The 242,295-nt window shown below is 44.3% G+C and overlaps 4 protein-coding genes, 2 long non-coding RNA genes, 2 other non-coding genes and 1 pseudogene across 21 annotated transcripts; 6 read left to right on the plus strand and 3 right to left on the minus strand.

The window, feature by feature from the left end:
* Positions 1-917: 917 nt before the first annotated feature.
* JADE2 (jade family PHD finger 2) lies at positions 918-120,949 on the plus strand. 9 transcript variants are annotated; one of them, XM_057540158.1, is made up of 14 exons: positions 70,559-70,878; positions 74,619-74,803; positions 76,337-76,465; positions 79,774-79,831; positions 81,955-82,043; positions 92,815-92,972; positions 97,493-97,653; positions 98,326-98,537; positions 99,799-99,966; positions 101,472-101,588; positions 102,839-103,303; positions 112,066-112,183; positions 114,865-114,993; positions 116,267-120,949. In XM_057540158.1, the coding sequence occupies exons 3-14, from the start codon at positions 76,400-76,402 to the stop codon at positions 117,073-117,075; spliced, it is 2,550 nt and encodes an 849-aa protein (XP_057396141.1). In that variant the 5' UTR covers positions 70,559-70,878; positions 74,619-74,803; positions 76,337-76,399; the 3' UTR covers positions 117,076-120,949. The 9 variants fall into 9 exon arrangements, with proteins under 9 accessions (XP_057396140.1, XP_007172216.1, XP_057396141.1 ...); XM_057540159.1 differs by lacking the exon at positions 70,559-70,878 and adding an exon at positions 71,081-71,162; XM_007172153.2 differs by lacking the exon at positions 70,559-70,878 and adding an exon at positions 71,581-71,636.
* On the minus strand, positions 8,851-26,153 carry LOC102998036 (uncharacterized). Its single transcript, XR_450152.2, has 3 exons — positions 26,020-26,153; positions 24,800-24,975; positions 8,851-9,324 (listed from the first exon to the last, which is right to left on the minus strand). It is a non-coding gene; the product is annotated as an uncharacterized LOC102998036 (long non-coding RNA).
* Positions 37,599-38,088, plus strand: LOC103001718 (ADP-ribosylation factor-like protein 2-binding protein; annotated as a pseudogene).
* A 3,924-nt stretch (positions 120,950-124,873) lies between the features above and the next one.
* LOC102998203 (uncharacterized) lies at positions 124,874-145,345 on the plus strand. Of its 2 annotated transcripts, none has more exons than XR_009007118.1 (4): positions 124,874-125,006; positions 125,641-125,869; positions 127,622-127,699; positions 145,015-145,345. It is a non-coding gene; the product is annotated as an uncharacterized LOC102998203 (long non-coding RNA). The 2 variants fall into 2 exon arrangements; XR_450153.2 differs by lacking the exon at positions 124,874-125,006 and adding an exon at positions 125,178-125,230.
* On the minus strand, positions 129,232-161,690 carry SAR1B (secretion associated Ras related GTPase 1B). 3 transcript variants are annotated; one of them, XM_057540305.1, is made up of 8 exons: positions 161,546-161,680; positions 152,154-152,269; positions 151,501-151,576; positions 147,151-147,270; positions 138,249-138,314; positions 136,677-136,780; positions 135,492-135,623; positions 129,232-134,213 (listed from the first exon to the last, which is right to left on the minus strand). In XM_057540305.1, exons 3-8 carry the CDS (start codon positions 151,556-151,558, stop codon positions 134,097-134,099), a joined length of 597 nt encoding a protein of 198 aa, XP_057396288.1. In that variant the 5' UTR covers positions 151,559-151,576; positions 152,154-152,269; positions 161,546-161,680; the 3' UTR covers positions 129,232-134,096. The 3 variants fall into 3 exon arrangements, with proteins under 3 accessions (XP_057396288.1, XP_007172219.1, XP_007172221.1); XM_007172157.3 differs by lacking the exon at positions 152,154-152,269 and having other exon boundaries at positions 161,546-161,690; XM_007172159.3 differs by lacking the exons at positions 151,501-151,576; positions 152,154-152,269 and having other exon boundaries at positions 161,546-161,657.
* Positions 140,898-140,970, plus strand: TRNAR-UCU (transfer RNA arginine (anticodon UCU)). Its single transcript has one exon. It is a non-coding gene; the product is annotated as a tRNA-Arg (tRNA).
* LOC114236473 (U6 spliceosomal RNA) lies at positions 145,543-145,649 on the minus strand. Its single transcript, XR_003622422.1, has one exon. It is a non-coding gene; the product is annotated as a U6 spliceosomal RNA (small nuclear RNA).
* A 7,569-nt stretch (positions 161,691-169,259) lies between the features above and the next one.
* SEC24A (SEC24 homolog A, COPII coat complex component) lies at positions 169,260-231,544 on the plus strand. Of its 3 annotated transcripts, XM_007172160.3 has the most exons (23): positions 169,260-169,844; positions 183,465-183,947; positions 188,269-188,439; positions 190,354-190,431; positions 191,009-191,169; positions 191,461-191,633; positions 193,944-194,046; positions 195,075-195,201; positions 196,753-196,862; positions 199,049-199,161; positions 200,516-200,634; positions 205,302-205,357; positions 206,447-206,653; positions 207,501-207,621; positions 207,941-208,099; positions 214,867-215,040; positions 217,925-218,035; positions 220,003-220,178; positions 223,739-223,876; positions 226,389-226,493; positions 226,816-226,908; positions 228,074-228,177; positions 228,599-231,544. In XM_007172160.3, the coding sequence occupies exons 1-23, from the start codon at positions 169,748-169,750 to the stop codon at positions 228,711-228,713; spliced, it is 3,294 nt and encodes a 1,097-aa protein (XP_007172222.2). In that variant the 5' UTR covers positions 169,260-169,747; the 3' UTR covers positions 228,714-231,544. The 3 variants fall into 3 exon arrangements, with proteins under 3 accessions (XP_007172222.2, XP_057396203.1, XP_007172224.2); XM_057540220.1 differs by lacking the exon at positions 183,465-183,947; XM_007172162.3 differs by lacking the exons at positions 206,447-206,653; positions 207,501-207,621; positions 207,941-208,099; ... (6 more) ...; positions 228,074-228,177; positions 228,599-231,544 and adding an exon at positions 205,730-206,384.
* A 4,120-nt stretch (positions 231,545-235,664) lies between these two features.
* CAMLG (calcium modulating ligand) lies at positions 235,665-241,818 on the plus strand. Its single transcript, XM_057540395.1, has 3 exons — positions 235,665-235,999; positions 237,579-238,039; positions 241,750-241,818. Exons 1-3 carry the CDS (start codon positions 235,828-235,830, stop codon positions 241,816-241,818), a joined length of 702 nt encoding a protein of 233 aa, XP_057396378.1. The 5' UTR covers positions 235,665-235,827.
* The last annotated feature ends 477 nt before the right edge of the window (positions 241,819-242,295 follow it).

Here is a 242,295-nt window from a genome sequence, read left to right on the forward strand (position 1 = left end):
TGCATTGGCAGGCGGATTCTCAACCACTGCACCACCAGGGAAGCCCTAGAAGGCTATTGAGACATGCCAGTAAAGGGCTCCAGACCTCAAACACGGGGCTGTGGCTCTGGGAGGCAAAGGAGGACACAGATTGGAGGCAGGCTGCCTTCAGGGTGGGAAGTGGGGGGAGGGCAAAGGGGAGAGAGGGAGTCCCACCTGACCCCTGCCTGTTTCAGGACCTGAGGGGAGGGAGGCATGAGGAAGACCATCAAGTTGGGCCTGAAGAGCCAAATGGAGGCTGGGCCCCTCTTGCAGGAGAACCTAGAAGAAGATCAGATGTAGGAGAAGATAGCGACAGGGGACATTTAGGATGTCAAAGGGGCCTGGGACTTGGGGGAAGATGACTGCAAGCATCTGGCTCCCACTTGGAGGGGAGTATGTGAAGCTGGGAAAAGGAGACTACGATTCAGATCCCTCCAGTTGCACACGCACACGGACACATGCATGGCTACATATGGACACGGACGTGGACACACAAACAGTCTTCTTCGGCAGGAGGCAGAAAGTGTGGTGGTTCAGAGATTGGGCTCTGGAATCCAGCAGCCCTGTCCCTGTGACTCTGGGAGCCTCAGCCTCCTCACTGACAGAAAGCCAATGACGCTAGCAGTTAACTCAATATGGTTGTTGTGATGACTTGATGAGATGCTGTATGCCAAGGCTGGGCACAGAGCCTGGCACGCAGGGAACACTCCATAATGGTAGCTCTGAGTAATACTAAAAAAAATGTGATCTGACTTCTGAAGCCAAGGAGCCATAAAGTATTTCATTCAGTGTATCTCACTTCTGAAGCCAGAGAGTCATAAAGTATTTCATTCAGTGTTAGGAGACAAGTCCACGGGAAGGCATGAAACCTCTCATTTGTTGCTATCCACTCCGGGTGGCTTTCTCTGGGTGTGTCTTGATGAGTCCTTTGCCTTTTATTTCTAGGACTCCTGGAGAAATGACAGTCCCTTGCTGCTGCGTTTAATTGGAGAGGATCTCAGAGACCCGAGATTATTATTATGACACGTTAAATGCCAAGCTCTTCGAAAGTCTGCCGTTGCCCTCGCTGTCACCCTGAACAGCTCTGAGAACCCAAACCCTGCAGCCCCCAGAGTGTGCCTTGGGTCTCTCAGCCAGGCCTCACCTGGGAAATCTGAGTGATGGTGACGTGCAGGCAGCAGGAAGACACACAGTAAACCTAAGAGCCTGTGATGAGCTCAGGAGAGGTGAGTTGATGATATGCTATTTATAGCCCCACTAAGAGGCTCTGGCCGCCAGCTCCATGTGAGGCTGGGTGGAAATGATGCCTTTGTGGAGCTGAGAGCACAGAATGAAACTGGTGATTCATGGGCAGCAGCCACTTGAAATACAAACGCTCCCGCGTCCCAGCCCTGCTGGCCTTTCAGACGCCCACTTTGGAAGCATGTAGAACAGAGTTGCTAGCCTACTGTCTCCAATCTGCATGCCTTTGGACAGGATGCGAGGACAGGCAGTTTCTGCCTCACGAGGGACCTAAGAAGGGCAGCAGTGCTCCTCAGAGAACCCCAAGACCCTGAGCCCACCCCTCCCAGGGCCTGAGCCAGAGCCCAGGTCAGGGCTGAGTAAGAGGCAAGCCCTGGGCTCAGGAGGCCTGCAGGTCAGAGAGAAAGGACCATTCCTGCTCCTGCCCTCTGTCTCCAGGGGCAACACTGGCCACACAGCAGCTTCCTGATGACGCTTGTTCTGCTGAACATACAAATACGTACAATGAGGAAATCCTGGTAGTTTTAAAATTTCACCTCCCCCCATTCCATAGCCCAGTACCTGTCACCTGAAATAGCTGTTGTTTATTTTCCTTGGTAATGTCTTGGCTTCCAGGCCAAAGTGTACTTGGAGGCCCCAACTCAACTCACACTCTGTGAGGAATGTGCTGGGGGTCTCTTAGCTTTGTCAACTAAGACTGGATTGAAAGGGTCGAACCAGGATAATGAGGCATAACTGAGCTCTGGAGCCAGACTGTCTGGGCTCAAATTCCATCTCCACACTTGCCAGCCATGTGGCCACCATCACATTCTTCTCTTAGACCCAGTTTCCTCCCTGGTAAAGTGGCGGCAATAACAGAACTTACCTCAGTGGGTTGTGGGGAAGAGGAAGAGAAGGAATGTATGTGAAGCGGTCAGCGCAGTGCCTGGCACATGGAAGGACTCAGTAAGTGGGAGCTGCCACTGCTGCATGCTTGTTCTTGCTGTAGCGTCTCGGCCCTACACTGACACCATAGCCTGTGGCCCTGAGGCTCCTCACGGAGGTGGTGCCCTGAGCCTCAAGAGAGACCCTCTGTCCCTCACAAGCACAGCCCGCATCAGGCTGCCCGGCATGATGGAGTCCACCCCTGGGCAGCTTGGCCCTTTGCGCTGCCTGCCCCTGCGCTTGCCTAGGAATCAAGTGCCTGTCTTTTGGGTTGGCCCTTGCCTGGGCTTGACCACTCTACTCTTCCACTCCTCTGGGCCTGGGGTGGCCCTTGGGGGCATTAACTATCACTGCCCAGTGGAGGACTTCACCTGAGGGCCCCAGGTATTAACTTGAGGTCTGTAGCCAGCAGGTTGCCCACCAAGGTGGGGCCTGGACGGCAGACAGGTTGGGCCCACCTCACCTACCAGCTGGACATACAGCACAAACTGCTGAGTCATGAAGGCCCATGAGGCCTTGGCTGTTTGTACGTTCTCTCATCTCTAGCTGTCAGCCAAAACATAATTGTAGCTGTCACTTTGGCAGCAAGATGCTGTGATGTGTCCTAATACAACTGCCTCTGCTCCATGGCAGTGAGCTTTGGGGAGGTGGGAGGAATCTGCAGCTGCTCCCATGGAGAGAGCCGTTCTGGAAAGTGACCTGTGCGATGTTCAGCCACGTGCAGCCTCAGGGGTGGTGTGAGCACCAGGGTAAGGCCCTGCATTAGAACAGGCACTGGCACGCCTGCATCTGCATCTGTATAATGCAATTCTGAAATGAGGCATTTTGGGCAGCTACAAGGGCTTGGAAAACAGCCTTTAGACTTACACAGAAGTTGGACTCCAGTGTGCCTGGGCTGAATGGTTAGACAGGGGGGTACATGGTGTAGGGAGATGGTGCCAGAGGTATACCTAGGGCCAGATTGTGAAGCAAGGGGCTTGAAGGCCAGGCCGTGGAGCTTGGACTTGATCCTGCAGGTAATGGGGAGCCACTGAAGGACTTAAGGGAGAGAGTGATGTAGTCATACGACATTGAGTGTCTGGGCTCAAACATCCAAAGTAGTGGCACTAGGCGTAAAGACCCCCCCCACCACAGCAGTGGTGTGCTGCGTAGGAGAGTGTTCTGGAGTGCATGGGGCAGCAGCCGCAGGATTCGGGGGTGACTGCAACTCTGTGCTTAGTGGGTAAGTGTGGGAAGGGTCAGCTCTAGTCAGGCTAGCTGCAGGTGTTCAGCACGTGAGAGGAGGCTCATGCCTTCCTTCTTCCTTGGTCCTCCTAGGCCAGAGTTCATTAATGAGGCACCTGTGTGCAGATGTGCCCAATGCAAGGGACTGCACACGCTCATGCCAAAGGTCAGGGGAGGCTCCTGGGGCTGAGAAGTGGTCCCACTGCCTGTGGGTGTTGCCTCCCTCACCACACACACACTAAGAAAACAGCAGAGACAAATATCCAAACTTGGGGAAATTCCCTAGAAGGAAGGTTCCATCCTCATGAACTTAAAAAAATGCCAATTCATAGGCTGGTTAATGAAGACAGAGAATATGAAGTGTTGGGAGCCATTACTAGTGGGTGAACCACCCATGGGCATGGAAGCCAGAGCATATCTGGACCATCATGTAAGTCAGGAGGAAGACAGGATTCAACTGACAAAAATTGTGTGTACCCTGCTCAGAAGTGCGTTGCTGTGCAAGCAGTGGTTTGGCAGTCATTCTTCCCTTTCAGCTGCAAGCCAGGGAGGGCGGGATGCCTCTCAGTTGTCAGGAGAGGAAGGGAAGGGGGAAGGAATGTTCCCATTCTGGAATGATCTTCCATCAGTGTTCCCTGAGTTGGGCTGCCAGGAAGGCGGAAGGGAGGGGATGCGACAGGTATTGAACAGTGAGGAAGGTCCCTCACCTGCACAGCCCCTGACACAAGGTGTGTGTGGAGGGAGGGTGCCTGGAACCCTTTGGCCTGTGGGTGGAGCCTGAAGCTTATCCTCTTCCCTGAGGACAGGCAGCACATTGTAACCACCACTGGCTGCCCAGGGCTGGCTTGGAGCAATATGCCAAGATGTAGTTTTTCCTATTTGGTTTGCTTTTTCCTTTAAATTTTAACATGTATCAGTTTTTTTTTTTAATATAATATACAATCAGAAAAGTTCAAACAACCATATGTACAGCTTAACAAATAATTATAGTTAATGTTATTATTTTTTTTATAGAGAAAAGTATAAAAAAAGAAAACAGACGGCCCTTAAACCTTTGCCTGACCAACCTCCACTGAAATTCTTTTAACATAGTTTAAAAATTAAAATAGTACAAAAAGATATAAAATGAAAAGTAAGTGCCTCCTCCCTCCCTCTTCCCCACAGGTGAACACTAACAGTTTCTTGTGTATCCTAAATTTTTTTCTCTGCATCAATAATATTTCTGGAGTATGTGATCACACAAGATTTGTCTGTATTTAACAATAAATTTTAAAAGAGGATATAATCATGTCTGTCCCAAGATATAAAATTAATATGTGTCAAAGATTTAGTTTAACTCATTAATTAATGAGAGAACCACTAAAACATTACAACCAATTCAAAGGAGAACTCAAACTATCACACATGATAGTCAGATAAGGAATGCTGAAATCATTTCAGAAATGGATGCAAAATTGGTCAGAATCCACAAGGCAATAGTCAATTGTCTTCCACTAGACACAATCTGTATAACTGTGAACAGGAATTATTTGCATTACTATCAAGGTTTTACAACTTCACTTCCATCTTTAGAGCTGAGAAATATCTAGTCAAAGACACAAAAGGCAGAAAGAACCTAGGTGGGTAAGTTATTCAGGACAACCACTAAATTTCAACATCTTTCACAGTTTTCCCTACACTTGTAATTGGCTCCCTACCTACATCCCTCCTTGGAATTCGCCTGCCGACAACCCCTGCTGCCCTGTTTGTACCAGTTGATATGCTGTACACGTTCCAGGTGATGGGCCAGGGCTGAAAGCCTAGCCTGGGAGAACCAACAATCACCCAGGCTGAGCCAGCCAAGTGCTCCCAAGGCCCTGACACTCTGCTTCTTTGGTTGCGGGCCCTGGAGTTGTGAGTCAGGCTGACTCAGAACTGGCGGTCATGTTGGGCCTTGTAAAAGATGGTTAAGGGTTTTGTGAAAAAGGGAAGAAATTAGAAATGCAGGGAGAAAGGGCTTGTAGTCCAGCACAAAAGACAAAATGTTTGTCTAATGAGCTTCCAGTTCCTGGGATGACTTCGTGCATTTGGATTCTGTGAGAGTCCTCTTTATGCTGGCGTCAGCTTGGGTAGTGTCTGTTCCAATAATTCCTTACCCAAGGGAGTAGCTGACATGCAAGATGTATTATGACCTAAGGAGCTGGGGTGGTGTCTGAGGCAGTTTCCCACAGAGCCCAGGGTCTGTGTTGGCACCACGGGGCATTATGTCAGCTGCAGAGAGCAGGGGGCAGAGTGGGTCTATGATACAGTAGAAAAGAACAAATACCTGCCTCACTCTGCATCCTTGTACAATCACCTCATCTCCTATGAACAGGTTTTCTTATCTTAAAAATGGGGGACCATGCTCCTTTCTGGCTTCCTCCCTGGTCCCCATGGAGGTCCACTGGGAGGCATGGGTGTGAGTCTACTGCCCAGGCCAGTCATGTGGTAGGAACTAAGCCCACAGCACTGGCAGGATGGGAGAGCTCAGCCCCTCTGTGCAAAGTGCTTTGGGAGAAGAGGTTTTGTGCAGAATGGCCAGTCATGATTAATTGATGGGAGGCTCTCAGGCAAAGGATCAGATTTCACAGATAAATACACACACACACACACACACACACACACACACACACACTTTGGCTCTCTTGAGAAGGAAATGTTCATTCAGCATAAGGCAAGCATATCTAAATCAAGATTTTCCATACCTTCAACGGGTTCCTTTCCACCATCTTCATTCATTCACTGAGCATGTACTGAGCACCTACTGTATGATGAGCACTGTCCCAGACACTGAAATCATGAGACAAAGTGTTAGCTCCTGCCCTTGCAGTGTTGGGAAGCAGACACGCAAAATGAGCTTTACCAAGGAGTGTGATAAGAACAGAGAGAGGAAAACAAAGGATATTCTAGCAGCACTCACCCATGACCCCAGTGTGGCATCGAGGATCCTCAGGGCATGGCCAGAGGAAAGTCTAGTGTTGCTGGAGTGCCATGGAAAGTAAGGGGCTGGCTGCAGTGGGGCCAGTCATGTGGGGACTCGGGGGCCTCAGAAGAAAGTCCATACTTCACTCAAGAAACTGAGTGCTGTGGTCAGATTTGTACTGTAGAACTGTCACTCTGGCTGCCCGTGAAGAGTGGTTGGAGGGGAACAGATTAGAGGCATAAAGACCTGTTAGGAGGTGGCTACAGGCATCTGAGCAGGAAGTGATGACCTGAACTGAGTAAAACAAGTGGAGGGAACTGATTCAAGAAATGTTTTGGCCAGGATTTAACCTGAGAAACGAGACAACGATGACCGTCAGATTTTCAGCAAGGACAACCATGTAGTTAGGGTGTCGCCATCACAGGAGAAAGAAACCCCAGGAGGAGAAGCAGCTTTGGGGGAGGGGGATGGGCTGGACAATGGTGAGTTGAGTTTGAGACATGGTGAGTATGAAGGACCTATGTACATGCAGGTGGAAGCAGTCTGAGGCAGATGGACACACAGGTCTGAAATCTAGGGAGCAGTTCAGGCTGTGAAGCTGGAGGGAATGTGGGCACAGACAAATTTACATGAGTGTGGTTGGGGAGGAGAGGGCAGGGGAAGAAGTGGAGGGGTATCATGCCCTTCGGCCCTAAAATTCTCACCTGCTGAGAATGAGGGTGGGGAAGGGGCTGAGGGCAAGGAGAGGATGCTTGGAACACCTGTTAGGGGAAATACCAGAGAATCTGACCTAGGCCTAGCAATACAGGGGCCCTGGTGGCTTTGGAGGTCATAAATCTGCATTGGCACTGACCTGTCCTCCTCAGGGTCTTCTCCAGGACATAGAAGGCAGGAAGGTTGGTCGGCCTGTAGTACTTGGGCTGCAGTCTTACAAGACAGTTGTGGCAGAAGGTTCATTTCCTTTTGAGTGTGTAGCAGAGAGAGCTAACTGTTCACCAAAAAAAAAAAGTGTATCCCTTGCCCTGCCATAGAACAGAGTTGAGGCTAGGAAGGGGCTTCCCAGCAGAGGCTACATTTCCCAGCATATACCCCTCCTCTCACATCTGTTACATCTGAGAGGAGTCAAGTGACACGTTCTTGCCCATGGAATATTGATCAGGGATGACATGTATTTTCCAGCCCCAAATAGTTAAGAAGCAGATGTGCCTTCTCCACCCTTCTTTTTCTCTTCTAGTTTGAGGCCCCCTTGGAAACCACATGTTGGAGATGGCAGAGCCACAAGGTGGAAGGATCCCGGTCCCTAAATCATCACTTGGAGGACACACACCACTGATCAGGAACACCCACGTGAGTTGTTTGTGAACAAGAAATCAACTATATTGTCTGAGCCAATATACATTTGGGGATTTGTTTGTTATAGCATCTAGCATTATCCTAACTAATATAGGGTTTAAGAAAATTGTTGGTTGTTCAGATGACTCTGATGCGGCCAGACTGGAGAATCAATTGAAGCCTCTCGGGACAGAAAGTCTTTGTTAAAGTGCAAGAGCAGGAGTGGAGAGCAGACTGGAAAAATCTAGAAAGCAGGAGGTCAAGGCCTCTGGTAGAATTCAGGAGGCTAAGATTTCAGACAGAGGCTATCCTGCAGTGTGGCAAGAGCCAATGGGAAAAGGTAAGGAACATTAAGCAGGTCCGGGAACTGTGATGCTGGGGGTCAGGAATCATGTTGGATGGTTAGTCCACTTGGAAATTGTTGTCTGTGACAAAGCAAGACATGGGGTGGAGAGAAAGTGTCAGAGGGCTGGCCACTGTCTTGCAACCAGGGCAATGGGAAGAAGTGCTTTAGTTAAAAACTAGACTAACCATCAGGACTGCCATCACTAAGCCCTGTCAGCTGCCATGGCTGAATGGATCTGAGTAGGGTGTCTCATCATTGGTGAGGATTTGTTCATTAGGCCACAGAGATGCACACCTGAAAGCTGGTCCATGAAAGGAACACCTGTAAATGCTGAGGCAGGCTAACTCCATCCAGAAACAGAAACAGCCAGACCCACAGCAAGAGTGCTTTCTTCAGTTGGTAGAGCAGCTTGGCACTCTCGAAATTGCTTATTTACACATCTGTTTGAGCCTCATGGACATCCCATATAAAGACAGTGTCCCTCTGTGCCAGGTAAGGTCACCAAAGTGTTAAATAAATGATAGCACTCAGGAGGGAGTGGAGCCAAGGTCTCCTGATCCTTGGCCAGTGGTCCTCATTATAAAATTCCTTTTACAGACATTTTTAGACATTAACTACCCATCATCTTGGGAAGATTTAGGCCTCAACATGCCCCTGGCAGCAGGAATGACGGGGATGGCCTCCAAAGGCACTTCCAGCTAGCAATTCTTAAAAGAGTTTCTGAATGAGTAGTTCCAAAATAAGACTAGGAATAGGAATGACAGAAAACTCAAAATAATAGTTGTGAAAATAAGATAAGTTTATGTCTCTTAAAAAAAAGTCTGATGTAAATGTAAGGGTTGCTATGGCCCTCCACAATTTCAGAGGGTCAAGGCTCCTTCTATTTTGTTTTTTTCCTCTATTGTTGTGTAACAAATTACCTCAAAACTCAGTGGCTTATAACAACAATAAGCTTTTCTTACCTCACACTTTCTGTGTGTCAGGAATTCAGGAGTGATTTTGCTAGGTGATTCTGGCTTAAGCTCTCTCATAAGGTTGCAGTCAGGATGTCAGAATGGAGCTGTGGTCACTTGATGGCTTGACTAGCACTGCAACATTGGTTCTGGTTGATGGCAGGAAGCCTCAGTTCCTCACCACCTATAATCCTCCATAGGGTTGCTTGAGTGTGCTTACAACATGGCAGCTGGCTTCCACTAGCCTAGAACAAGTGCAGAAGCTGCAGTGTCCTTTATGAAGTAGTCTCAGAAATCACACTATCATTTCTGCAATATCCTGTTGGTTACACGGGTCAGTCCTGTTGAATATGGGAGAGAATGAAACAAGGACATACCAGTAGTTGAGAATTACTGGAGGCCATCTTGGAAGTTGGGCTACCACATCTGCCATCTTCAGAGAGTGGCTTCATCCTAATATTCTAATATGGCTGCTCTAATTCCAGCTATCACATCACAGAACGTACTTTATGGCTGGCATGAAAAAAGGAGAAAGGAAGAAGGGCATGCCTTTCAAGAAGTTGCATACACTATCCTACTTATAGCTTATTGACCAAAACTTAGTCACATAGCTGGAAAGGAGGCTGGGAAATTTAGTATTTATTTTGGATGCCATGTACTCAGCTAGACCAGATATTGGGGGACACTTGGCAGTCTCTGACACATCAGCAATGTCCTGTGTATATTTCAAAGGATGGTGTGGGGAGGGGAGCACAGAGGACATCACTATCTTGGGTTACTGACCTGGCTAAGGACTTCTGACCCATCTTGTCTGGGAAACGTGTGTGTGTGTGTGTGTGTGTGTGTTGCAGGGACAGGGGAGGAGTGCAGATAAGTGCTTTATCCTGTAATTAGTGAATCTCAGTGTCAAGAGAAAATAGTCCTTAGAAGAACTCAGGAGACAAATGAACATTAAAAACAGACTGAGTCCTAGAAACCCAGCCAAGAGTGGTCCCAAGAATTAAGATGATCCAGAAAATGAGAAGATCATCACAGGAGACACTGTGAGAGCAGCCTCATTCTGCACCCAGACCTGCAGGTTTAAATAAATTCTAGGCAGCCCAACTTATGATCCAAATGCAGAAGCCCAGATGGGCAACTCTACCAGCTGTGTTTTTAAAAGATCATATGATTCCTGATCAATGAACCAAAGAGACCAAATGCAAAAGTGTTTAGAGCTGAGCTGCAGATTTGCCCAGAGACCTCTTAGAGACCAGAGCCAAGGCTTGAGCAGCCAGCTGGGTGCTGACTCAAGCTGGGGGGTGAGCCCGACATTGGAGCCTGGCTAAGCAGAAGATGAGCCATCAGCCAGCCAGAGAATTCTAAGGCTTGAGAAGCCCACAGAAAAGCTGCCCTGGCAGAAGGAGGGCAAGGCTCTGACTTGGCCGAGTGGCCGGTGACAGAGGGCACTGTCATCCTAGAGGAATGCAAAGTCTGGAGCAAGAAGCCTACAGCTGGGGCATCCAAGGGGGCAGCTGGTACTGCCAAGGCCCCTGTGGCAGGGGCTGGCATTCTCTTCACTGCCAACGCCTGCCTGGACCTTGGATCCTTATCTTGAGGGTGGAAGAGATGGACTGAGGATTCAGAGGTGCTCGCTTCATGGAGGGTGACTACAGTCTCCTACCCGCCTGGCTAGTCTCGCGTGCCCTGCCCATAGCTCAAGCTGGATCATGTCCTGGGTCCTGAGTCCACACCAGGCCATCCAGATGGGGTGTCGGGACACCCTGGGTAGGCAGCGTGCTCACTCACCCGGGTCACAACCCATGCTCCTTATTGTACATGGGTTGTCAATCATCGCCACATTGCTGCTGCACAAGGGTCAACCTCCAGAGCAGTGAGGGATCACCACGGCTCCAGCCTTCCCCACTCTGCCTTGGCCCAAGTGCCAAGGTCACCGAGAATTTGGGGGACCTCTACAGACTGCTACTTTGAGGACCCTTTCAAGAAAGACACCTCCAGGTGTGGCTGACATCAGGCTCCAACCTCAGGTGGGGGTAGGGGGGTGTTGGAGGCTAAGGGTGGGCTGGTAGGGGGTAGTTAGGAAGGGTAAAGCATCCCAAAGTGGCCTGGAATTGGCCTGGGAAATCCAGGACTGTGCTTTGTGGCTCTGTTGCAGCAATGCTTGGTGAGCACCTGCTCAATGAGGCAGACACTCGGCTACCCCCGGGGACACAGAGCAGAGGAAGGCTCATATGAAATCACACCAGACCATAAATAAAGCAAAACAGCAGAGGGTGCAATATGCAGTGATAGGTTAAATACAAGACACAGAAACAATGGAGGAGGGGAATGTGCTGGTAGAGTGGTAAAGGGAAGCTTCACTTCACAGAAGAGGTGGTACCTGCAAGAAAGAACAGGAGTTCCTCAGCCACGATGGGGCCAGGTGAGGAAGGGAATCTAGGCAAAGGGAACAGCAAGCCCCAGAGCTCTTAGCTGTGAGACCACCAGCGGTAGAGGAAGAGATTTTCCTTGCCTGATGTGTTCATTAGACTCTGAAATTTCTGGGCCCTTTCAGGGTGCAGTAGCCTTGATCTCTTTCCATTAAACAACTCAGAGGAGTCAGAGAGGGGAGAAGATGCTCCCTCCCTGCTCGTCGGGTTTTCTTTCAACTTTGAGTCCTTGGTAGCTGGTCATAACAGGGGGGTGGGGAACCATAATTATGAAGAGGAGAAGGGTTCTTTGATCTTGAAGAACCTGCCCAAGGCCCAGTCCGTCTCTATGTAGGTCCTCAAGTGACCTTGGATGGCCCCTTAGGCATGACTGCCCCCAGCAGCCTCTGATGGGGCAGGAGGCAGGGCTGGGAGGTGCACTGGGTGGGGCACTCTAGCCTACCCTCCCTGCTGTCAGACCCAGTCTGTTGAGGTGTCTGGGCCTCTCTGGAACCCTTGGGAACCCCCAGCATTGCCAAAGCACCGTCCTGCATCTTGCAGGTGGCCCTACAGTGTAAGAATCGTCATCTGGCTCATGCTGACACATCCTAGTAATTTTTTTGGTGTGTACAGGTTTGCTTTTCCTCTAGGACCCAGGAAAACGTGATATGCAAATGAATCACCAGGTGACCCAAAATCAAACAGCTGCTCTGGAGTTCTTCTGTTAAGACAAAAGGAACTGGAGGCCCCAAGAGGTCCACCTCCTTTCTGGGTCAAGGTGGGCAAGTGAGACTGAACCAGAGTTACACTGGGATGTCACCCTGTCTCTGGCTACAGGTGGACCAGGAACCTCAGGCAGAGCTGCCAGTGCCCAGCGAGGCTTTGGGAGGATTTGTGGTGCAGGTGGCAGGTGGGTCATCAGTGCTGAGGTCCTGGCCAGCCCAGCTCATTCATCCAGGAACCCCTTTCCCCTGACTGTTGCTCTTCTCACTGGGATATGCAAATAGCCTCCTGGCAGGCCTGGCCTTTCTCTCACCTATGCCAGCTCCAGCCCCAAGGCCTAGCTCAGGTCACATCTCTCTGGTTCAAAAACCCCTTAATATAAACTCCTTGGTCTGGCATCCAAGGCCCTACACACTACAGTACTAAACTCACCTCTCACCAGTCTTCCATAAACTCCTCTTCCAGCCCAGTGTGTGCCCATCCTTTTTGTCCTCTTCCCCTAAAGGTCTCTCATCTTTGAGCCCTGGATCTTGCCTTTACCGGGTCCAAAGGTCCCCTTGCCGCTGCTGCCCTCCTGACCAGGCCCAGCTCCAGTGCCGTCTCACCTATCAAGTCTTCCTTGTCACCCTCTGCCCTCCAAACCTATGGCCTACAAGCTGGAACTTTTTACTAGATTTGTATTGTTAATTATAGGAGTGATACATGCTTGTAAAAACATCCCCACATTATAGAAGCATACACAGTAAAATGACTGTGTCGTCCCAACTCTCCTTTCCCTAGAACTCACCCTAATCAACAGTCAGGCATGCACATGGGTGCCCGTTTTACACAACAGGAGAGGGGGCCCTCGAGAACTTTCCATCACCACTTGACATGGCGGTGGCAGGGTGGTGGTGGGGAGGAGCAGAGTTGGTGGAAGGTTTCAGAGAATGGTGACTTGTGTTGACTTTGGAAAAAATCACTGGCCTCGAGGTCAGTCTGTGGGACCCCTTGATTTCTTTCAAAGAACAGAGCCCCAGGGAGGCATTTCTAGTTCACAGGAGGATATTCATTCTGTTCACCCAAGAGCCAGACACTCAAGTTCAAAAGGCAGCCAGGCTGCTTGAGAATCCTCTTGGCCTAGCACAACCCCCACTATAAGCCCGGGCCGAGCTGAGCAGAAAGTCAGGCAGCTTTAATGGCACGGTCACTCGGTCAGATGGAGAGACGCAGAGTTTGAACGCTGGCCTGCCTTTCTCCAACCTGGGCCCTTGCCTGGCCCCTGTAGGTCCAATGTTCTGGCTGGTCAGCCTGGAGCCCTCTACCCACCGTGTGCCCTGCTGGCGAAGCAGTGAGTCTCCTTACAGCATGGCTCAGAAGAAGAATCCGCCCAAGGGACTACTCACCCTCCTTAGAGTAGGAACTAGAGGCAGAAGCGGGGCTGCGCTGGCATCTCCTTCTCCAGAGGTTCCAGCCCATGTTTCTAGGCAGTTTGAGCAACAGGGGATAGACGTCTTCCCTAAATAACCCGAGGTACCACATCTCTCCCCCACACTCCAGTTCAAATAAATATTTAAGGAAGAGAAGGGACTGCAGTACACCAAGGTGGGAACACCTAACCCCAATTTAGAGATGTCAGGGAAGGCTCCAAGGTATTGGCATATAAACTGACACTTAAAAAATAAGCAGGATGTGGCCAGGTGAAGGTGAGAACAGCATTCCACACAGAAGGAACACCACTGGTAAAGGCCTAACAGTGAGAGGGAGCATGACTTTGGAGAAACTGGAAATTCACTGTGGCTGAGCCTAGTGTGTGAGGGGGACATGGAGGGTGTGGGCTTGGAGAGGTCGACTGCTTGGGTGTGCAAACCTCAGGGCTTTGTCCCAGTGGCCAAAGGGAGTCAAGGAAAGGTTTTAAGAAGATAAGTGACATTTCAGACAGATGACTCATAGACCATGAGCTGGAGGTGATAAGTTTGGAGGAAATGAATGCCTTTGGGTGAGCAATAATGGTAGCCTAGACTAGGGCAGGCACAGTGGAAGATGAGAGGAAATAGAATTCAACACAGCATGTGGGGGTGAGGAAGAGGAAGGCGACCCTGGCTTAGGTGTTGAAGACATAGATCACAGATCGACAGTCGCATTCAGCAAACAATTATTAACTGGACTGGACTCAGGGTATAGGGATCTGGAGGTCCCCACACACTTTCATACGTAAAGAATTGAAGGCCAGTGGCCAGTGATAAGCCCCAATCTGGCCATCTAGCCTGCTGACATCAGTGCAGACCTGATTGGGCACCCAAATCTTGATTTGGGCATATCATGTACACACAGAGGCTGCTAGACACCATAATCCTGAAGCAGACACCCCAGGTCCACAGCCGACCACTCTCAGCCAACCCAGTGCTCCCCTGACCTACAAGCCAGATATCCCCAGTCAATCAGCAACACTCAGAAACTTTGTTTTTTGAATACAGAACAGAGATAGTTCATGACCAACCCCATTTCTCCCCCTTCCCCAACCTAGACTCTCTGCTGGAACAGTTTTTTGTTTGGCAGTAAAACTTTTCTACTCAGCACTCAATCTTTGGCCTCTAGTCTTAACTCAAGCCAGAGGCCTCCACCAGCCACAGGGCCTGAAGGGGCTTCAGCAAAGTTGGATACACCTTATATGTTCTTTGCACAATTCTGATATTCTATACTCTGTGGTCCTTCTTTGAGCTCTCCTGGGCACCTGCGGATGCAGTGAGCAGCCCAATAGGGGCTGAGGGTGTTATCTGAGGCCATGAAACATGTGGGCATTGGGCTGTGGGGTATGGTGGAAGAATACAGGTAGGAATCCCAAACCCTTGGTTATGGTCTCCAGCTCCCCAGGTGACCTTTCCTCTTTGGGCCTGTCCCTCCAGCCCCCAGGCCTTTGCACATGCTGTTCCCTCTGCCTGGAATACTCTTCCCCTTCCCCTTTGTCTGTTTGACTCGTCCTTCAGGTCTCTGCTTTCTCAGGGAACACGTGACTTTTTTTTTTTTTAATAAATTTATGTTTTTGTTGTATTTATTTTTGGCTGTGTTGGGTCTTCATTGCTGCACGGGCTTTCTCTAGTTGTGGTGAGCGGGGGCCACTCTTCGTTGCGGTGCGTGGGCTTCTCATTGCGGTGGCTTCTCTTGTTGTGGAGCACGGGCTCTAGGCACATGGGATTCAGTAGTTGTGGCATGAGGGCTCAGTAGTTGTGGTTCGTGGGCTCTAGAGCACAGGCTCAGTAGTTGTAGCGCACGGGCTTAGTTGCTCTGTGGCATCTCACTGACTTCTTGATCCAGGTCAGATTCTTTAGTTAAATACTCCCATAGACCCATGTTCCATTACTTCTTTCCCTTCATTAGGGGTTTTTGTTTATTTGTTTGTTTGCTACCATCTGCCTCCCCCAGCAGACTTCCATGAGAGAGAGTTTCTGTCCTGCTCACTGTTGTATCCCCAGACCCTGGCAAGGGACCTGTCCAGTAGTAGGCACTGAATGAATGCATGAATGAACAGATGGATAGATTTCACTTGGTAAAACAAAAGCTCAATTGGATGAGACCCTTCCCAGCATTGACGTAACCTTCTAGGCCTCTATCGTTTCATCTCTGAAATAGGAAGAATGTTCCCTGCTGGCTGCTTTACTTCAGTATCTAAAATGACTCCAGTTAGCCTGATAAAGTTTGGGATGCTTTAAAAACAACTGGGATAAAGGTTCCTATTTGGCTCAAGGACCTTATTTTCTGACCCCTGGTCACATATATATGAACAATGAGAGAGAAATTCAGGCTGTGCCAGAAACCCCTGGGCCCTCTGCCAGAGTTGCAGTTAGACAACCCCTTCCAGAGGAGGATGCGTGGCCAGAAGCCCCAGCCATGCCTCCTAGAGTTAGGGCGGTAAAGGCTCTCCTGTGTTCCCATGACCCGGCAGGCAGGGTGGATGAGTGTCACAGCTCAGAACTGGGAATGGTGCCCCATCAGGGGCTCAGAGTCTACTCATTTATCCTTCTGTCTGTCTTCAGTGATGGACTGAGTGTAGGAGTTTTTCTGAGGCAGAGCCAGAGGTATGGCTTAGGGCCCAGTGAATCATCTCCCAAGAGTCTAGGCTGCACAAGAAGGCTGCCTGTGTCCACCATTGCTTTCACTGCTGCAGGTGGACCTCACCTGCTGAGGTCCAGATCTGCTTATAAGATGCACCAGGATGAGGACACCATCTTTATAATCTTCACGAAGAGATTCTGCCCAGCCATCTTCTCCCTGAGGGCCCAGAACTACACATTCCTATTCCCCACAATCTTGAGGGAACTTGCTCCTCCTGGAAGGGGTAGCTGGCTGGACTGGAAGGATGACCTGGTGAGGGGCTGGAGTGAGACAGAGTCTCAGCCACATCAAATTTTGCGCTAATATCCCTAAGAGCCAGGATAGGGAGTACCAGGTCCTAATAAATCAATAAGGTTTTTCAAGAGCTGAAAAACCTAAACGAGGAAAAGGAGGAGGCATTTGATTCTGGAGGAGCCTTTTCAGTGGCTTAGGAATGCAATGCCCATTATACAAATGGGTAAACTCCTGCCATGGAGACCTGTCTCTGATGGAGACCTGGGAAGAGCCAAAGCTTTCAGTATTTTAAAGAAGGGTAGCCCCTTGCCCCCACTCTTCAATGTGCTAAGTCTGTGCCTTCTCCTTCTGCTCAGACCACCATTCATCCTTACTGCACTGCTGGTTCCTGGTCACCTTGGGACACCCTAGCTGGCCCAGGCCCTCCTTAAACAAACTCACAAGAGTCAATACAATCACTATCAAAATCCCAACAATGTTTTCTTCAGATATAGAAAAATCCATCTTAAAGTTCATATGGAATCTCAAGGGACCCTGAATAGCCAAAACTATCTTGAAAAAGAACAAACTTGGAGGTCTCGTATCACCTGATTTCAAAACTTACTTCAAAGCTATAGTAATCAAAAGAGTGTGGCACTGGCATGGAGACAGACATATAGACAAATGAAATATAATAGAGAACCAAGAAATAAATCCTCGCATATATAGTCAAATGGTTTTTGACAAGGGTGCCAAGACAATTTAACAAGGAAAGAACAGTCTTTTCAACAAACAGTATTGGGAAAACTGGATGTCTACACGCAAAAGAATGAAGTTGGATCTTTACTTTACACCATATACAAATATTAACTCAAAATGGATCAAAGACCTAAACATAAGAGCTAAACTATAAAACTCTTAAAAGAGAACATAAGGGAAAATCTCCATGTCATGTCATTGGATTTGGCAATGATTTCTTGCAAATGACACCAAAAGCACAGGCGACAAAAGGAAAAATAGATAAATTGGGCTTCATCAAAGTTAAAAACTTTTGTGCATCAAAGGACAATACCAATAGAGTGAAAAGGAAACCCATGGAATGGGAGAAATATTTGCAAATCATATAAGGGGTTAATATCCAGAATATATAAAGAACTCCCACAACTCAACAGCAAAAAACAAACAAACACCAAATTTAAAATTGGACACACAACAGACACTTCTCCAAAGAAGATACGCAGATGGCCAGTAAACACATGAAAAGGTGTTCAACATCACTAATTATTAGGAAATTCAAAATTAAAATCACTATGAGATACTAATTCACACCCATTTGGATGACTACTATTAAAAAACAAAAAACTAAACTGAACAGAAAATAACATGTGTTGGTAAGGATGTGGAGAAATTGGAACACTTGTGCATTGCCAGTGAGAATGTAAAATGATGCAGCTGCTGTGGGAAATGATATGGCAGTTTTTCAAAAACTTAAAAAGAATTACCATATGATCCAGCAATTTTACTTCTGGGTATACACTTAAAAGAACTGAAAGTAAAGACTTGAACAGATGTTTTTACACTTGTGTTCATAGCAGTATAATTCATAATAGGCAAAAAGTGGTAATAACTCAACTGTACGTCAGTGGATGAATGGACAAACAAAATGTGGTGTATACATAAAATGGAATATTATTCAGCCTTAAAAAGGAAGGCAGGGGCTTCCCTGGTGGCTCAGTGCTTAAGAATCCACCTGCCAATGCAGGGGACACGGGTTCGAGCCCTGGTCCGGGAAGATCCCACATGCCGCGATGCAACTGAGCCCATGTGCCACAACTACTGAGCCTCCGCTCTAGAGCCCACATGCTATAACTACTGAAGCCCGTGTGCCTAGAGCCTGTGCTCCGCAACAAGAGAAGCCACCACAGTGAGAAGCCTGCGCACAGCAACGAAGAGTAGCCCCCGCTCGTTGCAACTGGAGAAAGCCCGCGTGCAGCAACGAAGACCCAACGCAGCCAAAAAATAAATAAATAAATAAAAAATTTTTTTTTAAAAAAAGGAAGGCAATTCTCATATATACTACACTATAGATGAACTTTGAAGACATTATGCTAGGTGAAATAAACCAGACACAAAAAGACAAATACTGTACGATTCCACTTGTATGAGCTATCTAGAGTAGAGTTCATAGAGACAGAAAGTAGAATGGTGGTTGTGGGCTAGGGGGAGAAAGGTATGGGGAACTGTTGTTTAATGGGTACAGAGTTTCATTTTGGGATGATGAAAAAGTCCTGGAGATGGATGGTGATGATTGCTGTACAACAATGTGGATTTACTTAATGCCACTAAACTATACGCTTAAAAATAGTTAAAGTGGGGGCTTCCCTGGTGGCGCAGTGGTTGAGAATCTGCCTGCCAATGCAGGGGACATGGGTTCGAGCCCTGATCTGGGAAGATCCCACATGCCGCGGAGCAACTGGGCCCGTGAGCCACAATTACTGAGCCTGCGCGTCTGGAGCCTGTGCTCCGCGACAAGAGAGGTCGCGATAGTGAGAGGCCCGCGCACCGCGATGAAGAGTGGCCCCCACTTGCCGCAACTAGAGAAAGCCCTCGCACAGAAACAAAGACCCAACACAGCCATAAATAAATAAATAGATAAATTTTTTAAAAAAAAGACTCACTTCTGTCCCCTTCTCCATGCCCCATCCCCTTCTCCGCTCACAGAAGTGCCATAGGAAAAAAATAGTTAAAGTGGTGAATTTTATGTTATGTATATTTTACCACAATAAAAAAAGAAAAAGTTGAATGGGAGTAGGCACCTGAATCTGTAAGTGTCCTCTTCTGAGAGCTTACTCATGACCCTAGGAGACAGTGGGAGGGATGGGGGCAAAGGAAGGGGGCTGTCTGTTCCCCACCTCTACCACCAACCTCCCTTTATTTCTACCTCTCTAACTTGTGGTCATTTCACATGTCTTGTTCTATGTGTGTGGTCTAGATTGTGACTGTCATTCTCAAGTAGGTAGACTCAAGAATAAAGAAATATGACAGCAAGAGGTGACAGGTGTTGGGGGGATAGATTCAGGTTCAGCAGGGATTCTCAGAGCCTTGGAGGGGGTTGGCAGATTGAAAAGTCTTCCTAGTCTTAAAAGATGAGTAAGTGACAGTTAAGAGGCCAGAGAGATGGAAGAGTCATAGTCAAGCTAGGGGCACACAGAATGAGGCCACGGTATCTGAGTTCTGTGGTCAAGGTAGCAGGAGATGGGGCTGGAGTCAGATTGGGCAGGACATTTACCCAAGGGGATCACAGCGCCCTGGAGGGTTTGTAGTAGGAGTGAGACCCATTTGACTTACATTTTGAGATGCTCACTCTGGCTGTTGGGTGAAGAATGGACAGCAGGGGGCATGGGTAGGAGCAGGCAGACAGTGAGAGGCTGCTGCAGGCATCCAGAAGAGAGGTGGCGGTGGCGTGGCCTGGGTGGTGGTAGTGGAGGTGGAGGGCTATGGACAGATTCTTGAGGTGTTGGGAGGGAGAGATGCCAAGGCCTGTGGCTAGATTGGACATGGGGCTGAGGGGCTCGCTGCCCAGGGGTCTTGGGTGGATAGGTGGCTGGTAATACCATTTACTGAGATCTAACCAGTGGCGGGACAGGTTGAAGGGACAAGTCTGGCACCTGGTTGCTGAGAGATGAATGGTCAGTTCACCTTTGCTGGTTACACATCACAGCTCTTATATTCAGAAAGTTCTTCGAGTCTAACCCTGACCTTCCAGCTGCAATTGGAGCTCCAGCCATTCCAGGTTGCCCTTGGTGAGTCTGCTCGGTGCTGAGAGGTGGTGGGACTGAGGCATGGGCTAGCGGCCAAGGGCTTGGGTGGCAGGTGTGCCTTTTGCATGACCGCTATTAAGCATATCAACCTGTGGTGCCTGTCAGACTCAGACCCAGGGAGCCCATGCCAAGGTGCGTGGGCTGGAGGACCCGGTACAGGAGCCTCCTGCCCCAAGCACTTCAGGTCCATACATGCCCCTCATCCTGCCTCTGGAGCCCTCTCTGAGATCAGAAGCATCCCCCAGGGCCCTCAAGAAGGGCTCTTCTTCATGGTTCCTTCAGAGGTAGAAGGTGGAGAGCAAAACCTCTGATCTTGATGCCAGACACAAACTCCAAGAAATTACTCACCAGAGGGCAAAGCTTCAGAACCGCCGGAAAAGGGCCCTGCCCCACAGTCTGATCAGAATAGCTGGTCAGCAGGGGCTGTGGCACAGGGGGCTTTCAAGGTTGGGGCCAAGGCCCTGACTGGGCACAGCTCCTTCCAGAGCTGGGCTGCCCTATACCTCATCTTACCAAACTACAACTGCGACCAGGGAGCCATAGGCAGAAACCCCCTTGGATCTGCCCCCCTAGCTGACCAGTTGGGACCCTCAAAGCCCCCAGACCTACCCAAGACTGACTTGCCATGTGTTTGGAGTCCCATCAGTGGCTTCCTCATCCCTGATCCCTATCGTGCCCTTCTGGAAAGTGTCGATCAGTGCCGCAGCGGCCCCCATCCTGGAAGCCTGCTCCCTGACACCCTCAGGGAAGGGTCCCAGTATTGGCCTCTCATGAGCTTCCCATTCCCAGGAGCTGTGATCAGATGACCAGCCTACTCAGGTTTCCTTCTCCTGTCCACCCACCCACCGCTTAGCTCTCCTGGGCCTGGCTCACAGCCATGTCTGGTGTTAAGGCCTGCCAAAGGGTAAAGGGACGAGCACTGGGGAGGGAAGAGGTGACCGGGGTTCCAGCTAGCTGGGACAGAGCCAGGGAGTTGTCCCAGCAGAGATGACATTTTGGGAGTCATTAAATCTGAAGGAACAGAGTGGATTCACCAGGGTGGCAGCTCCCCCCCTCCTGAGCAGAAGCTTGTGTGGTGTAGCCTTGAGAGGCAGGCCTCTAGGGGAGGAGCCCTTTGGTAGGGTGCTCTTTCCCCATGATGCCTCCTGTTCTGTGCTTTCGCAGCTTGAGTGGTGAGGACGCCTTCCTCATGGGAGCAGGGTCTCTAGGATGCTCAGCCCCAGGCCTGGTTCTGCCCTGAAGCCACACAGAAACGCCTGCCCCCCATCCTCCTCCCCACAATCCTGTGAGCTCCCTCAAACCACCCACTCCTGGCTGCGCTCCTAGATTTGCTCCAGAGAGCTGGATGGGGTAGGAGGGGCCTCACTAAGTGTCCAGGGTCCGCTTCAGGCAGGGGCTGGGCCTGGCCGTGTGCAGAAGTGTTGTGGGGTGAGGCCGGCCCGGGACCCACGAGAGGCGCCAAGAGAGGGGCTGATGGCTAGAGGGGTGGGCCATTGGGGGAGACTCAGCCAGTGTGCTCTCCCAGCAGCCACCTCTGACGGCTCCAAGGGCTGCCCTAAATCCTACTGTCACCTTCATCTCCATTCTCCGCCACCGCCAAGAGCCCTGGTCTCTCAAGGGTGAGCCAGTAGGTGAGCTAGCGAAGTCGGGACCGCCCCCTCCCTTCCCGCCACCCTTCTGCCTCAGGTTCTGGGCGTGGGACAGAAGTGCCCATCCCTGCTTGCCATCCTACTCTGTGTGGTAAACAATGTAACCCACATGCCAGGCCGCTTCTGCCCATGAGATTGTGTCCTGTAGCTCTCCTGGGGGCATTAGTGCTCCCCCTACTTCCATGTCCAGACCCTGGCCAGGGTGTGCCCTCCATGCCTAGGGAGCCCCTCAGAGCTTTTCAGGGGTCAGGCCATTTGTCTCTCTGTTCCTGGTAATGCCCTGGGAGAGGAAACCCAAATTCCCTGAGGATAGAAGGTCAGGCAGTCAGGGAGAGATGGAGAAGGGCACATTACCGAGAGGAGTGAGTGGAAAGGTGCAGACCCTCTTCCCCTTGCCCCTTGTTCACCACCCTTCTCTGGCCAGGTGATTCTCCCACTTGCCACCACAGCAGTCTCTGGGAGGAAAGAGGCTGAAATCTCTAGGATCTCTGGATATTTGGAAAGATGGGGTCAGGGATAGGAGGACTGCTAGAAGAAACCTCCAGAGAACAACCATGACCTAGGATGGAGTCCCCATGGGCCTGTCAGCTTGCTCTGAAACTGGATGGAGGGCAGCTTCCATAGGGGCCTGAGGAACCCCCGCCCTCCCAAAGGATCCTGATCTTTGCTAGGTCCTGTAGGGTCAGGCTAATAACCCTGATACAGCCTCCCACGCTGTTAGATGAGCCCTCAGGGAGTCAAACATCTGGGCTTCAGTGTCACTTTGGCTACTTGCCAGAGCTTCGTGAGCTTCTGCCCCTCTCTGAGAGCCTCAGTTTCTGCATCTTTAAAATCGATATTATCATTCCAAGGGCTCAAAAGAAGTTGGCTTTGTTCCTAAATATCTCCTTTCTCTGCCAGTCATTCATTCCAAAAGCCCGCTCTCCTTATTAGCGAGTTCTGGTTAAGCATTGCTCTAGTCAGATACTCTTGAAAGGTGGTTGGGGGCACAGTGAGTTTCTCATCTTTTGGGGAGGATGCATTTTTCTGATGCCATTGGGCCTTCCAGCCCCCTTCCCCAGTGCTGGCCATGCCCCCATAAATTGAGACCTCTATCTAGGCAGCACCCTTGCCAGCACCCTGTGCTATGCCCAGATGATTCCAATCCAACGGACTGCAGCCTGGGCAAAGATGTCAACACAACATTCCTTTGCTAATGGGAGCCTAAGCTGTCATTGGCCCAAGCAGGACTCTGACACTCAGCCATGCCACCCTCTATTTCAACTGACACCTGTTGGCTGAGTCCTTATTTTGCGCCAGGCACCTTGATAGGCTAGGAGGCAGGGAGTGGGCAGAGAGGAAGGTTAGCCATTCCATTGCCCCGACCGGTCCCCAGAGACCAGTGGTATCCTCATACACATGGCATTGAGGTTCCATGCTAGCAAAATCCTCAAGGTGGGGACTTTCCCCTGAGAGCCAGTCAAGGAGGGCAGGGAGGGTTCAGCCAGGTCTCCAGACTCCCTCACACCCTTAATGAGGTGGCAGTGCCATCAGATGTCTGGTCCAGCAGGCTGAACAGAGAGAGCAGTCCTCTCACATTTAAGAGAAAATAGGATGTTGGGTTTACTATCAGGCTCAAAAGCAGGGAGCTGGCAATAAATCAAGAACTGAAAAGCTATGTCAGTGCTTCAAACTAAATTTCCAAGCCCGGGAAACAATTGCACATTAAAATCCATTGGAGGAAAAAAAAAATCTATTAAGATTTCAGGAGAAATGCTTTGCTATAAATTAGATTTTTCTGCCAACCAGGATAATTCAATAATTTCCCCTTGACATTCTTGAGATTGCTCTTTGGGGGGAATTATGATGCTTTGAAGTTGGGAGCGATTTGTTTCCAAGAAAAGATGAAGAGTTGACTGGGAGTGGAGGTGAGAGGGCAAGGAGGGGACTCTTCTACTGAAGGGGAAGGGGGCCCCCTTTGCGGGCTCTGTGCCACTGGACAGAGATTTTCCAGGATGGCCAGGAGGACTGCAGGGCAGCGCTTTGACCAGGGGATGCCCCAGGCCAGACTTGACTCTGACAGGAGAGTGTGTATATGTGTGCGGGGGTGTTTGGGGAAGATCTTGGGGTCCTCCAATATCATCTTATAGTTAGGGCAGCCTCAAGTCTTACAGCTTTCCTAAATAACTGTCTAAAACCTTCCTCAACCCTTGTGGAACCAGAGCTGCTTTCAGGTGCCCAAGGTCACTTCTTAGTTCTGCGTGCAGGGTAGGCGGAGGTGGCTGCCTGCCTCCCAGTCTTCCTTTCTTCCTTTGCTGTGCAAGATTCAGCACCAGCCAGGACCCCTCCCTCACATCTTATTTATCTCCTGTAATTTGGGGCTTTGATCCTAGCCCCTATCAACCCTGGTCTCTCTGTACAAGGTCCAACACAGCCATGATGCCAAATTGTCTCTGGTTGGCCAAAGCCACTCTGACTGGACAGGACAGCTGGCAGAGGAGGGTGCCAGGCAAGGGGAGGGATCTTGGAGGACTAGGCACAATCAGACAGGCCACTGGGTACCAGCCTCCAAGACAGGTGTGGGGAAGGGGCAAGGGACCCAAGTCAGAACTTGGGTAGGACAGGGCTCCAAAGTCAGCCAGCCTGGCTGTGAATTCTGGCTCCTCCACTGGCAAGTGTCTTAACCTCTCTAAGCCTTGATATTGCTATCTGTAAAATGAGATAATACTAGTACCTACCTTATAGGTAGAACTAAATGTGACAATGTGTGTGAAGCCCCTAGCACCATGCCTGGCACGCAGAGGTGATACACAGTAGTATCTTTAGGACAGCTCTTCCCACTGCAGGAAACCCATCCCCTGCAGCCCCTGCTCAGGCCCCCTTCTCTCTCCCTTCTCTCCCACCAAAACTTGCCTGTCCTTGCGGACTTACCTCCTCAAACAGAACCACGAAGAATGATGTTTGCCTGTAGAGCTGGGCTGCCCGCTGAGAGCCATCACACAATTGTGCTTGGGAAGACTTTACCCATGGTGGTCACTCATTGTTGCTACCAACTACCCTCACAGGAAGGTTGGTTGATGTTTAAATTCTCTCATTTTGCAGAGGACCTGGGAGGTAAAGTGACACTGTTCAAGGTTACATATCTGGGAGAAGAGGTTGGAGCTGGGACTAGGGCCCAGGTCAGACCAGCTCAACCAGAGGCAGTCATTCATCTTAAAATACATCCTTCTTTCCATCCTTCCTTCCTTCCTTTCCTCCTTCCTTTCTCCCATGAATCAGAGCCTCCCAGAGCCCACACAATGGCCACTGGGACAGAGTGGCAAACTGAGGCAGGGATGCATGGGCGTCATCTTCTTTCCAATATTCTCTGAGTCTCCAGAGGGAAGATCATGGAGCACAGCAGAAAGAGGTCAAAGGGGAAGGAAGTGGGAGAGTCTGGGAAAGTTTCCATTAAAGCAGCTGTCAGAACAAGCCATTCACTTGGACACTGCCTGACTCATAGAATAGAGAAATTTGGGGTTTTAAAGGTCATCTCATCCCACCCTCTTTTTGAATCATTTCTTCCACAGGTGCTCCGCCACCCTAGATAACAGGGAGCTCACTACCTTCCAGGGCAGCCCCAGGGTGCTCTTTGCTCCTCCACCCCTTCTGGGGCTCAGACTTGGCTTTCTGTGGCACAGTCCTGGCCCTGACCCCACACAGGCAGGGGCCAGCCAGCAGCTTCTCACTTGGCAAGGTCCCAGGTTTGGGGAGCTAATCTTTGAGCAAGGCAGGGGCTTTCTGGAGACTGCGACTCTCCAGAGGACAGAGCTGGGTGCTGTCAGGCCAGTGTTCCCCGGGGATAGCCCTGTTCCTAGGAGTTTCCCCTCAAAGTGGAGGTCAAAGGGAAACTTAGGGCTGGGAAACTTTGCCGCCACCTGAAACCAGGCTGGGAGTTCAGCAGACACGTAATCAAGACCACTGCAATTGCCTCAAAATGATGAATATTTGAACTGAGTTAGCCCCAGACCAGGGGATGTCCAGGTTTCTGGTTTTGCCTAGGGAGGAACCCCCCAGGGGACCTGCTAGCACCTGGAGGGGCAGGACATGGGAGACATGGGAGCTGGGAAGGGGCAAGAGGTGTCTGGGGGTTTGGAAACTGTGGCCCTTACCATTCAGTAGCTGTGTGACCTTGAGCAAGTCGCTCGGCGTCTCTGAACCTCAGATTCCATGTCTCTTAATGGAGGTAATTGTGGTGCCTGCTTCAGAGCCCTGATGGAGGTAACAAGACACGATGCCGGCAAAGTGCCTAACACTTAGTGAGCGCTCTGAAAGTGCCAGCCTTTGTTACTATTTGCAGCAGATGGGGAAACCCGTGGGAAATCCGGACGCCTCTGGGAAGCTGGGGGTGGTGGGCCGGAACTTCCCGGAGCCCTGGGGCTGGGCGGGGCGTCCCGGGTTGGGCCCCGCCTCCTGTGTCCCGTTCCTCGGGGCCCGCAGAGCTTCCTTGCAGCCGCCGCAGCTGAGTCACTGCGGCCCGGCCGGCCGTTGGCCTTATCTCAAGACGTGTCTGCCCCTCGAAAGCCCCCGGCGTACCCGCCCGGCTACAGCTAATTTGCGCCAAGTCCCTCCGGCAGTTCTGGAAAAACTCCCAGGGTCCCATAGCTTTGGGGTCCTGAGGAAGGAGGGAACCTCCTTCCAGGCTGTCTGGAGGTATCCAGGAAGCCCCTTGCCTAGAAAAGTCTCCCTGTGCCTACCGGCACTGCTCCTTTCTTTCCACCATTAGCTAAACTTTCCTTGGGAGTAAGCATTGTCTTCTGCAGGTTTCTCTTTTAAAATGTGCATTCCCACTCAATGCTTTAAAGGGGAAACCAGAAGACTGGAGAATGGGGCGGATAGACCCTAGGAGCCAAGAAGGGGAGGAGTACCGAGAGGCCGGCCTGGGATTTGGCTGCCTCCTAGGCTCCCTCAGGCCCCGCCTGCCGTCTCCCAGCCCCCTGGACTCTAGGGGAAGTGGTGGGAGGGGGAGGGGGAAACAGAGCTGACAGACTCTGTAAACAGAGCTGGTTTGGGCCTCGGCCAAGGACTGGGTGTCCTGGCCCAGGCTGGGTGTGAGGCCCATCCGCGGCTCTCCAGGACACCCCGCCCTGCCCCGCTAACCCCGGAGGTGCCCGGCCCATAGCCAGCTCCAGCCAGGATGTGTCTTGAGTTTGGGGAAGTTGGCCAATTCCCACGTGGGAAATGTGTCCCGAACTGGGGGTAGGGGTTTCTCTCTAAGAACCATCATTGATCGTTCATTCACCAAGTGTCAGATTCAGGCATGGGGACAGCATCTGGTCCCTGCCCAGAGGAGAAGCTGGTACTGGGTTGTCACCCCACCCGCATCTCACCTCCGATCCCGCCCTCTGCTCTTCTGCTGCCTGAGGCAGAGTCCCTGTGGGGTAGGAAGTTGAGTGAGGGGGCTCAGGTTCTGAGAACTCTTCAAGACCCAGTCCTGCCCCCTTGGCTTGTTGTCAGGTGTGGTATCCCATGCCCATAACCTCACAAGGGCAACTCAGAGAGCAGCAAGGAATGACCTGGAAAGGAGGAGGGAGAGAGGACAGGCATCCAGGGGTACTCAAGGATACTCAAGGTTGGAAGCAATAGCCAGCAGTGGGTATGAGGTGGGAAAAGGGGTCTTTGGGTGTTTAAGGGAACAGGTGGCTCCAGCAGGTGGAGACAGCTGTGGGCCATGCCTTGGAGGAGAAGAACATGCAAGATGTGGAGAGGACTGGTGGCAGGAGAGGAGAGAGGCTGACCAATGAAATCTGTAGGGCGGGCCCCAAATGCCAGTCGTAAGTTCTGGACTTTACGGTTAGGGTGATGTGCCCCAGGATGATAGTGGGTGGGGTGGACAAAAAAAGGGTCCCATGGAAAAATATGTTTGGGAAGCACTGCGGTCAAAAGACTTAAATACCATTTACTGTAGGCTTTATCAGAGCCTTTCTTCCGTATGCTAATTAATAAGCATCTTTGTTCTTCAAGAGGGGAACAGGGTATGCAGAAGGCCCTCTCCCACCTTAAGCACGGCCCCATGGGACTTGGTGCTCTTCTGAAAACATTAGGGCCCAAGAGTATCTTACTCGCTGGCTCTGGTCCAGGTGGAATGGATGGCACATGTAGTCACCAAGGAAAACATGGTTTTCCTAGAAACCCAGATTCAATGACCATCTCCTCAAAGGGAGGTCAGCCTGTAGAAGCCCAGGCAAGGGGCAATGGTCATAAGAGAAATCTTTATGAATGAGTTTGGCAGATTCACGATTCTGGGTTACAGGCTCCAGGCAATATCCTGTTCCTCAAATCAGGTCCCCAGGTTAGCATCAGTGAATCAGGGATACCCGGTCATTGTTAGGGAATCCCATGGCCTATGCAGAGAACATACTGACTTCGAGGTTATAAGCAAGCTGTAGCATTAAGGCTGATTGAGGCTGCACTCCGTGTAGTTCCTCCACTAGGACATACCCTGAGCTAAGCTTCATATGGCCAAATGTCTGACTCCATAGAAAGCACAAGAGCAAAGGTAGTCCTTAAAAACTGGGCTTTCTCACTGCTTTAGTAAAGCAGTGACATCCAAGCTATACTGCTCAGGGACCCCTCTGACAAAGCGTAACCAACACCAACAAGACCTGCATCCTCACTGGGAGACAAGGGTGACCAGAAGAACAGCATAGGGAAGAGACAGCAGACCCTGCATGGGACCTTCCTGGACTATTCCAGAGCGTTCCCTGGGGCTCCCAGAAATCCTTGGGGCACCAAGCAGGGGGCTTCAGAAGCCCTGCTTGAGCAGGTGGGAGTTAAGAGTCAGGGATATATAAGCTGGAACCATGCCTGGGTCCCCTTGTCCTCACAGGCTAGGGAAGCAGTGTGTGTGTACCTGCATCCTCCCCATACTTGGAAGCTGCTCCAGTAAACTGTAAGATATAGTATGGTGAGGACATCTTGTGTGTAGTGTGAGAGCATGCTGAGAAGCAAGAGGTCAGTGGGAGCTAGCACCTCCAGGGAAGGGCTCCAAGATGAGGCAGGGTGTGTGGTAAGCCTTTCCAGGTGGCTAAGTTTTAGTGGGATAGAGAAGAGAGGACTGGCCTGGCCTGGCCAGTCCAGCCAACATCAGGATAGAGGCTGGAGAGGCCCATAGAGTCATCATCACCAACTTCTCTGAGGAACTGGATCTCAGGCTGAGGAATATAATGTCTCATGGGGGCCTGCAAACCCCTAAGCCCTCCCCTGCATCAGGCCTCACTCCTGCTCGTCGACAGATGAGTCTCCCCAGTCTTCTCCATGTATTTTCCTTTCTTCCTCGCTCATGTTACTCCCCAGCCTGTCACTTTTCAACACCCCGACATGGCACTGAAATGGCTTTGGCTGGGTGTCACCAGAGTCCTCCTGTCAGATCCATTGAAGTTTTTTTTTTTTTCCTAATTTTTATTTATTTATTTATGGCTGTGTTGGGTCTTCTTTGCTGCGCGAGGGCTTTCTCTAGTTGCGGCGAGTGGGGGCTATTCTTCGTCATGGTGTGCAGGCTTCTCATTGTGGTGGCTTCTCTTGTTGTGGAGCACGGGCTCTAGGTGCGCAGGCTTCAGTAGTTGTGGCACTCAGGCTTAGTAGTTGCGGCACACAGGCTTAGTTGCTCAGCAGCATGTGGGATCTTCCCAGAATGGGGATCGAACCCGTGTCCTCTGCATTGGCAAGCGGATTCTTAACTACTCACCACCAGAGAAGTCCCAGATCCATTGAAGTTTTAAAAAATAAACAGCTTGCTTGAGATCTAATTCACACACCATACAATTCACCTATTTAAAGTATACAATTCAGTGGTTTTTAGGGTGTTCAGAGTTGTGCAACGATCACCACAATCAATTTCAGAACACTTCATCACCCTCTTCCTCAAAAACCATGCCCATTAGGAGTCATTTTACTTTTCCCCTCACACCCCACTTCTAGACCTAGATAACCACTAATCTACTTTCTGTCTTCATGGATTTGCCTATTCTGTATATTTCATTTACATGGACTCACACAGTATGTGGCTTCTTTCACTTACATAATGTTTTCAATGTTCACCCATGTTGTAGCATGTATTAAAATTTCATTCCTTTTTATGGCTGGATAATATTCCATTGTATGGATATATTTCATCTGGTTTATCCATTCATCTGTTCATGGCCATTTAGGTTGTTTCTACTTTTTGGATATTATGAATAATGCTGCTATGGAATTCATATACAAGTTTTTGTATGGGCATATATTTTCATTTCCTTGGGTATATTGCTAGGAGTAGAATTGCTAGGTTATATGGTAACTCTATGTATAATGTTCTCAGGACCCGTCATGTTGTTTTCCCAAAGCAGCTGCAGTGTTTTACGTTCACATCAGCAGTGCGTGAGGGTTCCAATTTCTCCACATCCTTGCCAACATTTATTATTATCTGTCTTTTTTTTTTAATTGAGGTATAGTCGATTTACAGTGTTGTGTTAATTTCTGCAGTACAGCAAAGTGATTCGGTTATACGTATATATACATTATTTTTTTATATTCTTTTCCATCATGGTTTATCACAGGATATTGAATATAGTTCCCTGTGCTATAGAGTAGGACCTTGTTATTTGTCCATTCTACATTCTATATATAATAGTTTGCATCTACTAACCCCAAACTCTCACTCCATATATGTCCTTTTGATTATAGTCATCCAAGTAATGTGACATAGGATCTCATTATGGTTTGATTTGCTTTTCCCTGATGGCTAATGATGTTGAATGTTTTTTTCATGTGCTTATTGGCCATTTGCACTCTGTGTTCTTTGAAGAAATGTATATTCAGATCCTTTGCCCATTTTTTTAAACTGAGTATTTGTCTTTCTATTATTGAGTTGTAAGAGTCCTTTATATATTCTAGATACAAGTCTCTTGTCAGATACATGATTTGTAAAAATTTTCTACCATCATCTGGGTTGTTCTTTTTACTTTCTTGATGATGCTCTCTGCAGCACAAATTTTTTTTATTTTGATGAAGTCCAGTTTATCTCTTTCTTCTTTGGTTGCTTGTGCTTTTGATTTCATAGCTAAGAAGCCATTGCCTAATCCAAGTAACAAATATTTATTCCTATGTTTTCTTTTAAGAGTTTTACCTGTTACATTTAGGTCTTTGATCTGTTTTGAGTTAATTTTTCCATATGGTGTGAGGTAGGGATCCAACTTCATTCTGCATGTGAGTATTCAGTTGTGCCAGCACTATTTGTTGAAGACTGTTCTTCCCCTGTTGAACTGTCTTGATACCCTTGTCAAAAATCAGTTGACCTTAGGGAATTCCCTGGTGGTCCTGTGGTTAGGACTCTGTGCTTTTGCTGCTGAGGACCCAGGTTCAATCCCTGGTCGGGGAACTAAGGTCCTGCAAGCCGTGTGGTGTGTCCAAAAAAAAAAAAAAAAATCAGTTGACCTTAAATGTAAGAGTTTATTTCTGAATTTTCAGTTCTATTCTGTTGATCTATATGTCTCATCCTTATGGCAGTATCACACAGTCTTGATTACTGTAGCTTTGTAATAAGTTTTGAAAGCAGGAGGTGTGAGTCCTCCTTTTTTGTTCCCCCAGCTTGTTTTGGTTGTTCTTGCTGCATTGCATTGCCACATGAATTTTAAGATCAGCTTGTCAGTTTCTGCAAAGAAGCCCATTGGAATTTGGTGGAGATTGCATTCAATCTATAGATTACCATCTCAACAACATTAAATCTTCTGATCCATTGACATGGGATGTCTTTCCACTTATTTAGATATTTAATTTCTTTAAAAAATGCTTTGTAGTTTTCAGTATATATCTTAGACTTACTTGGTTAAATTTATTCCTAAGTATTTTAGTCTTTGTGAATTGTTTTCTTAATTCATTTTTGGATTATGTTGTTAGTATATAGAAATACAATGGGTTTTTGTATATTGATCTTTTTTTTAAGATAATATTTTCTAAATATTTATTTATTTAGGCTGCGCTGGGTCTTAGTTGTGGCATGCGGACTTCTTAGTTGCAGCATGCATGCAGGATGTAGTTCCCCGACCAGGGATTGAACCTGGACCCCGCATTGGGAGCGCGGAGTCTTACTCACTGGACCACCAGGGAAGTCCCTGTTATTGATCTTATATCCTGAAAACTTGCTGACCTTATTTATTAGTTCTAATAGATGTTTAGTTGATTCCTTAGGATTTTCTATATACAAGATGGTGTCATCTGTGAATAAAGATGGTTTTTACTTCTTTCTGGTCCAGTGGCTTTTTATTTCTTTTTCTTGCCTAATTGCCCTGACTAGAAATTCCATTACAGTGTTGAATAGAAGTGATGAGAGTGGACATTCTTGTCTTATTTCTGATCTTCAGGGGAAAGCATTCAGCATCTCCTCATTAAATAGGATATTAGGGTTTTTTGTAGATGTTGTTTATCAGGCTGAGGAAGTTCCTGTCTATTCCTAGTTTGTTGAGTGTTTTTAGCATGAAGAGCTGTTGAATTTTGTCAAAAGTTGTTGAGATTATCATGTGGTTTTTTGTCCTTTATTCTATTGCTATAATATATACATTAATTGATTTTCAGATGTTAAACCAACCTGTGTTCCTGAAATAATCACATCTGATCATGGTTTATAAACCTTTTTATATGTTATTGGATTTGGTTTTCTAGTATTTGTTGAGGATTTTTATATCTATGTTCATTAAATATATTGGTCTATAGTTTTCTCGGTTTGATACCAGAGTAATACTGACCTCATAGAATGAGTTGGGAAGTGTTCCCTCATGTTTATATTTTTAAATGACTTGGTTTTCATATTGCAAAAATAAGAAAATACAGAAAACTACAACTAAAATTAAAGTTACTTATAATCCCACTAAGTAGAGGTAACCACTGTTAATATTTAAGTGCATTTCCTTCCCATTTTTCCTATGCTTATACATGTTAAAATACAAAATTGGCATCATGCTCTATATGGAGTTTGGTATGCTGTTTTGCTTTTTTTTTTTTTAATGTTAAAATTACATTTGTGGGGACTTCCCTAGTGGCACAGTGGTTAAGAATCCACCTGCCAATGCAGGGGACACGGGTTCCAGTCCTGGTCCGGAAAGATCCCACATGCCATGGAGCAACTAAGCCCGTGCGCCACAACTACTGAGCCTGCGCTCTATAGCCCGCGAGCCACAACTACTGAGCCCATGTGCCACAACTACTGAAGCCTGCACGCCTAGAGCCCGTGCTCCACAACAAGAGAAGGCACCACAATGAGAAGCCCACGCACCACAATGAAGAGTAGCTCCCCTCACCACAACTGGAGAAAGCCTGCGTGCAGCAACAAAGACCCAATGCAGCCAAAAATGAATAAATAAATAAATATATTTATTTTAAAAAAAACTACATTTGTGGGACTTCCCTGGTGGTCCAGTAGATGAGATTCCACGCTCCCAGTGTAGGGGCCTGGGTTCGATCCCGGGTCAGGGAACTAGATCCTGCATGCATGCCACGACTAAGAAATCTGCATGCCTCAACTAAAGATCCCACATGCCACAACTAAGACCTGGCGCAGCCAAAATAAATAAATAAATAAAATAAAATAAAGTAGCATTTGTGAGCTACAGTAGAATATTATTCACCCATAAAAAGGAATGAAGTACTGACACATTCTGCAACATAGATGAACCTTAAAGACATCATGCTAAGCGAAAAGCCAAACCCAAAAGGTCATATATTGTATGATTCCATTTATAGGAAATATCCATAAATTAAGGTAAATCCATAGAAACAATGCAGATTGGTGGTTGCCAGGGGCTAGAGAGTGTGTGTGTTTGGGAGGTGGGGGGAATGTGGAGTGGAGAGTATGGAATGCTTAGTGAGTACAGGGTTTCTTTTTGGGGTGAGGATAATGTTTGGAACTATTTAGAGGTGGTGGTTGCACGACATTGTGAATATACTAAATGCCACTGAATCGTTCATTTTAAAATGGTTATCTTCATGTTATGTGAATTTGACCCCAATAAAAAAAATTTCATTTGTGAGCATTAGTATATGTGATTTAAAGCTATTTAAAAGTGTGATTCTAAAATATTTTATTAGATTTTTAAAATTACAATATGTACATATTTTGTTGTTATGAAGTAAAGTAACAGTTAAGGTTTATGTGGAAATCCCAGAATCCCATAATGATTTCTCAGCAGCTACAAATATTTCATTAGAGATATACTTTGTTTTATTGTATATCTAAGTCATCTAAAATTATTATTATTATATATTATGCTATAATGAATATCCTTAAAATTGTTTCTTAGAAGTGAGTTATTATTTCCTAAGTTACTATTTCCTAAATGCGTTATCATTTACTTAGGATTGATTCCTAGAAGTGAGTGTTTGGGTCAAAAGGAAGGAATCAACATTTGTAAGATTATTCAAGTTCACTGCCAATTTTTTTACACAGCTTCAGCAATTATAATATTTTAAATAAATCTTTGCCAGAAAAGGCAAAAATATAAAGTTTTATAAGATACTATAGGAGAATATCTTCACAATTTCAGGAGAGAGAAGATTTTATTAAGCTAGACACACTCAAAAAAACAAAATTAATATGTAAATTGAATTATTCTCAAATTAAAATTTCCTGTTCATTAAAATATTACAAGAGTTAACTGGCAAGATACAGAGTCAGAGAAAATATCTGCAAAACATATAATTAGTAAATGGCTGTATCCAGAGTATATAAAGAACTTCTATAAATTCATAAGAAAAAGAACTGAGTAATAGCGAAAGTATTATGTATAAAAATTTTTGACTATACCTAAGGTAGTATTTAGAGGAAAATCTATAGCATTAAATGTATATATTTGAAAAGAATTGTTGAAAATATGAGCCAAGGATGCATTTCAGGAAGTTATATTCAAAGTAGAAGAATGAACTAATAAACATAAGAGAAGAAATTAATGAAATAAAAACCAAACATACAATAAAATTTTTTAATATTAAAATTTATTTTTCAAAAAAATAAGGAAATTGAAATAACTATTATGAAGAAAAAAAATAAAGAAAAAAGAGAGAATAAATAAATAATAGTAAGAATGAAGGAGGGGATATTACTAGAGATCAATACACATTTAGAAGATACTAAGAAGATATTAAGAACAACAATGCCAATAAATGTAAAAAGTTCAAATGAAATGGAAAAATCCCTAGAAATAATAATTTATCCAAGGTGGCTCATGAAGAAATGGAAAATCTGAATAGTCTCATAAATATTAAAGAGATTGAATCAGTATTTATCTATTTATTTTTTTAAATTGAAGTATAGTTGATGCACAATATTACATAAGTTACACAATTCACAATTTTTAAAGGTTATATTCCATTTATAGTTACTACAAAATATTGACTATATTCCTTGCATTGTACAATATATCCTTGTAGCTTATTTATGCATAATACTTTGTACCTCTTAATACCCTACCCCTATATTGCCCCTCCCCCCTTTCCCTCTTCCCACTGGTAACCACTAGTTTATTCTCTATAGCTGTGTGTTTCTTTTTTGTTATATTCACTAGCTTGTTTTATTTTTTAGATTCCAGGTATCAGAGATATCATACAGTATTTGTCTTTCTCTGTCTGACATTTCACTTAGCATAATATCCTCCAAGTCCATCCATGTTATTGCAAATGGCAAAATTTAATTCCTTTTTTGTGACTGAGTGGTATTTCACTGTGTGTATATGTGTACATATACATGTATATGTAAATATGTACACATCTCACATCTTCTTTATCCATTCTTCTGTTGATGGACATTTAGGTTGCTACCATATCTTGGCAATTGTAAATAATGCTGGTATGAACGTTGAGGTGCATATATCTTTTTGATTTAGTGTTTTTGTTTTTTATGGATATATACCCAGGAGTGGAATTGCCAAGTCATATGGTAGTTCTATTTTTAGTTTTTTGAGAAACCTCCATACTGTTTTACACAGTGGCTGCACTAATTTGCATCCCCACCAACAGTGTAGGAGGGTTCCCTTTTCTCCATATCCTCACCAACATTGTTATTTGTGTTCTTTTTGATGATAGCCATTCTGACAGGTGTGAGGTGATATCTCATTGTGGTTTTGATTTGCATTTCTCTGATGATTGATGATGTTGAGCATCTTTTCATGTGCAGGTTGGCCATCTGCATATCCTGTTTGGAAAAATGTCTATTCAGGTCTTCTGCCCATTTTTTAATCAAGTTGTTTGTTTTTTGGATGTTGAGTTGTATGAACTGTTTATATATTTTGGATATCAACACCTTATCAGTCATATCATTTGCAAATATTTTCTCCCATTCAGTAGGCTGTCTTTTTGTTTTATCGATGGTTTCCTTTGCTATGCAAAAGCTTTTCAGTTTAACTAGGTTCCATTGGTTTATTTTTGCTTTTATTGCCTTTGCTTTAGGAGACTGATCCAAAAAAATATTGCTATGATTTATGTCAAAGAGTGTTCTGCCTATGTTTTCTCCTAGGAGTTTTATGGTTTCTGGCCTAACATTTAGGTCTTTAATTCATTTTGAGTTTATTTTTGTATATGGTATTAGAGAATGTTCTAATTTCATTGTTTTACATGTAGATGTCCAGTTTCCCCAGCACCACTTATTGAAGAGACTGTCTTTTCTCCATTGTATATTCTGGCATCCTGTGTCATAGATTGTCTGACCATAACATGGGTTTATTTCTAGGCTCTCTATTCTGCTCCATTGATCTATGTGTCTGTGTTTGTGCCAGTACCATACTGTTTGATTACTGTAGCTTTGTAGTATAGTCTGAAGTCAGGGAGCTGAAGTCATGATTCCTCCACCTCTATTCTTCTTTCTCAAGATTGTTTTGGCTGTTCGGGGTCTTTTGCATTTCCATACAAATTTTAAAATTATTTGTTCTAGTTCTGTGAAAAATGCCCTTGGTATTTTGATAGAGGTTGCATTGAATCCATAGATTGCCTTGGGTAGTATGGTCATTTTAACAATAATTAATTCTTCCAATCCATGAACACAGCTGTCTTTCCATCTGTTTGTGTCATCTTCAGTTTCTTTCATCAGTATCTTATAGGTTTCCAAGTACAGGCCTTTTACCTCCTTATGTAGCTTTATTCCTAGATATTTCATTGAATCAGTAATTTAAAATCTTCCCACAAAGAAAACTTCAAATCCAGATAGCTTTACCTGTGAATTATAGTGAACATTCACAGAAAATAAAATTTCATTCATACACAAACTATTCTAGAAGTTTAGAAGTTTCTACTCTCAGAAAACCAAAGCTATCCTCCTCAACTCATTTCATGGAATTAATATGACCCTAACCCCCAAATCTGACAGGATCCATATAGGAAAATTAAAGGCCAATCTCACTTATGAACACAGATATAAAAAATGCTAACTGAAGTATTATTAAACAAAATTTAGGATCCTATGAAAAGTATTATTTAAAAAATTTAGGAGCATCAAGCTTAGTAAGGCTTGGTAGGGCTTAGAGGCCCGGCTGGCTGCAGCCGGGGAGTCTGAGGCCAGGGCGTCGTGCGCAGGCGCTACTGGGCTGGGCCGTAAGCCAGCCGCAGCCTCGGCGAGGCCTTCCCGATGCCGGCTGGGGCTCTGCAGAGCAGAGCGGAGGCTGTGCCTCGGCCGCGGGCGGGGTAGCAGGCCAGTGGGCCAGCTCCCTCGCGCGCGGTGGATGCGGCCGCGGTGATGCATGCCCTAGAGGAAGAGACCTTCCCACTGTCCATCTCTTCCGCCTCTGATGCAGAATTTGATGCTGTGGTTGGATATTTAGAGGACATTATCATGGATGATGAGTTCCAGTTATTACAGAGGAATTTCATGGACAAGTACTACCAGGAGTTTGGAGACACGAGAGAATAAGATCACCTACACACCTATTTTTATAGAATCTATTTCTTTGGTAGAAAAGTATATAGAAGAACAGCTGTTGGAGCAAATTCCTGGATTTAACACGGCGGCTTTCACTACAATTTTACAGCACCATAAAGATGAAGTGGCCGGTGATATTTTCGACATCCTGCTCACGTTTATGGATCTTCTGGCTTTTAAAGAAATGTTTCTGGACTATTGAGCAGAAAAAGAAGACCGGGGACTGGACTTAAGCAGCGGTTTAGTGGTGACTTCATTGTGCAAATCATCTTCTATGCCAGCTTCCCAGAACAATCTGTGGCCCTAGGTCCCACCTCCAGGTAATGGGATCTTTCTAGACATCACCAGCCCAATAGACTGGGAGAGGCTTTGGCTAATAATGTCAGAAGAATACATCTTGGAAAGACTGACTCTGTTCTGCAACTCTTCATTAATGTTAAGTATTGATGGGTCAGAAGAAAATTAGCTGACCTTCCTGGGACACGTTCTTGTCTTCAGTAACCCTAGTACTCCTCCCCGAGTAGACACCTCTCTCAGGAGCTTCTGAGTCTGGCTCCTGCATCAAGCCCAAGTCCAGCATTCCACCTGGGGGGCACTTCCCCAGCATACATGTTGGTGTGTCCATGTTAGAAGAACCCACCATCATCAACTGTCTTGGCCCAGCAGGCCTTGCATGTCCCACGAGACTTTTTGTGCACTCACAACTTTTTATATGGGTCAGAGTTTCAGTCCTGCAGTCTCAATGGGGTTTTTGACTGGGAGTATTTATCTAGGGTTTAACTCAAGCTAGCTGCCCATCTCAAGATTTTTGAAAATCCTACTATCACAATTCATCTTGGCTGTAGGAATCAACTTAGAGAGATTTCCTTTACCTAAAAGGTACATGTGAAAATCAATTCCTGGTCTTACATGTACAGTCCTTGTATCACTTTCTGCTGGTCCTGATGTAGTCCCATTGTTTCTATAACTCTCGTTTACGTGTATTTTTTAAAATAAATTTATTTATTAATTTATTTTTGGCTGCATTGGGTCTTCGTTGCCGTGCACGGGCTTTCTCTAGTTGCAGCAAGCGGGGGCTGCTCTTCGTTGTGGTGCACGTGCTTCTCACTGCAGTGGCTTCTCTTGTTGCGGAGCACAGGCTCTAGGCGCACGGGTTTCAGTAGTTGCAGCACACAGGCTCAGTAGTTGTGGTGCACGGTCTCCATAGTTGTGGCTCACAGGCTCAGTAGTTGTGGCTCGCAGGCTCTAGAGCACAGGCTCAGTAGGTGTGGCACACAGGCTTAGTTGCTCCGAGCCATGTGGGATCTTCCCGGACCAGGGATCAAACCCGTGTCCCCTGCATTGGCAGGCAGATTCTTAACCACTGCGCCACCAGGGAAGCCCATTTACGTGTTTTTGGAAAAATATTTTTATAGATGAGTACTCAGGCTAACCTAATGGATATAATCTTAGAACTTCCATGATTACCCACTTCAAGATCAAAGTATTGGGGCTTCCTTGGTGGCACAGTGGTTGAGAATCTGCCTGCCAATGCAGGGGACACGGGTTCGAGCCCTGGTCTGGGAAGATCCCACATGCCGCGGAGCAACTAGGCCCGTCAGCCACAATTACTGAGCCTGCGCGTCTGGAGCCTGTGCTCCGCGACAAGAGAGGTCGCGACAGTGAGAGGCCCGCGCACCGCGATGAAGAGTGGCCCCCACTTGCCGCAACTAGAGAAAGCCCTCGCACAGAAACGAAGACCTAACGCAGCCATAAATAAATAAATAAATAAATAAAATTTTTTTTAAAAAAGATCAAAGTATTATATGCTGTGTGCTTTTTGGCTTTTAGTGCTATGAAAGCAAAAATGCTTTCTATGTTGGTGTTCCTATTTTACTGGGCACCAATGAATGTATGCTGGAAGTGGTCTAAAAGGTTTCCTTTTCTTAGAGCATGTTAGTATTTGTGCAGGTTTGCTTAAAACCCTTTCTTTGTAAATCAGCTCCTTAGGTTTTCTGTTGGGGTTGGGGCTCTGCACTTCCTTCTTTCTGTCAAAATAATCCTACAAAGACAGTGTTCCACTGGTCTAGCTCAGTAGGAGATAGCAAACAGCTTTACTGGCCATCTGTCTGCTTGGATTTAGTACACTGGTTTAGTACAATGTTTGATAGAACATTACTGACCAGAAAACATGGATGTCACATCTCTAGAAAGAAAAATTACAGTGGTTCAGTTCCTAATGTGTACCTTAGCTTTTTTTGTTTTGTTTTTTATTTTTTATTTCTAGTAAAAATAAGAATCTCTACTGACTTTTCACTTGGCTGTTCTGGTTTTAAAGGATGAGCTATATAGGCTGTGTGTTTTTCTGTACCAACGTGGTGCTTATTAAATACTTTTGTACCGTGAGTAAAATTTGAGGTGTTTTGCAAAAAGCAAAGGAAAAAAAAATAGGATCTTATGATCAAGTTATAATTAATTCTATGAATGCAAGTTTTGTTTAATATTCAAAAACATTAATTCATCACAATAACAGATTAAAGGAGAAAAATCTTATGGTTATCTCAATAGATGCAGAAAAAGCATTTGGTAAAACTCAACATCCACTGAATCAAATGGATGAATAATTTTTTAAAAATTTTGCCAAACTGGAACTGGAAAGAAAATTCCTTAATTTTCTAAAAGCTTCTTTTGAAAAATAACTAATGCAAGCATCATACTTAGTGGTGAAACATTGAAAGTTTTTCCTTTGAGAATTGGAAAAAAACAAAGATATCCATTACTACCACTTTTTTTCAACATTATACTGGAGGTTATGGCCAGCACAGTGAAGAAAGAAAAGGAATAAAGACTGGAAAAGGAAGAAACAAAACTACCATTATTTATAGATGATAGGATAGTTTACAGAGGAAATAAAAAATAATCTACCAATAATTAGAATTATTAAGAGAGTTCAGCAAGTGTCCTGGACTTAAAAAAAAATCAATGTACTTAATAGCAGCAACAAAGAGAAAATTTTAAAAGGATAGCATTTGTAATATCAATTAAAAATGCCAAATCACTAGGAATAAACCTAATAAAAGTTGAGTAAATCTCCAATGCAGAAAAAATGAAAGCATTATGGACAGAAATTAAAGATCTCAATAAGTGGAGATATGGTGTTCACGGATTGGAAGACTCAATATTACAAATATTGTCAGTTCTTTCCAAAGTGATCTACAGATTCAATTTTATTTCTAATAAAAACTCAAAAACTCATCAGGATTTTTTTGTGGAACATGACAAGATGATTCTTAAATTTATATGGACATGCAAAAGGCCAAGAATAGCTAAGTCATTCTAGAGGAAGAACAAGGCTAGATGAATTGCTGTACCAGATTACTATACATTTGTAGTAATTAAGAGAGTATGGCATTGATTGGGGGATAGACAATTCAATGGAATAGAGAGGAAGTTATGCAAGCAGACCTGCACATCCAGATGCTTGATTTGTGACAGAGATGGCACGTGTAGCAGTGGCAAAAAGACAGACTCTCAATAGAGTTGGCTGGAACAATTCGATATCCATATCAAAAAAGAATGAAATTGGAGGGACTTCCCTGGTGGTGCAGGGGTTAAGAATCCGCCTGCCACTGCAGGAGACACAGGTCCGAGCCCTCGTCTGGAAACATCCCACATGCCGAGGAGCAAGTAAGCCCATGCGCCAGAACTACTGAGCCTGCGCTCTAGAGCCCTAGAGCGACAGCTACTGAGCCCACGTGTCACAACTACTGAAGCCCGCATGCCTAGACCCCGTGCTCCACAGCAAGAGAAGCCACTGCAATGAGAAGCCCACGCACCGCAACTAAGAGTAGCCCCTGCTCGCCACAGCTAGAGAAAGCCCGCGCACAGCAACGAAGACCCAGTGCAGCCAAAAATAATAAATAAATTAATTAATTAATTAATTAATTTAAAAAAGAATGAAACTGGACCCCTATCTCACACCATACACCAAAATCAACTCCAGGGGCATATGGACCTAAATATAAAAGGGAAACCTGTAAAGTTTTAAATTAATAATGTAGAAGAATATTTTCATAATCTTGGGTAAGGAAAGTTTTCTTAAACAAAGCACAAAAAGCAGTACTACAAAAGAAAGATGAATAAAATGAAGAATTACCATTCATCAAAGACATTAAGGGAGTTAAAAGGCAAGCTACAGAATAGCAGAAGATAACTGCAACAGATAAGATTAACAAAGGGCTTTTATCCAGAATATATACAGAACTCATTAGAATTAATAATAAAAGACAACCTAATAGAAAAATGGGCAATTCAAACTCATCCAGTTGTATACATTAAATATGTACAGCTTTTTTTTATATCAGTCATACCTCAATAAAGTGGTTTTAAAAGAAATAAATAAGTAATAATTTTAAAATAACTTGGCAGAAAGAAAAGGAAAATTGGACAAAAGATAGGCACTTTGAAAAATAAGAAACTCAAAGGCCAATAGCGTTAAAAAACAGTGCTCAACTTCTTTGATAATTAGGGAAATGCAAATTAAAATCATGATGAGATACCCTTACACACTTATCAAATTGAATAAAATTTAGAAGTCACAATACCAAGGATTAGCAGAAATATTCATCCATGTAAATCTACATAAACTTGTGCAACCACTTTGGAAAACAGTTCAGCATTATTCAATTAAGCTGAAAATAACATACTCTAATGACCCAGCAATTCCACGCCTAGGCAAATATCCTACAGAAAGGAGTGCTTATAGGACAGGAAACATGGACAAGAATGATCATAGAAGCTGTGTTGTAATAGCCCTGTCATAGGTCAGGTTCCCAGGAAACAGATGCTGAGATGGAATTTGGGGTGCCAGAAGTTTGTTAAGGATGTGAGGGATCAGCATCTATGAAAGGAAGGGAGAGAAGCAGGACTGAGCGGAAGAAGTCAAACTGTGATGCAGGGTCAGTGAAGTCTAGGCCATCTTGGTAGGGAACTCTGGAGCAAATATTCTGCATCTGAATACTCCTATAGCGGATAAAAATGGCCCAGCCTCTATATCCTTCCTTTGTTCAGTCACACAATGCAGTCTGCTCTGGGAAGAGGCAAGGCACTATCTGCAGCTCAGGTGGACCCTGAAGAAGCTATGACTGATCACACTCCCTGCAACTGGACAGCAAATCCATCCTTGAGGAGGGATCTGGGTGGCAGATCCAGATCTGCCACAAGGCCAAACTGGCAACAACCTAAATGTCTGTCAGCTGAAGAGAGGTTAAACTCTGCTATGTTCATACAACATATGCATAATTCCCCCGTGTTTCCTCCTGTACCTCTGAGGCCCATCTGTTCTAGGGCAACCAATGATCCTATCCTTGCCAATACTTAATTTGGACGGCCCTTCTAGCATGTAGTTTTAATGAGTATTTCCCTAACGACAAATGATGTTTAGCATCTTCTCGTGTGTTTGTTATCTAAATATCTTCTTTGGTAAAGTCTTCTTCAGTTCTTTTGCCCATTTTAAAATTGAGTTGTGTATCATTTTTGTATCTTTGTATGTGTAATTTTGTATATGGCTTATACATATAAGCCTACAATCCATATCAAGCTAATTTTTGTATATGGTCTATGGTGTGAGTAAGGGTCAAGATTCATTACATTGCATATGGCTATCCAATAGTTCCAGCATGATTTGTTGGAAAGATTGTTTGCTCCCCATTGGGTTGCCTTGGTACTGTTGAAAATCAATTGATCGGGTATGGTGTTGGTCTGTTTCTGTCTTTACACTAATATCACACTTTTTACACTAGCTTTTTAATTTACCTGAATTCATTTAGTATAAGATCTGAAGTTAAAATCTGGATTTGTTTTTTCTCAAACAGTTAACCAATTGTCCCTGGGGGAGAAAATATGCTTTCATCTCTACTGTTTTAAGGGCCAAGTTCATTATATACAGATTATACCCTATATAAGAGTCTATTTCTGGGCAATTCTCTTTCATTGACATGTCTGTGGTTTTACTCTCAGTTCTATGAAGAGTGTTTTGACTAATATTCCTACCTGGGAGTAAAGAGGGAGCCCAGAGCTCCAGCTGCTCTGGGAAGACTACCTCTCCTCAGACCTCCAGACCATCATCAGCAGGAGTGAAGAGGGCTCCTGACCTTTACTGTCTCCTCCCACCTCCCGACAAACCCAACCGGGCCACCACACTCTGCCTCGGACTCCTCAGGCTGCTCTCATCAGTCCCTTCATCCCTGTTCATATCAGTCCCCACAAGAGGCCTAGAATTCTCAGGGCATCCCTCACCCCAGGACTCTAAGCCCCATATGGCTCTGTATTTCCTTCTTTGACCCCATTGCCCAGCCTACCCCATGTCCAGAAACCCTTTCGCTGGACTCGCTGAAACTCATGATCTGGCATCAGTAAACTCCCCCATATCCTCAGACTTCATTTCGAAATGTCCCTTTTGCTTTCTTGCTCTAATGAAAAACTGCCTCTCCTGTAAGGACTCCACTCTCCCTACAGCCTCTCAAGTGGTGGCTGTTTTCCCTCTAATGGTCCTTGTGTCCCTGAGTCTAGGAGTGGGAGGTGCCCATTTTGCTCCTCAGTGCCACTTCTAGACAGTTTGCCCTCTTCCTTAGGAACACCCGTGTTTGGAAGCCATGTCATCAGAGAAGACCACCCATTTCTCCCCCTTTTTGCAGTCACTTATAGACCTCCTTGTCACTCTCCATCATTCCTTCAAGATTGTAGCTCCTGGCCCACAGTCACCCTCTCCAAGGCCACTCCTGCCTTGGTTTTTTATTTCCGCATTCATGTAAATAAACAGACCCCTTGGCCTCCTCGTCATGATCTTGGCTTCCACAGTGCCTCAGCCTCTCACTCCCATACCCAGACTTTAAACTGGTTGTGATCTGTCAGTGCACTCCCTTCATCACCTCAGTTTCATGCATCCCACTCTCCAATAAACACTGCCTCTCTCTCCAGCTCACGCCATCTAGTACCCCCCCTCCAACAGTTCTTCCAGGAGCCAAGCAAGTGTTCATTGCCCCACTTCCCTCCTCACCCAGCTCAGAGTTCATGATCCAGTATTATACTCTCTCCCTTGCCCCTCACTGCACTATAGTCACCTGGCAAAACCACATCCCTGGTTAAACTCAACCCTCTAGCTACTCTCCACCTGCAGCCACAGGCTGCCCAGGACTGAAGAAAAACCTACAACTGAGCTGACCAGCCTCGCTTTATTTATTTATTTATTAAAGTTGTTTAGAACCTTTTTAAATTATTATTTTGTGAATTTGTATACAATTTTAAAAGGTTACTTTCCATTTACAGTTATTACAAAATATTGGCTCTATTCCCCGTGTTGTACAATACATCCTTGAGCCTGTCTTACATCCAGTAGTTTGTACCTCCTCCTCCCTCACCCCTATGTTGCCCCTCCCCCCCATTGGTAACCACTAGTTTGTTCTCTATATCTGTGAGTCTGCTTCTTTTTTGTTACACAGCCTCACTTTAAATTAATACCACAACCCTCCCTAAGTGAGGCCTAAAAGCTTCCTAGCAATCATACTTCATCCCCAAGTCTCCTCACACCCTCTCTCCCAGCGGATTGCTCAGATCTCCTCCTCCACCTCACTCTCAGCTGACAACCTCTTCCTAGCTTAAGAAAATAGAAGAGAAGTTCCATGGGCTCCACCACTACTTCCTCCACCCACCTGCATCTGTGCTCATCAACTCTGCCTTCCATTTCGCTAATGTGGGTGAACCTTCCGTGCTCCTATTTAAGGACAGCCCTCTTTTTTGTGCACCAGATGCTATCTCTACCTGTTTACTCAAGGACTTCAGTCCAACATTTATTCCCCCTTCTCACCTGCGTCATCAAAATTCCCCTCTCTCCAGCATTATTCCCATCAACACACAAAAATACTGTAATTTTTCTACCTTAAAGAAAAACCTTCTCTTGGCCTTATATCCCCCTCAGACTGTCACCCTATTTCTCTGCTCCTATTTATGGCACAACTCCTGGAGGGAATTGACTCTTCTTGCTGCCTTCAAGTCCTTTCCTCCCTTCCTTTCTCCCATACACTCCCATCAGCCCTCACTGCTACGGCAAGACTGCCTCTGTCAAGGATTCTCCATGTTGCTGAATCTCAAGCCTCACTTTCCTTGCCTCTTCATTAGAATGTGAGAGTTCATCTGTCCCTCCTTGGCTCCCGGATTATCACCCCCCTCTCTCCAGGTTTCCCTCCTGCCTCTCTGGTTGCTCCTTCACTAGCCCCTTTGCTGGCACTTCTTCATCTCTAAGGCTCAATCCCTAGACCCCTTATCTCCACTCACTCTGTTGTTAATCTCCCCCAGTGTCCTGGCTTTAAATATAATTTGGAAGTTGTTGACAACTTCCAAATTTATATCGCTGGCCTAAATCTTTTTCTGAATTCCCACTCATATTGTCTCTAGGCAGTCTCCTGAAGCTGAATCATGGCTGCCCCCCTCCAATCAGGCCCAAGCTTACCAAGTCTGCCTGGTCCAGAGCTCGCCCACATCCCATGTAGACATTTGAGTTTTAAACCCCATTAGAGGATGACAGTTACGACTTGCCCTCTGCATGGGCCTTTGGAGCCAGGGCAGTTGGAGTGGCTGAGCAGCTCAGGGGGAAGCACTCCTGGGTGGGTCAAGGTGGCCACTGTGGCTGCATCTTACATGTAGACCGGTGCCTGCCTCTCGACACCTGTGCACTCTGCCTGCTCTGTGTCTCCTTCCTGCCTTCCTCCCCAGGTGCAGGGACATAGTGACTTTCCAGGAAGGCCCAATCCTGAGGACACTGCCCATCTACCTTGTGGCCTCGATGCATTGTCTCGCCTTTGGACTCCTTAGCTCTCCGGAACCCCATGGTGACCAGGACAAGTGCGGAGCTCTGTAAGACCCCTCTGGCTCCTTTCCTACCTTCTCTGGACTTACTCCTCTGGAGCCATACCTAACCTGGGGAACCCACCTAGGCCTTCTTTTTTATTTAATATTTTTTAAAATTTATTTTTGGCTGTGTTGGGTCTTTGTTGCTGCCCACAGTCTTTCTCTAGTTGTGGCGAGCAGGGGCTACTCTTCGTTGCAGTGCACGGCCTTCTCATTGCGGTGGCTTCTCTTGTTGTGGAGCACAGCCTCTAGGCGCGTGGGCTTCAGTAGTTGCAGCACGTGGGCTCAGTAGTTGTGGCACACAGGCCCTAGAGGGCACACGCTTCAGTAGTTGTGGCATGTGGGCTCAGTAGTTGCAGCACGCAGGCTCTAGGGCCCACGGGCTTCAGTAGTTGTGACACATGGGCTTAGTTGCTCTGAGTCATGTGGGATCTTCCCGGACCAGGGATCAAACCCGTGTCCCCTGCATTGGCAGGCAGATTCTTAACCACTACACCACCAGGGAAGTCCCCCACCTGGGCTTTCAAGGTGGGTTACGGGTCCTCCCAGACCAGTACCCACAGATGGGAGGCCGAGAGCGCTGTTCACTGCAGCAGGAGGCATCCATTTTCCAAGAAGCCTCCTGAGTGGGCTTCTTAACATCGGATGAGACATAGGGCAGTCTTCTCCTCCCCACACCACTCAAGGCTGCAATTTTGCAAACCAAGAATTAAAGGCTGCAATACTCAACGCCCTGCGGTCTCCCAAAGTGGGAGGATCCTAAAGGAGGATCAGCTTCCCTTAGAAGGCACATTGGCAGGAGGTACCCGGGTAAACAAGCAATCTTGAGGCAATGCTAATCTGCTTCTTCCTCTTCTTCAGAGTGTCTGGCTGAGTCTAAATTGAATTATTAATCTAGTCCTGTGTGCCCGTGTCACTTTTCCAGACAACCAGTTTATTCATGACTTGCCCACTATCAATTTCAACATGCAATTTGCAATGAAATTTGACTGATCAGCAATACCATAATTAGTTGCAAATGTCTGTGCTTGTATTTGTTTGGTGTAGGGGCTTTTTCATTAAAGTGACGAAGGCCAATAAATGCCATGACTTTGCTCTGGGATATAGGACTAGCAGCTGTTGTGTCTTGGGCCAGAAACAGGCGGATTGGTAAAGAGACTGTGGGGATTTGAAGCTGCAGCACCAGGAGTTGTGTTTTCACCTTAATACGTTTCTGTTCACAAAGAGGAATCTGAGTTGGACAGATGTGTAACCCTTGAGGAAGAAGGGAACTGGGGTTACTTTGCTTGGCCTCTCCCTCACTCTCCCCAGGTCTGCTTGTATACCTCCAGTAATGGGGGGCTTCCTACCAGGTGAGGCAGCTCTACTTAGAAATTGCTTCCTTGCCTGGGCTCCCACCTGCCAGTTGTATGTCTGTCCCACTTAGTCCAGGGTTCTGGTCTCAACACGGAAATTGGCACATTGCATGAGCTTGGGCCAGTCTCTGAGCCTCAATTTATCCATCTGGAAAAAGGGAATTATGCAGTTGTCTTATCTCAAGGATTATAACAGTCAGACTTTTTAGCTGCAAGCAACAGAAATTGACTCTTAACTTAAGCAGATCGACTTAATTGACTTAAGCTAAATTGATTTAAGCCAAAAAATAATAAGGATATTGAGCAGCTGAGAGAGTCGAGAATCTCTGGGCAGAACAGAGAAGCAGCTCCATAGACTACACAACTCCGAACAAGACCCCAGATCCCACTGCAGTACTCAATCAGGACCTTGCTGCCATCACTGTCACCACTACCACCATGCACTAGGCTGTGCAGGCTGGGCTGCAGCATCCTGTCCATTCCCTCGGGTATCACAATCTCCACCACCCCAGAACGCGGACCTGCTGCACCCACGATAACCACCAAGTGCTTCGTTGAGCCTCTAGCTCCTGGGTCACAATCTGGAGCCTGTGTGTCTGACTGTCAGAGCCTAGGTCATGGGCCCTTGCCCAGCCACAGGGAGGCTGGGAAACAAATGCACGTGGTACTTTCAGCCTCTCTGGTGGGAAGTGGGCTCTGCCTCAGAATGAGGGGAATTCCCCATCACAGGAAGCGTGTTCAGATCCTGGGTAGCCAAAAAGAAGAACAAAGAATCAAATATGATAGTAGATGTTAAAGAGGTTTGAAAAGGTATCAAGCTCCACACACCTGCTAAAAGTTATTATTCCTTCTAAAAATATTTCTGCAGATACAGAGGGGAGAAAGTTGTGGTCTCTGCCCTCAGAGAGAACACAGTACAATCAGGGAGTAAGGGGGCATGGGCCAGATGACCCCTGCTCCAGGCAGGAACCGGTAACTCTTGTGGACTTCAGGGTGCCCAGATTATACACTGATTAACTATGATGTACCTAGTCCCAGTGAAGTGGACAATATTTGGGGGTTTCTGACGCAATCCAACATTTTCTTGGAAGTGGGTGGTATCTCATATTCTCATTGTATCCTAGAGCTATGCATCAGTCCCCTGATGTCTTGTATAGACCCAGGCCCAAGGATTCCTGCCTATACACATCTATTCCCTGTTGAGAACTGTTGTGGTTCCCCTGCTTAGTATCCATTTCTCCTCTTCCGGTAACAGCCACCCAACTTTCACCTGAGGAACGACTCTTGTCATTTTCAGCCTGGGTACTTCAGGTGGTTAATTCCCTGTCTTGAGAGTCACATGTGAATCAGGCCTGGACAATCAGAGCAGCCTAATGCATTGTGTGCTATTCAGAGTTCCATAATAGTTGGTTTAGGGATGGGATGTGACACAAGCCAAGCCATGAGTTCTAATCGGAGCCATACCAGGTATTTGAGTGGCCTAGAAAAAGATGTTGTCCTTTCATAGACTTGGAGATGTGAGGGTGTCATCTTGGAGCTGTTTGCAGCTGTCTTGCCATCACAGTCTAAGAACAGGGTCAATTCTAAAGAAAGCAGAAATGAAGAATAGCCTGGTCCTCAACAAGGACCTACTGTATAGCACAGGGAACTATACTCAATATTTTGTAATAACCTATAAGGGAAAAGAATCTGAAAAAGAATATATATATGTATAAATGAATCACTTTGATGTATACATGAAACTAACACAACATTGTAAATCAACTATACTTCAAAAAAAAAAAGAATAACCTGGTCCTAATGGCATTTTTGAGACCCTGGACCAAGCTGTGCCTGAAACCCCTGAACTTTTTCATTATGTAAACCAACCAAACAAACAAATAAATAGATCCCTTTTGCTTAAGCAAGTTTGGGTGAGTTTCATATTGCTTAAAGCTAAAAAAGTCCTAATTGATTCCCCCCCTACACACACACTCTGCTAAAGCGCCAGCCTTGAGCCAACTCCTTAGGAATACCCACAATGAAATCAACAGAGGGCGTTCTCTCTGGTACTGTAGTTCTTCAGAGCCCCATGATAAGGCAAGTCTCCCAAATCATTCCATTTTACAGATAGGAACACAGAGGGACAACTAACCAACAGCCCCGGGTACACAGCATCAACCTAGAGGCCTATGAATGAGGGGACTCTGGTACCATCCCCCAACCTCCCCATATCTCAACCTCCCCAAATCTCAGAAGCCAGTCTGAGGATATATAGCTAGAAACGAGCTGATCATATGGCTGAGGCAATGGTTGGTAGGATATCCAACCAAGAACATACATGGTCTATGCAGAGTTCAAGAAACTAACCTAGGTCTATTATAAAATTCTTCTTGGCATCAGGGTAATAATTAAACTGAGGGCCCCTGGCCACACCTGTCCAGGTCTTCTCAAAGACATCTCTAGGGCTTTCTCTCACAAGGCACCCCCACCACCACCCCAAAGGAGCCGTGTGTGCTGGTTGACCGTCATTGCTTTGAACAGTGAACAGTAAGCTAACTATGGCGTTTGCTCTTAATGACCAGCCTTCAAAGCGTGGAAAGCATTACTCAAACTTTGAGCCGCCTTCTTTCCCAAGATACTGAGGAGAGCTTCTTTCAGAGATGCAGTCAGCTCTGTCATTCCAGGGATTGAAGACCTGGACCAGGGAGAGTGACTTGAGGGCAGAATCTACCTCTGAGAAACCCTGCTTGAAGGTGTTGACGGTAGCATGGAATGGAGGTCCCATGCATTAGAAACTGCTCAGTAAGGGACCAGATGGGGACCTTCCTCACCAGGCTCTGAGAACAGCCTGCCAGCCCCCTAGCAGTCCTGAGCTGCTAAGTCAGTTACACAGGTGGACAAGACCTGTTCAGGCACGTGGAGCCCCTGTTGTATTTATGGCACCATATGACAATGTTGGGATGCCTAACCCTACATGGACTCTCACTGTTCTTACCCACAGTCAGAAAAATGGGTTTCCCAGAATGGTCCCAGCTTCAAATGTGCCATCCAGTTGTCAGACCCCATGTTCCAATTTGGGCTTCTGAAATGGTAGGGCCCACTGATGCCTGAAAAGGACTCTGTTGCCTCTAGGGCCAAGGATTTGGTACTGCGTGTATCTTGCAAGTCCCAGTGCCCCCCACAAGCCCAAGCTCCGCAGAATTGTTAGCAGGCTGAGGGTAGGATCTGTGGGCCTGTGGGTATGGGGGCATCATTTCTGAATCGGTTTTGGAATTGGGCTGGCAAGTATTTGCAGCCTAAGAAATGGGTTGAGACATTGCCTTGAATCTCTCTCTCCTTCAGTTCTAAGTTTCTTCACAAAAGCATCACTGCCCACTCACACACACTCACACCCAGCCCAGGTCAGGCATCCATACCTTTTGCCTGCCTCTAGAACAGTGGTCTGCAAACTATTTGTGTACAGGGTCAGACAGTAAATATTTTAGACTTTGTGGTCCATAGGTCCATACTGTCTCTTGCAGCTACTCAACTCTGCCTTGTAAATATGAAAGTAGCCAGAAACAATACATAAATTAATGGGCTTGGCTGTGTTCCTGTGTTTATGAACACTGAAATTTGAATTTCATATAATTTCTACTTGTCATGAAATATTGTTCTTCTTTAATTTTGTTTTCAACCATTAAAAAATATAAAAACAATTCTTAGCTCATGGGCTATACAAAATAGGCAGAGGGCCAGATGAGGCCCTCAGGCCATAGTTTGCCAATTCCCTGTTCTAGAATGTGCCATCCTGGGGCCCGGACTCCCAGAGTCACTGAGGCAGTCATGTCCTATAGAAATATGGGTGGTAATAAAGTGACCAACCCTTTGGTTTGCTCAGAACTGAGGGGTTTCCCAGGATGTGGGATTTTGGGTGCTAAAACCAGGACAGTTGGTCATCCTAGGTAGTAATCAATTACCCAAAGAGATGGGCTTCAGGAAGCAGCTGGCCAGGATTCCAGAGTGGCCCCTTAGAGCCTGCCCCATGCACTGCCTAGTCCTTGCGGTTTGTGGTGGGGCCTTGTCCCACTCTGCTTGGCCCTCAGCAGGGAGATGCCCCCTCCTCCAAGCAAGAAATCCTCTGTGGTCTGGGAGCTCTCAAAAGGCAGGAAGTTGAATCATCAGCTCTGGTAACGTCTCCGTCAGCCTGTGGGTCGGCCTGGGGAGCTCAGGGCTCCAGGCCCAGGGGGCTGGCTCCACACTTTGTTTGCTGTTTTCTCTGAAAGGAAAGCTCTAGAAGGAGGCTTCCATTGAGGTTTCTGAAGAAAAGAAAGCTGTTACATCAGGTGGGGGAGGAGAGCTGGATGGCAGGTCCATTGGGGCACTCACCCAGCTTTGGCCTGAGCTTGCTGCGTGACCTTCAGTTATTCTCTCACCCTCTCTGTTTCTTGGCTTTGGCATCTACCACAAAAATGCTGATTCTTGAAATCCCCTTGAATTAAGAGTGTGGATGGTGACCTAGGAGAGCATCCTAGGTTTCTGGAGGACTTATTCTAGCTTTACGACCAGGGATGAAGGATACTCAGATACACATCCTTGTCTCCCATTCACCTGGGAGCAGGACCTGACCAGCTACCCTGGTTCAGACTGCAGAGGCTTTAGGAAGGTGACAAGACTGGATTTAAGGGACTGGAGGAGAGGGGCAAAGGAGGAGTAGCAGATTAAAGAGGGATACCCACAGGTAATAACAGTGATACTCTCTACCACCTGTTCTTTATTAAGCACTCACTATGTGTCAGCCCCTGGATGATCTCATTTGATCCTCACAATGACCCTCTGAGATAACGACTATCATCATTTCCTTTTTATAAGTGAGGTAAATAAGGTCCAGAGAGGTCAAGTACCTTGCCCATGTTCAAACAGCTGCCAAGTGGTGGAGCAGGCATTAACCACTTTGTTAGACTGAAACTTTGAGGTTCGGGGGCTGTGGGCTGTACTCAGGAAGCCCACAGATGGCAGTGGGGAGGGATGAGCTTTCCAGAGAAGTCTAGGGTAGGGTGGGGGGAGAAAGTGTTCTTCCTTCCTGATACTGCACAAGGACCTCCAGAGAATACTTAGAAGTCTGGGGTTTGCTGGGCTGGGAGATCAAGCCCCTGGAGGAGACAAATGACACCCCACAGATTCTCCAGATGGTCTCCATGGGCCTGGTGAGGAAATTGGACACACAGCAGGGTTTGCTGCAGAACAGAAGCAGAGAACAAAGACAGCCGGCCCTGCTCCAAAGGCAGCCCCTGGATACTCTGTTTGCCCCTCCCCACCTGCGCGTGGGTGCCATAGTCAGGGCTCAGACGGTGGGCCACAGGGTCCATGCCATGCCTTGCTGGGTTTCCCTTTTCCTCTGCAAGGAAGGGGACGATGGGAGATCAGCGGGTCTAGCCATGCTTAACAGAGGACCAAGCCCAAGAGGGGCCACTGACAGGATGTACTTCCTGGAGTGGAGGCAGCCCCCAAAGTAGGTGTCCTCAGTAACCCAGCTGGTAGATAGTCCTGGGGAAAGACACCAACCCAGCTATCCAAGCCACTGACTGGACCCCCAACATGGGCTCAGGCCAGGCCTAGAGATGCCTTCTCTGATCAGCAAGTAGGTTCCAAGCTAGGCTTAGCCAAACCTCTGAGCATACCTTATCCTCTCTGGGGCACCATGAAATTCTGCACGAATCCCTTAATCTAAAAATGGTTTTATTGATGTCCGCTATGTGGGCAGTGACTGGTGGTAAGAGCAGGGATTTTAGAAGCTTCATTAGCTTAAGGACCTACTAGGGGCCAGGCCTGGACTGATGCCTTGGGGTGGAGGCAGGGGGTCTGGAGTCTGGGGGCAGGGGCTGAGGCTACACTCCTGACACTTGGACATGTACTGGACCTTCACTCCCCCCTCGCCCCCCTCCCCGCCACATAGGCCTCAGGAGCCAAACTCTCCTTGCAGACATTTGGCTTCTATCACCTGGCTATTTTAGACAGCCCCACTGAGCTAGACTGGATTATGGCAAAACTGAAATAGTTCCTTATTGGATGTGGCTGGCTCACCCTGCCGAAAGAGCCTTTTTAGGACCCTTGGGGTCTTACGGTGAGCACAGCCCTCATCCGACCCTCCGATCCCTCTGGCACGCATGGAGTAGCAGCCCAGCCTCACCCAGGGCCTCCGGACAGAATAGGAGCTCCATGGGCACGTGCGGGCCGGGGCAGCACAATGCTTCTAGCCCGGTCTGGGCCCTGCCCTCTTCCCTGCCCCTAGCTCCTCCCCACAGGAGAAAGGGCAGAACAGGACTGGCCGGTTGAGGACACTGTGGGACCGTGCCCTGGGAGGGACAGTTCTGGGCCTCTCCCTGCTTCCTGTGAGTGTCAGCCTGGGTGTGGGGCCCGGGAGGCCCTAGTCCTTCCCAGTCCAAAGGCCACTAACAGCCCCGGGGCGGCGTGTGGAGGAGGCTCTTCAGCCAGGGAAGTGCAGGGCAAAGGAGGGCGGGCTGGAGAGAAGGAAGAGACTGAGCTTAGTGCCCATCGTGGGGCCTGAGCGCGTCTGCCGCGGCTTTCCCTCACCCTGCAGTCTGGACAGAGCTCTGCAGAATAGTCCTTCTTCGGCTCCTCCTGCTCCTGGGTGGCACGTCTCCTGTAGGACTTGAGTGAGATATCACCAGGCTGCCAGGCTCCGGAGGCAAGTCCTGCCCAGCTACTCCTGGCAAACAATCTCCCCTTCAGGGCATTTGTCCTTATCAGGGGTGAATGCTGTCAGACTTGCCAATGGTGGAATTTCTTACCCGGGGCAGGTGCGTGAGGGAGATGGGGATTGGGTCAAAGAGCGCTCTGTGGGACTTTCCTGGCAGTCCAGTGGTTAGGGCTCTGCACTTCCACTGCTGAGGGCGCAGGTTCGATCCCTGGTCTGGGAACTAAGATCCCACATGCTGCGCGGTGAGGCCAAAAAGTAAAAAAAAAAAAAAAAAGGAGAGAGAGAGAGAGCCCTTTGCAAGCCCCTCCACTTGCCTCAGGTCGCCAGGGCTCCACTGTAACCCTGGTCACCAGTGGGGCCAAGTGGCGAGAGTGGGAGGACCTCAAAACTCCAAGGGATCTCCGGGGAGATGCCGTGTGGCCAGAGCAAGGGAGACGGCCACAATCCGGGCTGCTGGTGTGGGATGGTTCTGCTCCGGAGGTACTGAGTGCCCTGTCTTGGGGACAGTGAGGGGTGGTGAGGAGGGAACTTGGAAACGGCGGAGGGGCTAGCCTCAAGGCCCTCACCTGGGCACTGTGTCATAGACTAAATGAGCCCTTACTCAGACCGTGAGAGTCTCAGACTTCAGAGGAAGGCGCTGGCACTTCCAGGTCAGTGCCTGAGAGCACTTCCTGAAGACGTGGGCGTGCCAATATAGAAAGAAAAGCTCTTCAGACAGGGGGCCGTGGGAGCAAAGAGTCTCGCGGTGGGAGCGTGCCCAGCAGGTGTCCGGACCAGTGAGACACCCGGGGGAAATGTGTACAAAGGTTGTGGGTGATGAGGCAGCAAACAGTTGAGAGCTCTGGCCCTGAGCTCCATGCCCTTCCAAGACTTTGCCCACTGTTAGGGTTGAATTGTGTCCCCACAAAAAGACATACTGGGGACTTCCCTGGTGGCACAGTGGTTAAGAATCCACCTGCCAATGCAGGGGACATGGGTTCAATCCCTGGTCCGGGAATATCGCACATACCACGGAGCAAGTAAGCCCGTGCACCACAACTACTGAGCCTGCGCTCTAGAGCCCGCGAGCCATAACTACTGAGCCTGCGTGCCACAGCTACTGAAGCCCACGCACCTAGAGCCCGTGCTCCGCAACAAGAAGCCACCGCAATGAGAAGTCCGCACACCACGACGAAGAGTAGCCCCCACTCGCCGCAACTAGAGAAAGCCCGCGTGCAGCAACGAAGACCCAACAGAGCCATAAATAAATAAATTAAATTAATTAAATAAATTTAAAAAATAATAAAAAATTTAAAAAGACATACTGAAGTCCTAACTCCCCCCCACACCTGTGAATGTGACTTTATTTGGAAATAAGGTCTGTGCAGATTTAGTTAAGATGAGGTCATTAGGGTGGGCCCTAATCCCATACAACGCATATGCTTGTAAGAAGAGGGAAATTTGGACACAGACACATGTGAAGAACACCACGTGAAGACGCAGAGACGCTTAGACACAGAAGGAAGACAGCCTGGTGACGATGAAGGCAGAGATTGAAGTTATGCTGCCACAAGCCAAGGAACAGAGAGAAGGAAGAATCCTCCTTTAGAGGCTTTGGAGGGAGCCCGGCCTTGCCAACACCTTGATTTCGAACTTCTAGCCTCCAGAACTGTGAGAGAACCAGTCTCCATTGTTTTAAGCCACTCAGTTTTCAGTACTTGGTTATGGCAGCCCCAGGAAACAAATGCACCAGGCTGGTTCTGCTGCCTGGATTACCCTTTCATCCTGTCTGTGCCCTTCTAGCTCGCCTGCTTACTGACTTCAAGTGCCACCACCTGCTCCATGTGGCAGAGTCTAATGTGGCTTCTCTGTGTCACCCGATGCTGAGACCTTGTCCAGTAGATCCGTAAGGTTTGCTGGCCAGCCTGCCTCCCAGACTAGACTGTTAGCTTCTTCAGGGCAGGGGCCTGGTACACAGTGGGTGCTCTGTCAGTGTGAGGTAAATGGAGGGGTCATCAGGACTGGCACGTGCCATCTGCTCCTTCACAGCCTAGCCCAGCTCAGGTGGGCACAGAGCTGCCCAGAGAGGTTACAGCATCGTCCACGCAGACCGCTCTCAGCTCCTCCACTCTACAGTTCCCTCCTGGTCCCACGTGAGTCTGAAGAACTTGGGGAAATTCCTAGTCTTCTCTTTCAAGGAGTTTGCTGCAACATCATTGCTCAGGTCCCTCCAACAAGGGGACTGTGTCTGTGGATTGATGACTCATGCACACTGCTCCATCCCGCAGCCTTGGGCGGGACCCAGGGCTGGGGATAATGCCAGCCAGAGCAGGCTAGGAGCTTGGACATCCCGTTGCCCCAGCCCAGTCCCAGGAACGGAGTGTTCTCAAGGCTTCAGGACAAAAATCTGGAAGCAGGGAAGCAACTCTCATTTGAACTGAGATCTGAGTGACAAAAAGGAGCAGGCAGAGGAAACAGTGTGTTCAAAGGCCCTGAGGTAGGAATGAGCTTGACATGATGAGGAACTGAACAGAAGGCAGGGGAGGCTGAAGCATGGTGAAAGAGAGGTCAGTGGGAGGACATGTGATTAGATTGGGCCCATCTGGATAATCCAGGATAACCCCTCCATCTCAGGTCCTTAATTTAATCATGTCTGCAAAGTCCCTATTGCTATATAAGTAACATATTCCAGGTTCTGGGGAGCACAGCATAGACATCTTTAGGGGGCATTATTCTGCCTAACAGTATCTCTCTCATCCTTGTGTCTGTCTCTTTCACTTCATTTCTGTTTTCCTTTCTACCTATTTGGACCTGGCCATGGATCTATTGACCTGTCACCTGGTCACAATTTATCTCTCTTCCTACCCCTTATCAGGTATCAGCAAGTTATTTACCAATCTGTCATTCCTCCATGGCTTTAATCTTTCAATCTAATAATTGCATCACCCCTCAGCCATCAATCTAATAAACTGACTTTTAAAATCAATCTAGGGACTTCCTTGGTGGCCCAGCGGTTAAGAATCTGCCTGCCAATGCAGGGGACATGGGTTCGAGCCCTGGTCCGGGAAGATCCCACATGCGGTGGAGCAACTAAGCCCGTGTGCCACAACTACTGAGCCTGCGCTCTAGAGCCCGCGAGCCACAACTACTGAGCCCGTGTGCCACAACTACTGAGCCCGCATGCCACAACTACTGAAGCCCATGAGCCTAGAGCCTGTGTTCTGCATCAAAGACAAGCCACCACAATGAGAAGCCCGCGCACCGCAAAGAAGAGTAGCTCCCGCTCGCCGCAACTAGAGAAAGCCCGTGCGCAGCAATGAAGACCCAATGCAGCCAATATATATAAATAAATAAATAAATAAATAAATAAATAAAGTCAATCTATCATTTAGTTGTCCTCTGTCCATGATGAATTATCAATCATCTATCTCCATATTTGCACATGTGTCACATATGTGGACATTCTCAACGTCTGCAAATAAATTCAATGAATATTCGCTGGGTGCTTGCTATGTGCCCAATTTTATGTTGTGTATCGGTGAGATAAAGGGTTGATGACACCCCCCCAGTAGCTATATTTGGTTCGCTTTACCATCATCATCATCATCATCACCATCAATGCCATCAATGCCAATCCATGTGCACTGTTCAAATTTGTTATCCATATAGGGAACTTTTGTTAAAAATTTTATTTATTTATTTACTTATTTAGGCTGTGTAGGGTCTTCGCTGCTGCGCGCCAGCTTTTCTCTAGTTGGTGCGAGCCGTGGCTACTCTTCATTGCGGTGCATGGGCTTCTCACTGCAGTGGCTTCTCTTGTTGCAGAGCACAGGCTCTAGGCATGCGGGCTTCAGTAGTTGTGGCATGCGGGCTCCAGTAGTTGCAGCCTGCGGGCTCAGTAGTTGTGGCTCGCAGGCTCTAGAGCACAGGCTCAGTAGTTGTGGCACACGGGCTTAGTTGCTCCACCGCATGTGGGATCTTCCCGGACCAGGGATCGAACCCATGTCCACTGCATTGGCAGGTGGATTCTTCACCACTGCACCACGAGGAAAGTCCATAGGGACCATTTTTATATGAACTTTCCAGACAAATCCAAGGTATTCTAGTCTGACTTTTGCTCACTAGCCATCCCATGTATGCATAAATAATGCAGACTCATTTTAACTTGATCTTAGATACAGTGTTGGTAGAAAAGTATATCTGGCGGGCAAGCATGTTATGTATCAAATAACAAATCCTAAAGTTAAGTGGAAATTATTTTTAGGTTGTCTGGGCAAATAGCACAAAAGACAGGAACTCCAGAGATGTGGCATCAAGCATGTGTGGGTACATGCAGACACAATGACACAACACACACACATGGGTACACACAAATGCACACATGCACACACAAGCACTTGTGCACCCTCTCCCTTCCCTCTCTCCCCACATAACGGCTCCTTCCTTACCCCCATGCGCACACAGGGCCAAAGCAGACACTTCTGCACTGACTCATGTCCTGCCTCATCTTGTTTCCACTCTAGGTATCTCACCTCCTTACCTGGGTTGTGAGATCTTCTGGGGCAAGGATTGTGCCTGCTCTTTCCTGGGCCTACCCTCCCTGCCTGGTTAGCCAGAGGACGGGGCGCTTAAGAACTGCTTGCCTCTCCTTGAACTCTGAAAGTAGTTGGGGATCAGGGAGATAAGGAACTAGATGCCCAATGGCAGAAGCTCTCCAGGGGAGTCCCCATTGCTAAACACAGTTCCCCCTGCACCCTAGAAAACTGCCTTTCCTGCCCTAGCTGGATGCCAGGGTAATGCAGGGTTTCCTTCTTCTGTAGAACTCTCCTAAAGGACCTGTGTTAGGTGGATAAGCTGCCTGGAGCTGGCCTAGCTGGAGAGCAGCTCAACAAGAATACCCTTGTTTCCAAGCATCTCTGTTGCACAGGCATCCAGCGCCAATTCCTGTCCAAGCCTCTCCCCAGGGCCCTGGCAGGAGATCCAGCACATTTGGAAGCAGCTTGCCACCTGCCAGAGCTGTAGGTCCTAGATGTCCAGCAGTTATAGTGCCCAAGGTCACCCAGGCTCACAAGTCACTTTGTCCATAGTCCTGAAGGAGGAATAGCTTGCTCATTAGTGCCTGCAGGAGGCTCTAAGGTAGCCACTTTGCACCCTGGAATACTTCCTGGCAATGGGAGGCTGGTCAAGGTCAGGAAGTCTTGACTGCGGTGAAGTCATTAATGAAGCCTTGACTGCGGTGAGGCATCTCAGAGCCAGCTGGCCTTGCTGCTTCTGGCTCCATATTGAGCCTTAATCCTATCTCCATATTTGACCCTATGCAAACCCGATGTATGCCCCTTCTACATCTGTGGTATCCTCAGGTCAGGGACCTCATGTAACACACCCCTGTAGCCTGAAGCCAGCCCAGACCAACCATAGGAATTGTATGCAGAACAGGTGTGCACCTGTGCACAGATCACACCAACATCCCACAGGCCCAGAGCCCAAGCCCTGGCCTCAGGCACCATCTACTTCTCTCACCCAAGCCAGAGCCCTCACTCAGTGGATTTCACTAACTGTTTAGGTACCACCAGGTAATGAATTATCCCTACATTTGTTCCCTAAGGAGACAAGCTGGACCAGGTATCCTCACGCCAGATGTGTCGAGAAGAAAACATGCTCTACCTGTCAGAGAAGGGAGCTCCTCCCAGAGGCCATGCTGCTCAGAAACTTCTCTCTTCCCACACTGGTTCCCAGTTGCAGTCTGACTCATGCCCAAGTCTCAGCAGGCCAAAGGCCAAGTAGGGCTTTACCATGCCCTTCCTGGAGCTCAACCTCCATGGGAAGGGTCTGGAATAGACTTAGAATCTCAGACCGGGCCAGCTGGAGAAGTCCAAACAGGCTCCAGGCCACCCAGGAGTCAGCACTGGAGTTAGACCAGAGAGCAGGCTTCTTGTCCCTGCCTGCCAGGACCACAGTCTAACCATTGTTGGGCTTGGGGAGCACATCCCTCCACCCCACTGATGCTTCTGTTCTTAGAGAATTCTAAGCACCCATGGGGCCACCAGCACTGCCCAAGTGCAAAGGGCTTCTTGAGACTCCCCAACAACCACAGGGTCACCTCTTCCTCTCCATCTCCACAGCCCTACCCCAGCCCCTTACCCCTTCCCAACCTCACTCCTTATGCTCCAACATAGGCAGCTGGTCATCACCAGACACTTCATTTTTTTCTATGAAATTACATATATCTGTGTGTCTGTGTTCAGATTAAAATGTAGACTTTTTAAGGTATTTTTTAAAGTAATTGGGATATACTGTACATATTACCCTGAAACTTTCTTTTCACTTAACACTTTTATTAGGGCTCTTCCTACGTCAGACACACAATGCTTCTTAGTTTGATGCCTTCTTCTTTTTGCTCTTGGTTTATGTAGTGAGTTCTCTAGTGACAAATATTCAAGCTATTTCAAGTTTTCACTGTTATAAACAATACTGTAATGATGCTCTTAAACAGATCCTCTTGTGCCCACATTAGAGGATCTCTCTGGGAGAGATTCCTGGAAGTAGACTGTACATTCTCGTCTCCTCCTTCCAGCTTGGGACAGCCATAGGGTCTCACCTTTCACCCTCAAGAAGCATACTAGTATATTTTCCTGTACAAAGGGTGGCTCCCTTTTCAGGAAGAATCTTGGGGCCAGCTATGAGCATCATGGTGTATACCGTACTGCACTGCTATAGACCAAGCAGACACTACCCATCTCTCTGGAACATCCTCCATCCTCTCATCATCTGAATTGCCATCTGTATGTAGGTCCATCTCCAGGCTCTTTTAAAGAAACTCTCTTGACCATTACACCTCACAGGCTCCAAGACAGTTTGTTTTACCTTGACCATCCCATCTATGCTTAAGGACTTGTCTTCCTAAATGGGCCTAGATCCCTAGAAGACAGGATCTTGACCTGGAACTCACTGCCCTAAGACAGAGCCTTGTTTGTATAGGTGCTTGTAAAATGCTTGCTATTTCTAATAAAATCAAGTTACCTCCAGTATGGCTATGAACTCATCAGTAAATGCATGGGAAGGGTCTTTGTAAGGCTGCCGCATTGGAGGGGGGTGCTTTGATTTATGAGAAACCCTGGGAAAAGTAGAAAGGGTTTTTCTTACACCGTTCAACTTGATGTGGAGCCAGTACCTTTGGTTCTCGGCGGTTCTTGGATTGGGCCAGACCCCTCAGCTCCGAGTGGGGTGTCTCACACTTTGACTCTGGTCAAGCTGGCCCCTGACTTGGCTGGAGTTACTGCCTGCTGCCAGTTTCTGGGGAGGTGTTTGGAGGCCCCAGGGATCTTCTTTGCCTTCTGCCATCTGTGGCCCCTGGGCTGGGGCTGAGAGTCTGAGAACGGACAGGTGGCCTGGCTGGCACATCATCTAGACATCTCCTGGGGCTGGTCAATACCATCTCGAAACCAGCTGGCAAAGGCTCCAGAGGGGTTCCGCTCCCCAGCATGCATTTGTAGCACCACAGAAAAAGCCAAGGCTGGATCTTGCCAGGTCAGTGCCTTCAGCCACAGGCACAGCCCTGGGCAGCTTTTCTTTCCGTTCCAAACCCCAACTGCAGCCCCTGTTTAGAGCCTAGGAGGCAGAAGCTGCTGAATTTGTCCTCTCTTGAATGCCAAACTATGTGCTTTGCACAGGGCTTGACACAGAATAGGCAGCCAGGAAATATTTACTGAATGGCCAACAAAATGAATGTTCACCCTCCCTTAGGGGAGACCACCTAATGCCACTGACTACATGTGGGAGGGTAAGGATTGGATTCCAGAAACAGAGGAGACAGAAGACAGTGTGAGTGAACCTCACTTATTTCTATGCAGTCTTCCCAGATTTCACTTTTTCCCTTCAGGATTCCCAAGAATTCTCCAGGAACTACAATGTTAGGTTAAGTGTTTTGACCCACTTTTCCTAACCCTCTAAACCTGTGCTGCTTCAAGCGTGATCCGTGGACCAGCAGCAGCAGCAGCATCTGGGAACTTGTTAGAGATGCAGAATCGCAGGCCCCACCCCAGACCTACAGAATCAGAATCTGCATTTGAACAAGATCCCAGGTGATTTATGTGCATGTTATGGTTGGACAAGTACTGCCTTAAGCAGCTAGTGAATGAACATAGGACTTCTCACGTGGCACAGAGGTTGGCTGCTAGAGAGCAAGGCTAACTGCATCTGGGCTTCTGCCTACCTTAATGACTCAGACAAATTATTGAGTCAGATATTTTCTGTCTCTCCAGTCCTTGAATACTGTCTAGAACATAGTAGGCACTCAATAAATATTTGATAAATAAAGGTTGAATAATTATCATGCTATTTTCTCAATTTAGGGTGCTTACAGTATGCTGGACCTCTGCTTCTGGACATAAATTGCAAGTTATTAGAAAGATTTTTTTTGTCTCCGATAAGAGCCCCAGGAAGAATGGCTATTATCAAATGAGCAATTAGTGAAATGCCAGGCTCATTCTTGGTACCATGTGGGTAAGTTCTAAGTGTTTTAAAAAGTGTGGTTCAAGGCCAACAGCATCAAGCATGACTAGGTGCTTGTTAAAAATGCAGATCCTCAGGCCCTGTCCCAGACCTGCCCATTGAGACCCTTTAGGGATGAGGACCCAAAATCTACATTTTTAACAAGCATCCCAGGCACACTAAAGTTTGGAAATTATTGCATCCTTAATTTACAGAGGAGGAAATTAAGGAAACTGATTTGTGCAAAGTCACAGAGCTGGTGAATGGTGGAGACAGGACCAAACCCACGACTGCCTGAATCTGGAGTCCAGTTTTAACCATATTGTCTGTTATACTGGAAAAACTGATGCCCAGGCTGTGTGTATTTAGCCACATATATCACTTTGTGTGTATTTCATGTGTCCACAAAGTTTGCTAGACTGGGAACTCTTAGGAAATCTTGGAAGACAGTGAATGTGTTTTATTTCTCTCAGTATCTGTAGCATCCATTACCATGCCTGGCAACTGGAATGTCCTCAACAAAAGTAGTTTCAATTGCATTTCTACACATATATAATTATCCATTTCTACAATCATGTATATACAGATTACCTCTCATTTTCAGGTAGTATCTTGGAATAAGCTGTAACAACTATAAATATTCCCACTGTCTTCACTCATTCAAACTTGTGCTCATGCCACTCTGTTGACATGGCTCTTGTCAAGATCACCAGTGGCCTCCATGTGGCTGAACCTAATGATCAATTGTCAGTGCTTATCTTACCTGACGCCTTTGCAGCTTTGGACATAGGGCTTTCCTCCCTCCTGAAACTCTCTTCACTTGGCTCCAGGATATTCCTTCTATCTCTCTGAATGCTGTTGCTCCTTTTTTCACTTTTTTTTTTCAATTTTTTTTTAGTGTGGGAAAATATACATAACATAAATTTTACTATCTTAACCTTTTCTAAGTGTACAGTTCAGTGATATTAAGTCCATTCACACTGTTGTGCAACCATCACCACCATCCATCTCCAGGGCTCTTTCATCTTGTAAAATTGAAACTCTATATCCGTTAAACAATAACTCCCCATTTTCCCCTTTCCCCAGCCCCTGGCAACCACCATTCTACTTTCTGTCTCTATGAATTTCACTACTCTAGATATCTCGTACAAGTGGAATCATACAGCATTTGTCTTTTTGTGACTGGCTTATTTCACTCAGCATAAGGTCCATCCATGTTGTAGCCTATTGCAGAATTTCCTTCCTTTTTATTTTTTATTTTATTTATTTTATTATTTTTTAAAATTTTATTTATTTTTGGCTGCGTTGGGTCCTCGTTGCTGCGCGCGGGCTCTCTCTAGTTGCGGCGAGCGGGACCTACTCTTCATTGCGGTGCGCAGGTTTCTCACTGCGGTGGCTTCTCTTGTTACAGAGCACGGGCCCTAGGCGCGTGGGCTTCAGTAGTTATGGCACGCGGGCTTCAGTAGTTATGGATGGCAGGCTCCAGAGTGCAGGCTCAGCAGTTGTGGCGCACGGGCCTAGTTGCTCCACAGCATGTAGGATCTTCCCGGACCAGGGCTCGACCCCGTGTCCCCTGCATTGGCAGGCGGATTCCCAACCACTGCACCACCGGGGAAGCCCCCTTCCTTGTTAAATTTGAAAAATATTCCATTCTGTATATATACCACATTTTGCTTATCCATTCATCCATCAGTGGACACTGGGTTTTTTCTACATTTTAGCTATTGTGAATAATGCTCTGTGAACACGAGTGTACAAATACCTGTTCAAGACCCTGCTTTCAATTCTTTTGAGTACATACCAGAAATGGAATTGCTGGATCATATGGTAATTCTATTTTGATTTTTTGAGGAATGGCCATACTGTTTTCTACAGTGGTTGTACTATTTTACATTCCCATCAACAGTGTACAATCATTCTAATTTCTCCACATCCTTGCCAACACTTGTTATTTTCTGTTCTTTATTTTATTTTTTTATTAATAGTAGCCATCCTAATGGGTGTAAGGCAGTACCTCAGTGTAGCATTTCCTTAATGATTAGTGATGTTGAGCATCTTTTCTTGTGCTTATTGGTCATTTGTATCTCTTCTTTGGAGAAACATCTGGATACTTCTTTTTTAACACCACCTTGCTGATTCTTCTTCATCTTCCAGACCTCTTAACCTTGCAGTGCCCAAGGTTGCCATCCTTGGACCTCTTCTCTTTCTACACCCACTTCCTTGGTGATCTCAAACAGCCCTATAGCTTTAAATACCGTCCACCTGCTGAAGACTCTCAAATGGTATCTTCCCCAGACCTCGTCCCTGGGCTAAGGCTGCCATTTCTAGCTGCCTACAGGATGGCTGCATTTAGATACCTAATATGCATCTCAAGCTTAACATGTCTAATGCTGAGCTCCTTATTCTTCCCCCAAACCTACTCCTTCCACAGTTTCCCCCATCGAGGTTAATGGCAGCTCCCTCTTTGCATTGGTTCAAGGCAAAAACTCTTATTGTCATCTTTGACTTCTTGTTTTCTCACACCCCATCAACAAATCCTGTCAGAGCTATCTTCAAAATATATACAGAATTTGACCACTTCTACTGCTACTACTCTAGTCCAAGTTAACATCATCTCCCACCTGTTTTATTGTTATGACCTCCTAACTGATCTTCCTGCTTCAGCCTTTCCCCTTCAGTTTGTCCTTCATCTGGCAGCAGAGTGACCTGCAAAACCCAGTGTCAGAACATGTCATTCTTCTGCTCAAAACCCTCCATATTATCCCTAGCAAAAGCCAAATTCCTAACAATGCCCTATATAATCTCTTCCTTGTACGTGTACTTATTAAGCACATTCCTGCCTCAAGGTTTTTGCACTCACTGGTCTCTGTGTAGACAGTGGTTCTTAACCTTTATTTCATGCTATGGACCCCTTTGGCAGCCTGTGATGCCTGAGTATAATATCTTTAAATCCATAAAATAAGCTTCATAAATTATAAAGATGATCAACTATACTGAAATACAACTCTCAAAATATTTTTAAAATGTGTAATATAGTAAGGTATGTGTTTCTTATTAATTCATTAAATTACAAGAGCTATCAGCATAAGTTTGAAGTAGTGATGAGTGTCATGATATTTTAAGATATTTGCAACAACTATAATGTGATATGAAAATATCTGTGATTTCTACTGGCAACAATGTCACAGGTGCTGCTAATATCACTGTGATTTGCTGTCTGCATTCATAATCAAAGAACACGCCAAATTTTAACTAGTGAAAATTAAAATATAGTTTTTGTTTCCTGTGTAAGGTTGAGACCCCCTGAATTCTATACTCAGACCTCTGGAGGGAGGTGTCTATGACTCCAGGTTAAGAATCCCTAGCTTAGAATGCTCTTCCTCCATAAACTCTCACAGTTCATTCCTTCACCTCCTTTTACTCAAAAGCCACCTTCTCAGCCAGCTCTTCCCTGAGGACTCTATTTAAATTGCATCCTCACATTCCCTATCCCCCTTTCTACTTAATTTTTCTCCACAGCACTTACTCACCTTCAAATATAATATTTTTTTAACTTTAAAAAAAATTGTGTATTTCCTTTAACTAGAAAGTGAGTTGCATGAGAATACACATTTTTTTTTTTTATAAATTTATTTATTTTATTTATTTTATTTTTGGCTGCATTGGGTCTTCATTGCTGCACACGGGCTTTCTTCTCTAGTTGCAGCGAGTGGGTGCTACTCTTCATTGCGGTGCACAGGCTTCTCATTGCGGTGGCTTCTCTTGTTGTGGAGCACGGGCTCTAGACGCATGGGCTTCAGTAGTTGTGGCTCGTGGGCTCTAGAGCGCAGGCTCAGTAGTTGTGGCGCATGGACTTAGTTGCTCCACAGCATGTGGGATCTTCCCAGACCAGGGATCGAACCCGTGTCCCCCGCGTTGGCAGGCGGATTCTTAACCACTGCGCCACCAGGGAAGTCCCGAGAATACACATTTTTGTCTGTCATGTTTGTGCTGTGTTCCTAGCACCCAGAATGATGCCTGGCGTACAGAAGGCACTCAATAAATATTTGTTGAAAAAAATGAATGATTACATCTCCAAGGACACCATGTTTCTTCTCTCTTTTTTTTTTTTTCCTGTAAAAAGTTAATGAATGATTTGTGAAACTTTTAAGAAGGATTAAGGAGTTATAATTAGCTTTAATGCTATCATTCTATTTACATTTCCAAGGTTAACCTTAAACAGTAGCAGAGAGCTGTGGGAAGTCAAGGATTCTGATGGAGCGCCCGATCCTAAACAAGAAGTATCTTCCAAGGACTCTTTAGGTGACCTGGATTGTACCCAAACTCAGGGAACCACCTCAAAAACAAAATGCTGCTCATAAAATTCTTTCTTGCCAATATAGCGATAAGGCTCCCATCCCCAATCAAACCAATAATACTAATACTTTTTATTTCTGGCAGTGTGGTAAAATGGAAAACACATAGGTCCTGGGGTCTGTTGGACTAGGTGCCAGTTCTGCCACCACTTGCTATCTGTGTGACTGTTGGTAAGTTGCTAAACCTTTCTGAATAGGTAACATGGTTTTTGTGAGGATGAAATGGGATGACTAACAGTCCACAGCACAGAGCAGGTGCCCTATAAATGGTCATCCACTCCCTCTTCCTCCTCTAGGTCATTTTATAACTGCTTGCCATAGGATCCTGATAGCTAGGAGGAGGAGCCTGTCCAGTCTTCTCCTGCATGTAAACCCTCTGCAACTAGACCCAACAAGAGCAGTCCCCTTGAACTGGGCCACTGTAAATTGGTACCTCCACTCTCACCTCATATGTGTGGCTACCATCTGGATCTTGACCATGAAGGCCACAATCATTTACAGTTTTTTCTCCTGGCCTTCCCTTTTGCCCACGCTGGGAGATCTTGTGTATGTCCCTCAGTTTCTCAGTGCTAAGAGCTTTCAGGGAGTGTATTCACACCCTTCCAAAATGTAGGCACCAGGAAAAAGTGCTAATGTGCACTGCATACTCTGAGCCAGGCCCTGCTGTACACATATAGTGTGTGTGTATACACACACACACACACACACACACACACACACACAGGGCCTCAGGAAGCCTCCAACTACCCCATTCTACAAAAGAGGAAAAAGAGATCCAGAGATGAATTCACTTGCCCACATGAAGCAGCCTCTGAACTGCAGAGCCAGGATTAGAGCCCAGGTATTTAACCATTTTGTTACATGCTCACAGCCTGCAACATCTGTTTCTAGGCACTGAGCTTGATGTTGGGAAAATCCTCCCAACTGACCACTAAAAGCTAGAACAGGTCTAATTGGGAGGTGATACCTAGCCCCTCAGTCTTGCCAGACAAGCCTCCCCAGACTTTGTGAATGAAGGCCAAGGAAATGTTGCAGTGACTCTCTTTGAGCTCGTATTTCTTTCCTGTTGCAAAAAGTGCTTATTTCAGCATCCATCATCTCCCTCTGTTGTGTAGACAATCCGCCCTGTCAGAGGATTTGTGCTGTTATTATGAGTTTGTTTATTATTAGATTTATTTCTCCTATAAGCAGATGTGTTCACAACATTCCACCGGGGAATCTTCTTAATTGTCACATAAATGTCATCTTATGTAAATTGAATATTTATCTTTCCACAGAAGGGGTGGAGGGGAAAGAAAGAATAAACAAACTTCAGTCTTGGAGAGGGAAGGTGGTTTCTGTCCCAGTTCACAACTCACCCACGTGCCTTCAAAGCCAAAGGTGAGGTGAAGAAATTATTGGACCATCTTTGAGGGGCAGCCAAAAAGGAGGGGGAAGAAAAAGTTGGCAATGATGCTTTGAGGATATTGGGCCAGGCTCCCAGGTCTCCCCCCCTCCCAAACCCCGCCTGAGAGCAGACCACCCCCTCCCTAGCTGGGAGCATCTGAGAAGGCTGCAGCTTGCCCCCCACTTCTCCCCATCCAGAAAGCCAGCCCTGCTCCTTCCTCGAGAGAAGGTGAGCGCGGCGGGCGCAGCGGGTTGGGTGGGTGTGGCCCGCGGCTCCGGGAACGGACCCAAGGCCCCGCCACCGCCCGAGAGCCGCCCGACAGCCCGCCTGCCTGGCGAGCGCAAGCTCTTCTTCCAGAAACTGCGAGGATCCCAGCGCACTGTTTGTGCACCACAAGGTCAAGTCGGGAAGTGGAGCCGGAGGAGGAGGGGCGAGGAGGCGAAGGGTGGGGAGAGGGGCGCCCCGCTTCCTCGCCAAGTGCCAATCCTTGGAAGTTGCCCCTTGGTTTTTAACCCTTTAGGGGGACTGGGAAGGACGAGCAAGGGGGAGGTGGCTACCCCGGGGCAAACTCTTACCGGGCCCTGGACGTGCAGCCACCCACCCACCCATCACTGCGTTCCCTACCCCCCGGAAATGCGGGGCAGAGCTGGGCGCCAGGAGGCACTCGGGCGGGGGGAGGGGGCGACGAACCCAAGAGGGACCCTCTCTACGGACCGCCCCTCCTTCTTGAGGTCGCCCACAATTTCAAGTTTCCCCCGCCCGGCATGTTAGTTTCCATCTGCTGTGGGTGGGGGAGGAGAGCCGCGCCCCCTCCCCCAGACTCGCGCGCGCCCCTCCCCTCCGCTCCTGCCAGCACTTTCTGCTCACTTCTGGCGCTGCAAAACGCCACGCGATTTATTCGTTTCGGGTTTTAAAACCAGCGATTCAGGATCAGGGCCTAGAGCGAGGGTCTTCCAGCGCTGGAACCCCGGGAGGCGGGGTGCTCAGTGCAAACCTCGTTCCCTCCGCGAGTGTCGCCTTCAGGCTGTTATTTGCAAAGAAACGTCTTTTTGACGCAGGGAGAAATGGCAAATTTTAAGTACGTCATTAATATGGCGCCAAAAGATTTTTTTAAGTATAAGCTTGCTTTTTTTTTTTTTTTAAGGTTGCGGGGGGCGCCGCCCGGGTCTGGGGCGCGAAGGGGGCGGGGTGTGAGCAGAAAGTGTGAGTGAGAGAGTGGAGGGGCGGGGTATGTGTGTGAGTGTGTGAAGTGTGAGCAGACCTGATGGGACTTGCACGGGCGCAGCCGCCGCTTGGGCCCGGCCCTGGGGACAGGGCGGGCTGGGGGCGCCCCAGAGCCCGTGGGGAGTCCAGGCCCGAGGTGCAGGCAAGAGGGCGGTCCGGCAGCGTACCCTCCCCCCGGAGGCCTGCAACGCTACCTGAACCCGCAGCTGAAGCCAAACAACTGGGCGGGGGGGTGGAGGGGTGAGGGGGGGGGTGTCAGGAGTGGAAATCCGAGTGAATAAGAAAAAAGTGGCTACTCCCCCTCCCTCGCTCCTCCCGCCCGCCCCCACCCCACCCCCACCCCAACACATTTTTTTTTTTTCTAAAGAGATCACAAGGAAGTCTTGGTTTAAAAAGAAACAGAAACATACACAGGGGGGTTGGTGAATGGTGCCGACCGCGGCCATCGCAGTTGGAGGCTATTTGGGGGGGGTGGGTTAGAAGCGTCCATGGAGTTACTTTGCACCCACTCCTAGCGGCAAGGGCTTAGGTCTGGCGGGCTGACAGTCCCCGGCCGGGTGCGGTGCCGGGGACCCCACGGGCCCGGCCACCTCCCTCGCCACGACCCCGGATGGATGCGCGCCCCCCGCCCGCCCGCGCCGGCCCCAGGAGCTCCGGGTTTCAGGAGCATCCTTCCCACGCCGGCCCCAGCCGCGGCGCGTAGCCGGGGGTAGCGGCCCTCGGAAGGGCACCGCGGAGCAAGGTAAGATCCAGCCCCCGGCGACTGGCCCTGCGCATCTCCACGGCGTTATTTTGTGTTTTTGCAACAGATCTCCAGCGCTCCTCGCTCCCTCGCGCTCTCTCTCTCTTGCTCGCTCGCTCCCTCTCTCTCCTGCTGGCTGCTTGTTCTAGGAAGCCAGCGCGCGGGGGGGGGGGTGCCGATGCACAGCACAGGGGAGAGAGATTGCGCATGTTGGTCAGTCGTGTTTTAAAGAGTACATTGCGGGGAGGCTGAGAGGGGCGCATGCAACAACAACTTTTGGAAGGGTGAGCTTGGCGACCTTCTTTATTAATGACTGCGGCAAAGCGCCCCCGGGCCGGGGAGGGGGCGCGGGCGGGCGGGGGCGCGCCGGGGCTGCAACTTGCCCCGCGGGCTCTGGCAGGGCGGAGGGGCTGCGGCGGGAGACCTGTGCGGAGAGGAGGTCGCGCGGCCGGGTACGTGGGTTCGGAGGACCCGGGGCTATCTGCCCTCCTGTCTCCCCGAGTTTATTTTGTTGATACGCAGCACGTCCGGGCGCCGAACCGGGCTGAGCCGGTGCACATGACCCTGCGCTGGGCTCACGTGCAGCCGGTCCGGTCCCAGACACCTTCCGGGGGCCACCGCCTCCGCCCTGTCGCCCCCTCTCCGGGCTGGGTGCACGCGGGCTCTGCACGCGGGGGCAGCATGCTCAGCTCCCGGACGCGGAGGCTCTGCACAAATTAACCACAGTTTTTTGGAGGGGCGGGGGATACCCTTTCCAGGTGAGTATGGAGGGTGCGCAGTCCCAGCGCGGGGGGCGCGGGCTGGGGGTCGGGGGCAGCTCCCCCTCCAGGGCTGCGCGGGAGTCCAGCGGGGGAGAAGCGCTGGGAGTGGAAATGTACCGGCGGCGGCCGGAGCGGCGGGTGCGCGCCCGCGGGGCGACGGCAGGGGGCGTGGCCCTTGTTTACCTTCTCCCAAGTCTGCCGGTTCGCGTCCCGCTCTGGGGACGGTTCTGCAGTCCCCTGCCGTCCGCCTCCACCCCTGAGTCCTGGGTAGTACCGGGAAGATGTAGGCAAGCGGCGGCCTGAGCCTGGGACCTACTCACCTGACTCCCAAATGAGTGACATTGCAGCCCCCGCCCCCACCAAGCACCGCTGCAGTCCCTCTCCCGGATCCCGGCCCCGCCCCGCCCCCGGCAGAGGCATCTTCCCGGCCTCACCTCCTTCCTCCCTCTCTCCCTCCCTCCTTCCCACCCACTCGCCTGCGCCTGCGGAGCCGCTCCTGCCCGCCTCCTCCCCGCCTGGGTGCAGACTTGTGGCTCCCTCCGGTCCATTCCCGCTTATCCCTGGGCCCTGAGACACCCTCTTCTTCAGGCCAAGGGATGAGAGGGGGTCAGCTTGATGACTCGTAGCTTTAATGTCAGAAAAGGGGAATGTCTGCGAGACAAGCAGGAAGCCTTCGCTATAGCTTCTAGAGGCCCAGGACACCCACCCTCCCTACACACACACCATCCTCACACACACAGCTGCCAACCCCCAAGGGGCTCGGCTGCCCTCACTCGCTACGCCTAAGCCCCTCCTCCAGCCCCGGGGGCCAAGGCCACCTCCCGGCGCCACCCCGGGCCCGAACCGCTTCTTGCCCTTCCTTCGACTGGGCCGGAGCCCCCCGCAGCCACCTCCGGCTCCTCCTCCCGGCTCCCGCGGTCAGAATCACGCCGGCGCGCCTCCAGCCTGCTGTCCCCCGGACTGCCTTTAGGGGCAGGCTGGAGGCGCGCGCCACCCCCTCCCAATCCCCTTATCCTCTGCTGCCGGCCGGGACATTTTTCCTTAACACCTTGAACGCAGATCTCCTGCCCTGGGCTACTGGGAACGGGAAAGGCTGTGTTTCCCTTTTCTCGGTGCCAAGGGCAGGAAGCATGCGGCGCCTCTGGTCTCTGCAGACTCCCAAACCTTGCCCCGCGCTTAACATTCTCTCCCACTCCTTTACCCCACCCCCCCGCCGCCCCCATCTACTGCGGGATTCCAAGACACAAAGTTTCTTATAGGGTCTGAGTTTTCAGGGTGTCCTCAGGAGGAGTCGTGTTTGCACTCCGAGCTGAGGAGCTGAGTGGGCACGACTGACCTGCCACCTTGCCTTTGTTGCAAGGGGGAGGAGCCCTGAGCTTTGAGTCCAGACAAACTGTGAGGATGTCCCTTTAACGTTTATGTTTGCAAACTGAGTCCTGGGCCTGGGTGGTGGTTGGGCTGCCTGGCCCCTCCTCCCAGGGTGGCATTAACTCCCTCCCTTCACTGGTAAAATTCCCAGTAGGACATTTGGCAGAAGAGCTGGGCAGGGAGCTGCCAACCAGGCCTGGCCCTGTCTCCTGGGTTCCCAGGATGCTGGCTTCTCCCCTACCCTGACTTCTCCCACCTTAGGGCCCCAAGTGAAGGCACCATCCCTCCCATCCCATCTTCCTCAGGCGGGTTGGGACTCGCAAAGTGATCTAACAAGAAGAGAAGGAAAATAACAACAGAGTAACTGTAAGAGGAAGGAATGAGTAATAAAGCCGACCCAGGCAGGGAGGAGGGCTTTTATGTTTAAGAGATGCTATTTGCTTTTTAGGTCACAGGCTGCAAAAACAGGCTTTGATCCGAAGTGGGCGAATAATTTATTGAGAAAGTTTGCATGGTAGGGGAAAAAAAGGGATGTTTGTTTGATCTGGAGGCCTCTCAGTTGTCCCAAGTGCTGTTGGCTGTTGTTTAGAGTGGAAAAGCATTTGGTTCCACAGCAAATGCCTCACCGAGGGAAGTCCTCGCCCCAGGCAGCAAGACTTGCAGTGAATGTTGGTTTTGAAATTGTTTAGCCAAGGGTCTCCCCAGCACTTTTGGAGTTGAAGTGTTTAAGGATAGAGTTGTTTGGGCTCGGGATGCAGCAAATGTGTCCAGAACATTTCCCATCCAACAGGCTTTTCCTTTCCCTAAATTGCCTGGCTAAACAGCCAATAACACTGATCCAAGAGGCTGTCAGAAATCTCCACGTAGCTTTCGTTGACAGGTGAGGTGGGACTGCTGATCCCCAGCCCCCAAGTCCTTCCAGAATCATGAGGTTAGGCTTTTGACACTGATTTCCACATCCTTGAGGTTGGAGGCAAGGTATTCTGGTTAATCAGTGTTCCAATTAACAGGGAGGTACTTGTCTTATACCCAAGACCCAAGTCAGAGGCTTCTAGTCCAAATTCTTAACAGCTCATCCAGCAGGCTCTTTGTGGGGCTCACAGTTTTCCCTTTAGGTTCTCCAAGGGGAGGCCAAGTCAGAGTTATGAGGAGGAGGGTACCCCTTGCTTGCCCTGTCCTCCACATAGGACCCTCACTATGTGTCTCAAAGATGAGGAACCCGGGAAGATTCTCAGAAAGCCCATAGGAATCTGGAATACCCCAGCCATACCTGGGAGTTGTAGGTCTGTGCACTGTACACTGTACCCCCTGGGGGGGGGAGGGGGGCAAGGTGCACTATTTGGAGCCAGACAGTCTAGGTTTGAATGCTAGCTTTGCAGTCACCAGCTGTGGCAATTGCTCTGTGCCTCAGTTTCTTCATCTACAATTGAGGTTAATAACAGTACCTACCTCATGGTGGGTGTGTGGATTAAACGATATATTGCATAAAGAAAACTAAGCACAAAGCCAGGCATGTGGTAAGCACTTGATTAGTATTAGCCATTCTTACTATTATTATTAATGACCTGGATAGGACCCAAATGCAGCTGACCTTTGATCTCTCCCCTTTAGGCTAGGCCAGAGAGCCAGCTCCCTTCTCTGAAGAAGGGATCAGAAGGACCCTGCAGTTGCCAATGGGCAGCCATCCATGGGAGCGAGTGGACTGAGCTTTGCCCTCTCTGAGGTGGAGGGTAGGGTGCGAAGGTGCTGAAGGACAAAGTAGACAAAGCCCCTTTCTGTCTCCCAGGATCCCCTTGGTATGTCCCCAGAACTGGGTCTGGAGGGTGGGTGTGGACAGTGTGTTCTAGGGGAGCTGGGTGCCCCCTGGGACACTTGGAATTGCAGGTGGGCAGTGGTGGGTGTTGGAGGAGGGTTAGGCTCCCGCATGATTGGAGAAGTAAGTTTGAGGATCTGTGTATACAGAATCATTTTTGTCATGGCAGTTGCTGTCCCCGAGAAGGCATCAAAGTTAATGAGAGATAGCAAAGAGTGGGGCTCTGACCCCCGTTTAAAATGGTTTAAGAGTGTGCAGCTCTTGCTTTCTGAATGTCTGGCCTTCCCGACACAAGCAGGCTCTGAGGACAGGTTTTCCAGCCGAAATATCATTAAATTGTATTAGCATCTTATTACACACACGCCTTAGTGGCCTGCCTCAGACAGGGAGAGTTTTTGTTTCTCTTTGAAAGATTGTGTCTGGAATGGTAAATTGCCTGCTTGAAAGCCTCCCCACCCCCCCTTTTTTTAAGGAGGAAGACGAAATCCTGCTGTGTGTGGTGGCAGGCTGGGTAGGCCTGGTGGCCCCCAGAGAGGAGAGGCCAGAGGCCAGGTTGGGGTGTTTTAACTGCCTAGGGAGCTGCTGCAGTAGCAGGCCTGAAAGGCCCACTGTTTCCAGGGTCAGCTGGAAGGGCGTTAATGGACGCCCAGGGTGTTTATTTGAGTTTATTTGTGGAGAGGTCTTTAAAAGGGGGCTGGCATTGGGCATTGGTGTTTCAAGTCCAGACCCGAGGCCCCCACTAAGACCAATGGCTACTGTTGCCAAGAAAACATCTGCCACCAAATTGCTGCCCTATTACTGAGTTGACATTGATCATTAGCCAGGAGCCCAACCAAATAAAGCCTCCTGGAAAATGTGTGAGGTTAAGACAGGGAAGGCGGGCTATGCAAACGGGACGAAATCTTGGGCTGAGGTGTTTGCTCCCGCGAGCCGCGAGCAGGCCAGCTGGGCTGTGTGGTCCCACACTTCTAGAGGGAGGAGACAAGAACACACGCGGCACTCCATGTGTACCAAGCCCCTGTTATGTGCTGGGGCGCCAGCAGGGATCCAAACAGTTGCGCTTTTTACTCTCGTGGAACGTATATTCCCAAGGAGAAGGACATTCAGCAAGTAGCTCAGCAAACACAAATTGTGATGGGTGCTCTGAAGAAGCGGACTGATTGGGTGGTGGGCTTTCTGTAGATAAGGCAGCTGGCATAGACCTCTGTGACGTTTAAGCCGAAACTTGAAGGATAAAAAGTCAGACGTGCCTAGGCTGCGTAGATCATCCCAGGCAGAGAGCACACCTGTGCACAGGTCTTGACTCATGGACTGTTTGGTTTGTTTCAGGAAATGAAAGGAGGCCAGTTTGGCTGGGAAGTGGTGGGGATGGGGGCGGTGGTCAGTATGTGGTAGGCAGGGGTAAGATCTCGTAGGGTCTTATGGTCAGAAGCTTGAGTTTTGCCCTTTGAGCAGCAGGAAGCCTTTGAAAGATTTTAAATAGGGCATGACATGATCTGATTTATGCTTTTTGAAGATTATTCTGGCTGCTGTGTGGATCTTGGATTATGAGGGAGCCATAGCGGAAGCTGGAAGATGAATGAGGAGTCCTGCAAGAGATGAGACTGGCTTGGACCAGTATGGTAGCAGTAGAGATAGGGGAAAGGTGGGTGGATTCTCACTGTGTCCTGGGGGGAGCGCCCACTGGACTTGCAAGGGTTGGCGGTGGGGCGGAGGAGGCTGTGGGCTGCTGCTCATTGAGGGGACTCAAAGAGGGGGCCCGAAGGAGAGCCGTGTGTGTCTCCGTGCTGGGGATGGTGTGGGAGTGCAAGTGGGCTGGTGGCAATGGCAGGAAAAGGGGACACTTTCTTTCCCAGAGTCTTCTTTGTAGGTAAGATTTCAGGAGCACTTTCTGTCCCTAAAAGCAAGTGCCTTGTGACCCTGAGGTATTTTCCCAGAGCAGACCTTGCTTTGGGAGAGGTTGGGGGAGGCAGTGGAAAAGGAAAACCAGAGGCCAAGACCATGTCTTGGCACTCCCATCCCCCGCCTGCATGTATAGCCCTGGATTTCAGCTTTGGTAAAAGAGTCGTCCCTGTGCCCTTTGCTGGGTTGGAGAGGGCCTTCATGGGGCAAAGGGCTATGCCGCAGGGGAGCCCGGGCCTCATTTGGGGCTTCATTAGCCACTGACAGTAGAGGCTCACCTGCGGCAGGGAGGCCTTTGGAACAGACTTGGTTCAAAGGAAAGAAGCAAAGCAGTGGTTTCCCTCTGAAGCCTAGTTATTATTCAAGTTAAGCCACCGCAGAATCTGCTCCCTTAATAACACCCTGCTAAGGAGGACTCGGGGGTGTTTCACAGAGGGCAGGTTGGACGGGCGGCTGGCTGAGGGTGGGGTGCAGGTCTGCACGCTGACAGGGCACACTGGTCCTAGGCAGTGAGAAGGTCATTGGCAGTCAAGAGGTCCTGTTGTAGGGGGGACCTTGCTTACCGTACAGGCTCACTGCCTCGCTGAGGAGGCCTTCAGGTGGGCGCTGGTTAGGAGGACTATCCACCTGGCCCGAGTCCACTGTGGAATTAAGAACCAGCACTCATACGGAGTGCCAGCCACTGTGCTAAGGGCTTTATACTGCTCTCATTTACTCACCAGCTGGTTCTGGCCCACAGATGTGTTTAGTTTGGCCCTCTCAAAGTGTTTTAAAAATCTGAATCAGTTGCCAACATTTTAAGTTCAGGAGATTTATGTAAAATTCCAGATCCAGTTTGTGTCCTTTGGGAGGTGTGTCTTTTCCAAGGTCCCTGGTCTAGTGAGGGGTGCAGGTAGTATTTGAACTTGGCCTCCCTGAATCCAGTGCTCCTGCTTTTTATGCTATGAGAGAGCCTGGCTTGCAAGTGCCCCTTTGCTGGAAATGAAGAGAAATGCAATTCATGTAGAGGATTGCAGGAGAAAACAGGTGGATGCGCTTAGAGCACCTCTCCCCCTACTCCTGTTCCACCTGTGACAGGGCTGGGTTGGCAAGATGTGGGCTAGAGTCAGAGTTCTGCTAAAGTCACCTCATCACACTCAGACCCCGGAGGACAGCAAGGATGGGCAGCTGTGGGTGGTGGAGCATTATTGCCCCATTCAGTGTATGACCTGAGCCACTGGGCTGCTTGCACTCTGCTGCACAGAGGCAGGGTAACCTAAAGGTCAAGAACATGGTCTCCTGAGTCAGACCTCTTACGAGCACTGTGATCTTGGGCAAGTCACTTAACCTCTGAGCTTCGTTTCCCTCAGCTGCAGAAGGGAAGCAGCCATCAGGCCCACCAGCACCAAAGGGCTGTTCTGAGGCCTCAGTGAGGCCTCAGTGAGGTCCCTCAGTGAGGACGCACCCCCTCCCCAAGCAATGGGTGCTTAGCAGTTTTAGCTCTTGTTCCTGCCTCCTTGGTGTCCATGCTACCACTAGGCATCCCTCCATACCCCCACACCCTCTAGAGAGCACTTTGCCTGCACCTTTGGAGCTGGGCAGCAAGCAGCCCCAGTGAACCTTCCTGTCATCCTGATCCTGCTACTGGGGACACAGGGGTGGAGAGAAGCTCCTGGCTAAGGTCAAGTATGAGGCAGGAGGGTACTTCTGAGTAGCTCAGAGTTCTGGGTAGTCACACCCCACCTTAGAGAGCCAATGCTCCCTGGTCTCTGCAGGGCCACAGTCAAATAAGGTGACCCCCAGGCTTGGGCATGAGCAGACTTGGGATGACAGCAGGTGGCAAATGGGATTCCGAGTGGGGGTGGGGAGCCTGGCTGGCCTGCAGCTGGGACGGGCAGCGGGGCTTTTTCCCTACTGACACTGGCTCCTTGTCCTTTGCTGTGGACAGTGAGGCGGCCCAGGGTCTAGACTGACAGGAGCACGGTGGGAAGCACTCTGGGCCCTGAGCCCCAGGTCTCTTCTCACGTTAGGACTCGGCCACTGACTAGCTGCGAGACCCGGGGCAGGTTAACAAGCCACTCAGTGTGCTCCCTCCAAGAGGGGACAAGAGCAGGCTCTGCCACCCAGGACTCTGCAGGATTAGAGGAAATAGTGGGTGGGAAAGCACTTCCAAGAGGCAGGAGCTGACAGGGGCACAAAGGCAGCTCAGTGTGGGCTCAGGGATCAGACCACGTGGATTCAAACCCCAGCTCAGCCAGTCACTAGGAGGACAAGGCACTGAGCCTCGTCAGTAAAAGAAGCTAATAGCTCACAACTCCCCAGGCTTTTAGGAGCTGAGATACCATGGGGAGGGGAAGGAGCTCAGTACGGGAGAGCTGCCCTTCCTACCTCGAAGTTAAATACTGTAGTGGAGAGAAAGTTGGTTTTTACTTTTATCTGGAGAAGGCCATTGAGGGGAGGGAGGGCACCCCAGCCCAGCCCATTCACCCTGGGCCTGGTGTGGCTCAGGGGCCCAGCTTGCAGCCTCCCTGCCCCCACCCCATTTCCACACCCCTCTGGCTGCTGCTCTCAGTATGTGCCCTCAGTGCTGTCTGGACTGGCTTGTCCCTCAACTCCGATAACCTGGTCCTCCTGGAAGAGTCAGTCTTGTTTCCTGTGCCCTCCCTCCTCAGCACCCAGCAGGGTACCACTTGTAACTTGTAGGTGAGAGTGGATTCTTCGGTGGGCCTGAGTTTCCTTGAGTGGAAGCTGGCACTGGGCAGGTCCTAGTCTCTGTTCATTCTGGGGCTGCTGACCCCCCTTGCCCTCCCTCACCTTTGACCAGACTCTCCGTTGTCTGAGGCTCTGGCCTCAGGAGGTGGGAGATGCCGCCCCCTCTCCCAGCCCCAGGGCCCTTGTAGGTGGGCGGGGAGAGGGAGAGGCTGGTGAGGAGAAGGCTAGGGCACGACCTTGTTCTCACTCTTTCTCTGCAGTGGGGTGAGCGTGGGGAGGTAGGTTATTGGGCAATTTTCTGAAAGACTGAGGATTTCCCAAGCCGCCTGTGAGTATAATGGGGCCTGCCTTTCATTGCAGATGGAAGAGAAGAGGCGAAAGTACTCCATCAGCAGCGACAACTCTGACACCACCGACAGTAAGGCCTTCCATCTGGGGCTCCTACAGGGAAAGTGTTTGCATAGTTATCAGGCCCACAGGCCCAGGTGGGGGGACACTGCCCCATGGTCTCAATGTTGATGAAAGCATAAATCAGGCCAGGTCCCTCTGCTCCTAAGAAAGTCCCCACAGCACTATGGCCTCCAGGGCCTTGCTGTCCTCTTTACTCTACTCCCCTTTACCCTCTAGCTCTCAGCCCCATGTGTTTTGCTCTGGTTGGAACAGATCAACTCCCCCCTGGGCCTTTGCCTGTGCTGTTCTTGGCTGCTAGGAACACATCCCTCTCCCTCTGGCCCTGCCGTTGAGTCAGGGCCCTGTAGAAGTGTCCACACAACAGATAAAAAACCTGTCACTCTTCATTATAGTGACCTGATAAGTATCATTTCCCAACCAAGTATCATTTCCTTATTAAGGTAAGCTCCTTGATAAGAGGGGTCATGTCTTGCTGACGGCTGTATCCAGCTAGATCGGGCACATAATAGGTGATCAGTAAATGTTTGCTGAAAAAATTAATGAAGGAGTCTGACTTTCATGGGATCTTGGCAACAGAACCTCAGGGTAGACTTGTGCAGGGGCTGGGTGTGCCAGCCCTGGGTGGGGGGGTGGGGCACTGTTACAGAGAAGATGGGGCTTGGGGAGCCTCTTCTGAAATACAGAGGCGAAAAGGGCGGTTTGTGTCAGGTGAGGGCTTCTTTCTGGTACTAGAAGGCAGCTCTTCTCAGGTGCCCTAGGAACCTGGGCCTGCATGAGCCAGTCGGAGTAAAGAGTTCCATTCTGCCCTGTGTAGGAGAGACACTCTGCCAGGAAGATCCCACTTAGCGGTGCCCTCTGGTGAAAGCCCAGGCTGAAGAAGAGCCTGCACTGCCAGGGAGGCTGGGCCTGGAGCCCTGCAGCTGTAGACCTTAGTTTGTTCACGTATGTGGTGAGCAACTGGGATTGGGGAAATCTCCAAGGCCCCTTAGAGCTCCCTGAGTTCTCTGATCCCCCGGAGCCTGAGGACACATGCACTAGAATGAGAAATCAGGTCCCAGCCCCTTCTCTCCCTCCAGGTTTCACTCATTGTCCTTTGGGGTCTGTTTGCTCAGCTTGGCTCTAGTGTCTGACCTGGCCGGCTGTTCCTCCCTGCAGCAGTAGATCACAGTGTCCGGCCCTTTGTGGCTGCAGTCACACTGCCTGTGGCCTGTTTCAGTAGAGCCAGGAAGAACTGCATCCTCTGCTTCTAACTTTATTTCAGGCAAAGGAACTCTTGAGGGCCAGGCGCCCGCAAGGGAGAGCATCTGGGCAGCTGAGCCCTGTTTCTGCATTGGAGTTGGGCCAGGCTGAGGCATCCTCCCTTTTCACCAGTCCCCACCACTACCCATCCATAGCTGCTGCTCCTTTGACCCGTAGGAGTGGGGGCCAACCTGAGTGTAGTCCAGCAAGGGCCTCTAGACCCTAGTGATAATAGGTAGTCTTTATCAAGGCAGCGCTGTGTGCCAGGGACCGTGCTAAGACTTTACAGGCATGATATCATTTAATTCTCACAACAACTCTTTGAAGATAGTTATTCTCTGCCCCCATTTTATAAAAAAGCAAGCTGAGGCTCAGAGAGACTAAGTCATTCGTCCAGGGTGAGGAGCTAGTAAGTGGCTGAGCCAGGGCTCAAGGTTAGTCTGTGGGTCTACTTTCGAGCAGCAGTCTTCCCACTACCTTGTCTCGCCTCTGCATACCCACTGAGCATCATCCCAGAGTGTCTAATCAGCAGTGGGGGTGGAGAGTGGCCACAGAAGGCTTATTATAGCCCTCCTTCACCAAGGAGGAAGCAGAGGACCAGAGAGGGCAAGAGACTTGTCATGGATCACACACAGGAAGCTAATACTGAGTCCTTGTCCAACTGCCTTTCACCTCCCAGGCCTCTTCTGGTTGGTGAGTAGAGGAGGCATCATGTCCCTATTCATCGTTGGAAAGGCCCAGAGCAGGGTCAGTCCACCAGGTGCTTACAGAAGTCTCCACCTCCTGAACGTTCAAGACAGAGCTTTCCTGACAGGCTTCCTTTCCTTGGACATGGGTGGGTGGTGGTCCTGGCCTTCCAGGGGCCCCTCATGGGCTGTGCTCTCTCTGCAGGTCACGCTACATCTGCATCAAGATGCTCCAAACTGCCCAGCAGCACCAAATCAGGCTGGCCCCGGCAGAACGAAAAGAAACCCTCAGAGGTGGGTAGTGACAAGTATCCTGGAGAAAGATGAAACAGAGGTGGAAAGGAGAGGGCGGGATGTATGGGGAAAGTGCAGGTATATGGGGGGAGGGGAGAGGATTCCTGGCAGAGGGTGCAGTCATTGCAGAACAAGACCAGTATGGCTGAGTAGAGTGGATGGGAGGAAGGGGTGGGGGAGCCAGTTCTCATAACCTTGTAGGTTGTTGTAAAGATGTTCCTATTGATCTGAGTGAGAGGAGAAGCCTTTCAAGGATCATAAGCAGGGTAATAATATAGTCTGCAGTTCTAATGAAAGGTCCCACTGGCTGCTGTGAGGAGAAGGGAATATGAGGGGCAAGGGTGGGAGCGGGGAGGATTCTTTGGCAGTTGTCCAGGAGAGAAATGATGGTGGCTTAGAGCTGAGTGATGGCAGTAGGATAAGAAACAGTAGGACCTGGGACATTCTGGGGGTTGAGCCAAGAGTGACAGGATTTGCTGATGTAGGGATGAAGGGTGGAGTCCTCAAAGTCATCCAGTAGGTCATCCACTCCTTATTATGCCCATTTCACATGCATCTGCCCTTTAAGCCTTCCTTACTTTGACTCTGTTTCTTGGGACAGGTAGAGGTACTTATGGCCTCTGGAGCTGTGGAGAAGAGCTTTGGGGGTGGGTAGACAAATGGACATGCGATCCTGCCTCTGCAGCCCCTGAAAAATTGCATCCTAGAGCCTCATCGCTCCCTCTTAGGTCTTTAATGCATTGCACTGGGCACAAAAGAGACCCTTGGCACAAATGAGGCTGCCAGAGCCTTGAGTACCCAAGAAGGGGGTTGCTTTCGAATCTGACCCTTAAGAGAGAGATTGTTCTGCAGCCCACAGAGTAGCCAGGCACTGGGCTAGACACTACTTTTTTAACCCTCCTGTTATAATGAGGAAATTGAGGATCCTAAGGTTATACAGCCAAGATGTGAGGTTCTTGGGGCCAACCGCGCCAAGGGTGGGAAGGCTTAGAGTTCTGGGGCAGAGCACTTGGCCCGGGTTGAGGGAGGATATCTTTGTTCTGAGCCTGGCAGCCTCCTCTCCCCTCCCTCACTGCAGGGGCCATCCTGGAGCTGCTATCATTAGCCAGTCCCCAGGGGGGGGTCTTCCGAAGAACCTTGCATTTGAAAAAGGACTCCCCGCCTCCTCCGGGAGCTGGCCTACCCTGGGACTCTCCTTTTGTGGGATTGGGGGTGGGGACACCTTTGAGACTTGAAACCTCCCATTCCCATCCCCCAACCTAGTGTCCTCCCTCGGCCCTATAGGGGAGCGGTGGAGATGGAAGGAGATATCTCCAGGAATGCAGTCAGGACTGGCATGAAAGCAGAGGGTGAGGTGGGCATGGGAGGATGCTGTTCTTGAGGCTCTTGGCACCTCCTGGTCTAGCCCTGCTCAGTGGGTGGAAGGCATGTGCTCATGTGCACTGGGAAGTAGGATGCAGAGTGTGCTGGGCCCTGGGGGTCCCTGGGACCACCCCTCCACCCCTCTACCCCCACCCCCATCTTGAGAGCTGCAGGGGCTCCCAATTACTACTAGGGTTGGATTAGTAAAACAATAGCCATCTTTTGTGCCTTTCTGGTCCTGGAAGGCAGGAATTGTTCTGCCTGTTTTGGAGCTGAGGAACCTGCCTCTCAGAATCCCACCTGCCCCCTGCTTTCAGGGGCTATTCAGATTGGAGAAAGGAGGGGAAGTTCTGGGGAGGCCCTGGGGCTGGCTTAATCCCTTCCCCTGACTCTCCCTTCATGCCCCAGTGGGAGGAAGGGCCTCCTCTCAGGGCGGAGATGCCTGGGGCAGTGCTGCCATCTACACCCGGGATAGGCAGGGGGTTGGGGGGAAACAGGTGTCAAGCAAAGGCTGAGGGGAAAGGGTGATTTGCATGGGGCTGAAAATTCCCCTGCCTCTTGGGTTTTCCAGCACAGGGCCTTTGAACCTTTCCCCACCTAAAAATAGAGTCAAACCATTGCAAGGGTGTTGATCCCCAGCCCTGCTGGGGACTGGCCATGCACGGCCCTGGGTTCAAACCCAGGAGCCTCTGCAGGGGGCTCTGAGGCCTGACTGGAGACACCCGCCCTCAAGTCTTAGGCTCCAGGAGAGCTGAGGAAGTCTTCCCCGCCTTGAACTGTCGCCAAGGACAGGCTTTTCCTCCCACAGTAGGCTGGAGAGCAGCCTGCGAGGTTTCCCTCGTCCCCTAAGTGAGGAGGCTGAGCCATAGCCGGCATAAATTCCAAGTTATCGTGGGGCAGAGAGGAAACCATCAATGAAAGCTTCCAAATTATTTGGCTCATGAGAAGGCAGAGATGAAAGCGAGGATTTGGCGGCAGATAACGTTTGCAGTAAATCTCTTCACTGGGCTGTCCCTTCTCTTTCTGTGCATGGGCTGGAGAGAAAGGCCTTTATAATCTGCGGGGGCTGGGGGCCGAGGGCTGTGGACACCTGGTGAAAGGGCATCTGGAGTCCCTTCTGCTCAGTCCCCAGAGTAAGAAGCCGGAGGGGGGTGCTGGTTTTCAGCCTGCTCACACGGTCTGTTCCCAGTCTGGCCCAAGTTCCCAGCCTCAGTGCTTGCAAGTTGATGTGTGTGGCGCAGGAGTCCCTTCCTGGCGGCCGCAGAGCCACGGGACCCGTGGTTTACTTCGTCTCCTCATCTGTGAAGGTGGACGGTGATGGGTGGAGATTTGAGGACTAGGAGTGTTTAGCGTAGCAGCAGCACTGGCACGTAGAGAAGCCACCAGCTATGGAAAGAGCTGGGGCTGGGTTTAGGCGACACTGGCAGGGCTGCCCCTGGAATGACCTGTGCACTCTGAGGGTGCAGATCAAGGAGCACCCTATATACCAGAGGGAGGTGCCCCAGGCTGGAACAAAGTGCTCTGACCAGGAGTCAGGACCCTGGACAGGGCCGAGGCCTTGAGGCCCAGCTTCCCTTCTGGCCCTTAACCAGTGGGTGGCCTCCCTCATCCTGAGTGAAAGGGGACTGCAGGCCTCAGTACTGGGGGCTGAAAGAACGGGCCCTGGGATTCCTGGGAGGCTGGGTTAGGATTTTTGGTGGAAGTACACTAAGTCTGCAGTTGGCCCCAGGATCCCTTTTGGCAGTGGAGGGGAAAGGTGGGGCTGACCCCAAGAACACAGGCTGCTGCCTTCTTCTGCTCTGCCTGCCAGCGGGATCCCCACAAAGCTGAGATCTGTCCCTTGGGGCTTAAGTCGGCCAGACTAGTCCTGAAGGAGAGGAAGGGATTAGCCTGGTTAGGGAGGTGATATTAGTACATAAACCGTGCTGAGGCCTTGGGTTTCTGGCCTGGCCTGTCTCACCAAATAGCATGAACATAACTTAGTGGGTCATATCTGTGAGAGCCTGATAGAGATCACAGACCAGAGATTATTTTTTTAAATACCAATATCAGACCCCCATCCCTTATCATTCCCAAGAATTCTGACTTAAATGTTCTGGAGTAGGACCCCAGGTACCTGTACTTTTTAAAAGCCCTCCTGCTGGAAGCCAGGCTTAAGAACTACTGCCATAGGGTAGGAATAAAGACGCAGACGTAGAGAACGGACTTGAGGACACAGCGGGGGAAGGGGAAGCTGGGATGAAGTGAGGGAGTAGCAGTGACATATATACACTACCAAATGTAAAGTGGATGGCTAGTGGAAAGCAGCCGCATAGCACAGGGAGATCAGCTCGGTGCTTTGTGACCACCTAGAGGGGTGGGATAGGGAGGGTGGGAGGGAGGCTCAAGAGGGAGAGGATATGGGGATATATGTGTACAGAAAACTGATTCACTTTGTTATATAGCAGAAACTGACACAACATTGTAAAGCAATTATACTCCAATAAAGATATTAAAAAAAAAAAAAAAAAAAAAAAGAACTACTGCCGTAGACCTTTTCTCCTGATCTGCTAAGACAGGAGTTTCTGGCTTGGTCCTCCCTGGAAGTTGAGGGAGGAAGGGAAGGCCTTCCAGCCTGGGTCCGTGACCTAAACAAAGGCTGGGAGTGTGGGTGGGGGCGGCCCGCAGCTCACCCCTTCTCCCAAAGCAGCCAGGGGACTGACAGGTTTCTGCCAAGCCCTCCGCCTAGCATAGGTGGGAAGGGCAGTTTGAGAAGAGACCCGGAGGCCGTCCTGTGGTTTGGAGGCTGCTGTTTGAAGCTGTATCTTCCTCAGGCCTGGGGCAGAGAGGCAGATGGAGGGGCAGGCCGAGAAGTAAGGGTTTCCCCTAGGCAGGCTGTCTTGAGGTAGAAAGCTGAAAGTTGTGTTTTCAGGAAGTCAGAGTCCCCAGAAGTCAGCCAGTGGGCAGGGACATAGGTCTTTAGGACCCTAGAACTAGTGATTAAACTCAGCAGACACTTGAGAGCACCTACTAGGCCCAGCCTACTGCTAGGGGCACAGAAAATGCAGGCCCTATCCCTGGGGAGCTTGTCCTCTGACTGTTAGCAGGATGCAGGTGCTATACAGGAAAGTGTCCGTTATGAGAGGTGCAGCCGCTTTGCCACTAAGGAGCTCTGTGACCTTGGGCAAGTAATAGTTTCTCTCTGAGCCTCAGGGTCATCATCTATAGAGCCCTGCCCTGCAGTTACTGTTCTGTAGATGTGACTGTCCTGTCCTGAGGCCTGTGGAGCCTGGGGGTGGGGGAGATCCCAGACGTGAGTGGAAGTGAAGCTTGCCTCCCTGGGATGGAAGCCTGGATGGTCCCAGAACAGGGTGGGCAGGAGCTGGCCTCCTTTTTAGGCCCCGGTGACAAACTGTATATACCCGTAGATGAGAGAATGGGGCTTCTCTGCCTGTCCACAGGGGCCCTTCACCAGTGCTCAGCCTTTCACCTCTGGGACAGGGCCCAGGAGAAAGAGGTGACCCTGTGAACAGCCTCTGCCACCAGTGGAGTGTCTTCCTGACCCAGGGTCTGTGAAAGTTCCTCTATAAGGATGGCCTTCCCTAGGAAAGGCAGCGAGTGGAGAGTGAGAGTGCAGTATATCTGCTTGACCCATTGCTTTTGAAAATGGACCCCTTCCTCCCTGGGTGAAGGCAAGGGTGACCAGATTGTGCTGGGGTGCAAAGCCACAGGATAAATAAGGTGCATTCTTGGAGGAGCCAGAGGTGTTACCCAAATGTTTGAAATAACATATTTTATATTAAAACAATGATGGCGTATGTTGTAGCAAAATGCTCCCAAACTTGAGAGGTAAAACAGGAGGCTCCAAAAAAAAAAAAAAGTTTTTTGCTTGCCCCTGTGGTTTTGAGCGGTGTTTCTAGCCAGCAGTTCCTCTGCTACCCTGGGAAGTAGGCAGGCAGTGAGGGGGGAGCCCTTACGCTGGGCTAAGCACCTGCTCTCTGAGCCTCCCACTGCCTTCCTCTGGGGTGGGGGGCAGAATCCACTTCTCGTATAGTTGGAAACATTGCTGCTCCCGCCAACTGGAAAGGCCTCCCGGCCTCTGGGACTTGTCTTGCAAAAGAAATGTGTGTAATAAATTCTCTTTAAGAGCAGGAAGTGCTGTTATCCTTGTGAAAGAGAAAGAGATGTTGAGTGTGTGTATGTGTGTGTGTGTGTGTGTGTGTGTGTAAATGTCTGACCAAATTAGCCTAGTGGTAGCTTGAATGGGACTGGGAGGCTATTTCCAGAGCCCTTCTCTGGTGTTTTAGGCCTAATTTTAAGTATCTAAGTACGCTCTTGGCTGAGATAGTCTTTATCAGTTTCCAGCCCAAGAAAGAGATTTTTTTTAAAAGAAGAAATAGCTGACTGGTTTGCAGGCAGCATTACATTGGTTACAGGACAGTGCAGACCTTAGACAAGTGGTTTAACCTCTCTGAGTCTTGGCCTCCACATCTGTAAAGTGGAAGTACTATGAATTAGGTGAGATTGTATATATATAGCGTTTAGCACAGCACCTGGCATACTATAACAGGGCAATCACTTTTCACTATTAGCTGTTCTTTCTAATGAGATGAGGTGCTCAGAAAAAAACTGTGATGTCAAATGAGGTGCCGGTAGTAATTTTACTTGGCTCTTTCAGGACAGACTGTCAAACATCCTTGGGGAGATTAGAGAGAGGGGGCACTCCTACCTTTGCATTGGGACTTTTGATGTGGACAGAGTCAAGGAGAGGCAGTCCTGGCCAAAGCCATTTTCATTGGCTTTGGGACAGTGACCAAGACCAGTTCCTGAGTTCCACCTGGAAGAATCCTTTGGGCCAGCCCTCTGTCTCCACTCTCCCTGCTAGGAGGACAGGACAGGAAGTTTCAGAGTTTAGTCATACTTCAGACCAATCCTGGGGTTCATTCATTTACTCACTCACTTGTTCCACAAGCATTTCTTGAGTACCTGCTATGTGCCAGGCACTGTGCCACAAACAGGCACAATGATAAGCACGACACATGCAGTCTCTGCCTCGCTCAGCTTGATTATTAGAGGAGATGGACATTAAACAAATAATTACACAAATAATCATATTCTGTAATTATGATAGGTGTTGGAGCTTTTCCTTAAGTGACTGAACTTCCCCTTGTGCCTCTTGGTCTGAAATACACTATGATATAATACTTCACCCTTGAGAAAAGGAAACAGAAACTAAGGTCCCAGGATGAAATGTTCAAATAACATTCATAAATCTTGTGATCATATACAGAAACTCTTAGCATAGCAGAGTGAAAGTTGCCTGTTGTCATTGTCTTTATTTGCTTTTGGACATCATGTCAGACTCCAGATATGACATGCTTTCTGGCATAGCCTGTTTTTGGTTCTTCTGGGGAAATAGATACAGAAAGCTCAATAGACTTTTCAATGCTTGTGGTCTTCAGTCTTGGGAAAAGGAACTAGAGGGTAAGCCACGTGCAGTTTCCCCACGTCTGGGCAGAGCAGGGTCTTCAGCTCCCTTCAGAGCTGCATTGGCACCTCTGGCACTCACATTGGTTACTAGATTAGAGTTTTAGACCTTTAAACATTCTTCATACTGTTTGAAGAAGCTACAATTAACATCTCCCAAGCAGCTCAGCAGAACTTGGTTGCTAGGCAGCAGACCTTTAAAGACAATTTGTCAATTTCTGCCAAAAGAGAAAAATAGTAAACATTCACATTCTTAGAAAATTGCTTGTTTTCCAGCTTCCAACTTCCTTGCCATGGCAAGGCCTCCAGTTCATCAGTGTCCATTTTATTCCTTATTTAGTTTTCATAAATAATTCAGAGGCATTTTAGGAGAATAATCGAGCCTTTTTTAAAGCCTAACCTTTGGCAGTTCAAAACAGAAAGATGTTTGGGTTGCCGTATTTGTGGACAGGTTTTATATGAATGTACAGGGGTTCCTTTGGAAGGTACAGAGTACCGAGCTGTAGCCTTGGGCAGCTACCCAGAAAGGTAGTAGCAGATCCATGGGAGGCTCTTGAGTCATTCAGCCTTAGTTAGCACCTAGCATGTGTCAGGCCCTGCGTGCACTGCTGCGGCAAGAGACGAGGAGATTCCAGTACAGGGGCTGTGGAAGTTCAGAGGAGCCCAGAACTCAGCCTGGCATCAGGGAAGGCTTCCCAAAGCAGATGTGGGCTGGACTAATACCCTAAGCGTGAAACAGGCTGCCCCCACTTTGGCAGGGAGAAGAGTGTCCCAGCAGGGTCCTCTCATGTGCCAAGGGTGAAAAGTACTTGGGAGGGAGACTACCCGTGCATCCTTGTGGCCATGGGGCCTGGTAGACTCTGCAGCTCAGCCTGAGGGCAGTGGGAAGACAGTAGAAAGCCACTGGGGAACTTGGAACTTGCGAAGGTCACTGTCTAATTTGCATATTCCAGCCCTTGGGGAAACCACTTGATTTGGCTTAGGGTTAACTCAAGGGCATTGGCAATGAGCAGGTGGCCAAGAGGGGCTGGGGTTGTGCAGGGGTGCTGAATGGCTCCGGTGTTGTCTATCTGGGTTCCTTTGCCACTTCCAACATGAAGGACCTTGTGTAGGTTATTAAACTAACCTGAGTCCTGGGTTTCTCAACTGTAAAATAGGGATGATGGTAGCACCCACCTCACAGAGTTGGTATAGGGACTAATAATTCAAGAACAGCCATTAGACTGGCGCTGGGCACACAGTGCTCGTTAAGTGTTGACTGGTACCATTAAGATAGTGCTGCCCTTCCTGTGCTTCCATCAGTCCTCTGCCCAAAAGGGCCACTGGTGTCCAGTCTGCCCCCTGCTGCCTGAGTGACTGCAGATGAAACTTGCAACTCTCTTGGGACTGGACTCTTTTTTTTTTCCCTCTCTCTCTCTCTCTCCTGAATCTCCCTGACTGAATTGAGCACGGGATCCCTTCCAGCTCTGAGTTCTCAATGCCAAGCCTGTTCCTAGGTCAGGGCCACGTCTCCGCCCGCTGGTGTGGCTTGGCTCTCTGTCTGTGCCTTACAGACTAGGGCTGCCTCTTGCTCCATTCAGTCCACGTGCTTGGGTTATTTCAGCTCTGGGTATATCCATGATGTGTATCACCTGTTCATGGGGGTTCAAAAAGCATTGCCAAGGAACCAGCTGGGGGCCCTGAAGGGCCCTTTTATTCATTCATTCATTTAATCATCCACTCAGTCACTATTTATTGAACACCTACTATGTGCCAGTCACCCTGCCAGGCATTGAGAATGTTGCAGAGAATAGGACAGGTGTGGCAGGAGAGATGACAAGAAGCAAGCAACATGCATACACCAGTTAATTTTCAGGAGTATAAGTACTGAGACGTGAGGCAGAATGATGGGCTAGAAAGTGGCTCTGTTGGGTGGTTGGCGGCCGTGAGTCAGGGTGATCAGGGTGATCCCTCAGAGGTGACATTTAAACTACAGCCCAGGATCAGGGAACAGCAAGAGGTTTCAAACTCACCTGTGCCTTTTTGGAGGGGCACACAGTGACACTTGGCTCTTGAACGGTTGATTTCTGGTGCAAGATGACAGGCTTTCACTGTTGGGCGGTTCCTTTTGGCATCAGAGCAACAAGGCGTTAGATGTCGTACCACGTGGCTTGCCAGGGTTGGGAGAACTTTGAGACAATCACCAGTCCACTGTGGGTTCAGTTTACCCCCACCAGGTCCTATACTGGGCCCCAGAGGGAAATAACCCAGCCCCAGCCAGCAAAGGGAGGTGCCGAAGGATACCACAGAAGCACCCAGTACCTGAGTTTGTGTTCTTCTATCAGCCGTCTTGCTACTTGCTAATAAGATATGCAAATTATCAGGGCTGTGAAATCTTTGCACATTTCATCTTCTGTTTAATTAGCATTTAATCGTAATCTCATTTTAATTTTTTCACACTGGCACCCTAATTAAATGTTAGGGTGTTAGTCTTAACAATTAAATTATATTGGCAAATAGAGTCTTCAAGAAACTTGACCTTTTGCAAGCCAGGGCGCTCTCTAGCTAGATGCAGACATTAATTAGTTTTCTGCAAGATGCTGCCTTGAGCCCCCTTGGTGCCCCCATTTCAGTTGTTTCCTTGTGGTTACAGCCCTAGGTTCAAGAGAGACACACAGCCAGCGGGTGGGGCCTCCCGCAGGCAGAGATTACCACTGAATGGCTTGTCACGAGCCTCTGGAAGGCCAGTGGATGCTGATTCTTCCGGGGAGGGGAGTGGGCTTGGAGCTGGGTCTGAGGCCTGGAGGACTCCTTGAAGTGGTTTCTCTTCTCTCCACAATGTGAACTCTCCTTTAACTTGTGATTCTCATGTGATGATCACTGGGAAAGTTGGTACCAAAGCAAGTCACATAGTGTCCAGTGCTGCCACCAGGTCCTACAGCAGCCCTTTGTGGAGGACCCAGTGAGGCCGAGCAGCCAGGGCAGGTGAGGCACTGCCAGTGCCACTGAGACTTGCCTTGGAGGTTGCTCTGGGGTGGGGGCAACAGACAGAATGTGGGAAGAGCTGTTTCCCCCCGAGTGAGCAGGTGCTCAAAAGAAAACCAAAGCACGAGGGTGTGTCCACTCACGGCCTAGCCCTGAGGGAATTTGGATGGGCGTGATTGAGAAGGAATTCAACACGATCCTCCTACCCCATCACAAACAGAGAATGGTACTTCAGAGCTCCCACCGAGCAGGGCTCATGGTATCCTTGTTCTTTTTTTTTTTTTTTTTTTTTTAATTTTTATTGGAGTAGAGCTGATTTACAATGTTATGTCAGTTTTCAGGTGCACAGCAAAGTGAACCAGTTATACATATACATATATCCACTCTTCTTTAGGTTTTTTTTCCATAGATGCCATCACGGTATCCTTGTTCTTGAGAGACCATGGAGACCCTGACCCATGAGAGGCTGTGCTCTGGGCTGCCCCAAACCCTGGGCTCTCCCTCAGCTATCTGCATGAGGCCCTGGCACGTAGTTGCCTGGACTCTTTGACGCTTGTGACTGTGGTAACAACAGCAAACATAACTTTGAATCTTCAGCAGAAATTTCTGAACAGTCACTTCACGGCAGTATTGCATTCACAGAAGCCTTTCTGCCATCTAATTTTTCCTCACTGTTTTTGATTTTCTCGGCAAGTCTTTCCTCTTCTCTCTGAGGTCCACTACCGTCCATCACCAGATTCTGTCCTTGAGCAGGTCAGAGCACATAAATTCAGTCCAACACATTTATTGAAGATCTTCTGTGTGCAAAGCACTGTGCTGGGTTCAGAGAAGATGCATTCTTGTACTTATTGCTTTTGTGCCGTCTTCTTATTTTTGAGTGAGTGGGCTTTCTGCATTTGCCTTTTCCTGCCCTGGCCTGTGAAGCAGATCACACTGAGGCAATCTGAAGCCATTCTCTCTCCACCTTTGCTCCCCACAGGTTTTCCGGACAGACTTGATCACAGCCATGAAGATTCCAGACTCATACCAGCTCAGCCCGGATGACTACTATATCCTGGCAGACCCATGGCGACAGGAATGGGAGAAAGGTGTGCAGGTGCCCGCCGGGGCAGAGGCCATTCCAGAGCCCGTGGTGAGGTGAGCCGGGAAGCCCAGGCCAGGGGGACCATAGGCAGGGGATGAAGGGGAGGCTAGGACCAGTCAAGGGATTCCTTTCTAGTGTGTCTCTATTCTTAGATTCTTTTGCCCTAAAAAAACATTGCAGTGTTCCAGAAATACTGCAGCTTACCTCTGAGGCCAAGGGTTTGAGCTTGGGCTCAGCTCCGGAGCCAGACAGCCTGGGTTCAAATTGCCAGTCTTATTCAGTGCGACCTTGGGCCAGAAATGGAACCTCCCTGGGTGTCAGTTTCCTTGTGCGTAAAATGGGAGTGATAACAATAGCACCTGCCCCATGCAGTGGTCGAGATGATGTAGAGGAACGATGCATGGAAGGTCCTGGACACAGGACCTGGCACACACGAGCACTCAGTGAAAACTGGCCGTGGATTAGCTTGATGTCGATCCAAACTGGGTCCCACCAGAGGATCTTCTCAGGGAAATCTCCAGGCTTTTAACTAGTCCTTAAGATAGGGATAAGCCATGCTCTTGACTTCTTAAACCTTTTTTAGGAGTTCTTAGCAGGACGGAATCCAGTGCCTGGCACACACATCAGATGTTCACGAAGCAGTTGCTCTGACCAGACTCTGAGGAGGCCCTCCTGCCAGGGCTAGGTCAGGGTTGGGTCAGGGATGAGTCCTCTTTGGGCTTTGGTGCCTTATGCTCTTGTAGGTCAGGGAGACTCCTGGTGCTCTTGTCAGGAGGTGGCCTTGTGGCCGTAAGCCTTGCATCCAATGACAGAGTTCAGCCAAGTGCTTCTTTCTGCACCCCGGGAAACCCTCCAAGTCATGTCTTGGGATACAGGGGCCTACTGTCCTGGCCTCCTCTGCCCACCAGCTTGCCTGGGCTGGGCAGCTTGTGTTATTGGCAGTTCATTCCCGGCCTTGGCAGCCCTGTGGCTCTCACTTAGGCCCATTTTGACCAGGCCTGGGGCAAAGATCTCAGCTGTCACCTCCCTTGACATTGGCACTGTTGCTTCCTGGCAGCCACACCTATGACTGGCTCACAGACACCCAGTGCCTGCCTGATGCCAGGCCTGTGCTGGGCATGGGATTACAGAGGCGAAGCAGACTCTAAGCCTCACTCGGTGCTCAGTGAGGATTGGGTGTTGGGCAGTGCTCAGCCTCCTGGGCTCCCAAGGGCTGAATGCCTACCAGCTCTTGTCTTCAGCGCTCTGAGAATCAGGGAAGCTCCAGGCCTCTCTGGACGGGAGTGTATGCGGGATTTAGAGAAAGAATTTATTCTACACATCCTCTGCCCAGGGCCAAAAACATGGGTCAGCCTCCTAGCCAGTTTCGCACCCTCACCTCTGCAGACTGAAGAACTGTTACTGACCTCTTTGAACCTGTTTCCTTCTCTGTAAAATGGGTCTAAAAACAGTACATGCCTGATACTGTGGTGGTGAGGATTAAATGAGAATTCACATGCCAAGGGCCCAGGATAATGAGGCAGAGGGGTGGGCCACCAGCTGGGCAGAGAGGAGTGAGCCCTGATTAGGCTCAGCCCAGCAGTCTGTCCTCTGTCCTTGATGTCAATGTCAGGTGGTTCCAGAAACATCCGCCGGCCTGGGTAATTACTTGCAGATGCCTCCACACCAGTAGCTTGGCTACAGTTGGTGTTTTATCTGTTGACATCAAGACGAGAGCATGTGTTCAGACAGCTCTGGCTCTACTAGGTACATTCCCCACATACACATGGCTGCTCTAGGCTGACAGGGGCCAGGCACTCCTGGACTATCCATGCTCTTTGGAGAGGATAGACTGGAGGGGGAGAGATGCTCTCGTGGAGATACCTCTATGCCCCGTCTTTCCCTGTCTCCCTCCAGCCTGGTCCCTGCATCTTCTGGGGTGCCTTCCGCCGCACAGCCCTCATCTGGAAGCCAGCACGGCAGCCACTGTGCTCAGAATTGTTATAGGAACCCTGTTCCTGAGAACTTGCTATGCCGAGCCTGTTACTCTCATCTTCTCATTTAATTATCATGTTGGCCCTCTAAAGGGCATATTGCTGTCCCCATTCTGTAGATGAGGAAGTTGGGAAATTCTGGGGAATTCCCTGCCTGACCGCCGCCAGGGCCTTGTGGGCTGGGCCGGGAAAACACAGGCCACGGGAACAAGCCCTGGGTTGCCCCTGTGTGGCCCAAAGAGAGTCTTATGCCCTGATCACCCTGGCTTGCTGACTCTGCCCTCCCCTGCTGCTACCCTGGCTCCGTCCATCCCTGTCTCCTAGCCCAGTCCTCCCTGGCCCTTGAGCAGGTCTGCCCACCTCATGGTCTGAAACTTCTCTGGATAATGAGAACCTCTCACTCTCAGATCGTGAATTGAGGGAGGGCCTACACTGCTCCCTCGGTGTGGCCAAAAGACTCAGCTCAGGGCAAAATCAACCTCTGGTGTCCGTCTGGTCTCCTGGAGTAGAGAGCCCTCCCCTTCTCCAGATCCCAGCCCAGCCATCCACCTCCTCCTAGCTGACCTCAGTCTTACTGGCTGCAGCTGAGACTGAGGCCTTGGCCTAGGGTAAGGTCTGTCCACCCTTGATAGGAGTGTTTCCTCCATAGTCAGAGCCAGAAGAGGCCAAACAGATGAAGATGAGAGCCCCAGGAAGTACAGGAAATGCCTTTTTTGTTGTGAGCCCTTTAACCTCAGCTTTCCAGAGAAAGGAATGTGATCTTGGCCCCAAGAGGTCTGGCCAGGTGGCAGCTGACTGAGCACACAAGTGTGGGTAGTTATGCCAGTAGGTGGTGGGCATTCGGGCAAGAGTTATCCAAAACCCCAGCTAAGCATATGCTGGGGGCACAAACAAGGCAGGGTCATGGCAAAATTATGGTGTTTTTCAAAGAATATGTTAATTTAAATAAAAGCCTCATGAGGAAAGGCAGAATTTTGTAGGACCAAGAGTACTAATATTCCTTCTATTTGGAATGATCTGGGGGTCAGGGGGCATCACATCATTATCTTTGCCTAAGACCTTCCTTTATCTGGGCATCTTGTGTGGGAAAAGGTGGTGCCAGGCCCTTTCCCTTTCTCCTTGGCTCCCTCAGTCTCCTCTGGGCCTCCCTCCTGCCTGGAGGCCATTCTGCCTCCCTGTCTCCTTCATCCTTCCTGCCCCCCTTGCTGACACCGGGGCATTTCCTGGCGCCCAGGAGCCCTCCCCACAGCTGAGCCACGTCTGTGCATCCAGAGCCCTGCCTTCTCCTCCCCAGTCGGCGCTGAGTCACAGCCCCTGGCAGCCCTGCCTTCGACCCCAGGAGGCCTCTCGGGCAAGTAAGGGGCCTCTCAGCCCTGGCAGGGCTGGCCAGATGGAGGCCAGGCTCCCCAGCAATAACCATGGCAACTGGTAGGGGGTGGGAAGAGCTGGCATTCTGAACTGGCATCAGGAACTGAGGGGCAGCACACAGCTGATCCAAGAGAGGAAGCTGTGCTCTCCCAAGGCAAAACACCCTCATATACCATTTCAGAAGAAGCAAAATGTATATCTTAAAATACATACTGGGGCTTCCCTGGTGGCGCAGTGGTTGAGAATCTGCCTGCTAATGCAGGGGACACGGGTTCGAGCCCTGGTCTGGGAAGATCCCACATGCCGCGGAGCAACTAGGCCCGTGAGCCACAATTACTGAGCCTGCGTGTCTGGAGCCTGTGCTCCGCAACAAGAGAGGCCGCGATAGTGAGAGGCCCGCGCACCATGATGAAGAGTGGCCCCCGCTTGCCACAACTAGAGAAAGCCCTCACACAGAAACGAAGACCCAACACAGCCAAAAATAAATAAATAAATAAATAAAATTCAGAACAGATAATTAAAAAAAAAAAAAATACATACTCACACACATATAGTGCTTACTACATGCCAGGCACAGTTCTAAGAGCTCTACATGTATTCATCCATTTAATCCTCATGCCAACTGTAGAAGGTAGGTGCTGTTATCATTAGCCCATTTTCTGGGGCACAGAGAAGTTAAGTGGCTTACCCAGAGTCACCCATTAAGTGGTGGAGCTGGGCTTGGAGACCTCACCCTGCAGTCAGGGCACTTCCAAGCTGCCTCAGAGGCAGAGCCATGGCCTGAGGGTGGGCTGACCTGGAGTGTGACCCTGAGACTGTAGCAGGTGCATCCTCTTCACCCCAGAGGAGCCCTGGCCTCAGTGCCCCTGAGGCTATTGGTGGAGGAGGGGCCAGAACTTGTGAGGGCCTGGGAATAATCCCTGGCCTCTCCCCAGCTTTGAGGGGTATGCTGAAGGACCTGGAGGCCAGCTGGCTCTATCCTCCTGGTCCCAGAGTGGCTGGCACTGGGCATTGCCCAGGACAGCACTTGGAATGCCTCCTACAGCCTCTGCAGGGTGGGCAGGTGGGAGGAGGGAATGGAAGGAGGTGGGCCCTGCTCGGCATTGAAGTCTCACTCCTCACTTGCCCACTAGCTCCTCAGCCATGCTGGCCAACTTACTAAAGGCCCCCAGACCCAGCAAGAGTAGCAGGCTGAGGGCACCCTCCCCTCACACCTTCTCTTGATTTCCTAGGATTCTTCCACCATTGGAAGGCCCCCCTACCCAGGTGTCCCCTAGCGGCTCCGAACTTGGTGAGGCCTCCCAGCCTGATTGGCCAGGGGGCAGCCGCTATGACCTGGACGAGATTGACGCCTACTGGCTGGAACTCATCAACTCGGAGCTCAAGGAGATGGGTAGGTGACCCGCCAGCTGAGAATGGGGTGGGGGCAGGCCAAGGAGGGTTTTCTTCTGAACCCCAACATCCTCACCCTCAGAAGGGCAGTGGCCATCACTGGTCTTTGGCACTTCACAGGTCTGGGGGGAAAGTCCCTGCTGCATTACTGACTAGTGTGCTTCAATTTCTGTAGCTCTCAGATGGAGGCAATAATAGCATGTCATTTATACGGTTTGGGGGAATATTGTAGTAAGTGTGACTGTTGCATGAAGATTGAGTGAGCCCTGGGAGTCTAGGATTACAGATGGGGCCAGGGTCCGTTGGTATGGGCCTTCTGGCTGGAGCCCACCACGTCCCAAGAAGGGCCAGCTCTGCCATATTCAGCCACCTTCCCAGGTCCCCCATACACATAGCTCAAGCAGTGGGTTGCCCACGGAGCCGGCTGCATCCCAGAGACACTTCCATGGTATCTGTGTGTACACAAGCATGTGTGTGGTCACAAGCAGGGTCTGAAGTCACAACACCACACCAGCCCCCGGGGGCCTTTGAGGTTGCGTGGTCCAGCCCAGTCAGTTTTTGGACCATGGAGCTGGGGTCCTGAGATAGTGCAACCAGTGAATGGGTGGAAACCCTCCTGTACATCTGCCCTGAGAGGCCAGGCTCCTGACACCCTGCCCTGCTGTCCTCACAGAGAGGCCAGAGCTGGATGAGCTGACGCTCGAGCGCGTGCTGGAGGAGCTGGAGACTCTGTGCCACCAGAACATGGCGCGGGCCATCGAGACGCAGGAGGGGCTGGGCATCGAGTATGATGAGGATGTCGTCTGTGACGTGTGCCGCTCTCCCGAGGGTGAAGATGGCAACGAGATGGTCTTCTGCGACAAATGCAACGTCTGCGTGCACCAGGTAGGCAGCTCCCATTGCCGTCACCATGCTGTGCGGGCAGGCCCCTGCCTGACCCGGTCACCCTGGCTGTAGGGGTGCAGCAGCACTGTGGGCACGGGCCCCTAAGAAGGAGGGCGAGGGGGTGGAAGGGAATGGCATGAGTGCCTGTGGTGCCAGGGATACCCAGGGCCCCTCGGCTCAGCCCCCTCAGCCAGATTTGAGTAACGCCCATTGGATGGTCTTTCTGTCCTTTCCTGCCGGCATCCCTCAGATTCCCCCCACTGAACACCCTACCCGCTCCTCCTCTGCTCCTCACCATCCTGAACTTAAAACGAGGCAGCGGTGTAGTGACTGAGGGCAGAGCCTGGAGCCAGGCCACCTGGTTTCAAACCATGGCTCTGCCCTTTGCAAGCTATTTGATTTTGGGTAAGTTTCTTAATCTCTCTGAGCCTCTGTTTCCTCAAGTGTAAATAAAAGTAAGTTGTTGTGAGGATTAAGTTCTTTGCTATGAGTCATTTGGTTAGAACGGTATGGTAAGAGTTGTTCGTGTTTGTTAACATTATTGGTATTATAAACCAGGTGCCGCCTGACTAGGCTCCCCTCTTGATCTTGGGCCCCAAGGCTCTAGGTCTGGGGCATCTCTGGGCCTTGTTTGTAGAAGATGTAGAAGACCTGACTGGAACCCAGTGGACCCACTCTGGCCCTGACTTTGAGGCCCTCCCTTACCCACTTCTGCTGGAATAGCACCCGGGGAGCTTAAAAGGGCTTCACCTGGCTGGCAGGTTGGTAGGCAGTGCACCACCCTCCTCATTCATCTACGTCCCTTATACTCAGCAGCTCTTAGGTCCATAAGCCCTAGGCATTACCAGAAGGGTGCCCAATCACAGATACCTGTGAAAAAAGATGAAAGCTCTGGGCCTTGTCCTCAGGCAGCATACATACCCAAATTTGTATTCAATTTAAGGGAGTTCATGGATGCCCCTGAAATCCATCACTGATTAGGAACCTCTGCTGAAGTGACTGTCCTCCCAGCAGAGGGCAGAGCTGAGCCCTTTCACAGAAGACTGTGAGATGGTGAAATTTCAGCGCACAACCCACACAAAGAGAATCCCTGGAGCCCTTGCATTATAGTCCCTTAGGAGATCTCTTTGGCAGAGATGAGTAGCAGTGTCACTCTGTAGCTCCTAGCTTGGGCTGGGGCTAGGACTATTTGTAGCCGAATGCTGACCAGAAGCGGATTGGCCAATGCCTCTGACCTGTGACCACCCTGCTCTCTCCCCAGGCATGCTACGGGATCCTCAAGGTGCCCACGGGCAGCTGGTTGTGCCGGACGTGTGCCCTGGGTGTCCAGCCGAAGTGCCTGCTCTGCCCCAAGCGAGGAGGAGCCTTGAAGCCCACTAGAAGTGGGACCAAGTGGGTGCACGTCAGCTGCGCTCTGTGGATTCCTGAGGTGGGCAGATGTGGGGCTGGGGCGGCCCTGGGGCACAGCCATGGGGAAGTGGGTCTGAACAGAACTCGGAACCCCGACGGCAGAGCACTAGGAAAAGAAGGTGATGGGCCACGTTAAATGGCGGATCTCAGGTGTCGAGCCTGGGAAGAGCTCAGGCAGCAGCCCACAGGGAACTTCACCCATGGACCTAGGCAGAACTTGGGTGGCTGTTTCCATGGGAAAATGGGATTATGAGCCACTGGGGGATCCAGGTGGTAGGTGTGAGAGCTGGACAGAAGTCAGGCAGCCGACTCTAGGGGAAAGCAGGTTGTGGGTCTACCCAAATCTAGGCGGTGGTCCCAACCAAAGTCAAGTGCTTTTTTTAAAACGAAAATAAGCCAAATGACCTAAAAGGAAATCAGGTGGGGAGCCTGATTAAAATTGGAGAGTAGGGCTGTGGCTGGAATGGGGGGAGGTGGGCCCAGGTCTGAGTCTAGGCTGGGGGGCGGACCATGGATGATGGGCTGGGCCCACAGTGAGTTAGCAGAGGCCCTGGGCTCCTGTCTTATTTGAAATGTGAAATGCTGACATTCACTGGCGTTTCAGCCCTCTCCCTGCTGTGTGCCCTGACCCAGAATGAGGCCCCACTCCAATGCTGCCTGTGCCCGGAAGCAAGCCAGGTGGCCCTGTCAGCAGGTGGCCCCTCCCCTTCCTGGGCTCGCAGTCTGAAAGTCCTTGCTGGGACCCACATCACAGGTTTCTGTGATCATAGTGGTTATGTCAGCAATAGTCACTTGCTGCCACATCAGCATCTTGAAGTCTGGGACTACCTCTGAGTATACCTGGTCTGGGCACAGCAGGGACACAGAGGATCAACAAGGACCTACCATGGGGGCTCTTTGGTTCAGGATCTCTGGACAGGGGCCCTTTTTCCCTCCTTAGGCATGGGCAGTAGGAAGGCAAATGTACCCTGCCTCTGGGGCTGAGGAGTGGGCTGTGCCCAGGAGACGGGCATGATTATAGCCCTGTCTCCATAGGAGGGGCTAAACAAAGGCACATCCCCCTTGGCCAGGAAAGCCCTGGAGGTCCCCAGGAAGAGATCCTACCGTGGGGACCTATAGTCGCCACCCAGAAAAATAAGTAAAATAAATTCAAGTTCTAATAAGAACTCTGAAGATGCTATTAACAAAGGCCTGAGGTACAGAAGAGAGGGGGACCTTGCCTGTATTCATCTGCACACGGAAGCATCTCTGTCTTGAGACTCACATAGTCACAGGCACACATACACTCAGTCAGTTACACACACGGAAGCGCACTCTCCCAGTCACAGTTTAAGCCTAGCCGCTATAGAGCACACACTAACACTCACTCCATGGTCAACTTGGGAAGTCAGGAAGGACTTGGGACTCTCCCGCTGCCGTGTCTGCTCACCGCCTGGTTTCAGCAGACGGGTCCCCCATTTAGGTGATCCCTGGAGGCAGGCTGGGGATGAGAGGCCTGATGCAGCTCCCTGTGTCCTGCCCCAGGTCAGCATCGGGTGCCCCGAGAAGATGGAGCCCATCACCAAGATCTCGCATATCCCAGCCAGCCGCTGGGCTCTGTCCTGCAGCCTCTGCAAGGAGTGCACGGGCACCTGCATCCAGGTACACAGCCCCTTCACCCCGCTGCTGCCCGGGAGCCCATGTAGGAGCCAGGTACACAGAGGGGTGTGTCTGGGACACCCTGTAAAACAGGCCACTGCCAGCACCCTCCACCTGCCCCATGGTGCTACAGACAGAAGCACTGATGGGCCTCGGACAGGGACCAGAGTCAGCACCCCACCTGCCAGGCACTCCTCCATCCCTAGTTCCACTAGGCACGGGGCACAGGCCTGGGGAGCCAGGCTCACCCCCCCGTTACAGTACTGAGGGGGCTTTCCCCAAGAGCAAGGGTCTGTGGGCTTAATAAATACGTTGACCTCTCTTCTGATGTCAAACTTGACATGTGAGAGGGCTAAGAATCAAACTTTTCCTCCAACTAAGCTAACAGGCTCTCCCTACACAGGGCAGGGCTGTGTTAGTTTGTTGACAGTAACGGTTCCCAAATTCTAGGGCTCATCAGTATTACCCAGAGGACTTGTTAAAACACAGATTGCTTGGCCTACCCTCCAGAGGTCCTGATTCTGTAGATCTGTAGGTGGGGCTGAGAATTTGCATATTTCTAGCAAGCTCCCATGTGATATTGATGCTCCTGGCCTATAGGTTGGGAAGTGGGAGGGTCATCCTTTCTCTCCCTTGTCTCTTCAGGAACAGTTGTCATTGTAAACACTAGATGTACCTCTACCCATTTATTATACTTTCAGTTTGTGAGTGCAGTGTAAACGGCCACTAATATTTTGATGGGTTATTGCTGAAACAGTTGTCAGCTGCCCACAGCCATCATCCCAGGTAACCCAGGCCCTGAGTTGGCCCTAACTGCCTGGACAGGAGAAGAAGGAAGGGACCCAACTCTAGCCCCTCTTCCCAGAGGACAAGGGAGGGGCATAACTCCCCGTCTTAGATGACATTGCAGGAGTAGAGGAGGCAGGGACCCATCAACAGCCTCTTTCTTTTGATGCCTCAGATCCAAAGTCATTGTCCACACAGAAATGCAGCTTGTCCCCAGAGGGGTTGTCAGTCATCTGATTGTTGACTTCCCCAGGGTACATGATGCTGTCCAGCTCCCCCAGAGCTCCCCCTTCCCATCTTCCATGACTCCCTCCACAACCTGCAGGATGTTGGCAGCCCGTGCCATTTTGTTTAGGGTCTCACCAGCATTCTGCATTCTCAGTGTAACCCTGGGGGATGCCCCACATTCTTCTTCCCTCCCACCAGGGCTCCCTTCATACCTCACGCTGCCCTTCTTCTCCCTCCAGTGTTCCATGCCTTCCTGCGTCACGGCATTCCACGTCACATGCGCCTTTGACCACAGCCTGGAAATGAGGACTATATTAGCAGACAACGACGAGGTCAAGTTCAAGTCGTTCTGCCAGGAGCACAGTGATGGGGGCCCACGGGGTGAAACCACGTCCGAACCCGTGGAGCCCAGCCCAGCCAGCGAGGACCTGGAGAAGGTGACCCTGCGCAAGCAACGGCTGCAGCAGCTGGAGGAAGACTTCTATGAGCTGGTGGAGCCGGCCGAGGTGGCCGAGCGCCTGGACCTGGCTGAGGCGCTGGTCGACTTCATCTACCAGTACTGGAAGCTGAAGAGGAAAGCCAACGCCAACCAGCCACTGCTGACGCCCAAGACCGACGAGGTGGACAACCTGGCCCAGCAGGAGCAGGACGTCCTCTACCGCCGCCTGAAGCTCTTCACGCACCTGCGGCAGGACCTGGAGAGAGTGAGTCCCCCTGCCGCCCCCCAACCCGCCCGCCCGGTGGGCAGCCCAGGAGGCCTTTCCACCCCTCCCTCGCTGCCCTGGAGCAGCCATGGTTCACCAGCATTCAAATTGTGAGCTCTGGCCAAGGCGCTGAGGGCTGCCAGCTCTCAGACAGGATTGGGGTAACTGAGAGTTTGTAGAACAGGGGAGGATCCAGCTCTGGGGTCTCTGAGTCCCTCTTGTCCCAGCCCTTTTGCAGACCTGGTGAAGGGTGGGGACCCTGCCAGGACTGTGAGTCTGGGAAACACCAGGGCTGGGGCAAGGACCCAAGCTTCTGACTCCTAGTGGTCTCTGTGGGCCCTGCCTGGTCCCAACACACGCGCTTTGCTTGGAGTCGGAGGCAGGGGAGGAACTGGGAATCACAAGTGAGGTGAATCAGTGTAATAAGCACGTGCTGGGCCAAAGCAGGGAAGACAGGTGTGAGTGCAGCTCCCGGGGGTGCTGGATAGAGGGAACAGTGTGAGCAGAGGCACCGGGGTGTGAGGGTGGGCTGGAGACCAGCGGCAGCCTGTGTGGAGTGGAAGGATGGGGCTGGGTGGGTGGACCAAAGTGTGTCTGGAAGCTGCAGAAGTGTTTTAAGCGGGGACTGTCCTGCTGTGGCAGCAGGTTCCAAACGCTCACCCTGGAGGTGGAATCACAGGGCCCAGGTGGAGTGAGTGGGTTGGCCAAAAGCCCTCAGCTGTGCCCTGGGAGGCAGGTGATCTTGCCTTGGTCCAGGCGCATCGCTTTGGGGGCTGAGTGAGATGAGGAAGATGTGCAGACACCTCGGTTTTGGGCTGGGCCGTGGAGGTTGGGGACCAGTGAGGGTTGCTTTCCTAGAGCATGGAGGCCCCCCAAAGCCTCTAATGCCTGCTGTTCCTCCCAGAAAGAAGGGGAAAGGGTCCTGCCTTCTGTGGAGCGTGCGCTCGAACTTGGCTTTTTTGGTACCCCTCCCCTGACTCCTCCAGCTGATAAAGTACCACCCCCCAAGTTGGGGGCACCCCAAGGATGAAGCAGGGTGTTCCAAGTCCTTGATCCAGTCCTCTGAACCCCAGGTGCTGTTCTGGCCTCTCCTCTGGGGGACATTCAGTTCTAGGATTCGGAGTATGAGGGGTCATGTCAGGGGGACACAGACTCACATGCCCGCCCGCTCCCCAGGCCATGCTGGGGAACAGCCAGGGTGGAAGCATCAAGGGGGGCTTTGTGTGACTTAAGGCAAGCTGCTTTGCTTAGGCGTGTCTCAGTTGGCGAGTCTGGTTAGAGCAATTCGGCAGATGTTGTGCTGTGGGCTGGGTGGGGCGGGGCGGAGGGCATGGAGGTGGAGGCTCTGAAACTGGACCCGGCTTCTCCACCCTCCTGCACCCCACGCATCTGCCCTGAGGCCTGGTCACGTGGAAATGACCCTGTTGGCCTGGGAGGGAGCTTACTGCCTGGCAGCCAGCCTGCCACCAGGTCAGAAGGTGGGGGGGGCAGGGGGGTCACCAAATGTCCACGGCTCCAGCCAGGACAGAGAGCAAGGCCACCTACACTGCAGTCACTGCTTCCTGGGTAGCCCAGCCTCCTGTCTCCCAGGGCCATCAGGTACAAATCCTTCGAGACCAAAGCTGCTTCCACACTTGTCCTCAGGCCACCCTCGAGTCTCCACCCCCAGGGTCTTGAGTACAGACACCCTGCTTTTAGCCCTCCTGTTTCCAAACGACTCAGCACATCTGACCTCCCTGGTCTGTGCTGCTCAGCCCACATGTCTGGCCCTGGCTAGGCTGCGTGGAGAGGTCAGGGGACGGGCTCACCTACTGAACCATCATCGTGGAAAAAGAGATGAGAGGTAGATAGTGCCATCCTTAAGGAGCAGATGGGGAAGGTGGGGCTCAGAGAGGTGAAGAAAGCCTTGGAGGAATGTGTGTTTTCTAGAGTTGAGTTGAATTGGGGCCTGAATAAGGGGAGGAGTTTGTCAGAGAGTTGTTGGCTTATTCTCTATTCTGTACATTTCCTGGGCAAAAGTACCCCCTTATCAGTCCCCCGACCTTCCGACCCCATTGTCAACTGGTACAGGTGAAGCCAGGGGCTGAGGTTGTCATGGGCTAGGATACTGAGGTAGCTCTGGGGCTCCTGGGTCTGTGCCTCACAGACACCTTTGGTTGAGGCACAAAGCCCTCCAAAGTCAGGTGTGAGTTGGTCCACTCTTCCCCATGAAGAGGAGGCAGGGCCAGCCTTGGAGTCTGTGCAGCTTCTTAGGGCTCAGGAGGGCCCTGTTAAAATGCTGCTTCTCCAGCAGCCTCCAGGCTGGGCTGAAGGGCACCAGCTGAGTGCAAGACCAGGGAGTGCACAGCCCTGGCAGGCTGAGGAGAGGAGGTCAGACAGCCATGCGCCAGTTGACCCCCTCCGGTCCAGCCTCAGATCTTTTCACGGCCATGCGTTGGTGACTCGAGTGAGTGAACAGGGCCGAGAACTATGCCATGGGGGAGGCTTTCTGCAAAGACCCATGGCTATTGGTGGCCTGGCCAGCAGGCCCAGTCTCTGACCATGACCCTGTGCCAACAGTCAAGAGTATCCAGCCTGTCACTGGGCACCACGCCAGCTTGGGCTGGATCCATCGAGGATTCAAGGCAGGGGTTGAGACTGAGGCTGTGTGTAGCCTGGGTCTACATTCAGTTCCAGCACTTCCAGCTCTGTGCCTTGTGAGTTATAGTTTCTACTTCTCTGAGTTTCAATTTCCTTGCCTGTAAAATGGGAATAAGGATCTAGCTGACCTTAGATCCCAGGAAAGATGGGGGACAGAGCTTAGCACACTACCGTCCATTGTTAGGGGTGGTTATTGTTGCTGTTCTGTCTCCTAGAAGGGTGGGCTGCTCAGATGGCGGGCTCCAGGGAGGACTGAAAGGGCAGGCCCAGTGCTAGGGCCCAGGAATCATGCATCCTCCCTGATTGATTTGCCTCCCAAGGCAGAAGTTTTGCTGAGAGAAGCAGGGGTCATGCTACCACCAGCATGAAATCCCATTTTACGGTCAGCCTAGAAGATGTGCTTTCCTAAAATTTCAGCCTTAGGCCTCAGCTGTGGCAGGCAGCACAGGAAAGCATGGCCACTGCAGCCTCCCAGAGTTATTCACAGCTGACAAAAAAATTGCAGCACTGATGATCAGCGATCAGCCCAACAAACACCGGCTGGTGTCCCCTAGCAACCGTGCTGGTAGTTTGGGCTACGCGGGGCCTCACTGCCTGTGGCTCTGGATCTGGTTACCAGGAGTTTATTGAAGGTTTTACCTGGCCTGAGAGGAGCCGAGAGGGCAGGGGCAGCTCTCAGACACACACGTCCCAGGGGATGGACATGTAGGAACTCCCCACAGCCTCATTCCCCATAGCTCTCTCCAGGAGAGGAAGGTTCTGCCCTCCCCCACACTCGCCACCTGTTTTCTCGGCAGTTGTCACACCCCATTTACTCTGTCCTCAGTGCCTGGGTTGTGTCTCCTTGACCTCCCACCAAAGCCTATCTTGTCCCGGGCAGCCGTGGCCTCCAGCCTCCAGCTTGTCAACCCCATGGCTCCCAACTCTAGGATTTTTTCCAACCCATTAGCCCCTCTACCCACTCAAACCCTGTCACCCCCTCCAACTGCTTCGGGTCAGTAGCCCCAAATCCCCAATCCCCCTTCTTCACCACAGCCTCCCATTCTCCCTGCTCAGTTCCTCCTTCACTGTCCCCTGCTTCCTTCACTCCCACCCCATGTGGCATTAGCTCACTGCCAGTCCCTTGCACCTGTGCAAAGGCCACACCCCGGGCAGAGCCTCACCCAGTAGGAGGCACTCAGCCCACCAGGAGCGATCCTATAGCAGTGAGCAGGTGAGCCCCCCAGGGTGCCTGCCAGCCAGCCTTGTTGGGACACTAGCCAGCAGCATTCTGGGCCCCCCCCATTACCACCTGTCTCCACCCCTGCCCCCCTCCCTCAGGGCTCTCCCGTCTCTTAGCAGACCTCACCTCCTGTTCCTCAGACCAGAACCCTCCAACTCCTTGCCCGGTGGTGCCCTCTGTACCCATTCTCTGCCCTTTTCTCCCATGTCCTCCCCTCCCCGCCCCCCCAGGGATCTCTTTCCAGCCCACACCCCGCAGCACAGGAATATCTATCTTGTCTTCACCCCTTCTCCGTCTCCAGGATTCCTCCACTGTCCGAATTCATTTTACCTTCTCCCATCTTCAAAAACAAGTCCTCCCTCCCCATGTCCCTCTAGTCATGGGTTTTTCACCCTCGTTACTCTCTCCTTTTCTGTCATCCCTCACTGTTCTTACTTCTTTGCTTCTCACTCCGCCTAGGTTCCTGCCACCACCATATTCCAGAACCTTCCACCAGGGCCACCTACAGCCTCCATCTCCCGCTTCTCCATCCTCATCCCCCAGCCTTCTCAGCAGTGGTTGCCACAGTCAAGCATGCCCTTGGTCTTGAAACACTTTTCCTGTGGATGCTCTGACCAGATTCCCCCTGATACCCCAGTTCTGCTCCCTCTCTGAATCCTCCTTGGTCCCAGTGGTCATTCACCACACTAGGTCTGACCTCTCATTGCGCATCTGCTCCACAGCTTTACTCCCCATCAGGAGGCTGGCTCCAGCCCACACCTCCCTCCCCTGCTCCAGCATCTCGTGCCCAGTATGCCCTGTCCCCACCACAACCTCCCCAGGCTCCATAAATGCCCCCTACACTGGTCCATTCTAGCTCAAGATAACTGGCTGGGAGTCCTCCCTGCCCCTCTCCTCTCCTCAGCCCACATCCAGGTTCTCTTTGCAAAACTTGCTGTTATCAAAACAATTTTATCAAAAAGTAAAACCTGCTTTTATTACTGATCCCTGCTCTAGTTCAGGGGGACTTTTCCACTTGATTCTTTTTTGTACTCTTTGATTTTTTTTTTTTTTTTTAAAGAGAACGTTTTGTCTTTATAATAAGAAAAAAACAATGTAAGGAGTCCGATAGCCTGGGTGGGCTTCTAAGGTGGTATCTATAGTTTTCCCCAAAAGCCATCAAGGAAGAGGAATTTTACAACATTCAGTAACATGTAGCTATATTACCAAGAATCTTGGGAGAAATTAGAGAAGTAATTGATGATTCCAGGGTGAAGTGGGAATAAGGGGTCACGATGTGACCAAAGTACCAACCAAAGAATGTGGGCACCATTGGGATTCTCACAGAATCTTCCATAGCAGGAATCTCCAGACATTAGTGATTGTGTAATGTAGGTACCCTTATCATGGAAAGAAAATTGAGCATTTACCTCCAATATATTGTATTTTTAATATCTCATTTATATCTTCCATGGTATATTATAAAAGCAAACCTAATCAGAATTTCTAATAGGACCAAAAAACCCCCCAACACTAGAAGTTCTAATATTTTCTTCCTATACTGTGATGAGCTGTCAAAATCAACAGCCCATGGAGCTCACTTTGGAGGCCCTCGGCCTAGGACAGTAGTTCTCAGGTTCCATGGTGCTATGTAAGATGTATACTTGAGGGCCCCCGCCTCCAGAGAGTTTGATATTCCCCCAAGCCTGAAAATCTGTATTTTTAACCAGCCACCCCAGGGATTTGGGGGTAATCTTGACCAGTAATTCATTTGAGCCTGCCTTGAGAAACCTTGCTCTAGTGTTTCGAAAAGATAAAAAAAAAGAAAGAAAGAAACTACATCTGTATTTTAATAGGAAGTAGACCTTGGCTGATCTGTTTTTAGGCTGGATATATTGACTGGTTTGTTCTTAGGCCTCCAAAGTAGCCACGAATCCATCCACCTCTCTTCATCCCTACTGTCCCCATGCGCACTTGGCCGCATGACTGCCAGGAGGAAAGAGACCAGGGTATGAGGAGAATAAGGTTGGGCTGCTTAGATGTGGTGGACAGGAATGCCCTCTGGAGGTGATATTTGAGCCAAGACCTGAAAGATGAGGTCTAGCCTTGGGAAGAGAGGGTTGAAGAGCATTTGGGGCCAAGAGTTGAATGTATATCAAGGCCCCAAGGCAGAAGTGGGCTGGACACAGAAAGAAGGGGACTGGAGGGCAGTGCGGCTGGAGCTTGGAGAACCGTGGGACATAGACTGTGAGATGACAGTGGGAGGTCAAATTGGGCAAGGCTCTGAGCTGTGGCTCTGGTTTTTTTAAGTGTGACAGGAAGAAAGCTCTATCTGTTTCCTAGGGCTACTGCGACAAAGTACTACAAACTCCGTGGCTTTAAACAACATACATTTGTTTTCTCACAGTTCTAGAGGCCAGAAATTTTAGATCAAGGTGTTGGCAGGGTTGATTCCTCCTAGAGGCTCTGAGGCTGAAACCCTCCATACCTCTCTCCTAGCTTCTGGTGGTTGCTGGCAACCCTTGGTGTTCTGTGACTTGTAGACCCATGACTCCAGTCTCGGTCATCACATGGCATTCTCTCAGTATGTCTTCACATGGCCTTTTATAAGGACATTAGTCATTGCATTTAGGGCTCAGTCATATCCAATGTGACCTCATCTTAACTAATTACATCCAAGGTTCCAGGTGGACATAAATTTTGGGAAAGGGCACCATTCAACCCAATGCAGAATCTATTGGAGGTTTCAAGGGAAGGAGGATTTACATTTTAAGATTTACATTTGTATTTCAAGAATATTGCTCCAGGATAGCAGAGAGGTGAAAACAGCTGGCCGTCCAGGTGAAGATGATGGGGGTGTCGAGGAGGTGGAGGGAGCTGTTGGGATGGGAGGGAGTCAAGTTCACCAGGAACGGGAATTCCCTGTGGTATTCCAGTCCAGTGGTTAGGACTCCGCGCTTTCACTGCCATGGGCCCGGCTTCGATCCCTGGTCAGGGAACTAAGATCCCTCAAGCTGTGCAGGGCGGCCAAAAAAAAAAAGTTCACCAGGAAGGACTGATGGGACATACTGATGGATCAGCTGTGGGAGCAGATGAGGGGGAGCTGGGTCCTTAAGGATGACTCCTGGGTCTCAGCACTTACACATCCCTGCTCCCTGTCCCCACCACCACCAAAATCCCTCCACAGTTCCCGCTGACCTGGCTCAGTCAGGCCTCAGAGCCTGACACTCTAGCCACAAGGCCTTGCTCTCCTCTCCCCTACCTGGCCTTACTCTGGGTTCTTGTCTTCAGCCTGTGCCCCTCTGTGCTCACCTCCCACCTGGCCTATCTGCCCCTTTCTCCAAGGAACCTTCTCCCCACCCCCAAGTCTGGGTCAGGGCTGCCTGGGTCAGTACTTGGTCAGCATCTCTCTGCTCTGCTGGGCAGCAAGCTCTCAGAAGAAAGGGGCCCTGGTGGCACTGCTCACAGCTGAGCCCAGGGCCCAACACAAGCCTGTGCTTAGGGACATGTGGGAGGAGTCCAGGGTCTGCGAGGAAGTCAGACGGTGCCAGTGAGCTGGAGCAAGGGCAGGCTGGGCCAGGTGGCTGCCCCTTGGGGAGGTGCTGGCCGCAGGAGAGCCTGGTGTTCACAGTCTCGGCTGGGGTGCGGACTGCTGCTGAGAGTCTGTGCAGAACCTGTTCTCCAGAGGCCTGCTAGCCCTGTTCAGGTGTTCCGGGGTCTCCTTCACCACTAGGCTCAGGAAGGAGAGGAGGGGGCCCACGCCAGCAGAGAGGTCTGATAACGGCCACCCCAGGGCAGTAGAAGTGATGGTCACGACGACAGGCAGGGGCTCTGGAACTCTCAAGTCATGCCCAGGCAGTTTAAGGATATGAAGACTGAACTCAGCCTTGAAGACGGAACCCAGCTGGAGGTAGAATCTGGTGGGACCCAGGATTCCAGTTCCGCACTTTCTGGCCAGCTGTCCCTGTTGCTGCTGGAGACTGTGACCAAGCTGAAGACAGTGCCAGAGCAAGGCAGTGTCCTGATGGGGAGGAGGCCTGGTCTTGTTCCCGGAGGTGTGATGCACCCTGGGAGCAGCCGGAGGGGGATGGCACACTGGGCAGAGGGAGGTGCCAGGTGGACAGGGAGCAACGTGGCCCATCCTTCAGGTGCTTCCAGACCAGCTACAGGGTGGGCCCTGTCCCATGGGCTAAGCAAGCTGGTCTCCCAGGCCCTAAGGGGCTCCTCCTAGCTGGCCTAAGGGAGTCAGAGAGGCCCTGCCCTTCCCCCTGAGGAGTTCTGTCTCTAGCCGAGCAAATATGGCCGAGTGCACTTGGGCCCTTGACCAGAGCAGCTGTGGGCCTGGCTCAGGGCCAGTGCAGCAAGTGGACACGGGTCAGCTGCAGGCTGGACCCCAGTGCATCAGGGACAGCCTGTCCGTTCAGAGCTGTTCTGCTGGAGCTCTCTCTACTTACGTGCCGGTCATTCGTGTCTCAGGATAGGAGGTGGTTTTTGCCCGGGTGCTTGTGGCTGAAGTTTCTTCAATGGAAAGAAGCCTTGGACAGGAGCCAAGGGGTGAACTTGGTGACCTCTCGAGGCCCCGACAAGCCTTGGGGCACTGTGTATACAGGGCAGGGCGGCCACGTTGGAAGGGCCTTGGACGCTGGCATGACTCAGCCCGGAAGTTTAGGCCAAGAAGAGGAAGGCAGAGTCGACAGCCCGAGCTCCGCAGATGCTCGCCCTGCTGGCTCTGATCCAAAACACAGTCTTGGCCCCGTGTTTTGGATCAGAGTATTGCAGCTCAGGGCTGAGGATGCATTCAGGGCCTGGGTATTGATTCCCAGATGTCCTGGGCAGGTCAGGCAGCGGTGGCCCCTCAGAGCTGGGAGGTCGGGGTGGTTGCTTGTGAGTAAGGTGGAAAACCTCTCTTGTGTTTCCTCAGGTTAGAAATCTGTGCTACATGGTGACAAGGCGCGAGAGAACGAAACACGCCATCTGCAAACTCCAGGAGCAGATATTCCACCTGCAGATGAAACTTATTGAACAGGATCTGTGTCGAGGTAGGCGCCCCCCCTGCCCACCGTTGCCACCCCTCCTGTGCACACCCTCAAGGGGCTGGGTCCCAGGGAGGATGTGCATCTTCGGGGCCTGTTGTGGCATGTGTACAGGGTCAGGGGCCACTGGCCCCCACCCCTACCCTCTGTATCCAGTTAGTAGGCCCAGGCGGGGGCCTGCCGGGATCCTAGATGTGTGTTGACAGGCAAGGAGCCAAAGGTGCAATGTGGGCATCGGGCCTGCCCTCGGGGAGCTGTCTGGTTCACAGGACGCTCAGGCAGTGCTGGGCCATAGTGGTTCAGGAGGAAATTGCACGTGAACAGGTACAAACCAGAAGTCCCAGCGGCTCTGTGCTGGTGCTGGGGCAGGAAGGGCCCAAGCTGGCGAGCTTCCCTGAACCCCTGTGTGCCTGCATTTCGATTCTGAAGAAGGCAGCTGCCCCAGAGGTGGAAGAGGACCTGTGTATTTGTTCTCCCGGACCCTGTCTGACAGGATTCAGGCCCTGTGCCAACAGTTTTTTCCCTCTGTCTTATGCTTTTGCCATCACATGCATTTAACAGATCTGGAAATCAAAGGTCAAAGAAGCTCTGACAGTATTCTTACTTATTAGTTGTGGATATTGCCGGACAACAGGGCCCTTCCTGGACTGTTTACATGTTAAGGAAGGCAGTGCATAGCCCAGAAAATGGTACTCTAATGTTGAATTGTATGCAGCAGAAATAGCTGGATGGAGAGATTTCGAAGCCAGGGGCTGCCACTGCCAGCTCAGCCTATGGGTCAGGCTGGGCCTGGAGTAGAGGGAGGAGAGCTGCCGGGCCACCACCAAAGCCAATGACTGAGAACCTGCTACTGCCCCACCCCTGCCCAAGAGCGGAGCTGCCTCGACTGCGCTTTGGAATCACCACCCACTCTGGCCAGCACTTCCCAGGACAGGTGCTGGGGTCACGGTGGGTCACAGCCATGTAGAGGTCAGGGCTGACCGTGTACCTCAAGGACTATGGCAGCTTCCTGGCTGCCCGACCTTTCCAGGCTCCCTGTCATCTGTCGGTTCCTTCGGCGAGCACTGATTGAGTGTAGACAGGATGCCGGGCTCTGTGCCGGGCACTGCGAGCACTCTGCCATGGACTGAATGGACAGGCTTCCTGTCCTCGTGGAGCTCACCATCTGGAAAGACAAAGGAAAGTGGTGTCCAAGGGGCTGCCATTGGTGCCAGTGCAGGGACAGAGGTATCAGGGATGGCTTCCTGGTGGTGGTGTTGCCGGAACATCTCAGCCTTCTTAGGACTCACTATGGCCACACATTCAACTGCAGGAAGGCAGCGGAGAGTGGTAAGGTGTGCAGTGCTCACAGGCACAGGATTCCAGAACCATGGTCAGGAGCTTGGAGGGTTGGCATCCCCGCATTGAGTCTGGAGACATTCGCAGCTCCTAGACCTGAGTGGCAGCAACAGGCCACCTTTTGGTCAGGGCAGGGCATTTGGAGAGAAGACCGGTTTGCCTCTGCTTGAAGCTGATGCCCTCAGTGTTGTGACGCTTGACCCGTGGGGTGAGACATGGGCTACAGGCATATTGCTGAGGCCTGTCTGGCCAGAGGGCTAGAGAAGGTTTCCCAGGGGTGGTGTATTTAAGCTGTGAGCTGAACCAGGTGAAGGACAAGGCAAGGAAACTGCATATTTGGAGACCTGGAGGCCAGAGCTGTCTTGTTAGAGAAACTGGAAGGAAACTGGCATATCTGCAACTAGGGAAGAAGGAAAATGTCTGAAGTGAGGCCGAGGGGTTGCCAGGGTCATATGTGCAAGGTCTTGTGCCCTTGGAAGGAGCTCAGACCATGGTGAGGGCAGTGGGGGACTTGAGAAGCCTCTCTCTGAAGTATCTAGGCACTGGTCCCATGTGATAGATGAGAAGACTGAGGCCTGGCCTGAGGTTACACAGGGAATTAACAGCAGAGCTGGGAAGATTCCCGGAGTTGGGGCCACACTCCTCAACCTTCTCTTAAACGCTTACTCAGGAAGCCCTCCAGCCTCTGGCTGAAAAGCTGGGAGAAGATTCCTGGCAGCTCCCCACCACAACATGTCCCTCCCCTGCTCCATTGTGTTCTACGGCTCCCCAGACCCATGTGGTCATGGACTAAAAGGACATGAGGGCCAGGTGTGTACCCTGAGTCTCCCATCAAAGCAGACCAGGAGAGCAAGGCAGGGGACTTGCTCAAGGGGGCTGACCACTGTGTCAGGAGGGGAACCCAAGGCTCTTGACTCCTCAGAGTGTCTTGTCCACCTTCAGGTCTGGCTCCTTGGCCTGGCATTTAAGGCCCTGCCCTGTCCACTCACCTCCAGCCTTCCCACCCACCAGGACTCTGTGCTGAGATCTTTAGGCCATATAGATCAAACCGCAGTCCAGGTCCTACAAAGCGGTCTTCCACCCTCCGCATGGCCCTGTGCCCCTCACCAAGCCCCTCAAGGGCGGTTACCCCTCTCTCCCACACTAGCTACTCCCTGACTCACTGGAGCCCCAGTTATCCCAGGTCCCACATGGCTCAGAGCCTGGACCACAGAGGCAGGAGGAGGTGGCCTAGAAGGCAAGGCCCTGGGTGATGGGGAGGACTCCTTGGATGCCACACAGTGGTCTTAGTTCCGGCTGGGCTGCTTGGGGTAACCATCTCCCTCCTGCTCTCTCTTTCCCTGACGCAGAGCGGTCTGGGAGGAGAGCAAAGGGCAAGAAGAGCGACTCGAAAAGGAAAGGCCGCGAGGGTCCGAAGGGCAGCCCCGAGAAGAAAGAGAAAGTGAAGGCAGGGTCCGACTCAGTCCTGGGGCAGCTTGGTGAGTGGCCTGGTGCACACAGCCAGGCTCATGCCATCACTCCACTTGCAGCTCCCCACGAAAGGCCATGGGGACCACCAGCATCCCTGCTGCAGAGTGGGACGCCCGAGAGGGGTAGCCAGGCCCTTGCTTGCCCACGCACTCCTTCCAGCCAGCCATAAAGGAGACTGGGATCTGGCATCCTGAGAGTTCCTCTTCTGTAGACTGGAGACTGGGCCCAAGAGCTCAGGGACTGCTAGGCCGTCCTGGCCCTTCCAGGAGCCCAGCATGCTGGGAGGTGAGGGCCTGCCATAATTCTCCGTCCCTGTCCCCCTCTGCCAGAATGTCCTCAAATGGGCCTCCCTTCTGCCCCAGCAAATCTTCTGGGAGCCACCCAGAGAGACCCATAGGAGTGGCCCTGGCCCAGCCCATCTCACTGTCACAGACCTATTTACTGCTGCCCCGTTAAGCACAGCTGTCCTAGAGGGACCCTCAGCCTTGGGCTTTGTCTCCTAGGATGTCACATGCTTCCTCTAGAGCACTTCTCAGGACAGGGGTGGTGTCCCCTTCCCAACCTCACCTCTAGTGTAGAAGCCCCAGGTCATCTTTTATTTTCCTCAGTCTCAGGAAGGAAACAACTTGATATCTAATGGGAAGCCCAGTCTCACCAGCTGCCGCCTCCCAAGACCTCAGTAAAGGAGGGAGGACCCGTAGCTGGAGCTGGCCCTGGCATCCAAAAGGGACCTTCTACCCAGATATACCTTGCTATCCGGTTCATGCCTGATGCCCATATCCAAGTTACCTGCTTTGGAAGCTCTGAGAAGCGGCACATGAAAATCTAGTGCCCCCTGGTGGCCTGAGGGTGCTTTCCTCCATTCCTCCATCCCTTATGCCCCCAGGATACAGGGTGATGGGCAGGCCTGGGCGTCCACCTTGTGCAATCTCGAAGGACCCTCTCTTGGTTTCATGCTCTGCTGTTGCCACTTTGAAATTCTTAATAATTTTTGAACAGGGAGCCCACATTTTCACTTTACGCTCTGCTTCTCAAACTGTGAAGCCGGTCCCAGGAGCAGGACGTCCTTCTGGGGAGATGGGTATTTGGTGTGGAGCCTGCTTTTTGGCAGTGTTGGCAGGATGGATGGACGAAACAAGATAACTCAACAGGGCCTAGCACAGAGGGAAAGAGGGAGGAAGGCACGGTGGCGTGCAGGGGAGGGTCAGAGAGGGCTTCCTGAAGGAGAGTGGGACACACACCTGCTGGCATCTCACCTGCCTTCTTTCTCCCCTCGGCCAGGCCTGTCCACTTCATTCCCCATCGACGGCACCTTCTTCAACAGCTGGCTGGCGCAGTCGGTGCAGATCACGGCAGAGAACATGGCCATGAGCGAGTGGTCGTTAAACAATGGGCACCGCGAGGACCCTGCTCCGGGGCTGCTGTCGGAGGAGCTGCTGCAGGACGAGGAGACGCTGCTGAGCTTCATGCGGGACCCCTCACTGCGACCTGGCGACCCTGCCAGGAAGGCCCGTGGCCGCACCCGCCTGCCTGCCAAGAAGAAACCACCACAGGATGGGCCCGGTTCACGGACGACTCCAGACAAAACCCCCAAGAAGCCCTGGGGCCAGGATGCTGGCAGCGGCAAGGGGGGTCAGGGGCCACCTGCCAGGAAGCCACCACGGCGAACGCCTTCTCACCTGCCATCCAGTCCTACAGCCGAGGACTGTCCCATCCCAGCAGCTCCCGAGAGCCCCCCACCGCTGGCCCCCGAGACCCCGGACGAGGCAGCCCCAATGGTTGCCGACTCGAATGTCCAAGTGCCTGGCCCTACGGCGAGTCCCAAGCCCTCAGGCCGGCTCCGGCCGCCCCGCGAGAGCAGGGGAACCCGGAGATCGCCAAGTGCCAGGCCTGATGCCGGGACAGGACCGCCTTCTGCTGTGGCCGAGAGGCCAAAGGTCAGCCTACACTTTGACACTGAGACTGATGGCTACTTCTCTGACGGGGAGATGAGCGACTCAGATGTGGAGGCCGAGGACAGCGGGGTGCAGCGCGGTCCCCGGGAAGCAGGGGCTGAGGAGGTGGTCCGCATGGGGGTACTGGCCTCCTAAGTCACCCCCTACCCCTGTCCTGGGCCCTGCCCTGGTCCGCCCACGAGGCCTCAGCCCAGTCACAACTGCCATTTCCAATCTCTGCTGAGTGTCTCAGACCCTCGAGGCTGCCACTCTGTTGTGGTTTTATTTTTAATATAAAGAGAGTTTCGAATTCCACACTATTGTCTTTCCTCTGTGCTGGCCTAGGACATTAGGATTCCTTACATGGCTCTGGCCACAAGGATCACACCAGGTCCTGGGCACCATCCCTGCCGCGGCAGCATCCCCGCCCGGCCCACGCGGTATTGCTGGGCTCCTGGCTACACGTAGGCAAGGTGAAGAAGAGCTCAGGACTCCAGCCCGCTGCCACTGGGTGACACAGAGTGTCATTTGGGCATTATTATGGCAGATGGGCCAGCCCAGGGCCTGTCCCACCTTGCCCCCAAATCCCACTGGGGTCCATCTGGGGGGTCCTGCTGCACTCCACTGATCCCCAAGGAAGTATAATAAGTGATACCCAGCCAGAGTCTACTCACTGTCACAAGCACAACGAGCTTATACGAGAAAGCACTGAGGGGGCAAAGAGGGCCTGCTGGTTCCAAGGGAACCACAGCCGTTCCTGATCAACCCACATCATCTGAGGCCTGCCCGCCCACCCTGTGACCCTCCACTCCCTTGCTGCTCTGCCCCTGCCAGTGCCCAGCCCGGCGGCTCTGGGAAGGGCTTCCCAGAATCCTTCCTGAGCTGTGCCGTTTTCTCAGGGGACTCCCAGCCAGCCAGCCGCCAGTGCCGGCGGAGGGCTGCGAGGGAGGGCCAGTGCCCAGATGGGGGGCGTGGGGCTCAGACTCGCCCACTGCAGAGAATCGCTCTGGGACTCCAACTTTCCTTCCTTTGGGGCCAGTCTCGGCCGAGGTCTGATCACTCCCAGATAGCTGACCAGACCAGACCACTTGCCTTTTCAAGTTTCCCAGTCCTGCTAAGAGATGAGCTTCTTCCTCGGTTTCCTTTTGGAAACTCCTCTTTCCAACAAGCAGTGGGATCCCGGGGCCCAGGACGTGTCAGTGACAGCCTGCTGGGGCTGTTTTAAGTCTTGCTGGATCTTCCTGGTTCCTCTCTCCCTCCGAGCCTTAACCCCCTTTCCCAGCCATTCCCTCCCTCCCCACCATCACCGTCCTCCCTTTCCCACCCCACCCTCTAGGTCCCAGGTAGTAGCTCTGAAGAGTTTCAGTGGAGTGGCCCCAGGGTGACAGCTCAGGGAACAAACAAAAAAAGGAATTCAGTGAAAATGTGTTTTTCTTTCTTTTATGAATTACTCGTGGATCACTTCTGCCACTGGTAAAGCCAGAACTTCTCCAACAAGAACCTTGCAAAAGTCCAGTGAATCAGTCGAATCATTCTGTGGATGCCAAAGAATATTTTGACCATAATACAGCACAGCCTGGACCTGACAACTTGTCACTTGGACTTTTTTTTAAATGGAGCTCTTTAGCAACCAAGTATAGAAACATGTTCATTGCACACGTCCAAGAGGCGAGCCCAAGCTCTTGGACGAGGATGCTGTTCTGCTGCTGGTGTTGGATTTCAGATCCCCGGGCTGGGCCCACTGTGAGCTCTCCTGAACTCTGAGACTCACTGTGGGAGGAGACTGATGGCGAAACCAGCGTGGCAAAAGTGTTACCATGGGGTTGCCCCCACGTGACACACAAAGCGCAAATCAGCGGGATGGGGAAGCAGCTCGAGCACCCATCCCCGACTCCAAATTTTCAAGGTACGACAGTGGCATGATCATCGACACTCAGTTTCATGTGAATTTTATCAAAACAGGAAACAAAGACAACGACTAAGTGTAAAGGGTCGGACAGATTTGTCCAGTCGGAGTAGACTCGGAGTGGGCTTCGAGGACTCTGGGCGTTGGGATGGCATGAGCTACCATGTAGAGTTTAGTCTGCCTGCCCGCCCACCTTGGTAGTAGTGGCCAGTGCAGTGTCAGCATCAGCGTCCCAACCCCATTCTCTGTTTACTGCCTTTGAATAGACCTTCCTTCCCCGTGCTTCGGGTCACCTCGGGCCACAACCTTGTCTGTGCTGGATTGCTCGGTCTGACCTCACAGGAAGCAAAGGGACGAGCTTTAAAGAACAACCAAACTCAGCCGGGGGATGGGGGTGCCAGGAATGGCTCAGGTCCGGTAGACCCAGTACTTGCCTGTTTACCCTTCATCCATCCTGAGGCAGAGTCTGGGCTCCCTGGGGGTGAGGGTAGGGAGAGAACCAGGGTGGGAAGGTAGTGGGTCTGGCCAGGGTCTGGACTGGGTGGGCCAGGCCGGGCAGCCAGCACTCTTCAGAGGGGCTCTACTCAAGTCGGCCTCTGGATTCCGACCCTCTTCCCGATTGGCTCTTGCTTTGGATTGAACTATCCCCGGGGCCCACATCCTGCACGGAGTCCAAGTGTCTGTAAGGCTGGCTGGCCGGGGTCTCCCAGGCCACGCCCTAGAGCTGTCCTTGCCTGGCAGCTGTCCATCCCTAGGATGTCCACCGGGCTGCAAGAGGACAAGGATACCGGTTCCCACCGCTGGCCTTTCTGCTATTAGCCACAGCCCCTTCGCTCTTTTTCCAGCCTGCCGACGGCTTTGCCGCCTCGGAGGTTAAGATGGGAAGCTGGGAAGAAGGCAGGAGGCCTTTTCCAGACCAGAGGCTGAGGCAGATCTTTTGCTTGACCGTGTCTGCCCACACTCACTGGCCCTCCTCAGGGAGGGAGAAGCTGCTCTGGAACTCATCCGGGCTGTCACCACCCTCCCAGTCCCCACTGCCCACCTCCTTCCCCCTCATCACAGTGAGAGAGGATAATGTGCGAGGAAAGTATTTTTATGGATCATAAATGTATTTTAGAACAAATAAGGAGAAGAAAAGTAGAAGGGTTTATTTTACTAAATGAGCTCTGACTCGGTGACAGTGTGTGAGCATTTGCAGTGTAAAGGTCTCAGGTTCCTTGGAGAAGCCACCCAGGTTTCCAAACATGGGTGTTGGACTGTGGATGTGTGAGCCTGTTCCAGAGCACACCTTGTGTGTGTCCGAGTGCATGCGTATCTGTGTGTGTCGTGTATGGGCACACGGTGGGACTTGGGGGACAATTTCTAGAGAATCACCTGCTCGATTCTAACAGACATGGGCAGCAGCTGGATTTGGCATTTCCTTGCTTACTGCCAGATGTGGCCAACCTCTGCCCATACCCGAAGCTCTGCAGAATGGCCTGGGTGCCTGTAGCAAGGCCCTTGGGGAGGCCACTTCCCATGCCCCTGGCCCAGCTGGCCACATTGGCCAAAGAGTCAGGCTGGAGTCTGGGACCTTTGGTTGTTCTTTAAGGCACTTCCTGCTACTTTGTCCCTCAGATGCACAACACTCTGTGCTCCACATCGGCTCGGGGTGGGGGATGATATGAATGTCACAGGAGGAGACACCTTCTGTCTTTGTTTCAATGAAAGCGATGTGCCATTTGTTAATATACAAGAGAAATATTGAAAATATATTGAAAAGAGCAATTTTAAATTATTTTTGGCTTATGTTGCAATATTTATTTTCTTGTATTAGAAAAGATTCCTTTGTAGAGAAAAAATGTATTTTTCATTAACGCAAAAACCTATTTCTCCTTTTTGTACATTGTCCATGTTCGCTACCCTTCACGAGCAATAGAATGTATGGCCGCCTGGGGGTGGCCGGTGCCCGCGTGCCCTGCATGATTCTGTGTTGCCGCTGCCGCGTAGCTCCCAGTCCCATCCTGTCCTGCTCACTCATGGGGGTCTTCCAGAGCCCAGCCCCCACTATGGCCCGTGTCTTCAGGACCCCTCTGCATTCCTCGTGTGTTGGCAAACGCAGTTAATAAAGCGATGTTTTCTGTGCTGGCTGGTGTGAGGCTCTGTTGCACCAGGGGCTGGGGGTAGGGGTTCAGTGAAACGGCGAGCGTTCCCTGGGTGTCCCAAGGGACGTAGCGAGTGCGCAGTACGCACCGGGGCTGGCGTATTTCATTTGCTCCGCACTGCTGTCGTCCCCTGGAGTTCCGAGTGGATGATGGAGCTTCCCAAAGCCACACCCCTGGTAAGAGGTGAAGTTCAGCGTTAAAGTCGGGACCCCTTGAGCCACCTACCTGGGGCAGTGGGAAGGTTTGGGAGGAAACTCGGGCCTCTGTCCCTAGATCAGGAAAGGCTTTTGCCCAGGCTTGTTTTTCACTCATTATTTCCTGAGTACTTACTCCGGACCAGGCTCTGTAAAGTGTGGGGAATGTAGCCACCATCTCTGCCCTGGGGGAGCTCACAGTCCAGCAGGGACACAATGAGGGAACTGGGAGGTACCATGGAGGCCTGGGCTGATTGGGCAGGGGTGCGTTCAGGTTACTCTGAGGAAGCAACACCATTCGTTCATGCATGCATTCAATCATTCATTCATTCACTTGACAATTAGTCTACTGAGCATACATCTCGTTCTGCCAGCGTGCTGGGTCGTACACTGTGGATGGCACCAGGACCCTGCCCTCCCGGAGCTTCCAGGCTTCCAGGCGATGTAGACTTGAAGAATAACTAGTTGCTCGCCCAAGGAGAGCTGGCTGGGAGGAAGGGACGACAAGCGCTCTGGGTAGAGGGCTCGGCAAGCGCAAAGATGGATTAAGCTACGTGCAGAGGGGTTTTGAACCTCCTCTGAGAGCCCAAGGGGAGGCTGTGCGCAAAGGGGCTTGAACTGAGACTCAAGGAATCTAGCTTCTGGGGCCGCTGACTTAGTTGTTAACCACAGAGAACTGCCCCATTTCCTCACTGATGCAATAGAAGGTAAGTCCCCGAGGGCACCTCCAGATCCAAAGTTCTGTGATCCCCCCCGATGCAGAAAAGTGATGGAAAGAAACCTGGGGCGAGTGTATGTGCTTTGAACGCCTATGGAGGGAGGTGTCCCTCACTGAGGGGCCACATCCCTGCTGCTGGGACCTGGGAACCCTGTCTGACAGAGCTGTGTGAGTTCTTTCAGGGCATCCAGCTGAGAGTGAGAAGGGCTCACTCAGCATCCTCAGCCGCAGTCAGCATGAAGTGCTGGTGGATCAGCCCCAGGGTTGAGGGGGCTCCTGCTCGGCCAGCCCCCCTAGCTGTGGTTTGGGGCTGTCAGCTCTCTGGGCCAGCTGCCCTGAGCTCGGCACCCCAGCCTCTCCCTCCTCCCAAATCCAGGCCCACTTGGCCACAGTGCTCCAGAAGAGTGATGCAGGGGCTCCGTGGCCAGGCCTGCAGCTGCAAAGCTGTGGGGCAGGAGAGGTCAAGGTACGTGTGGGTCCAAAGCAGCAATGTGCAGTAGAAATAAAGTGTGAGCCACATATGTAATTCTAGTAGCCACAATTTTAACAAGTAAAAAGAAACAGGTAAAATGAATTTTCATAACATATTTAATGCATTATATCCAAAATATGATCACTTGAACCTGTAATCAATATAAAATAATTACTAATGAGCCAGTGGCACAGGAATCCGAGGGGAGGCCAGGTGTCCACTCCCCCCGCTTCGTTCATGCACACATTGATTCAGCGCTCACGGGGCGTCAGCTGCTAGGCCCTGAGGACTCTGGGATGACCACACGCCCCTGTGCAGAGACCAGGCCAGTGTGGGAGACAAACTTTAATCCGATAGTCCCAAAGCCATGTGCAATGACACACAGACTGCGCGGCAGCGGGGAGGGACTCTCGTGCCCATCCTGAACTTGCCTTGTTCTTGTGAAACTCCTGCAGGGTAGGATCTGGGACGCCATCTGCTGCCCAGCCCTGATGCCGGAAGATATGTGGTTTTTTTGCCACAATTTTTTAAAAAAAAGAATACTATATAGGAAAAAAAAAGTAACCCTGCTACATTTAATAATGTATGACTGCTTTGCTGCAACAACAAACACAATGTTAAGGAAAAAGAAGCCATTCTAAAACATTAAAGAGAAAAAAGAGGGGATTCCCTGGCAGTCCAGTGGTTAGGTCTTTGTGTTCTCCCTGCCGGGGGCCCGGCTACAATCCCGGGTTGGGGAACTATGATCTCGCAAGCTGCGCAGTGCAGCCAAAAAAATTTTGTTAATTAAAAAATAGGGCTTCCCTGGTGGCGCAGTGGTTGAGAGTCTGCCTGCCAATGCGGGGGACACGGGTTCGAGCCCTGGTCTGGGAAGATCCCACATGCCGCGGAGCAACTAAGCCTGTGAGCCACAATTACTGAGCCTGCGCGTCTGGAGCCTGTGCTCCTCAAAGGGAGAGGCCGCGACAGTGAGAGGCCCGCGCACCGCGATGAAGAGTGGCCCCCGCTCGCCACAACTAGAGAAAGCCCTCGCACAGAAACGAAGACCCAACACAGCCAAAAATAAATAAATAAATAAATTTATAAAAAAATAAATAAATAAATAAAAAAATAAAAAAAATAAAAAAGAGTTCACATTGGGCCTCTCTGCCTTTCCTAGAGCACCCATGACTCCCCTGGGCCCCCCAACTCAAACTCAAGTCTTCTTTTTATTTTAACCCAACCCTCACAGTTTTTTGCACAGCACTGTAAGAAAATATGTCTGACCCAGGCTGAGGAAACCAGGGTTCTAGTCTTCTCTCTGCCGTTGACTTGATGTACCTCAGTTTTCCCATCTGTAAAATGGGAGAAGAGGTTGGGGATACTGCTTTCTCTAGGTCCTGGGGGGGAGGGTCCATGGTCAGAGGATGTGGTCAGTGAGGATCAGGTGAGAGCCTGCCGGGGCCCTTCATTTTACCTTAAGGCCAGCTGGGTGAGGTGGGGCTGGCTGGCAGAGGGGGCTACGTGAGCCTCCAGGCTGAACTTGGACAGAGCAAGAGCAGGAAGACGCTCCAGGCTTTCACACAATCAGAATGACATCATGGCCGCTGATTCATCTGTCACCAGGTGAGGGGTCAGTAGGAGCATAGCATTAGCCATGGGTGTGATCATGAGGTGAGACACAAGGTCCGGTTGGGACGGTGACAGGGTTAAGCACTGAGCAGGGCCTGCAGGCACTGGAAGGAAGGTGACGTGTCCATCCTCCAGGCTTGGGAATGGGGCCGAGGCCTCCCTGGCAGGGCTGGGGGGGCTCTGTGATTTGGGTGACAGCAATTGTAGGGTGGGCTTGCCCAGGTCTAGGGGTTTGTGTTCAGTGGGCAATTCCCCCTTATTGTCCCTCCATCCTCAGTTAACATTAGCTAACTGTGGCCGTTCAGGTCCAGGGAATTCATCCATGAACACACCATAGAGGAGAAAGTGACTAGAAATGGATTCTTGTGGGCCTTGTGGTAATGGAGAATTAGGGACTGTGTTTTGGCCCTTTCTGGGCCTCAGTTTCCTCATCTGTCAAATGAGGATGAGAGTTCCTGCTGGGCCCACCATGCAGGGTGGCTGAGAGTCACAAAGTGGGCAAGGATGTGAAGGGAGCAGAATGAGGAACCACTGACTGGGTGAGGGGAGGGGGAACAGCGGTTTAGGCAGAGGGCGCTCTGACGCTGGCAGACTGACCAGAGGCCAGGAGACCAGAGGGATTTATTTACTGACTCCCGGAATCCTAGAGGTGAAGCCGCGCTGTTTACAAGTTCTCACGGGCCTTCCTACGCCCAACCAGGACACCTGTGGTCTGGGGGCAGGGCAGGGACTGGCCACGTGCGGCCCGGGAGGGGCCGGCTAAGGGTGGGTTGTAAGCACCTGGTGTTCATCAGGGAAGCCACTCACGTGATGCCTGTGCCGGTCAGCTGCCTATGCCTGAGAAACACCCACCTTCCCAGCATTCCCGGTTCCTCGGTGGCCACCCTGAAACCTTGTAACCCAGGAGGCCCGAGGTAGCCGAATTCCTCCTGTCCCGCACCCTCACCCCCTTCTGCAAAGAAGGAACGTTCCCTTGCTAGGGACTGAACGTTGGGAGCAACACGAAACTCAGAAGAGCGTCAGGGTTTGCAGGAGAAGCCAAGTAAGAAAAGTGACTCAGCAAAATAAACCATCACCTGTGGATATTCTGAACTGCTATCTTGGGACTCTGAGTGATTGCCCGGTTCTGGCGACAGGTGCTTGGTATACAAAACTTTGTTTCCCACATGCCAGCTGTAATATTCATGCTCATCAGCTTACAGAAGGAAGCCTAGGAGGCTTGGGAAGGAGCTGCCATGGACGGGCCTGATAGCTGCCTCGTCCAACGTAAGACTCCTAAATGGGTTCACGGCAAAGGGAGCAGTGTGCCCTGTAGGGACGTCAGGAACCAGAGGGGATGCTTAAATCTTAGGGACCCCTCTGCCCTCCAGGAGCACATCCTTCTGGTCAAGGAGGTGTATGGGACCAGTACCAACCTGCACCATCCGTCCTGGGTCCTACTCGGCCCTCATCTGAGGAGCTGCATCGGGGTGATAGGACCTCAGTGTTTAGGGGGCGTGGGGGGCGTGAAAGCACATCTTGTCCACCACCTTCTCTAGGACAGCCTCTGAACTCTAGTGACAGAGAGCCTGTCACTTTATAAGCAACCCACTGCTAAGCCATCTGTATTAAATTAAAAAATGTCTTCCTTAAAGTCAACTGTAATTGTCACTCTGAAACGATGTTTCTATTCACAGGCGGTTCTGAGCCCGGGAGCCACAGAAGTCAAGTCCAGTCCAGTGTTCGCTGGGCAGCCCTTGGGCTGTGTGATGAGTTAGGATACGCTGCCCACCTGACTTTTCAAGTTCAGGACTTTTCTAGGGGATGAGGAGGCAGGGTACTCCCCTCATCTACTCTATTACGCTTCTCCTGCTCGATGGATGGAACCACCAGATCCCCACGCTGTGCAAGCAAAGCCAGTCCCAGGTAAGAGGTGCATGGAGAGGGGGGTCAGAGAGGGACAGATGTGGTCTCAGCTCCCCACTCCCAGCAGTACCCTCAGGGAGCCCCACTCCCTCAGCCCGATGTCTTGTAGGTTGTGTAGCTGTGTCAACAGCTCCAGCTTGTGTTTTATTTTGACCTCAAACATGCGTCTTCCCCATTGTCAGCACCACACATTCTGGTGCACATGCTCAGTGTGGCATTTTGGGGATACAAGTCTGTTCAGATGTTCTCAGCTTCAAATAGTGTATCCTGATCTGATGGCCCCATGAGCAGGCTCTCCTGGTGGATCCCCAGCTCCTGCCTTGGGTTGGAAAACATGGTCATACATCATAAAATGCTGGTTTGGGAATCAGTGTTAGAAGTAGCCTACTTATCATGACAGGTGAGAAGCAGGTTGAAAGATGGGAAAGATCAGCCCCGCTCTCCTGCCTCCTTCTCAGTTCAGGCCTCATGTTCTCGTCTTTCCCTCCACTGACATTGCCGTCTAAGATGCTCTCCACACAGCACCTCTTCAGGCTCTGGGCTCTACCGGCCCCAAATCACAGCGTGCCCTTTTCTGCCATGCCTCTGTCATTGCTGTTCTGTCTGCTCGCACTATCCTCTCTCACCCCTTCTCCACTAACCAGTTTATACACCTTCAAGATTCAGCTCTGGTGCCCCTTTTCTAGAAACCTCGATGGTGTTTGGAGGCCTTTCCCTTTTGCCTTCCATGGTGCCCTGGGCAGATCTCTGCCCGTTTTTCACCATTCCATGCCAGTCCCCAGCAGGCGGGTGTTGAGGAAATTCCTGCTGACTGACTGGTGGAAGGGCAGACAGAAAGTAAAACCAAATGTCCCAACCTGAATCCAATACCAGCACAATACTTGCAAAGTCCCTGGTGATAACGGTTTTCCACACGTAAGGTTTTGTATATGAGAGAGAGAAAAAAAGAGAGAACCTGGTGAGTAGGGACCCCGCCTCCTATTTTGCCCAGCCCAGCCCTGCACGTGGAGTGGTGGGCAAAGGCTGCCCACATACCAGGTAATCAGAAGGGTCAGGCACTGTTTCTCCAAAGATGGAAGGCAGCTTGAGGCCCCAGAGAATCCAAGAGGGGTCCTCCTGCCACCCGACTGCCAGAGGCCTGTGGATTCTGAACCTGGCCCCACATAGAAGCTGAGGTGGAGAAAGACTCAGACTGTTCTCTGAATATCTTTGTGCCGCTGCCATCTGCTGCAGTTGGGAAAGAAAGCAGCGTTGCGTGGTTTCCTTCAGGAGCCATCAGAGCTGTGTCCCCATGCAATAGAGCCCCTAGTTGTAAATAAGCTCTGGGGCCCAGAACAGGGCTGGAGCTCTCCTGTTCTGCACCTTACCCAAAGAGGGGCTCTTGGCCATTCAGATCTCGAAAGTGAAGTCCCTAGAATGGAGGAAAGTCAACGTGCTTTTCTCCAGACTGCAATCAATCTGGCGTGGCTTCCCAACCAAGAGGTGGATCTAGAGAGCTCAATCTAAACCCAAGGGCTAGGAGAAAACCCTAAAAATGGTGCTGTAACTTGGTAATGTTTATAATCTCTAGTTTCTGAGATTTTGCTAATCCCGGATGAAATGAGACTACAATTCCACTGATGAGGTTCACATTCAGTTCCTTTTAGCTCAAGAAAGTAGTAAACAAAAATCTCCATTTTTGACCCCCAAGTGTTTCTCTGTCCACCTGTACCTCACCTCCAATTATTTCTTCCCTTTGTTTACTTTTACCAGCCATGAAACATGACACCTGTGAAGATTTTTGACTGGAGGACTGTTACCCATTAACCCAGGCCCTTTCAATACAGTCAGGTAAGAAAGCTCTTCAGTTTCTTTTTGCAACATTACCAGCTTGTTTGTAGTGGCATAGTGCCATCACTGAAGTCACAGTGACTTTAATAAACATGTTAAATGGTTCACCGTAATGCCCCCAATCAAAATCCACATTCCAAAGCAAGGCTTCCTTTGTTTACTAAATAATAGCCAGAAAATTATTGTCTTGGTGTCTGATTTTAAATAAATTGAGTTAAGAGCCTTTGTAAACACAGGCTCTGACCTTTGTCAATTAACTGAATCCCCAGTTGAACCCTTTATAAGGGATGCAGCAGAAACAGGGCCTGTTTTAGGACCTTTGTTAATCATCAGGTTTCTAAGCTGTTGTTCTCACCTTTCAATTAGGAGGATGGTGGCCACCACCCAAAGGGCTTCTTTTACAGTTTCCTAGTTCCTCTATTCCCAAAAAGGTGCTTTTCACACTCTTTTAGGGGCTATGACATTGCATTACTTGTAGCTTTAGTACAAATATCAGATAGTCTAGTGGGATATTATATAGCTAAATTCAAGAAAATGAGCTAAATAAACTGGACTTTATTTTCTTAGCATTTATCCCTTCAGTGCATTCACTACCTACCTATTAGTTTCAGTTCAGCAAATAACTTGAGTCCATACTAAATCTCTATTTGATGGACCCAACTGTAATAGAATCATGATTGTTTATGTTAAGAGTTAGCACAAAGCTTGATGTCCTGCACACTGTTAGTGGGAAGGTTAAAGGGATGGCTGTAGAAAGGTTTTATATTTGGATTTAAGTCTCAAAAGTAGCTTGATAATCCTTAACAAAATGATAAAATTTTTCATTCGAATCACCTGAGGAGTTGAAAAAAGTCTGCTTCCTGAGGGCAGCCTGGGCTTTGGGTAATTCTGAATTGCAGCCAAGGTTGAGAACCACCGACTACAGGTTACATCGACATAGGATTTACTAATAAATGAATTCTCAGGGGAAAAAAAAAAAGATAAATCTTTTTCTTCACTGATTGGCCAATGACCATTTAGTGTTACTAGTATTTAGTGTTATATTACTGTTTTTCCTAAATGAAAATCCACACACTTTGGCACCAGAAAAACCTGAGAACCTTGTTGAAGATTCAGATTACTGCCCTCCACCCCACCCCGGATTTACTGAATCACAATTTTTGGTGGGACTTTTTTTTTCTTGTGTGTGTGTGTTTTAAAGCCAGCTCCCCCCTGGCCACACACACACACAGAGGAGATTCCAATGCATACTAAAGCTAGAGAACCTTGATGTAGATAAAACCAACCAGCTGCCTTATTTTTCACATTTCAACTGAATTGGCATTGTGTAAGTCCTACTACAATGCGCCCATGAGTTGTTTTCAGTCTTACAAGGCAAATTAGGCCTCGGTACTTAATTTAAGCAAAGGTTCCTTGGAATCCTTGCACAAAGGGTACGTTCTATAATCTTAATAATTTCAAAGTCCAAGAAATTTCTTATAAGCACAATGAAAATTACAATTGGATGGTAAAAATGGGACTTGACACCAGAGTGTTTCAAAGACCAGGTAATCATTTTATTTTTCTATTACTGACACTCAAATTCATAGTGGGGTGAAAAGACAATAGAACATAATCAAAATAACACACAAACACAATTCAAGGACATTTAACCAACTATGATAGCTGTTCTTTGTAACATATATAAAGGTAAACAAACATCTTTATATAAATTAATGCTTAACAATCTGTATACACTGTAAAACAATTGTTAAAATTCACACTAAGATGCTAGTGCAAGCAGTGGTGTACAAAAGTGCAAACAAGGTTAGTGATGAAAAACTTATCACTGACTTACCACTTCAACATACTCTGCATTCAGTCAAATACTGAAGGCCTCACCACGGAAAACACTTTGATCACTTTTAAAGTTATGTGACTACATTCACCCTGAGCGCTCTTGCCTCAGTATGGCAACTGATTACGAGTTCAGGTTAGGAGCAGCACCAGGGAATCCAGAAACCCATGTGAAGTTGGCCATTCTGATGTGAATCTTCATACTTGATAATGAAAACAATTTCAAGGACAACTTGTATGTCAGAAACTGTAGAACTGTCACCTCCCTTTACCCTGAAATATTTAAAACTAAAATTAAATCTAATTCCCCCACTTCATTTAAAATACATGCTGAAGAAGAATTCATCCACTCCAGTGTGGCTTTTCCAGAGAAAATAATTCTGCATGAAATCACTCAAAAGCCTTTCCCATTTCTGTCCTAAAATCTATTTGGGGTGGGGACACTCCTGAAACAAAGTTTACTTTGGATAAATTTGCTTACTTTACTGTGATTACTTTGGATTCTGTTTAAAAGTGTGGTCAAAGCCCAGAACAATCAATCAGAGGTATTAAATATATTAGCTACTTAATGTTCTAAATTATGAGGACAAAAATTAGTTAGTTCAAAATTGCATCTTCAACAGACTCTGTAGATTCCCTTTATACTCAGGGATCTTTTTATCCAGGTGTGGGCTGGGGTATGTGAGGGGTAATGGTTCCAGGGTTCAAGAGTAGAAACATGGTTTTAACAAAATTCCAATCACTTTACACAGAGGCACAGTCCTATATTTTTAAGAGCTTGTTCTCTTTCTTTTCTTTTTCATTTTTTTTTTTTTTTGGTTAAAAAGCACTAATTTGCATTTCAAAAGGACAATGATGGAAATGACCAGAAATATAAATATGGAGCTTTGAAAAATTTAGTCCTTAATTGAAGATATACTGTTTTCTGAACTCTTAACTATTTATTACAAAAAAAAAAAATTTTAATGTTTATAGAAAACCTTTAATTCCCTATTAATTTTACATCCAGAAGTTTATATTTGCTAATCTCTATTTTTTTCATGCTCTCTTGGAGATTTGTTGAAGCTTCACCAACTTTTACATACGTTTAAAATGATCCAAACAGGGACTTCCCTGGCAGTCTCCACGATTCCAATGCAGGGGACACGGCGATCCCTGGTCGGGGAACTAAGATCCCGCATGCTGCATGGCACGGCCAGGAAAAAAAAAAAAAATCCAAACCATATACTCTAAATAAAATCAACACAAGATTTTTTGAGAGACTTCCTTTTATATTAGCTATTTTCAAGGTACTCTGGTCAAAATTTATTTGGCAATAGAAGTCTTGCAAACTTCAGTCCTGTAAGTGACTAAGACTGAAATGCTACGTTGAGTCACATACCAAGTACAGTTTCAGAAAATGTAAACCTGTCTCCTGAAACTCTCAAATCATGTCAACTAGAGGTATTCTGTTTTTAATGATGGAACTTGTGGAAATGCTGGGTTAATTAAATCATTTTGCAGAAGGCAAGAAACACTATTATCAAATATTACTCTATTTTAATGATTTACAAGTAGCTTATGTGCTGGAAAGTGCTACACAGAAGTGTGAGCCAGTTGAAAACTAAAGAAAAGAAATGTTCTGTGTATACATTGTAAACCACAGTAAATTTGTATAAGTATACAGGCACACAAAACTAAAATTTAGATCTATGCAGGCAATATCTGAATTCATACTTCTTTGGCTCTCAAAGATACTGGGTCAACTAAGCCAATGGTGAAGAATATTTTTTCATATGCTTTAGGAAATATCTGTGCCCCAATTTTTAAAAATGCTATAATCTTCAATCTAATAATTCACCAAGATAAAGATAAACTGGAATCCATCAATTTAAACAGTTACACAAAAGTATAATTAACAGCAGTCATTGAAACAGGTGTGAGGTTAAGAAGCTCTTCTTTAAAAATATAAAAGCCAGCTGAGACCCTCTATTTTTAGTTTTGGACTTAAGATTTTAAAACATCTTTTGAACACTTCCTGATTTGTATGGAATCCAATCTTAACTTGTATACAATAGTGTTAATTACATTTTCACACTTTACAGTGGGAGGAACAAAATTAACCTATGTCCCCAATACTACCATTTACCCAAAAACTACTCCTCAAATGTACACACTTGCACAGGCACATACAGAGTATATGTTTTCCCCATGTGCTTTTACTGCTTCTTGGCATTCTCTTAACTTGCTTCTCCTGAAGGAAGCAGTGACTCAGTGTATATGCTCTGAGGAGCTCTCAGAGCTAGATGGTAAGCCCAATGGCTGGGGAACTCCGAGGCCTATCTCCCTGGAGCTGGCAGGAAAGTGCAGCTTCATTTCCAGAGGTTCAGGCCATAAGACTCTTACATCATTGGGAAAATATCCACAGTTTAGCTGTGGTCCACAAAGTGACTTTGTTCCTTTGATCCTAGTGACAGACCTAGAATGAGAGTTCTGGAACAAGATATTTTGTACCAGAAAGCAAATCCCCTCTAGAGAAACCAGTAAGCTTTTTCCTTTATACCAATTTATAACACAAATAATTAACTTCTCAATTATCACAATAGATACTAGGAAATACTTGAAGAAAGGCATGTCCCTGTAAATATTGAAAAGGTACCATCAACAAGAGGCAATTACTTTTAATAAGGCTTAATTCTGTCTAGTCAAGATGTTAAAAATGAGTACTTTAAATATATCTGGCAGAATAAACCAAGAGGCTGAAATGTCATTTGCTACTTTTCCCATGGTGCTACTGACGTTTCTAGGCAGGGAGAAAGCTTTTTATTTTTGTTTAGAAGGAAGCTGAAAGTGAAATAGAATAGGTGAATTCCTAAAACCAAATGTCATGGTGAAATGACCTTGTTGGTTTAGCTAACTGGTAATTCCTTCCAGGCGTATCCTTCAATCCTTATTTGCTTCATATATTACATTATTGATGACAGAAAGGACTACAGTAACTCTGATTTGGACAATAGCTAGATAAAACACTAATTCTGATATTAAAATTACTCTTGATGGAATTGGAGCAATCTATTCTCAATGGAATTGGTTAAATATACTACAAAACCTTGGTTTATGACCAAGAGAGGAAACCTTAAGTTTGACAGTCTTTAAAAATAAATATTTGGCACTTGTCTTTCAGGTAATTATGGGAATCTCCGACATATGGAAAAAAAGAACTCAATTTCTCAGGAAATTAAAATGCTTTAAAAAGCTAACTAAAATCTTATCAGAAAGCCTATCAATGAGGCTTGCAGACACTATCACATGGCAAGAATTGTATCTAAAAACAAAAGCCTTTTGTGCTATAAAGTGAGAGCTAGCTGAGAATAACTAAAAAAAAAAGAGAATTAAATACATGGATTCATTTTCTTTCCACCAAGAAATAAAATATGCCCAAAATGCAAAAGAGCTGTAGGACAGGAGCAAAATCCCCAAACATCTCAGTGACAAATGAAGGAGAATAGGCTCTTTTTCCTCAGATGCACGCCTCCACGATGAAACTGCGCACAAGACCCTACTTGTCGTTTGCCCTGGAGAGTACCATTAAGTATAAAGAGACTGGGGAGTACCTCTAAATGTGGGGAGACTGGTGCCTGTCACTACTTTTGGTGAAGAGGCACAGAATACCAAACCAGTAAGATGGAGCACTTCAGAATCAGACAACTGGAATGGGCCTATCAAACCAAAAATTAACCTTGGGTTGTACCAGAAGATGTGCTTTTTGGCAGAAGGCCGATCCCACAGGGACTAGGACATGGACCCCATCAGCACTGGTAATGGCAGTGTTACAGATAAAAATACACATGATTCAGAGATAAGTGTGGTATAAGGTACAACCAAACACAACTTGTCTCCTGGAAAATGCAAAAGCCTCTAGGAACTTAAGCATTATTCTAAATATTCTGAAGCAGTCTCCTTTCCCAGTAACCCCCTCATATAGATAATAGTAAACGTACAAAATTTCAGAGTATACTAGCCAGATAAGACACATTAAAATGAAACATTTGCCCAATAAGGATGCCAAACATTAGGGTTTGCTTTATTGCATGACGTTTGCATAAGAAAAAATAATGAAAACTGTAAGGCATCATGCAATCATCAATAAGCTAATTATTAACTGTTCACTTAAGATAGGTGGACACATAATCTAAAATTTAAAAACTAGTTCCAAAAAAGTACATAAAAAGTTTAACATGATGAACTTTTAAATATGGTTTACATTTGTAGTTTCATATTGTTAAAAAGTGCTTCAAAGGTAGTCTGGAAAGTTGCTCTTTAAAAATGGTGCTGGGGGTAATGTTAGATTATAAACTGTAAAATCTAATTATTTTTATGGAATTAGAAAGCTACATTGTGATATTCAGCTTACTTGAATCAGTCTTCAATTCTCACTCAAATTAGGTTGATAAAATATTAATAATCTAAAAAACATCTGTTTTCTAACCAACAAGTCTATTGAATTCAAGTTATGCATGTTGAGTGATCAAATCTCTGAGTAGGCCTGAATGGTGAGACCTTGAACTGATGCGGGCTGGTGTTAATCAATGTACTGAGCCATCCAGCGGAAGCCTTCTCCATAGCCTTGTCTTTTGAGCACACTACACATAAAAACTTCTAAGGGCCGGGCATTCAGTTCTTTCAGAGATACACTGCCCTAGAAGAGAAGATAGACATTATGTTGAATGACCCCTTAATGAAATAAAAGCTCCACATCCCAGGAGAACTGCAGCTCGTACATCTTAGAACAAAGGGTGACTGTGATAAAGCCACGGCTGTTTGGCATCCGAGTACCCTCCCCTAAACACACAGGACATCTCCTCTCACTCTACTGGAGGACAGGATGTCTGCTCAGTGGGACAGAGGTGAGCTTGTGAGGCACACAAGAATGAAAATAATCTGTGACTTGGAAAAAATTCAAGTTACCTGGGACAACTGGCTTCACTTATATTAAAAACAAACATTCTCTGAGTAGGTTTATGACTAAACAAGGCATTTCTTAAAATTAATGTGGAGCAGTGACTTCCCTGGCGGTCCAGTGGGTAAGACTGAGCTCCCAATGTGAGGGGCGCCAGTTCGACCCCTGGTTGGGGAACTAGGATCCCACATGCAATGCAGTATGGCAAAAAAAAAAAAAAAAAAAAAAAAAAAATTAATATGGAATTGAGTTATTAAAAAGAAGAAACAGAAAATAGACCAAAGTCTACCATGTCTAACATAAGAGTCTCCTTCCATAGGCTGCAATATTTCTCTACTCTGGGATTTTTCAATACTAAGGTCCTTCCCCAAAACAAATACCAGTAAAAATGAATGCAAAAATAATGTGTCTTAAAGCTTATTATAAAGTATATGTTCAGAAAACCCCAACACTGCTATGGCCAAGTTTACATTTTATTTTTATCTCTGTTGAACTCAGGGCTTAAACACTGAACTGAGGGCCTAAATACACTACTGGTATGCTTAAATATTCAAGTATATTATTTAGTGGCTAATTCTGAAAAATTATGACAAATAAAACTTTGAAAGCTTTCATTTAGTTTCTCATAAGCATAGGCTTTGACATTTTTGATATCACCAAGAAAAGGTTTCATTTCATTCAGTGGTAGAAAGAAAATAAATGAGAACATTAAAAAAAGACCCAAATGTATAAATGACAGTTTTTAAGAAAAAAAATGAAAATGGGCTTATGAGGTAGGACAATAGTAATTTAAAGACATCTGGTTATACACCTGAAACTAGTATAATGTTGTATGTCAACTATACCCCAATTAAAAAAAAAAAAAAGCCAGACTGTACCAATTAAACCGATAAGCATGATTACTGTTAGGGGTAGTGTGGGAACAAACTATTTCAGAAGATTAAAAATAAATAAAAAGATATTTATACTACTGAATGAAATATTCACACTTGTCAAAAATTTTCCTTTTTTTTTTACCTTTCCTGTTGTCTGACCATATAAACCAAACATCTCTCGCAACCTCTCTTCACTGATGGCTTCAGGTCTGTCAATCTTATTTCCAAGAATCAGTATAGGCACATTAGCAACAGTTTCATCTGTCATTAGTGACTGAAAAAACAAAACAAAACAAAATGAACGACAAGATGTTGATATGAAACCATCTAAAGGGTTCATTGTGACAAGCTACCAAATGGGTATCAAGGACTGATTCTCTATCATACCCGTCAGTTTGGCTAACTTTCTTTGGCAAACTCTCCCTACATTTTAAAGTGAGCTCAACAAACCCAGTGCTCAATTCTTCTGCCTCCCTAAGTCTCCTTCTTTAAATGCTCACTCTGTGAATAGACCCAACACTTTAAAGCATGCAGACCTGGTTTCATTTCTAGTTCTGCTGCTTTTGAGTTGTGAGATCTTACACAAATAAGGCTCACTGAAGTTCAAAGAGAATTTGCAATAGTACCACCTACCTTATGGAGTTAATTTGAGAATTAAATGAGGTAATATGCACAGTGTCGGGCACAAGGTAGGAACTCAGGAATTCCCTGACCCTGTTCCATGACCAGAGAACCTATCTGGACTTTTCCACATGAATAAGTACTTGTTTGCTTGCTCTAGGCAGAGGCATGGTCAGGTCAACCTTCCATCAAATCATGGACCTACTTTCTCTGTGGACCCAGATCTAGCACTGACCTTGCCTACTGCTTCTGAGCCCCTTTACGAAGCATGTGACCTGGGAGACGGGAGAGGAGGTGGCTACACATGGCCCTGATCACTCCTGGGAGCAGTGACAAAGATAGCATGTTATGCCATTTCCAGGTTCTGGCTAACTCCTAAAGAAACCAGCATCCTAGGAAGACCAGGGGCTTAAGACAAAGCCACTACAGGAATGTAGCAGACATGAAATATACTACAAGGGCACACTCTGCACAGAGTGAGCCCAAGCCTTCAGGAGGGAGGTCTGCATTAGTACCTCCTCAATAGCTACAATTACTCCAAGCTACTCCCCCTACATTCTAAGTAGAATAATCTCAGAACTCCACAAATTGTCAGGAGTTACATCAGAGGCTGCAAAAAAGCCACACTCTGATACCTACATATCCAACCTATTTCCTCAGGCTTACCAGTGATTCAACTATGTTTAGTTTTAATTATTTAACTTACATCAAGTTCTTCTTTTGATTCTAACAGCCTTTCATGGTCTGCACAATCCACCAGAAATACAATGCCATTGATAGCAGGAAGGTAGTTTTTCCACACTCTTCGAGCTAAGAAAAACAATCAGGAGTTAGATTTTATTTGCTGGTCAAACCTAGCAGATAGTTTGAGGGAAGAGTCCAATAAGATACCAAGTGTAATTATCCCTTAGCTGCTGCTACTTCACTATATACTCAAGTTAATCTTTCACCCAATATTGCCAAAATCTTTCCAGGTGACCAAAGAAGAAATAACAGGTTTTCCTTGATTGTGGGCAAGTCAAATACTTCACTCTGCCCCAATTTTCCTATGTTAGAAGAAGAATTAATATTTGCTACTAATGGACAAGGATGCACATTAAGTTCATTGGAGGGACCACTACTATTTCTTATATGCAGTATTCATTTTTCTGACATTCCTAGTTTATCAGTTTTTTGCCAGTGATAAATCTGGAGTCAGTGACAGAAGGAAATTAGTATCGGGTACAGACTTGTTAAGTTAAAATAATAAAGCAAACTGTTCTACTCATAAGAGAAATTAAAGTTTATGAAACCGTTAGGGTAATTTTTGCCATGACATTCTCTTTTAGAGGGGAAAACAGTTTTGGGGGTACCCTAGGGGAAGGTAACTTTTATTTCTGACTTCAGTTTTATAATACACCTTAAAATAATATAGAAATGAAGTCTCAAACTCCATTAGGTTCTAAATCTAATCATTAAATTCCAGGAATTAGTTTATGTATATTTTAAACAATTGATATATGTCTCAAATGTGCTTTCACTAACCACAGGCTTTGTAATATTCATTATTTATGAATTACCATGTGGTGGATACTGCTAAGTCCTTTTGGGGATATTAAAAAATAACTAGGATTTCAGTCCCAGAAAGTTTAGTAGAGGAAATAAGACAGTCGTTCCAAACTTGCAGATATGTATACAAACGCACTAATTGCTACGTAAGTATAGTTGAGAGCACTCCCAGCTGGGAGTGGCTTCTCAGGGGAGGCAGCAGGACTTACACTGGGCCCTGAAGGTGGGTTACCTATGTGCAGATGGGGATGGCATAAGCACAGAGGTGGGAGAACACCAAGATGGTTTGGTTTGGTTGGAGTAAAGAGAATGGGAAAGGGTATAGTGGGAAATAAAGACTCAAAAAGTAAAGTGCGATCAGATCATAGAGATCCTGAGTGCCAGGTCAGTGAGTTTGGCCTTTATTTTACAGGTAATGAGTTAGCCACTGAAGGTTTTTCATACAGAGCAATAACATATTCATAACATGATTACGACAGTAAGCGAAAGGTGGACTGGAGCAGAGAAAGAATGGAGGCTAAATTTTACTCATATGCTTTACCACCAAAAGCAATTCAGACTTAAATTGGAGTACCATGAAAATCATCCTTTGCATTTAAAGCATTTATCTAGGGGTAATAACTCCTAAATTTTAAGTCTCCTCTGGCTTTCTTTGAATAGAATGAGATTTCATGCACTGGAACATAATGGTCACATTTTTATTAAATAAAACAAAGCAACAGAATCTCACCTTGAATATGGCCACCCAGATCAAAAGTTGTAAATGTCATGCCAGCAATGGTTAGTTCTTCTGACGCTAAATAATAATACAAAATATTTTAACAACATGAAAATTAGAAATCCATTCCTGGTATATATTGCCACTTAAAGTTTGATTTACTTTAATTGCAAATAAGTTCAAATCAAAAAGGAATTCTCTGTTGTAACTACTATATTCCATTTCATATTGCCAATATTATGCACATAAATGGTAATATTCATTTCTAGTATTCACTACCCACCACAAATCCAACACTTACTTATTTTTCCTTCTCTATCCTGCTGAAATTGACAATTATTTACTGTGAATTCAAGTGACTGCTCCAACCTAATAATTTTTCCTGTAATTCATCTTAAACGATAAAGGTGAAATAACAGTATTCTCTCATGGCTGTCATATTTCGCAGGTGACAGTCTTTAATGACAAACACAATTATAATAAAAAATTTGGCTATTATTTCTTCAAATATTTTTTCTGCTCCCCTCCTTCCCCTTCTGGGACTCCAATGATAGGTTTGCTAGACTACTTAATATTGTCCCACAAGTCACTGAGGCTCTGTTGATTTTTTTTTTCAGTCATTTTTCTCTGTGTTTCTTTTAGTTTCTATTGCATTGACTTAAGTTCACTGGTCTTTCCTTCTGCAGTATTGGCACTAATTTGCTATTAATTCTTGGGACTTCCCTGGTGGTCCAGTGGTTAAGACTTGTGTTCGGGCTTCCCTGGTGGCGCAGTGGTTGAGAATCTGCCTGCTAATGCAGGGGACACGGGTTCGAGCCCTGGTCTGGGAAGATCCCACATGCCACGGAGCAGCTGGGCCCGTGAGCTACAATTGCTGAGCCTGCGCGTCTGGAGCCTGTGCCCCGCGACGGGAGGGGCCGCGATAGAGAAAGGCCTGCGCACCGCGATGAAGAGCGGTCCCCGCACCGCGATGAAGAGTGGCCCCCGCTTGCCGCAACTGGAGAAAGCCCTCGCACGAACCGAAGACCCAACACAGCCAAAAATAATAAATAAATAAATAAATAAATAAATAAAATCAAGTAAAAACTTAAAAAAAAAAAAAAAAAAAAAAAAAAAGACTTGTGTTCCACTGCAGCGGATGCGGGGTTCAACCCCTGGTCGGAGAACTAAGATTCCACATGCCATGCAGTGTGGGACACCCTCCACCCCACAAAAAAAATTGCTATTCATCCTATCTAGTGAAAATTTCATTTCAGATATTTTATTTTTCTTTTCTATAAGTTCCATTTGGTTCTGTCTTCTTTTTTTTTTTTTTTTTTTATAAATTTATTTTTATTTATTTATTTATTTGGCTGTGTTGGGTCTTCGTTTCTGTGCGAGGGCTTTCTCTAGTTGCGGCGAGCGGGGCCACTCTTCATCGCGGTGCACGGGCCTCTCACTATCGCGGCCTCTCTGGTTGTGGAGCACAGGCTCCAGACGCGCAGGCTCAGCAATTGTGGCTCACGGGCCTAGTCGCTCCACGGCATGTGGGATCCTCCCAGACCAGAGCTCGAACCCGTGTCCCCTGCATTGGCAGGCAGATTCTCAACCACTGCGCCACCAGGGAAGCCCTTGGTTCTGTCTTATATCTTCCATTTCTCTCCTCATTATGTTCATGTTTCACTTAAATCCTTAAGCATATTCATAACAGCTATTTCAATGTCCTTATTTGCTAATTCCATCATCTTTTTTACTTCTGCCATCATCTTTGTTACAATCTGTTTTTACTGATTAATTTTTCTCCTGGTTATGGATCATAATTTCCTGCTTCTTTGCATGTCTAATAATTTTTTATTGAATGTTGGATTTTTTAAAAATTAATTAATTTATTTTTGGCTGCACTGGGTCCTCCCTGCTGCACGCAGGCTTTCTCTAGTTGCAGCGAGCGGGGGCTACTCTTCCTTGCAGTGCGTGGGCTTCTCATTGCGGTGGCTTCTCTTGTCGCGGAGCACGGGCTCTAGGCACACGGGCTTCAGTAGTTGTAGCCTGCGGGCTCTAGAGCACAGGCTCAGTAGTTGTGGCGCACTCACGGGCTTAGTTGCTCCGTGGCACGTGGAATCTTCCCGGACCAGGGATCGAACCCATGTCTCCTGCATTGGCAGGCGGATTCTTAACCACTGTGCCACCCGGGAAGTCCCTGGATGTTGGATTTTGTTGTACCCTTTTCAAGAAAGTTGGACTTTGGGAATTCCCTGGCGGTCCAGTGGTTAGGACTCAGCGCTCTCACTGCAGGGACCCTGGTGGGGAACTAAGATCCTGCAAGCCACGGGACACGGCCAAAAAAAAAAAGAAAAGAAAGTTGGACTTTGTTCTGGCAGGCAGTTAAACTGCTTGCAGATCAGTTTTTAAGTTTTGTTAGGGCAGATCTAAAGTAGCCTTTACTTTGGAGCTACTTTAGCCCATTACTAAGATATGATTCTTTGGAGTATTCAACAAGGTCTCTCCTTTTTGGCTGGTGCGAACTTGGATTCCCGGCCCCATGTGAGCTCTGGGAATTATTTGGCTAACAACTCCACTATAACTGTTCTTCCAGAAATTATTCTTTGACTGGCCATGTGTAGTTTCACCCTACGTATGCACAGATTGGTATTCAGCCATGAAAATATCTGGAGTTCTGGGATTTCCCTGGTGGTTCAGTGGTTAAGACTCCGTACTTCTACTGCAGGGGGCCCAGGTTCAATCCCTGGTCAGGGAACTAAATCCCGAATGCATGCCACAACTAAGAGTTCGCATGCCACAACTAAGACCCGGCGCAGCCTAAATAAATATATATATATTTTTAATTTCTGGAGTTCCTTCTCTGCAGAGCTCCTTCCTCTGTGGTAATCTGCCCAGCAAATTCTAGTCACCTCAGCCTCCCCAAATTCTGGTCTCTGTCTCCTCAACTCAGTAAGACTACTGGGTTGTTTGGGTTTCCTCTCCCTACACCATGATCTGAAAATTACCTCCTGTGATAAAACTTGAATAGAGAAGTGTTTGTTTTTCTTCTCTCAGGAATCATAGCCCTGTGCTAGCTATTGCCCAATATCTGATTACAGTTGTAGTATATATTTTTGTCCAGTTTTCTAGTCATTTACAGTGGGATGGTAATTCCAGACTCTGTTATTCCCTCATGGCCAAAAGCAGAAGACCCCCTACAATTACAATGAAAGGTTCAGTATAATTGTTAACTATTCAGTATAACTATGAGACCCCAGAGTAGTTTATCTTGCTAAAAAATTCTGTATGAAGACTGCCAACTGAATGAATAAGTAATACAATTTGTGTTCAAAGCATGATCCTTTCCAATAAGGAAAAGATAATGCTTGGATGTGGTTGGCAAACTACCTCTATGGTTACAATCCCCAATACACTCCCTGCTTTATAAAAGAAGTCCCAATTTGATTAATTAAGATACAGAACACTGTTAACATCCCAGCAAGTTCCCTCTTGCCCATTCCCAGTCAGTCCACACCTCCACTCCCAGAAGCAAGCACTGATCTGAATTCTATCACCACAGGTTTGTTTTGCCTGTTTTAGAATTTTATATAAATGGTATCATATAGTATATAAATTTTGTGACCAGCCTCTTCCATGCAATATAATATGCATCGTATGTATCAGCAGTTTATTCCTCTTTCTTGTTGAGTAGAATTCCATTGTTTATCCATTCTTTTTTTGAAGGACATCTGAGCTGTTTCCAGTTTGGGGCTATTACAGATAAATAAAACTGGTATAATAAACATTCTTGTATGAGGATTTTGGTGAACACATATTTTTCATTTCTCCTAGATAAATACCTAGCAATGGAACTGCCAGATCATAGGGTAGATATATGTTACCTTTTTCACATATGCTTTTTCTTTTTAAATTTTTATTGGCGTATAGTTGATTTGCAATGTTGTGTTAGTTTCAGGTGCACAGCAAAGTGAATCAGTTATACATATATACCCATTCTTTTTCAGATTCTTTTTTTTTAAAGATTTTTAAAAGATTTATTTTAAATATTTATTTATTATTTATTAATTTATTTTGGCTGCGCCAGGTCTTAGTTGCAGCACATGGGATCTTTGTTACCGCATGTGGGATCTTTAGTTGCAGCATACAGGATCTTTTGTTGCGGTATGCAGACTCCTTAGTTGTGGCATGTGGGATCTAGTTCCCTGACCAGGGATCGAACCCGGGCCCCCTGCACTGGGAACACGGAATCTTACCCACTGGACCACCAGGGAAGTCCCTATTTATTTATTTATTTTGGCTGCGCCGGGTCTTAGTTGAGGCACGTGGGATCTTCGTTGCCAAGTGCAGGATCTTTAGTTCCGGCATGCGGAATCTTTCATTGCGGCATTTGAACTCTTAGTTGTGGCATGCATATGGGATCTAATTCCCTGAACAGGGATTGAACCCGGGCCTCCTGCGTTGGGAGCGAGGCATCTTAGCTACTGGACCACCAGGGAAGTCCCCAAATTCTTTTCCCATATAGGTTATTACAGGATATTGAGTAGAGTTCCCTGTGCTATATAGTAGGTCCTTGTTAGTTATCTATTTTTTTAAATTTCTTTTTAAAAAATTAATTTATTTTTATTTTTGGCTGCATTGGGTCTTCATTGCTGCACGTGGGCTTTCTCTAGTTGCGGTGATTGGGGACTACTCTTCGTTGCGGTGCATGGGCTTCTCTTGTTGTGGAGCACGGGCTCTAGGCACGTGGGCTTCAGTAACTGTGGCATGCAGGCTCAGCACTTGTGGCTCGCGGGCTCTAGAGCGCAGGCTCAGTAGTTGTGGCGCACGGGTTAGTTGCTAAGCAGCATGTGGGATCTTCCCGGACCAGAGTTCAAACCTGTGTCCCCTGCATTGGCAGGCGGATTCTTTTTGTTTTTTTTTGAATTTTTGAATTTTATTTTATTTATTTTTTTATACAGCAGGTTCTTATTTGTTATCCATTTTATACACATCAGTGTATACATGTCAATCCCAATCTCCCAATTCATCACACCTCCCCGCCCCCCAGTTGCCACTTTCCCCCCTTGGTATCCATATGTTTGTCCTCTACATCTGTGTCTCTATTTCTGCCCTGCAAACTGGTTCATCTGTACCATTCTTCTAGGTTCCACATATATGCATTAATATACGATATTTGTTTTTCTCTTTCTGACTTCACTCTGTATGACAGTCTCTAGATCCATCCACGCCTCTACAAATGATGCAATTTTGTTCCTTTTTATGGCTGAGTAATATTCCATTGTATATATGTACCACATCTTTATCCATTTGTCTGTCGATGGGCATTTAGGTTGCTTCCATGACCTGGCTATTGTAAATAGTGCTGCAATGAACATTGGGGTGCATGTGTCTTTTTGAATTATGGTTTTCTCTGGGTATATGCCCAGTAGTGGGATTGCTGTGTCATATGCTAATTCTATTTTTAGTTTTTTAAGGAACCTCCATACTGTTCTCCATAGTGGCTGTATCAATTTACCTTCCCACCAACAGTGCAAGAAGGTTCCCTTTTCTCCATACCCTCTCCAGCATTTGTTATTTGTAGATTTTCTGATGATGCCCATTCTAACTGGTGTAAGGTGATACCTCATTGTAGTTTTAATTTGCATTTCTCTAATAATTAGTGATGTTGAGCAGCTTTTCATGTGCTTCTTGGCCATCTGTATGTCTTCTTTGGAGAAATGTCTATTTAGGTCTTCTGCCCATTTTTGGATTGGGCTGTTTGTTTTTTTAATATTGAGCTGGCAGGCGGATTCTTTACCACTGCGCCACCAGGGAAGTCCATAGTTATCTATTTTATATATAGTAGTGTGTATATGTTAATCCCAATCTCCTAATTTATCACTTCCCCCCACGTTTCCCCTTTGGTAACCATAAGTTTGATTTCAAGATCTGTGAGTCTGTTTCTGTTTTGTAAATAAGTTCATTTGTATCATTTTTAAATTAGATTCCACATATAAGTGATATCATATATTTGTCTTTGTCTGACTTTACTTCACTTAGTATGATAATCTCTAGGTCTATCCATGCTGCTGCAAATGGCATTATTTTGTTCTTTTTTATGGCTAAGTAATATTCCACTGTATATATGTACCACATCTTCTTTATCCATTCCTCTGTCGATGGACATTTAAATTGCTTCTATGTCTTGGCTATTGAAAATAGTGCTGCAATGAACATTCAGGTTCATGTATCTTTTTGGATTATGGTTTTCTCCAGATATATGCCCAGGAGTGGGATTGCTGGATCATACAGTAGTTCTATATTTAGTTTTTTAAGGAACCTCCATACTGTCCTCCATAGTGGCTGTACCAATTTACATTCCCACCAACAGTGCAAGACGGTTCCCTTTTCTCCAGACCCTCTCCAGTTCTTATTGTTTGTAGATATTTGATGATGGCTATTCTGACCATTGTGAGGTGATACCTCATTGTAGTTTTGACTTGCATTTCTCTAATAATTAGTGATGTTGAACATCTTTTCTTGGGCTTTTTGACCATCTGTCTGTCTTCTTTGGAGAAATGTCTATTTAGATCTTCTGCCCATTTTTTGATTGGGTTGTTTGTTTTCTTGATATTGAGTGGCATGAGCTGTTTGTATATTCTGGAGATTAATCCCTTGTTGGTCTCTTCATTTGCAAATACTTTCTCCCATTCTGTGGGTTGTCTTTTTGTTTTGTTTATGGTTTCCTTTGCTGTGCAAAAGCTTTTACACTTAATTAGGTCCCATTTGTTTATTTTTGTTTTTATTTTCATTACGCTAGGAGGTGAATCAAAAAAGATATTGTGGGACTTCCCTGGTGGTGCAGTGGTTAAGAATCTGCCTGCCAACGCAGGGGACACAGGTTTGAGCCCTGGTCCGGGAAGATCCCCCATGCTGCGGAGCAACTAAGCCCATGAGCCACAACTACTGAGCCTGCGCTCTAGAGCCCGCAAGCCACAGCTACTGAGCCCGCGAGCCACAACTACTGAAGCCTGCACACCCTAGAGCCCGTGCTCCGCAACAAGAGAAGCCACTGCAATGAGAAGCCCACGCACTGCAAACGAAGAGCAGCCCCTGCTCGCCACAACTAGAGAAAGCCTGCGCGTAGCAACAAAGACCCAACACAGCCAAAAATAAATTAATTAATTAATTTAAAAAATATATATATTGCTGAGATTTATGTCAAAGAGTGTTCTGCCTATGTTTTCCTCTAAGAGTTTTATAGTATCCAGCCTTACATTTAGGTCTTTAACCCATTTTGAGTTTATTTTTGTGTATGATGTTAGAGAGTATTTTTAATTTCATTCTTAAAAATATGGAATGCTTCACAAATTTGTGTGTCATTCTTGTGCAGGGGCCATGCTAATCTTCTCTGTATCATTCCAATTTTAGTATATGTGCTGCTGAAGTGAGTACACATATGTTTTTTGATTAATTGAAAAATATTAGTTGAAATGAATGTGAGCCACAGGAAGGTTGAGATAGCATCTGTTTTGTGCCACTGCTTTTACTTCTAGTACTTAGAACAATGTCTGACATAGAGCAGGTGCTCAGAAACTATTTGTTGAATACATTAAAAAGGGCAACATCATAAAATTTTTAAAATGACTTACACCTAATATAAGACCACTGTGTAATCTCTTCCATTTCTGTTGTTTTTGCAGATAATTTTATATACTCAATTTCACCATGATCATTTTTCTTTAACAGTATTGTTCTTGTATCAGAATCTTATTTGTTAAGCCCCACTTTCCTCTCCTAATATAAAAAAAAAGTATCAATTTTACAAAGTCTTCCTTTTCCAACTTCACTCACTAACAGCTTTAGAGATAAAATGGTAATTTGTTTTGCTCTGTTTTCCTTCCTTGTTCTTTGTATATTTACTGAACTAAATTAACTATCATATTATTTACTTTTTAGTCCAGTTCTCAATTTTATACTCATTATTAAGGCCAACACTTATTATTTCATAATTAATCTATGGATTAACTTGTCTTTAAACTCTCTGTGTACTTGATTCATCGTCTTTTCAACAGTAAAAGTAAGTTCACAGGTATTTTAAGATTAGACTTCCGTTTCTAATAATTTTATCACTTTAACATTAACTTTACTTTCTCAAACAGTACCTATTACACAATCTTATATACAGGATGATATGTATTAAGTGATTTATAGAATCATTATTAATGTCTTTCAGGTAGTCTTTCTAAAAGGAAGCACAGTAAATTATTTTTTAATTATTTTAAAACTTTCTAGGGAATTCCCTGGTGGTCCAGTGGTTACAACTCGGCGCTTTCACTGCCGTGGGCCCAGATTCAATCCCTGGTTGGGGAACTAAGATCCTGCAAGTCGTGGGGTGTGCTCAAAAAGAACACCAAAAACCAAAAAACAAAAACCTTTGTATAAGTGTATGAATACATGCCCTGTTTTTTGGAATAATTCTATGGTCTTTATATTAGAAATAGTTCAGGTTGTTAGGACTAGAAAAATAACTGGTTAATAAGTTGAGAGCTACCAGCAAAGTATAAGACTATAATCTGTCCATTGAATAATGATTAAAATAGTACAGTTCTAAAATTTGAAAGAAATTTAGGTTATGTAACAAGCTAATGGTGACTATTTATAACCTAAGCAATATGTTGTTGAATATCATATCATAATCCCTGAGACGATAACTTTTTAATTCCTCTAGCTGGACAATGGTATACTAACTGATAAGAAGATATGAGTATTATTTCAAGATCTAAATATACTCCCTAGAGTTGGGTCACTTATTATTTACTATACTATTTTAAGAACAGGTGAAATGACCTGATCATAATTTATCCACCAAAAAAACAAACAAAACCTTTTGGTTAGGGCCTATGAATTGGTATCACTTGATCAAGTAATATATTGTATGGGAGAATATACTTACTGGGATGTAACGTTGGGACATGTTGTCCAAGTCTATCATCTTTTAGCATGTGTAGCAATGTTGTTTTTCCTGCATTATCCAATCCAAGAAATACCAATTTACCAGTTTTCTTATATAATCCTGCAGAATAAGAGCTATGATTAGTCAAAGTGATATCTGACACAGACTACACAAATAAAATGACTTTAAATAAAAGTATAATATAATATTCACAATTTAGTTATTTAGATACTTTTCCTAATTACCCCAGATTTTTGATAAACACTTATTAACCTTTTGAACTTTTAAGATTTTATAAATTGGCCTGAAAAAGCTTGGATATCTAACCTATTTTTAGTTTTGAAGAGCTATTTTAAATCTATTATGATTTGGGAAGTCAAATCATTATAAAACTAAACTTTGCCCCGATCAATAAATGTGTGTGTGACCTAAACTTATCTTGCAATGCCAAAATGCCAATTCCCTTGACAATTTATCTTAAATCCTCTTTTATTTTATTTTAGTTTATCCCTTGATAAATATGTGTCCTCTACTAGAGAAACACTCATAAAATACTTGACATCATGTATTTATAAAGCTAGACCAAAAGAAAAAGAGTATTTTTCCACAGATAAAAATAAATTAACCATTTTTGACAATAAAACTTATGGTGAGTTTTTTTCAGTAAAAAAGTTTAGTTCACTGTCAAATTTCCCTGAGAATAAGGTTAAACTATTCACATGATTGCATAACACTAAGCAACAACAAAAATATCCAAGCACATAATTTTAAATATATCAATCAAGCATTGACAGATAAAGTGATAAACAGATAAAGACAGCATTGACCAATTTATAGTAGACTGGCATTTACTGCAAAATTCCATATTGAGCTATATATATATGTGTGTGTGTGTGTATGTGTGTGTATTTTAAAGACTTTTCTTAGAGCACTTTTAGGTTTACAACAAAACTGAAAGGAAGGTACAGAGATTTCCCATATACCTCTGTCCCCACACATACATATCCTCCCCCAAGAGGACAAAAGTTTAATGACACATATTCAACAGTATACAGAGTATATTCACCACCCTAAAAAGTCCTCTGTGCTCTGCCTATACATCCCATCCCACCCAAGGCCCAGCAACCACTGATCTTTTTATTGTCTCCATATTTTTGCCTCTTCTAGAATGTCATGTAGTTGGAATCACTCAGTATGTAGCCTTTTCAGATTGGTTTCTTTCACTCAGTAATATGCATTTTAGTTTCTTCCATGTATTTTCATGGCTTGATAGTCCGTTTCTTTTTAGTGCTGAATAATATTCCATTGTCTGGCTATACCATAGTTTATCCGTTCACCCACTAGAGGACATCTTGGTTGCTTCCAAGTTTTGGCAGTTATGACTAAAGCTGCTACAAACACCTGTGTGCAGGTTTTCGGGTGGACGTAGGTTTTCAGGTGGACGTAAGTTTTCAACTCATTTGGGTAAATACCAAGGAGCACAATTGCTGGATTGAATGGTAAGAGTATGTTTAGTTTTATAAGAAACCAACAAACTGTCTTCCGAAGTAGCTGTACCATTTTGCATTCCCACCAGCAATGAATGAGAGTTTCTGTTGTTTCAGAGCCTCACCAGCATTTGGTGTTGTCAGCATCTGGATTTGGGGCATTCTAATAGGTGTGTAGTGGTACTGAACTTCATTTTTCATGTCTTTAATTGTCTAACACCCATGGAATTACATGAGGACAGGGAATGCAGCAGCAGCTCAAAAAATACTTAATCAATAAATGAAATTTTTAAGACATTAGGCAATTACAGATTCAGGCCATCCATCTTCTAATAAGTTCATGCCAAAATTACATCTAGTTCTTTACCCACATTTAAGTTTAAGAAGTAAATTATTTAAGTCTTAATCTTTTGATCACATATTGACCAACAATTCCAATCCTAAAGAGAAGACTGTTTTCCATATTTACTTGAGCTGGGATATTACATCTCTCCTTTAATTATAAATCTGACTAATAATCTCCTTAAACATTTCTATTTCTTAAAAGGTTTCTACATAGACTGTTTCTAACCAATGCACTCAATCTTACCACTCTTTTTTTTTTCTTAATATTTAATTTTATTTATTTTTGGCTGCGTTGGGTCTTTGTTGCTGTGCATGGGCTTTCTCTATTTGCGGTGAGTGGGGGCTACTCTTCGTTGCGGTGCACGGGCTTCTCATTGCAGTGGCTTCTCTTGTTGGGAGCACTGGCTCTAGGCATGCGGGCTTCAGTAGTTGTGGCTCGTGGGCTCTAGAGCGCAGGCTCAGTAGTTGTGGCACACGGGCTTAGTTGCTCCACGGCACGTGAGATCCTCCCGGACCAGGGATCAAACCTATGTCCCCTGTATTGGCAGGCAGATTCCTATCCACTGCACCACCAGGGAAGTCCCTACCACCCTAACTTTTAAATAGTAAAAGTGTACAGGATAATATACTAAAAGGGAACAACTAGAGCATTTAATCTTTAAACTGAGTTGGACTAAATTCTTATTTTGTGGTAGGCACTGTTAAGCACCTGCATACATTATTTCACTTAATCCTCAACTCTGTGAAGTAGCATTATTATTCTCTTTTTTACAGAGGGGAAATGAAGACTCAGAGTTAACTTGCTCAAATGCTGAAGTCAGATCTGAGATTTGAGCCTATGTCTGATGCCAAAGCTTTGGTTCATTTTCATTTCTCTATACTGCTTCCTAAAGTTAGCACTATTAACCTTCTTGTTCCTGATTGTGATGCAATCTATTTTGCCTTTTCAACATAATTCAGCATAGATTCATTGTTCTATAAACTGAGATATAGATTCCAACATGTTATAACCCAAAGCCCCAGCAAAATAAAGTTTAAAAGTCTCTATTTCTGACCCAGTTCTTGCAAATATGTGACAAAATATTTCAGTCTGATAAAAAGATTTAAGAATTCTCTTGGAGGTAGTATAGAGAGATCTGACATTTGACCTGTAGTAGAGCAACAGTATAAAATAATGTGAGGAATTATATTTTTAAAAAGAAAAAAAGAACACTCTGGGTTTTAAAAAATTTGCAATTAAGGTTCAACTAAGAAATAAAAATACAGTGACAAAATTTGATCTTACATTTTTATCCTTTTAATATATAGTAGTCAAACAAAATTTATATTTCCCAATCAAAATTTATTTCCTCAGTCAAGATTATGTTTGTGGAGAAAGAAATATTTATATAGGAGATATCATTCCATAAGTATGGTTGTGGCCAGTTTAGAACTATGTTGACCACTCTGTAATTACATGAAATGCTTCTCTTTCTGCCAGTTTACAAGATGATGGTTAAAAGGAGACTAAACTTTGGACAAAATTTGAAAATAGGAGACTAGAAATATTTTCATTAATTTTTACAGTAATAAAATTGTGTATATCCCAACATAAAAGTTAATCAAAAGCCTGTTTCAGGGAAAAAAAAAAAAAGCCTGTTTCACCGAAAAATGTGACAAGTCAAGGGTGTCAATAAAAGAATGGGAAGCAAAGATTTTTCCTATCTTTAAAATCTATAAAGAGAGGAAAATCACTAGTCAGAATTGCTGGGTAAACAAGACTCATTTAGTAGGTTATAAAATGCCATTTATAATATATGAGGTACTTTATGGAACATGCATTTTTATAATAATAATAAAAAAAGAAACAATGCATTGGATTCCTGTGAGGATTACATGAGGTAAAGCATGTAAAGCTCTTGTGCAAACTGGCTAATAAATGGTAGCTATTCCTGTTAACAATATGCTTATCAACAACCTTAAAAGATAGGAATTATTATTATTTTACAGATAAGGAAATTAAGGCTAAAGTGGAGAAAACAGTTTGTCTAAGATTACTTTGGAACAGGTAGAATGAGTAGTTGAACATGTTTGTATGATTCCAGAGCCCACATTTGTAACTACTGGGTTACATACAAAGGGGCTCTGGGCAAATAAAAGATACTTTTTTTTTTTTTTTTTAAATTTTATTTATTTATTTATTTATTTGTGGCTGTGTTGGGTCTTCGTTTCTGTGTGAGGGCTTTCTCTAGTTGCGGCAAGTGGGGGCCACTCTTCATCGCGGTGCGCGGGCCTCTCACTATCGTGGCCTCTCCCGTTGCGGAGCACAGGCTCCAGACGCGCAGGCTCAGCAATTGTGGCTCACGGGCTTAGTCGCTCCGCGGCATGTGGGATCCTCCCAGACCAGGGCTCGAACCCGTGTCCCCTGCATTGGCAGGCAGATTCTCAACCACTGCGCCACCAGGGAAGCCCATAAAAGATACTTTTATATAAGTAGGATTAAATGGGATAACAAAAGAGAACAAAGGGCCAACATTACCTAAAAACTGTAGCACACTGCTGAAACCACTGTAAATCCAGTCAAATATGAAGGACATAGCCAAATCTTATAGGGTCTGGAAAAAAAAGTGTTTTGAATTTAGTAGTCAACATTAAACACCAACATTAAACATCAACTGTGAGTAAATAATCCTACAACCTTACTACAAGGAATTAAACACTCTTTTCCATGCCAGTCTAACCTGATCTATACTGATGAATAAAAAACAAAATATCATTAAAATACCAAGTAGAGACCATTCTTTGCCCCTCAAAGTAGCAAACATGAAAAAATTATAACAGTCAAGACTAGAAAAAATGTGGTAAAAGAAGCATTATTAGTGGCAGTATAAATTGGTACAAATCTTTTTCAAAACCAATTTGACAATAATGTATCTGTTGATACCATTTGACCCAAGAATTCTACTTTTAGAAATTGTCCTAAATATGGAAAAGCTTATGTATAAAGATGTTTATCAAAGTGTTCCATAAGAAAATTTTTAGAAATAATCTATGTTCAATAGTAAATTAAATATAGTATCTATGGCATATGAAATATTTACCAAAACCTCGGAGTGGGGGACAGGAGAGAAGGGAGAAAAGAGGAGAAGAAAGGAAATTGATCATGAAATAAGTTTCCGAGTCTGATTTTACCTATGTGGAGTAAAAACCCTTTTTCTTTTTCTTTTGTTCTTTTGTAGCAGTTGGTACCAGATAGTAAATTTCTGGGTTTGTTATCTTTCTGCATTTTTCAAATTTTAATCATGTTACTAAATGTAAAAAAAAAAAAAAAAAAAAGATTAAATCACAGTAGAAAATACAGAGCATAGTTCAATTCATCATTTACTTGACATGTACTTGATAAACTAATATAGCTAATATGGAAAATAAGAGAAAAAAAGCCTCTTTAGAAAAAAAAATCACTTATACAAAAATATGCTTTCAGATCAACAAAGTTCATTTTCTAGAGCTGAACAAAAAAACCCAGGCCCAAAACTTGGGCCAAGTCCAAAAAGTTTGAAGGGTTGTGCTATGTTTGATATTCTTCAGACTAAGTATGACACACAACACTGCTTTCTATAACTGCCTCTCCCTCCAGTGGGCTGCCAAGCTGGACACAGATGGGCCCACCAAACTCAATATTCCTAGAGGGTAAGATGTTGAGAGCTCATCACCTTGAGAGTCAGAAACAGAGAAAAGAGACAGCCTACCTCCAGTCTGTACAAGGCCTAGCAGTGTTTACTAGGAAATCCCCTGGATCCTGGCAATAGATTCTCCCCTCTTCTATTAACTTCTTACTTGAATTAGCATAAGCAGAATTTTGTTCTTGCAATCAGTTGATTCCTGATTAAGACAGAGTGGCTGGCAAACTATGAATAGTTTCATTTGTCAGTATCACAAGAATGAGAACTACAACAGCAACATAAATATATAAGAATCTATTATCTTAGAAGTTCTCATTTTACTCAAGTTGAAAATTATACCTCCTTCTACTATTATCATTTTAGGCCATGCAGAAATTGAAACTTAAAGTCAGAGAAAATATATACAGGTGGCTTGTCTTTTCTGAAGATTGTGAGGTATATGCTTTTCAAAGGGAATCATAATAATTTTCACTGTAGAGAATCAAATAAAGTAGTGGTGCGTTGAGGTATTTTATTTAATTTAAAATACATTTACCTAGTTCATATTACATCCAAAGTCCTGAGCTAGACATCATGGCGAATACAAATATTGATGACAAACATGGCTCTTTCTCTCAAAAAGATTATAGAGTGATAAATTAGCTACACAAATGCAATTAAACTGAAAAATGTTAAAACTGAATAGGATATTATCTAAAATGGTCACAACTCACCCTATAGAGTTTCAAGACTTATTCAAACACAAGGGGAAAAAAATGCCCATACTGTAAATCCTAAGCTACTAGGGGAGTAATGATCATAAGAGCATAAAAACAAAATAATAAAAATAAATAACAGAGATATGAGGTATTTATGTGCATACCAACAGAAAGAGGTATGGTATGCTTACAAATACACTTTATATTTTGTATGAAAAAAGAAAACCAGTCCTGCTTGTCTCTACATCCGAAGTCCTATTTCCATAGGTCTATGGTGACACCAGGGTACAGCTACCTGTAAGGAAAGGTTTCTTAGATGGTGTTTAGCCTGAATGGGTACAGCAAAAAGTTGGGAATTGTTAGATAATATGACTGGGGTTAGGGGACTGCAAACTGAGAGTAAAAAATCAACGGGTGCTAATTAGTGATGCAGAAGCCAGATTGATAAGCAAATCTGAGACTATATTTAGACATTAGGTCTTCATGCCTGCTACTTTTAATATATGGACATAAGAAATGATGCTGAATCCGCCTTTTAATTTAATAAAACAAAGCAAAACAAACAAACAAAAAATATCAGCTACCATTTATTGAACCCCTACAAGCATTATGGTCTAGAGGTTAAGAGCAGGAGCTCTGGTGCTAGGGCTTTACTATCTACTTTAGGTAAGTTACTTCACTTTCCTCATCTGTAAAATGGGGATAACAATATTACCTGAGATGGTTATTATGAAGATTAATTACTACATGCAAAGCATTTAGTATTTCGCATGGAGGAAGCATTTAATTTTAGCTGCTGTTATTATTATTTCTTCTACTACATGGCCCACAGTACTAGACACTTTACAGATATCACCACTAAATACCCCAACAACCTTTCAGAGTACATATATTATTGTTCGCATTTTACAGAAGGAGCTGAGGTTACAGTAAGTAAAACTCAACTATTAGTGATAGGCACAACTAAGTTTCAAACATGAGTCGAACTTCCACGTCCATCCCCTTTCCCTTACATTGCATTGGCTCTCTAAAGCTTTATAACAATAGTTTTAAAGGTTTAAATTTACTTAAGTCATTACATACCATTTTTTAATAACTCCAGCTCATGACTCTGACATGCAATTCCTTCCTCTCCCACACATCCCACACCCAGTCATTTCTTAGTTCTATCAATTTCTGCACTGAAGTCTCAAGCCTTCTTTGATTCTCACAGGAGCCACCTAGTCAAGAGCCTTATTGTCACTTTCCAAAACTACCATCTTAACATCAAAATGTGTTTCTACCCATCTGTACATGCCCTCCAGAGTAGCTTCCCCAAAATGTCATCTTGGACTTGTTGCATAGTCAGGGTGACTATAACTCCCAGTTTGCTGGGGACAGTCTCAGCAAAGTTATTTCAGTGTAATTTTTAACAGTGCTTCCTCTCACTCTCAAAAGGGTCCTGATTTAGGTTAAATTTTATGGCCACTCTATGCTTGTGGATGCAGAGCCACTGGAGGTTTGTGAGCTGAGAAATGATACAATCAAACTCCTAGGCCAGTATTCCACATTCCACTCTTAGCTACCTTTCCAAGTTTGATACATATTACTTCCCTACTTGTAGCTTTCCCCAGGCCAAAGTAAACTGCCTGCCATTCACCACTGGTGACCTGGACTTTACTATCTTAAAACCTCTGCTCATTATCCTTCCCAGCATCAGAATATTCTCCCACTATCTCTGCCTAAAGTCTCCTTGCCTCCAGCACCAGCCAAATGCTATGAAAGAAATTCTCACTTGAGGGACAGATATAGGTGGAAGAACCAAAAGAACCCAGGAAGGGTAAAAGAACTAGAAGAGAGAGGCAAGGAAAGAAGTTAGCCACATTAAATGCTGAGATGTCACAGCTAGCTTTGGTGACAAGGAGACAACAGTTGACAGCATGAGTAGCCTGCAGTGGAGTGGTAGTACAGGAGAGCCTATGACTGGTACTTAAAGCACAGCAGAGCTGTGTGACCTTGAACAAGTTAAAATCTCTCAGGGTGTTTTAAGAGCAAATGAGATACAATGCACAAAGTAAGTATCAATATTTAAAACCTGGCTTCTGTCATTATTGAGAAGAGAATGGGACAGGAGGTTAACAGGTGGATGGAGGCAGTGAGGAAATTCTTCTTTCAAAAAGTTTGAAATGGGATGAGGGAAATGAGATTTTCTTCTTAAGGAAGGGTGAGGCTTGAGAATGTTGATAAATTTAAAGGAAGGAGCTAGTGGCAAGGAAGAGGTTAAAGATGAGAAAGAGAAGGAGTTAACCATAAGGGTCAAAGGCTCAAGAGGAGCCTGGGCAGAGAGCACACTCTTTCTCTAAGATGAGAAGGAAGGAACCCAGGAAAGATGAAGAAGGGGTGTAACTACTGAGCCCGCGAGCCACAACTACTGAAGCCTGCGTGCCTAGATCCCGTGCTCCACAACAAGAGAAGCCACCGCAATGAGAAGCCTGCACACCGCAACAAAGAGCAGCCCCCGCTCGCCTCAACTAGAGAAAGCCTGCACAGCAACGAAAACCCAACACAGCCAAAAATAAATTAAATTAAATTTAATTTAAAAAAAAAAGAATAGCTACTGTGGAGAAAAGATCAAGTTAAAAGATTGCTAAAAAGAGCCAGGGACTTCCCTGGTGGCGCAGTGGTTAAGAATCCGCCTGCCAATGCAGGAGACGCGGGTTCGAGCCCTGGTCTGGGAGGATCCCACATGCCGCAGAGCAACTAAGCCCGTGCGCCACAGCTACTGAGCCTGCGCTCTAGAGCCCATGAGCCACAACTACTGAGCCCACATGCCACAACTACTGAAGCCTGCATGCCTAGAACCCGTGCTCCGCAACAAGAGAAGCCACCGCAATGAGAAGCCTGCCTGCGCACCACAACGAAGAGTAGCCCGTAGCCCCCGCTCACTGCAACTAGAGAAAGCCCGCGCACAGCAACAAAGACCCAACGCAGCCAAAAATAAACAAATAAAAAATAAATTAATTAAAAAAAAAAAGCCAGTTGCTAGGGTTGAAAAACATTCACAGCAGTACCAACCTGTACTGATTTCTATACCCCCCCCCACCCCCCAAGCAATGCTCAGCTTTAGAGAACAAGGAGCGAATGGGGTTTAGGGACTTCCAGAACAGCAAATGAAAAAAAGACAGGGGAGCAGAAATTTGACAGTACTAGAGACAGAGACTGAAGTAATCTGATCAGAAGTTCAGGCTGAGTGGATAAGGTATAAACGCAGATAGCACATGGAATGGGGTGGGGATCAAAGGCAGGCTCCTCACAGAACAGAAATGGAAGAATAGGGGAAGAGTCTTTAGCTGAATAGCAGGTGTAGATGTAGTAAAAGGGTGCGAGAAGTGAAAGGTGGGTCAGAATTGTGCCTGAACAGTGGAGGAAAATGTGGGGTTCAGAATTCAAGAAAGGATTGGGTCTGGGTGGTGGCCAGCTCCAAGGCCTGGCTCTGGCATGGGCAGCTGAAGAGAAGTAGAGGTGAAGGATTCGGGAAGCTGGGCTATTCCACACTGACAGGCAGTGGAATCATCTAGAAGATTGGAGGGCAGGGTTTTAGAAAGCAAGACTGTGAATCAAGTGGCAAAATCCTTACTGAAGATGACTGTTGGTAGGTGAGAGCCACGAGGACTCAGGGAGGGTAGAGTGGGTAAGCCATGCAGGTAAATGGATTTTTTGCATAAGGATGGTACCAATTTACTTTTGTATAATTTGTCCCAAGATAACTACTCTAATAACATATATGGGGAAACTCTTCTTTAGAAATTAATGAGATATTTACATTTCTATAAAGTCATGGTTTCTGAGATCCTTAAACAGAAACTCCTTAAGCTAGGAGTCATTAGTCATTTTAAAGTAGAGGGAGTGAAGTAAGTCAGAAAGAGAAAAACAAATACCGTACGCTAACACATATACATGGAATCTAAAAAAAAATAAAAAGAAAAAGTTCTGATGAACCTAGGGGCAGGACAGGAATAAAGACGCCAACATAGAGAATGGACTTGAGGACGGTGCAGGGGGCGGAGTAAGCTGGGACAAAGTGAGAGAGTGGCATGGACATATATACGCTACCAAATGTAAAATAGATAGCTAGTGGGAAGCAGCTGCATAGCACAGGGAGATCAGCTTGGTGCTTTGTGTCCACCTAGAGGCGTGGGATAGGGAGGGTGGGAGGGAGACGCAAGAGGGAGAGGATATGGGGATATATGTATATGTACAGCTGATTCACTTTGTTATACAGCAGAGACTAACACACCATTGTAAAGCAATTATACTCCAATAAAGATGTTAAAAAAAAATAAAATAAAGTAGAGGTAAAAATGCCAACTAAGAATAAAAGTTACTTAGCCACAAACAGATACCTGAGCCCTGAGAACAGGTTACACAACACCATGAACACACTATTAAGACATGTGAAAAGCAAAGGTCAAGAACAAGGAAACATATACACGTCAGCAGATTTATTTATTGCATGAACAGCAAACAGGAAAAGTCGCTAAGCAGATTAGAAAAGTGATCTACTCAAGTAACATGAAAATCAGTGCAAAGGGTGTAATGGAACAGAAATTCTCAGATTACAAATAACTTCTGAAAGCCTTGCCCCATTAAACTCATAAGGACAATTCCATTTATATGAAATGTCCAGAATAGAACAGAATCTATTTAGAATAGATAGAATAGAATAGAATAGAATAGAATAGAATAGAATAGAATAGAATAGAATAGAATAGAATAGAATCTATTTAGAGTAAATAGGTTAGTGGTTGTCAGACTGGGGGGAAGGTGAAATGGGGAGTGGCTGCTAATAAGTACTGGGTTTCTTTTGCGGGTGATGAAAATGTTCTGAAGTTACTGGTTATGGTTGCACAACATAATGAACTAAAAAACACTGAATTGTACACTTATAAAGGTAAGAAGTGTATGTACAAGTACCCTTTATGGTATGTACTCTCTCTCTCAATAAAGTTATTATTAAAAAACAAAGAAAATTAAATGTTGAAAATTTACATGGACTTTTAATATTTATAGCTAATATAAGTAATTTAGCAAAATCATTTAGGTATGAACTTTTAAAAAATATACATAAGGAAAAAAAATACACATAAGATGACAAGATATAAATACTCCAAAAAGTAGTGCTGGTAGAAAATAAAAACTATTAATATTCTAAGGAGGTAAATCCTATTCAGAATAGAATTCTAGAATCAATACATTAATAACTTTGGGAAGCAAAGCATGGTAGAGCTGTGGTAAAATGGATGGAGTGCCTGTCCTAGAATTTAAAAAATCTAAACTGAATGCATCTTTTTTTTGTTTTTTTGTTTTTGGCCACGCCATGCAGCAAGGGGAACTTCCCCCACCAGGGATGAAACCTGTGCCGCCTGCAGTGGAAGCTCAGAGTCTTAACCACTGGACCACCAGGTAAGTCCTGAATGTGCATCTTTCGAAATACCATAATTTCATTCTGCGAAAGCCAATCTTTCTGAGTGCCAGTTTGCTTCTCCATATAAGGGAAATACCATCTGCCTCACAGAATGTTAAGAATGATTAACTATGATAATGTACATGAAAACACTTTGAATACTACCCCATATAAGGTGGTATTAATTCACTCAAACTAAATTAGTTAAAATTCAAAGCACAAAACTTTTAAATGCCAATTTTCAAGTTAACTTCAATATTAACAACTATTAATATGAAAAAGTATTTTTTCATAATGTTCTGATTTTACTTTAAATATTAATAGCACCATCACTGTCACCAGAAAAGGCATTAGAAGAGTTTCCTTCAAATCCAGGTAAGGAAATTTTACTAGGAGAGATTAATCACAATTTTCTACACAATTTTGTCAGGCTTATGATTAAAATATGTACAAATTCCATAAGATCAGTATACTATCTGTAAACTAATTTAGGAACTATACATACCTCTCTCTCAGATTCAAACAGTACTAGAAATACAAAGGCCAAACTCTGCTTGACCATGTTTTGTAGAATTTCAGCAAGGCCCTATGCCTTTCAGTCGTCTCTTGGTGTCCTAGAGGATTGGTTCCAGGCCCCTACACCCCATCCTCAAGTCCCTTATATAAAATGTCATAGTATTTACATATAATCCACGCACATCCTCTAGTATACTTTAAATGATCTCTCAATTACTTATAATATCTAATACAATGTAAATAATAAGCAAATAGTTGTAAATACAATGTAAATGCCATGTAAATAGTCGCCAGCACTTGGCAAATTCAAGTTTTGCTTTTTCAAACTTTCTGAAATTTTTTCCCCCAAATATTTTCCATCCGTGGTTGAATCCTTAGAGTGGAACCCGTGGATACGGAGGGCCAACTCTGCTAAAAGTATGGACAGTGACAACGTTGAATGTTTTAAGACAATGTTACTTTATAAATACTCACCCCTAAAATTGTTAAATTTTCTTTTTACAACCTTTATTGAAACAGTGATGCAAATAAAAAAAACTCTAGAAAACATTTTAGGATTGAATGTATAGCAATTATAATAATGGAACTAAAAACTAAACCTTTTAGTTCGTGTAATGAACAAAAAGTACATAATCAATTTTCCTTTAAGGGAAAGTGATGCTCGATTGAAATAAGGTTAAATCTATGACAAATATAAATAGGATTTTTTAAGAGGAAAGGAAAAAAACTCTATATTAAAAAAAGTTGTGCACCTGAGTACTGAACTTGCCTATAATGAATTAAGAAAAAAAAAAAAACTGACATAAGCAATGACAAGTTCAATCATTAAAATACTTTTAACTCAAATTGTTCTAAAAGCTATATACAAGGAAGAGAAACTTTTCAATACCATGATTTGAAAATTATTTGCTTAGTAATATTTTGCAGAAAAATAATTTGAGTTTCAGCCAAGTGTACTTAAAGAAGAGGGTGGAGAAATAATGAATCATTACTACAGAATTCTGATTTATAAGCTTCAAATGATGTGGCAGTGATTTTCATTTCTGATAGCCTACTCTTTGGTGTCAATTCTTGCTTGAAGTGCAAGGCAAAGGAGGGTTAAAATGTACCCTATTTAAACTGCTAATCTGCATAATTAATGACAATGCTTCTTTAATATTTCTAAAATGAAGGCAACACCTTCCTCTTCTGCAAACTCAGAAAACACCAATGAACTATCCTAAAGTTTTTAAAGTTCAAAATATTTTGGTGATGAACGCAAGCCCACTAAAACAACGTTTGATATACACATTGCTTTGAAATGTCAGCACCACTAATTATTGATAAAATGTAAACCTTCCTGTATTCCTCATGTGTAAAATAGAGATGATACTACTACTTCCTCACTGGATTGCTGTGTGCATAGCTAGCGCCTTACACATAGTAGAAAACAAATGTTCCTTTTCTTCTTTCATTTGTTTCATTTAGACTTACTCTAATTCGTATTCTAACACAACACTGAACACAGGACATTCTTCAGTGTGAGACACAGTGGTAGTATAGAACTTGATATATCAATAAAAACGTGCAACTAATATTAGGTTTAGTTTTTCAAATTAAAAGGATTTCTTCACCTCATTTTGCCCCATGTACCTAACACCTTAAATTCCTGACGAGTTTGGTTTTTTTGGTCAACAATGTCAGAGTTTTAGCTGTTGTCAAAATCAATTTCTATCTTGTTGGAAACTCTTGAAATAATCCCTAAATCATTGCAGTTTCCCCCCAACAGTGTATCTTTTTCCCAGTCAACTGGGACTTGGGCTATGGGAAGACGTTAACCACTAGTGGGAAAGGAAGTTCGATTTGTCCCCACACTAAGTGGGAGAGCTGAGAACAACACGCCGCGTCACAGCCTCTTGAGCTGTCAATGATCCCCGCCGCCTTCACCTTACTCGGTGAGGAAACCGAGGCCGAGGGGAAGGAAGGGCTTGCCTGCAGTTTAGAGTCATCTCGTTCATTCCTGAAATAACCCACCGTTTGACAGCAGCGGTGTCCTATCCGGATGACCGTCAGAGAGGCCCCGCGAAGCACGAAAGGAGCCCGTCCTCTTTCCCGCCGCCAGATTCCAGGGCAGAAAACAGGAGCCCCTTCCTCGCCCGGCTACAGGCAGGGGCATTGGGTGGGCCCAGGCCCGAAAGGCGCTCCTTCCCCGGGGCCCACAGCTGCCGCCCGCCGGTTCTCCGGGCAGGAGAGGCCGCCACTTACCTGCGATTGGAGAGAACACAAGTCCTTGCTTGGCGTCGGCCCTACTCACTCCGACACCGAACTGCAAACCGCGATGGCTGCCGCTGCCCTAGTCCGCGCTAGCTCCTTCCGGGCCGGTGGGTGCTTCTCTCCCGAAGGTTCGCAGGACAGCAGCGCCGCGCGCCTCCAGTTCCGCCTCCTGGCGGTTCCGCGGCCAGTCCTACCGCTGAATGCTCCCAGAGCTGGGGCCTGCTCCCCATACACGCCTGAAGGGGCTGCAGGGGCTGCGGGCCTAGGCAGGGAAGGTAACACCGGTTCTTAGCTTGGGGAGATTATACGTGACATGCTTTTCTGAAAAAATACATTTTCAAAGTGCACCTGTTTCTTGAGTTCAAGTAATTTACAAAATGTAACTATGAGCTTTAAACAAGACTGTCTTGACCCCGGCTGTTCTTTGCTCATGGATGTTACTTTTCTTAAATGTATTCAAATGGGAATACTTGGGTGCCTTGAATGAAAGTGTGATGATAGTGCTTCCAAGATTGCTCTTAAGCCTAGGATTCTAGGTGATGCGGACAGAACAAGGAGGTGTTTGGGGACTGAAGCAGAGTTATTTGATAGATTCCCAACAAAGCCTGTAACCGGCTCAGCTGGATCTCCCCGTCTTTCGTTCCAGCCTCAGGAAATGCCTTACTCCATTGGTCCTCCCTTCGCACTTGTTATTCTTTCTGCCAGAACTGCTTCCCCAGATCTCTCCTCTCCACCCAGGTAACTCCTATACACTCTTCAGGTCTCAGCACAGATAGCTCTCTCATCAAAGCCTCCCTCTCAGACTTGGTTAAGCCCTCTATTTCAGGTTTCCCCAGCAACTGTACAATTTACCTTATCATTGAAGTTATCTTGCTTATAATTTTACAGTTAATGTATGATTATTTATCTATAGCCTCCCCCAACAGGCATTCTAGAAACTTCCTTAGGTCAAGAACCATATCTGCCTTTCCCCTCTTAAACCGTTTTCAGTGCTTGGCATACAATAGGTGCTTAATACATATGAGCAAGTGATTCATTCATAATATGAAGGACTCCTAGCTACATTTTTGTTCTCAAGGGGTTAAAGAATTTCCCTGGAGTCCATTGGTCTGAGCTGGAGGAGCCTGCTGTTCCAGTCTGGGTTCACCTCTATTCTCCTTTCCACTCACCTAGTCTTAAATTCAGTTTGGTTTAATAAATACTTTTAAGTAGCTTGAGGCACTTCACCAGGCTCCTCAAGAGTACTCCACAGCTCTTTTCCTGGATTGCCTTTCTTTCCTGATATCCCTGGCATTTTAGTGAGCCTTTAGATAGAAATCTAAATTATGATTCCTGCTGACTTCAGCAACAGATTGTAAATCCTCTAGGAATGGGGGAATGACAATAAGCAAGACAGTCTCTTTCCTCCAGGGCCTTTTGGTTTGGCAGGGAGATGTGTTCGTTCACAACTAACTATAAAAGAAGGTAGGAGGAGAGAAAGGATAGCAAAGTACAAACTTATGGTAGGGGTGAGGAGGTGGAGAGGCAGGAGATATCAGTGTTTGAGGAGAGTCTAAAGGATACATAAGATATTTACCCCCAATCTTTTTTAATATTGTTATTGTTATAAAAGTAATACTTAGTCATGGTTAAAAAGTTTGGAAGATCCAGAAAAACATAATGGAAACAAAAATCACCTTCTGTCACACCTCACAGATATAACCAGTTTTATAAGATTATAATCATACTATGAACAGTTTTGTAAAACGTTTGAAATTAAAAACATTCCCATGTAATTAAGTATTCTTCTAAATCATGAATTTTAATGGCTGCATTTTTATTTATTTATTTATTTTTGGCTGTGTTGGGTCTTCATTGCTGTGCATGGGCTTTCTTTAGTTGAGGCGAGCGGGGGCTACTCTTCATAGTGGTGCGCGGGCTTCTCATTGCGGTGGCTTCTCTTGTTGCGGAGCACGGGCTCTAGGCGCCCGGGCTTCAGTAGTTGTGGCTCGCAGGCTCCAGAACGCAGGCTCAGTAGTTGTGGCTCACGGGCCCAGTTGCTCCACAGCATGTGGGATCTTCCCGGACCAGGACTCAAACCCACGTCCCCTGCACTGGCAGGCAGATTCTTTTTTTTTTTTTTTTAATTTATTTATTTATCTATTTATGGCTGTGTTGGGTCTTCGTTTCTGTGCGAGGGCTTTCTCTAGTTGTGGCAAGCGGGGGCCACTCTTCCTCGCGGTGCGCGGGCCTCTCACTATCGCGGCCTCTCTTGTTGTGAAGCACAGGCTCAAGACGCGCAGGCTCAGTAATTGTGGCTCACGGGCCCAGCCGCTCTGCGGCATGTGGGATCTTTCCAGACCAGGGCTCAAACTCGTGTCTCCTGCATTGGCAGGCGGATTCTCAACCACTGCGCCACCAGGGAAGCCCTGGCAGGCAGATTCTTAACCACTGTGCCACCAGGAAAGCCCAATGGCTGCATTTTTAATAGAGTATAATAGTTAAGAGTACAACCCCTAGCTATAGACTATGGTTCTAACATTATTAGCCACTTGAAGTTTCAGTTCCTGTATATGTAATATGGGGATTAATATCCAGCAGGAATAATATATCATAATGAGAGAATAACATTCAGAAAGGAATAGAGATGGGAAAAGCATCAGGCAAGTATTATGGTTTGACTAAATAGCTTTCAACAGGACTACCAGGGACCTTGACTCCCAAACTGTAGAGCCTTTCGGAGGTTCTGAGCAGAACAGGAATATGGTCAGCCATATTTTTGAAAGTTTGCTCTGGCAGCAGTGCATGGGTTGTATTGGAACAGGTCAGGACTGAAAGCTGAGATCAGTAATGAGACAGCAATCACAGAGGTGAGAGGTAACGTGGGGCGGTGCTGGGTCAGTGGGAACAAAGAAATAGGGAGTCAGACATGACTGATTACATGTTGGTAGCAAAAGTAAAGGAAATACCAAAGTTCAAAGTTTTAACTTGGATTAGTGAGTCTACTTCTCTCTCCACTACAACCACCTTACTGCAGGCCACCATCATCTGTGGCCTGGGTTACTGCAACAACTCTTCTTTCCCCACCAGTCAATTACCCTCACAGCTGTTGGACTGATTTTTTTTTTTAATGGATTCATCTTAAAGCATGAATTAGATCAAATTACTCTGCTGTTTACAACTCTTCAATTGCTTCCCAAAGTCTGTAAACTCTTTACAATGCCATATAAGGCTCTTGCTGCTCTGCCTCCTGTATTTCTTGAATTTCACCTTGTGCCATTCTGCCTTGTTCACCACAGCAAGCTCATTCCTGCCTCTGGGCTTTTGTAGGTGCTGTTCCCTTTGCCCAGTGTCCTTCTTCTCCCCATCTTCTCCCTTTGTATGGCTAGCTTCCTTGTCCTTTAGATCACAGCTTAAATGTTACCTCATGTCCTAACCCTCCTATCCAAATCAGATCCCTGCTTCCTATTCTCTATGTCACTACCAATACCTCAACAGCACTTATCAAATTCGAAATTTATAAAGATATATTTATTTACATTTTTATTGCATTTCCCCCACTGTAAACTCCACAGAAGGAAGAGATCCTATCTATCCTGTTCTGTTTTTGCTTGGTGCCTGACATATGGAAGGAATTTAATCAATATTTGTTGAATGAATGAATAAATCAATGAAAGAGCTGATGAGTAGAAAGTACGATGAAAAGATAGGTTTAAAGGGGAATTTATATCTCAGATCTCTGATACCATGGTGCCAGGGTGTGTGTAGATGGGGCAGGGACAGAGCGATATCTTTAGAGTTAGAAAAGGAAAAAGAGTTGGCATTTGATATTGTACCTCCAGTGCTACTCAGGGGAGATAGGGTCTGACCAGAGGCTAACACTATTTCAACTACACTACCAGGTCAGTATCAGATGGGACACAATGCAGCGTAATAGTTAAGAATAAAAGAATTAGAAAACAACATAGTTTAGAAACAAGTGCTAGTGGTGTGGTTTGGGCTACAGTTGCAATATGAACGTAGTGAATTAGTGAGGCTCAAAATATTCAGAATAGAAGATTGGAAGAGATGATGATTTAAATTTATCCATTCAAAAATGTTTATTGAATACCTGTCAAGTGTGAGGCCCCAAGCCAAGTGCTGAGAATACAGAGGTAAATAGGACACTGGCCCTGGTCTCTACTTTCTTACAGTCTAAATAAGGAGACAGACATGAAATCAAAACGATTACCTTGGGCTTCCCTGGTGGCGCAGTGGTTAAGAATCCGCCTGCCAGTGGAGTGGACACGGGGTTTGAGCCCTGGTCCGGGAAGATCCCACATCCTGCAGAGCAACAAAGCCCATGCGCCACAACTACTGAGCCTGTGCTCTAGAGCCCGTCAGCCACAACTACTAAAGCCCGCGTGCCTAGAGCCCATGCTCCGCAACAAGAGAAGCCACCGCAATGAGAAGCCCGCGCACTGCAACGAAGAGTAGACCCCACTTGCCGCAACTAGAGAAAGCCCACGCACAGCAACAAAGACCCAACGCAGCCAAACATAACTAAATAAATAAAATAAACTTATATATAAAAAAAAGTTACCTTAGAATTGTCACGATATGTATAGAATTTTATTCCACTGAAGAAAGATAAACATAAACACAAGTATATAACAATGATGAGAAGTGCTATGAAGAAAAAAAAGCAGGGTAAGAGGGATAGAAAGTGAGCACGGAGGGTATGTTGTTGTATAGGGTGTTCAGAAAAGGCCTCGCCATAAGGTATCATTTGACTAAAGAAGGGGTGAGAGATTGAGCTAGATGTGTGTCTTGAGGAAGAGCATCCCGGGTAATGGAAATAAGTATTAATGCAGACTTGTGCTTGGGTAGCTAGAGAGATAGCAAGTGCTGAGTGAGAGGGAGTGTAGAAGATGATGAGGGGAGAGAAGTAGCAATGTCAAGTCATCTGAGGCCTTGTAGGCTATGAGTAGGACTTTGGATTTTACTCAGAATGAGATGAGAAAAGCCATGCAGAGAAACTTTAACTTGATGGAGCAGGCAAAGGGAGCAATTACAGGTTTAGGGGTATAGGAAAATAAAAATGGAGTCAGTACTTAGGAGCTCCATTCAGCATGAAGGATGGATGGGAGAGATTGAAACCAATAAGACCATCCCAATAGCTCAGGTGCAAGATGATGATAACTGACCAGAGTGGGCAGTGAGAACTACATAAAGATGAAAAGTTTTCAAAGAAAGCAATGGGATTTACTGGTTTGGTGTGGGGTGACTGTACTTGTAATGTACCTTCAGAGCTACTGACTTCGGATACAGACAGATGTCCTGTGAGAGGCAAATGAGGCCAGAGGAACTGTTCCTAAAGTGGAGCCACAAGAGTTTCAGAACAAACCTGCTGTTTGTAATTGAAACTAGTTGTTTGTTTGTTTGAAATAGAAATAGAAAAAAAAACCCAAAACTAGAAGACCTAATATAATTTCCCTTACCCTGAAAAGTAAACAGGATTGATCCTCCTTATCAGCTGACAATTCAAGAGTCATGACCAGGCAGGCAAAGTGGACTTAGGCTGGTGTGAGCTTAAGTCCACTTCTGCAAATCAGCAAAATTTATTAGGAATGCATCTCCCTCTTTTGGGTCTAAATAAGTAATCAAATTTAATGAAATATTCTTTGTTTAGTGTTGTCTCCTTACTCAAACACTTTTGTGTCACTTATTTTGTTGTATATAATTTTCTTAAATAGGGTTGAAGGCTCTGAAAATAATGTGCAGAAAATGTGGTTCATAGATAAAAATAGGAAGGGGCATATGCAGTAGAAGGGTCCTGTTGTTCTGAAAATCAAGGATAAGAAAGTAGAATATATTACTGACATTAGCTTAGAAAAGTGTATGGTAGTGTAGGGTAGATATAAATAATTGACCAAAGAAATATTGATAACCTTAACAACTGGTAATAGCACTAATAATTTTTCCATAAAATTTATGTGGCCAACTTAAAGAAGCCAGAGAAGGATTTGGTAATGTGTGGATAATATTTAATAGGAAAAGCACTTACATGTTTAAATATGTTGCCTCACCTCAGTTATTTACACTTACCTTCCAACTATTCCTAAGGGTGTGCAGATGACAAATTATGCGTTTTTCCTCAATATTTTAAAGCTGACTATATTGAAAATGTAAAAAACACTTGAAAGACTGAACCATTAATTTTGTTTCTTGTTTTTGTTTTTTGGAGTGGGGGTGATAATAGCAACAGGGATACTTAGGGGTGGAACACATTTTAGAAGAAGCACTGTTTACTTATTAGCAAATTATTTATGTTTATTTAACCTGATTTAACCAGAGGTTATTTACTTTTTAAAATGGCTAATTCTTCTTCCTCAGTATTTTTTTTTCTCAATACAGATATTGCTTAAACAGAACAAAGTCCAGAGAAACCTTGATTTAACCAAATCAAATTCCTGTGCCAAGGTCAACAAAACAAGATCATTTAAAAGTTGAATTAAAAAAAAAAAGACGAATTCAACTGAAGCAAGTTTGAGACCAGGCCTAAGGATCTGCTCTTTTGAAGAGCGACGCTGACTTTCTGTCTGACCTCAGGGAGGTTCAGTTTCTGAGGTCTATTTTCTCTTTAAACCATTAAGAGGCTTGTGTTTCTGTATCTTTTCAAGTGTTCTTGGGATATGTGATTTGGGATTTGGTTATAGGGGCTCTAAGCTGAAAACAGTTTGACCAAAAGTATCATCTTCATCCTAAAGAAGTCTTGTATATTGTACAAAGGAATTTAATTTTTCAATTTCATACACAGCAAACACATTTTTACACATCTGAGGCAAATGATAAAAAAAGGATAAAAGTTAACATTTAGTTATTTGAATTCTTACTGTTTTTCAGGCATCACACAACAGTTTAGTTCTTACTCTTTTTGTATGTAATATAACATTTCATAATAGGCATTTGATATTAAACGAATTAAGTAAGATGTATTTCACCCTTCACCGGTTTTGAAACTGTTGGCATGACGTTTTAATGAACAGTACAAATCTGCAGTCTAAAGAAGGGCTTTATCATCAGCTCAGAACAGGAAAACCTAAGTATAATGAAGGTGGCTAAGATGACTACTGAGATCATTAATTATGTTGTCTAATCACTCCAGTTTCTACCTCCTTTTGGCCTCAAAAGTAAAAAAAAAAAGTCTACTTGCAAGGAAAAAAAAAGTCTCCTTGACTAGAAAGGAAGTTTGAATGTTGTACCTTACTGCAAACTCTTAGAAGAGGAAATAAAACTGCCATTTAAATATGTTGTTAATGAACTTTGGCGTGACTATGCTATATGAATCAGCGAGTTTCAAAATTAAAATTACTTCTGAATCCTCCGGTCAAAAAGCAAAGGCCTCCTCTTCGATTTGATTACTCTGAACACATGTACATAATTAACCACTCCTTTTTAAAAAAATCCCTTACAATTTACACCTGGAATATGATGATGAAATGTGAAATGAAATACTGCGACGAACATTAATCGGCTCAGCTACTCGGCATAGTCTCAGCAGAGGACGATGACGTCTGTCCTCTCAGGTAATCTTCACAAAAACTCGAGGAGAGGAACTGTCATTCCCACCCCACGAAAGCTTCCACTGAAACCCTGACTGCACTCAGATCCCGGCCGTGCCGGCTAGATGACGTTCATCACGGCGGGGATTTCCGTATCGGTGACACACGCCACTTCCGGCCGACGGTGAAAGTGACGTGGCAGGAGAGGCCGAGCTCCGTCCTTCGGGCCGGGACACCCGGAGCTGTCAGGTGGCTTCAGGGCAGCCCTGCGGTGAGAGAAGAGCTCACCGATACCGGCGGCAGCTGCGAGGCCGGAGCCGGAAGTGCCACGTGTCCCGATTGCGCCTGCGCGGCCGGGGGCTGACAGGCAGTTCCGGTCAGGGCCTCCCTCCGTCTCTCTCCGCTTGGTTGCTGCCTACCAGCCCGGCGTTTTCGGCCTCACCGGCCCGACTTCCAAGCTTTAGCCCCCAGACCAGGCAGTCACCGCCGGCGGGCTAGGGAGAATGCGGCGCCATGCCTAGGGCTTCCTGCGCCGCCCTCTCTCTATCCCGCCTTCAGTCCTAAGTCGTTAGCCCCCTCCCTCCGCTTCCAGCAGTCGTCTTTCAACTCTCGGCTTGGCGCTGCCGCAGACGCCAACCAGCCCCTTCCAACCCCGATAAACATCGTCGTCATGTCCCAGCCCGGGATACCGGCCTCTGGCGGCGCCCCCATCGGCCTCCAGGCCCAGAACGGGGCCGCCCGGGCCTCGGGGTCTCCCTACACCAACGGTAAGTCCCGCCCGGGGGTGGGAGGTGGGGACGGCGGGGGCGCTGGGGACGGCAAAGTTTGGGCCCCGGCTCGAGCTGACCTTTGGTTGCTGCCGCCGTCTGAGGGGAGGGTGACTTCCCTGCCCGGGTCAGGAACGGCTGGAGGTGGGAGGCTGAGCCACGGACACCGCGGCTCGTCTTTGTTTTTCATATTTATTTATTTATTCTTTCGTTCAGCACACAGTCGCTGAGCACTTGGTGTATGTAACGCCCTGGGTATACATGGGTGAAGAATACAGATTCGGTCCGTACTTCAAAACTGGCATACAAGGCTCATAGTGTCTGTTTATGTGCCTTTCCCCTCCTCGCCCCTTCACCCATGTCTTCTAGAGAGCAGGGTTTGGGGTCTGATTCATTTCGGTCCTGTCGGGCCTGCAGTGACTTGAGGGTCGTACTCAGTGTGAATTTGCGGAGACGAATGGATGATTGTGCCTTGGCGAGACCTCCTTAGGGCCTGCTTCATCTCTCCCTGAACCTTCCCCGAATTGTACTTAGGCCCCCTCGTTCAGTTTTTCAGCTTTAGAAGGGGAGGATCTCCTGTTTGATTTCCAGAGGTCTTTACATCACTTGGAAGGAGGTTGGACACAAGTCTCTGGACCTCTGACCAGAGTGTACATGTGGCACTATAATTTGTCATTTGGTGTGAGGGTGTCTTCTAATTTTATACCCCTTCTAGGATTCTTTAAATTGTCGTATGTTGTGATTTGCTAAGTTTATTATAATCGTTATAATAAAGACAGATTTTCTGCCAACAGTTTGCCAAGTTACCAATTTACTTATAAATCTTTGGTTCTTGGAAACAAAACTGGTAGGATAATAGTAAATGTAATGCTTAAGTTGCCCATTGGAATCTACGATTGCTGTGAAGTTCGAGAAAATAATCAATGACTAAAATAGCTAATTTATATTGTTTTTAGAGACTACTGTTTTCTTTACAAAGAAGGCTCTAAAAGACTTTTAAAAATGTCTATGAGTAGGCAGGTATGTAGGCAGAAGCAAGAATAAGTGGGGGTAAGCACTGAAATGGTGTTAAGTTGAATCAATTGTTCTTTTTCAAATTTATGGTAACATTATGTAAACTACATTTTATTTTAGGCTCTTTAGTTACATTTTCACCGAGGATGAAATTATTTTAAGACATTTCACTTTAAGGTCAAAACTCTTAAGCAAGATGTCATATGACTGTGGCTTTTTCTTATAATCTATAAATTGCAGTTTTACATGCTTTAAATGGCAGATCCTGTAAATATGCATGTAAACTTATATGTAAGTATATTTTTGATAATTTTGAAATGTTAAAGCAATTTAGCCACTGTATGTACTGTATTGGAGATGTTGTCACTATGTTGATTTGATCCAGTCCAGCAGACATTTGTTGCACACTTAAGTTCTGTCCTTGGGAATGTAAGAGAGTAAGAAAAGAGTCCCTGTACACAGGTTGCTCAGAGCCAATTCTGGAGTCAGATAGGGAAGGAAATCATAGGATTGCAAATATGTACCCCTGACTTTTTTTTTTTTAAAAAGATTTATTATTTATTTAATTTATTTTTGGCTGTGTTGGATCTTTGTTGAGGCACGTGGGATCTTTCTTTGCTGTGTGCGGGCTCTTCGTTGCAGTGCTCGGGCTTCTCTCTAGTTGTGGCATGCAGATTTTCTCTTCTCTAGTTGTGGCACGCAGGCTCCACGGTGTGTGGGCTCTAGTTGTGGCGTGTGGGTTCCAGAGCGCGTGGGCTCTGTAGTTTGCGGCACACGGGCTCTAGTTGAGGCGCGTGAGCACAGTAGTTGTGGCACGCAGGCTTTGTTGCCCCGCGACATGTGGGATCTTAGTTCCCTGACTAGGGATCGAACCTGAGTCCCCTGCATTGTAAGGGGATTCTTTACCACTGGACCACCAGGGAAGTCCCTAGCCCCCACTTTTTGAAAAATAAGTTTCAAGTGTATAGCATTATAATTTGACATCTGTATACACTACAAAGTGATCACCACCACAAGTCTAGTTACCATCCATCACCATACACAGTTGACCCTTTCACCCATTTCATCCATCTCCCCAACCCCCTTCCCCTCTGGTAACCACTAATCTGATCTCTATATTGATGAGTTTTTGTTTTTTTTTGTCTGTTCACTTGCTTTGTTTTTTTAGATTCCAAATATGAGTGAAATTTTATGGTATTTGTCTTTGTCTGCTTATTTCACTTAGCATAGTACCTTCAAGTTCCATCCACGTTCTTGTAAATGGCAGGATTTCATTCTTTTTATGGATGAGTAATATTCCATTGTGTGTGTGTATATTTATCACATCTTCTTTATCCATTCATCCATTGATGGACACTTAGGTTGTTTCCATGTCTTGGCTGTTGTAAATAATGCTTCAGGGAACACAGGGGTACATATATCTGTCCGAATTAGTGTTTTTGTGTTCTTCAGATAAATGCCTGGAAGTGGAATAGCTGGGTCATATGGTATATACCCTTGTTAAGATATAATTTTAACATTCTTTTTTTTTTTTTTTTTTTTTAAAGGATTTTCTTATTTATTTATTTATTTATTTATTTTTTTATTTTTGGCTGTGTTGGGTCTTCGGTTCGTGCGAGGGCTTTCTCCAGTTGCGGCAAGCGGGGACCACTCTTCATCGCGGTGCGGGGACCGCTCTTCATCGCGGTGCGCGGGCCTTTCTCTATCGCGGCCCCTCCCGTCACGGGGCACAGGCTCCAGACGCGCAGGCTCAGCAATTGTGGCTCACGGGCCCAGCTGCTCCGTGGCATGTGGGATCTTCCCAGACCAGGGCTCGAACCCGTGTCTCCTGCATTAGCAGGCAGATTCTCAACCACTGCGCCACCAGGGAAGCCCTAACATTCTTTTTATAAGCCCCATTTCTAAAGTTTTTTGAAAAAGTATTCTCAGTAAAATGGCTAATGTCCTGTATTGGGTTCCTTTATTGTTCATCCCACTAATAATAAAGAGAGTAGGGATGTGGTGGAGAATTGGAGGGGAGGATATTTCTCTAGAAGGTGAAAAAAAAGTTCAGTGCTGGAATCTAATTTTTTTGGTTAATTCTTTCTAGGCACTTACTGCTGCTTAAATATTCTATTGAATTCTCTTACGCTTCAGGTTTGATGTAGCTTGCTTAAATTACATATTACAGTTTAGTTGGATCTTTTGTTTTGTTTTGTTTTTAGATTATAATCTAAAAGGTGACTGAGGAGTCACCTTTTTCATTTTTCTGTAACTTGCTCTCATATTGTATAGTGTCATTGTATTACAGAATGCCTCACATCTGGACATTTCTTTATGTGGTTGATTATTATATTGCACTACAATCCAAAGGTTGTCTAGACAGGTTTTTCTAAGTCTCTGTGTAGATTTGTGTACACTTACTTCCTTTGCAGAAATTGATGGTGAAATTGCAAGACTACTTAAACTGGCAGATCTTCATCTGATTACCATGTAATAAGGGCTAAAGGCAAATCGTGACTCCCACTTTTTAAAAAAATTAATTTATTTGCACAGGGTCTTAGTTGTGGCAGGCTAGCTCCTTAGTTGCAGCTCAAGGGCTCCTTAGTTGTGACATGCAAACTCCTAGTTGCGGCATGCACGTGGAGTCTAGCTCCCTGGCCAGGGATTGAACCTGGGCCCCCTGCATTAGGAGCAAAGAGTCTTAACCACAGCGCCACCAGGGAAGTCCCATGCCTCCCACTTCTAATTAGCTTCCTTATTGACTATTTGAGTCAATTTGCTAAGGCAGTTAGAAACTATAGTTTTATTAATAGTATTTTTTGTAATATTATGTAATATTCAACTTTTCCCCTTATAGATTGAGTGAGGAGGATATTCTACACCCTCTCTCCCACCCAGATTACCCTGTTATAAAATAATACTAGTTTTCCCTCTAGACTGTAAGTCCTATGAGGACAAGAATATCTGTTTTTGCACATCATCCTCTCTCCAGTAGACTCACACGGTTTCTAGCACATTTAAGGAATTACCAGTTTTATTGAATGAATATCCTAGAATTGGGTATTTTGCAGTTTAGTTCACTAAACACGCATTAACTTGTTCATGATAAGATTTGAGCTCATTTTCAACTTCTTTTTTTTTCTGGTGAAATTTTCTGTGGATTTTTGTACAATAGTATCAGCTAAAACACAGTAGAATATGGGGGGCTTGGTCATAAGTTTAAATGCTAGACTTGTGCTCATATCTCTATTTTAGGCGTGACAGAAATGTAAATCTCTTTTAGTTTCACTATGAGGAAAACCATATTTATGATGTATTTTTAATATAGGAAGTCTTTAGTCGTGATCAAAGCATGTTGAGAATAAGATTGGCATGTGGTCTATAACACTGATTGTTGTGGCTGAGTTCCCCTTAATGTTTTCAGTGGGCACAGTAACTTTGGACTCTCATAAGACTCTTTGCATACCTCTAATAGAACTTACTGCATTGAGCTTCTGGTTAGTCTCTGCTGTTAGACTGGGAACTCCTGAAAGACATAAAATAGTAACAATAAGCACTAACATTTACTGTTTACTTACTGTATGCCCAGTCACTGTGCTAGGTTGCATTATATGCGTCATTTCACTTAATCCTCACAACAGCCCTATGATAAGAGAACTGTTAGGTTTACTGACCAGGAAACTGAGATGAGTGGTCAAGCAACTGGTTCAAGGTCACACAGCTAATACGTTGTGGAACCTAGATTTAAACTAGGCAGTCTTATTTAACCGCTGTTATTCAATTTACCTGGTAGTTATGCCTGAATCAAGGATCAGAACCTTCTCTTTGGTTTCTTTATGTAGGTGGATACATATAATTAGAGTAAACATTTGCAGATATTTTTTGAAATTGCCACCTAGCTTAGTTTCCTTTGGATTGTAATTAATATATGACCTGACCCTCACTTTTGTTAGTATTGAGTCCATTTCTTTGCTGTTTCAGTATCACATTTCATAAATGTCTTGTAGACCCTGAAATTGCCCATACCCCCACTTTGATTCTTAGCATTTGCTCTTCCCCTTTGATTGCTTTCTTAAAGCCCGTACGTGTGTCTAGTGACTGACCCACAAGCTGTTTTCATGCAGTAGCATCCATTTGTTGCACTTATAGTTGCAATTGGTCAACTCTTTAAGTGATCAGAGTGTATTTTGATGTGCGGGATCTTTTTCCTCTTACCTTACTATTAAATTTATGTGAAAAGGTAGTTTATTCATTGTGTTCTTGTGACTGTTCAGTAGGCTTTCTTGAAGAAACTTGTAAAGTTAACCTTTATTTTGTATTCATTGAGATAGTGTATCAGAAGTATCTTTTAATTTTTACATTCTAGATTTCATGAATAATAATATGTCAATCATTTTTATATGTCATTGGTTTCTAAAGTTCACAAAGTTCATTTTGAAGTATGTGAGAATCACCAGTACATGAAAATTTTATTAATGTAGATTCTGGGATTCCATTGAGTCCTATAGAATAGAAATTTACAAAGGTAGAACCTAGTATCTCTTTGTTTTTGAAGCTGCTGGTTGGGTGATTGAGAAGCAATCACCTGCATCTATTTTAATCTCTCATTTGTTTCTTTTCTACTGTTTCTAATTTGGCTTCTCCTTCTATACATCCACCAAAACTGCCCTTAATAAGGCCACAAATGACTTCTTGGTTATTAAGTACGAAAAATATTTTTCATTCCTTTTTTTTTTTAATTCTTTTTTTTAAAAATTTTTATTTATTTATTTATTTATTTATGGCTGTGTTGGGGCTTCGTTTCTGTGTGAGGGCTTTCTCTAGTTGTAGCAAGTGGGGGCCACTCTTCATCGCGGTGCGCGGGCCTCTCACTATCGCGACCTCTCTTGTTGCGGAGCACAGGCTCCAGACGCGCAGGCTCAGTAATTGTGGCTCACGGGCCCAGCCGCTCCGCAGCATGTGGGATCTTCCCAGACCAGGGCTCGAACCCGTGTCCCCTGCATTGGCAGGCAGATTCTCAACCACTGCGCCACCAGGGAAGCCCTCATTCCTATCTTTTAATTGCTCTCTTTTACCTAAAATGTTGGTGTTCCTCAGAGCTTTCTGACCTGGTTCCCTTCTTTTTCTTCTTTTCTTAAAAAAAACAAAAAACAAAAAAACAATAAACACAGTAAACATTTATTATTTCACATAGTTTCTGTGGCTGGCTCTTTTCTTACTCTGTACATACTCCCTGCATGATATTATTAATTCTCATGATAGCAAATATTGCACATATGCCAGTGAGTTCCAAAGTTATATCATAAGCTGAAACCCATCTAGATAGATGTCTTTCTATTGGACATTTCCACTTGAATCTCTTGGTGACACCTAAAGTATGTTGAAAATAATTCTTCATTCCCTCTTTCCTTTGCTATTCCCTGCCTTCCCCAGTTCTTTTCTCCTCCTTCTGTCCCAGTGAATGGCACTGCCATCTACTGACTTGCGCAGGTCAGAATCCTGGGAATCATCCTTGGTTCCTTCCCCACTTCAATTCCACATCAATTTGTATATTCAGTCCCCATATTCAATTCCACATCAAATTCCATTGGTTCAATTTCCTCTATCAGTTTTTTTTTTTTTTTGGCCACACTGCGTGGCTTGTGGGATCTTAGTTATATATACTATACACCATCTTAATAGGGGAAGGGGAGAGAGAGAAGGGTACTTATGGGAAAACAATTTTTAGGAAAGATAAATTGGTCCTTAGTAGAATAGATGGGAGACTTGATCATTTTGTGATAGTGTATGTTTAGGTGTGGTGTGGAGACTTCTCATCTCAGGTAATGAGGCAGTCTTCTCTGGTTGCTCCTGGGGAGGAGATTTATGACAACTTAATTCTTTTGAGTTCTTTTGGGAAGCTCTGCTTTTGGGCAGGTAAGTGATTCCTGAAACTCATGCCCTGTACTCAAAATAATTTTTATACCATGGTGGTATATTCTGGACCCCTTTAATGTCTCTGATCTATTATTTTTTTTTTTTTTTTTTTTTAATGAGGATCTTGAATCAGATGCGTATGTTTTGATTGATTGATTGATTGATTGATTTTGGCTGTGTTGGGTCTTCGTTTCTGTGCGAGGGCTTTCTCCAGTTGTGGCAAGCGGGGGCCACTCTTCATCGCGATGCGCGGGCCTCTCACCGTCGCGGCCTCTCTCGTTGCGGAGCACAGGCTCCAGACGCGCAGGCTCAGCAGTTGTGGCTCACGGGCCCAGCCGCTCCGCGGCATGTGGGATCTTCCCAGGCCAGGGCTCGAACCCGTGTCCCCTGCATTAGCAGGCAGATTCTCAACCACTGCGCCACCAGGGAAGCCCTCTGATCTATTATTTTGATGGGCTACATAATTTATTAATGACTTCAAAATAATATTAAAATCCATTTAGTAAAAACTTCATTACGTATTTACTACTGCATTTCTAATGAACTATTGCAAGTTGATACATATAAAAATAAAAATTTCACATTATAAGTCACTCAAAATGGATCTATGATAATGACTACTACAAAGCAGGTTCTTTTGTATTTGTCTTTCTACTGTGTGGTCTTATGACTGCATATTCTTTTCATTTTCTTCATTGATATACTGTAAGACTTTTGCTTATTTTGTTCATTTTGATGATATTTGGCTTTCACTTGGGTGCACTTGGCTTGAAGGCCTCTAGCATGATTGGCCTGTGATAAAACAACAAATAAAATACGAGAGTGGGCCATGAAATCTTGTGGCAATACTAGGCCGTGAGATGTGGTTTTTATCCAGATGACCCAGAATATGCTTATAAGTTAACTTTTTACAAATGTTTTCATTGATTCAAACACCTCTGTATTCCCACTGCTGCTGTTTAGTCAATTATTTCTTACCTGGATTACTGCTATAGACTCCAATCTCTTCCAATCTCTGATCTCTCCTCCAATCCCCAAGAGGTTCTTTTATGTCCTAACCTCCTGCCTCACTTCAGACATTTGACTCAGTCACTTGACTCTGCGGTGCCATACTGATTTTTCAGACTGCCCTCTCATGACCACGGGCGATTGCACATGTTGTTCCTTTTTCTGGGAACACCCTTGACAGTCCTTTTCCTGGGGCTAACTCCTATTATCTCTTAAGATTTCACTCTGTTTTGTCCCTGCCTGGTTATATGTCTTCCTGTTTGGACTATAGCTACTTGAGGGCAGGGATGGAGTGGACCTTACTCACCTTGTGTCCTCAGTAGATATTTAGTAAAATCTGTCTTTTCAATTAGTCAATGAATGGAGTGTTCCTAACCATTTGTAGTAAAATGAATGATGAGCCTAAATATAGTGTTGACAATAAAATTAATTAATAGTCTAAGATCTAAGAAAGAAATGAAAATTTTATTCCAATCAACCTGAGGATTATAACCCGGAAGACTGTGTTTTAGAGAGCTCTGAGGAATATTCCATCTGTTAGAGGTCAAAGTACAGTTATATACCTTTTTGAGACAAAGGAATATACATCAAATCACATATTGACAGTTTACATAATCCAGATCTGCATGTACAAAGCTAGTAGTAGAGTGTTCTTGGCAGAGTAAAAAGTGAAGAACCCTACAATAGAAGCATTTTTAAGCTTGTTGAAGGAACGTTAAGAAGGTGGATGTGGCTGGAGCTGAGCAGAGAGAAAGAGTAGGAAGTTCTTTGAATAGCTTGCTAGTAACGGCCTTTGACCATTAAAACAGAGTAATTGGGGCTTCCCTGGTGGCACAGTGGTTGAGAATCTGCCTGCTAATGCAGGGGACACGGGTTTGAGCCCTGGTCTGGGAAGATCCCACATGCCGCGGAGCAGCTAGGCCCGTGAGCCACAACTACTGAGCCTGCGCGTCTGGAGCCTGTGCTTCACAACAAGAGAGGCCACAATAGTGAGAGGCCCGCGCATCGTGATGAAGAGTGGCCCCCACTTGCCGCAACTAGAGAAAGCCCTCACAGAAACGAAGCCCCAACACAGCCAAAAATAAATAAATAAATAAATAAAAAACAAACAAAAACAGAGTAATTGATGTCAGTTCACATAGTGACCTTACCATAAGCAGTTACTAAACTCAAAGAATTGGTGTTCCATTATATGGACAGGGCTTTGAGTCTCTAGTGGAAATTATTCATTAAGCCATTTTGGATTGTATGATAAACTGTTATAAGGTAGAATTGTAAAGGTATGTGTTTATTTGGAACTGCAAGTCTGCTCCAAGTCGGCTTAAATACAGCCTGCATAGACATCTTTCCAAAGTTAGAGATATCAGATAAAAAGACCCCTTGGCCTATACAGATGAACAGATATTATTTACTAATAACAAAGTCAAATTAGGATGGAAACAGCCTAATAAGAGAAGAACCATGCATAATTAATACAACAAAGATAGAACTAATGAATCTGTGGTTCAAGACATTGGCTTATTGTCTGAGTTGACATAGTCTATGTTAAACCTAATCTTAAAGAAAAATTGAACTTTATATTAAAATTTGTTTAAAGAACAAGTAAAAAACAAATAGAATCAGAAGACGACAGGATACTTACTTCCAGATCAGAAAGAACATATATCCTGGCACTGTTTCATTAAAATGAAATGAATGTTCAATATTTTAAAAAAAGAAAGTCGGAAATGAGACCAGAAAGGAGGCCAGGGACATAGAGGATATTATAAGCTAAGATAAAGACTTTGAAAGTTTTGAGTAGGAAGTTGATATGATCCATGTTTTAAAAGGTAATAGGATGTGTAGGAAATAAATCATAGAGGGATAAAGGAGGATGCAAATGTATCAGTTGGTCACGGGCTTTCAGACTTTGACTATAATCTACAATAAGAAATATTTTAGTGACCCAGTATATATATTCATATATGTATGTATTTGTAATGAAACCTTACAATACTTGCCTTATTACATGTAATGTCCTGCAATATTTTCCATTCTTAACTATGTTCTTTTTCATTACTGAAAAGATAGTTTGTAACTCATTGATATTTTCCTTTTTTTTTTAATTAATTAATTTTATTTTTTGGCTGCATTGGGTCTTTGTTGCTGCACGCAGGGTTTCTCTAGTTGCGGTTAGCAGGGGCTACTTTTCATTGTGGTGTGCCTGCTTCTCAATGCAGTGGCTTCTCTTGTTACGGAGCACGGGCTCTAGGCGCGTGGGCTTCAGTAGTTGCGGCCCATGGGCTCAGTAGTTGTGGCTCACGGGCTCTAGAGCACAGGCTCAGTAGTTGTGGCGCACGGGCTTAGTTGCTCCGCGGCATGTGGGATCTTCCTGGACCAGGGCTCGAACCCGTGTCCCCTGCATTGGCAGGCGGATTCTTAACCACTGCTCCACCAGGGAAGCCCCTAAATTTAATTTAAATAAGGTATAAGACATCTTTACAAAAAAAGCATGAAATATAATTGGAAGATATAAAACAAGTTTTGAATAAATAGAGAGATACATACCATGTTTATGATAGAAAGGAAGTTGTTTTTGTTTTTGTTTTTGTTTCTTTCCTGCTGTGCTGCATGGCTTGTGGGATCTTAGTTCCCTGACCAGGGATTGAACCCTGGCCCTCGGCAGTGAAAGTGCAGAGTCCTAACCACTGGACCGCCAGGGAATTCCTGAAAGATTTTCTATCATAAAATGTCAAACAATCCAAAATGAGTATATAAATCAAATGTAATTCCTATTGACATTTTACTTTTTTTGTGTGGGAGACTGCATAGTCTTATATTTTTGTGTATGTCTGAAAATTTTCATAATAAAAAGGTTTATAAGAAAGGTATCATACTTACCTCTCTATAACTTCCTTTTTTTCTCTTAGTATTCTTTTTGTAATTTATTTCAGTTGGTAGATGTACATCTGGTTCATTCATTTTATTGATAATTAGCCCATTGTGTGACTAATCTACAAGTTATTTATTCAATCTCCTGCTGATGGATATTTAATTTGTTTCCAATTTTTCATTATTATAAACATTGCTGCAACTAACACATATGGATCTATTTCTTTTGTCCTGGAAGGATACCTGTTTTTTTTTGGTTTTTTTTTTTTTGCAGAGCAATGCGTATAGACTCTCTCTCCCCAGCTACGTATTACTTATGTGTGTATGCTTTTGTAGGCCTCCCAATCCTACCTCTCTTTCTATATGCATATGCTTATGTATGTTTGTATAAGTATTGTGTAATTTATGAACTGATTCAAATTAGGCTGATGATATTTGTACATTGGTTGCATGGATTGAGGGGGTATGATTGGAAGATATGTATTTTCTTTTTATACCTTTTGAATGTAAACAGTCCAAAGAAATTAGGTTTGTATGTGTGCCATCTTTTAAAAAATATTCATCTTATTTCTTTTCATTGTTTAGTTTTATGGGCAAAAATGACAGCATATTCCTGAGAAGTGATTCTAGAGATTAATTTTTTAATAACAGCTTTAAAATGTACAGGTCAGTGATTTTTAGTGTATTCACTGAAAATTGGAACCATCACTACAATCAGTTTTAAAATATCTTTATCACCCCAAAAAAAGAAACTCCATACCCATTAGCAGTTACTACCCATTCCCTCCTTCCAGCTGTTGTAACCACAAATCTACCTCTGTGTTTGTGGGTTTTCCTGTTCTGGACATTTTATATAAATGATTTGTACAGTGTATGATCTTTTGTGACTAATGCCTTTCAGTTAGTATAAAGTAGGGACTTCCCTGGTGGTCCAGTGGTTAAGAATCCGTCTTGCAATGCAGGGGATGCCGGTTAGATCCCTGGTTGGGAAACTAAGATCCCACATGCCGCGAGGCAGCTAAGCCTGCAAGCCACAACTACTGAGCCCACACACCACACCTAGAGAGCCCATGTGCTGCAACTACAGAGCCCACACATTCTGGAGCCCGTGTGCCACAACTAGAGAGAAGCCCATGCACTGCAATGAAGAGCCCACGTGCCGCAACGAAGGATCCCACGAGCAACAGCTAAGACCTGATGCAATAAATAAACAAATAAACATAAAATGTTAAAAAAAACCCAAAACATTAATAATCTCAATAGTCTTTAAAAAAAAATAAAGTTTTCAAGGTTCGTCTGTATTATAGCATGTCATCAGTACTTCATTCCTGTTTATGACCAAATAATATTCCATTGTATGGTTATGCCTCTTTTGTTTATCTGTTCATTAGTTGATGGACATTTGGGTTGTTTCTCCTTTTTGGATACTACAAATAATGATGTTATGAACATTTGTGTACAAGGTTTTATGCAGACGAGGAGTGGAATTGCTGGATTGTATAACTATGTTTAACATTTGAAGAACTGCCAAACTATTTTTCAACGTAGTTGCACCGTTTTACATTTCCACTAGCAATGTATGAGCATTCCAATTTCTCCACATCCTTGTCAACATTTGTTACTTTCCAGCTTTTTATTTTTAACCATCCTAGTTGGTGTGAGTGGTATATCACTGTGGGTTTTTTTTCTTTTTTTTTTCTTGGCTGCATTGGGTCTTTGTTGCTGCGCGTGGGCTTTCTCTAGTTGTGGTGAGTGGGAGCTACTCTTCGTTGTGGTGTGCAGGCTTCTCGTTGCAATGGCTTCTCGTTGTGGAGCACGGGCTCTAGGTGTGCGGGCTTCAGTAGTTGCAGCACGTGGGCTTCAGTAGTTGTGGTTCGTGGGCTCTAGAGCACAGGCTCAGTAGTTGTGGTGCACAGGTTTAGTTGCTCTGTGGCATGTTGGATCTTCCTGGACCAGGGATCGAACCCGTGTGCCCTGCATTGGCAGGCGAATTCTTAACCACTGCGCCACCAGGGAAGTCCCTCGTTGCGGTTTTGATTTGCAGTTCTCTAAATGACTAATAATGTTGAACATTTTTGCATGTGCTTACTGGCTATTTGTTTACCTCTTTGGAAATATATTTGAATGCTATTTAAAGCCTTTGCTCTTTTTTTTTTTAACATCTTTATTGGTGTATAATTGCTACACAATGGTGTGTTAGTTTCTGCTTTATAACAAAGTGAATCAGCTCTACATATACATATATCCCCGTATCTCCTCCCTCTTGCGTCTCCCTCCCACCCTTCCTATCCCACCCCTCTAGGTGGTCACAAAGCACCGAGCTGATCTCCCTGTGTTATGTGGCTGCTTCCCACTAGCTATCTATTTTACATTTGGTAGTATATATATGTCCATGCCACTCTCTCACTTCGTCCCAGCTTACCCTTCCCCCTCCTGTGTCCTCAAGTCCATTCTCTACGTCTGCGTCTTTATTCCTGTCCTGCCCCTAGATTCATCAGAACCTTTTTTTTTTTTTTAGATTCCATATATATGTGTTAGCATACGGTATTTGTTTTTCTCTTTCTGACTTACTTCACTCTGTATGACAGACTGTAGGTCCATCCACCTCACTACAAATAACTCAATTTTGTTTCTTTTTATGGCTGAGTAATATTCCATTGTATATATGTGCCACATCTTCTTTATCCATTCATCTGTTCTGTGGTCATTTTTAATTAGGTTATTTGTCTTTTCATTGTTGAGTTGTAAGAGCACCATATGTTTTACTGTATTTTTTAAAGTATTGCTTTATTTGTTTGTAAAACTAATTTTTCCTCCTCTTATTGGAAGGTCCTGTCCAAAATGCACTGATGTCTTCACAAGTGTCAGTGAGCCAAGGATATAATTCTCAGCTTCCAGGATCCTACCCTCATCTAATACCAGCAAAGACTTTGAATCCAGTCCCTGGACAGTCTAACTCTGGTGGTTCCCAGACTGTTTCTCCACTAAGTAATTATCAGGGACCTGGACAGACTGTTTATAGACCATCTGTGGCTTCTAATCCAGTGACACCTTCACTTCGTAGTGGTCCTGTTCCCCAAATGCCACTACCTACTTCTCAGAACCCAGCTGCTACACCAATGCCTTCTGGTAGCTTTCTTCCTGGAGCCAACATACCACCACCTTTGAATTGGCAATATAACTATTCGTCACAGACAAACCATTGTCCTTGTGCGTCATCCCAACCGACCATGTCTGGGAATACAAATTTGACAAGTCCTCAATATGTTTCTTCTGGAGATACTTCACTTCAAAACAACTTCATAAAATCAGGTAGAGTTCCTATAGGACTGCTTAAAATGTAGAGATGGGAAAATTTTGCTTGTTTAAATGTTTTTAAATTATTATTTCAACCTTAAAATCATATGGAAGGCTATTGATATTTTTGATCATTGTTAATCTTTAAATAGATTACTTCTGTAATCTTTGGGTCAACTTAAAATCATGATTGTTTCTGCTTTGCTTCTTTCCTTTGAAGGTATCCTCTGAATTTCTTTGAGTCACCCATGATATTTCAGGGTTTCAGGTATGCATGCAGAACCACTTACTTAAGTACTGGCCATTACTTTTATTAATGGGTTTCCATCTCGTATTCTAGGGAAGCTTAATCCCTGTGGTCTCTCTTTGGACTTGATCTAAGGCTTGGCTTGTCTAATTGTTATGGCATAGACAATTTTTGGCTCCAGAAACCAGAGAATCCTGGAAGGGCAGGTGAAAACAGACAGTACTTTTGGAGTGAGGAGTATTATTGAGCACATCCGTGGTCAGAAAGCAGTGCACAGAGATTTATCTCTGGTTTTTTTTTTAGGAGTTTTATAACTTTAGTTCCTACATTTAGGTGTTTGATCAATTTTGAGTTAATTTTTGTGTATGGTGTTAGTAGGTAGGGATTCAGCTTCATTCTTGTGCATGTGGATATTACAGTTGTCCCAGGACTATTTGATGGAAAGACTATTCTTCCTCCCATTGAATAATCTTGACACCCTTGTTGAAAATCAGTTGATCATAAATGTAGGGTTTATTTCTGTACTCTGAATTCTATTCCATTGATCTATATGTCTATTTTTATACTAGTACCAAACATCTTGATTAGTGTAGCTTTGTAGTAAGGTTTGAATTTGGAAAGATTGACTCCTCCACCTTTTTGGGTTTGTTTTCAAGATTGTTTTGGGTGTCCTAGGTCCCTTGCATTTCCATAAGAATTTTAGGATTAGCTTGTCAATTTTTGCAATAAAAAGACACTTGTGATTTTGATAGGGATTGTGCTGAATCTACATCAATTTGGGAAGAAAGCTATATACTCTTGGACTGACTTTGATCATTTTATTTTTTAACCTCAGTGCTTGGTCATATATGGTTCAAAAGTAGGTTCATTTAACCGTTTCACTATTCCCTTTTTTTATATTAAAATTTGTCTTAAACACTTATCAACATTAATAGTGTTACTTTGAAAAGCATTTCGGATTCTGTATTGGGATCTGCAGGTTGATTCTGCTCAGCAGACATCCTCAAGGAAATGAACTAGTAAAAGTTTCCAAGTGAAACAGTAATATCAGTCATTACCTTTTTATGTTCATATGTATTTCTGCATCTAGATACTACATGCACTTCATTAGTTTTGTAGTTTGTTAACTGCTGAAACTTTTTCTTAGCCTCTTGACTAGCCGCTGGCCCTGGTGAATGCATTTTGGACTTGTAAAGATTAAAACTGCTTCTAGAAACTTAGTTTCTTTGGAGAGATCTTCTGATCCATAATTGTTAGACCGAAAATCCTTCTGATTACTTTTATTCTTATTCATTTGACACCATGAGTGAACATCAATCACTTGAAGTTAATGAACATTCACTTCTTTATTAAGGTAACATTTATTATATAGAATTTTAGGTCACATTTTAGGTAACATTTTTAGGTAACATTTATATAGGTATCATTTATTGAATGTTTGTTATTTTCCAGCACTTTACCAAACTTTAATGTGTGTTATCTTATTTAATCTTTACAGCAGTACGTTTTATAGATAAGAAATGTGAGGCTTGAATAATTTTCCCAAAGCCACAAGAAAATAGGTTGGGAAAAGGTATTATTTAAAAGTAGGTGTAGCCTCTCATTAAAAAGCACGTGATCAATAATCTGAAATATTTTTTTGGCTGTAACAGAAGCCCTCAGGTAGAGCACCTTGATTACAGCACAGATGTGGTGAAAGAGACATAAGGAAGTGCCAAAACTTACGAAGGTTTCTATATAAAAGAAGGGGAAAGAAAGATACATAAACTAATAAAATGAACCTAAAAGAAATGTATGACTGCCCTTCTCTTTTCTTGATGAGAACTCTAAAAAAATTCCCCAGTTTTTACCTCTGTTTTTTCATCATTGTTAGTAGGTGCCTGATTGTCTGATCTCAGAACTGTATCTAGGGATTTCCTTGGTGGTCCAGTGGTTGGGACTTCGCCTTCCAAAGCAGGGGGTGCCAGTTCTATCCCTGGTCAGGGAGCTAAGATCCCACATTACTTGCGGCCAAAAAACCAAAAAAACCCATAAAACAGAAGCAATATTGTAACAGATTCAATAAGGACTTTAAAAATGGTCCAGGGCTTCCCTGGTGGCGCAGTGGTTGAGAATCTGCCTGCTAATGCAGGGGACACGGGTTCGAGCCCTGGTCTGGGAAGATCCCACATGCCACGGAGCAGCTGGGCCCGTGAGCCACAATTGCTGAGCCTGCGCGTCTGGAGCCTGTGCCCCGCGACGGGAGGGGCCGCGATAGAGAAAGGCCTGCGCACCGCGATGAAGAGCGGTCCCCGCACCGCGATGAAGAGTGGCCCCCGCTTGCCGCAACTGGAGAAAGCCCTCGCACGAACCGAAGACCCAACACAGCCAAAAATAAAATAAATAAATAAATAAATAAAATGAAAAAAAAAAAAAAGGTCCACATCAAAAAAATCTTTAAAACTACCCCCCACCCCCGTATCTAAGTTATGCAAATTTATAATTTGCATATTAAAATTCTCTGACTTTTTTTTCTAATGGGACGCCTTTTAGCATGTAATTAGTTTTAGGGATCTCAGAAGGCAGATTCTGAAACTCTAACTATTAGTGTTCTAAATAAGAGTCATTCAACTTGAAAAAATAATGTCTATTTTATGAAATGTAGCCTATTCTGGATTCAACAATATTCCTCTTAAAGCTGTGAAAAATCTCTATCAGCTCACTTGTATTCTGTTAAACATTAGGTTGTTACATCTTTGTGGCCAGATGTATCAAACATTCTTATTCATGCTGAGTTGCAAATGTACCTTGCCCTTTTGTTCCTTTGACTTGTCTCTATTGCCATAGATATGTATGGGTGCTTCTTTGATAAGGGAGTTACATGGCAGTAATCTTTGTCTTCACTTTTGACAACAGGGCACTGATTAGTCTTGTTGGGAGATCATTTTTCAATTTGGCCCTGGAGAATTGAACAGTATTGAAGAAACATTGAAATTTTTCATATTTGGGTATCTTTATTCCTTTGATTTTACAAAATATAGGGTTTTACAAAATACAGGTAGAATATATTATATGTAAAATTTATTACCTATTTCACTTACAAATTCAGAGGATTAAAAGTCTTGTAATGAAAAATTAAATCACATGTATTTTATCAGTAGTATTATCAGTAGTATTTTATCTACTTTGTAGACTTTGTTCCTCCTCTTTGGCAAATGAGAAGGTGGAAGCAGTATTATTGATTTGAATGAACAGGTGGTTGTGGGTTTTGGAATTTTCCATGTCACACAGAAGAATTTCCCCAAGAGTAACTGACAATGTTTTTACAGTAGTCAGAACTTACTGTCCTAATAGAAAATTGGTGAAATTGAGGCAGTGAGATACTGGTAGATACAAGGACAAATACCATGTCATTTCTTAGTTTAGTTTGATGGGTACTTTTAAACCTCTTGGATATCAGTGTTTCATAAGGTTTATACGTAAACTTTGGATCATTTCCTGATTTTTAAGCCTAGGGAGTGTTCTTAATATAGTATTTAAGCAATTATTGAAAGTAAACTACTTTTAATTATTATTAGGTAAACACTGAACAGTGTACACATTTATTATCTATTTTAACAGGATATACCCCCCAAAAAATGAAACAAAATGAAATAAAACTTGGAGAATTTAGGATAACCACAATAGTGTGTAGTTTTAGAAAGCTAAACCTAATTGATGATAGTGAATGGACTATATTGATAGGTATTCGTAAAGTTTTATTAATGTTAATTTCTACTGGAATATTTGATGTGGCCTGTTGAAACTGTGACCAGTTAATGAAAAATTAATCAATAAACAGGGCATTGTGTCTACTCTATAAGTGATTTGATGCTGACTTTATACTGCTTTAATAATTGACAGGTAAGAATTATGGTAGGAGAGACTTGGAAATGTGTAAAGTATGCATATAAATTAGAAAGTCATTCATCTGGGAAGTTAACTTATTTCTAGTAATTTTTGGTTTGTAGTTGAAATATAGATTTGGAAGTTACTTAGATTCGGTAAAAGGCCGTTTTGGCTTTTTTCTTAAGTTCTTAAGTGACATGTGAAAAACCACTGTTTCCATAGGATCTGCACCCCCCTTAGTGAATCCACCTCTGCCTACCACTTTTCAACCGGGAGCTCCTCTTGGGCCCCCTCCAACTGGAGGACCACCTCCAGTGAGGGCCCTTATGCCTCAGAAATCAACACATAGAGCTGTGCCCCAGCCCACCTTTAATTCAGCTAGCAACCAAGAAGGTAAGCAAGACAAAAACCAAGTCACGTCCTAAAGTTTTGACTCAGTGTGGAAAGATGAATATTATCTGAATTCCGTGCATTCAAGTCATATTCTAACAGAAAATCTAGTTTTTTTGGTTAGGGATGCTCCTCAGGAATTTAGAGTTTAAAAAAGTTTCTCGGTATTCCACTGCCCTATTCTGGGCTGTGGAATAGCTTTTGGGATCACTGTTGACTTTTTTTGTTGCTGTGCAGATTTTAAAAATCATGGCTATAAAGTTACATGTCTATTGGGAGAGGGAGGCAAGAGAGGAACTTTTGCTTTTCTGGACATGATGTTAGAACTATCCTTTTAATACATTGGCCCTTTTTTATGGAAGCAGTATTTTGCTTGCCACCCTTACTGTAAATGTAACAAATATTTATGAGCCTAAATAAAAAGTCAAATATACAAACATTTTGATGTTTTATAGTTTTAAAGCATTGTCTTCAGAGGTAACTTTAACATATAAGTTTATTAATTTAAACAAAATATTTTATAAAGTAAGAAATTTGATTTTAGCCGTAATATAACCATTGCAACAAGATTGGAAATAGGAAAACAGAAGAGGAGGGGAAAAAACCACTGCTCATATCCTACTACTCAATATAATCAATATTATCATTTTTGTATTTTCTTCTACCATTTCCTTTTTTTAGTATTGTTAGTAGGGAAAAAACTGACCTGTGTATAATTTGAAAAGAATGGTGTTAACAATGAGTAACAAAATGACAAAGCCATGTCCCACTGGTTGCCACGTGATAATTTTGAATATCAAGCTACAATAAGTATTTAAACTTTTAACCAACTAAAAATATGCTCAATGTTTTTGTTTGTTTCTACAAAACAGTTTTACTAAGGTTTTCTGTATCAACTCATGGCTAAAGACCTGGTGGTCTTGAGAATTGGAAAGGAGTTACTAACTTTATTGAAACTATTAAACTTACCTATTTGGTGTTAAAACTGTTAAAAGTTAGCACCTTTATACTTAGGTGCTAGAGGTTGATGCTATTCATTGATTTTAGTTTCTTCTGTACCCAAATTAGAGCTAATAAATAGCAGAGGTACCTAATGATAAATTTTTATTATTCATTTTAGTGGTTGTTTGCCAGACCAAAGCAATTGTTCTAATTAATATATATCACCTTAAAGTTAACTCTAGATTCTACTCTGTTCCATATTTTTATTTTTTTAATTTATTTTCTTGTATTCTATTTTTTTTGAATTTTATTTTATTTATTTTTTTATACAGCAGGTTCTTATTAGTCATCCATTTTATACACATCAGTGTATACATGTCAGTCCCAATCTCCCAATTCATCCCACCACCCCCACCCCACCCCACCCCCGCCACTTTCCCCCCTTGGTGTCCATACGTTTGTTCTCTACATCTGTGTCTCAATTTCTGCCCTGCAAACCGGTTCATCTGTACCATTTTTCTAGGTTCCACATATATGCGTTAATATACGATATTTGTTTTTCTTTCTGACTTACTTACATATTTTTTAAAAAAGGTTTTTATCCTCATAAATTTATTTCATCCTTAAATAGTATTGATTTTGGTGACTTATTTTAGTGCGTACTGCTCCTTAGAAGTTTTTAATGCTGCTCTCACAACTGGTAAAATCTTTCAGACAGTATATAATTTTATAAACTACACAAAGTACCATTCTTTTTGGAAGCTTATAAAGTTATTTGAAACTTTTATATATTTTGTATATTTAAAATCTTACATTGTTTGAAAATTTTATTTCAACATTTCACATTTCCTGGGCTGTGGTTTTAAACTATTTGTCATTTGGAAAGTTATCATAAATTTTAGACATTAGCTCAAATCTTGCAAAAGTTATAATAATGGTTCTAATTTAAATATTGTTAATAAACTTCCTTCTTAGGTATTATACCAAATACCAATAATGGATCTATGGTGGTTCACAATAGTTATGATGAAATTGAAGGCGGTGGCTTCTTGGGTGAGATGCTATGAAAGTTTTTTTTGTTTTTTTTAATATGTGTTCCTTGTAGGAAACAAAGAAGAAAACTTCATAATTATGTCACACAATGATACCTACTGTTAGCATTTTTTATCTCCATGCGTTTAGATTTTTTGTTAGGTTTTTTTCCCCTTTAGGATTGGGATTATGGGCTTTATTACTATTATGTTATGACTGAAGAGTATTTTTGTCAGTTAAAATCTATTTAAATTTACTTATCCAGTTGAACATTTAGTATGTTTTAATTAAAGTTGTTTTGACTTAAATTTTAGTCTGAATACAAAGTTTAGTACATGATATGAGATAGAAGAGTAAATTAATTATACTAAACTTATTTTTGTGTGTTTACAGCTATAGTCCACTTTAGCTAGATTTTAATCATTGCTCTTACTTTGTTACTAGTGTTTATTTGTTTTATTTTACAAAATTGATGAATGAAAGTATTAAATTACCCAAAGGATTTTGGAGTTATAATTTCTATAATTTAATGGTTCTGTGTGTTGATTTAAAGTACTCTGGAGTGTAAAATAGAACTTAAAAGTTACCTTGTTTCTAGCAACACCACAGCTTACTAATAAGAATCCTACAATGAGCCGAAGTGTTGGATATTCATATCCCTCCTTACCACCTGGTTATCAGAACACAATACCACCTAGTACAACAGGAATGCCACCTTCTTCCTTGAATTATCCAAGTGGTCCACAGGCATTTACTCAGGTATACTTTTTGTTTTTGTGTTTTTACCTGTATTCCACTTCAGTTTAAACTGTATTCACATGGAAAAATTTTAGGAAGGTATAATGAACATTTTTAACCAGTTAGAATGATAATGAATATTTCATAAGGCCTTTGTCCTGTTATATATCTCCAGAACCAAAAAATTGACCAGGAAATCTAGATTACAGTGTTGTTATTTAGAGAGAAATTAAGTAACCAAGTCCTTATACTCTTCTCTTTTCAACTGAAGACATTATAAAGGCTACTTACTTTGAAATTATGTATCTTTAGACTCCCTTAGGTGCTAATCATTTACCTGCAAGCATGAGTGGATTAAGTCTACATCCAGAGGGGCTAAGGGTTATCAATCTACTTCAAGAAAGAAACATGCTTCCATTGACACCTTTGCAGCCTCCCGTTCCAAATTTGCATGAAGATATCCAGAAACTCAACTGTAACCCAGAGTAAGGCTTCAAACAGCGCTTCTTATTAAATAAGACATTTTACCTGTTCTAAAATTCTTCCAGATTTTTTTTGAGCTTTATGTGTTACGAACAAGCTATACAAATGTATTAATTTATGAAAGTAGTTCTGCATGCAGAAAACAGCACTTTGTTAGTTGCTTACTTCATATTTGAAATGTTCTAAGTCAAGAAATAGAGTTGTAACCCCTGATCTGATAGCTACTCTTATCAGCTCTAATGGGACTATGATATTCATTATCATTATGGTGATTACATTATATTTTCAAAGTCCAAAGGACAGAGACTTGATTCTATATAATCCTTTATTTGCTCTCATTTTAAATTGTTTTTCATAACCAACATAATTATAATACTCTTTTCTCTCTTAAAATTGATTGTGAGTTTAAGTGTATATGAAGACTTTCTGATAAATTGAATTTTGTTATTTTAATTTTTTATTTATTTTAAAAATTTATTATTTATTTGGCTGCATTGGGTCTTAGTTGCAGCATGTGGGATCTTTCTTGTGGCATGTGGGATCTTCCATTGCGGCGTGTGGGCTCTTCTCTAGTTGTTGTGCACAGGCTCCAGAGCGTGTGGGCTCAGTAGTTGCAGTGCTCGGGCTCCAGAGTGCGTGGGCTCTCTGGTTATGATGTGCGGGCTCCAGAGCGCATGGGCTTAGTTGCCCTGCAGTATGTGGGATCTTAGTTGCCCAACCAGGGATCGAACCATCGTCCCCTGCATTGGAAGGCGGATTCTTAACCACTGGACCACCAGGGAAATCCCTGAATTTTTTTTTAAATTAATTAATTAATTAATTTTTATTTTTGGCTGCGTTGGATCTTCGTTGCTTCATGTGGGCTTTCTCTAGTTGTGGTGAGCGGGGGCTACTCTTTGTTGTGGTGTACGGGCTTCTCACTGCAGTGGCTTCTCTTGTTGCAGAGCACAGGCTCTAGGTGCACAGGCTTCAGTAGTTGTGGCACACAGGCTCAGTAGTTGTGGCACGGGGGCTCAGTAGTTGTGGCTCGCGGCTCTAGAGCGCAGGCTCAGTAGTTGTAGCACAGGGGCTTAGTTGCTCCGTGGCATGTGGGATCTTCCCAGACCAGGGCTCGAACCCATGTCCCCTGCATAGGCAGGCGGATTCTTTTTTTTTTTTTTTTTAATTAATAGACTTTTACTTAAAAAAAAAAAAAAGTATTTATTTATTTATTTATGGCTGTGTTGGGTCTTCGTTTCTGTGTGAGGGCTTTCTCTAGTTGCGGCAAGCGGGGACCACTCTTCATCGCGGTGCGCGGGCCTCTCACTATCGCGGCCTCTCTTGTTGCGGAGCACAGGCTCCAGACGCGCAGGCTCAGTAATTGTGGCTCATGGGCCTAGTTGCTCCGCGGCACGTGGGATCTTCCCAGACCAGGGCTTGAACCCGTGTCCCCTGCATTGGCAGGCAGACTCTCAACCACTGCGCCACCAGGGAAGCCCCAGGCGGATTCTTAACCACTGCGCCACCAGGGAAACCCAATTTTGTTGTTTTTAAATAGTCTTTTTAAAACCTTCAGCCAAACTGAGCTTTTCAGCAATACACTTAACTTTTTTTTTTTTAAGATTTATTATTTATTTATTTAATTTATTTTTGGCTGCATCGGGTCTTAGTTGCAGTACTCAGAATCTTTCTTGAGGCATGCAGGATCCTTCATTTCAGTGCGTGGGCTCTTCCTTGTGGTGCACGGGCTTCTCTAGTTGTGGCGAGTGGGTTTTCTCTTCTCTAGTGGCACGCAGGCTCCAGGGTGCATGGGCTCTGTAGTTGTGGCATGCAGGCTCTAGTTGAGGCGTGCGTGAGCTCAGTAGTTGTGGCACGCAGGCTTAGTTGCCCTGAGGCGTGTTGGATCTTAGTTCCCTGACCAGGGATTGAACCCATGTCCCCTGCATTGTAAGGCAGGTTCTTTACCACTGGACCACGAGAGAAGTCCCAGTAATACACTTAACTTTGCATATGCAAATTTGGGTCATCACCTTGAAATTCCAGTGCAATCTAGATTTATATAAAGAAAAATAAGTTCTTTGATAGTCTAGACTGTCTTTGCACAAGCTGAGAAGAAAATATATTTTAGTTATATAAAATGGGATTATAACCGTCTTCCCTTTCTTTCTGAATAGGATTTAAATATTTAACAAGGATAAAATTTGTGAGGGCCTATTGAAATACTTCATTTGTAATCTGATCCAGTGTTAAAATGTGTACCTTTTAATAAGTTTTTATTTTTGTCCAAAAATAGTCATGGTAACAACTGACACATGATTTTTACGTTGATATAGGTTATTTCGATGCACACTGACTAGCATTCCTCAGACTCAGGCCTTACTGAATAAAGCCAAACTTCCTTTGGGACTGCTGCTTCATCCTTTTAAAGACCTAGTGGTATGTTTTACTAGCGAAAGTAAATATCTTGTGGAAAATTATCTTGGTGGTAAGGAATTTTTTATAATAGTGCAAGAATTTGTTTTAGCTATCTTTAGGAATTTGACCATTGGCTGATTATTTGTATTTCAACCAAAAATATTATCAAACACTTTCACAAAGAGATAAAATGAACATATTGTTGAAAAATTCAGGAGGTACTGAATAGAATAGAGAACCTGAAGAAAATAAATAAATGAACCATACTATTTTAACAAGTTGTAAATTGTTTACCCATTAAAATACTTTACCCATTCTCCCAGTTCTTCCATTCTTGGAGTAAATTCTGTTGCTTTAAGAAGCTGTTTCCAAAAAGAAGAAGAAAAGAAAATACGCCCTTCTACTTTTGTCCTAAGGCTCTGGGACCTTGACATGTGACCACATACGGTTTGAGAGAATCAGTCCATAAGTGAAGTGACTTTCCCATAGCAAACCTCCTTTTGGTAATAGGATTGTATTGCCTTTACTGATTTTTGACTTTAACTTTAAATCTTTTAAAACGTAGGATAAACTTTAAATAGGAGCATAATTGCAAAGTCCAATAAAATATTTAAATATAATTTAACCATACCTTACTTTGTGACAATTCTTTTATGAGAACTTAGTAGCCTGTTAATATAACATGAAGAAACTTCCTAATGATTTAATTAGTCATTTTTTTAGAATATTGATCCTTCCTTCACCATTCAGCTCACAGATACGTTGTAAATTTACTATGTTGGTTTTGCAATGTAAACTTTTAATGAGAATATAGATACTTTTTAAAAGGCAAAATTTAATGAGAATGGTCCTGGGGGAAATCACTAGGGTTTAAAAACCAATACATTTCATTACATAATTTTTTGCTTGGCAGCTTGGACACATTTTTTTACCTTAGTTTTTTCTCTAAAATTGTAATATCCCAACAATTACTTGGAAGGTATGGATTAATTGCTTGACCTTTAGACATGATCATCATTGCCTTTAATAAATTAGTCCTTTTTTTTCAGCAATTGCCTGTGGTTACCTCTAGTACAATTGTGAGATGCCGTTCATGCAGGACATACATCAACCCTTTTGTCAGCTTTCTTGATCAAAGGAGATGGAAATGTAACTTATGTTACCGAGTCAATGATGGTATGTTTTTTTTTTTTTTAAACATTTAAACATTTCTACATGCGTTGTAGGGAAGTCAGATGACACAAATGTGAAGTTAAAAAACAAAACAAAACCTGGTCTTATTTACCCGTAATCCTTTCACTCAGATATAACTTCTTTTAACTTTTTTCTAGGCATTTATACTTATATATAAATAATTATATACTTCTTAAGCAAAAAATGTGATAATACTACTTTGATACCACTTTTTTACATTTATTCTATTGGGTATATAATAAATGGCATATTTCATGGTATTATTTAAGCCTGTAATTTAAGAAATATTTTTATTTAGAAATTGTCCCATGCCTTTTCTCTAGGGTGAAAGAAAATAAGTCCGCAGAGTAGCTGCCATTAGCTTCATTCACTGCTGTATGAAGGGAGGTGGGCAGTGCTAGAAGGTTAGTTGAATGTAGTTTTTTTAGTAACTGATGAGGAGGAGATCTTCTTCAGTAACTGTTTCACAATTTATATTTGAGGAATATCATCTAACCAACAACATTCTATTAGGATTAGAGAAGAAAAAAAGGGCATGCCGTTACCCACATTGAAAATTTGGTCTCTGTTTAGAAGGAAATTTCATTAAGCATTGGGAAATAGAGGAACTTGAGAGATTTTTTAAAACCATTTTTATTGTTTGTGTTTTTAGAGTAGAAGAAGTGAGGGTAGAAAAAGAGCATTCTTTTTACTCTGTAATGCAGAAAATATATGTATTTATAGTGTTTAGTACACCTTTAAAATCTTATGTATATATGCTTCAATATATGAAATTAAATTATAATAAGGATGGAAGTCACTTTTGTGTGCAGCCCAGACCATTTCATGAACTATGGCTTACCCTTTAGCATATATAGGAATTTTAATTTTTAAACAGTTACTGGGAAGACAGATGCAATGATAATTAACACATTATTGACCGGGGGGATTTTTGCAGAAACTAACGCCTGTGGCCATAATATGTCTCTGGTCAAAAATGTGTTAATTTAGAAAATACTCTTTGAGCACTAGTGTTTTATAGGCAGTAGGCAACCGATATTCCATAGAGGTCTTATAACTATTGAAACTCACCATACCCTTAGGCTTTAACCTTTGAAGTATTTTACCGTAGCTTTCTAGGGGCAACCAGAGTCTGTACATTTCATATGTCAAATGTTATTATCCATGTACCACTGTGAAATTTAAGACAAAGTTTAGTCTTGCATTTAAGAAAATAATTGGCATTTAATGAATTTTTATCATCCTTTCAAACTACTTTAGGAAAGCAGCTTTCCAAGAATTAAGAGAAAAAAGGGTATTAGAAGATAGGGAAAGAAAAATCATAGTGCTTGTGGTTGTAAAAGCAAAACATACTTAGTGCCATTCAGTGTGGAGGGGAATTGAATGGGACTCAAAAACAAAGTGTATTTAGCCCTTAATATTTAGTCTATATTGAATTATTTATAAATTCCTAAATTAAGAAAACAGCCAAATGCAAGCTATATTAAACTTAATCCTTTCAGTTTTAACATTATATATTGTTAACTCACATAGTTCCTGAAGAATTCATGTACAACCCTTTGACCAGAGTCTATGGAGAACCTCACAGAAGACCTGAAGTTCAAAATGCTACTATTGAGTTTATGGCTCCTTCAGAATACATGGTAAACTTTCATTTTTTATATAGCACAAATATTTCATTATACCTGGTTTTAAATAAAATATAAAGTCCTTTAACCAAAATTTTATATTTTTAATTTATAAAAGTTATCCTTGTTCATTATAAAAGTAGTTAATTTGTATATAAGGGTAAGTTTGAAAAGTAAAAGTGTATGTAAAGTTCCACTTACGTTTCTTGGGCATCCATCCAGAAACTTTCATTATAATATTGGGATCATACTTACTTTTAGGTCACTTCCAGTTTTTTTCTGTTACAAATAATGATGTGATGCACATCCTCTTTGCAACTACTTTTATACACTTGTGTGAATATCTGAGGTCTTGCATTTGAAAAGATAATAATTATGCCTAATGTTTAACTAGCACTATGCATTTTATAAAGCACATATATTTTTGATCATCACAAATAACTCTTAATTAAGCTGTTAATCCTGTTTTACGGATGTGAAACAAATTTAGTTAGGTGACTTTCCAGATCTTTAGCAGGTGCTAGAGGTCTCATAAAAATTTAGGACTTTTGACTTGATTTCTCTTTCCCCATGCAATAATTGCCTCTAAGGAAAGGGAATATGAAGATAAGATTTAATACCAACTTTTAATATTTTATTTTAGTATATTTTTGTGGGATAGTCTCTATCTGGTCAATTGGGGACATTTTAGTATAGATATTACAAAGATTCAGTCTCTTTTCATCACATAGAAATTTCAGTGTAGAAAACATTTTTGTGACACTTAAATGGCTGGTGATCGCTTTCTGTAGTGTAGCTGTCCCTCTGTTGAATTAAAACCAAAAAATCAGAAGCATTTGTTCTTTTGAATTGGCCTTCCTGGGTTTCTTTAACTCCCAGGTTTTGTATAAATGGCTTCCTTTAAATTTGGAAATTTGCCTATAACAAGAGGTTTTCTTCCTTCCTGACTTACCTCTTGGGCAACAGGTTCTATGGATTTTGCAAGTGATATGTGCAAAAAAATATAAAAGTTAGTATACTACACGTGGAGTTCTGATTGTGGTTATTTGGTGCTTTTTATTTTATTATTATTTTTATTGAAAACAAAATACTTTTTATTTTGAGATAATTTTAGATTTATAGAAGGGTTTCAAAAATAGCACAAAGAGTTCACCCAGCTACCCCTAATGTAAACATTTTACGTAGCTCTAGGACAATGATCAAGCTTAAATTAACACTAGCACAACACTATGAATGAAACTACAGACTTTACTTGGATTTCACTAGTTTTTCCACTTAACGTCCTTTCCCTGTCCCAGGATTCAATCCACATTGCATTTAGTTTCTGTTCCTTTAGTCTCCTCCCATCTGTGGCAGTTCCTTAGCTTTTCCTTGTCTTTCATGACCTTGAGCTTTTTTTTTTTTAATTAATTTTTATTGGAATATAGTTGCTTTACAATGTTGTGTTAGTTTCTGCTGTACAGCAAAGTGAATCAGTTATACGTATACGTATATCCCCTCTTTTTTAGATTTCCTTCCCATTTAGGTCACCACAGATCACTGAGTAGGGTTCCCTGTGCTAAACAGCAGGTGCTCATTAGTTATCTATTTTATGCACAGTAGTGTATATATGTCAATCCCAATCTCCCAATTCGTACCTGCCTCCCCACCCCCCCCCGGCTTTTTATTGAATTGAAAACAAATCTTTGAACTTGGAAGTTTAAAATATACTTGTACATTTTTCTGGAACTTGGCTGAAATGTGTTGGTTAAATAACCAGCTCAGGCTAACTTGATTTGTCGTTTTCAGAGCTCTACATTTCCCTAAATTGTGAAATATAATGTACATATGGGAAAAGCCTATGAAACATAAATATATAGGTTACCAAATAATCATACCACTGTTGCACCACACAGATCAAGAAATTGAACATTGCCGATACTCATAAATGCCTTTCTGATCACATTTCTTCCTCTTCCTGTCCTAGAAAAGATACTCTTCTGACCTATGATAATCATATCCTCATTGTCCTTTTTCTAAGTATGCATCTGAAAAAAACTTCTTTCTATATTATTTTCTTAATGTATTATTATTTATTGTGGTCTCCACTTAATCTGTAAATAATGCTTATTTTATTGTTTTGCTATATATAGACACGACAAATGGTAAGTTTAAATTTAATTCTGTTAATTGTATTTAATGAGATCCTTTTTCTCCTTCAGTTACGACCACCTCAACCTCCAGTGTACCTTTTTGTATTTGATGTGTCTCACAATGCAGTTGAAACTGGATACTTGAATTCAGTTTGCCAGGGTTTGTTAGACAATCTGGATTTGTAAGTATCTTAATTCAGGTTAAATTATAAACTAACGGTGTTTGTAAAATGAATAAGTAGTTTCAAACTATATTTTAAAAGTTATGTAATTATGTTCTAAAAGTCCACTTAAATCAGTACATAACTTTAGGCCTCACTTCTCTGAGAAACATTATTTTAACTTGTTATTATGGAAAAATTTCAAATAGAAAGAATGTAATGAAGTTCCAGGTACCCAGCCTTCAACTTCAATATTTTTAGCATTCAGCTGTTCTTGCCTCATCTAACCCTTCCCTTCCCCCTTTTTTCCCTAGAGTATTTTAATACAAATCTCAGTCAGTATATCATTTACCTAGAAATACTTGGAATTATTTTTAACCCTAACTAAAATATGAGAATCACATCAAACAAAATTAGCAATAATTCCATAATGTGATATAATACCCAGTTCAATTTTTGTTCCTGGTTGTCTCCAGTATGTCTTTTTACTGTGGGTTTGTTGAAATAAGAATCTAAACAGTATCTACACATTGCATTTGCTGGTCATATCTCTTAAGCCTCTTAAAATAACTGTACTTTAAGTGGTTCTTAGATACTTAGTGTAACACGTAAAAGCCAGTGTGACCTTTCAGTGTAATGAAATACTATTGTGCTCTTGTGTGTAAGGAAGAATGTGTAGGACCAAATCTCATCAGAAGTGGACTAACTCCCTCACCTTGGCGAAAGGCATTCTTGTTCTTATCAGCATTTGTATTTTTAATGTTGTAGGTTATGTATGGGGATTGTCTGTTGATGAGAGAGTTCACTGACTCACCCAAACATGAACAACAAAATGAAAACTAGTTTGTCTTTCCCCTTATGAAACTATGGTCTACATATTTAAGTTCTTCAAAAACAGATCTTTTTGTTGATCTTCTAAAATGAATGCATTAAACAATAATTGAAAAGAGGTTTGGGCAATTTTTGTTTTAAAGATATGCAGTTCATAAATTTATATTACATTTTAGAGTTGGTGTATGGTAATGTTTTTGAAGTATTTTTTATAAATTAAAATCATCCTCAAACTTTTGTATATACTTTCCAGTATTTTTTATATATCATTTCCTAAGTGATTGATATAACTTTATATAGGTGTAATGAGTTTTGGATTCCTGTATTATTGCTGGGTTTTGTTGATTATTTGACTTATATATAGTGTTTTCTTTTGAGTAGTGTATGTTTTCATGGTGATTAAACATTGCACGGGTTAAAAACATTTATGTTGGGGCAGTTTTCATAACACAGAAGTAGATATTTGTATTTAACTCTTTGCAGATATTTTAGGTATATATGTATATGGGAAAACTATAAAATACTCTTCTGAATTTGTTTTTAGGCTTCCTGGCAACACTAGGACAAAAATTGGCTTCATAACATTTGATAGTACAATCCACTTCTACAGCCTTCAAGAAGGTCTATCTCAACCTCAGATGCTAATAGTTTCAGATATTGAAGGTATATATTATATACTTAAAATTATTGAACTGCCTGAGGAGTTTTTAGTTTTAGAAATATTTCATGACTGTTCAACAAACTAGCAGCATATGGTATGATTCTACTGTACTGAGGAAAACCTTGAGTATAAAATCATAAGATTTTTGGAATTGTAAGAGTCCCTCAGTCAAATCTCTCATTTTATAGAAGAGGAAACAGAATTATGGAGGTAAAGTGAATTCTGAACAAGTCAACAAAAAACAAGTTAATGTTAAAGCTCATTCAAGAAGTGTTTGAGGATAGACCTAGATTAATTGAACAGAATAGAGAGCCCAGAAATAAGCCCTCACATATATGTTCAGTTGATTTTTGATAAGGACGCCAAGGCCATTCAATGGGGAAAAGACAGTCTTTTCAACAAATGGTTCTGGGAAAACCAAACATGCAAAAGAATGAAGTTAGACGCTTACCATAAACCATATAAAAAAAAATTAACTCAGTGGATCAAAGACCTAAACTTAAGAACTAAAACTGTAAAACTCGTAGAAAGAAACATAGGGGAAAATCTTAATGACATTGGGTTTGGCAGTGATTTCTTGGATATGACACTAAAAGCAGAAGCAACAAAAGAAAAAATAAATAAATTGGATGTTATCACTGTTAAAATACTTTTGTACATGAAAGAAAACTGTCAAGAGAGTAAAAAGAAGTCACAGAATGGGAGAAAATATATGCATATGCAAATCACACATATGATGAAGGATTAATATAAAGAGCTTCTCAACTCAGCAGCAACAACAAAAAAACACAATGCAAAAATGGACGAAGGACTTGAATAGACATTTCTCCAAAGATGTACAAATGGTCAATAAACACATGAAAAAATGCTCAACATCATTAGTCACTAGAGAAATGCAAATCAAAATCACAATGAGATACCACTTCACATCCATTAGAATGGTTATTATTTTTTTAAAAATGGAAAATAACAAGGGCTGGCAAGGATGTGGAAACATTGGAACTGTCTTATATTGCTGGTGGGAATGTAGAATGGTGCAGTATTATGGAAAACAATTTGGCAGTTCCTCAAAAAGTTAGACATAGAATTACCATTATGAGCTACCAATTTTGCTTCCCAGTATATACCTAAAAGAGTTGAAAGCAAAAACTCAAACAAATACTCATACACCAATGTTCATAGCAACATTATTCACAATAGCCAAAAGTTGGAAACAACCTAAGTATCCATCAAGAGATGATTGGTTAAATAATGTGGTATATATATATAATGGAATATTATTCATCCCTAAGAATGAAATTCTGATGCATGCTACAACATGAATGAACCTTGAAAACATTATATCAATACTAAGTGAAATAAACCAGACGCAAAAGGACAAAGATTATATGATTCCGCTTATATGAGGTACCGGGAATGGGTGAATTCATAGAGATATAGGTTAGAAAGTAGATTATAGATTACCAGGAGCTTGGGGGAAGGGAGAAATTATTTAATGGGTACTGTTTAGGATGATGAAAAGGTTCTGAAAATACATAATGATGATGGTTACACAACATTGTGAATGTACTTAATAGTACTGAATTGTACACTTAAAAATGATTAAGGTGGAGCTTCCCTGGTGGCGCAGTGGTTGAGAATCTGCCTGCCAATGCAGGGGAAACAGGTTCGAGCCCTGGTCTGGGAAGATCCCACATGCCGCAGAGCAAGTAGGCCCGTGAGCCACAATTACTGAGCCTGCGCGTCTGGAGTCTGTGCTCCGCAACAAGAGAGGCCGCGATAATGAGAGGCCCGCGCACCACGATGAAGAGTGGCCCCCACTTGCCGCAACTGGAGAAAGCCCTTGCACAGAAACGAAGACCCAACACAGCCATAAATAAATAAAAAATAAAAAAATAAAAAAAAATTTAAAAGTTTCTTCTAAAAAAAAAAGATTAAGTATATTTTGTATATTTTGTATATTTTACCACAGTTTAAAAAATTAACTCCAAATGGATCATAGATCTGAGTATGAGACTAAAACTATAAAACTGTTAAAAGAAAACATAAAAGTAAGTCTTCGTGACCTTGAATTAGGCAGTGATTTCTTAGATACAACACCAAAAGCACAAACACCAAAAGAAAAAACAGATAAGTTGGGCTTCCTAACAATTAAAAACTTTTGGATAAACAGCAAGGTCCTGCAGTATAGCACAGGGAGCTATATTCAATATCCTGTGATAAACCATAATGGAAAAGAATATGGAAAAGAATATGTATATGTATAACTGAATCACTTTGCTGTACAGCAGAAATTAGCACAACATTGTAAATCAACTATACTTCAATAAACTAAAAAAAATTAAAATTTTTAAAAATTAAAAAAGATTAAAACCTTTTGTGTTTCAAAGGATGCCATCATGAAAGTGAAGAATGAGAGAGTGAGAGAAAATATTTGCAAGTTACGTATCTGATCAAAATATATATCTAGATTATATGAAAAACTTCTACAACTTATTAAAAAGACAACCTAATTAAAAAGTGGGCAAAGGATTTGAATAGACATGTCTCTATTCAATACACCATACTCAATATTCTGTATATGCAGTTGGCTGATAATCCCTTGAAAAGATGCTCCATATCATGAGTTATCAGGGAAATGCAGATGAAAAACCACAGTGAAATGCCACATCACACCAGTTAAAAAAAATTCTCAAAACCAAAATTTTTTGCTGCTCTGAGCATATCTGAATAGCTGGGAAGGTTCCATGAGTATTGGTTTTGGGGTTACAAATAAATTTTAATAAGTAAGCAAGTTTGCAACTATAAAATCTATGAATTAGGGGGATTGACTGTACAACTTTAAAATGAAATAGTTGAATAGAGCCCCCTTCTGTCTTGGTTGTTCCAGGTCTCACAACAGAGCAGCCAAGTCAGTCATTCATTTCCCTTATCTATTTACCCAGGTACTTATTTGGCATAAAATAAAATCACTGAACAGGTGATTCTGATGATGGGCCAAGTTGTGAATTTACTGATATGGTCCAGCCTCTCAATTTTATACATGAGCTGATAAGTGGAATATCCCTTGCTGGATGTCACATAGCAAAACTTTTTTTAAAGGACAGTGACAAGTATTTGCAAGGATGTGGAGAAATCGGAACCCTCATTAACTAGTAGTAGGAATGGAAAATGGTGCCGCCATTAGGGAAATCATTTTGTCAGTTCCTCTGGAAGTTAAACATAGAGTTACCATATAACCAGCAATTTTACTTAATAGGTATATGCTCAAGAAAATTAAAAACATGTCTATACTGTAAAAGCAACTACACTTCAATTTTTAAAAATTGCTAAATATGAATTATTAAAAATAAAACAATACAGAACATGTCCACACAAAAATGTGTACATGAATGTTGGTAGCAACTCAGCCAAGAAGTGGAAACAACCCAACATAAACAAAATGTAGAATATCCATACAATGAAATGTTTTGTTACTCAGCAATAAAAAAGAATAAAGTACTGATAAATGCTACAACATGGATGAACCTTGAACACATGAAGCTAAGTGTAAGAAGCCAGTCACAAAGGACCTCATAGTGTGACTCCATTAATATGAAATGTCGAGAATAGGCCAATCCAGAGACAGAAAGTGGCTGCCTAGAGCTGTGGGAGTTGACGGGGAATTGAGGAATGACTGGTAATTGGTGTGGGGTTCCCTTTTGGGATGATGAAAAGGACCTAGAATTAGATAGTGGTGGTAGCTGTACAACTCTGTGCATATATTAAAAAATCACTGAATTGTATCTTCTGCAAGGGTAAATTTTATGGTATGTGAATTATGTCATAAAACTTTTATTAAAATCTGTTTAAAGAAAAAGGAAGAAATCTAAAGAATAGTACATTTTTTATATGATAGTTAAAGTAAATATTTAATGTTTCAAATTATTTGTTGGTGTTATTTTTCATGAACATTATGATGAGCCTTATTTTTGTAATTTTTTAATAAAAAATAAACAGTACAAAAATGTAGAAAGTGAGACCCCTCATAGTCCTGCATCACCACCCACATTTCCTTCACAGTTTGCTTCCTTCTAAGAAAGGATATTTAATTCCTAAAAAAGAACAAATTTGAATCCTGAGAAGCTCTTCTGATGTGGCCATTTAGCATACCTCCTGATTCACTTGACTTTGTAGTCCCATAAGTAGAATGGGGGCCTTCTTTATGAGAAAGTATGTGCTTTATGAATGACAGAGCTGTTGGTGGGCTGTATTACTTCCATGTCAAGACACAGAATTCTTGTGTGTCATCTTAGTCAACTTTTTTTTTTAATGCCAAGAGTGTTTCTTTGGCTGGCTTCTGGGGCTAAGCAAGAATTCTAAAGCAGGATTCTAAATTGTCTTTAACCTAAGAAGCAGAGTACTTGTACAAACCCTTACTGAGTGCTTGTGGGTCAGTATTTTCTATTTGGGAGGCTATTTACCTTTTACATGGTAATAGATAAGCTGCAGTAAAAGCCTAAATCAGTGCTCTTTTGGTGACCCTGAACATACGTAGACATTGCTGTACAAATGGAGGAGGTGGCTCTTCTCTTAAGTATGGGGGTGGTTAATTATATCACTGTTATGTATTTGGAACATCTTTAACAATTAAGTTTTGTTTAAGAGAAATATTTATTTGTTCTTTCAGATGTTTTTATACCTATGCCAGAGAACTTATTAGTAAATTTAAATGAAAGTAAAGAGGTAAGGGACACTTTCCTATCTGACATGTTTAATTGAAATGTTGAAGGAATATATTTTAAAAATGAACTTTAAGTAGAATTTTGCTTCTCTCTGTGACATTTCTAAGATGTGTAGCATTTTATATTTGCAGTTAGTTAAAATTCATCAGATGAACAGCTTTTGATTTTGCCCTTGAACTGATTGCTTTTAAGTTTAATGTATCCATTTGTAGTAGGGTAGAAGATAAGCCTATTCCATAAATGAGAGAAACCTGAAGGAAACCTGCCTTGCCAGCCATTTGGGAAATTGGGAGGGTTGCTGAGATAAGCTTCTGGTCACTACATAGAAGCACTTTAGGCTGCTTTCAGTGCCCTTTGCTTTTCTGATTCACAGAGTGTCATTGGGGTCAGTTCAGAAGAAACTCTTATTACCTGCCTGGAAATTGCCATGACATAATACAGTGAGAGGTGAACAGAATGTGTCTGAAGGGGGGATGTTGTCTACCCTGTACATGCATATATGCCGTAGGGGTAACATTTTAACTAGCAAGTCTATGGTCTCAGCTGTTGGCAACGGTGACTTCGCCATAGTGTGAAGTATTTTTTTCCCATTAACTCTCTTTATTTGTACAACCTAACCTGAATAGGTAGTTGTTTTTTGTTTTGTTTTTCTTTTGTAGTAATATTACTAGTTGGCAAATTTACTGGCTATCTTAGATTTTGCAATAGGGAAGAGTTAAACGCACTTTGGAACTGAAAAGAATAAAGTGTATAGAGGTGATTGAGAAGGCCATATTTCATGGCATTTAAATATGTAAAATCTCTAAACTGATGGTTCTTTTGGATACATTTGGACTTATAGTCTTGCTGGACTACTGCATGTGCAAGAACTGTAAGGCCCCAATTTTGATTTGTCTTGCTTGCCAATTTATAATGTTGACTTAAAATGGCTTTCCTGTCATTTGACCAACTTCATTGTTTACTGTACTGTCTGTAGATTCTCTGACCATCATCATGACTCAATGTCTTGTCTATTGTATGAGTCAGTGACTTAATGTGAAAAATTTTTTTTATTGTAACACTCTTGAGTTTTCTTGCTTTATTTCACAAGCTCGTCCAAGATTTACTGAAAACTTTACCGCAAATGTTCACCAAGACCCTGGAGACCCAGAGTGCCTTGGGTCCAGCCCTTCAGGCTGCCTTTAAGCTGATGTCCCCAACTGGTGGTCGAATGTCTGTTTTTCAAACACAACTCCCAACTCTTGGAGTGGGAGCCCTGAAACCACGAGAGGAACCCAACCAAAGGTCGTCTGCTAAGGTTAGAAAGTCATCAAGTGCATGATAAGATTTATGCTGGTGCTTTGTCCCTTTGAGTACAGAGCTTATTTCAAATTTATTTTTCAGTTGTGAAAAGGAGGGAATATAAGGAAATGGATAAAGCGTTTCTCCTCTTTTATGTAGACATTTCTATTTTATTACATTATTTTCTATCTGATTCACCCATACCTTATGTATAGATCTTTAGCAGGCCATAGCAATGCCACCTGCCTTTGATGAGAAAGTCAGGCAGACTAAGAGAATGCTTGCCAGGGACAAAGTAGAACCTGGATGATGAATAAAAAGTAGTCATGGTTTGGTATATTGACTGCCATGGATTGCTTTTGAGCACCTTGTGTGTGTAAACTTAGTTTGAGATGTGTATTTCTCAAAAGATTATGATAGTGTGGCCATATACTGTAATGATTAGGGTGTCAGTCTTGGAATAAGTCTGCCTAAGTCTCACTGCTTTTTAGATGTGTGAGCTTGAATAGTTACATAATTTCTTTACCCCTCTTTTTCCTTATATTTATAAAATGAAAATATCGATAGTACCCATCTCTTATGATAGATGAAAAGTATTACATATGAATTTAGAAGCTTCCAGAATAATAATCATTTAATAGATTATCAAAATTAGTATAATAGATGTATTTCTTTTTAAAAGTAAAACAAAATAGTAAATTCTTAAGCAGGACATGTTTCATACTGAAAAAAGAGGAAATAACACAAAAGGATTTTGTAGAATGCCCAAGGATAATTGTTAACCCTTGGTATATATGGATAGGTGTATAAATTTTATGACAATTTAATGATTTAAAATTTTTTCTCTTCGTAATTATGAATAGGAAATTCACTTGACACCATCAACTGACTTCTATAAGAAATTAGCCTTGGACTGTTCTGGTCAGCAGGTAGCTGTTGACTTATTCCTTCTCAGTGGACAGTATTCTGATTTGGCTTCTCTGGGTAAGTTCTTCCTAGTGATTATTTTTCTCATGTGAATGTCAAAATGGTATTTTTATGATGATATGTTAAAGAGAGGACAAAGTGAAAGAATTCTTATTCCCTTGGGAAGTTAATTTAGTTTATAATAAACTTTATAGTCTTCTACTCTGAATATTTATAATAGAGAAATTTCTATATTACTATTTAAAGGGATGAAATAATTCTTTTTTGCCAATATCTTAGGAGGCTAAGGAAAGATTGATTCAAATGCTTGTAGTTACTCTGGTGTAGTAATAGTAGTTAATAGCAGAATTTAAAAGGAGTATGTGTTCTCTTCCAGGTTGTATTTCTCGGTATTCAGCAGGTAGTGTCTATTATTATCCCTCTTACCACCATCAGCACAACCCAGTGCAAGTGCAGAAATTACAGAAGGAACTACAGAGATACCTCACTCGGAAGATTGGCTTTGAGGCAGTCATGAGGATTCGGTGTACCAAAGGTGGAGGCACTTTTTTTTTTTTACACTTACAAAGGTGTAAATGTTGCTTTTGATATGAATAAATATACACATATTTTTACCTAGTCTTTTCTCATAAGATTTGTTCTTCTAAGGTATTGTACTTACTTTGATGGACTATGCAATTAAGAATAGAGAAGATACATATTGAAAAACTAAGCACTATTTTTTTTTATAGGAATTGCTATTTTTTAAAATTTATTATTTTATTTATTTATTAATTTATTTATTTTGGCTGTGTTGGGCCTTCGTTGCTGCAAGCTGGCTTTCTCTAGTTGCAGCGAGCGGACTTCTCATTGCGGTGGCTTCTCTTGTTGCGGAGCGCGGGCTCTAGGTGTGCGGGCTTCAGTAGTTGTGGCTTGCAGGCTCTAGAGCACAGGCTCAGTAGCTGTGGCACATGGGCTTAGTTGCTCCGCGGCATGTGGGATCTTCCCAGACCAGGGCTCGAATCTGCGTCCCCTGCGTTGGCTGTCGGATTCTTAACCACTGCGCCACCTGGGAAGCCCTAGGGACTATTTTGAATATACTAAAAACCACTGAATTGTACACTTGAAAAGTGTGGGGTTTTTTGTATGTGAATTGTATCTCAGTGAAAAAATATCTCATCCCCAAACAAAATAAAACATAATACTGATGGATTTTTATTCCACTTATTGAACAGTAGTAGTGGAAGATCTTTTTTTTTACAACTATTTTTTAAAATTGTGGTAAAACAGACATAACATAAAATTTACCATTTTACAGGACTTCCCTGGTGGTCCAGTGGTTAAGACTCCATGCTTCCGATGCAGGGGCGCAGGTTCAATCCCTGGTCGGGGAACTAAGATCCCACATGCTGCACAGTGCAGCCAAAAAATTAAAAATTAAAAAAAAAATTTACCGTTTTACCATTTTTAAGTATACATTTGAGTGGCATTAAGTACATTCTCATTGTTGTGCAGCCATCACCACCATCCATCACCAGAAGTAGGGTATCTTTTAGTTTGTGTTCTTCTCATTCTGCACCTGCTACTAATACCTTGCCACACTGTTGCTTCGGAAATAGTCTCACAGTTTCAGAATGCGTATGTTCAATATGTTTTTCAGGATAAATGTTTTGTGGTTGCTAAATGTGACAACTATTTTCTTATGAAAGTGGGAAATTATAATTCTTGATATTTCATTTCTTCACATTATCAACCTGTTTCTACTCTTTTATTCAGATTTTAAAATATTACTGCTCTGTAAAAGGGTGTGAAGCAATAATTTTTTACAGTGGAAAGTGAAATATGTAGCAAAAAATAGGTATCAAAAGATAAGGATCCACAAACCTGTCCACTGGATAGATGTTAAAATCTGTTGATCAAATGACGTGTCAAATGAAGTATCAGATAAACACTTAAGAGGTTGCCACGTCTCCAAACAGCGCACAGATATTGGTGTTACCCATAACCGATCAGTTTCCACAATAGCATTCTGTTTCCTTTTTTTTAATAGAAGCTTTATTGAGATAAAATTTACATATCATACAATTTACCCATTTGAAATGTACAATTCAGTGGTTTTAAATATATTCACCACGATCAATTTTAGAACACTTTCATCATTCCCAAAAGCTACCCTGTACTGATTAGGAGTCACTTTTCATTCCCCCACCTAGGCGACTGCCAGTCTGCTTTCTGTCTCTGGACTCACCTGTTCTGGGTATTTCATATTAATGGAGTCATACAATATGAGGTCCTCTGTAACTGGCTTCTTACACTTTAACGTTTTCAAGGTTCATCCATGTTGTAGCATATATCAGTATTTCATTACCCCCCCTTAAAAAATATTTCGTTTGTTTTTATTTCTCATAGTATTCCATTGTATAGATACCTCATTTTGTTTATCCTTTTATCAGTTGATGAATATTTGGGTTGTTTCCACTTTTTGGATATTATGAATAGTATTGCTATGAACTTTTTTTTTTTTTTTTTTAATTTTGGCCACGCTGTGTAGCATGTGGGATCTTAGTTCCCCAAGCAGGGGTCGAACCCACACCCCCTGCAGTGGAAGTGCGGAGCCCTAACCACTGGACCGCCAGGGATGTCCCTTGCTATGAACATTTGTGTAGAGGGTTTTGGACCTGTTTTCATTTCTCTCAGGTCTATACCTAAGGTATATACTTGAGTCATATGGTAACTATGTTTAGCTTTTTTTTTTTTTTTTTTTTAATTTTATTTATTTATTTATTTATTTATTTTTGGCTGTGCTGGGTCTTCGGTTCGTGCGAGGGCTTTCTCTAGTTGCGGCAAGTGGGGGCCACTCTTCATCGTGGTGCGGGGACCGCTCTTCATCGCGGTGCGCGGGCCTTTCACTATCGCGGCCCCTCCCGTTGCGGGGCACAGGCTCCAGACGCGCAGGCTCAGCAGCTGTGGCTCACGGGCCCAGCTGCTCCGCGGCATGTGGGATCTTCCCAGACCAGGGCTCGAACCCGTGTCTCCTGCATTAGCAGGCAGATTCTCAACCACTGCGCCACCAGGGAAGCCCTGTTTAGCTTTTTTTTTTTTTTTTTTTTTTTTAAATTGAACCCTGATGTAATAGTTTTTAATACTTTATTTATTTATTTAATTTATTTATTTATGACTGTGTTGGGTCTCTTAGTTTTCGTGTGAGGGCTTTCTCTAGTTGCGGCAAGTGGGGGCCACTCTTCATCGCGGTGCGGGGGCCGTTCTTCATCGCGGTGCGCGGGCCTTTCACTATCGCGGCCCCTCCCGTTGCGGGGCACAGGCTCCAGACGCGCAGGCTCAGTAGTTGTGGCTCACGGGCCCAGTTGCTCCGCGGCATGCGGGATCCTCCCAGACCAGGGCTCGAACCCGTGTCCCCTGCACTGGCAGGCAGATTCTCAGCCACTGCGCCACCAGGGAAGCCCCCCTGTTTAGCTTTTTGAGGAACAGCCAGACTGTCTTCTAGAAGTTGCACCATTTTACATTCCCACTAACAGTGAAAGTACTGATTTCTTCACATCCTTTTCACTACTTGTTATTGTCCTGTTTTTTTTTTTTTTAGCCATCTTAGTGGGTGTGATGTGGTATCTTGTTGAGGTTTTGATTTGTATTTCCCTATTCATGAATGAGGTTGAACATCTTTTCTTGTGCTTATTGGTTTTATTTATCTTCTTTGGAGAAATGTCTGTTCAGATCCTTTTTCCATTTAAAAACTTGGTTTGTTTGTCTTTTTATTATTGAGGTTTTTTTAAAAAAGAAATTTATTTATTTATTTAATTAATTAATTAATTTATTTATTTTTGTCTGTGTTGGGTCTTCATTTCTGTGCGAGGGCTTTCTCTAGTCGTGGCGAGCGGGGGCCACTCTTCATCGTGGTGCGCAGGCCTCTCACTGTCGTGGCCTCTCTTGTTGCGGAGCACAGGTTCCAGACGCGCAGGCTCAGTAGTTGTGGGCCCAGTTGCTCTGCGGCATGTGGGATCTTCCCAGACCAGGGCTCGAACCTGTGTCCCCTGCATTGGCAGGCAGATTCTCAACCACTGCGCCACCAGGGAAGCCCTATTATTGAGTTTTAAGTGTTCTTTATATATTTTTAGATACAAGGCCTCTATCAAATATATGATTTGCAAAATTCTTTCTCCATTTTGTGGGTTGCCTTTTTCACTTTCTTAATGGTACCCTTTAAGGCACAATTGTTTTTAATTTTGGTGATGTCCCATTTATCAACTTCTTCTGTTTGTGTTTTTGGTATCTTATTGTAGCATTAAACCACTGCTTAATCCAAGGTCATGAACATTTATACATATGTTGTCTTCTAAGACTTTTATAGTTACAATTCTTATATTTAAGTCTTTGATTTATTTTTAGTTAATTTTTGTATTTGATGAGGAAGGTGTTTGACTTCATTCTTTTGCATCTGGATATGCATTTGTCCCAGCACCTTTTGTTAAAAAGAGTATTCTCTCCCTGTTGAATTGTCTTGGTGTCCATGGCCCCTTGTTGAAAATTAGTTGATCATAAATGTGAGGGTTTGTTTCTGGATTCTGAATTTTATTCTTTTAATCTGTCTATCTTATGTCAGTACCAAACTTTCTTGACTGTTGTGACTTTGTAATAAGTTTGAAATTAGGAAGTATGAGTCCTCCCAACTTTTCTCTTCCTTACCAAGATTGTTATGATATTCTGGGTCCCTTGCATTTCTGTATGAATTTTAATTTCATCTTGTCAATTTCTGCAAAGAAGCCAGCTGGTATTGGATAGGAATTGTATTTAATAGGTAAATTTGGGGAATATTGGCATCTTAACAATAATAAGTCTTCCCATCCAAAAACATGGTATGTCTCTTCTTTAATTTTTTCAACAATATTTTGCAGTTTTCAGAATGTAAGTTTTGCATTTCTTTTGTTAAATTTATTCCTAAATATTTTTTTCCATTATATTGTAAATAGAATTATTTTTAAAATTTCTTTCTCCTATAAATATAATTAATTCTTTGTATACTGATCTTGTATCCAGCAACCTTGTTGAACTTGCTTGTTAATTCTAATAGTTTTTTAGTATTTATGTTTTAAAGGGCCCATTTGTTGTATCCCATTCATTCAAGATTGATGGACCTCAGAAATGATTATTTCTGCAGATATTGGCTCTAAATTAAGGGGAATGTACATCCTAAAAGTGCTTTTAAGACTTTTTCTATTTGGCAGGACAGAAGCTATTTTATATGTACCTAACTTTGCATAAAGAGCTTGGACATAGAAACCAACCTATGCCCTCTTTCTAGAGTGCTTAATTTACTAAATCTTTGTGGTTAATTTGCTTAGGTTTCTCTCTCTTTTAATGATAAATTACATTAAATTCATATTACATGAAATAATATGCTCTTGGTAAAGCTACAAAAAAAAAAAGGTACAGTACAAAAAGATATAAAATGAGAAATTAAACTTAAGCCAGTAGAGTCTACCTCAGAGTTTCTCATATGCCCTTGAAAAAGTTTTTCCATGCATATATAAGCATGGGAATATATTGTTGCCTTCAAATAAAAGCAGCGAGGATCACATCTGGCTTCTTTTTCTGTACATACTTTGTTTTCGTATGTACAGAACTACATCCTCCTTTTTTTCCTGATTACTGTTGTAAAGTTGGTTTTTATTTCACAAGCAAAATATATACCTGTTATTGTAAAAAATGAAAACATTATTGATAAAGCTAAAGTCCTCTTGCATAAGCTTGTGTGTGTTATTTCACTTTCACTCCGTCCTTATGTAGTCACTATAACCACATTGCGGTAATGCTAAGTTTTTCTATACATTTACATACATATGTACCTCTCCATGGAAAATATATAGTACAGTGTAGTAGCATAAATAACATTGTACATGTTTTCAGCAAGTCTTGAAGATCTAATAATATTAGTTTATGTAGATCTGTCTCATGCTTTTTAACTTCTACCCAGTATTCAGTAGAATGTAAACATCACAATTTAGTTATTTTCCTACTGGTTGTCATTGAAGATATTTCTGATTTTTTTTGTTACGCTTAATTTTTTTTTGCACATATAAATTTGGCACTTAATTGTATCTATAGAATAAATTTTTTTTTTTTTGAGTTGTCAGTGTGAGCAAATACCAGTTGTGAGATTTGTTAGTAGAAACACTGTTATGAGGATATTTTACAAGGATATTCTAGGATAAATTCTTAGTTATGGAACTACTGGAGTCGAAATAAGTACCCATTTAGAATTTTGGTAGATATTGCCAAATTATTATCGAAAAAAGTTTTTTGAAAATTTGAATTCATTTAAGAAGATATCCTTTATTCCTTCCCCACTCTCACTAACTACTTATATGATTCTCCTTCCAGTTACAATGTGTGGGTTGTTTTTCTCCACACTACCAAGCAGTTAACTCAGTTCTGACATCGTCTATGTAGAGCTAGCATCAGATCTCACAGGTTATGGGTTCAGTCTCACAAGACCGTCTCCCATCCTTCCCCCCCCCCCCCCATTTCAGAAGCCAGTTGCAAGTCCAGTTTGTTAACCTGTGCTTCTGACCAACTGGCTATAGATTGGATGTTCCAACGAATCCCTCCTTTGGTTGAAATTATTGGCTAGAGTGGCTTATAGAACTCAGAGAAACATTTTAATTACTAGATTACTGGTTTATTTTAAAAGGATATAACTCAAGAACAGCAAAATAGAAAAGATGCATAGAGCAAGATATAGGGAAAGGGAAAGGGAAAGGGAAAGGGCATGGAGCTTCTGGAGATTCCTTGCTCTCTTTGAGAGCTTCACTCTCCCCAAATCTCCATGTATTCACAATCCCAGAGCTCTCTAAAGGACCCCATCCTTTTGGGTTTTTATGGAGGCTTTATTACATAGTCATGACTGATAAATCACTGACATTTGGTGATTGATTCAACCTCTAGCGCCTCTCCCTCCCTGGAGGAAGTGGTGGGGGGGTTGAACTGGAAGATCTAACCCTCTTATCATATGGTTGAATCCTCTGACAACCAGCCCCCATCCTTAGGTTACCTAAGTGCTTTCCAAAAGCCACTTTGTTAACATAGCAAAAGATACCTTTATCACTCTCAGCGCTTAGGGAATTCCAAGGGTTTTAGGAGCTCTGTGCCAGAAACTGGTGAAGACCAAGTATATATTTCTTATAAACCACAATATCACATCTAAACTTTTTAATTTACTCTGTGCTATTCTGATAAGTGACAAGGATAAAATGTAAATATCTATATGTAGGTATATATAAATCATTTTGATATATTTTTCTTTTCTAGGTCTTTCCATTCATACTTTCCATGGGAACTTCTTTGTTCGGTCTACAGACTTACTGTCTTTACCCAATGTAAACCCAGATGCTGGCTATGCAGTACAGATGTCGGTGGAAGAGAGTCTTACTGACACTCAGTTGGTTTCCTTTCAGTCAGCACTCTTGTATACATCTAGCAAAGGTAAGTTTTTTTGTTTGTTTTACTGTGGCAAAAACACATAACATGAGATCTATCCTCTTAACAAAATTTAAGTCTAAAATACCGTATTGTTAACTATAAGCACAATGATATAGCAAAGGTAAGATTTTTGATTTGGCCATGTAGTCTATGGCTTGTGATAAACTCCTTGAGAATCTAGTTAGTGTCTGAAATATGTTCTGGTAATACAACAGTCAATAAAACTGAATTAAAAACCTTTTTCTCATAGTGCTTATTCTAGTAGGGGAGACAAACAATAAAGAGGATACATAAGTAAAATAGTAGTATGTTACATAGTAATATCAGTTAAGGAGAAACAGAAAGCAGGTGAAGGGTTTAAGAAGTGCTGAGGGGATGGTTTTTTAAGATAGGGTTGCCAGGAAAGGTCTCACAGAGGGTGACGTTTGAGTTAAGTTTTGAAGGAGCTCAAATGGAAGATAAACACTTTTTAAGGGTATAATTTGTTTAGTACTAATTAATTTATAATGTGTTTTGTCCTAAAGATGATGTGAAGGCTGGTTAAATTTATTTTTATTATTTTAAAGATTCACAGCTCTCACCCTATTCTGTTTTGTCTCCTTAAAAAAGGTTTTGGAAGTATTTCTGTGCTATGTCTACTGACCTTCACAGCCCCACCAAAATCTATAAAAAGTGTATAATACAGATATTTTAATGAAAACCTTTAGTATGAGAGAAGTCCAGTTTTTGTACTATGATTGTAATACTGCATACCATAAATGTAAAAGTAAGATGGATTTCTCTGTCTCTAGGTATCATTTTTTATTTGACAGAAGAACATCCCAATCCTTTTTCTGCTCATTGATTTTTCTTAACATTTAAAAAAAAAACTAATATATAATTGACCTATGGTAAAATCTACCATTTTAATATATAGTTCCACAAGTTTTGACAAATGTGTGTGTGACCACCACCACAATTTAGGTATCACAATCTGTTCTATTACCCCTCAAATCTCCTCGTGTTTTTGTAGTCATTTCTCTCCCATCCCCAGCCCCTAGCAACCATTGATCTGTTTTCTGACCCTGTAGTTTTGCCTTTGTAAGACTGTCTTGTGAATAGAATTATATAGTAGGTAGCCTTTTGTATCTGGCTCTTTCACTTAGCATAGTGCATTTGAGATTCATCCATATTGTTTCATCCAGCAGTAGTTGTTATTTTTTATTCCTAAGTAGTATTCCATTGTACCCAGTTTGTTTAATCACTTTCCAGTTGAGGTACATTTGGGTTGTTTCCAGTTTTTGGCAGTTTCAAATATAGCCCCTATAAACATTTGCATGTGGATTTTTGTGTGAGCATAAATTGTGATTTCACTTCGGTTAATACTTTTTTAGTGTTTTCGACGGATGGCTAGGTTGTATGGTGAGCTTATGTTTAACTTTTTAGGAAGTTGCCAGACTGTTTCCTAAGTGGCTGTACCATTTTGCATTCTCACCAGCAGTGTATGAGAGTTCCAGCTGCTCTGCATCCTCACCGGCATTTGCTGTTATCAGTGTTTAGTTTTTGTTTGTTGTGTTTGGTTTGAGGTTTTCTGTTTGTTTTGTTTGTCTGTTTTGCCATTTTACTAAAGTATAATGATATCACTTTTATTGCATGTTTCCCAAATAACTAACATTGGATATCTTTTTATATATTTACTATTTGAAATTTAGTTTATTTCTAATGTTTTGTTTTTATGGAAAATGTGATTATAATATCTATCCACGTGCACAAATCTTTGTCATTTCTGAAAATTTCCCTAAGATGGATTTCTAGGATTGGAAATAAAAAGTATAGAGATCAACTGTTTAGAAAAATCTTGGTATTGCCAGATTGCTTTTCAGAAATATTTTACCAATTTGTAGTCCCATCCAGTGCCCTTTTCATTTCAGCCTCTGATTTTGTGTGCGTGTATCTGTGTGTGTCTGTATCTATGTGTGTAATAGTTGTTGTTGCCAATATGATAGGCTGAATATTGTATCTTATTTCTTTTAGTTATGAATGTTTTTATCTAGACTAGAAGCACTAAACAATGTTACCCTTTTTTGTAGATATCACTTCTTCTCTTTAAAAATAATTGGTATGAGCTCCTCCTAGATACAATTTCGTTAGTCTTCATGTGTCCCTGCAGGTTGTAGTGTAGATATCCTCTCTAGTTTTTTTACTTGTTCTTTGTCTTTGTTGTTCAAGGTCTTGCTCATTAGAAATTTTTTAAAGATTGACATGATATTTGATATTTTATGGCTCTCAAAAGATTTTCATTTTTGTTTCTTGTATTTATTGATTTTTATTGTTGTGGGTAATTACCAAAGAGGAAGTATTGTGACTTTTAGTTGATTTCTTTCTCTTTTTTTTTTTTAATGAAAGCTTTGTTTGTTTGTCTGTTTGTTTATAATTTGGCTGTGCTGAGCGGCTTTAGTCTATTTCTTTTAAATTTTTTTCCTGTGATTAAAAAGAAACATAAAATTTCTCTGGACTTAAAATACCAAAACAAACTCTAGAACACATCTTGGAGTAGTGTTGTTTTACAGTATGTATATTTTCCCAAAATTGTTTTTGCGAAAAAGGATAAAGTAACCAAAAAATTCAGAAAAGAAATTTTTAAGAAGCTAGCATGTTACCATCATTTGGATATGATCCCTGTGGTCTTTTCAGTAATACCTTGAAGAAAAATAATTTTGTAGTAAAAAAAAATAAAAGAAATAATGCTTTAGAGTTTTCACGAATTAAAGTTTTGATACTGTCCCTGCTTACTATATATAACCCTGTTTGGTTCCAAATTGAAAAGAACTGATTTTTCCGAGTAACTTTAATACAAACTTTTTTTATAGTGCTGTCCCTCACTATCATTTGTGTGTTTTGTCCAAAGGTGAAAGAAGAATTCGTGTTCATACTTTGTGTTTGCCAGTAGTTTCAACTCTGAATGAAGTCTTTCTTGGAGCTGATGTTCAAGCAATTTCAGGGTTATTGGCCAATATGGGTAAGAATTGTTATCACCTATTGCAAATATATTGCAAGTAGTAACATTTGAAATATCCACATAGTTTTGTTTTCCTTTAAATAATTAACTTTACGATTTCAATATTTTGGATCCGGTGTATGCCTGCTAAGTAAATGGATCTGCTGCAGATAACCTGATCCTTTTTTTTTTTTTTTTTTTTAATTTAAACAGCTTTATTGAAATGTAGTTTCAGTTTATTGAGATACAAGTGATACAACAATCACTTAACCCATTTAAGTATACAAGTCCATTGTTTTGAGTATATATATACAGATTTGTGTGGCCATCACCTCAATCCAGTTTTAGAACATTTCTGTCACCCCCGAAAGAACCTCATGTCCATTAACACTTACTGCTCACTCCCTTCTTCTTCCCTCACTGGCCTTAGGCAACCACTAAACTGTTTTCTGCCTCACAATCTGCCTGCTGTGGACTTAAATAACCATGTTTTCCTTAATGTCTTCCATCTCAGATAGAGTTGCTTTCTTGGATTTTTTTTTTTTTTTTGGATCCTTTTTTCAAATACATAGAGCTTAACATCATTTTGTTTCTTGCTCCCTTTCTCCTTCAGGGATGACTACCAGTGGGTCCATTTACTTCAGACTCAAATCTGCCTATAATAGGAATAATTACCTATTTTCTTGAATTTCCTATTGGGAAAATTTTTCTTTAATGGAACATGGTAAAGATTCTAACCTCACTTTAGTCTCATGTGTTGTCAAAAGTTAAAAATTGTGACCTAAGAAATTTGAGGGTCATTGCCTTTATATTTTGTTGAACTGGTATGTTTTGGTAACAGTGTGATTATTATTATTTTCAGTAACAACTATATATCAGGCAGTATTTGTGGATTTTAAAAAAATCTTCACAACAAATATTAGTTCTGTTATTAAATTTGGTTGATCCCAATAGGCACTTTTTTTTCACATTTTGTCAAAATCTTTAAAATCAGGGTGTCTTCAGTTGATAGAGTCTTAGAGTTACTGTTGATCAGGTAACAGTAGTCTTCATTCTTTCTTGCTTGTGTACAAATTTGGTCATAGCAATTAATAACATCACTTCATTGAGTGTATTTTTTTTTAATTATTTATTTATTTATTTATCTATGGCTGTGTTAGGTCTTCGTTTCCGTGCGAGGGCTTTCTCCAGTTGCAGCAAGTGGGGGCCACTCTTCATCGCGGTGCGCGGGCCTCTCACTATTGCGGCCTCTCTTGTTGCGGAGCACAGGCTCCAGACGCGCAGGCTCAGTAATTGTGGCTCACGGGCCCAGCCGCTCCGCGGCATGTGGGATCCTCCCAGACCAGGGCTCGAACCCTTGTCCCCTGCATTGGCAGGCAGGTTCTCAACCACTGCGCCACCAGGGAAGCCCCCATTGAGTGTATTTTTGATAGCACATGAATTGAGTGTCGTAGTAGTTTGAGAAGTCTTCAAAACAATTATAGTGTTTTTAGTATTGAAGAAATTTTTTGAGTATAAAGAAAAGCATAAAATAGTGGCATGACAGATGATGAAGATCATCTAAATAGCCAAGAGTTCTTTCAATAATTATGAAATTAAAATTCTCTGTGTTAAGAAAGCATGTGTGTTTAATTGCAGAGTTTTTTCTTTCTCAATGATACATAAAATAAAATGGTGGGTTACAATTAATAACATCTTAGATTTGGCGAAATACAGTTTTCCCATTTTACAGGTAAGGATATTGAGGCTCATGAAGGTTAAATTACTTGCCAAATATTCATACTGCTAGGAAATAGCAGAACAACATTTCAACACAGGTTGGTTTGATTTTCCAAAGTGTGTGCTTTTAACTGCTATGTTTGGTTCCTTGTGTATGTAATAACTTGAGAGAGAATTTGTATAATTAAAAAAAACTTTTCTTTCCTTAACAGTGGGGTAGCTAAACTTCTATCTTTTTTCTCTTTTGTCCCTACCTCAACCTCTGTTAGCTGTTGACAGGTCTGTGACTGCCAGTCTGAGTGATGCTCGGGACGCCCTAGTGAATGCTGTCATAGACTCTCTTTCAGCTTATCGTTCTTCAGTCCTAAGTAACCAGCAGCATGGACTTATGGTTCCTTTTTCTTTGCGGCTTTTCCCACTGTTTGTGTTGGCTCTCCTTAAACAGGTAAAAGAATCAGAATCAGAAACTAACACAGTGAAAATGTCAACAGCCAAAGTTTTTGTCCTGTGAACCACTAAACATTGTATATATAACTTTACATCAGTTAAGTTTTCTGAGGACAGGGACCTTAACTCCTATTGTATCTTAAAGGATTTGTAATCAAAAAAATTTACAAAATACTGATTTAAAGTATGTGCTTTCTTTGTAAGAGATGCTCACTGATGAAGTATTCACTGATGTTATCAAAGATGCAAATGATCAGTTTTCCAGTTTTTCAAAACAGGAACTGTATATTTTACTGCTAGAGCAACAAGTCACACACAAGACTCTTCTTATGATGCTTTCCTGCTCCCTACAATATTTCAGCCATATTTCATTTCTTGTTTTTTGTAATGCAATTACTATTTATTTATTTAGGCTGCGTTGGGTCTTCGTTGCTGCGCACAGGCTTTCTCTAGTTGCAGCGAGCAGGGGCTACTCTTCATTGTGGTGCATGGGCTTCTCGTTGCAGTGGCTTCTCTTGTTGAGCACAGGCTCTGGGCGCACGGGCTCAGTAGTTGTGGCACACAGGCTTAGTTGCTCTGCAGCATGTGGGATCTTCCTGGACCAGGGCTCAAACCTGTGTCCCCTGCATTGGCCGGCGGGTTCTTTAACCACTGCGCCACCAGGGAAGTCCCACATTTCATTCCTTAATCTTACAGATGCCTTCTCATACATGTGTACCTATTTCCATGATCTGCATTATGCTTTCCTATCCTTGTCTTTGAGCTCAAATGTCGTCTCTCTGGCAGTTGCCTTTCCTTCTGTGACCTGGTAGCTCTTTGTGCATATATTTATTTATAGAGGACTTTTAAAAAAAATATTTATTATTTATTTTTTAATTTTTTATATTATTATTTATTTGTCTCCCCTGCCTACCTTCTGCCCATACCCCTGGCTCCTGAAAAAAGAAAAAAAGGAAGCTCTAGCCTGGTGGAGGAGGCTTATTTTTCCAATGTCCAAAATATAATGTCCTTAGAAAACAAACATGGTTACCAAAGGGGATAGCGGGGATTGCGGGGGAGATAATTAGGAGTTTGGGATTAACATACACACTACTATATATAAGATAGGTAAATAACAAGGACCTACCGTATAGCACAGGGAACTATACTTAATATCTTACAATAACCTATACGGGGCTTCCCTGGTGGCGCAGTGGTTAAGAATCTGCCTGCCAATGCAGGGGACACGGGTTCCAGCCCTGGTTCAGGAAGATCCCACATGCCGCAGAGCAACTAAGCCCGTGTGCCACAACTACTGAGCCTGCGTGCCTAGAGCCCGTGCTCCACAACAAGAGAAGCCACCGCAATGAGAAGCCCGTGCACCACAACGAAGAGTAGCCCCCGCTCGCCGCAACTAGAGAAAGCCTGCGCACAGCAATGAAGACCCAATGCAGCCAAAAATAAATAAATAAAATAAATTTATATATATAAAAAAGTAACCTATACTGGAAAAGAATCTGAAAAAGAGGAAACTGAATCACTTTGCTGCACACTTGAAACTAACACATTGTAAATTAACTGTACTTCAGTTAATAAAAAAATGTCTAAACTTGTAGACTTAGTATAACTTTCCCTTATAAAAGTTTATTAAAAAGCTCATGTTAACAGATCACCTGGGGAACCATCCCAGATTCCAGGATGAATTAAGGACTGCTCTTGTCAATTTGTATACTTTCTGAACTCCAGCATTGGCCTGTCAGGTGTATGTTGTCTCTTCCAGGCAAGAAGGGCAACCTGTTACACATTGATAGAAATAGCTTTTGAATCTACTTCTAGTTTCTTTAACTCAAATTATGTATTTCCACTTCTGAATATAATGTAAATGCACAGAGGTTACATAAATACTTAAATTTTAACATTTAAGAATCTGAGCTCTTCCCTCTTCAGGTCTTTCATTAAATGCTGTCCTTCACTGAGGCCTGCCTCCCCTCATCTCCCCATTTAATATGCCGTACTCTCATCCCATCTCACCCTGACATTCTTTATCTCTCTTTCCTCCTTTGTTTTTCTCCATAGCACTTAACACTGAAATACCACATATTTTGCTTGTTTATTATTTACTTCTCCCTTACTAGGATTTTTGTCCACAAGGACAAGGAGTTTTAACTTGTTTGTCTACCACTTTGTCCCTGCATCTAGAACAGTTCTTAGTACATAGTAGGCCCTCAGTAGATATTTTTTGAATGAATAAATGGAACTTCTTTCATTTCCCATAGTACTCTTTCTTTAAGAACCTTTTCTCTTGCTTATTTATAGTCAGTGCATTTGGTTTTTTTAATTTGTTTTATAAAAAATATTTATTTATTTATTTGGCTGCACTGGGTCTTCATCGCGGCATGCAAGATCTTCGTTGAGGCATGCGGGATCCTTAGTTGTGGAATGCAGGATCTAGTTCCCTGACCAGGGATTGAACCCAGGCCCCCTGCATAGGGAGCACAGAGTCTTAGCCACTGGACCACTAGGGAAGTCCCAGTGCATTTGTTTTAAGGCATACTTTCACTGCTGTTATCTCTCTGCCTCTTTCTATTCCTTTCCATCAATAGAAATGGCTAAAACCTTACCTCAGAACTTCATTATTCTTCATGGAGCTAATATTCCAGTTGAAACTCACAATTACTTATTATCTGTATTCTGCTAAGCAGTTGTCTTCAAATTATTAATTTTCCTGATTGATTTGTGAGCTTTGTTACATTATTTAATTTCTCTAACTGTGGGAGAAACAAGGATAGTTAACCACCATTAATCATCACCCAGCTTTTACAGAAACTTAGATCTTTGGTCCTTTATATTTCATACGTGTCTTTATTTTGTCGTCTGCAATATAACTTTATCCTTCTTGCGATGTTATTTAGATTTTTACATCACTATTGCTATATGGTAGATAGAGTGTTTAGATCGATTTCATTGATTAGGAAACAAATGCTGGAGAGATTAAATGACTTTGCCATGGTCAGATAATTAATTTGTCAAGACTTTCAGGTGAGGATATAGCCACAGTTTAATAGATGTGTGTGACTTATTAAGGCATATATATATATATATATATATATATATATATTTTTTTTTTTTTTTTTTTTTTTTTGGCTGCGTTGAGTCTTCGTTGCTGCACGTGGGCTTTCTCTAGTTGTGGTGAGCAGGGGCTACTCTTCGTTGTGGTGCACGTGCTTCTCATGCGGTGGCTTCTCGTTGTGGAGCACAGGCTCTAGGTGTGCGGGCTTCAGTAGTTGTGGCTTGCGGGCTGTAGAGTGCAGGCTCAGTAGCTGTGGGCTTAGTTGCTCTGCGGCATGTGGGATCTTCCCGGACCAGGAATTGAACCCATGTACCCTGCATTGGCAGGCGGATTCTTAACCACTGTGCCACCAGTGAAGTCCCAAGATACATTTTTGAAAGAATAATTAACGGTAAATTTGTTAATTCTGTCTGAAGATATTCTTTTAACAACTGATATTTGCAAAATTTTTTATGTATTTGTTAAATACCTTTTCTTTTTTTTAATGGGGGTGTATTTTTTTGTTATAGAAATCATTTCAGACTGGGACAAATGCATGTCTAGATGAACGCATTTTTGCTATGTGTCAAGTGAAAAATCAGCCTTTGGTTTACCTTATGCTCACAACTCATCCCAGTTTGTATAGAGTTGACAATCTCTCAGATGAGGTAAGATTGATTCATTTTTAGTTGCTTTTACTTGAAGGTTTATAAGCCTAATTATATTGAATCCACTGCAGCAATGAAGAAAGGTGTTTTCTTTTTTAAAGCTTTTCATTTTATTCCTATATAAAGAAATTTTGGTTTGGGGAAGCTCCTGAAAATAGTACCTTTATTTAAGTTATTAAAATAATAAGCTTTACTGTTTATTTAAGACACATCTTTAGAGCAGATCTAAGTAAATGAAGAGATTGTCAGATTGACCAGAGCAACCTATGATTTATTTATTTAAGCAAATTGATCTGAAAGGAGTATCCCTAGAGTAAAATTACTCTTAATTTAAATACCTCAGGTCAATGTTTAGTGTAATGGTGTTCCTGAATTAAAGAGAAAATATTTATCTAAGTTGTAAAATTATTTTCCCTTGATAGGAAATTAACCTGAGTTAAAGCTACAAGCATGAAAATGTTAAATCATAACCTTTCTTCCTACATTGTGATCAAATTAGGATATATATGTTGGAAGTAATATTTTGGTTAAAACCTTTTCGGAGTTTAAAGATTTTAGGATACCTTGCATAATAAAGGAGAAATTGCCTGTGAAATTTGAGGTAACTTTTTAGCAAATGAAAACTGTTGATGACATTATTAGTTTGTATTACAAAAATAATAACTCAAGATTAATCCTGTGTTTGACAAATTCAACTAACTGGACCTATCTTTTTCTCACATTAAAAAAAAAGGCAAATTAACATAAAAATACAAATGCAATATATTAGATGTGTATAATATGGAAACCACTAGAAAGAAGAAAAATAAATCACTCATATACATTCAAAGACAAGCACTACTAGGACTTTCGGTGGTGTATTTATCAGGACTCTCTTTTTTGCAAGTAAGCTTAGGAAGGAAAGGGGACTGATGTGGCACTCAAACACAAACCACACGAAAGGCTAGGGTATAACTAAACTCAGGTCTAGCTCAGATTCATAGACTCTCTAGCATTGCCTCGTTCTTTCAGATTAGCCTTTTCTACAAGACTAGAAAACAGAGCCACTGATAGCTTCCCATCTTTATCACCAGAGAAGGACAAGGCTCTCTTTTCCTAGTTCACATTAATTTCTGAATGGCTGTATTTAAGTTATAGTCTCTCTTGCTGCCCACACACCCTAAGGCCAGAGGTCTTAAGGTGCTGTGATTAATAGTTCCTGGTAGAGCTAAAGCCTTATCAAGGTAGTACCCCTTGACAGGTCAGTATTTTATTTACTTTCTTCTTTAGATAAGGTTAATTAAGTACCAAGTTTTAGTACTTAAATCAACTTTTGGTCAAAAATGAATCGTTATAAATATTTAAAGGTGTGTGTTTGTGTGTGTTTGTTTTATGATGGCAGTACTATACTCAATTATAAATGAAAACCTTCCATTTCTGGCCTTAATAAATATTAAATTGGAGAGAACTATTAAAAACTCATTTGCATTAGACTTACTCTTCCCTCAGGATGTGTACATTGATCTAAGCCATGCAATCATCTGTTATTATTAACTAAATTCCAGACTTTATTTGGATCTCACTAATGTCATTTATCCATTTGGGATACGTGAATATTGATTGCATTGTATTAGTTTTTAAAATAATAATTAAGATCAGAAATTATTTTGGCTTTATTGGGATTCATGGTGACTTTGTTTAGATAAGTGATACTTATTTCTTCCTCTTCTTTTTATTTAAATATGAATAATTGTGATTTACCTAAATAAGTTCCAAAGTCTCAGAGGTAACACTCATTAAAATTTTTGTTTGTTTAATTGTGGCTCCCTATTACCTGTATCTAAAAGCTTTAATCATTTTTTTACTTTATTTATTTATATATTTATTTTTAACATCTTTATTGGAGTATAGTTGCTTTACAATGGTGTGTTAGTTTCTGCTGTATAACAAAGTGAATCAGCTATATGTATACATATATCCCCATATCCCCTCCCTCTTGCATCTCCCTCCCACCCTCCCTATCCCACCCCTCTAGGTGGTCACAAAGCACCGAGCTGATCTCCCTGTGCTATGCGGCTGCTTCCCACTAGCTATCTATTTTACATTTGGTAGTGTATATATGTCCATGCCACTCTCTCACTTCGTGCCAGCTTACCCTTCCCCCTCCCCGTGTCCTCAAGTCCATTCTCTACGTCTGTGTCTTTATTCCTGTCCTGCCCCTAGGTTCTTCAGAACCTTTTTTTTTTTTTTTAGATTCCATATATATGTGTTAGCATATGTATTTGTTTTTCTCTTTCTGACTTACTTCACTCTGTATGACAGACTCTGTGTCCCTCCACCTCACTACAAATAACTCAATTTTGTTTCTTTTTATGGCTGAGTAATTTTCCATTGTATATATGTGCGACATCTTTATCCATTCATCTGTTGATGGACACTTAGGTTGCTTCCATGTCCTGGCTATTGTAAATACTGCTGCAATGAACATTGTGGTACATGATTAAAAGCTTTAATCTTTTGCTTAATTCTTTAGGGCGCTGTCAACATCAATGATCGCACTATACCTCAGCCACCTATTCTTCAGCTTTCAGTGGAGAAGCTGAGCAGGGATGGAGCTTTCCTCATGGATGCAGGCTCTGTGAGTAGTCTTGACTGTGCTGGATTCTTCTCTCTGCATACTATTACCTTCATTCCACTTAATATTTCTCTTCCTTAACAGATTATATGCTATTTAATCTGTATATTTTTGTATTAGCCACTTCTCCCTCCATAGTCTCCTTTCATGCCAAGCATAAAATGTCTCATCATGGTAAATAGTAATCATTACTTCAGTTGAAGGCTGTACAATCTCAGTAAACATACTCATCTTTCTGATCTTTTGAAACATAGTCAGTGGTTAAAGGTAAGTCAACAGCTCACTGTTAAACTACATCTCAAAGTAGTTTTCTTCCCGTCCCTAGGTACTAATGCTTTGGGTTGGAAGAAATTGTGGACAGAATTTTCTCAGTCAAGTTCTAGGAGTTGAAAACTATGCATTAATTCCACCGACTATGGTAAGATTATGTAATTATAGTGATTGTAGTAGGCTTAAAGGCATTTCAAATGTGGCAAAGCATGAACATCCTATTTTGAAATCATAGCTATATTTTAAAGGCATTCTTTAGGTTATTTTGCATCTTTGACTGACTTATTCTTATGTGTGTGTACTATTTTAGGGAGAAAGTAAGGAATTTAGTTAATGGCCAAAAAAGTTTGCTGCTGTTGGCATTAGTGTTAGGGCTCTTTTGTTTCTGTTTTGTGTTTTTGCAAGTGATTTCATTGTTCTTTGGCAGGGTCCTTTTAACCACTGCTTTGGAGTAAGAACTAAGCTAATTTCCACACAAGCGAATGACTTGTGACCAGTGTCAGTTGGATTTATATTGATTATTGGACAATGTAATAGTGGACTCTCTGTCACTAGCTCTGTGACCTTGGTCAAGTCACTAACCTGGACTTGACCAGGTTTGTCAAAGCTGGTCAAGCCTCGTTTGTAAAATAAGAATGCTATTGCTTATGGAGGAGTATTTGAAATAACACGTGAGAAAGCCTGTGTGAAACTATGTACCATTTGGATAGCTGTGAATTTTAAAGTTAGAATTAATTATAACATGGTCTTATTTCACATCACATTTTTCAGTTTCAACTCTCAGTTTGTCACCAGCTTTGGAATATGTTTTATGTCAGCATCTTTTCATATTTATGGGTTTAACTTCATTTATAAAAGTCATTAGGAGATTTATATATTTAAAAGACATATATGTCAGGATTCTATCTAGGATAAGCAGTAGCTTAATGGCTGGTCTGGATGACTAGGCATTTTAGGTAATGAGGAGATAAGAAATGGTTATATTTGTAATAACTGCCTGAATGGATCAGTTAATTCTAGATGTTATAATGTATAGTCTATGGCTACTTCAGTGGAACAGTGGCAGAGTTGAGAATTGCAACAGAGACCAAATGACCTGCAAATGTAAAATATTTATTATCTGTCCCTTTAAGAAGTTTCCAACCCCTTACTAGAAAACTGTGGTATGCAGAATCTCAGGCTCCTCTCCAGACCTCCTAAATCAATGTCTGCAGTTCAGCAAGTTCCCCAGGTGATTCATATACAAGATGAAGTTTGAAAAACACTGTAGATGATTAGAATAAGTTGGATGTTGCTGGTTTTTGTTTTAATAGACAGACCTTCCAGAACTTGATACACCAGAATCTGCCAGAACAATAGCTTTCATCTCTTGGCTTAGAGAACAGAGACCATTTTACCCAATACTTTATGTAATAAGGTAAGTTGAATTTGTCATTTACTGATAGTGAAACAATTTGGCCTTGCAAGGATCTGTTTTGAGTCCTTGTGACTCAAATATGTGTGACCTTTTGCTTAAGCAAACTCTTTATTGATTGATTGATTGATTGATTGATTTGGCCACACCGAGCAGCTTACAGGATGTTAGTTCCCCGACCAGGGTTGGAACCCGGGCCCCGGCAGTGAAAGTGCAAAGTCCTACCCACTGGGCCGCCAGGGAATTCCCGCAAACTGTTTAGAAGAATATAGAAAAAAAATTTTTTTTTAATAAATAGTACTAAGTTATGCTTTATATCCAGTTATTAACAAAATGTGTATCAAAAGCTTTGTGACAAATCCACTATTTATGTTACTATTACATTTTGTCTAACGTATGTAAATATTTGTCTTTTATTCCTAAGGGATGAGAGTCCAATGAAAGCAAACTTCCTTCAAAACATGGTAGAAGACAGAACAGAATCTGCATTATCATATTATGAATTCCTCTTGCATATACAACAGCAAGTGAATAAATGAACAAATGAAGATACTTAGTAATTTCTAAGGAAAGTTACAATAATGCAGAACACCTGAAAATGTGTAATACTTTCCTTTCCTATTAGGTTTGTGGACTAATGTGATGATTATATGTTCTCACTGTGATCTCAACAAACTATAGCAAATAAAGGAACACAGCAAACATGCAACTCTGAAATACTGTATTTTTCAAATCAAAATGTATCTACATATGATTGGATACCTTTTTTCCTTTGCTGCCAATTATGTTTGAGTTGTTATGGATCGAAATAAGACAGTATTACAGAGGCAAAGTACAGTTTGTAAAATAAAGACTTCTGTGTTCCAAATGTATATTTCTAATTTTTTTCTGAATTTTTGGCTGCTACATTTAAAACCTCACAAGACTAAGTGTTGCAGGGAAGTTACAAATCCATTGATAATGATCTTTTTAAAATCAAAAAATTTCTTAAGTAAATAATACGTTAGAAAACTAGAATCCATCCCCCACAATTGTTTTTTTAAGGAAGAAAAAGGATCATTATGTTAACTAAAACTAGAGTAAACTAACTCTAGTCTAGCTTGAGAAGACAAGTGATACAGTCAAGCTTTAAAATCTGTCAGTATTCTCTATACTTGAAGAACAAAGTCACTGATTTGAAGTGAAAACTATATGTGGTTTTCTGATTTGACTGCAGAAGACTTGGTTGGACACACTGTCTTATTCTGCAGTGAAAAGAATCTGAGCTGTCTTCATAAATACGTTGGGACTGGCAATGATAATAAGGAGATGAGAAACTTAGTTATCTTGATCCTTTAAGTGGGTTTTATTTGGTACATTTTTGCTCTGTGATGTATAATAAAAGCATTATATTGGTGAAATGAGTATGAATGAAAAAAATTAAAGGTTTCTTAAATGCTGTCTCAAATGCATCAGTAACATTTTTCAAAGGTGTTTAATAATTAAATTGGAAGCTGCTCATAAGATTTATTCTTGGATATTAAAAATTAAAGCATGAATGCCAGTTTGGTTTAGTGGATATTAAGATTATACAAATCTGATATATGAAAATTACAAAAGAAACTTGATTTCTGAACATGCTCAAGACACTGCTTTTTTTGATTTGGCCAGAGAAATATTATAGTCAAAACTATTCAGTGAATTTTGTTTACAAATAGGTAAATTATACATCTGTATGTTTAAAGTGCCGTGATAGAATATCTTTAAAAGAGTTTGGTCCAGTTTTCACAGATTGATCTTGTCTTATATGAACTTCTTAAAGTAAAAGTTGTTCATGAGTAGTACTTGATGAAAAGATTTTTGTTTCTTTGTTTTAATGGGTTAGAAAAATGTGTTTACAATCTTGATCTCATATGATCACCAATGAAATAGTAACTTTCAGGTTTACATCAATATGAGCTGACTTTAACTGAATTGTTTTGAGGTAGCGAAGAAACAGGTCCCACTAGAGTATATACTACTGCTTGCCAGCAAGATCAAAACAATTGTGTTCTATAAAAATATTATGTCCCTTAAGCAGTGTTAAGGTTTATTTTCAGTATGCAAGTGGTACATTGAACTGGAAATTTTCTTGAAAGCTGCTTCATTTATTAGGAAGCAATTTTCAAATTGTAGCTGGTTAGAATACATTTATATTTTCCCCTCTTCTGAAGAAACTGAAAGTCATTATTATGCACTGATGTTTCTTAAAATAACTAAAATTCTGTTCATAATGTGAATTTTAAATGTTGATATCGTAGGTTCTTTTTTAATAGTAGTTAAGAATCTTCCAGAGGGAAAAGTTTGTGCTCCTAGGGACAATAATCTTCCTTGTGCCTCACTTTTATCCCTAAGTGCGTATGACTCTTGTTATTACAACATGCTTTGTTAGTGTATTACACAAATTTACTTTAAAAAATTATTTTAGATATCGCATAACATGTGCAATCCAGAATAATTTTATAATAGCCAGGTCATAAAAAACATAACTTTAGTAAGGATTCACAATATTTGTTCTCCCAGTAATGAGGGAATGAATGAAACTTTTGGAGATATTGATATTAAGCAGTTATTTTTTGCAATATTGAATGTGTTGTTTAGTTTTGTTTTTTTTTAAATAGGGCACTACCTGCTATCTCATCTTGTATTACTTTTTGATGTAAAGCAACTAATATTTACACTATGCCATATTTTTTTTATTGTAGTTGTAAATTATGAAAGATCCTTGAATTTTCTACAGATCTGCAACTACTAAAATAACTGACAAGGGCAATCTTGTTATTTAAATCTGAGCATGGCAGTTCTACCATAAAAAGTACTCTATTTTTCTAATTTCTAGGATTTTTAAAATAACATTTCTGTAAGTCTGGCACATTAATATTCCCTCAAGCTGTAGCATTTATTTTAGTTTGCATATATTTTATTGTTTTAATTTAATGTAATATATTGAGTCTAATAGACTGTTTTACAATAATTAGAATAAAAGATTTTCTTCTAATCAAAGATGAATAACAGCTATTATCTAGGGGACCACCAAATGTGATTTCAAGATTTCGTTAACTATTACAAATATAATCCTTATATAGAAATTTTAATTTTGTAAAGTAGTGTATAATATTGTAACATTAAATTCTTGTTTTCAAATTCAAAAATGTATTGATCTTCAATGTGCTGTGTTAAACCTTGCTTCTCTGAAACGTTAGAGACAAGATGTCTTCCTTTTTACAGTTTGTAATTTTCACTGTTTTATTCCTGTAAAAAAAAAAAGTCATTTGTAACCCATGCAAATAACCGTTTGAACTGTGCTAACTTATCAATTTGGCTATTCAATAAAGTTAATTGAAAGAGCTTACATACTGTGATTAGTTATTTAAATTGGTATGAATAACTTGACAGTCACTGAGTAGTGCTATGTTTTGCACCCAAATTAAGTAAATGGAAAACTATTGCTGAAGGTTCTTTAAACCTGAGTCAGTGTCTGGGAAGTCATAATCCAAATTCTGGATGCTCACTCTTCAAGAACAGCTAGGTTTAAAATTCTAGATTGAAAGGGTTTTCAATTTCTTTATTCTCAATATGTTTAAGATACTACTCCACTGTCTTGTGGACCCTTTTGTTACTGATAAGATGCCTACTGTAAGTCTAATTGTTGTTTACTTGAAGATAATCTGTTAGCTTTTAAGATTTTTCTTTTATCCTTAATATTCTATAGTTTTAATACTCTGAGTTTACTGTTTACCCTGCTTGCTTTTCAGAGCATGCTTTAATCTGGAGATCCTTGTCTATCTTCAATTCTGGAAAATTCTCAGTTATTTTAAAAATTTTTATTTATTTTTAAAATTTAGGTATAATTGACATATATTTTCTCTTAAAATATTTGCTTCTGTCATTCCCTCTATTCTTTTCTTACCTTCAGAATTCCTTTTTTAAAAAAATATTTATATATTTATTTATTTTAAAATTTATTTTGGCTGCTCGGGTCTTAGTTGTGGCACATGGGCTCTTTGTTGCGGCATGCAGACTTCTTAGTTGTGGCATGCGTGAGGGATCTAGTTCCTTGACCAGAGATGGAACCCGGGCCCCGGGAGTGCATTGGGAGTGCAGAGTCTTACCCACTAGACCACCAGGGAAGTCTCCAGAATTCCTCTTGTGACTAATTCCTCTGTGACTATGTCCAGTTGGAGTTTAATCTCATCTATTGATTTTTATATTTGTATAACTAAATATTTTTGATTAATTTCTGCCTATTTTGTTCAATAATGTATTAAAATTGTTCTATAAAATTCTTTCTGGAGTGAATTCCAATTTTTAATTTGGCTGGCAAAATTTAAATGTGTATTTCTTCATGTTTGTTAGAATTTGGGTTTCTAGGCTTATTTGATAGGGAGGGTTGTTATTTTCATTTTAGCACATCTCTCTCTGTCCAAGCTTTCCCCCTCCCTGTCTATGGGTTTTCTAGTTGCATTTTCCCAAAACTAGGGCTCATTGAGGTGTTTTAGGGCTCCTGTCCAGTGATTTGGGGATATCACCATTCCAGTCACCAACAGTGGGAAGTCTAGTTTTTGCCCTCTCTTCTGCCTCTCTGTTTATTAAGCTGAAGTCCAATAGCAAATGATATTTTGAATATTTTTCAGGGAGGGCAGACCTCAAGCAGCGAGTTTGTCCTGTTCATCCCTTTGTCTCACGTGGAGCACTTTCAGGTCCTCTTACACATAGAATGTGCTACCATTGCCTGCTTCTGGATCTGCAGCCCAACAGGCACCTGACTTTAGCTCCACTGTGCTGTTTCTGATATAATATTTATTTATTTATTTGGCTGCGTCGGGTCTTAGTTGCGGTGCACGGGATGTTCGTTGCGGTGCGTGGGCTCAGTTGTTGTGGCACGTGGGCTTAGTTGCTCCGTGGCATGTGGGATCCTAGTTCCCCGACCAGGGATTGAACCCGCATCCCCTGCATTGGAAGGCGGATTCTTAACCACTGGACCACCAGGGAAGTCCCTCCCTTTATGTTTTTAACTGTTACTGATTGCTATGTGTAGTAGAGAGGTGTCCAAGCATGAACTTACTGTCTATATTTAACCCCAGAATTTGAATTCTACTTTTATTACTTATGACTCAATATGTTCATACATATTTGTCAGTTTGTAGCTACAATTTGTCAATAAAGTATTAATATTAGCCTACCTAAACAATGCTGGGATCAAATAAAAATTATACGTAAAGCTCATTGAAAATGCCAAGATTTGGCACAAAAAAAATTTCTGCAACTATTCAGGTAAATTTAATCGCATGGGGCAAAGTGGTCAATTTTTAAAAATGGAAAAAAAAATAATTTTAAAAAATTTAAAAATTTTTTAAAGGAAAAAAAACGAAACAAAAAAATCACACACACACAAGAAAAAAAGATGGAGGTGGGCTTGCCCTTGTAAAGTCTATAGTGAGGGAGATAAAAATTAAGACAAGAATCGTTAAGTATGCACGTCATTTAGCAAGGAATCATATACCACTGAGAAGCACAAGGAAATCTAATAACTATGGAAACCCCATAGGGAAATGGTTTCCCAGAAATAAGTAAGCATGTAATATGAAATCTTGACACTTTAAATTCTTACCTGACTCTATCAGCCATCATACATCAACACATCTATCTAAAGAATCAAAATATCCATTTGGTTTCTATGTGCTATCTCAAGTGAAAAAAATATTTTGTTTACCCTGGAACTGTTTTTGGTCTTGACTCATCAGGATTTTACCTCATCAAGTTCTGCACATTTATTACTAGTACTTAATTATTTCAATTGTAGAAGTTTTTAAGGCACAGTCTGGGCCTCAGAGATGTAGATCTGTACAGATATGCAGGGAAACCTTTTCTAATGCTTTAAAATTACTAGCTAGGGCATGTCCCTGAGATTTAGCTATCCAATCAAGGGGGAATGTTCAATGTTTATACCTGAGCTCCTTACGTTGTTGAACCCAAAAGATAAGTTGCTGTTTGTTTTTACACTTTTTTTTCAAAATCCTTTTCTGTCTGAGGCAGGGTCAGGTGACCAACAGTTAAAAATAGTATTTTATTACCTTCTACCTAAGCAGGGTTTCACCCACTTGCTGACTTTGAGCAGGCTTCATTGCAGGGGACACACTAGGCTGCCTCACCCCCTGCAGCCTCAGGTATGAACTGGCCATGGTGTCCTCTCAGCAAGGGTTGACAAGGGATTCAATTCCTTCATTCATTTACTCATTCACTTAGTCATTACTGTGCACCAGGGCTGCATTATGACTTTTGTGGGCTGTAGATATTTTGCTTTCGTGGGCTCCTTCCTCTATAAAAGCATATTTAAAATTATATTTTATGACTGTGTTAGTATGAGAATGACTACAATCCAGGCTGGATTCATCATTATACAAAAATTATTACTACACTTTTCTTCTGATTTAAAAAAAAATTCAAATAAATGAACAGACCCGCAAAGAAAACAAACTCATGGTTACCAAAGGGCAAGGGAGGGATAAATTGGGAGTATGGGGTTAACAGATGCACACTTCCATATATAAAACAGATAAACAGCAAGGGTTTACTGTATAGCACAGGGAACTATATTCAATATCTTGTAACAAACTATAATGGAAAAGAATAATTTAAAAAAGAACATAGACATGTACATACATATACATCAATATGTATAACCAGATCACCTTGCTGTACACCTGAAACTAACACAATATTGTAAATCAACTATACTTCCATTAAAAAAAATTCAAAATAAAACATTTTCTTGGGCCCCTATTGTGGGCCCTCACCATGGCCTAACGGATAAAGCAACCCTGTTGAGCGCTCACACTGTTCTAGGAGTTGCAGCCGTGAACAAAACACATTACTTGTCTTCATGGAGCTTACATTTTAGTAAGAAGCAGATAATAAACACAAGAAGTACATTCAGCTTTCGAGTCGGTTGTAACTGTTAAGGAGAAAAGGCAGATAAGGAGAATAAGGAGTGTTGAGAGGGGGCGGCAATTTAAATAGAACGGAAAGGGAAGGCTTCACTGGGAAAGTCTTGAACAAAGACATGAGGAAAGCCTGGAATGAACCAGGTGTGTATCTGGTAGTAGCACTGCTAAAGATGAGGAATCAGCACCAATAACAAATCCCAACCGCAAGGGTCCCTAACGCGTCGCTCTCGGAGTTACGCATTCCCGAAGCCTATAAGCGAGGCCGAAGAAGATCACTGGAAACCAGTGCCTGCCGCTGCAATCTCCATTTTGCTTCCTGGCACCAGGTGGGAGGAGTTTATTCCTCGGTCCCATACGTTTTCCGTGCGTCAGGCTAGGTGCCGGTTTTCTTCACTTCAGAGGGATGGCCCCCGGGTTCCGCTGGCGCGGGAGAGGAGCAACGCGGGCCAGCCCAGGTGGGAGGAACTGAAGCTTCCAGCGATGCCCTCACTCAAGATGGCGGCGCAAGGCTCGCGCTTGGTCCCGTCAGGCGGCGCGCGTGCTTAGGCTGCATTTGCGGCCAAGCTCTAGGGAAGGGGGCGGGTCCACAGAGGTAGAGAGACGCTCGCCCTGCGGCCCGGTCAGGACTCTTCGTCGCCGCGGCTCCCGCTGCTGTCACCGTCACCACTCCCGGATTGTGGAGGGGAAGATGGAATCGGTCACCATCGCTACCGACAGCGGGGACCGGCCGGGGGTCCCGGCGGGCTCAGGCCTGTCGGCTTCCCAGCGTCGGGCCGAGCTGCGGCGGAGAAAGCTGCTCATGAACTCGGAACAGCGCATCAACCGAATCATGGGCTTTCACAGGCCGGGGAGCGGCGCCGGTGAGAACCTCCGTTTCCCCACAGTCTCCTGCCCATCCCTTTTGAGTCTTCGGGATCATTCTTCCTTTCCCTCCTCCACCCTGCTGACCTTTTTGACCAAACCCTGCTCTCTGACCTCCCCTCTGGCCCCATCCCTTTGATGATATCCTCAGTTCTCACTTCTTAACCCCACGACGTTTCTAGTCTCTTGCCTCAGTTTTCCGGGGGCTCCGCCCTTAGGTTGTCCCCACCTCCGCCGCCGGCTGCGAAACTCTCGCTCCTGAGACCCTGTGCCGTGGTGCCCTCTGCCCAGTTACCCTGAGACGGCCCCCTTCCTCCTTCCCCACTCCCTCGCCTCTCTTGAAGGGCGCACATTTTATCCCCAGACTGCTCTGTCTATTGTGCCCGTCGGGAAGATTGCCTGCCTTTATTTCCTTTACAAATGCTTTCCCTTCCAGTGCCTTCCCTGGCTTGTACCTTCTTTTGCCTTTGGCTGTAATTCTGTCGGCCTGCATGAGCTTGTCTTTACTGAACTGCCCCCTGGTTCTTCTTACGTGGATCAGAGACTCTTACGGTCAAATCCTAGTGTCTGTGTTCGGTGCTCTCCACACTGTCATCTACAGGCCTTCTTAAACAGGTGAAAAAAATTGGAGGGACCATTTTTTAGAAACCCAACAAGTGGGACATGCCCGTCTGAGGCCTTATCTCCTAGTGTGCTGAGATTGATGTGAGTGATGTCGGGAACTGCATTTAACACTGAAGAGAGTTCCTTATTTCTCCCCCAATGACATGTACAATGAGTTTCTTAAAATTTTTTTTCATGTGAATATTTACACTCAGTATGAGCTAGTGTTCTCTAAATTACCATTGAGCGTTGCCTTTAATATTTGGCCTTTAGTCACTGATTGCACGTTCCTTAGATCCTTGTGACTTCTGCTCTGTGGGGCTTTAGATACATAGCTCTGAACTTTTAGACAGTTAACAGGTTTGCGACTGAAAACTGCCAAGAGAGGTAAGAGCCCTATTTCAAATTCTAGAACAATCATTAGAAGACACATTTTCCCCTTTAATGATTAGTAGTAGAATATTTATTCTTTCCCAAAACGTCTACTTTGTTATTTTGCTTTGAAATTTTTATTTTATCTGTCATTAAAGGTTTTTTTTTCCCTTTGTTTTGTTTTAAACCAGAACAGCATCCTAAAACTGCTTAAATACCTGCTAATCGCTGCCAGATTACAGTAGAAGGATTACGTAAACCGTAGCTGTAGTATATGCCACACCCTATGCTGACAGGACTCTGGATTCAGAAATGTAATATTAAAAATACAGATTTTAAAAAATCTCCACCCCTAACTGTCTTTCCCAATTTGTCTAATAGCGTTATCTTCTACCCCCAAAGTTTGGGGTATATCCTCTGAAGGAATACTCTTTTTGACATTTTGAGTGTGTAGAGGAAGGAACTAGTTTGTCTCATGAAGAATCAGTATTAATTAAATTCAGAGGCTGTGAAGTTCTAGCTCTAGTGGCATATTTTTAAATACTAATAAGAAAGGTGTTTGCCAGTATGTAATACTTAAGGCTTCTAAATTTCTTTTCTCAGAAGAAGAAAGTCAAACAAAATCAAAGCAGCAGGACAGTGATAAACTGAACTCCCTCACCATTCCTTCAGTTTCAAAGCGAGTAGTGCTGGGTGATTCGGTCAGTACAGGAACAACTGACCAGCAGAGTGGTGTGGCCGAGGTAAAGGGAACTCAGCTGGGAGACAAATTGGACTCTTTCATTAAACCTCCGGAGTGCAGTCTCGATGTAAGCCTTGAGCTCCGGCAGCGCAACAGAGGAGACCTGACAGCAGACACTGTCCAGAGGGGTTCTCGCCATGGCCTAGAACAGTACCTCTCCAGATTTGAAGAAGCAATGAAGCTAAGGAAACAGTTGATTAGTGAAAAACCCAACCAAGAGGATGGAAATACAACTGAAGAATTTGACTCTTTTCGAATATTTAGATTGGTGGGATGTGCTCTTCTTGCCTTTGGAGTCAGAGCTTTTGTTTGCAAATATTTGGTAAGAAACAGTGGAAAATGCAAATTGATGATAATAATGAGTGCTTTTGTAAGATTCATTGCCAACAGTAACTTAATATTTACCAGATTCGTGTGGATGTTTGGAGATGTGTTATAAACTGCTATTCGCCTTAGGTATAGAATGAGGTGTTCTGGTTAAATACAGAGCCTGATAATAATTGCTAAAATCTTTCTACATGCTAAGTAACGTTCTAAGTGCTTTACATATATTAATTCATTTAACCTCATCCTTATGAACCAGGTATCATTTTTTTTAACATCTTTATTGGAGTATAATTGCTTTATAATGGTGTGTTAGTTTCTGCTGTATAGCAAAGTGAATCAGCTATACATATACATATATCCCCATATCTCCTCCCTCTTGCGTCTCCCTCCCACCCTCCCTATCCCACCCCTCTAGGTGGTCACAGAGCACCGAGCTGATCTCCCTGTGCTATGCGGCTGCTTCCCACTAGCTATCTGTTTTACATTTGGTAGTATATATAAGTCCATGCCACTCTCTCACTTCGTCCTAGCTTACCCTTCCCCCTCCCCGTGTCCTCAAGTCCATTCTCTATGTCTGCGTCTTTTTTCCTGTCCTGCCCCGAGTGAACCAGGTATCATTTGAATCTGTTTTATAAATGAGGGAATGAAGACTCAGAGAGGTGAAATCATTTGTCCAGGGTCACACTACTAAGTGACAGCTGGGATTAAACCCAGGCACTTTGATTCCAAAACCAAAGGGTAAATTACCTATATATACTATATATTAATCACCACTTTTCAAATTTGAAATATTAAAATGCAGTTCCTATGGTCCTGAATGTGATGTAATTTTTTTATGGTTCAGAAGGCATTCTGCATTTTATAGTGTAGTATTATCATAGGAGCAGTTCATTTTTTTTTTTTTTTAAATTTTTATTTATTTATTTATTTATTTGTGGCTGTGTTGGGTCTTCGTTTCTGTGCGAGGGCTTTCTCCAGTTGTGGCAAGCGGGGGCCACTCGTCATCGCGGTGCGCGGGCCTCTCACTATCGTGGCCTCTCTTGTTGGGGAGCACAGGCTCCAGACGCGCAGGCTCAGTAATTGTGGCTCACGGGCCCAGCCGCTCCGCGGCATGCGGGATCCTCCCAGACCAGGGCTCGAACCCGCGTCCCCCGCATCGGCAGGCAGACTCTCAACCACTGCGCCACCAGGGAAGCCCCAGCAGTTCATTTTTGTTGTACCTTCATATGCCATGGCTGTTCAGTGAAAGTTGGGATTTTTTGGTCCTTTTGTTTCATAGTATGTGGAGGAAAGAAGAAAAGCATAACAGTGTCTTGCTCTTTGAGGTATTTCCATTCAGTAGACATTTTAAGAATACCTACCAAGTACCAGCCACATAAGTAAATTTTCAGATAATTAAGGTTTATGTTATTAAGAAAAAAAGGGTTTTTTTTAATTATTATTTTTTAAATTTATTTATTTTATGTATTTATTTTTGGCTGCATTGGGTCTTCGTTGCTGCACACGGGCTTTCTCTAGTTAGGGCGATCGGGGGCTACTCTTCATTGCGGTGCTTGGGCTTCTCATTGTGGTGGCTTCTCTTGCTGCGGAACACAAGCTCCAGGCACGCGGACTTCACTAATTGTGGCATGCAGGCTCAGTAGTTGTGGCTCGCGGGCTCTAGAGCACAGGCTCAGTAGTTGTGGTGCATAGGCTTAGTTGCTCCGCGGCATGTGGGATCTTCCCAGACCAGAGCTCGAACCCGTGTCCCCTGCATTGGCAGGTGGATTCTTAACCACTGTGCCCCCAGGGAAGCCCAGAAAAAACGTCTTTAAAAGCCTATTTTTTTAATGGAAATTCTCATCTTTTTTTAAAAAAATTAATTTATTTATTTTTGCCTGCATTGGGTCTTTGTTGCTGCACGTAGCCTTTCTCTAGTTGCGGCAAGTGGGGGCTATTCTTCTTTGTGGTGTGCATGCTTCTCATTGCGGTGGCTTCTCTTGTTATGGAGCATGGGCTCTAGGCACGTGGGCTTCAATAGTTGTGGCATGTGGGCTCAGTAGTTGTGGCTCACGGGCTCAGTAGTTGTGGCACACAGGCTTGGTTGCTCCACGGCATGTGAGATCTTCCCGGACCAAGGCTCAAACCCGTGTCCCCTGTGTTGGCAGGCGGATTCTTAACCACTGTGCCACCAACAAATTCCCTAAAAGTCTATTTTTATGCCAGTTTTTTCTTAAAGAGAATCTGTTGAACAGATTCGATATTTTTTTTTCCTGATGATAAATTAGCATCATAGCTTTCAGCATTTAGTGAGATGTATAGCTACTTTTTTTGTCTTATCTAAGGGGCTCTGTACTTCCATGCTTTTAAAATTATGTCCTATTTTTGTGCCTCATTTTGTGTGAGGTTTTTTGGCTTTCTGGGCTTTTTTTGTTGTTGTTGTCAGATTTTCAGCTATTAATCACTGCTCTCACTATTTTTCCATCTAGTAATATTTGCTCCTTCACTCCCTATTTTAACTTTAGAAATAAATGTAAATTAGGTATTATTTTGATCTTTTCTGTTTTTTTGTGTGAGAAGTGAGATAACCAAGCCATTTTATCTGTAATAAAAACACCTCGGGGGGCTTCCCTGGTGGCGCAGTGGTTGAGAATCTGCCTGCCAATGCGGGGGACGCAGGTTCGAGCCCTGGTCTGGGAGGATCCCGCATGCCGCGGAGCAACTAGGCCCGTGAGCCACAACTACTGAGCCTGCGCATCTGGAGCCTGTGCTCCGCAGCAAGGGGGGCCGCGATGGTGAGAGGCCCGCGCGCCGCGATGAAGAGTGGCCCCCGCTTGCCGCAACTAGAGGAAGCCCTCGCACAGAAACGAAGACCCAACACAGCCAAAATAAATAAATAAATAAATAATAATTAAAGGTGCTAATAATTAAAAAAAAAAAAAAAAAACACCTCGGGCTTCCCTGGTGGCGCAGTGGTTGAGAATCTGCCTGCCAATGCAGGGGACACGGGTTCGAGCCCTGGTCTGGGAAGATCCCACATGCCGCGGGGCAACAGGGCCCGTGAGCCACAACTACTGAGCCTGCGCACCTGGAGCCTGTGCTCCGCAACAAGAGAGGCCGTGACAGTGAGAGGCCCACGCACCACGATGAAGAGTGGCCCCCGCTCACAGCAACTAGAGAAAGCCCTCGCACAGAAACGAAGACCCAACACAGCCAAAAATAAATAAATAAAAATAAATAAATTTATTAAAAAAAAAAACAAACACCTCGTCATTTGAGGGCCAGAGATGAATTCATTTCTTGCCCCGAAGTGTGAGTGAGGTATGTATGGCATCTCTTTTGCGTATTGAGCGTTTTAGGTATGCTTTCAAATTGTCAGTTAATTACCTCTAGTTGAGAGAGATGTTACTGCACGATGATTATACATCAAATCACCGCTGAGAAGTTACCTTTTAAATTATTTAAAAGGTAAGTTTTTAAGAGAGAGGGAATTTTGGGGGATGTTGAAAGAATGTGACTTGACTTGAGAAACATGTTTTATGTTAAGGAAATCAAATCTCTTTATTTTTGTCACTCATTTGCAGAAACAAGAATCCTTTCAGCTACTAAAATTAAATATTTTATTACAGTTTTTTTGCTTGGAATTTTATAACTGCTGTTAGTTTGATTTATTGTGATTTGAACGATTATGTTGGAAATATGTAACTTTATCTTCTGTCTTCACAGTCCATATTTGCTCCATTTCTTACTTTACAACTCGCATACATGGGACTATACAAATATTTTCTAAGGTAAATTAAATTTTTTTCTGAATTATGGTGATATATTTAGATTAACAACTAGATGATTTTAAGAACTTAAAAAAAATTACTTATACTTATGGTCTGAATCAGTGCTATTCAAAGAGTGATTGGCTCACAAGTGCAGATCTTCAAACTATTTGTTTCTGTTTGTAATAAGTTCAGTTCAGAAAGTAAGTAATTAGAAACTTGTATAGCAATATGACATTGCCATAACATTTTTGTCGTATTTTACAAAATGTTGGTCCACCATGGAATAGGGGAAAAGCCTCATGACAGAGTCTGAATAGTACTTGTCTAAGAAAGTGTTCAACTTAATTACTTAGTAAATTTAGTAATATATTTTGTTTTTAACAAAGGAAGTTATTTTAAAAATGGGTTCAGTTATCTTACTGTGCTCCTTACTGAACACTCAATGACAGTGCACTTTATCTTTAATGTCAAGGGTCTGATATTTGTAAGAAATATTTGG

The sequence above is a fragment of the Balaenoptera acutorostrata genome, chromosome 2 (genome assembly GCF_949987535.1).
Source record: "Balaenoptera acutorostrata chromosome 2, mBalAcu1.1, whole genome shotgun sequence".
In the NCBI taxonomy this organism is placed as follows: Eukaryota; Metazoa; Chordata; class Mammalia; order Artiodactyla; family Balaenopteridae; genus Balaenoptera; species Balaenoptera acutorostrata.

Excerpts from the sequence above, each read along its gene's own strand:
- JADE2 (XM_057540157.1), top strand. The coding sequence starts at position 7,610 with ATGTTGGAGATGGCAGAGCCACAAGGTGGAAGGATCCCGGTCCCTAAA. Across the intron at positions 7,700-79,773 it reads CACTGATCAGGAACACCCAC|ATGGAAGAGAAGAGGCGAAA; the intron begins GTGAGTTGTTTG and ends CTTTCATTGCAG. Across the intron at positions 103,304-112,065 it reads TGCGGCAGGACCTGGAGAGA|GTTAGAAATCTGTGCTACAT; the intron begins GTGAGTCCCCCT and ends GTGTTTCCTCAG.
- SAR1B (XM_007172157.3), bottom strand. The coding sequence starts at position 151,558 with ATGTCCTTCATATTTGACTGGATTTACAGTGGTTTCAGCAGTGTGCTA. Across the intron at positions 138,315-147,150 it reads TGTCCCAACGTTACATCCCA|CGTCAGAAGAACTAACCATT; the intron begins GTAAGTATATTC and ends ATTATTATTTAG. Across the intron at positions 136,781-138,248 it reads TCTGGGTGGCCATATTCAAG|CTCGAAGAGTGTGGAAAAAC; the intron begins GTGAGATTCTGT and ends TGTTTTTCTTAG.
- SEC24A (XM_007172160.3), top strand. The coding sequence starts at position 169,748 with ATGTCCCAGCCCGGGATACCGGCCTCTGGCGGCGCCCCCATCGGCCTC. Across the intron at positions 215,041-217,924 it reads CTTGTATACATCTAGCAAAG|GTGAAAGAAGAATTCGTGTT; the intron begins GTAAGTTTTTTT and ends TTTTGTCCAAAG. Across the intron at positions 226,494-226,815 it reads TCCTCATGGATGCAGGCTCT|GTACTAATGCTTTGGGTTGG; the intron begins GTGAGTAGTCTT and ends TCCCGTCCCTAG.
- CAMLG (XM_057540395.1), top strand. The coding sequence starts at position 235,828 with ATGGAATCGGTCACCATCGCTACCGACAGCGGGGACCGGCCGGGGGTC. Across the intron at positions 236,000-237,578 it reads CAGGCCGGGGAGCGGCGCCG|AAGAAGAAAGTCAAACAAAA; the intron begins GTGAGAACCTCC and ends TTCTTTTCTCAG. Across the intron at positions 238,040-241,749 it reads CTTTTGTTTGCAAATATTTG|TCCATATTTGCTCCATTTCT; the intron begins GTAAGAAACAGT and ends CTGTCTTCACAG.